Genomic DNA, 243,793 nt, shown 5'->3' with positions numbered 1-243,793 from the left:
TAAAGAAATGTATTCCATGAGGCCCAATAAGGACTTTATTTGTTGTAATTTTTAACATGAATGTTGAAGTTCATGCTGCCCTAGACAGGAAGTTGACATTGTTTGTGATTTTACCCATATCAGAAATTTACAGTTTTACAGCTATTGGTTAGCGGGAATAACGTCTGTTGGGTTTATTTTATTTTACTCACTGCTCAGTGTGACTGAAAGCCTTGGGTCAAATTTGACCAGTAAATGTCCAGTAATGGGATTTTGTCCTTTCAAAATCATTTCCCAGATGGTCTCACAAGTGGAACCATCAATTTTTCAAAACACATTTGTATAGCAGAGAAAACTGGCGGCAGAACACACCTGTTTAGGAATCCATGCCCATGCTCTTGATCCCATTTGATCAGATCTTCAGTCGACACAGGTGCCAACTGGCCTCTGGCCAGGCCAGTAAAATATCTTTTATGTTTTCCTCTAACACCTAATGACCCAACAAGTCCTGAATGGCCGGAGCTCAGCAGGTTCCAGTAAAATTAGAAACGCTGTCAAGAGATGCAGTTCTCCTGAGAGGAAAAAGACAACAAGTAAACTGTGAGGACTTTTCTAAATGCAAAACCATTACTGATGGATTCGCTTCACATCTGTAACATTACCTTTTAATGACCACGATGAATTTGAAACCTAACCAGATGTTTCACAGCGTGCGAGGGAATACGAATGGCAAACAGCAAATGTCAGAGACTCCACTGGGGGTAGTGAGCGGAATAAAATTCACCTGCTGAAAAGCAGCAAACGCTGAGCTACAGGTCCTGACCTGCATAAAACAGGCAAAGATGAATTAAGATGAACATTATGAATATGTTTTTCCTCTCATCGCTCAACAATGTGACAAAAAAGCTACATGTACCCCAAAGACAAATATCCTCTCTTTTTATCCTTTAGATAAAATAAAATAAGATAAAGTGTAACAAAACATACTTAAGACATGGCAATTTACAATTTGTCTGGGAAATCTAAAAATCCTGACTTTTCTGCTGTCAAAAATAGACTCAATTAAATATTGTGCTCTAATACACCTCACCTCTCTGTTCTTGTTTTTTAACTCATATTTTTGCATCTCACATTTAGCTGTGCCAGCTTAGCGCTGATGCAGATGCTAAATTTAGCTTCATCTGTGGCTAACAGTTAGCCAGTTGCTGCATTCACACTGCGCTAAAAATCACTTCTATCTTGTCTGTCACTTTGTTATTGGGGTTTTTTTTCTACTGAGTTGCTAAAATATTGGCACATGTGAGATTTAAAAGCGTTGTCGGGCAGCCTAACGGAAAGTTTCTGTTAGCCGACATTGTTAGCAGGGCAACTAAAGATTTACTTCCTCTGTTGCTTTAATATCATAATATCATAATAAATTACTTTTACTTCATCTGACGTTTCACTAAACAGTGCTTTGTGAAACAGGCTTTGATTTGATAAGAAATAGGCTATTTCTTCCCAGTAAAATATTTCTTCATTTTCCTTACTCTTAAAAAGCAACGCGTTTTTTTACTGTCTTGTTTCTGTAATAACAAGACAGTATTTTTTTTAATTAGATGTCTTGCAACGTCTTCAGAAGCAGCATTTTTACTTCTTGTGCTTTTGCTGAAAAATATTTTCATAGAAAAAAAAAATAGATAAATAACTACCATCTGACGATGACCTGCTTGGTCTGCAGTTGATCCGCACATTTTTACTTTCAGATGACGGACTGAACAGAGCTGCATGATATGAGGAGGATATTATAGTATGCTTTAAAAACTTCTGTTTTTATATTCTGGCTTATCAAAAGAGAATACAAATGTAAAATCTTTCAAAACCGTGAATCGTTTTTTGATTTTAAGTGACCCTTATCTCATAAAATTCAAATAAAGCATGTAAAAATGTGTGCCTTTAATGTGACAAACAGGGAGAAATTTAAATGAGCTGTGTGTGTGTGTGTGTGCGTGCGTGTGTGTGTGTGTGTGTGTATACGGAGAAGCCGCTGAACATCTGACCCGTGAAAACGATCAGCGGCTTAAAAACCCGAAGAAGTCGAGCCTCCATAAATCTGGTTCACCTTTACGCCTCCGTCCTCCTCTTTACCTGCATTCAATAACTTCACTTAAAATAGCTGGACATAAACACCGGCGGCGGGCAGCAGCGCCGTTCCCCTGAGGACGCTCTGACCCAACGCCCTCTAAAACGAGGCTGAGCAGTATCCATCATGGCGACGGTTTAAAATATACAGTGGGGAAAAAAAAACAACAACGCAGGTCATCAATCAAAACTGGACTTAGCTTCAGGTCAAAAACCAACCTGTCAGAAAATTGTTTTCTCCCGTCGGGATAAAATATTATTTTATAGCATAAAAGGTAAAAACGTCAGGAGGAATATTAATGTTCTTTAACTTTCTAGGATAGACTGAAGACAAATTGTGTTTTAGTTGATATTTCAAGGACGGCTTGTGTAGCAGGTTTGGCCAGAAGTTTGGAGTTTTTGCTCTCTGATCTTTTGTTCTGAGAAATCTTTACAGATAGTCTCAAGAAATATCTGAGGAGGTACAAATATACAGACTTTGTTGTTATGATCTGTCACAAGCATATTTAATACCCAGACACCAGCATCTGGCAGGGTTCCTGAGGAGTCTTACCTAGGTTACTCCTTATCAGCAGAGGCCGTTACTTCATGAACATTACTGGGTTTATGTTCTGAATCCTGGCCGTTTCAAACCCAATCAGTTCATTTCTGTCAAGTTCAAGCAAGGCGACTGTGATGGCCGGTCTGATGTCTTCCAGGGCTTCTTCTGAAGCCAGTTTCTTGGTGGACTTTGAGATATGTTTGGGCTGAGTGTCCTGTCTGAAGGTCCAAGCGTCAGATTCCTCGCAGGCAACATGAAATTCTCCGTCGTAAATTCTTTATACTTATCTGAATCCCTCCCTCCTTAAAAAGTCTTAAATTAATGTATCTAAAATGAAGGCCTTAAAATAAAAATAAAAAAGTTGGTCTTAAATACTTTAATCACAGGCCTTAGACTTTGTTGTGGCAGGACTATTTATTTTTGATTCTGTTTGTTTTCTTGCGGGACTTTGCTGTCAGGAAAAAGTTTGAGTTGCGCACAGAGGTCTTTATTGCTAATATACCCCTGCTAGCTGGCTAGCTTTTATTTGCGCCTATTATGGCACATTTATCCACAGTTTTCTGGATGATCTTTGTCTTTGCCATTCGCTGGCTTCTGTTGCTGACCTGATGCTAGGTGAATTGTGTACAAAAAAAGGTTGGCACTATGGGGGAAAAAGCTACAGAGAAGCACAAACAGACCACAGAAATGTCTGCTATGACATGGCAGGGCTAAAACTCTCCAGAAAACTATTCATCTCTTCAAAGAACAGAGTCCACAACACCATTTTGCTTATTTACACAGCTGTGAGCAAACAGGAGCTGACCTTTATGGACCATAAGAGTTGGTAGCAGTGGACAACTTGGAGTTCAGACATGGAGTCAGTCAGAGTTTAGCATAAAATCTCAGTGGTTGTTGTCACCAGTTCTTGCTACAGGTCTTTCTTGGTCAGTCGAAGGTTAGTTAGTTACAAGCTTTAGGGGGCTATTACTTTTTTGCTCCGGACCAGGGTCATTTGGAAACTCTCTTTTATATTTTACTCAGGTTATGCGGTTAAGAAACAAAGAAATTGTAAGGGAGTAAATACTTTTCTCTACACTGGCTAAACACCAGTCCTTTTGAAACCATCACTGGGTGAAACACATCTCTTGTCAACACAAAGACCCTTGAATTTCAGTGACTTCAGTGGAAAATCCTTGCCGACGGCCCGAGCAGGATATCGATCAAAGTGACTCCGCTGATAGAGTAGCTGATGAAAGCAGAATGATGGATTTGGGGTTTAGGGGCTGATCAGTGACATAAAGTTTGACTGAGATAAAAACCAAAGTGCTGGGGTCGATGTGAGCTATTCAGTCAGGCGTGTGAGCATTAAGCCCCTTTTCATGCCAACCTTTCCATTCAGCGATACTTAATGCATGTGTGGACTCAGTGGGCACCTTGGTGCTTTTCCCTGTCAGAGCTGACAGCTAGACCCAGATGCATTTACACATCTCTCTGGTGCAGCATCATTCTGAATTGCTCATGTGGCTTTAAAAGCTGGCTTCAGTTTGGACCTGTTCTATACTTTGGTATTTGGTACTTTGGTATTTGTACTTGGTATTTGTGAAATCTGTTACACAAATACCAAAAAGACTCAATGAAGTTTGAGAATACAATTTGAAAAATGTTTGGTGGTATGAAAACCCTTGAAAGGCACTGTAGAACAATTTCACTTAACGTTGTCCATAAGACTATGAAGTCTTAGTCGAATGGGCTCACAGCTCGGCTCCAACAAAGTTCTGCTTTGACTAATAACATATTTGTACCTCATTGGATATAAATTGTGGCGGTCTGAGCGGTATAAAAGCTACACTGAGCTTCCTTTGATCAGCCTGCCTGTGGATATGACACTTATTACACTAATCATCAGGCTGTCTATCAGCCTTCTACTAAATCTGCTGTTTGGGAAGAGGAAAAACTCTGCTGCTTTAAATCACCAGGACATCAATACACTGAGCCAGAACATTCAAGAACAAGAGCTGATGAGCGAAGGCCACAGGCTGGCAGTACTTGATGTTTGGTGGTAAAGAGGTCTATTTTGTCTATTTTCTACATTCAAACCAACTTGTAAATCAGACCATTTTGGAGAACCAGTGCAGCTCAAAAAATTTGAATATTGCATGAAAGTGCAATATTTTTTGTCAGTCATATCTGAAAGTGAAACTCATGGACACTGTTTTCCAACTACACCACCACTGAAGGCAATCGGATGCACTATACATGTATTTCAGCACATTTTATCTTCCTTTCATTTCACATTTATGTTTTTACTTAAGCTTTGTGGTTGTGATGCCATACAATGAAATAAAATAAAAGAAAATGAGGGGTATGGATACCTTTGCGCTGCAAAGTAGCAGCTAGAGAGTAAACAAAAATTCTCAACAGAGACAGAAAATAAGCTAACACACTAAGGTGGTGTGTTAGCTAGCGTGTAGCGAACACGCTACCTTACTGTTTTTTGAAGGGCAACTAAACACACTAACTGGTGTGTTAGCTAGCATGTTAGCTGGCGTGTAGCTAACACACGTTTCCACAGTCACAACTAGAGCTGTAGAGCTCTGACGGGTTTCCCTCAGCCGGTGATGTTCAATGTAATTGGTGAAAGAGCGGATGACAGACATACGAAGTGCTGACATGTCAGCAAAAGCTAACTGGCTGAATGGTCCATTAATGTCACCTGCTGCGGTTATTTACCATAAAAACGCTTTGAAAGTAAACAAAGTCTGACTGTCCTACGTGACTCTGAGCGAGGATTTAATCAGCTGCTGTTAGCGCCTTACGTGTCAATGCTCTAGAAAGATACCATCTGATCAGTCACTGGCACGGGGAAAACAAGTTCTTTCCATTGCAGGATGCCTTTCTCAGCAAACAGGTGTAGGAAATCTAAGACGGTAGCTATGTAATTCTGGTGTGTGTTCTGTTCATCTGATAATTGTGTTTTGTATCCAGCATTTCTTGGAAATAGAAGTATGTCTTACAGTAAGAAAATGACAATAGTCAGAAGGAATATTCCAATTTCAGTGTTTATGATTTTGCAATAAACCTTCACCTTCCCCCCCACCCCCTTTTGGTCAAATATAATGGTGAAGTTTACTGGGATTAAAAGGGGAAAAAATAATAACTAACACACTATTTAGTGTGTAGCTAACACACTAGCTTACTGTTTTTGGTGGGAAACTAACACACTAGCTTACTGTTTTTGGTGGGAAACTAACACACTAGCTTACTGTTTGGGAAACTAACAGCTTGGAAATCTGTAAATTGTTTTTCGACTAGCATGCTCTCTAAAAACTTTTTTTTTTTAAATTAAAACAGGGTAAACATTGAAGGAACAAACAACTGTTTTCCTCAATTAATTTATCCATCCATTGCTTCAATCTTCCAGATGCTGTGTAGGTAATGTTTCTCCCACTAGCCCAGTGCTTCTCAGTTCCGGTCCTCAGCTCCCCCGGCCCCTCATGCATCTAAAACATGCAGAGCAGGGGGGACTGAGGCCTGGAATTGAGAAGCACTGCACTTCACTGGCCAAAGGCAAACTTTGCTGATGAACTTTATTTGTTCTACACAACAGAAAGGTTTGTTGTTGTTTTTTTTGCCAGACATGACTCATCCTGCCTGGATGCTTCAGTCAGCAGCAGCACCACATGAATGCATCGCTTGCTTGCAAAAGACACGTGCGTTCGTTGTGGCAGGCAGCGTTCAAAATGCAGCCTCTCATGTTCAAAGGTTTGGAGGGCGTTAAGAAAAAGGCCGATGCAAATGATTTTTGCGTGCCAGTGGCTGAAGTTAGAATCGGCTCTGGTGAAATCCGTCACGGCTGCCTGTGGAGCTGCAACAGACGGTAACGTTGCAGCGTTACCATGCAACGCTAATGATTTGGGTTTCGTCTTCACAGCCAAACTCCAGTGACTTCAGCTGCACTCAACTCACTAGAGATGGAAGTTTGAATCTGTCTTAAGGCTCTTTGCTGATGAATAAGACTGCTGTGTTGTTGGGGGCAGTCAGCTCTTGCAGGGTTTTCACTGCTAAGTGATGAAAAAGCATTTTGTTTCCCAATAACCTGATTCATAGTTAAAGGAGATACTGAAATATTTTACTAATATTTTGTAGTTGGCGATATTTTTCCCTTCGTCTTCTGGACAGCAAAATGTTCTCTTGATTGTTAATGAAGCAGTATTAGGGGTACACAATATGTACTTGGAATTTTATTTCAATATTTTGTGTTACAATTACAACAATAAAAATTATATTAAAAAAAAGATTTTTTTTAAAATATATTTGTAACTGCATGGCAAAAATATAGTTCTCAAAAAAAAAAAAAACATTCTCACTAGACTACTTTAGGACACCACTTACTTTAAAGAAGCAAACTGCACACAGAAATTGCATTTAATCATGTTTTCAAATGTACTGATATTTATTCATGCTCTAATACAGTGGTCCCCAAACTACGGCCCGCGGGCCAGATGCGGCCCGCCTCCACATTTGGTCCGGCCCCCTGAACAATACCAGAGTATTTTCATATATGTGCATTTTTATTTGATAAGTTGGACTTTTGCAATAAAATAAATGTTAGTAATGAACTTTATTTATTATTAACTACTAGTTAGTAACTATTTTATACATGCATATAATTGACCCTATCCCTTTTTTTATGTGGAGAACCCAGTGTTATTTGGTTATTATTTATTTCATAAATAGTGTTATTTCCTGACTTTTGTTCTCTGAAGAATCCAGAAAAGGTTATTTGATTGTGCTTTCTGAAAAACAATACATTTTTATGTTTAGCACTCTTACAATCGTCACACTTTTTCTGTTACAAACTGACCCCGGCCCCCCATCAGAGAAGGGACAAGTTATGTGGCCCTCACAGGAGAAAGTTTGGGGACCCCTGCTCTAATAGAACAAATAGGGAAGAAAATGGTAAAACAATAAAATTTACAATAATTTGATATTTAATCCAAAATTCTTATCGCGCTAAGAAATTTTTCACAATAAATGATGAACATTACGATAAATGACCACCCCTTGGCAATATTATGTATTTCCCAGGCATTTTATAGCACCGTCAAGTAAGATGTTCCAGTATTTGGAGGCATGGCTGACACGGACTTCCTCCAGCTGCCATTGCTAAAGCTACAGGGAGGCTACAGTTCTAAAACAGAGCAACATAACTGTTCACAACTTCTGCTGTCCACTGATTGACCCGGTAGAAATTCTATTCACGTTTGTATTTGTGTGGGTGAAGCACATCATAGCTTATTGCATGCGTACAGTATCTCTTATATCACTCTGGCATTACAGCAGGGAGCCATCCCAGAGAACAGAGAGCTGACTGCAAAGACAACACGGAGAAGGAGAAGTCAGCGCCGTCAGATACTGACTATAAGTACGTAGATTGGGTGGGGGAAGAGTGTTTTCTGCAGTGCTGCAAATCTAAAGTAAAGCTCTTTTTTTCTCTCCAGTTAAATCCTCAATGCAAAAACTGGCAAAATACAGGTTGAAATTATGCTGCACACTGCAAGCATAACCAAAGTGATTTATTTGCTGTGCTTCGGAAGATTATACACATTATCTTGTTTGAAGTAAAAAGCCTTCAGACGCAGGAAAAACAATAACGGCTCTCGCTGTGTGTCGCAGCCGGCGCCAGATTTATTTATTTTTTCTGCTTAAATAAGGGAATAAATTCACTGAAGTGTGGGGCGATATGAGAAATAATGACTGGGATATACATATACAGCTCTGGGGGAAAAAATGAAGAGACCACTTAGAATGATCAGTTTCTCTGATTTCACTTTTTATAGGTATATGTTTAACTAAAAAGAACATTGTTCTTTTATGCTATGAACTACTGACAACAAGTCTCTGAAATCCCAAGCAAAGATTTAGTATTTATTTGCAGAAAATGAGAAATGGTCAAAAATAACCAAAAAGACGCAGCGCTTTCAGACCTCAAACAATGCAAAGAAAACAGGTTCATATTCATATAGAAACAACAATACTAATGTTTTAACTCAGGAAGAGTTCAGAAATCCATATTTGGTGGAAAAACCAGGAGGTTTTCAATGGGGGTCAGTGTAGCCCTTTCCTTTTTTGACCTAGTTGCAGCCCTGTTTTGTCTTATTTGTTGTCTTGATAACAGAATTTGAAGCTGAATAATGTCATCCTAACTGGTTCAAAACAGTTTAGCCACATTTAAACGCTGCAGTATGTAACTTATGTTACGCTGTCATGACAATGATCATTTTAACAAATATGTAAAAAAACTTTTTTTTATGTAAAAGCTAAATAATGCAGCTTTAGCGAGCAAATGAAAAGTCGTTTGTCCTTTTACACTTTATACATAGTTTTAACTATAAATATATGATCCGGAAGACGAGAAGATGTCATTCTAAAAAAAATCTTTGTTTTCATTTCTCTGTCCTGGACTTATTCACACATCATTTTGGACTTTTAAATCAAACCCATTAACGATAAGCGCCAGTGCTCCTTTATTACTCTCAGCTCAGAACCATTTTAGACGCTTGATCTGGACACCCAATCACCTATTCAAAGTTAGAGCTGCCTTGTGTAACCATGGTTACGCAGGCAGGAAGACATTTGAAATACGATATGCGATAATTTCACATCGGTGCCTGGAGTTTCATGACAGAAATACTCCGACAACCTGCTGAACAAACGCCATTTAGGAGAAATGACAATAAGATTTTATTAAAAAAAAGAAGGTACAGTATATATGTAATAGAAACACAAAAATTATTATTCAGCTATCCTTACTCTGCCGTGTCAGCCACAGTTAATACTTGGACTACATCAGCTATTACTGACTCATTCCCCTGACTTGCTGCGGTATTAGCTGACCACATTTGCTTGGCGGAGAGAAGGTCGCACTAAGCTCTGCTTTGATCAAGCAAGACATGTAATATTCATAAGCTCTGTATAATTGCTGGTTAAATTGTCCTCCGTCGCCAAGTGGGACTATTCTGGGATTTAAAGATCTGCAGAGGTTTTAACCAGACCTGTGAAACCCAAAGTGTTTGCTAACGGTAAGTTATTTGTAATTCCATTAACAGAGTCTACCAGCTGTACGTCCAGCTCAGCAATTCACAAAAAAGAAAGTATTTTCTCATGTACAGGCTTAAGGTCGTGTACTTCAATACAAAATTAAACTGACTGATACAATAAATATCTTCCGGGGCATCAAAGTAATTGGGGATGGATCCAAAAACGCATCGTGGGTTTAAAATTTGAGTTTATCAAAATTTTACAAACCATTCTGTTCCTTTCGTAATTATTTGCGCTGCTGTGTATTACATTAAATCCAAAGCAAGTCGACTCTTTAAATTAAATAAAAATACTGTGGGAAAAGTACAGATTTTCAAAAAAAAAGTTTTTCAATTAAATAAATGAAAGTCATAAATTAGTCACACGCAGTGATCTATTATGCAATAAAAAGCCAAATTTTAATTTTTCATTTTCTGAACTGGATTGCTACAATTTATGATATTATTGGTTATATTTTTATTTTACTGAGAGGCCTTCTTGTATTATTGTGTCCCAATGAAACAAGGAAGCTATGAATTACAGATTAAAATTTCTTCCACACCCTGATCAATTTACCAGGTTGAATAAAAACAACATAAGTAATTCAGACACGTGTATTTTGTAAGAACTGTAAGGGCGTTCAATGAGTGTTGAACCGATTGTATATTCTGTCGCCGTGTTACACGTGTCATCTGCCATCGTAGATAGAAAAAAAAGTTAATTTTTGCAACAAAAAAAAGTAAAATTTTGAAATGAATCCCAAAAGTCTTCCAGAAAAACAACTTGGAAACTTCTGAGCTCCAAAAGTCTACTTTTTTTTTTTTTTTGAGAATCTAAAAAACTCAAAAAAGTTTAGATCAATCTCAGAAATGTTCTCAAAAAAATGTGGGAATTTCCAAGATCAACTTTTGAGACTCCGAACATTTCAGAAAGTCATTTTTAACAAGCTGGGCAAATTTCAAAGTTTTTTTTTGTGAAAATTTCTGAGATTAAGCTCATAATTTATGAGTTTTTTTTATGGAAATTTACTCCTCCAATGGCCCTAAAACACCGTAATATATAACAGCTTTGATTATCCGTGAGGGGAGAAAAATGTAGGTGGAGGTTTTTAATTCATTTCCACACTTTTGGTCAAACTTACTACATTTTGGCACCTGTCACATGGTTACTTGTAGCAGTCTTACCACTGAGCTTTAAAGCTGAACCAAAAGTTAAAAATACCAGCTTTAGTCAGAATTTCTAACTTCAGCTAGAACTGTGAAGCAAAGTTATACTAGTCAAACTAAATAAAGCTGATTTTTTTTTTTACGTGATGTGTCATAAAGTCTAAGTGACTGAGTTTGGAATCCTTAATCATTTGATGTGATCTCGTTATAGACACGGCTCTGTTTGTTAATACTGTTCTTTCCTGCTTTCAGAACTAATTCCCGGATTTTAAACACCACACACACACACACACACACACACCCCCACACACGCACCCACTCACACACACACACGCTCAGTGCCAATTAGCTGCTTTATCGCCCACTCAGCTGAGGCACTCTGGAACAGGAAATTTACAAAAAAAAACTGGAGGGAAATGGCTGTACATATTCGGCTGCAAGGACTCAAAATCATTAGTCTCCAAACACCGTGTCCATTTGGCCTCAGGAAAAGATTTTAAATTTTTATTTTGACACATTTTCACCCACACCTTTAGACTGCACTGTCTCAGATATGGATGAGCTGAACATAAAAGATATTCTTGGACGTGTGGTATGATGAGATTGGTACTAACCCACGACACCAAAACGGGATAAATTTACCTGCTACTTAGGATGATCAGGGTTTAGGGTTAGGGGAAGAGGAGAGCATTAGTGTTTGTATCAGTTTATTTTTTAAAAATACATTGAAGGTAGGTCTAGTCAGCTGATCACTCAACCTGTTTTACTGGAAAGTTTTGATCGGCTTTCATTTGACGTGCTGGTTTAGAGTTTGAGGTCGTTTGGATTCATTTTGTATTCTTGGTCACGTTTTGCTTCTGTCATTGTTTCACCTTCCTAATTCTTTTGTGCTTGGTGTATAGCTAGTCTTTCCTGCATTTCCCTTGTGCTTTCTGGTTTTTCCACATTTTTCTCTCAGTGACTCAGCCCATGCTCCCTCACAGCTGTTCGTTATTCAGTTAATCAAACACACCTGTTCATCATTCCAGTAATCACTTTTCCCATAATTTATTTCCCCGGGTAGTTCTTTGTCTTTGTCGGATCCCGCTGTTGCTGTTTCTGTTGTGTGATTACAACTGCAATAGCATTTTAAATGTCAAAAGCAGCTCAGTCAACACAGGTTCTGCAATGCGATATTTCTAATTTTGGAAAGGCGTCAGGGAAAGGGACGCTGCAAGCTGAATGCGACGGGATGTTCCGTCTCCCTTGACCCACAACATGCCGGCGGCAGCATCGCAAAAACCAAAACCGGCGGATCAGGTACGATTCCAGCACATGCAGTAGCAGCGCTAGCTACACTAATGGACTCATTTCTAACATAATGACCAGCAAATGTGGCTCATGAAGTCCTAAAACATGTACATTTCTTGTGGTTGGTTTGGATCGAGGTCGGTCTGCATTTACACCCGAAGCGAACCGTACCAGAGTTCGTTTCAAAGCGGACCGAGACAACCTCAAGAAGTCCAGTTGTTTGGTCTGCACCAGGGGTCACTTGAGCGTATTCCACTGTACAAAAGATCTGAACCGACGGAGGAAACAAATTCTGGTCCCTTAAATGTATCAGGTATTACTACAACCTCAGCTTGGTTCCGATTCCTCAAATTAAAGTGAAAGGAAAGTGAGGGCAGACCATTTCTACTCTGTTGTGGCCAGCCCAGTAGACATGCTAGTCCATCCTCAGCGACATTAACGCTGCTTTGCTGCAAAGGGTAGAAAACACAATTGGTTGACGGCGACCACGCAGAAAAACTGTGAAAAGATTTTGGTGGGTTTTTTTTTTTTATTCTAATCTTCTAATCCATCTATTTTCCCCAAAACACACTAGCAAAATGCAGCCATCCGACATAACAGTGTCTACAACCTTTTCTCCCTTATCACACGTCTTTGTCCATCCACAGGTTCGTCAACAGATATGAAGCTGAACCAATTACTGGGAAATACATTTGACCCTTTTCCACTTACAATGACCCAAAGACCCCACTGATAAATGTCTAATCAGCTGCAGACTGAGCTGTCAAAGGCAGCACTGAATACGTCTCTCACATCTTCACAGTGCGGAGAGGAAATGCTGCGTTAAATGCTAAATCAATCCAAAACTATTCGTCTAAACTCTGTCTATAAGTCCTGTACTTTCCTCATTAAGTGAACTTGCGTCCCCGGTTTCCTCTCCATTTGTCTTCACTCCCACATGCCCATACATGTGGAGTCGGTAGAGGTAGTGGGTCAGCTTGGAAAATAACTAATTACAGCCTGTTACTCATGAATATGATAATAACAGCAGGAAAGAAGTCGGGGTTCATCCATCAGGCATGCATCTGTGTCACTTTGGCGAGTCAAGCCGGGGAGCGGCGTTAAATCACGGCGGACATAAAAAGGACACATTTTAATTGGAGTGTGAATGTCTGAAATTGCTCTGCCCGGTGGCTCGGCAAGACCGCGCCGTGAATGAAAATGTTCTATTGCTCCGAGATTAGCTGGGAGTGAGGCAGGAGAGCAGAGGGTGGGCGGTGTCTTACTCTAAATAAAACGTCTTAATGATCTGCCTTCGTTCGCCGGGAGTCCGTTTGAATTAGATTCCAACTTTCCTGCTGTATTTGAAGTAAATGAGAAAAAGCAGAACTTTCCCCCAAAAAACATGACTTTCAATTTTGTTTAGAAGCTACAAACGGAGCTGCGGCTACAATTCTGTACATAAAGCAAAAGCTTGTCGATGAAAGAATAAGCGATTAACACCCCTAACACACACATAGGTCTGTCACAATCACTAATTTTGCGATAGTTATTGCGATAAACAATAATATCGTTCTTTTTGAGACCAATTTCAAGTAGTGTATTGAGAATGGCATAGCAACATAAGTTCATTCTCTCTAAGATTTCTAAAGTTAAATTTTGTAACGAATCCTCAACACTGGACCTATCCAAAATAATAACAACCAAAAACAATAAATAAGAACAGGAAATTAAAACGACACCCAACCAAAACCACAAATAAAATGGATTATGAAGTCTCTGTCAGCAAAATTGCCAATTTCACTTTCATTTATCACGTGATTAAACGATTACCTGCTCATTGCGCCAGGCTTTACACACGTGACGTCTACGCTTCATTTTTTAGCGCATAACAGAAAGTTATACGATTACATTTTGATTAAATTTGATTGATTTAACTTTGAAGAATTGATTATTTGCGCCACATTTTAATCTTTCTAGTATGGCATTATTTCCTGCTGCACATATACATAAATCAAAGATGAACAATAATGTATTTCTACTGCTTTCCATAGATTACCCATAGTGACAACATTGGCAGTCAATATTTAGTGCATATTACATGATTTACTTCCTTCCGTATAGTTGATTCTACCTTTAGTTTTCCTGTTACTATTGTTACTGTTGCTTCGGTTGCTAAAAGAAAAACCCGTTTGTTTGTGGACAGAAAATCTCAGAGACATTTCACAAAATGTGACTCAGATCAGTTGTGGCAGACTGGACGATGAATACTTGTAAAGTCCTTAAAGTAGAGAAGCTACTGGCCAAAATATTACAGAATATTTAGAATTTTACACTAAACAAAGCTTTACCTACTAAAGCTTAGCTTAGTTAGAACTCATTATAATGCGACGGCCAGATAATTGCAGGTGCCAAGAAAGACTCAATAAATGTTTTGGTTTTTTTCTGTTCTTGGTGTCTGTGATTGATACCCGTTGGACCTTTGCCACATTTTCTCACATTAAGACCCAAGTTTTCTATTGTGATTTTATGTGACAGACCAACATAAAGCAAATGATTTCTTTCATTTGATTTAAAAGAAAATAAAGACGCTTGACATTTCGCATGTCTGGTTTGCATTCAAAGTCTATGTGGAGGCGCGTCAAAATGGTTCTAGCTGTTGTTTTTCGTTGGCGCGTCGTTGGACACTCTAGACGCGTCAAACGGTTCAAATTGTGCCGCACCAGACGCGTGAGACGCACCATGACGGGCTTTCGATGCGCCTCCACATAGATTGTGAATATACCCCAGATGCACCTGACGCCCAAAACGCGTTTAGTGTGAACGCACCACAAGCCAAACTGAGCTGTAGAATGGTGTGGAGCAAAGCCTGTGTTAAGACGGCCCAGTCAAAGTCTAGACCGAATTCTAACTGGGTATCCGTGATTTAAAGAAATGCTGTTCACCGATACAGCTGAACGATACCACTGAAAAATGCATAACTATATAAGTATTTCATATCTACCAATAACTATTGATTAGTTTTTGTTTGAAATATATGATTTTTTTTTTTAAGCAGTTTTGCAGTACGGTGACGAAACTTCAAACATGCTCAACAGGCTGTTGCTAGGTAACCAATGAGCGAGTCATGCCGCCAACTAGCTCTCCGTGAGAGACTGAAGGGGTTTTCCTCTGCCTACATCTCCCAGAATGCTGTGCGGTTCCGGATTGGAGTTCAGTGAAATTCTTGAATATTCTACCAGATGTATTAAACGTGGATATTGATCACGTATCTGTCGCAGTATATGTCGTTACTGATTTATTGTGCAGCAACATTCACAGATGTTCTCCATCCAGTCTGACTGAGTTGAGCATCGGTCAGAATTTCAGTCTCTAACTTTCCAAATTATATCAATTCATGAATATGTTAATACAGAGAATGACAGGCCTGTTGCACTGCTTCAGATAAATGACACTCCTGGCTCAGCCATTAACTTCATGTTAGGGTCACGAGCGAAGAGGCAGGGATGCATAATTCCCTGTTGAGATGGATAATTGCTCAGAATTATCATTCTGTCGTGATTTGCCCGTCACCGTACAGCAGCCGGATAGTGTTGATGAATGATTAGTTATTAAATGTGATGCACAATGAAAATGAAATAGCCATTGGGAACACTAAGGTGTTCATTATACAAATAAAATCCTCCCCAGTCCAGGGAATCAAGTATTTCTTCCCGGTGTAAGACTTATTATATCATATTATGATAACTGTGTAGGTAGTAGATGCTGGTAATAAAATGCATGAACAAGCAGTCCAAGTAATTTTCATCCTGCGAGGCGCCTCAACATCAACACGAATTAAAATCTTATTCAAATGGAAAATATAAGGTGCGACGTAAAGTATTTAGCTTTTATCAGCCATGTTACTGCTTTTAATTTCATCAATAGTGAACAGGACTTGTAAACATCCGGTGACGTCTGCAAAGGAGAAGATGCATCGAATTGGAGCAGATTTTAAGTTTGAAAGGTTTGTTGAAAATGCGCAGAGGCCGACGTTCTACATAGGAGCAGTGGGATGAAAATGAGGTTCTGTCAGTGAAACCTGGACTTTGAGGAAGAGAATGTAAGACTGGGTTCTTATTGGGGGCAGAATTGGAGCACCAGGAGGCGGGTTGGTACATTTTCAATTATTTAAGGGTTTTTGACTAACATTATTAGGCACCGACGACAACTCTGATGCATGTTTTCGTCTTTGACGGACAAAGGAAAACTCACCAAGTTTATAAAGGTCTGGTTCTGAAAGTTTAAGTTGTGTTTGAACTTCACTTGTCCTTACAAAAGAACAAAGCAGCGGCTCTAAAAACGTCACGGTGAACCCTTCGCGTTATCCTGCCTTCTTCTCTCTACTTTCCACTGAACTTCTGAACCCTACATCCGCAGTGCGTGATGGAATCCCATGTGTGAAGCCGATGAGTCACACAACCTGACATATGCGATGACGGCCGCTGTCGAGCTTTCCAAACGCCAGCTGGATGAGTGACAGAAGCTATAGATGTTGGTGTAGGGAGGTTTAGTCCACCTGAACTGCAGATTCTACTAACTGGATTCAGCTAAGAATATCTGGCTGCTCACTTTAAAGCTTTCCTTTGAGTCCTTTGCTGAGATCAACTCAGATTTTGTTGTTTTTTTTCCCACCTCAGCTGGCTGTTTTTTAAAGCTACGATTAACGTAATAAATGCCAGAAGCATTTATTAACAAAAATGTGTAATTTAAATCAAAATTACAAAATTGGAGCACCGCCTAGTAAACAGGGAATAAAAGCTAGATAGTTTTCAGCTCTTCTGTCACATCCAAAAAAAGTCCCTACTAGGGGTTGCTTCAGTGGTTTAGGTTTTGACACAGAGCAAGAGGAAAGTATTCACAGCGCTTCACTTTTTCCGAATTTTTATTATGTTAAGCAAATTGTATTAATGTGCTTCCTCGAAGTTCTACACTTCAACACCCAGTTATGACAACGTTGAACAATGTTTGAGTGTTTTGCAAGTTTGTTAAAAGTAGAAATAACAAAAAGAATCAAATTTATTCCCAATCTTTGCTTCATACTTTGCTGATTAAGCAAAAGCTTCCACTCATCATCCTTTGAGATATTTCTACAACTTTGAATCATATGTTGAGTTTCATTTCCATATCCTTCACTGGGTCTATAAGAATACATATTTACACTGGACTGAGATATTACTTTGTATGAGTTGTTTCCTGTTTTATTCATACAAATCTTTGGTGCTGTTCTTTGAGTATCTGGAACATTTTTTTGTTTGTGAATTTTGGATAATCTTAATTATCCAAAAACGAGTTTGGCCTCGTTTCCAACTTTAAGGACTTTTTTCTAGGTTAGTGAAATAAGAGAATTTGTTGATATATCTTCGACTCAACGCTATTTAGATCAATTAAACCCACATTTTTCTAGTTAGTGCACCTAACTAGAAAGACAGCAAAGGGTAGAAGCTATTTTTGTAAGCAGCCAGTTCCCGGTTTCCAATTTAGCTACATTTCCTAGCTGTTGAATGTTTATCAGTGTTTCTAAAATCAATGTCTTACAAACAAGAATCTGCAAAGCGTTGGTAATCGCTGCAGTGTTTGCACAAAACAACAGGTTTGTCCTGAGCATGCAGTCCAAGTCAAACGGGCTCAGCGATGCCGTTTCCACTGGTTACCACCAACAAATGAGAAATGAAGGCAATTAAAAGTCTGTAAAAAGCATGGAATGTTCTAGTTCTACAAAAAAATAAGGGCTAAAAATGTTAAGAGTAGAAAAACAATGATACTTTTATGGGGGACAGGTGTGTAGATGGATTAAAAACCGGTCACTGATCTGTATGTGTATTAACTAGCTAATTGAAATCAACTAAATGAAACTTAATTCAGCAGAAATAAAGAACCACAATTAACACCAACATTTCTGGCTCTCTGTCACATCCATAAATGTCCCAAGCAAGGGGTTGCAGGGATTTTGTAACAATTTAACCAAAAGAAAACAACAAAAAAACATTCATCAGGACCGCACATACTTACCCTGTTGGCAGTCGTGTCAGGGCGGTGATTCGAGACCTAATGGGGCTGATTAAACGAGTGGTGGCTTGACGTCAAGCTGCCATTACAGACTGTGTCTTTTAAATGCTTGTCTGTGGAAGGAGGAGAACAACAAAGTCAGGGACCAAACAAACCCTCAGTGCTCGCCGAGCTCCAACAGATGCAATAATTACTGTTGTAAATGAGCAAAACGCGATAAAAAATAGAGCAGGATGAGAAACGGTTGAAACACGAACAATCTACATCAAGGAAGCAGTTAAAGTTTAACTGGGGGGGAAAACCAAACCTAACATCTTATATTTAAATTTCATTGTTTATACTGACATGCTGGGATTTTATAGCTTACTCTCAGAAATGTCCCCAGAAAACCTTACTGGTGATTACTAAAGAAAGAACCTAAGAAGCTAAAGAAAGCAAGTGTTGAAAGCAATAATTTCATCGAAACAAATAATCTCCGAACGCACATCTGCCAGAAACACCATAATAATCTCAAAAAGATGTCGTACTTGACGAGGTGTAAGCATGTGAACAGTGGAGATCGGGATGGAAACTGGAAAACTGGGCGCTGTAAGTAGTGGAAGGCACAATGCTTAAGGCCATGCTGGGAATTCACAAAGCCAGCCAGAGGCAAACTAACAGAGGGGAAGAAAACAAGTTTTTTTGAAAAGAGAAACTAAATAAGCACCAAAAAAAGGACAAAAAACTGCATTTTTGAAAATATATACAAAAATTGAGACGGGACAATAATAGTGACCCAAGCACACCTCCAGCTGGAACAGCAGTAATCTGTGAGTTTAGTTTGGGCTTTGACATTGAAGAGGAAACAAAATATCTATTGCTTAACTTGGTTATATTGCATAATATTGATCATTTTTATGTTATTAGAAATGACGGGGGTTCATTTCAAATATATAGTGAAATAAAATGTGTTCAGGCCAACAACCCACCCAAAAAACTGCAGTCTGAGCAACGATGGGATGGCTTGTCTCCAAGCATCGCTGCGTGTCAGGATGGCCCAGTAATACCCAAACTTAAATCCAATCGATCATTTTCAAGACTTGGAAAAATGACTTTCATAGACGATGTGCATCAAATCTGCCTGACCTTCCGTTTATCAAGCGGAGAATGAAAATGCCAGTCTCTAGATGCCAGGAACAACTCGGCTATTCATTTTAGCTAAAAGCAAATCTACAAACTATTGACTCTGGCAGCTGAATACAGATGGATGCCGTGCTTTTCAGATTTTCGTTTATAAAAGACTTCCTGTTGGTTGATCACACAAAATCCAATAATAACAAAAAAGAGAGATCATTGAAGTTTGTGGGTGTGAAATGGATCAAGGAGTCTGAGTACATTTGTATTTTATTGTGTGTTTTTATGATGTAAAGCACTTCGAACTGCCCTGTTGCTGAAATGTGCCATGCAAGTAAACTTGATTGATTGATTGACTGATTGGATTGGTTGGATTGATTGATTGATTGCATGTCAACCTCTGTAAAAGAAACAGGTCAGAAGAAAGACCTGATGTTACCTTAAAGAGTCAGTGATAGCATTTTTTTGTACAGTTCACAGCTTACATTAGTCAACTAAACATATTTGCGCTTCTTCACTGTAAAAACTCTGTTGGTCTGAAGTGACGATACAATTTCTGTTGTCCTGTTGCATTGAGAAACGCAATACATACATGTCATTGCTAGGTTTTGTTGCTGCATGCGATCATACGAACAACACTTAAAAGATCTTCTGATATCAAATGAATTGATCAAAATGAACCAGTGGCAACTTCCAGGGTCTTCGGGAGAGAAGCTGTGGAAGAACGAAATGAAGAGATGGAGGTGGGTGGAAAAAACCCGGCATCGTCCCAACCATTCTTCTTCTTCACAGCTGTGAAGTGCTTGCAAGTGGGTCCTCACTTCAAAGGGCGACGGTTACCCACTTCAAAGGAAAACATATCCCACACACCAGTCGGGCCCTGATTATATCCCCCCGTCATGCGCCAACAGAGGCACACGGAGAGCGGCAAGACGCTCGCCGTGTGTCGCTGTCCCCGCACTTAACGCCACCATTTGTTATCCTCATTTCGCCTCCCTGCATCGTACAGTGAGAGCTGGACACACAGAGACAAACACACACATGAAATCAGAAGGTCATAAACACCAACATGCATCTTTATCCTGACCGTCTTAGGCCTGACTAAACTAGTTCTGCTTTAGCCCAGTTAGAATGATCAAAATGATTTACTTTGACTAAATTATGACAATAATATGACGGGGAATTTAGGCCATGCTAAGAGAAAATGACAAAAAAAAATGATTACTAGAATAAAGTGGTAATATTAAGAGGATAAAATGGCGCAAGTAGTCACCGTATTACGAGAATAAAGTCGAAATAATACATCAATTTAGTCAAATATATTATGAGCATAAAGTCATATCTTGAAAATAAAGTGGAACGAGAATAAAGCCGTAATATTACAAGAATAAAGCTGTAGTACTACAACTTAATACTCATAGTACTATGACTATTCTTATAATATTGTGACTTCATTCTCCTTATGACTTAAAACTTGTTAATTTCTGGGACATGGTACCGTCTCCTTTCTGAGCAGCGTGATGGTTGGACACACACTGGTGTGTAATTGTTTGAATGGATGAACGCAGCACCTTCAAGCATCCGGAGATTGTCCTCAACTATGAACCAGACAGTTCCAGCTCCACAATTATCTTCCTCATGTCTTTGTCGATTTATTTTGGCCACCCAACATGCCAAACTAGAAATCAGTGTGTTCTAGGTTTGGCCTTAAAACATCTACAAGGGCATGCCGTGGTGGCGTAGTGGTTAGCGCGACCCATATTTGGAGGCCTTGAGTCCTCGACGCGGCCGTCGCGGGTTCGACTCCCGGACCCGACGATATTTGCCGCATGTCTTCCCCCCTCTCGTTCCCCGTTTCCTGTCAGCCTACTGTCATATAAGGGACACTAGAGCCCACAAAAGACCCCCTGGAGGGGTAAAAAAAAAAAAACATCTACAAGTCTTCCTTCCGATTAACTGAAATGGGTCAGTCAACCTTTCAGAGGTTTCCAAAGCCATGACATTACCGCCTGAGCTTCCCCTCACTGCTCAAGCCACTTGGTTTCCAAGCTTAGTTCTTGACTTCTGTTCTCTTGTAGGTTATAGATACAACCTTGCTCCAACAGAATCGAATGAAATGATTGATTTACCTCGTCTGCATGTCATCAAATTTGACTAAGGCCTGGTTACTATCTATTCACGTGATTCAGCTATAAGGTTGTATCTAAGACCTACAGGACAGTAGATCTCAAGGACTACGGTTGGAGACCCCTGATTTAAACAGATTGCAAACATTCAGAATGTAAAGTTCAGGCTAGCATGGATGATGTAATAGTGTGTAAGATGTTTTCTTGACACAATGAGCCCCTTAGTACCAATTGAGCTTCTTTTAAGTGCCACAACCATGTATGACGGAAGTGTACCCATTCTCCAATTGCTACCTCGAATAGTCACTGACTGTACTCCGTAGGTCTTCTATAGGGAGATAGCATGACGTTAACATGTCAGTATGGACGATAATCTCTCAACAATGTTTCAGATACCTTCTTGAATTTTTTGCCACAAAGAATTAAAGTATAGTTCCAAAGGCTCTGATGCCACGGTCCTACATGTACTCTACAGAGTTGTGTGAATTTCTGATTCCACTCAGCCCTCGTCTGAAACCGCTTTTGATAACCGACATCGTTTCACAGCTCCACGTTGTCACATCATCTTATTCTAGTGCAGCACCGAGTCAGAAGACAAATTGCTTCCCGTTCCTGATTGTCCTGGAGGGGGGGTGAAGGGTTGTCTGAGTCTGCAGGGTAAAATGACACGTTCACTGGCACTCTCGGCGAAATCTGACTTCCTGCCACTTTTCAAAATTAATCAGAGGTATTCTACAATGCATTCTGTTTCATCCATCATCTAACTTCAGAGTTCTTAATATTAGGCCTAAGGAGAACTGGTAATGCTATTAGCTTAAAAAAAAAAAGAAAGCTCTGTGTTCTGATATTAAGCAGCTTGCAGGCCTTAAGTTAAGGTTCTCACAGTTTGTCAAAACTCAGCTGAAGTCTATATCACTCTCACTGTGCTGATTTTTGAGCAAAGTACATCAGGGGACTTTACTTGTTCCCAAAGGCAGAAGCTTCCTGCTAAAAAAAACATGGAAATATGACAGATTGAGTTTTAGGCAACTAATCAGAAGCTCTTTATGTCACAGCTCTGCAGTTTTTCCCCACTTCATGATTATGAGCAGTTGGATTGAAGGGAAGTTCATCAGCATATCCAGAGCATTTCTTTTTTTTTTGTTGCTTAAACAAGTGTATAAAAAATTTACTGGTCACTTTATTTGGTACATCTTGCTAGTACTGGGGGGCAGCCATAAATCTTAATGACGGAAAGTCAAAGAGGTGTTGGAGAGGCTCCTCAGAAATTTGGGTCCATACTGAGATGATGTTGCCTCACAGAGTTTTGGCAGATTTTACACAAAGTCTTATACATGCTGTGATTCCCTTTCTGTTTCGGCTTTTAAGCCCGGTCACAGAAATGCTAAACCCAATTTTATTAAATCCAACATGTCGTGAAGTTACTCTTTTCTTTTTAGACTGGGCGACTGTGGAGTTCATGTATTGCCATAATCAAAAAACTGGAAACAAGCAATGCTGCAAAATGTAGATGAGAATAAATTACAGGTCGCAAAGAGGTCCCCACACAAACACGTAGCCACCAGATTTAATTTCCCTCTTCACCAAGTTGAAGACAAAGCAAAGCTCCTCACCATGGACTCCGGGTCCATGGTGAGGAGGAGGGGGGCGGATTTGTGTCTCTAACTATCAAATTATGGGCAAGAATATTTTTCATACACTGGTTTGTGAATAAAAACGTAGGTCTGATGTTGATGTTAGAAAAACTGTTTCTATTTATATTTTCATGTCTTTGCAATAGCGGGAAAAAACCCGCCTCGCCACTAGACACATAAATGCTTCGGCTACAGAGAAACTTCTGACTTTAACTTCATCATTCTGCTAAAAGTCCGGTCTGAGTCAATCAATCAATCAAATGTTATTTGTATAGCACATTTCAGCAGCAAGGCATTTCAAAGTGTTTTACATCATTACAAACACAGAAACACAATGCAACATAGAATCAACAATCAAAACACAGCGTTAAGTCAAATTCCATCACTACATTTGTAATTGATTACATTTCAAATACAATTTTAAACAGGTGGGTTTTTAGTCGAGATTTAAAAGAAGTCAGTGTTTCAGCTGTTTCACAGTTTTCTGGAAGTTTGTTCCAAATTTGTGGTGCATAGATGCTGAAAGCTGCTTCTCCTCATTTGGTTCTGGTTCTGGGGATGCAGAGCAGTCGGACCGACAGATATAAAGAATGTCTGTCTTTATATCAGACATCCTGGTATAAGACATGGTACCAACTGTCACAGTGAGTCGTAAAGCACCTCAAAGCCCCGGTACCACCTGGTACCACCTGGTACCATCTGCTCTCTGTTCGCTCTGCTTAACGTTTCTACCAGGCGGGTTAAAGCCGCTGCTGACAGGATCTGGGCTGGAGGTTCGCGGCTGCAGATAGAAGTTATTGCAGAACCTCAAGTGTTAAAGCAAGATTCGGCCCATTTAGAGTTTAGAAAATAAACATCAGAAAAATACTGTAGCAATAATTAGAAGCATAAATGTTTTCATAAACGCAACATTAACGCAGCATAAAACCAAACGGGTCACAATTAAATGAATCAAAATGTCCCCAAAGCACCGGCGGACTGGCATAGGGGCCACCGGGGGATATCAAATGCCATGTTTAAATTGAAGGCTTATAGCTAACTTTTCTACTTCTACGCGCCAAAAACCTCTGGGAAAAGGCAGAAGAGTAGGGCTAAGGACCAAAACCGAATCACAGAAATTATTCCAAACAGGTTTTTTTTCCCTTCGTTTTTATTTTCAGTGTAATTTGCACGTCTAATTCAGCAACTTAATTTGTTGGGGGCGTTTTTTTTCCCACATCCTAATGAGTTTTTTTGTGTGGATGGTTGGCAGTAAACCTTGAACCACGAAAATTGTCTGTTTAAAGCTCATTCAAAACCATAATTAACGCCGAGTGTTGCAGACACACACAGCTGGGTCCAAAGTTTTGGAGCAAGTTCTGACAAAAACGTTCAGATTGTGAACAAGGAAACCTCCAGCTAGACCAAAGACGACGTCGATGCTTCGGGAAAGAAAACTCACAGCAAGAAAACGCGCAACATTGACATTAGACGACTGTGCGCAAAACTCTGCCAATATTCCGCTAATGTCAGAAAAAACATCATTTCACAATTGTAGTGTTTTCATTAAATAAGAAACATAATTAAAACCACACATGAATAACCTCGTTCACGCGATAAGTTACTCAAAAACAGGATGTGCCGTCGTCCTTCAACTTCTTCATGGTCTGCGCCAGTGGAAACACCCTGTTGTTGATCATGTGACTCGTGTGATGCGTCACTATGTTTCAGTTAGCAATACCCACTACCAGTATCTACTGTACATAACAATGACGATGAGTTTGCAAGAATCAAAAGTCTAAATTCAATCCTACACGACCTCCTCACCTCGTCATTGTTGATGGTCAGCTCTCTTTATTACCAACATTATTCACGTTGACACATATTTCATACACATACCTATTGTACCTAAACTATTGTGTATCCATTCGGGTTTCCTTGCAGTTTAGCATCTTCATGCATTATTGAGAAACTAATCATATGTACAATTTAATTTTGTAGCAAAATACCAAATTTCACACCCTACAGTAGTTCCATTGGTTTTTTTGTAATTTTTCCAATTTGGTCCGATCAACACTTAAGAAATGAGCAACAAGTTATGATCACTGATCAGACCAGAGGAACTCAAATTGGCTTCCAGCTGGCGGAACCCAACGTGGGCACAGACTGAGTCACAAATCAGACAGAAATCATTTTTCTTTTTGTTGGTAGTCCGTCGATCGCTTTGCCGAGGAAGACACCCGTCTGATCTCCTGACTCGTCTTCCTACCTTCAGTTCTTGTTTTGTTTTTTAAATATCTTTTATGTATTACCAGAAACATCTGCGCCACATGCATCTCGTCAGTGGAAGTTGACGATTGGAGAAGGTCTCAAAAGTGCCTGCAGCAGATTGTTTTCAGCTGAAGGATTCTTTACTTCTCTCTCAGATCTGGTTGAAAAAGAAGTAAATTGAGGTTTTGTGATGGCCCAGGCAGAAAGCCGATAGAAATGCATTGCCAGGTTCTTAAGAGAGCTACTCAAACATCTTTCTACAAACCTGAAGGTGAAGCAATTTTGTTCTTTAAAACAAAAAAAAAACTACAGGACAAAATTCCTTCAATGATGTGAGAAACTGAGCGGTACTGTTGATTTTTTCACACCATGCCGCCTTTTGGCTCAGTTATTGTTCTATAAATATGAGCAGGCTGCAGTTTCTCACGCGTTTGTGTTCAGCTCGTTTTACACGGCGTGCCGTGAACCGTGCATGACTCCGTTCTGCTGCGACGCCTTGACAGAGACTCTGCCTTGCTTTTACACGGTCGCCCTGGAGAATGAGAGCAGCACGAGTGATCCAGTTTCAGAAAACATCGTCAGAATGCTTCAATTCTTAAATTAAAGAAAGTGTTTCCCCCCCTGCACTCTAAAAACTGTCGAGTCATAGTTCAAAACAGACACTGGGCGAGAACTCGCAACCCGGTTTGTTTCGCTTCACCGTTCTCCATTTTCATTTTGAACAACTTTACTTCTGACTGGGAGTGATCATTTTGCTGATTATTACTAAGAGGGGTATAAGTAATTTTTAGCATATCATTTAATAAAATATAAAAACAAACAGGGCCTTCTTTAGTTACACATTAAAGAATCAAACCCTTGACGAGGGAATGACTTATAACATGATATTAAGCTAAAAAAGTTTCTTTGTATCTTATAAAAAAAGATTTTTTTGAGCTTCACATTATGTTGCACTATTATTCCCTCATCAAAAACATGCCTGGCGTGTTGGTTTATTTTTTTTATGCAGGTTTGAGAAATCCCCTAATCTCCCGTGGCAACCACTCAGCTCCTTCAGACTAGCCAGCAGCAATTAGCAAACACCTGGTGGAACTGAGCTTCTGCTGGGCTCATTACAGGAGCTACTTCCCAGTGAAACGCTGGTAAAAATGTTGCTAAAGGGTTAACAGAGGAGCCATGTTGTGATGACTTCCTGAAGGCGGAGTTTCAGAAAGAGCAGGAGTTTCTTAAAGAGACAGAGGCCCAATTTCAAAGTCAAATTTCCCAAGACATTTTTGATGCATTATTTTTTATGATAACTGAAGGTAACATAGATTCTTGACTGTCTGTGCCATAAAATGACTACATGTGAAAAAACATAATCCCGCTTAACTCTGCTGCCAAGAAAGTTCCATCAGTTTGGAAGTTTTTCGTAGTTTCTGGCTGGGACGCTACGTCCCGTCTCTGCTCAGTCTCAGCTCACCAGCTGCGCAAGAAGCATCGGGTTGCGTGTTTCAGAAGACGCTTTAAAGTAATTGTACTGATCCAAGCACTGATGTGTTTCTGAAAATCAAATTCGAGCTGCATTCCTCCACGGCCCTTCCTGTTTTTGCCACTGTAAGCCGTTTGCACACGTCCTTCTACGATCACTATGGAAACTAAGATCGGAGGCTGAGAACAAACACAGCAGTACGCACACGTCGGGTTTCTCTTGAGTGCTGTGGAAATGCATTTGAAATTAAAACATCGGTCCGCAAATTCTACGGTTGCGTGATCCATAAACACACTGAAATTCTGCCAATGTTGTCAGCTTGTAAACAAAAATGCACGGTTCTTCCGGTCGACGAACAGACGAGACGCCTCTCTGTTGTTTCTCTCAGAATATGAAGCATCGTGTAAATAATGCATCAAATGTGCATCTGTGACAGGTGTTGCAGAAAACAGTGTAAGTAATGCATGATCATACACCTGGTGAGGCTTTTTTTTCTTCTTTCCTGGCAGATCGGAATAACAGCGTCGAATTCTCTTATTGGTTATGGAGATTCTGCCAGGCGGCAGGGGGAATACGTTTTGTTTTCATGCTACAGTAAAAGTACTAAACAAGCAGGGCGGCTTGCAAAGGCTTGTGGCCGAAAATACACTCTGGCTTCTGATGCAGAGAGCAGACAGGAGGCCTGCGAGGCAGGAGGGTCAGTAAACACCGATCGGCAGCGAGACCCGGCCGCAGAAAACAGGCGGGCGAAAGTAGAAACATGTCGGGGCCGAGCGAGACGAGGCGCGAGGAAAGAACGTGAAGCAAGAAAAGGTTCCGACTGTCGTGTGACACGGCAGGAGGATGAATGAGGAGTCCACAGAAACACACGTCCTTGAAAACACCGATATTTATCGAGCAATGTTGGCGGGGGGTTATGCCGAATTTCTCGTTTAGATTTTGGGTAAAAAATTAAATAAAAGAAAAAAAATAGGAAAGAAAAAGTTTAGTTTCAAGAGACCAGAACGTCCACCGGGCTTTTGGTGGGATGTAGCCAGGAATAGATGTCTTGTTTAGGTGGAATGACATGCATCTTTTACTGATGAAGATTGGAATACATTTGATCAGATAGATGTTGGAATTTGATTGAAATGTGCACGAAATGGCACAATTATTATTGCAACATTTTTATTTTTCATATTCTTTCCTCTAACGCACGTGCCAAACTCAAGGCCAGCCGTCCAACATACATGAAGTTTTTGCCTTGTTCTTTTATGCAATGTTTGAGAGATCCTTTAATCCCCATGGCAACCATTCATCTGGGCTAAACGCCTGGTTGAATTTTGCGCCGCCTTTGAGACTCGGCTCCTCCTCTGAGCTGCAGTTTCCACGTTTCACAGCTTCTGTCAGCTCCTTCAGACTAGCCAGCAGCAATTAGCAAACTCCTGGTGGAACTGAGCGTCTGCTGAGCTCGTTATAGGAGCCGCTTCTCAGTGAAACGCTGGTAAAAACTTAGTTTAAGGGTTAATATAGGAGCCATGTTGTGATGACTTCCTGTAGGTGGAGTTTTCAGAAAGAACAGGAGTTTCTTAAAGAGACAGAGGACCTATTTTAAGGTGTTAAAACTATTAAGACAAATTTCCTTTAAGTCATATTTGATATATACACAACAGTTTTCCAACAACTGAAGGTCACATAGTTACTTGCGATTGCGATATAAAATGCTTCTATGTGCCCCTTTAAGTTTGAATCTCCCTATGAGCCCTAAGAAGAAGACATCCTTTTCACTCCGGTGTTATGCTGATGTTTTATCTGTGTCCGTGACTCAGCTGTGAGGTTCTGACTCCAACACGTACTAAAGCGTCCTCTTCCAACTTTCAGAGAGTCTGGCAGAGGCAGCCGCTCAATCCCCTTTGGACAGATCAGCCTGAGGACTCTTTAGTCCGTCTAGGGAAACGTCACGGCCTCATCGCTGCTGGACTGTCCAGTAATCTGAAAAGACGAGGGAGGTTAAAGGGCCGATGAGAATAAAGGTAATAGAAAGTGTCACGACGTGCTGCGTGTGAGGCTGAAAGACAAATTGAGAAAATAATGCAATTTATCAAATCAATGAAGAGCCAGAGCACAGGCACGGGAGGCTGTCGGAAAATAAATTAGTGGAAAAGTCAAGGCCATCCAACCTGCGATTTTCACCTTTTAATCGAATCAAATTAATTTCACAAGATTTCAAAGTTGTTTAGATATGGCAGGAGGGCCAACATCTGCTTCATCTGCTCCCAAATGTACCATTTGTCAAACATGGTGATGGTAGTGTCATCCTGTGGGGGGGGGGGTTGTTTTTTTGGTTTTTTTTAGAGGCACCGATCCGATATTAATATCTGTATCATTCTCGACATTGAAATAAATTCTATATCGGGTATTGTGACAATGTGGCCGTAAGGGCAGATCTACTTAGCGTAATTCTATGCCATTGGGCGACATCATGGGCTATTATGTATTTTTACATTATATTTTGAATTCCCAATTGCACTTTCTGAACCATTTGAAAGAAATTTTGTTGCGGTTTGTTCATTTATTTATTTTTACATGTTTGACCAAGATAGTCTACCTATCGTTTTTCATAGTTTCCGTTTCTTTATTAATCATTTTTACATCGGCTGTTCTGCTCCTAATTGCGCTGACTGAACAAATGAAAGTTGTGGTTGTCCATGATTTTATTGATTTTATGTCAAAACTTTCTTTGCCTTTCCTTTAAAGCCGCAGTGTGTATCTTTTATAACTGTTATTTGTTGAAACTGTCACCAAGTTACTGCAGCTTTAAATGGAGGTTGGAAAACACCAGCCTGGGTATAATTTAGCTTTATAAAGTGTTTCACTTAATAGTAAAATTCCTGAAATAAATGTACTTTTCAACAATATTCTAATTTATTGAATGGTAAATATGTATATATAGCTACACACACACACACATTAGTGAGGAGGAGCGACTCGCGTGGCTCCCTCGCTGCTGAGATGTGAATGAAATCAGTTCCTGTTGGTTTCTGTGGTGACGTTCAGGTCCTGCTGCTCTCTGCAAAAAAAAAAAAAAAAAGAAGTTTGTCTTGATTCTCTTTGCGCAAAGACAATAAAGAAGGAAAACATTTGTCTCCCACGTGAAATCATAAACCGTCATCTGAACAAATCAGCCTACAGATTATCAGTCTAACATAAAGGGGGGTGTCGGTGTGACGGGGGGAGACGTCAGGAGCCGCGGCGCCGCTGTGAGCGCAGAGCAGGACAAGCAAGAACCACCAGCCGTGCCAAGGTGCTCTCTCGCGCTCTCTCTCTCTTTCTCTCCAAACTCCTTCGCGAGCTTGAGGAGCGGAACCGGGAGCCGAGCGGGAGCGGAAGCAGCGCGGGGGCATGATGAACAACAGGTCTCTGACTCCGCGGCTCGCCGGAGCCGTGGACCACGAGCTCGTCATCACCTCCACCTTCGGAACCCTGCTGTCCGTGGTCTACATCATCGGCGTGTCCGGGAACGTGTACACGCTCGTGGTGATGTGCCACTCCATCCGCTTCGCCACCTCCATGTACATCTCCATCATCAACCTGGCGCTCGCGGACCTGCTGTACCTGTCCACCATCCCCTTCGTGGTGTCCACCTACTTCCTGAAGGACTGGTACTTCGGCGACGTGGGCTGCCGCATCCTCCTCAGCCTGGACCTCCTCACTATGCACGCGAGCATCTTCACGCTCACCGTCATGTGCACGGAGCGCTACCTGGCCGTCACGCAGCCGCTGGACACGGTGCGGCGCTCCAAGAGCTACCGCAAGGCTCTCGCGTGGGGCGTGTGGCTGCTGTCGCTCGTGCTCACCGTGCCCATGATGGTCATGGTGGCGCAGACGACCAAGAAGGCGTCGGACGGCGGCGTGAAGAGGATGTGCGCGCCCACGTGGGCTCCCCTGGCGTACAAGGTGTACGTGACGGTGCTGTTCGGCACCAGCATCATGGCGCCGGGCCTCGTCATCGGCTACCTGTACGTGCGCCTGGCGCGCACCTACCTGGAGTCGCAGCGCAACGCGGCCATCAGCAGCGGCGGCGGCGGCAGGCGCTCCCCGAAGCAGAAGGTGCTCATCATGATCTTCACCATCGTGCTGGTGTTCTGGGCGTGCTTCCTGCCCTTCTGGATCTGGCAGCTGCTGCCGCTGTACCACGCCGAGCCGCTGAGCCTGGCCTCGCAGACGCACACGTGCATCAACTACCTGGTGGCGAGCCTCACGTACTCCAACAGCTGCATCAACCCGTTCCTCTACACGCTGCTCACCAAGAACTACCGGGAGTACCTGAAGAACAGGCACAGGAGCTTCTACAAGTACACGTCGTCGTTCAAGCAGCGGCCGCCCAGCCTGCACTCCTGGGGCAAGTCGGCGTCCTCCAGCAACCAGTACGAGTTCAACTCCGAGACGCTGGTGATGGGGACGCTCAGGTGACTTCTTTCTTGGAGGAGGGGAAGAGGCGGGGAGGCTCCTAGAGACAGGAAGTGCTACAAGTGAGTATGTTTTCTTTGTTGTCGTTTTTTGTTTTTACACAGGATGTTGTTTGGATATATTAAAAAGGAGGACGCACCGTGCGTAAAGTGCGCGCAAAGTTTGGCTTTGATTTTTAGTAAGCAGTGCGCCTATTAGTTGAACCTGAAGAACTGAAGCCTTTCAGAAATATTCAGACCACTTTAAACTGTTTTTATGTTTGTCCTGTCAAAAACCCCAAATCCAATTCAGTTTGTTCGGTTTTTACGCGAAGCGTCAAAAGACAGCAGAAATACGAAGAGGAGAGAAAATAAAATGCAAATGTTACATTTTCTTTTTTGCCAAACAACTAAGACTCAGCTAAATTGAGTGGAAGGCATTTTTCGAAGACTAATTTCAACTCTTGCCACATATTCTCAGTGTGATTTATGTCTGGACTTTGACTGGGCCAATCGGTGAACGCGCCCATATGTGCACCAGTTTTCTGGCCGATTGCCCATCACTGATCTTCAAAAGACCTGGCCTGCTACTTCTCATTTTGGCAGATACCAATTTTTTTATTTTTTATTTTTGGTCTGAAATGTTGCTAAATATAGCAAGAAAGTTGCTGATTTGGTGACAGTGGGGAGAGTATGGTTAACTGCAAATGTGCAGACCTGACCTGGTGGACTGGTCAGTCAGTCCAACGCCTCTCACTGCAGAGCAGAAGAGGACAGTGGTTGATTTTTAGACCTTTGCTAATCGGTTGATAAGATCGGCCTCACAAAATGAAGTTAATGGGGGTCGATTTATTGCTGCACCCTCCTTAAATATGATTCCATCTAAAACACAAGTGTCAAACTCAAGGTCCGGGTTCCAAATCCGGCCCGCCATAACTTTTGGTGTGGCCCTCTAGACTCCAGACGCCAAGTTACAGAAATCAGTTCTTCCAGGTAAATTGAATAAAAGTGGCTTGGTTTAGGGTTAGAATTTAAAAGTCAAACTGTTCCATGTAGGACACATGGTTTACCACCCAGGGCAGCCTGACAGAGAGGCGGTAGAAACTGACGGCTTTTCAGCACCAAATTGGTGTTATGGTAGATTTTTTATTATTATTATTATTATTTTATCACTGTATACAGGAAACGTGAATCAGAAAAGTAGCCAAAAGCTCTAAAATATCCTGTGTTTGAATGACAAAGTCCAATCACAGTCTTACACCTGTCACAGTTTTTTTTTTGTTTTTTTTTCATGTGTAAATATCAACAACTATATGTACATTTTCTCCCACTTCACAGTATTGTACCGCAGAGCGTTGGTCTATGAATTTTGCAGTCGAAACATGAAAAAATAAAAAACCGTTCCAGAGGCATGAAGACATTTGCAAGTTGCTGTCAACAGGGAAAAAAAAAAAACCTTTCTCATCAGCTTCATTTTCTCAATCCTCACCAATGAATCACTTATAACATTGTTCATAAGACCAACAGAAGCAAAAACAGATTTCTACCCCTTACACACACAACAACTGGGTGAAAGCTGGTTGACCCGTTAAGGACAAGCATTAAGGTTGCAGATAGAAACTTAATGACTATATTGCGTTAGGTAAAATCCATCCAATGAAGGATCTACACGGTTTAATCCAGGACTGGTTTAAAGCTCAGCTTGGTGGTGAACGAGATCAAAATGACTGTCGAATGAAAAAATTAACTAGAAAGCCATTAGCAAAAATACATTTTTACATTTGGGTTCAACCAAGGAAACAAAATTCAATCTTTTTTTTTTGCATGATCCTTTTGCAGCTCTGTTTTGACCCAGGTCTTCAACTTTTTAAAAACAAACCTCGACTAAAACCTTACCTGTGGTTAACGCGGCGCAATTAAAAAGACCTTTGATTAGTTCGAAAATTCTCCCAGCAGGCATCAGGATTCACGAGGGGCTTTGCGTTATTGACTCACAGTATCATGATGTGTGTGTGTGGGTGTGTGTGTGCGTGGGGAAGGTGATGTGTGATTGATGGATGTGACTAAAGAGGTGAGGAGGACTGCAGTGGTTGACGCGGTGTAGGTGTGAATCTGTCACCTGTTCGTGTGGAGGCTGGGACTCCGTCCCGTCCGTCTGGGACGATCTGAGCTCGTAGAACTGCTTTTCCGTTTCTGTTCCCGGGTCGACCAGCTGATGGCTGGACAGCCTGGAATCGCAACGTCCTCCCAAAGACCCAGGAGGTCGGGAATCCGTCCCAGGATTGGGTTTTGGGTTTGGCCCAGCTGGGTTTTTAAGCCAAAAACTTCGTTAAAAGTTACTAATTCCCGCTGTTAATAATAGCAAAGATTGGATTGAAAAGAATAATCTGGATTTAGGCCTGACGGGATCAATTTTGCGGGACGATAAATTGTCCCAGTAATTATTACGATGAAAGATGACAGCCTTAAAAAGTTTGAAATTCATGCATCTAAAATGAAAGCCTTAAAATATTTTAAACTCATTTTCAAAAAGTGAGTAAGTTGGCCTTAAATATGTTAATTACAAGTCTTAAATTTTGCCTCAGCAGGACTATTTAATATCGAAAAATATATATGGGGTTGTTTTTTTTTTCTTCTTCTTGAGGGAATTTTCCATCAGGCAAAAATCCCAAAATGATAATCAACAGAATGGAAATAATCAAGTTCATTTTAATTTATCATGCCATTCGTTTATTAATTGCTTACTGCACAGACTTGGCTGGATTAATAAATTAGTCATTCTCAGGTTAAGATGACATTTTATTTTAAATTCATTTCAGGTCTTAGATTAAAGGAAATTAAAGACAACTTTGTAATTTGGTGATTTTCTTGTCAAAAATACAAAACAAACTAACCCAATCAAATATAGTCTACAGTAACTCTATGAACAGTTCTCTGATCTTTTAATATGGAAGCAGTTTCAGTATTGATAGACTCGCTTCATAACTCCAAATTATTTTCTGTTCCCCTCCCCCACCCACCCCCCTCCTTGACCACATAGAAAATACTGTGAAGAATAGCAGCCAATCCAGGAACGCCGTTCATCTTCCTTCCCGCTGATTGGCGGCGCTCTAGACGTTGTGGATTGTTGTGGGTGTGGTCGTCAACCCGTGTGAATACCGGGGCTCCACCGTAAGCGTCTCTTTAATCTAAAGATCCTTTAGTTTACAGACAAGAGGAGTTTCAGAGTTCACAACTGACAAACTGGTGCTAGTGTGTGCAAGCTTAGCTTAAAAAGTTTTAAGTGTATAAAAGAATACAGTGAAAAACATCTGGACGAGGGATGCAGACACACACCTGGTGGATTCTGATAGGGGGGAAAAAAACAGAGTGTGGACAGAAGGCGATGGAAGACATGGCGATGCAGGTCTGGACACGTCTGCTGTGGTCCTCACACCCAGCTCTGAGACAAGGAAAGCGTCACATTTTCTGTCATTATGAAAATGATCCGAGTGCAATCTTGAGCTGTGACATTTTCAAGCCAACGTCCCAGCGGGCGATCGGCGGAGGAGGGGGGAACGTTTCAGACGGTGCGGTGTACGTGTGCAGACTCGTGCGTAAATTCGTCGGGAGCCAATCTCTCCGTGGTACACAAAGTCGGAGAAGGCGGGAAGCGATCCGACTCCTTTAGTGCGTTCAAGATCCATGAAAAATGCAGGGTTGTTTTTGTAGGAGGTTGTTGATGTTCCTCCTGAGTCCAAAAAAAGATCCTCCTCCCCTGAGCTCATGTGATTTATTAAATATGACTGACTTTAACTCACAAATCATAGCACGAAGACTATAAATGTACTCAAGACTAATGTGGCAAACAGCTGGTTCTACCCACTGAAACAGAATAAACATACCATCCCCCCCAAAAAATGACCTAATCTCCAATCACTAGTCAGGAATATTATCTATTGTTCAATGTTCTGGTTGGACTTGTACGGAAAATGGGCCAAAAAAACCAAAACAAACAACAACAAAAACCCACAACACCAATATGTGGCCAGATGCAATATCACTAAACATTCACAGCCACGTAAAAAGTAAGTACAGCGCATTTCACTTCAATATTCCGACCAAGTCTAAACAAAAACTTTTAATCACAGATTCTCTTAAGGGTGCATTCACACCAGCCCTGTTTGGTCCACTTTAGTCGAACTCCACTTTGTCTAGAAAGTCCGGTTTGTTTGGGGAGGTGTGAACGCGTAATCGAACTCTGAGCCAGACCAAAAAAGCAAACTCTGGTCCACCTACAAACCTAGGCCTTGGTTTGATCGAAGTGAACTACTCTGGTTGCGGCTGTGTGTGAACGCCAAGTGGACCGGAGACCGCTCCAAAGGCAGGAAGCGAACTACAGCGCAGGGCATTCTGGGTAAATACAACCAAAACCAATGCGCTAGAGAGAGAAATGGCTCATGGTCTTTTACAAACGACAAAAGAAATTCTACAGCTGCTAAAATCTGACGCTACTCCATTTTTGTTTGCATTCTGTGAAGAAGAAAGTGGCGCTCTTGTCTTCTTCCGACTGTTGTGTCGTTTCCTTCAGTAGTTCTTGCTACAGCGCCACCACAGGAGAGGAGGTGAACAGGTAGCTCGAAGGGTTTGGTGTTTTTTGACAGAGGAGTGTGAAAGCGAACCGCACCAGCTGCCATTTTGGCTTCCAATCAAATCAAATTTACTGGACTTTCAGATGTAATTCCAAGTGATTATCAGGCAAACATTCAACACACTTATCTCCAAATCCCCCAAAATGTAATGTGCTCTGAATGGAAAAGCACCGTATAAATTCAGTTCATTTACTATTTAAACTCCCTGGGCAGAGAGGGCCTGTTTTGGCCGCTGCTGCCAAGAGAGACGAGTCTGAGAGGCCCTGATGATGGAACCGGGTGAAGAATCCCAAACTGGTTCCAAAAGAAGTAAATAACACCTCCATTTTGGAGGTACTCCTTCTCCTGTACTGTGATGAGGTCGTTTTCTGGCATCCTAACCTCTGGGGCCTTCCTCCGTTTGGACCACTCGTTAATTCTTCAAAGCTTCCACTCAAACTCCTGGCAGGTACTTAAAAATCCAAATTATGTGCGTAAACTGTGGGTATTCTCTTCCAGAGAGAGACTCACTTAAATCTGTATCAGGTGAAGAATACCTCAACCTTATTCCTCCAACTCTTTTCAAAATTCCCTTGTTTATTTTCCCCTCGATGAAAATTGAGTTTACTTGCTGCTGGTTTTCTCTTTCAAGGAAGGAAGGAATAATCGGGGTAATTTTAGTTCATCAAATCCTGCTGCTGCTGCAAAAATAAAGACTTCATTCATTTCTGGTGTCCAAACAAGATCCGAAGGATCATTTCTCTGGTTTTAGTCTACATCAATTTCCCAAACGATCAGCGACTCCTTTCCTGCTGAGATGCCAGCTTGGTATGCAATGCTGCGCTTCTATTTGACTGTGAAAACATTTCAAATTGCTGTTTTGAAAATTGAGAAATTAAACTGCAATTCCCCCATTTTGTGATGCTTTATTAGGCATTTAGTGCCACAGCTCTCAGCTGCTGGTTGTTTGGTCTTTTAATTTTTCGGGCTGGGCTGCATGAGGCTATAATTGAGCTGGCAGTGCGTCCCTGTGGACCGCAGCAGTTTGACCAGCTGCTCCGTCATTAACACCGGTCACCCGGTGTCACTGACAACTGCACTCTGATTACGGACTCTGGCCGTTTCCAGACCCGCTAAGGTTTTCTGACAGGCTAACAAAGTCACCGTGGGAATCTGCCCAACGACTTCCTGCAAAGGAAGACCGAGGCGGTGATGATGTACCGACATCCCCAAGTGAGTCTAACTGAGCTGAATAATGTGAAGAGGTGATTCATTATTAACACAAACAAACAAACCTTCAATCGACTATTCATGTGGTTATTTTTCTCAGCAGCAGCAGCTACTGTATGTTGTTGACAAAACTACTCTTCAAACGCCAAGCCTAGCCTCAGGTGACAGTGTTTTCATGTGGCTAAAGAGCTAGCCTTTAATGCTAGCACTTTAGCTTCGCACAAGGGTTAAAAAACAACAACAACAAACTTTTTATGACTCAATAACTTGCCTTCTGAGATGTTTTAGTGTCATTTCAGGTCATTTTTTTGCAGAGAGCATCACAGAGAAGTTCCTAGTGATGAGTTTGTCCTGCTCTTCCTACCCTAACCGTGTTACCATTGGCCACATAAGTGCGCAAATTAGAATTATGAAGATAAATTGGCTTACTGGAAACACACCGATTTAAATAAAAAAGTTTTTCAATAAAAAGTTTTTGCACTAAGATGAGGTGGGGTTTTTTTGTTTGTTTTTTGGGGCTGTACCTGTAAAACTGCAGTGGAAACACTTTGTTTTTTGCATCACAATCCATGTGATCAGCAAACTGCTGGTGCAAGGCATTTACCCAAATTTTCACTTACCAACAATAGTAATAAAAAAAAAGGCTAGCTAAGATATATTAGCAGCTAGTTAACTACAATCTCTCAGAAAAGTCCCTTGAGAAAAAAACAACATTATACGATTGAATAGTCCTGCCACTACAAAATTTAAACCCGAGGTTAAGATATCATCTTTTTTTTTTTTTTTCCAAAAGTGATTTTGAGAAAAAATAAATGAAATAAAATCTTGCCAAAAATTTGCACCCCCCCCACCCCCAAATAAAGAACTCTTGTCAAAAAATGACTCATTTTAGGAAGGTGACAATATTTAAGGCCAACTCAGATTCTTTTTAATGAATTTAAGGCTTTTTAAGGCCTCAACATTAGAAGCATAAATTTAAGACTTTTTTTAGGATGCGCGGACATCCTGTACTTCTCCCAGCACTACCAGGGCAACCTCTGCTATCAATGTGTAGCAGAATCATCTGTAACTAATCAACATGCCTCGCCTGTGAAGTAAGACGAGGAGAAATTACAACTTGCTTTATTCTCCTTCGCCTGCTCTTCACTCGTGCTGGGGCAATTAGCACGGAGTGCCGGAGAGGGGTGGTGGTCCGCTGAGTCACGCTCTGCCGAGAGGAGCCCCACCAAACTCCTTTCAAAGTCTGGGGCAAAGCTGCTCTCTACGGTATGCTCAACATCTGAAGGTGCTCTTTTTTTTTTCCTGAAGTTGTACCAGCACAGTCATTGATGCAGACAATAATGATAAGTCATGAGAAGGAAGGTCCAAACCTTCCTAGTACCAGACATATCAGTTCATACGATGCTACGCCAGAAAAGCTTAGGAAACTTGCGTTGAGAAGTTTAAGAGCGACTTTGAACATGACAGCTATTTAAGGGCTTGTATTACCTGAGCTTGTGAACTTGACTTTGGTGAAATATTTAGATTCGACTGCGGTATTCCTTCCCCTTTGAAATCGCTACACAATCGTCGTGTGCGTTTGAACCATAAGGTGCAAAAATCGAGCTTATGCAAATGAAACCCGCCGCAGCTGATCAGCTCAATCCTCCTCAGAACAGAATGCAGTGTTGCAGTATTCCAAAGTATTGCTGCTTTGGACTGAGATGTTGTACGAGACAATTAAAGTTCATTTAAAAATGTCCACAGCATGTTGATCTGTTCAACTTTTTGGCACTGCTAACATATCTTCTTATTGTTTGAGAACACAGCAAGCCAACTCATTTCTGTAGAAAAGTTCAGAATGGGAATAAAGCAACTGTAGTGCGAATTTTGTATTCTCAAAACAAAGTGGAAAACTTTTGTTTTGCCATTAATGGACTTCGAATGGCATCCACTGATCCCTGCATTCTGTTCAGCTGCGTAACAGGAAGTGACCGCCATGGTCTTTAGCAACAAAACAATAACATGACATATCACAGCAGCTCAGACATTACAACTTAGGCACAATCAGTTCAAACTTCATAAGCGGAGGCACGTCTAATAAACTCATAGGTTTTGTCCAAACTTTCGTGTTGAATTGCATTTGCAGCAAAGCAGTGATAAGTTCTATGCTTATAGCTTTTAGTCTTCAAATGGGTTCACATACAGTAATTGTTGTTATTCATACAACTATAACTCGGGAGGTATTCTCTTGCAAATCTCGCATTTGCAAAACGAGACGCAACACACGAGCGAGCAAACCGCAATCGCTTTTGAAAGGTCTGAGCTGAAGCGAGTTTCTAAACACTCAGGAGTGAGTAAAAAACCTGCGCTCGGAAAGCGTACGCATAGAACTTTGACAGACGTCATCAAAGCGAAATAGAGTTTCAATGAGCGACTCTAAAAGCAATCCACACAATCCATTAAGAATAAAAAGGGAACAGAAACAAAGGATTGGCTGCAGCAGCTGTGTGGGGAAATAAGAAAGGCAAGGAAGATGACTTCTCACACTGATCATCAATCAAGCAATTTCCTCGAGTGGCTCCCAAGGTGCGGATAAGAATGGAGGTATACGCGCGTGTAATCTTGGCTGATTTTTATAAATACAAAGTGTTCACTCAGGTCTTATGGCTTCATAATTGCTGAAAGAGAACAGGACATTACATCTGTGTGCTAAAACGAGGCATTGGCACATGGAGTTCTCGAAGTTCAAGCAAACGAGAAAAAAACCCAAAACACAACAAAAACCTTGGCATGAGGAGAAAGAGCAACGCGACCCTGAGAGTCTGTCAAGATTTGCATCTGTAACCCAGTTGCATTTTGAGCAGAACGTTCAAAAAGTCCCGAATGATCAGAGACATCCATGAACCCAAACAACTTGACTGAAGCGAGAACAACCAGAACCATCGGAAGACGTACTCGGAGGAGAAAACAGCAACTGCTCTCGATTTTTCCTTTACATGTGTTGATTAAACAGTTTGTTGTATAAAACAAAGATATCGTCATCACAGTTTTCAGGTGATGACTTGTTCAATCCTCCGGTTTGGCCAAGTTAAAAAATTCTGCAACAAAGTTTGGGGCCAAAATCCATCTACTGTAAACACATCACAAGTTGCAAAGTCGGTTTCCACTGAAAATATTTGAAAACGTCTTATTGTATTTACACAGGTTATCTGCCTGATATTAAATTTTGTTTTGTGAAATGTGAAAATGTGACAAAACCAGAGAACAGAAGGAACCAGAGGACAGAAATTTCCATCCTGACACACAGGAACCAGAAACACAAGCGATAAAAAGCCGTCATTACCAAGTACTGGGTATCCAAAGAAAAACATTTGATTATTAGGGGTGTACTGAGCTGATATTCTTATCGGAAATCAGTCTGACAGCATACAGAAAATGAGTATTGGATTATATCGACCTGCATCTAAAATCTCTGATAGAAGCACTCCTCTCCAGCAGCACTTTGTATCCCAAACGCTTTGGTTTAGGGATCAGTTCTTCTCATACATATTATTGTTAACTATTGTTTTCTGTTTGAGAAATTGATTGTTTTTCTGTTTTTGGTCAAGCTTTTCATAACATACCACATGACAAATTAAATACAAGTATTTATGATTTGTGCTGATGTCGTGTCGGGTACAGTATCGGTATCGGCCAATACTCAAAGCTGCGATATCGGTATCGCATCAGAATTACAAATGTCTGAAATGATAAAGAAGTGTCTTGCTGAAGAAAGAGTCTTAGTGTGAAATTTGAAAGTTGGTGCTTTGACACAATATGAAAATGTGGAGCTACATTTTGCAAAAGCTCCGCCTGGAAACATTCGGAGGACTCGGACACTCGTCAGTGGTGGAACGATGGAAAAACATTTGTGCCGTGGAATCCCAGCTTGAGCGCCGTTGCGTCCAAACAACCAGAGTCTTTTCCCTTCGGTAAAAAAAATTGACGTTTCCAAGAAAGAATTTCTGCTGCGGTAAATCTACCAATCTGAAGTTCAGCTTCCTTGTGGCTCTCCTCCAACAGCTCGTGTTCGAAACAGCGGCCGGCCAGGTTTCTCGATCGCAGCCTGTACGCCTGAAATAAAAACGTTTTGTTTTTTTCCCCCTCTTGTTCACTTTCTTCGTCTCCATCTTTGTTGCAGGGCTCGTCCGAGCGGCACTGGACGCGGCGCCGTCGTCCGCGGCGACGCCTCAGGGCAGGGAGGGGTCGGAGATGGCGTGACTGGGGTTACAAGTGAAGGAGACGGTGATGGCGTAGCGTGTCCCCCATGTTACCTTCTCCACGCGGTGGAGGTTCTCCGATCCGGAGGAGAAGAAAGACACTCGTCCTGGACATAAGAGAACAAAACAAAACAAAAAAAAAACTCTTTAGGGAGGAAGTGAATGGACAAAAGGCTTCAAGAGGAAGTGCAACTTTTCAGGAGATATTTGCCGCTTGGCTTTCATCCACATCTGGTGATGGGATATTTGGCACAAAGCTTTGAAAACATTGACTTCTTAAGAAAGAAGGTAGTTAGTGAACTTTACTGAACAAATGGTAAACAGGGTTAAGCTTAGCAAAAACTACAACATATTTATTACATAAATTGTGATAAATGTTTATAATTTAAATAAAAAATTATATAAAAAAAACAAATGTTGGTCTAATTTTCACCAAGTTCTCATTTATTTGTGTCCAGAAGAGTGTGGCTAATCTTCAGCTTTGGACGTGAAAGTAACGCAGTTCACAGTCACTTTTGCTGCATTGATAGTTGATGTAGCTACATGTTATGTCCCTTATTGCTTGAGAAATAAATACCAATATAAAAAGCGAAGTGCAACCAGCTTTCACTTTAATCAGTTAGCACAGCTTAGCTAACTAAAACCAGCGAAGGTTTTGGGTTAGATTCCCAAACGCGACAGGAAGGAAGACCTTCCTGTGGAAACACAGCATCCAAAATACTGCGAGCCACAAGCATGAAAATTCAAATGGAAAGGTTTTGAAAATCGTAAAAAGAAAAATAATCAACAATATAGTTACAGATGACTGCTCAACAGCTGTGGATAGAAAGTAAAAGACAGAATTTTAAATGAATCAACTCTAAACAAAAACTCTTTCTCTAAACCTAAAATAAATCCATTTACTGAAACCCTTCTCAAGCATTTTGCTCTTTAATCGACACTTGGTGATTTTCTGAAAGTCTCTTCATTTGTCCAAGGCTAACGAGCCGCTGCCACAAACCAGCCAGCGCAGATCTTACTAAATACGTTCCACTTTAAATTTGCATAAAAGTTGATACAATCCAGAGAGAGGCCATTCATCACAATTATGTTTCTCAAAGTTTTTAAAAGTCATTTTAAAACTCGCTATTGTCTCGCCTTTTTTTTAAAGGGGTTAACTCATTAAATGAAACAGCAAAAAAAGACAAAAAGCTGGAGCCAGTGTTCTACTTTCCCCCCTGATGAAACAAACAACTCGTGTCCCTGTGTGGTGTTCTGGGGGAGTTGCAATCCCCCTGGCGGCCTATCAGATTAGAGGTTGTCAAGGAAAATTAGCTCTCATTGTTCAAACAAAAGAATCTACCGTGAAGAAAACAACCAAGAACGGGCGGCGAGACAATTAACTCCCAAACGAGGATGAGCAGCAAATACAGGAACGGACTGCAATGTGAGAAAACAAGGACACTCCTCCACGCCTGCATGGCTTTAGATAACTTCCAAGTGGCATTATCTGGAAATAATTCCCTGCAAGTGTCAGTAGGAATGCTCCCGGTGTTTACTGCGAAGAACGTTTTGGACTCCGAACAGTGGAGTGAGGGAGATTAGCCGCGGCACAGAAGGAGAGACGCCGCCGGTGGAGCTCAAGAGGCTTAGGTAAAAACTTTTCCAGGTCATTTCCAGGGCGCAAAGGAAGTAGGAAGTTGAGAACGAAGTAGAAAAGGTTGAGGGTTTGCGTTTCCTCGCGTCCAGACCACGGATATTACCGAGGAAATCCAAAGAGTCCCACATCAGTTTGTCCTGGTTGAATTTTCTGAATTTTTATATTGTGTTTATGTCTGCCGCAATTCGTGAATCGACGAATCAATTACTTGCGTTTGTCTGTCTGATTAATTACATTTTCATTTCATGACGATTAATATTTCTTTGAGAGGCAATTTGTTTACAGAGACATCATAATGCGTTATGCATGGTTTCGCTTGCAAGCGCTTCCTGTTTCCTTCTTAATTTATCATTTTTGGTTGCGTTTTATTTTGGAGATCTAAAATGTTTTCCAGTGTTAAGTGTTCTTTGCTAAGTTAACTAGTCTTTGAGAGGCCATTAATTATTATTATTATATCAGTTGAAAATTGTATAAAAACATTATCGTTTATTGTGATAATTTCTGGGGCAATTTATCGTCCATCAAAATTTGTTATTGTGACGAGTTAATTATGTTTTTCAGCTGCTGACACGTTATTAAAAAAAAAAAATACCCAACACAAACTCCCAGACGTTTCAATAAAATGCATACTGTACGATTATCATGAGAGGTTTAGCTTAAACTGTTTGCATTTCCCGTCCTTATAAAAGACCTTTCATCTATGATTGGATATGCAGTGCATTGCATTTGAAGCAACATTTTTTTTAAATTGAAAATCTGAAAATATTAGTGGGGCTGCACTTTTTGAGAGGAAAAACGTTACATTCTAGGTAAATCAATATAGATCCTGGGTTTACGAAGTCAAAGTAAGAAACTAAATGAATCTGAAACTTCTGGCTACATGAGAAGTTCTGGAAAACTTGAACAAAGCAGATCCAGAATCAAAGATTACGCATATAAATCCTGTTCTACCAATAAAAGAGCCGTGTAATGCATTTGTAAAGGCAAAAGCGACTCACAGGTTTACAATTCAGCAGCCAATTATAAACATACATAAAATCCTCTTAGAGCTGTTTAACGGCAATGTTGGCTGACTGAGCCAATTAGTATTGAGAGGTGTCAATTCAATAAGTAACTCATAAAACGGTTACTTAAATATGTAATTAAATCATTGAAGTTGGCAAATAGCATAGCTTATTCAATATACCGCTCATAAAAAGGCACATAAAAACAGAGCACTAGTATTTAATGGACACATGCTGCATGTGCACCATGAATTTACTTCATCTCTCATCGTCACACATGCAAATGATGTTCCGTCTGAACAGCAGCGAAGACCTACGAAATGAATTCAAAAAGGCAAAAGGCTCTCACTTAGGGTGATAAGACTGTACAAAACCCAAAAGCCAATTATAACGACATAAAAGATTGATTTCTGAAGCAGATGGGAAAGCAGATCCGGGCTACGAAAACAATCGCATATGCAAATGACGCTCGGTCTGAGAAGCAAAGAGTTGTGCTGTGAATTTGTAAAAGCTGATGTGACTCGTTAGTTTGGGCGGTTCGGAAAGTACAGAAAGCTTGGCGTTACGTTTTCAAATTTAACCCTACTTAAACATCTGCACAACTTTATCTGGGTGTTACTCGGTCTTCATGATGCCGTTTGTTCATTAGTGGTGGGTTTGTTAAACGTAGATCTTATTTAGGTGTGTAAGGAATCTTCTTCCACTGGATTTAAAGTATAACCAAACACTCAAACATCAATTACTTCTACTTGACGCCTTAAACTTTAGCGGTGCAACTCAAGACATTGTCAGGTCAATATATAGATCACTCCCACAGGCTCTTAGTGAATCATCTGGCTTTAATGCCCCAAAGGACGAAGGTCCAGAATAGATCATTGGCTGGAAATGTGTTCCCAGATACAATCAGCCACTTATAATATTCTGATTAGCTTTAATGCAAACACTACAGATGAAGTGAAGTACCGACTCCAACCTTTTAAATCATTCAATAACATCAAAACATCATCTAAAGACCCCCGCTGACTCTTTCTTTACATTTTACCCTCTAAAAAAAGAAGAAAAAATGGTTTCATTTAATGTCAGGAGGAGCTGTAACAGGAGGGTTATGTCCTACAACACAAAACTACTGATCATTACAGTCACAGCAGTCAGCAAGTTAAAACCACGACAAATAGAAAGGGCACAACAAAGATCTGTGAGCTGAATCCAAGAGAAGATCTGCAGGAGGCCTGTCGGGTTTCTTGGTACCGCCGATGCAGACGAGCGCGCCGTTGGACTGTTCTCTCATCTGTGTCGAGCTTTGCCTCAGAGTTTGTTTGGTTTTATCTTTTGTGCCGTTCCAACAGCAGATTTCGTCGCACTGCGGGGGAGCTCTATTCAGCTGCTCTCTCTGCTTTCTTAGATGATTTCATTGAGGTGTCTGAGGTGCAACGGTAGCCGCTGCTTCGCGAGTCGCCGTCACGTCGACACGTTGTCACATAACCACAAAAGCAGAGCAGATATTCCACAGTAATGTCCTGAATGACGCCATCATCCGCTGGCAAGCACCGCTAATCGGTCTGATTCGCTTTTGCTGCTCCTCTCTGATTTGCCGTATGGTTAGAAAACTGGCTGAAGGAAAAAGTTGGGGTAGGGAACACGATCGTCATCCATTATGACCGACGGGAAGAGATGGTTTCATCTTCCTCCTCCTCTCTCGGGTCTTTGGTCGTGCTCTGCCTCCATGTGAACTTCTTTGTTGATCTGAGGTCATAGTTCAATCCCAGATGTAAAAAAAAAAAACAAAACAAACAACAACAACAAAAAAAGTACATTGTTGCCATGGTTACGCATCATAACCAATGCCAGGAAGTTCATTGGTAGAATTTTAGAAAGAAGATATGGGTGTTGACAAACAACAAGAACAAGACTGCCTGATAGTTGAAATGCGCTGAAGTTTTTCTTTACTTGAATTGGTATTGTCCAATTTCTAGAGTTTAGACCGGGTCCAACCCACCCTGAGCCCACAGACATTGTGTCTGATCATCTGATCCAAAACAACTAATCAGAGCCAGAAATAAATCCGACATATTATTTTAAACTGCTACCAGTTTAAAATACTTCCAGGCCTCTGGCTGTATGTCCTGGCTTAGCAGTCTAACTTCTCCCATTGTTGGCTTTTGTTCAGCATCTTCCATCTTCAAGTGCAAATCTTCTGGAATGTGTGACTGATGGGAGCGGAGTCGGGGTGGGACCACGTGCGCATTAGTCCGCTGCGCTTGTTGCGGTCCAATTTCTGCACCTTTCTTTCGTTCCTCAACAGCGTAAACCACCAACAGCTTTACTAAGACCGTAAGTGGATTTGTGCCACTTTATATGAGGTGTTCTTGTTTCATTTTCTCTGTGACATCTGGTCTGTAGGTTTCTTAAAAAACGCGCCGCAGAAGAACAACCCTTCCAGGCCGTCGAGCGTATAATTTTGGCCTGATCCGGCCTGAATTGAGGTTGGGCTTGAGCTACGGACCTAAACTTTTCAGACTCTCCTCTGGTAATGTACGCGAGCAGGTTAGACCACTCCTGGCTGCATGGATTTTCATATATTCCTTTTCAATTTGTTGCTTAATCTACCCTTTCCAGCCAAAGACACTTCACCTTGCATGTCATCTTTTTATCCGTTCCTAAACTCCTCTCAGAAACAATTTCTTTTTCCGGCAAATCTATCCATCAAATCTATTTTCTGCTGCCTGACATCACCTCAACCAGCCTGATCAAATTTCCCTCACATTCTTGACTTTTCTTCTCTCTAATCGTCTTGATGATGTTCTAATTACACCTAATTAGATGGCGTCACTTCAGACGAGCCATAAATATCTCTGCAAACCCATCAGCCCTTCAAATCTGATGAGCAGACTCTCGCCCATTACAACCTGACAGCCACCTGCCTCGCAACGTCACTGGAAAAGATTTTGTGATCTGAAAAGATGAAACGGTGCAATTACACGCAACAAATTTGTCCAACTCTTCTATCTTGTTATTTTCGCTTCCTCGCCAGCAAACGCAGTTTAATCAGATGAAGATTATCCGCATACCGCCCTTCCTGTTGCCAGAAGGTCAGTCTAACTTCACTGAAACCAGACTGTCGACAACGGCGCCAGTGAGCTGCAGTCATTTTTTGTTTTGCTCTAACGTGACCTTCAGTTAACTTCCCTCACCCACTTCATCACGGTACGTTGTCAAGGGGCCCCGGATGATTCACCGAGGCTTGCTCCTCAGCGGCGCATGAGGACTTTGACGGAGCGGACGTGAAGTGACACAGGGGAAGGGAAAAAGGTGCGACAATGGGTAGAGAATTGGGGACAAAAGTCGGCTTTCGCTGGAGATTAAAAGAGGCAAAGGAGCTAAACTGGGACAGAGGACAGAAGACAATGTGTGGAGATTAAGCGAAGGAGACAAAGAGGACAGGAATACCACGGGATTGCTTTCTGTCAGATGCAATAAAGGCAAGGTAGAGCTGTCAGGAAGCGGGAGAGAGCTGAGGAGTTGTTTGCCATGCTGAGCAGACTCGCGAAGCTTTGAAATTATGCAGGAGAAACTCCGTTTACAGAAGTCACATCTACGAACAAAGCTGGGAAAAACTCATCCAAGGATTACTATAAATATTCAAAAGATAGACATTATGCTGGACTTTTGTCAAGGGTCTCAAGATGACCAACAGATCTTGATGCAGAGGGGGCAAAAAATAAATAAATAAATAAAAAAAAAAAATTTTAAATCACAGCACAGACATCAACTAGAGCTTTATTCAGAAAGCCTGCATTCCTGTCTAACATAAAAACAATCCCCTGATAAAGACAGCAGACCCAGTTTTTAAATAGTCAATATTTTCAAGGGTTTCGAGATATTCAAGGTAAACCTCTTAACGGTCACCCAAAAAACAAAAAATACAAATAAGCACTTACATGCAGGTCAATGAGTCGTGACTTGCATGTAATCGTCGCGTCCTTATGATAGTTAAAGGCTTTAAAAAGTGACATTCTTAACTGAGTTTTGCCTGTTAACTCAATATAAACTCATTTATATTGAGTTAACACAATATAAATGTAATCTAGGGTTGAAAGTAGGATACTGGTATCTCAACGCAATGGAAGACATTGTATGAGAAAGTTCAGTTGAAATATAACCAAGATTTTTTTTTTTTGATTGATCTATAAATAATTCAGTTTCTACCATTTCCCAAGGGAACTAAAAATCTTGATACTTCTTCACACACTTGAGAAAACTTACTCGCTGTATTACCTTGCATTTTCTGTCACTGTGGACAATTTAATGAGTCAACTTAATTTCTCCTTCACTTGTCTTTCTGGTCAAGTAGTCATACAAAGAACCCGCTTCGATAAAAATAGATCGCTTAATTTGCTAAAAGAGGAGAATGTCTAACCCTCTGAGTATTTGCAGCAAAGTAAAACACAATTCCCCGAATATTCACTGTGCAGAGGTCTGATTGCCCACTTAGAGAGGATTACAGTCATTTCGCTGCCCATTTTGCTGCTCTTAGCCCCCCTTCAGAGGAGCAGCTGGGCTACAGCAGGTCAAGCTTCTCTGTTTGAAGTGGAATTAGTAAATGCATTACAGGATATGCATACATAAGGTGATTTAGTCATCAAGAGCTAATTAGCGGATCTCACTTTGCTACATAAACAAACAATACGTCCTTTACTGTAAATGTGCAAAGTACACATGAATAAACCCTTTTCCAACTTAAATCAGACAAAAGTTAAGTTATTAATGGAAGGTTATTTGGGGGTTGAATTCCCCCCCCCCCCGTTTTTCCCTTGGCAAAGAAAAGTGAGCCGCCAGCTAGTACCTGCCCGGGGTTCCACAGTCCGATTGCCATTTTGGTCCATGAAGACAAATCGTCCGCCGGTGAAGTCTGAGCCGTAGTCAGACAGGTACAGGAGAGATGTGTAGTCAAAAGAGCCATACGTCTCCTAAAAGACAGAGAGAGTTGAAGCATGACTGACCCACCAAATAGCTGAGCACATTTTCAGAATCAAACTCAGCCTTTACTGTCATTATATACCAGCACAACGAAATTTGCTTCAGTACAGCCCATCCAAGGAAGGAAAAAAAAAAAAAAGAAGACAAACGACATAAGACATGGGCAGACAGATGCCAGAGGACGCAGCCATCATGAAAGGCGGCATCCTTCTGTTGAGGGAATTGCTTATTGCGTACTTTGAAACAACTGTGCTTGCTAACTCCAGGTCTTTCTGAAGGTTTCCACAGCGCCCCTACCACCAGGCTCGTGCTCCTTCTTTTCTGCATGTGTTCAATATGTTTTCCTTGTGCCGACAGCTTTTTAAATAAAACGTCACTTAAATTTGTGGGAATCTATAGTTTGATTCTTTTCTTGTGGTCACTGATTGGGTTGTCTAAGACATCTGTTGAGAGTCTCACGTCAATCGCATCTTAAAAACTGTATTTACCGAGGGAATTACCCAAGGCACACCTGCACTAGACGATTCCAGTCTGATCCCATAAAACAATTTGTCATTTGCAAAACCTTTGCAAAATTTTTGAACACAATCAAAGAAGCAGATTCCTAGTTTTTCCCAAAATATTGTTAAAATCTCAGCTATTCTTGTGAAATGGAAGTGTAACTTCACCCTTATTGTTCAGTATTGGGAAGGAAGTTATTACTGCGCCGTTTTGCTAATGCAGAAAAACATGTGGCCACCGAAAACAAGACAGGCCAGATTTGGATACGGGATGGAATCGCTGTCAAGTGGCGTGTGGCCACATATGTGGAATTGATCTAAGGAGAAATGAAACATCTGGACAGACTTGTGCAACGTTGGGCTCAAATGTGGTTTCGAAGTACTTCTCAGAGGGTTACGACATAAAAAGAACAATACTGAATAGATTTGATGTTGGTGTGAAAGACAGGCAGTGGTTGGCTGAAAGCGAGAGAGTGTGGCGTTGGGTAATAACTGGCGTGGACAAAGACAAGCTGCCTAGCAACAATAATAGTGGTAATTACTGAAGTATTTAGTAGAAACTGAAATGGATTATGAATTGCTGGCACCACAAACCATCTCCAGAAATCTTTTGCAGCATTTTTGCGAGATTGAAAGCAATCATTCATATTGCTTAGCCCTTGTTCGCAGCTTTATTCCATTTATGATATGAATTGAATGCTTCTGGCGTGAAAATATTAAACTATATGTTTTACAACACGGCCTTTTTTCAATAGAAAGGAAGCCATGATTAACGCAGAACCCACTTTTCCAACAGGTAAATACTTGTAACATAAATAAATAACGGCCTGTGTGGTATGAAGGCTAAAGAAGTGTTCCACAATTCAGGCTGAAATGCTTTTGAGTGCCTGTTGAATTCGTGTAATTATTTCCCGCTACTCCCAGAGAAACACATTGCTGTCACGTTTTTTTTTTTTGGAACGATCAAATGAAAGCAATGAAACAAGACGCTAAAGTGGCTTCAGTGGAACTTGAGACGGTTCAACAGATTCTTTGATCCGTCAATAAGGCTACATGCCTTTTTATATGCTGGGCTTTCATGGGTACAAGCAGTTCTTGTTAGAGCTGCTGTGGGTTGTGCAACGTAAACAGTTCGCACCGCATTATTGAATTGCTGCTGTATCACAGAGCAGGTCTCCTGTGTGGCCATGTATGAAGAGCTAATTAAATGTCCACTTCGTCTTAAAATATGCAATATTCCTCCTGCCTAATTAATCCCAAAGGTTTTGTCAGGAGGGGAATTGGGAGCTACGTTAAGCAAAGTACCATCTAAGGCGGCAAAGAAAATGTATTAAAAGTTGCTGACATAGTGACCACAAATATATGGTCAATTTACCGCAGTGCTATGCATATCATACTCATAGCATAGGAATGGAAACATTTTATTTGAAAAACAAAACAAACAAAAAAACACCTATAGCCTATGATATGTTGCTTATATGCATATGATATGAAGTCATATGCTATGCAACATATATGCTATAGGTGGGGGTTTTTTTTATCAAATAAAAAGTTTCCATTCCTTATGCAAATAATATGAAATGTAACTACACTGAATAAAAAGACATGTTTTTGCAGACATTATAATTACTGGATTGTGCTATAAAACGTCACTCTGTGGCTGGAAAATACAAAATACCGCCCCTAAATTATGAATGATTAACTTTTTGTGGCCTCACAACTTCCTCCTGGGTTGCACGGACCTGAATTCCCGACCTGTTTGTTTGCAATCAAAAAGTCTCTGAGTCTTGCTGCAAAGGCTACCGTCATGAGGTTTTGGGGCTTTTCAGTTGGACAGATTGGTGTTACAAGCGCAACTTTAGCCAAAGTTTTGAAATCGGGGAACATTTCTCTGTGCGAAGTGATACGAAGTCAGCAAGATCCCGCAAGTCCTTGTTTTAGCTGGAGGAATATCCACTCCTTCTGTACCGGTGGTTCAGATGGACTGGTCCGAAAGCCCACATAACTCTCCAAAGTGCTTTTAGCACAATGAGGTGCACTGAGTAGAGTGTCGAGGTGAGAGTTAAAGCTCAGATGGGAATCTTTTTTTTTAATTAATAAAAAAGTGGAATCCATCTTTCTTGTAAAAATCAGAAAATTCTTTGAGTCAAAGAGTCTTTTTGTAACCTTAACAGCTAATATTGAATTGCGTCTAAAGCCATCTGGAAAGTCTTGAATGAATGCCAAAGAGGTGTATAAAACCAATCTTCAGTTTGGTTTCATTATGACAGTGATCCAAGTTCTACTAAGAGAACTGAGGCTATTATGCAGCTCTGATTGGCCATCAACTGCAGTCGAGCTTCCCTTCAGCGAAGAGACAAGGCCGGGTCAGGAATGTAAACGTGTCGGCAGCAGTTTGCAGCCGGGTCCATCTGCGCCATAAACGATAAACCCATCTCTCTGCTGTCGCACTTCAACTGTAGCTCTGACACAATATCAACTTATTGATCGATGGGCAAAAGAAAAGCCACCACTAAAGATGTCGGAGGCTATTTGCATGTAAATGAGGGTCGGGTTGTCCAACCGGCCTCAGAATAGAGGCAGAGACAGATGGCGAAGTGAAGAGGCGTTTTTCTTTTGATTCGTTTGTTTCCTGCTGCTGAGAGCCAGAAGGACCCGGTGAAGAGGCAAATATTAATGTTTGTAAAAGCCAACACAGGATATTTGACAACACAAAGGGTGAAATGGAAGCAATCTAGAAACGAGGCGGAGAGAACAATAGTCGTCAAGGTGTTGTGCTGCTTTTCTAAACGAGAAAAACGGGTCAATATTAGGACTGACGCATCGACAGACGACAATAAAGCAGAAAAATTGTTTAACATCAAGAATCCCAAGTCCATTACAGCCAATACCAATGACCGTATTTATTCCTTTTTTAGTCCTACTGATTGAAGAAGTAATGTTTGACTTTCTACTATTCTCTTAAATCAATAAGTGACAATCACATATATTTCATTTTAGATTTTTAAACAATTTCATTTTACAAAAGCTTTTTACTCCCTAGAGAGACTTTCCTTTGAACCGGAGCAAACATGTTCTTCAAACCTCAGAGAAGCGAAGGTCTTCGGACAGCAGCCGAGGTGGAGACGACTTCAAAAGATCTAATTCACGAATTCTGATGAAAACTGAAGCAAGTATGATGTGAACAGCTTCAGAAAACAACATTAAAAAGTAACGTGCAAGGATGAACGAAACGACGAAAGAAACAAGGGTTCGCGATTATTTACGTTCATTTATATCCATACTACAATATTAATGTTTATTTGTGACAAATTTTTGTATTTAGACAGATTTTAAATATGGATAATCTGATTAAAAACTGGTATCACAAGCGCCACTTCAGCCAAAGCTCTGAAATCGGGGACGATTTCTCTATTTGAAGAAAGAGAGAAAGGAAGTGAAGAAAGAGAGAAAGGAAGTGAAGAAAGAGAGAAAGGAAGCAAAGAAAGAGAGAAAGGAAGTGAAGAAAGAGAGAAAGGAAGCGAAGAAGAAAGGGAACAAGAAAGCAAAGAAACAAAAATTACAGAGAATTATAGGGAGAAAGGATGAAAGAAAGAGAAGTGGAAAAAAAGCAAAGAAAGACACAGACACAAAAAAAAGAAGCAAAGAAAGTAAAGAACAAAAACACAGACAGGAAGGAAGGATATTTAAACTCACAGGATAGCCAATAAAGTTTGGGCTTAATGGAAACTATACTCCATTTTCCCCCCATATGTTACCTGACCCTGTAAAGTGATTCAACCTGATGTAGCAGCTCTGGAAGCAGTGAGGTCACAAACCCAAACCGGCGCTGGCTTATCTGCGGCCAAACAAACTCGCGGCTCTGTTTTTGTCCGTTACCTTATCGATGTGCGGGTGCCAGTACTCGTCATGCTGCGTCTTGGCTGCGGTGCTGTTGATTCTGGAGAAGAAGGTGGGCTTGGTGAGGTACATCAGGGTTCGGTCCAAGCCAAACGTCTCGGCAATGACGGCCTGGATCCGGCCCCGCACATCTCTAGCGGTGGAAAACGGGAGAGACGAGTCCGAGGTGGAAGCTGATTTCAGTATGATTTATGATTCCTACACACCGACAGCCGCAGCTGTCCAAGAGACGCTCTCATAGCTAAATATTCTAGATTCATTTTGAATTTTTTTCCATCCTAACTAGCAAAAAAGGTCTTTAAACTCTTACTTAACCATCCTGCAGAAGGGTCCAGTGGACCCTGTATGACCTTTTACCCCATGTGCTCTTCTATGAGTTTTTAAAAAAAAATTTTTTATGGTTTCGGGAACTGACAGGACACCACCATCGTTTCCCCATTAATCAACCGTCATCTGAGCCTTGCACCAAGACTGTGGGAGGGTTAAAAGTCAACTACTGCTTTATTTGGGGCAAATCTGTGATATTGTGCATTTACTACAACTATTATTATTATGATTAATAATCCTAATAAAAAAAAGAAGCAAAAAAGGGAAAAAAAGGAGTAAACCAAAAAATATTTTGAGATTAATCTCTGAAATTTTCTACAAAGAAAAATATGGAAATTGCTCAGTTTGAAAATTTGGACTTCTCAGAAACTTTTCTAGAAGAAAAAGTTGAACATTTGTTTGAAAAGTCAAAAATTTGCTAGAAAAATTTGAAATTTGAGTTTCAAAAGTCAAAATATCAGAAACGTCCTTGTTTTTTTATCTAGAAATTTTAGCAGAAATGTACTCCTGTTTTTTTTTCCATTTACAATGGCACTAGTACGCCATCGTACTTTATAATCACCTGTAAAGCTTGAAATCCTCTTCTGTGAAGACATCTGCTACCTGTTCCCCAAAATACCTGCAGCAGAACCACAGAGCCAAAGGTCACAGGCCACCGACACACAGCACAGAAAGGGGAAAAATGAATTTAATTTTAGTAAAAGTAGTTAAACATTCAGTCAAACATTAAAGCAGCAGATTTTAAGCAAGCGATTGACAGAAAGTCTTGATTTTTGAGTGGGAACTGTTAAGTCAGCATTTTTTGATTAAAATCTGACAGATGTTCTCTGAGAACCCCGTATCGGCCACCTGCCGGGTGGGACAGGTGGCCGACACCTGAGGGGGGCGTTTGAGAGAGGACGATCCAAGTAAAGTTGGATTCTGACAGGACTGATGAATGACGCTGGGATGGGGTCACTGGACTGGTGGCTGACCTCACGGTGTGAAATAGAAATATCCCTGAAAACACTGAGAAACCGCCAGAAAGCGCTAAGGTGGTCAAATAAAGGCAAGGCGTGACTTCCCACCTGTATATATTGACAAACTGTTTCCCCATGGACAGCGCTCCAGAGTGAAGGTCCAGTATGGAGGCCTGCAGGGAAAACACATATTACACAATTCAGTTCAACTACAGTAACATGTGTGGCCAGTGTGTCGAGATTCAACGAAAAATCAATCTCCAGTGTTTTTATTTTTTCGCAGATTGTTGCCCTTTGCTTGTTTACCGCTCATCAAATCTTCTGAGACAAAACGAGTCGGTTCCTCAGAGGCCGCTTTGCTGCTTTCAGTTGCTTCACTCAAATATCTGAAAACTCTGTAAAAAGTTTCTATCTCAGCTGAGGTCTCCTCGCTCCGCTTTCCTCAGCACCTCTTCATGCGCAGGGATACTGTACGACACCGCCCTCTACAGGTGCAAGGTAGAACTACTTGAACGGATCTAAAATGCCTACATTTCAATCTGAGGTGGTGTTCCCCAGCAGAAATCTACCACAAAATGAAGTCATTATATCAGCAGAATAAAGACACAATATTACCAAAAGAAAAGTTGTTTAAATGAGGAAAAAATCCTATGTGACCAACTCGTCTAGTCTGACTTTTTCTCTTCAAATTGCACGCAGGTTGCACAATCATTTCAAAGTTCTGAAACTGATAATAGTCATTATAATTTTATTTTCATATCATTACCATTTTATTCTCGTATCATTATGACTCTCATTACAGCTTGATGATCCTCATGACTTTTTGCCATCCAATTTTATCCCCGCATTCTTACGTCTTCTCACTGTACGCAAAAGTCCAGACACAGCAGCGTTTTTCAGCAGCTGAGCAGGAATATCTCTGGGTCGTCTGTGGAAACGTCTGGCAGCAAGTCTCAACTCCGAGTGACTCTGTCACAGCACTTCACCGGCGCGCCGCTGAAATATTCATGAAGGTGAATTTAGCAAAGGACGCTAACTCAATGAAGGCCCGCAGACCTCAGAACTCCTCAGCTATAAAGGTGTTTCTACAAAGAATTGGATAAGAGGGGACGCTACACTCAGACTTTTATTTGTAGAAAAAACCCCAAAATGAAATATCTCTCCCAGCTATGCAGAAGTTTGTTTTGGTGTTTGTTGGTGTACCAAAGTATGGAAAAGATTAAGCAAAGCACCGGATCTATTACACAGATTTCACCGCAAAACAAACAACCTTTTACCAAGTATTTTTCATCGAGTTTCAAGAGCAGATATCTTTGAGCACTTGAAATAAGATAAAACTTTCACTAAGTTAAAGGGATGAACAACAAATTAATAACAATACATATCGTGATACATGGCACGTGATCAATATTAATAGAGTATACATCTGATGGAATATTCAATATGTAGAATATTCACTGAACTTCGATCCAGAACCGCTCAGCATTCTGGGGGATGTAGGCAGAGGAAAGACTTCAGTCGCTCAACCTCTTCACGGCCAGCTAAGAAAGGTTGGTTGCATCAACTAATTCAAGTTTTGGTTACCTAGCAACAACTTGTTGAGTAATGCGTGGAGCAGCAGTTTCAGGTTTTGCCTCATAACTACTTAAAAATAAAAACAACGGCGTCGAGAGAAATCTGTGAATGAAACAGGAAAAAAACGCCAACACATTTTTTCCTTCTTATAAGCAAATATAATCTGCCAATTTAACAATCACTTTTTCATCAATATAAAGGAATTATTGACTTAAAGCAAGCTCCTATTTCTTGCTGAAAAGTTACTTGTAAATTAGTTTCGCCTTATTTCAAATGTACCAAGATACAAAACAGGTGAAGCGTTCCCACGGCAGCAGGATGATATAACGTTATATGGAGGAAAAACAAAAACCTTCCTTAAGCTGCGTAAGCTATTTCTGGGGGGATCCCCACTGGAGGAGCAATCCGCTGATTTAGTGACCAACAGCTTATCAAGTGTGAGGCCAAGCAAACATCCCTGAGCTCCACAGATAAGCAGGACTGGGGAGGATTTTGAAATACAGTAAATATTTTTATCATAAGCCAGATTTAGGCCGAAGAAAGCAAAAAAAGTGGCATGTTTGTCTTTCGCTTAAAGTTTTGGTTCTCCAAAACCAGATGGTCACAAAATAAAATAAAACTAAAGCAAGCATACGGGAAAAACAGTTACTGGTTGTAAACAGCTTGGGTTCTTTTTACGTATGATCATATAAAAAATAAAAAAATAATTTTAAAAAACCCTAAAGTTTTATATCCAAACTCCAAAAAATGAAACCCGATTACGAAAAGATCGACCGAGAAAACAAGACGTACTTCCAGACCTCAAGACTCGCATTTCTGGATTTTTTTCAGCCATTTTAAATCAAGTTCTGGTCGTCCGGGTAGAAAGTACCAAGTATGAGCCTATTTTAAAAAGATGATGAGTTTTACTTCTTGTTGGTTCCACAAAGTCGAAGTGCCGCAATGAAAGGCGAAGACTGGCTCCAGATCGGAAAATTGGAAGAAGGGCAAATACCTGGAACACTACACCTTTCTGTTTTTATTTATTTATTTGCTTTTCATATTTTGCTACAAGCGTAAGTGTATTTTGCTGAGGTTTTACACGACGGATAACACACACGAGTTCAATTACTGAACTAATTAAGTCAGTGACGTTCAAACTTTTATCCATGAGGTCCAAAGTCATCAAGTTAAAAACATATGGGGGTCACGTTTTTTTATATATACTTATTTAAAAAGTAAGAACCCAACTCTGCTTTAAACTTGAGAAAGTTTTCTTCTATTCAAAGCTGTGTACTATTTTATGCACAAAAAAAAACCCCCAACTAATTAACGGTTGTGGCTGTAATGTAAAAGAAAAGTTCAAAGTCTATCAATGCTTTCGCCAAACGCTGCATGCTGTACGCACACTTTAATAATTAAAGAAAGAAAACTGTCGAAGTCTTCTGAAAGGAGAGAATTGCCTTCTGGCGCCTTGCCAAAGACACTCCCACACATCAACACTAACAAGCTCTCCGTCTTTGTTCTGTGGAGCTGTTAATTAGCAGCGGTACACGGTAGGCGCGACACCTCTTGAGGATAAGTCTCTCTTTCCTTGATGAGAAGCCGTCACATGCGGCTTCTGCCGTCTGCAAATGAAAAGACGGGTCGTTTCATGACATTTTCTTGTACTTCTTTGCCATCTTGACCATCACAACGTGTTCTCGAGTAGCACAACACTAACTAACAATTAGTTTAATAATTGATTCACCTATCGATTGTTGTAGCGAAAAATATGTAGCGAAAAATCTGTACAATAAGGCATTTTTGAATAGGACTCAAAAATGCCTTATTGTACAGATTTTTCATTTAACCAGAAGTAGAAAAGTTGTAAATAAACAAATAATACAATTCTCTTTTTAATTAAGAAAAAAAACGTATTGCCTAAAATGCAACAACATAGCATTCCTTTAGTAAATCTGAGGATTCACTGAGGATTCTTGCCTAAAACCTATTTACAGACAAAGGTGTTCTTTTTTATCTAAAAATGTAGAGTGTATATATTTATTGTACAGTTTTGGCTTAAATATTGCTCCGCATGTGTCGTTTTATTCAGCAAACTTCCTTTTTTGAGTCTGAATACTTAATGATTAATCAGTTACTAAATTAGTTGATTATTTCAATAATCGATTAATCGCAGTTAATGAAGATCGGTGCAGTTAACTATGATTAATTATGATTAATCACAATAAATTTGTTGAACATTATTTCAATAATCAATTTATTGAAAATGGCCATTTTTGAGTCTGCATACTCCAGCGAACTATTAATCGGTTACTAAATTAGTTGGCGATTATTTCAATAATTCATTAATCACAATTAATTATGATTTATACAATCAAACATTAAATTAGTGGATGTTATTTCAATAATAGACTAGTCACGATTAGCTACAATTAATCGTTTACGGTCTAACAAAGAGCATCATCTTACAGCAAACTGAAGGACAGAAATGGTTTCATTACTACTTTTTTTTTGTATTTATACTGCAGGTGAAAAGGATTTTAATTTGCGAGAAATTAAAATCTGGGTGTGTGAAATATTTACCCCTCCCTCGGACCCGGCCAGCGCCAGCCCCCTCTCAGCCAGCCTGCGAGCGAGAAGCAAAGAAAGCGTTCAGAAACCGACACAGTCGCGTGGAAAGGAGCCGAGGCGTGTTCGGGGTTCACCTCCGCAGGGCCTGAGCCTCTTCGCTCGTCACCACGCCGTCCGCGACGGCTCGGCCACACTTCTGAGGGGTGCAACCTGACAACAGGGAAACATGAGGCAGCGTTTCACAACTCAGCAGCAAAATTAACACACACACACACACAAAAAACATTTAGTGCATGAAAAAGAGATTTTGTTCTAAATGAACGCTGAGTTTTGATTCGTTGTTGCAGAAGTTTAAGCAACTTCCTGTTTTGAGGCGGGACTGAAATGAAGTCTTGTGGCAAATTACCCGTATATCCATAACTGAATAGCTCCAAACATTGCTGCGGATCACTTAGGGAAACTACTGATGAAGCATTCTTGACTTCTCAGTGACATCATGTCTAGAAACACTCTTAGTCTGCAGTGCCACCTGGTGGATCAAAAATTATATGGAAAAAAACAAGTGAAATCTGACATGATGTTAGGGGTTATGTACAGTATATACATGTATTAAAGTCCCTTTAACTAGATGCTAGAGTAAAGTTTGGTTTGGCTATCCTGCTGGTCAACAGGTTGAAAAATAACTCCAATACTTTTTTATTGCTTACAAGAAAGACAAATTCAGTTGAGGCAACAAATTTACAAAGTCGCCACCCTCATCAAGCCAAAGCTATTAGTTAATATGAAGTCAGATGATACTGAGAAATCATTCAAGTTGTCTTGTCATCTGCAAAACATGCTGTCATGGTCAGTTTTCCTACTTGTTTTGGATTTTAGTTGAAACATTGATCTGGTCTGCTAACCTATCAATAAATACTGTTGACAGACTATCCCACAAAGCTGCATCAGATCCGGTATACAGAATTAGAACGTTTTTATTCAGCATTTTGAAGGACGTTCATCTAGGATATTTAATTCAACATGCTGCCGACAGCTGGAGTGAGAATGGCAACAATTGTGTCATGAGTGGAACTGACACAGGGCAGCCGCCTGTGAGTCTGGTAAGGGATTTAAAGATGCCACACTTGAATTGGCAACCGGTCATTGTACAGCTCAGAAAATAGTAAAGTGGAGAACAGTTTAAGCAACTGCTAACGTGCTCAGGTAAAGCTTAGAAAGCAGGTTCCCCACTAAAAGCCAACTGTCTTCAAAGACCCTAAAATGTCTTCATGGGACATACAGCAGGTCCTTGCAACTGTGACGACGATAAAGAATGTATAATAAGAAAGGAGCTGCACACTTCATGGGAAGGGTGCAAGGAGAAATCCTTGCACTCTTTCCAAGGTGCAAGGTTGGAAAGAGTAGACTTAAGTCTGACTTCAGTGTGCCGCAAAGAATGTAGTCAAAGACCATGACCCATATTCTCAAAGGTGCGTGGATGTGCCAGAATTTTCTCCCAGCTTATCAGAAACAAAAGTGAATGATCTAGAGTCAGCAAGTAGCTTCAGTTATTACAGATAAAAACTAATGATCATGTCCAAAATCCAAAATCTGGGTGTAGTGATGGACTCAGAGATAAACCTTTAAAGAGACATAAAGACAGTTACAAAGTCAGCCTTCTAACATCTAAAGAACATTTCCAGGATTAAAAGTCCCAGCAATGTCTAGAGAAACTCATCCATGCATTTATATTTAGTTGCATTGATCAACAGTGTCTAACAGGTCTTCATAGGTCTACCAAAAAAAAAAAAAATCAATCAACCAATGAGACAGCTGCAGAACACTGGCGATAGATCACATCACCCCAGTTTTACAGTGGCTCCCCGTAGCTGAGAGAACAGACTTTAAAATACTGCTGTTAGTTTACAAATCACTGATCGGCTTAGAACCACACATCTGCTGTTGTTGTCTCAACCTGAACCAGACCAGAACCATTAAGCTCCTCTGGTTCTGGTCTGCTCTGCATCACCAGAACCAGAACCAAGCAGCATTCAGCTTCTACAAAACAGCCAAAACACTGAGCTCCTTCAAATCTGGACTAAAAACCCACCTGTTTAGAGGTGGCTTTGATTAGGAGCAAATGAAACACTGATCTGATGAATATTTGCTTGATGATTTTGATGATAGCATTTGACAAAATGTTATGTTATTCAATTTATGATGTTTTTATGATGGAAATCACTTTCAACTGTCTTGTTGACAGCTGAAAGTGTCAACAAGACACTAAATAAACTTGACTTGACTTTATTAGGATTCTTTGTCAATACGTAGCCTGAACTTCTGCAAGAAGGTTCTTGGACACAACAGAGAACAGGTTTTCCAGTTTCCCATGTAAATTACCATATACTACAAAATATAAGACTTTGAAGTTCTTCAGAGTCAAAAAGAAATCCAGATGTGACTATTTCTTAACAAGGGAAATAATATTTAATGTGGAATCCCAAGTTTTTGACATGACTGAATATGTTCTGGGTACTATTAGCTGTAACAGTCAGCATGTCACATTATTGGAGAAGGATTAGTAATGCTGCTTTTCGTTCTTAACTAAGAAATTAGATGGGGGAGGGAGGTTTCAGTAGAGCCCAGAGCGTCACCTGGGTAGCGCTTGTAGTTCTCGTAGTCCTCTGAGCATTGGACGCTGTAGACCCTGGGCTGAGGCAAGATCATTTCCCTCCGACTGGCCAGAGTTTCTGTGATGTCACCGTCCAAGGAAGCCAGGTAGAGCCAGGCGGCAACTGTACTAGCACACAGAGCAACCAGCAGCAAGGCCAGGAGCCCCCGGGAGCCCCGCCACGAAGACCCCTGCCTCAGGGCATTTCCCCTGGTCAGGACAAAGGTGAGTGACAATAAGCACAACATAACATACACACAATGTAATTGAATTTCTTTAATTTATTAGGTGTCCGTGTTGAAAAAGGGAACTCTGGAGGCAGTGAGTTGAACTGGACTGTATTTAGGGGTGTCAAAGAAAAGAGGGAGGAACACCACCCAGCACTTTTTAAGCTTTGTATTTGTAAAGAGTGTTAAAAGAAACATGCAACACTTCACAGTTTTGTACAATTTTTGAGTTGGTGTGTGGCATAAAATCCTAATAACAGGCATCCGAGTTTGTGGTTGTGACGTTGCAATGTATATTTGACAAACCGATATAAGATTATACTTAATAAGAGCTTCTGTAACGCCGTTTTATTAAAAAAAGGAAAAAATCCCGAAATTGATGAGTTTTTGTACCATTTAGACCATAATTAATCAGGTCGAGCTTTAACTTGTTTTACTGGCCGAAGCTGGAATTTTCGCTTCCATTCAGCGTCTCCAGCCTCCTTTAATGGTGGAAATTAGCTTTGTTTCATTAGCTTACCTTTTAATTTTTCTTTCTATCTCTGCTGCATTCGGGCCCTTTGTGTTCCTCAGTCGTAGCAGAGCCATGTCACCTCAGCTAGCTTTCAACCAACAGCTGTTTGCACACCGCAAACATCCCGCACACCCCGCCAACAGCTCGTACGCCAGCCGGAAGCTCCCCAACTTCCTGCTAGCGCTTGTGTCGGCCCACCCCATTGGCTCTCCTAGCAGAGAAAGCCTTGCTGTCATTGGTCCACGTGCAAAGTAGTTCCGCTGCAGCCAGAGGAAGCAAACAGAGGTTTGATTTTTAAGCTGAGGGCTCCTTTCTTGACTAATTTAGCTCTTTGAACCACACACGCTCCAATATTAAACGCCTTGCACGGAGCTCGCATTTTATCAGAGAGTTTTCTTAAACTGGCTGGCAAGCCTCTTAGACATATAGGTGCTACTTGACAAGGTAGGTTATACTGACCGGAAATAGAAAAGGAAGCGGACCTTTGATGTATGTCTGCATTTGGGTCTAACCCGTATGCTTCTATATTCTTTTCCTGAAGAAATTCTTTATTACCAATGAATTTAACTTATCATATATATATATATATATATAATATATATGTGTGTAAGTATATATATATACTTACACATTGTCATTAATTATGGATATAAATACACAGAAAATGACCCAGGCTTTTGTATGATACCATTTGATTGAACTAATTTTTTTTTCTAAACATCATTTCCATTTATTTAACAATCTGACCCCAAATTGTTATAAAATATAAGGACTCTATAAGCGATCTCCTGCTACAGATGTTATTTATTGTAGTCACGTGACAAATTTCCCTACGGTGGACTATGAGCATTTTGTAGAAAATTATTTTAAAAATACTTTGTCAGAGCGGGTGTAAAGTCCAATACGGAAACCCAGTAACGTCAAAAACGCGAACTGTTTCTTGCGTCGTTTACGGCTTTGGGTCGGGTCCCATCTTTTACCTTCTTGTTTCTCTTATTGTTTCTTCCGCTTTGTTCTCATTAACTAACAATTTCTCACCATGCGCATAAACTATTATTTGCCAGTTTTCTTTGTAGGTCATTATTTTTTCATTAACTGTGGATCATAAACAGTCATAAAAAAGCTCACATCTCATGTCTAACATAAATTGTATGTTATGTTCAAATAGTACTGTATTTCACTCTGTTTCGGTGCTGAACTCCGTACGGAACAGTTTCTTGAGTCATAAAACCACACTTCCATACTGAAAAATACTTCCATCACTGACTGTATTTCACATTTAAAAGTGCTGGTAAGGTATTACCCAAACAACCGATGTAAAAGGGCAAAATAACACGTATCCAGTACAAAAAGTGTGTTCACAAACATATTGTTGCGCGTTTATTACAAGTTAAATTTTCACACATAATCAACATGCAAGGCACTCGTTAAGAATGCCTGGACACATTTTTCTGCAGGCGGAATGAATCCACCGTGGCCCAAAGGAAAGAAACTGGTCCACTTGGATTTGAAAGGCGCCCCGCCACGGGTTGAATACCTTCACAGGGTGAGCCTTCTCGTTCTTCTGGCATTCGCACACCTGCTCAGTCGTTCCTGCTCACTGTGCTCCACCTCCTCAGCTGATCGAGCTCTTCTCTCGGCTGGGAGTGGACGGCCTGCTGGTGGAGTATGAGGACATGTTCCCCTACGAGGGAGAGCTGCAGCTCCTGCAAGCCACAGCGCAGCCCGCTTACAGGTGCAGATCAGGGTGTGACTGGATCCACACAGCTTTTTTTTATATCTGTCTTATAATTTCATATAGTAATCATTGCCGAAACGATTCATCGGATTAATCGCGATGAGTAGGGTTGCTGGAACAATCGTCAACTAATTTAGTAATCGATTAATCGTTTACTGGAGTATACAGACTCAAAGAAAACCACTCAGAGCAGTAATTAAACCAGAACCTCACTAAATATGTATAAACATTTTGCAATAAAAATAGAAACGCTTTTGTCTGCAAATGTGTAGCCACATTTCTTCAAGTGGCATAGTTTCAGCTTCACCCTGTTCAAATCCCCTAAAGGAATTGGAACGGACAATGAAATGTTTACTTTCTTATTTAAAACAAAATTTAATTCTTTATTTTCATTTTTTTCCATGCAATGTGCTAATTTTTCAATCCGATTAATTGACTAATAATCAGAATAATTGCTAAATTAATTGATTACTAAAGTAATAGTTAGTCGCAGCCCTGATAACAAGCAGCCAATTTCATGTAACTTCATAACACATTGCAAAAGTTAAAAGTTCCTTGTGTTTTGTCATGTTACAAATCAAATTTTAGTGATTTTATTAAAGTTATTATACGATGTAGACAAATAGAGTAGGGTAAGGTTTTTTTTGTCAGAAAACTGGCTTGAATAATGAAATTCACATTGTTATCTTACTGATAAATAGCACTGAAAATGTTTCCTTCCACCTCACAGTTCTGCTCTTACTTTAGGGTTTTTATTAGTCAATAAAAAAAAAGCTTATTGCTGCAGCATGACAAAATATGGAACAGCTTAAGTAAATTCTTTAATCGTGGTTTGCTAGCCAGTATTTCATACCTTCATCACTTCACCGATGTCGTGTCGTGTTTGTAGCCGAGAGCAGGTGCTGTCCATTCAGGAATCTGCCAAAGCAAGAGGCATGGAGGTGATCCCACTAGTGCAGACTTTTGGACATATGGAGGTGTGGCAAACCCTTCAAATTGTCTCTTTAAATTGTATATTCTGAAGTTGTTTAAGCTTTTAATCTCCCCCTTGGCGTAGTTTGTGCTGAAGCACAGGCCCCTGTGGCCCCTTAGAGAGGTCCCTCACTGCGTTGGCACCCTTAATCCCCACAAAGAGGAAGGAGTCAAGCTGGTGATGGAGATGCTGAGGCAGGTGGTTGAGCTGCATCCACATCTAAGAACAGTCCACATAGGGGCAGATGAGGTAGGAGTCTTCCTATGGTTGGAGGCTTTAAGCTCTCTGTCTTTGTCTCATACGTGTTCCCGTTTTAAATACTTTAAGGTTTACACTCTTGGAGAAGGGGAGGACTCCAAGCTTTGGCTGGCTTCAACCAGTCACTCAGTGGAACATCTTTTCCTCCGTCATGTGACCAAAATTGCCAAGGCTATTAAAGAGGCGTGGCCTGACATGAATATCATAATGTGGGATGACATGATGAGAGACATGAGCCACGACACGTTGAAAGGTGAGGAGGAAACGCTCCGTCCAAATCAGCCAATCACCAACATCTCAAATGCTGTTGGCTGTATTTTCCTCTTCAGTCCATGTGATTGGACATGTCTTCATTTAAACCCTTCTTGGTTTGATTCCCCCATGACAGCAAGTGGATTAGTAGGTCTAGTTCAGCCTATGTTATGGGACTACACCCCAAACCTGGACGTGGATAAAACTGGTAAGACACTTCTCCTGACGCTCCTCAGAATCATGAGTTTAGTGTTCCTTAAACTTTTATCTTTCAAATTCTCTAATTGGAGCAATGAAGAAATCTCCACCACCAAGTTAGAACTGATAACAGAGAATGCATTAACACCAGCCCTGTTTGGTCCGCTTTAATCTAACAGTTGTCTTGAAAGTCCAATTTGTTTGTGGAGGTGTGAACACACAATCAGCTGAACCAAACCTACGTCTTGGTTCAGTTGAAGTGAACTCTGGTGATGTTCAGATGTATATATGAATGTGAATTGGATGGCTAACACAGGAAGTGGACTACGGTGTAGACCATTCTGGGTAAATACAAACAAACAATTGTCCGAATCTAGTGCTAGCAGGGGAAATAGCCAGTAGTCTTTTACCAAAGACAAAAGAGAAATCCTACAACCGCTAAAATCTGATGCTACTTGATTTTTGTTTAAATTTCGTGAAGAAGGAAGTTGAGGTCAGTGTCTTCTTCAGAGGTTTTCGTGTTGTTTGAAAAACCTGTGCCCCCAATCTGTGAAAGTAAGAAAACGTAACTAATGTTGCCAGTTTGGCTCGTAATCGAACCGGGTCTACCGAACTATCTGGTACGAAAACATTGCAAATGAATGAAAACGTTTTCAATTTAGTTTTAATTTAGATTTTTACGGTCAACTGAACTCCATTGACGCCTCGAATCAAACATTCCTGACTGTGTTTTAGTGTCTTTGCTGGAGAAGTACCATGGCGCTGGTATGTCCGATCTGTGGGCAGCCAGCTCCTTCAAAGGCTCCACTTCGGTTCACACCTGTGTGACCTGCACCCAAAGACACGTGGATAATCACCTGCAGTGGCTGAAGGTGGCTGCTTCTCTGTCTGCTGCCATTAACATGAGGGGCATCGCCATCACAGGCTGGCAGCGGTAAGAATCAGAGGAAGTGGTTCGGAAAAATATCTACACCTCCTTACTCACGTTTTGCCAAGAGACAAGCAAAGAATTTGATGTGTCTTATTGCATTGCTCTGACATAAAATTCCAATAAAATATGTCCTTGTGGCTGGGAGTTGACAAAATGAGAAAAAAAAATTCTCAGTTCTCGATTTTCTAATTCAGTATTTCCCTTTCTCCCACCAACAGGTATGACCACCTGTCTGTACTGTGTGAGCTGCTTCCCGTGGCTCTCCCCTCCCTAGCATCCTGTCTACAGACACTTAACCATGGAGAATTCAGCACTGAGGCTCACAGAAACGTAACAGAGATGCTGGGAGTGTCTTCAGTGGAGATGGAAGCCATGGAGAGGTGAGGGCCAACACCGGTTTAGCAAACAACGAGGTCCGACTCTACGTCAAGAGTTTCTCTGTGTGACTTTCAGGACTTCCACTGGCGAGTCACTGTTCCCAGGCAGGAGGCTGGCAGAATTAATCGTTGAGATAAATTCGCTGCTCAACGCAGAAGATTTAAGATTTTTTGAAAGCAATATGTAAGTTGTCTTCAGTTTTCGCGGGAATTTGCTTTGTCGTTTTGTCAAGAATATTGTTGTTCATCAAACAAGAAAGCGACGTTTAATTTGTCTCAGAAGTCATAATGTGAAATAACTTCCCACTGCAAACACAGAGGGACTATAACAATGTGTTTACCTGCATTTTATGCTTTCAAACATTGTAGCAAGAATTTTGATGAAAAAAAAATTTGTACAATACTATGTATTACAAGGGAATTGATAAGTTACATAGCAAAAGCGGAGGAAAAAATGGTTGCTTACTGGAACTTATACAGTAAGAAACTGCTTACTTTTTCAATTCATGCAGCCGCCATTTTGCTGTTGGCGTCTGTGAGGAAACTGTAATTTTCCGAGTTAGTATTCCAGTTGATTTCTGCTGAATTTAATTTGGAGAATCTCATCTTCCTACTACAAATGTGAGCTACCGCTAGCATTCGGCTAGCTTAGCTTACAATAAACGCAGATTTCAGTCGAAACTACAACATGGTTAATCTGCTTTCGGTACCTCAAATCTACAAACAGTAATAAAAAAACAGCTTTACTTCTAAACTCCACAAAATAGCTGCTCCCACCATAAAACAAGGCCAGTGTTTACATCTTTATGCTAAATAGACTCTAACCTTAGCTTCAGTACGTGTTGAGAAAATGGTTTTCAATTCAGTGAACTTTCCTTTAACATGTTTAGAGCTGGACAATTTCTCTTCTTCTCTACATTTGAAGAACCGTTTGTTGTGCTTTTATAGGTTTGTAAGGGGTTGGTTCAGTCCGTACCACAGACAGAGGAAGATGGTGAACCCGTTAAACTCCATGCACATTCACAACCAAGCCTCACTGTAAGCATTTTAAATGGTTGGAACGGTGACGAGCGGTTGCTCCGTCTAGTCTAGCTTATTGTTTGGCTTCTCTCTGGTTACGTCTCAGGTACTTGGACACATTACAGAAGATGGTGGAAGCCGTGAGAAAAGAGATGGTACATTTTTATCCAGACTCTACGGCCGATGAGTGGATCGAAGAACACGCCAGCCCTGTAGCGGCTCCACTACAGCGGATTATTGATGCCATCCCGGCCTGTGTAAAGGAAATGGTGCCATGAAAAGATTCGAGGCTCATTTCAGCTTTAGCATTGGACTATCTGGGATTACAACTTCCAAACATGAATGCTAAGCTAACAGAATGCTAGTGGTTGCTTATGTTTCTTTTTCTGCGTGATTCTGCATCTCCATGCAAGTTGATGTGAGCGGAGATAAGTGTATCAAAGGAAAGAGGAACGTCAAGTTTTGTTTATCCAGAAATGAAAGATGAACAAATTGAAAAGCAAATGAATACGACAAAATAAAAACCATTCAACCTTTCTAGAATACTCATTTCTTGTTTGTTCTTTTTGTAGGCATTACCATCAGAAATTATTAAACTAAAAAAAAACACATAACATACAAAGTCTTTGGTTCGCACAAAAACGTTTTAAACGTCAATATGAAGTAACAACAGACCTAATCGTGTCACCAGGAATAAGTTCCTCATGCTCAGTTATGTCTTGCACATGCATTCCTTGGACACGGAGTAGGAGAACATTCAAGAAGGTGGATCTGAGCTGGGTTAGTCCAGGAAACCGTGGGAAAAGGCACTTTCCATCGTCTCCCAAACAAAGAATTGTTATCTCAGCAGGGAGCAACACTAGATCCATAATCTAACTTGTGCTCTTAAACAGTAATTAGTTCAGAACGCATAATCTTTGCGGAAACCACAGTGTGTGAAGCATTATTTAGGGTAAAAGGCATAAACAAAACAAGGGAATAATGGTCAGAATGTGTGACTAGCCTCATTCTCTGCAATGTCTGCATTGTAGTGATGGCTTAAGTTAACTGGCCCCAAGATACACTGGGAAGGCATGTTCCATATAGTCTAGAGTCAGTCTGCCTCATTATCCGAGTCCGTGCTGTCGTCCTCTCCGTAGTCTTCGTAATCCTGCTGCTTCCGCTGCGTCTGATCCAGTCTCAGGAAGCGCTTCAACAGTGAGGCCACCACCTCGACGTCACTGCAAGGCAACACATAGAACCAGGTCACCGATGGTTCCTGGAACTCCATCACAACTTTCATAACCAAATTCAATGGCGTTTTTACACTCAATTAGCAAAAGCATGTATGTATGTATGTACATAAAGGGTTATGTTCACCTCATTCAGCTCGACTGAATGAGCCCTAAAGATCTTGTCAAGTGTTTATATTTCAAAACAGAACGGCATACAGTGAATTTATGCATCCCACACCGGACTGATCGGACAGTTTCTCGCCATCTTTTTTCCTATGCGTCAACTGACGCACCGCAACGCCCTCTTAGGGATGACGGCCAAACTACAACACTAAAAGAAGATCTAAGCAGAGCTTATTAATTAATCGATTGGCACTAGTTTTAATCAAATCAACAGTTAATGGTAAGTCGATTAATTGTTTGCGTCCCTATTATTTACAGAGACATATGTTGGATTTCCTTTTATTTCCTGCTGATGGCCTACCTACGTCCTCCCACGGTGGCACTCTGGGTGAGGGGGTAGGAGATGCCAGCTGCCAACCTCAGCATCACATGATAACCCTTCCCCAAGTATCGGACCCTCTCCTCCTCGACACAAATGTCACAGAGCTGCGTCAGGTCCAGGACGACTGAAAGAGAGAGAGAACGCGATGAGGTCCAGAGCTGTTGTGTGACGTCCTCACACTAATGGAGTCTTCCGTTCCACCCAACCACCCAACACTTAGTGGTTTCACTGACTTCTCTCCTGTCCTCTCCTCCACATTGTCAGCACCAGAGCATACAGGCTGACGGTCTTGAGCTCTACCAGTTTCCTGGTCTTGTCGAACACGGCCTCCTCCCAGTCCTCCATGTTCTGAAGGGCCACAAACAGGCAGCCTGCAACGTAGAAGAGCTTCCACGGGACGCTGTCTGCGACACGCAAAGCAGAGAGCAACAGTGAGGAGTCAGTCGTTGCTTTGGGCAAACATGGGACAATTGAGTTGAGTTTCCATACCCGAGCTGTAGTACGCAGCCGCCAGCCCTGCAGAGGCTATACCTGCAAAGCGAAAGGTTTGGGATTCTGAAGAGAAACTTAAAGGGAAACTCCAAAGTGCTTGTAGGTTTTAAGGAAGTCAACTGGATCACTTGATCAAAAAAAAACAAACACAAACTTACCGACGAGAAGAGACCATGAGCGGATACCAGGAGATCTCTTGAGGTGGAGCAGAGTGGGACTGTTTGTCTCTACTGTCATGTAGCCCATCTGAACAGAGGCAGAAATGTTAGAGATTATGAGATTTCCTGGTTTAAAACTATTACCAAATAAAAGTAAAGTGTTTTTGTGACCTGGTGTTGTATGTGTGATTAAATTACATTGCTATACTAAGCCAGTCCAAGACTCCTTAAGGCAGGGGTGGGCAATCCTGGTCCTCAGGGCCGGTTTCTTGCAACTCTTAGATGTCTCCCGGGTCCAACACACTTGAATCCAACAGCTGAATCACCTCCTAAGTGCAGTCAGGTTCTCCTGCTAATGACCTCATTATTTGACTCCGGTGTGTTGCAGTAGAGATACATCTAACAGTTGCAGGAACCGGCCCTCGAGGCCTGGAGTTGCCCACCCCTGCCTTAAGGTAACTTATGAAAAATATGTTTTTGTTTTTACATCTTTAGAGAGTGTAACAGCAGACTTGAAAGACTTCAATTTCTTCATAAACAAAAGGGACGATAGTGGCGATGTTGGTGGGCATTTGTCCCGCAATCTTAAATAAAATCTTCATAGTAATCTTGTGCGCTGATCCACGGGTGCACAAGACTGTCAGTGGACAGCCTGCTGCTGCTGCTGCACCAGCACTTTGCAGTGCAGCGTCACCACCTTTGGACGCCTTTCGGCGTTGAAAAGGAGAAAATGCAACATAAATGTGTGGTTGCTGTTATGTGCGAGCATTTATCTTTAGACTCCAATGATCTACAGAGGCTCAACTTCCATCTGGCATGCACATCTAAAATATCTCAACAATTATACTGCAGTTACAGTACTAAATGCTACTAAATGTCTAAAATTGTCCAAATCATATGTTGTTTGCGCTGGTTTCCTTTAACAGGAAGCCATTTCATTCATTCTGTTCGCCTTCTCTCAATCTCAAGCATGTTTGAGGTTCGGCTCATAAATGATTAACAACCTTTCACGACAGAAACACTTGTTGCGGATATTCATCTCGCTGGCATTAGCTGCTTTTTAGACCATTTTTCCAACATTTCCACCAATATAAATCCAAAAGTCTGTCACTTAAATAAAAAGTAGCAATAATAACTTACTGTAGTTTTCTGGTATTTACGCAAGATACTAAGTATTAAGTATTCTAAGCTCATTTTCCACTTGTTAGGAAGGAGCTTTATAATGAAGAAGCTGGTGGCTGAGCTGTTCTACTCCAAGCTGAAGTGACTTCCTGTTTCACCACAAATCTGCAACACTCCCTAAATTAAAACGTCTTCAAGCCGACAGGAAGCTGAACAATTTATAGGACTGTACTTCTTTGCAAATACACTCATTTTAGCAACGAGGTTTTCTTGGTGTAAATCAAAGTTTCTTTAGAACATATTTATGAATATATATTACATAATGTGTATATGAGGCACAAACTGCTTTGTCATTTCAACCCACTTAGCAGCAATATTGTCAAGAAGCGGCAACAGCATAAACATATCTGTCCTCATATGTGTTTCTTTACTGCTGGATGACCTGAGCCATAAACTGAAGCTGAAACATGAAAGAAATGTTTTCAATATGAAGAATATTGATGAGCTCTCCATTTCATCAACTCACACCAGCAAAGACAAACAAATGCAGCCATTTTATATTTTTGTCATTCTTTACCTTAATTTTTTTTTTCTTCCGTAAACTTTAGTCCTTGTAGATTTAAAAAGAAACAGCAATTACACGATAAAACGTGCACCACATCACTGAACTACGAGGAAGTTGAATTCATGTTTGTCGCAACAACCGTCTTGAATGGGCGACTCTTCCTTCCTGGTTTCGTGAACTCTGATTGGTTGCGCTCAGCTGAGCTGCCTTTCAAAATAAAATCTGAAAAGATGGCTCTGCGCAGCAGCGCTTCCCGACGTCTTCACAAACTCGTGGTGTTGGAGTAATTTGCATTTATCAAATCAAATTGTAAACGTTTTGATCGTAGATTGTATTTTCGATCATTTGTACAATAAATACAGATGGAAAAACGTATTGGTAAAGCGCAAAGTGAAAGATGCGGGAATGAATTTCAATCTGCCTGTCTGTATAAATATGTTCCATCGTGATTGAATTCATAAAATGAAAACACAAATTATTGTGTCACAGTGTGTGGTTGAAGCACGGCCAAAATGCAGAGAGCCACTCTACATCAAACTTATAGGTTTTGAAACAAGGCAAAGATAACAAGGAGCGTGACTTTCTCAGCTCTGAATTTGGGAATTTGGACTCTATAAACAGATTGCTTTCCAGTAATATTTCTATATGTTGGTTGGTAATAATTAGAGTTCGAAGCCAGTCTGTGATTTGCTCTGGAAAAAACAAACTGACAACATGGAAAGCAGTGGTGTAACTAGAGCACACTGCACATTGTGCTGTTATAAAAAAAACAAAAAACTTTTTTATAAAAGATTTTTTTTTATCTTTTATAAAAAATGTGCACACACTGGTCCGCAATAAAATCTATATTCTGCCAGGTAAAGACAATGACAGAACATGTAACATTGCAATGTTCTGAAATAATATCAGATACACTGACACGTGTCTACAAAAACTCATCGTTTTACACAAACATTGACTCAAAAATCACAACAAATGATACATATACGAGGTTTTGAGTGGATTTTTTAAAATGTATTTTGATGTTTTTTGATAGATAAATATTATTAAGCTAGCTTTAGAATTGTTTTACATACAATCAAATAAGGTCAACCAGATAATGTATTTTTAGAATCAGACTTAGGAAAGCGTTTCCTAAGTCTGTCCTAAGTATGACTTAGGCTTTTCTGCACTTTAAGTTTAGACAATACTTCAAACCACAAGATCTACATGAAATCGGGGATTCTTGAGACAAGGGACAAAATGGGTTAAAATTTTCCCCTAAAATAATGTAAATATTCCGCAAGCTTATGTATTCAAATATGATATATAATGTTTTGGAAATGTACAGATGCTAAGGTGCAAGCTCCCAGTTGCAAATTATATTAAATTAAATAGACACAAAATGATATTTTATTGTATATTTTATTCAGATTATGTGCTTTGTCCAGCAGACATGTTTTGTCCCTCTTCTCAAGTGATAAAACATGTCCCTTGAGAACATGTTTAATATTGTTAATATTACAGTAGCACTGTAATATTAACAATACTAATGCTAAGCGGAACCGATCAAGAAATGGTTTCGGCTTTTTATGCAATTTATAATCACGCATTTATATTTGTTTTTTTTGTTTGTTTTTTTTTGCAATACATTTGTAACTTATTTTGCTTCTTAAATATTTGTCAAGTTTTTTATTATTTTGTTAGTTGTGGTTTGGGGGGATTGCTATTTTTAACGTGTTTAAAAACAGAGAAATTGGGTTGGTAGACTTGTCTTCATGTTTCTCATGTACCATGACGTTTTCGAGCAACAAACTAAGATAACATTCGACTGCTAATTCTCGTTTAATGGTCTCAATATCTTTTGAATTTTCTGCTTCGCGAAACCACCGACTATTTTGAAAGGCTCATGTCGCAGCTTCCGGCTGCGTGACGCCTACCGACGTGCGCATGCTCCAAGGACGGTCCGGGCGCACAATGGAGGTGGACGTACATAAGCACGAACGGCGGGGTAAATATGAGGTATAAGAACCACGAAGGTGCGGGTTTAGCAGGGGCAGTGACGCCGTCCCAATACGGGGTTTTTTAGAGACGCAGCGCTGAGTTCCGGCAGAGTTTAACAACCAAACAGTGTCGGTGCTGCGGTCCTTCTTCTTCTTCTCTCCCCCTGCTTGTCCTCTGCGGGTTTCCACGTCTTTGTGCTGAAGCGGTGAGTTGTTGCCTCAACATTCAGCCTGGCCGACTTACAGCGTTGTTACTAACAATCATTTGAACGCTTTAAGGCTTTTTCCGTGCGGCCTAAATCGCTTTAAACCCCTTCAGCTCACAAGACACGACGTTTAGTCAATAAACGTGACGCATTATTGTTGTTAAAGCCACTTTGGAGCGTCACTACTTGAGCTAAAGTAAATGTGCTGCTGTTTTAGGTCACACGGGAGGCTTACCTCACTGCAAGTCATTAACGGTGTCACGTAACGCCTCTGTTGTGGTTTGTGTATACAATTACCGTGATGATGATTAATGCCCATTGTGAGTTTTCCCAGCATTAAGAGGAGCTGTTCTGGTTCTGATAAGCTGGCTGTCTGTGATAGGACAGAAGGGGGACGCGAGGGTGGGGCCCCCAACAGAAAACACGCAGCACCCCGCGAGGAAATGAGCTAATGCGTCTGCTTCCACCTCTGGTCGGTCTCTCCCAGCTCGGAGATAAATGAGGAGGGGAAAATGTCAGGAGTCAAGATAGCGCAGCGCAAGGAGAAGTGTGAAAACTGCACCAAACAGGTAGGATTTTTGGCTAAAAACGAAATGATTCCATGCAATTGGTTTGGAAATGGGTTTTTATTTTTTGTTTTAATTGTTTGCAAAATGCAGTGCAACAAGAAACAAGGTGAAGACGGGGCCAGCTCTGGCCCAGAGAGCGAGGAAGTCAATGGACAGGTAGGGACTGCTTATTTAACTCTTCACTGGTTCCTCAAGTTTTCAGTAAAATGCTCATTCAGTTTTATACAGTGAAGCGGAAGGACATTGTGTGAATGGTGTGTAAGCCTGTCATAACCAGTTAATTGCATGATAAATCAAAAAGAGCTCAATAGTTTCCATTGTGGTGATTGATTTTTATTAAAAAACTTTTTTGAAGGGCAGTTTTGTTTACAGCGACGTCATAATCCATTTAACTTTTGGTTTCAGTTGTGTGTGGTTTTTATTTCCTTTTTATTTAGTGTTTTTGGAAATGTAAAATGTCTTCCAGATCCTGTGTGAAGTGCTCTGCACAAAATTAAAGTTTATTAGCCTTTGAGAGGGCATACTTGGGTTATGTCGCCATTATCAGGATAACAGTTTAAAATTGTGTCAAAGCGACAATATTATCGTTTATCGCGATAACTTCTGGGATAATTTATTGTCCAGCAAAATTTGTAATCGTCACAGTCCTAATGGTTCAGAGTGATGGGGAGTTTTAGCTCTTCGACACATTTAAAAAAAAAAAAAAAAATCATTTGTGAAAGATTGTAAAAACAACACGTCGTCTTCCTTCCACTTTAGGATTATGCCTAACTTTGAGTGGCTCTATTGTATAAATTCTCTATTAATCACGTTGATATTTGCTGCTTTGACGAGAAGTAAGTTCACGGGGTGGGAACACTTTTACCAGGCACTGCAGGAGCTTCAAGATGCCAAATGAAGTAAATGAGTTTGAGACGCTTTCGTTGCTGCAGTTGATCGAAGGCCCCCGGTTGCTGCTGAGTGCCTGTCTCTCCTGTGACGGCTGCCTCTCCGACGAGGAGACCCTGAAGATTTCCCAGCAGAACCTGGAGGAGGTGGAGCGAGTCCTGGCCCTCAATAAGGTGCGTCTCACACGGGCGCGCGCCGCATGAAGCGTCGAACAAGAAAGCCGAGACAGCTGGGTGTCGTGTTGTGTTTTGGCAGAAATGCGACACATCGAAGCACAAGGCGGTGGCGGCGTCGGTGTGTCCGCAGTCGCTGCCTTTCTTTGCCGTCCAGTTCGGCTTGGACATTAACGAAGCCGCCCGCAAGCTCTGCAGTTTCCTCAAGAGTATCGGTGAGCTGATCCGAGACGTCCTGTGGGGTTTTCTTCTTGATTTTTAATTTTTTTTTTTCTTCAAGTGCTTGATTTCTATATAAAGTCTTTGATATTCAAACTGCACAGTTTTGTTATACAGTGCAAGCTAATGTTTGATTAAAAGCCTATGTTTGGAAAATGCTACTTACAGTTGGAGCTAGCTGTTTTCACACACCTAATCAGACGTTTTTTGTTTGTTTTTTGTCTCTGAAGTTAAATCCGACTTTACGTTTCTTGTTTTGGGTCAATTAGAATTACCAAAATAATTTTTATTTGCTAAGTGCTAATAGCGTGTAAAAAATTTTGATTATTCCTATTGACTCAATGGCTTGTTGGTCTGTGCAATTGAAATAAAGGTTGGCTTCTATCTTATATGTTATACGTATTTGAAATTGGGGTATATTGTGTTAGATTATTGAACTACGTTTCAAAATTTTAAATTGTTTTATATTGTTCCTGCTGTAGGATACTGACACAGTGCACTATTAACAGTAATAAATGATTCTCTGTAGTGAATTGAAGCCGGATAGTTTTTATCACCGTCTGGTGCTGGAAAAGTTTGAAAACTAACGTTGAAAGTGCTTTAATTTTTACTGTGGCATAAAGTGTATAAACCCCGTTTATTCGGCATCTATAGGCAAAAACACTCAGGTTTTGGTTTTTGGTTTTTTTTTTCTAAAACGCACCTAAAAATATGTCCCGTACCGGAAAAAAGTCAAACATTTGTTCTTTGCTTTTTAAAATCAATTTAGTAGAAATTTGATCACGTGATTGATTTCCTCATCATGGCTTTTCGCCGTTTGTTTTTCTCTGTAGGGGTAAAGTTTGTGTTTGATACCACTGTAGCAGCCGGGTTCAGCATCTTGGAGACCCAGAAGGAGTTTATCCAGCGCTACCGCAGGAGGCACCATGACTCTCAGGCCTTACCCATGTTCACCTCCTCCTGCCCGGGTAAGCTGTCTGCCTACCTGCTGATTCTCCTCTGCATTTCTTTTCATAACACAAACTAAATTGGCCTTGTCATCTTCTTTTTTTTTTTCTATTTTGGTTTATTTTTAACTATGACGTTAAAGGGGTTTTTATGCTTCCATGAACTTTTACTCCCTGGAGCCTTGAATCTCTCCCGTTTGTTGCGTAGAATATTAAATTACAGATGCTGACTCAGAGTCTCGCTTCTTCTGCAGATACTGCCTGCGTCAGTGTTGCTGCTTCAGACAGAAAGCAAAACTCAACCGTGTTACATTTTCTACACCTTGTTTTACTTTCAGTTAAAAGTTGATGAATTTTTTTTTTTTTCTTTATTGGCTTTAAATCGGCTGCACTCTAAAACGTAAGGAAACACAGCCAAACCTCCTGGAAATGTAAAACCTTTTTAAATAAACCGCAATTATCCTAAAATCAAAAATAAAACCTGTAATTTCCTGCAATAAAAGCTATAATCAACAGCAAACTTGCAGCTTCACTTGAGTTTTTGACAAAGAAATTAAGTTGCATTTAAAGATTTTTGTTTTGTTTTTAAAAGTGGGTTCACGCTTAAACATAATATTGAAATTATCTGGATGTGTCCTAAACTGCACCTATCTTGTTTCTTTAAAACCCAAAATCTAAGAGAGTTTTTTTTAATGTTTTTGTGGGGTTTTTTTTTTCTTTTCCTATAAACAAATTCTTCAAAACATTATAAAAGGTCGGTCTGTTTTCACATGACGGCTGAAACAAACACTCTGCACTGTAAAATCTGTTGACATTAAAGAAAATCTGAAAGGTAGACAAATTTAAACTGGGAAGACCGGAACATGTTGCTGAGTAGATTTGCCTGAAACGCTTAGTAACATCATTTCATAAAACTCCACATCACAGCTCAAGATAAGTCAAAAAACTGCCGCGCTGTCATTTTTCTGGCATAAATGTGTAGCTAATGTTTCTATGGAAACGGAAATCTTCCTCGTTTCTTGCTGAAGTGTTCCAGTCTTCAGATGTTGTGTGCTAAAGAGGGACAGATTGTGTTTTAGACCAACCAAGTGCTGGTGGAGCAAGATAGGCAGCGTTTCCCTCACCACTCCCTCAGAGATAACACCGAGCGGCTTTATGGAATTAAATTTAGCTCAGAAGAACCTCACTTTTCAACAAACTTGCATTTATCTGTAGCGACGATACTGTTGGGACCGTTTCGCTTCCTTAAAAGCTGTTAGCGATTTCCAGTTGAGGTTGGGATTTAAAGAAACACGTTTTTGGATCTTTTTCTTTTTTTGTTTCTGATTGTATTTAGTCATTTTTTGTGTGCGTGTGTGCAGGTTGGATCCGCTATGCAGAACGGGTTCTGGGCAGCGTGGTCACCCCTCACCTGTGCACAGCCCGGTCTCCCCAGCAGATTATGGGCTGTCTGGTGAAAGACTACTTCTCTGAGCAACAGGTGAGAGTGCAGATCACCTGTTCCTGTCAAATATGGCGCTTTTAATCACGTCATCCTTAGGTGGGAAAAAAAAAAAAAAAAATCGTCTGTGGTTTAAGTTATCAAATTCCGCCTCCTGTGCCATTGAACAAATCAAATGAACGGTTCAACTGTCTGCGTTTTTGGTGAGGAAACCTGATATTTTCAAAAACTAAACTGTTAGAAACAATTGCATAGATCTCCACTTCCACATGTTCACTCTCGATTTCAGCGTTATAAACCACAGCAACACTATTTCCAGCTGGTTGGAGGTGTAAACCAACGTGACTGAGCACAGCTGCTGCTGATGAGTCGCCTTCTTTGTTTCAGCTTAACAATGCAATGCAATGTCAGCAGGCAACACATCCAACCACCCTGCTGCTACGGTCAATAGAGAGGGAAACTATTGCTTTTTGGCCTTAACGATTGTCCCTTTAGGATCATTATAAGTGGCATGCATGGTCGTGTTTCATAGAACATGGGGGAAACTTCTTTTCTTTTTCGTATTGCTAAATCATGTCAAAATGTTGCTTTTAAACCACGTACAAGTCAATGGAGTTGTGATTTCAGCTGAAGAAGGGAAATGCAGACTCTGACTACCACCAGTTACTTGTAAGACCTATTCTGCGTTTCAACATGGCCGCTCCTAGCACCAGCAGTAGTCAAATTTGTTGGAAACACAAGTAAGGGTGCACCTTAAATCAGTGTTGCATGTAAGCGCCTGCAACTCTAAACTGAACAAATTAAAAGTGGTGTTTGCTTATGGAAAGCAAATCCAAAAATGAGATTCATTAGAGGTTCTGCGAATAATGCTTGTGTTCGTGTTGAATTTGTGACTTCTCCGACCGGAACGTTGTCACCTCGGACCCCGAGGTGACTGGAATGCACCATTGGCCTGCTCAGGATCTTCTTTTAGAATTTTAAAGTGACTAAAGGGAGTGATACTGCCCTCTGCTGACACACTAGAGATACCAGTGTTTTCTTTTGTTTGTTTTTGAGTTGGTTTTTTTTGTTGGTTTTTTTTTCCTTTTCTGACTGAATTGACACAAATGTAAAAAGCTGGAAGAAAACAAATACGCCCAGACACTCTGAAAAGTCAAGGACCGAGGCAGAGTGAAGAAAATGTTGGAAAGGACATGTGACCGTGTTGAAACGTTCACAGCAGCAGATCATTCACCAGAGCAGGGACTCTGACGGTCAGATGTCTGCAGGGCGTGGAACCGCCTCACACCAGTTATGTGCCGAACAGTCCTGCAGCTTTTCTCCCTCCTCCTGCTGTCAGTCTGTTCTCAGCTGCTGGAATTCGCCCTGCTAGCCTGACGCTAACCCAGAGGTCGTGTTTGAGTGGAGGCCGGTTAGCTGCAGCAGGACCTCAGTGACACAAGCAGCGCTTACACAAATATTGATGCTTCTCCGCTGCGCTGCGATGTCACGATCAGCACTGGTGTGTTTCTCTATACGCAGCGCCACACATTCACACCCACAGCCGTCACCTGTGGCAACGGAGAACTGAGATACAAATCGGTTCGTAACATCCAGATAGCGTGGGATCTGTGAGACGCGGTGTATAGTGATACGCTCTGCTGTAAACAATCACTGGGTTCAAATGCCACGTAATCTGGTTACACGATCCTACCTCCTGGCCTCAGGTTGACCCACGATCTACGTCAAGTGTTGGGAATGTTCACTAAGCTGTAAAAGGTGTCCTGTAAGTCTGACAGAATGGAAAAAGATGCGGCAAAAATGACCTAGATGTTAAAAATACCAAATACTATCAGATTTAGACAGTGATGGAGACCAGGCCAGGTATATCTGTGGAGGATACATCTATGTTGTGCTGAATCTGGCTGCAAAGTAGCTACATTTTCCAGCTGTTTCTACAGTAACTACAACATTTTCAGGGAGAAATATTTGTATTTCCAGCAGGGCTGTACAATAAATCAATAATATATTATGATCAATGGCAAGAGAAAATATATCTTACAGAATATTCAAAATTCGCACCTTATTGACACTAAATGTCTAGACCAACGGAGGAACTTTGGTTTGTGTAACTTTCTGCGGTCTTAAGAGAGGGGGTCATTTGGACCCCACAAGTTTGTTTTTTTTTCACACTGTTCAAGGTCCGGTGTGGTCACAGTGACCCCGCATGCACTTTTACAAGTTTTTGTGTGTGTGGTTTTGGGCACTGGTGGTCTGACGGAACAAGCCCCCCGCTTCCTCAATGTCCGACATAGACATCGATCTCACGCCTCCTGAGCGTCGCGCGAAGACCGGTGAGGGTTAAAGTGGACCAAATGTGTCAGACGTGGCTACACTCTGACTAAACATTGGAGTAATTGGTTTTAAAGTCTACAGAGATCTGATGAAGATGCAAGAATCTGTTATCACAAAGCAAGAAAGCAGTTTTAACAGCATCATCATTTGTACTAAGCAATAACTGTGTGTCCTGTCCAGATGTCTGTTTGGGGCAAATATCTTCCAGTTCTCTTCTTATATTTTTTTCGTACTGATGTGTTTTGTTTATTTCTTTCTCCCATAGAAGCTGAGTCCAGAGAGGATTTATCACATCGTGGTGGCTCCCTGCTTTGATAAGAAGCTGGAGGCTGTCAGAGAGGAGTTTTACAACAGTCTACTGGAGACCAGAGATGTTGACTGTGTCCTCACCTCCAGTAAGAGTTTTTTAAAATGGCCTCTGGAAGATGTTTATGACTGGTTGTTGCACGCTGAAACTTTTACTCTGAAAAGGGAATGCATTTATTCTGGGTAGGTTATATTTTAATCAAACCACTTCCTCTCAGAACTTGTTTCATGTCCTTCCTACTAAAACCTGCCTTTCGCTTTCATTAAAGCCATGTTGGAAACCCAAACTTTACACAGACTCAGATAGCTGAGTACAAATGTCCACCTACCCTACAGTCACAAGACGCATGTATCTCTGTTTTTGTCCTGCTGCTTCTCCATCTGTTTGCACTAAAAGAGCCCTTCTGACATCACAGTCGATTGATTTGGATTGTTGGAGCGGTTCCAGGTGCAGCTGAACAACTCTGCCAACACATTCATCCACTCTGACCAGGAAGAACATTCTGCTCCTCTAGAAAACATCTGAGCAACGCAAGCCATTGGCTAGTGCCATGTAACCGTCACTAGTAGAAAAACCCACAGGGCCGAGTCAAGCCAGTGATATGACGGGGTATCAATGCCACATAAAATACAAATGGAACATAGTTTGCATTATTAGTATAAAGAAAATGTAAAAGGCTGGAAGAAAACAGCCTTTTGTAGTCACACAAGCTGGGGCAGTTTCCAAAACTTGATTCAGATTAAACATTGTTGTTGAGATGGAAATAATAAATGTTCATATTTTTCACAAACGCTGTATGGAAAACTTGCTGTCAAGGATCTCTGTCTGCTGAAAACCCAAAGCAGAAAGATGCTAAAACTTGAACAATTATGGTTCATATATTGCAAGTCATAATGTTATTGCAACCAATATTATTATTACAATTTTTGTCATAATGCAAAACAGTTCTAACTAAACTTTTACCTGACTGGACTCTTAAATAAAGTCATTACTACTCCTGGAAATGATGTTAACGCTAGGCTAACATTAGCATACTTCCTCTCTGTTTTGATATGACTTGTTGATATTTCCTCCCATAACTTATTTCAATGGCGTTTCAGTTTATCATGTGGAGGCTGAACTAACAGAAGTTATTTTCTGGCTCCATGAAAGTAAGAGTTTAACTTTATACTTCATAAGTATGATCAGGGCTTCTGCTTCACTAGCTACACTGAAAGCTGGTCACATGACCATTGGTGACATCATTGTACGGGATGAAAAACACGTCTACTGTTTTATCCAAAAAAAGCATCTTTTTGTGCATTGAGGTGAGTCAGGAACTCCTTAAGAAATGCCTTGCTCGTAAACCCCGAGCATTTACCAGAGATTGTGTGTATGTTTTTTGTTTTGTTTTTTTGTTTGGTAATTTTATTAAAAAAATATTTTAAGGAATGACCTAAGATTGTTCTTTCAGAGGAGATCTACCACCTGATGCAGAAGAGGAAAATATCCATGGAGCAGTTGGACTCTGTCCCACTGGATCATGTGTGAGTTCATAAACAGACAAAAGATAATACAGTTTGACCAATTAGATTTTTTTTTTAATTAAGTAGACTATGTGAACAGCTTAAAATGAGTTTGTCTTTAACTGTTTTGTGTGTTTTGCAGGCTGAGAGAAGGCGGGGACGTGGAGCTGATGAGGCACGACGGTAGAGGCTCCGAAGGTTTCCTGGAGCACGTGTTCAAACACACGGCTAAGGAGGTGTTCGCCGTCGATGTGCAGGAAATCACGTACAAAACCCTCAGGTCTGATTAATGACTGATTCACAGTTCACTACGACTCGGCCTGTCACAAAAACAAATTTTACTTGATGATAAATTGTCCCAGACAATGGCAATTCGACTCCTCTATTGACTAATGAGCTTTAATTAAAAACACAACAACCAAAAACAATGAAATGGACATAAAAAGCAAGCAGATCTGAAACCATAAATAAAATGGATTATGAAGTCTCTGTAAACTTCATAAAAATCTTATCTGCATGGAAATTATCAAGCTAATTTTAATTTATCATGCAATTAATTAATTGCTTATTCCATTAAACTATTCCACAATACAAACAAAATCTAGTTTTGCATTTTGCAAAATCGTCATGTGACGGGTTCAAACAAAGTTCTGGACAATTGTAAGATGGAGTGGAAGATCTGAAAAGTGTGGTGTGTTTGTATTGAGCCTCTCTTGAGTCAATAAGCAATAGAACCTCCTTTTTTGTAATTACAGCTGCAAGTTTATAACATTTTTTTCTACTAATTTCCCACACTTGGAGACTACAATTTCTACCCACTCTTTGTAAAATGGGCCAGTCAATTTTATTGCCTTTAAATTCTTATTCTATTTGTTGTGTCATGTTTACAGGAACCGTGACTTCCAGGAAGTGACCCTGGAGAAGGACGGGGAAACGCTGCTGCAATTTGCTGCCATCTACGGTTTCAGGAACATCCAGACGTTAGTGCACCGGATGAAGAAGGGCCGCCTGCCGTACCAGCTGGTGGAGGTGCTGTCCTGCCCTGGAGGTAAACCTCAGAGCGGCTCCGGGCCTTGTCCCCACGCAGCCGGATCTTTATAAAAACGAATGTCTCAGCCACTTTGTGAAATATATTGTACACACAGGATCAGTTTCAGAAATGTTTTCATCCACATAAATCCACCTGAGTGTTGTTTTAAACATGCCAAACCCAAAGGGGGCAGTGTAGCGCAAAGCTAAAACCTTTGTCAGCCAATCAGATTGCTTCAAAACAACCACCACTTCCTGTTAGGAATTAAGACATGGCACCAGCAGATTCATTTGTAAAACAAACAAAAAAAAAAAAAAACATTTTTGCCAGAAAACTCAGAAGTTTTGAAATAAAGTTCAGAAGTCTTCTAGAAAAAAATTTTAAACTTCTGGGTTTCAAAAGTCAACAATGTTCCACTTTTGAAACAGAACATTTCTAAAAATCAAACATTTCCACCTTTGAAACCCATAAATTTCCACATTTCTTTTTCTAGAAAATTTGAGGTTTTTTGTAGCAAATCTTTGACTTTTCAAGCTTAGACATTTTGTTGTCTTTTCTAGAAAATGTCTGATATTAATCTGAAAATCACATAAACGTACCGTTATTTTGTCTACAATCACCCTAATAACGCTGTCATATATTTGTGCAAACAGATATGTAGGTTAAGCAAACCATTGATAACGTATTGAGAGATTTGCCTACATGGTTCAACAGTAACTCTCCATCATCACCAGTTTCCTTTTGTAAAGATGACAAAAAACAGAAACGGAAATGTTATTTTGTGTTTGGCTAAGTTTTTTGTTTTTTTTTTAATTCACAAGCACCAAAATGCCGCTAAGCCCCCTAATTTTGAAAACAACTTGTACTTATTTGGGTTTACAGATTTCACATATATGTAGTTTGTTTAAATAATAGTTTTTCATGATATCATTCTGAGTTTTTGTGTGGATGAAAGACCACACACAAAAAAATAAATTAATTAAGAAAGAACCCCCATCTCGTCTCTGCTTCAGGGTGCCTGAGTGGCCGAGGTCAGGCGGAGAGCGAGGCGGGGGGCCGGGTCGATAAAGGCCTGGTTCAGCAGATGGAGGAGGTCTACATTAGCCTGCCGGTCCGCCTACCAGAACTCAACCCCGTCCTGAACAAGCTGTATCAAGACTGGCTTCACGGCCCTGACTCGGATCAGGCCAGCAAGCTGCTGCACACAGAGTTCAAAGGGCAGAGCCAGAGTAACACACAACCTCCACACATGGAGTGGTGAAAAAAACAATCTGTTTTGCAATTCTGAACCAATGAAGAAGCGAAGGAAGTGGACCATGCAGCAGAAGGAGGGAAAAAAAGGTCATTCATTCTTTTAACCACAGGGGGTCGCTGTCTGCTTTAATAAACAGAAGCCGTCCACAACAACCCACGCTTTCCATTCCAGCTCACTGCAGCGGCGCCGTCAGCATGTCGGGTTCAGAGCCACCGGAAGAATCTGTGGTAGGCCAGTTGTTATGGGAAAACGGGAACAGCTGGAGGAAGTTGGGAATTTTATCAGCATGCAGAGCAATAAGGCCACATATGGAACTGTCAAACCTGTGGGAATGCTATGAGTTTTAATATATTCCAAATCTGTCTTTCCAGTATGGAAGCTGCTGTTTTTATCTAGTGTTAAAGCTGTTTGCTTTGTCGCCGTCAAGATGACACAACAAAATGTGTGCAACATAAAGCTAACTATGCAACAGCATCTTATCTCTACAGACAGGAGATGGGGGGGAGGGCAGGGTATGAAAAGTAGTTATTTTAATTGGTACCCATGTTTTTACTTATGTCCGTTTTCTTTCAATTCCATAATCAGGCTTTTTTTTTTTTAATTAAGTTATATATTTGTATTCATGATAAACGACCAAGCATACCTGTGACATGTAAAGAACTAAAATATTCTCCAAACCAATGTTGTGATTTATTTCTGTTGCTGTTCTGGTCATAAAGAACATTTAAACATTATATAGCTTTAAAAAAAAAAAAAAAAAAAACGCTTTATTTTTTAACAGAGGTTGCCTACACACCTGTAAAAAGTGTTAAATTATGTATCTAAAATTAAGGCATTAAATTTTTTTTCTTGAACTAAGTTGGCCTGAAATATGTTAGTCATGGGTCTTCAATTTGGCTTGTCAGACTATTGGATCTCATATCCTGTTTTTTTTTATCTTCTACTTTAACAGCAATTATTAATTTTTTTGCCTGAAAACAAAACAAAAAGTTAGTGTCTCCACAAAAACAGTGGGTGCATTGCTCTGCCTGTCAGCCAGGAGAAGACCTGGATAGAAGTGATGATGAAGCAGACTGGTTTACATATTAAAGGGGGAAAGCATTTGGGCTTGCAGAAGGAGGATTCAGAGTTTTGTTATAAACAATGTATGACCAACGTTAGTGAGCAACAAATGAAGTGGGTACTATTAAAACCAGATCAGAGATCGAAACCGTATAATTTTTGTTCCATACAGAAAAATCTGAATTTGTTTTCTTCCTATTCATCAACTCCATAAATAACTTGCCGATCTGAATGCAGCTAAACTAGTGGAACATTTATAGGGCCAGTATTTTCCAGGTACACATTGACATTTTATAGCACAATCAACCAACTATGTTATCTCCAGTTGTTATAAAAATGCTGCATATATCAAATGTGACTTAACAGAAATTTGACTTCCTACTTTAACATCTTGAAATTGGGCCTCTGTCTCTTTAAGAAGCTGCTGCTCTTTCTGAAGCTCCGCCTTCAGGAAGTCATCGCGACATGGCTCCTCTATTAACCCTGTAAAGAGGCAGCAGAATTTGAATTTGATATTAAAATGATTTTCGATGAGACGAAGCAAATACGAGGCTGGCGACTCGTTAATGATGGCACACAGCCTGCAAATAAGTGTGAATAAGATTTATTAACGTTAATGCTAACAATGTCATTCGTGCTTCTGAAGCTAATATAAAGTCTGTATCACTCAATAAGCTGTAAATGAACAAACAGACATCAGAGTTCTGTGTGTCGATCTGAACCAGTGCTTGCCCTGACCTGTTGATCACGAGAAATTCTTTCCGACAAGTAGCTGGGAAAGCAGAAGACAGTTCCTACTGTGTGTGTTTTCTTCAGCTGTTAGGTGTGTGTGTCAAAAGACATAAGCACTGAGGCTGTAAGTGGGTGGTGATAAAAGACAGAAAGCTATCTGAACATATCGCCCACGGCTGTTTTCTTTTTCTCTCTGTCATTTCCTACGTTATGCAATCAGTTGATTACATTTGAAGCAGCCGTCTTGCTGTGTAAATGTATGCAACGTGGATAAAAATGATCCCATTGTTACACAATACGTGCTAATTTATTAGGATAATGCTTTCTATGCTCTAGGTTTGGGTGTGTCAACCTAAATATTGATACTATCGATGCTAAAGTGAGTATTGGTGTCGGATCGATACTTTTTGCCACTTCTGTTCCATATGTCCATCTAAACAGAGATGCACAGATCTGATCTTAACATCTGTATCGGCCCCGATATTGAAAAAAAGTCTAGATCGGGTATCGGTGACAGTGTTCCCGATCCATATGGGCAGATCTATTCAGTCTAATTCTATGCTTCGTGCTCTGAGCAACGTCATTCTTTATTATTTATTTTACCTCGTATTTAAAATTCCAAGTGGCACTTTCTGAACCACTTATGCTGACTGAACAAATGAAAGTTTTTACATGTTGGGCCAAGCTTCTGAAGCTACTGCTGTATTTGGATGTGTGGGACTGGTGGCGTTATGTAATCAATTGCTCAGAACTGATGGGACGATGGATGGAGTTAAATGCAATACTGAGGAGGAAAAGTCGAGGATTCAAAAGGGGTTAATGAACTTCTACTTCACGAGACTGAAGTAGAAGTTCATCTTCCAACGGATCCTGGACACAGAATCAAAAAGCTATCCGCTCTACATTCCTCAACGTTTGTTTGTTGGATCGCAACCAACCTAAATAGTCGGCCTGTCAATCTCTAGAGAGCTCATTATCTTGTCAGGCAGTGATTTTGGTACATCTGCCACTATCCACGGTGCAATGTGTCACCTTCAACTGCTGCGCCAACGTAGCGCCCATCTCACCGCAGTCACACCTCTGCGCGCCGCACGTAGATCTCTGCATTTCTCTCGATCCGGAGCAGATTCACACCAAACAACTCGGCTCGACGCGAGGTTAAAGAGTCCTCTGAGTCAGTGTGAAGACTTTCAGTTATGCCTTTGCCTTCAGGCCTCAACAGAAAGTTGAATTTCACTCCTGAGCTGCCAAGTCGGAAGCTCCTGCGGATCAGTCAGGCAGACCGGCTGGCATTGTGCAAGTCATGAAATGTGCGTGACATGAATTTTGGCAAAGATGTCTCTATTGTTCAATCTCTTCCGATTCCTCTGCAGCTGTTTTCTCATGAGGCAGTTCAATGGGGGTTTTCTTTGCTGTGCCTTATGTTGTGGCTATTAAGCAGAAGATAAAGCATTTGACCTTCGATCTTTAAGCTGCGCCCGGCCCCACCTCACCTCACCGCTGCATTTTCCAAAGGCAGGAGGAGGGATTATGTGACAGACATTTATCTAGCGATACATATCGTTTTTGAACCATCTGTAAATAAACAAGGGAATTTTCTTTTCCATCAGGGGTTTCTGTTTCTGTTAGTCGTAGATGAAACGTTCAATTACAGAACACGATACCCGCTTGTTAATTCCACGTTGTGGCCGATACAACAGATAAATGCAGGTCTACCCGAAAACAATTGCTCAATAGCAGCTGGTGCAAGTTCCCAGGAAAGAGTACTGATGTATAACACTGTCAGGATAAATTAAGATTGGTTTGTTGTTGTTTTTTGGGGGTTTGTTTTTTTTTGTTTTTTTTTTTGCCTGTTTTGAATGAATTCATACGGTATTTCCAAACAACTTTTACAAATGTGGCTATCTATCACACACTCTAAACAATCGCCTGTAGTTATGATTTTCTGTGTTTGCAGGTTGATATTTACGGTTATATTTCATAAATTAAAATATACGTCCTAGAAATATATGTACCTTTTGAAAATAACCTTAAAGCAAGAATTAAACACACTTTTCTTTAAAATTTCTGTTTTTAAAGAGTTTTTTTTTTTATTGGTCTGATGTAGTATGTTCATTTTCAATGTCATGTCGTCATGAAGTGTAAGCAGACATTCACCTTAATTAACAGAGATAAAGGCTTTCAAACATCCATTTTTGTATCATTTATCTATGTAATGTAAAGTTTCTGAATTATTTGGGCTTTTCAATAATATTCTCCTTATGGAATGGGTCTGTATACCATAAAGTGCGAGTCAACTTTGATTCTTCCATATGTGCATCTCTGAGGTCAGACACCGTTGCAGGACCAGGTGATCCTACTCACAGTCTCCGTTTTATTATTCCTAATAAAAGTGAGTTTTTCTTTCTTTCCATTTTCAACTTCATCTTTCAGTGTCTGCCAGGTGTTCAGTGTCATTGTGTGTTTTGGACTGCATCACAAACGTTTCAGTGACACATTAAAAACTCATGCCAATTCCCGTCTTCTAACACTAATAAGAGGGTTAGAAGTGAGCAAATCATTTTCCAACACAGTCTAAATGTGTCTGCTTTTAACTTTTCATCCCCCCCCCCAATGCCTGAATTTATATCCAACGGTACACAAATACCAATAGTACTTGTGTTTTTGCTGCTAATCAGATTGTAATTTTAATCAATTAATTTAAAATGACAAATCTGAATATTGCAAACACCGTTCGGGTAAATTTAGGTATGACGCTAATTAGATACACTAGTCCATGAAGGAATATATCAGAGTCATTGTACCGTTTGATGACAAATATATTAACACGTTATAATGTACAAACCTATAATCGATATTGTCACCTTCTTAAAAAAAAGTGGCCTAAATTGTTTTTTCTTCCAAAAATAATTTTGGCAAAAAAAGAAAAAAAAATCACCACCTCTTTCTTTCCAGGATATGCTTTAGTAAAGAAATATATATATATATATATTTTTGAGGGGGCAAAAAAATGACTTGGGCTATTATTTTGGGAAGGTGACGATATGCTAACTGGTTAAGCGGTGTCATATGTCTTGTTTCTTTTTTTAGAATGTACACACTTTAGACATCATCCTCTTGTTTGTGCGGCCGTGGATGCAAAAATACACAAGAGCAAAACTCTCAACTCCCCCCGGCTCCCAAAAAAAACACAATCGTTAATTCTGGGGAACGACATCCTCCTCCCGCTCCTCTCTGGAAAGGCTGTTTCTGTTGGCTCTGCCCTCAACTGCAGCATCTCCCTCGTCAGGTTGGGTGAGTTTCCACTGCCGCTCTTCTAATTAAAAAAACGCATAACTGAAAAATAAAAAAAATATATATGATAAACAAGACTCTTTGATCCCACCAACATGCCGGAGGGGTTTCACATTATTTCTCCAGAAGGTGGTTTAGGGTGCTCCTTTATATGCAGTCGGGTTTCACCTTTAACCTGAATACTCAGCAGCATCCTCCGCCTCTCTCACTCTCTTCTTATCTCTCACACTGTCTACCCATCTATCTCTCTCTCTCTCTCTCTCTCTCTCGCTCCGTCCGTTTATCTTTGTGGAAGCGGTGCCGTTTAGTTCCACTCACTGGAATCCCATGTTGGAGTCATTCACTCGTTCCAGTGCGGTGAGTACACTTAATACTTTCTCTTTTTTATTTGCTTTTCCTTCTCTTTATTTGCGTTTCTCACTCATTGCACGTGTCCCTGTTGCTAATTTGCCACGTACAGTTTATTTACACTTATCAGTACAATAACTCATGCAGTCACCAGCTGTCATTTGTTGCACAACAAGAATCCAGCAGGTGTGATCTGGTGTTTTATGCTCCACAAATGATCCATTCCAGCAGGTTTAAGAGCGCGTGCCGACATCGCATTAATAATGCAGTTTAAGTGTGTCAGCGTTTTCTTTTTGTTATTATTATTGGCTTCAGCTGTTTTTAACTTCTCCTCAAACATCCACAGTGTTGGCCAAAAGCGCACTGATTGCATTCTTCCTCTTTAAATCTCTCTGTTTACCACGTGCAGGTTTTAAGAGAAAGCCGAAATTTGTGCCGAAATTTTATTCCACGTTGTAAAAACACCTATCTGTTGTGGCCCCCGTTTTTCTCGGACGCAGAGTTGCAACAAACTTGGGTTTTTACAACGGTCATGCTACTGGAAGCGTGGATTTTTTTCGTATAGGCCTACCTAATCAGAGTTAATGACAGCTGGAGGTATTTTTTATGAGCTCCTTTGGGGAGTTTATCTTTTTTCTTAGCGATAAATCCAAGTGAAATGCTTAACTGAGTCATATAAACATCACTCCTGCAAAGATATCTTAACGGGCATCATAACAGGAAACCTTTGAGAGCAAAGGGATTATGTGTAATGTATGGACGTCGTTGCAGCTGCTAAAAATCAAAGATGAACTTAACATAAAGCAGTGCAGTGTGTGTGAAAATGTAACCAACAAAACGGAAAAGATTGATAACCAAAGAAAATGAAAAGATTCTTGTTTTTTTGTATGTGTGTAAGGTAACAGTCTGAAGCCTTTTTATGTTTTGGATATTTAATGATATACAGATTTCATTTTTTTGTTTACTGTTGAGCAATACATATATATATATATATATATATATATATATATATATATATATATATATATATATATATTAGTAAACTAATTTATCAGTTTTAATTTAATGACTTTTGTGACCTGTTGGTAGCTTAAATTTGGGGGAAAAGTTTGGACGCCACTGATGTAGAGGAAATATAAGGTGCAATATTAGCATGAAACGTGGTGGTGGCAGCATGATGCTGTGGGAATTCATTTCCTCAGCTCTGAGGAGTGGAGTCGATTGGAAGATATTTGGGGTTCGATCCAGGGCAAAGCTGGATGAAAACCTCCCAGAAGCTGCAAACGACTTGGGTTAAAATGGTCCAGTCAAAGTCCAGATCTAAATCCAGTTGAAAATCACTGGACAGCATAATTATTGTTATAATAGTTATAACAATAATTATTATTATTCTCCAGCCAGTCTTACTTAGATTGAAGTATTTCACTAAAAGGAGAGAGGAAACATTTCAGACTCTAGAACTGATCACTTCAGACTTGCAGCTGTAACCAAGACCAAAAGTTAACTGTGTAATAAATGGCAATACTTTGAAAAAGTTTCCTTTTTTCAATCCAGTTCCTTCCCCTTCAGAAAAATGCACTCCTTTGTGATTTTCTATTAGAAAAAGACAAAAGAAATTATGCAAAAATATGTTCTGGTCTGTGGCTGGGATGTGATGCAATGTAGGAAAGGTCCAGAGTGTAAAACAAAAATCCAAAGTATTCAAATCAAGTCGAAGAAGATCGACTTTCGTTTCAATATAAACGCGAGACACTTTGAAAACTGGAAGTTTGACTCCAACAGGAAGTTAAGGGGACGCAAAAACAAAGAGTCATTATTAGTTTTCTTTTGTAGCTGCTGTTACTCTTTGCCAAACTATGAATCTGGTTTTGAGAGGGAACATTTTTTAAATGTTTGGTCGGACGCCAAGCAGCTGCCAGGACTTGTCTGTCTTTCTGACAGCTCCTCTGCGACCTCTGTACCACGACAGGACTTTGAACTTTTAGTTTAATTTTTACCCTCAAAGTATTGATATGCCAGCATATTAAAACTTGGCTAAGGTTCAGAGAGAGCGATTTCTGAAATACGTCGTGTTTGTCTCCAGATGGTTTGTGAAAATTTGGGGGGAGACAGAAGAAAATCTTTGGGAACCATTGGTCTAAGTTAATAATTCTGTAATATTGATAAAAAAAAAAGTTCCAATGGCAGATTTTTTTTCACTTGTGGATCAAATGTGTTTTTATAAGTGAAACAGATCTGCCAGCGGAACTAATACATTTTCATCACTATCAAGGAATTACTGACTTAAAAGTAGCTCCTACATCTAGCAGAAAAGTTGCTTTTAAGTTAGTTTTGTCTTACTAAAGCTATTTTTGTCTAGTTTCTTGTCTAGAAACTAGACAAAAAATACTTGGTAGGATTTTGTGTTTTTGCAGTGCATATTAAGACGTCAGCAATAATGTCCCTGAATAAAATAAAGACGTATAAAAGGCAAAAGAAACTCAGTATTTAAAACACTTTGATACTAGTAAGTAACATTCTATTTGTTTTTAATACTAATGTTTTCCCTGGAATAAATCTTTGTATTTTTGCCCTAAAAAGTTGCATAAGTAATTATCACATAGCAGTTGCCGGAAACATAGCAAGAGGAAACACTCGCAAATGAAAGAAAATGCATCGTTTGCTTGTTGTATCAGGTTGATGGGTCGTATTAAGTTTCTTCTTCTTTGGAAAATCCAACTGAAGGAAATTAAAAGTCGTCAGAGGAGCCAAATTGGAAAAAGTTGTTCCTTGCTGACATGTCTTTCGAATTTGGACACAATGTTGCCCCATCCCTTGATCAACGTGTTAAAGTTGTGCGGAAAGACGAGCCAAGAGAAAAATTCACAGACCCGTAAAAGATCTACTTCCTTAAATCGCTTGTTAGCATTCGGTACAGTCTGTCTCTTTCGAAGCACTAGCTAAATGAAGTATGTAGCTGTTAACTACTTTTATTTAACTGGTTAAAATATTACATTTGCCTTTTGCTATCATACATTTTACACTTTAAACCAATAAACCAAGCAGTATTAACAAGATGATCCGTGATTTCTGCCAGTCAAATGAAAAAACCAACAACTCTTGAAGAAATATAACTTTTAGCTATTTAGCTTAGCTTCCAATCAACACAAGAGTGTTATTATGAAGAACGTTCATCGTCTTTCAATATTAAGAGTCCAAATGTCAGAGTAAAAGAGTAAATTGGTCTTTATCACATTGTAAAATGATTTAAATGAAACTGGAAAAAGCAGCAGATTTCTCATTGGCATTAGCCTATCAAACAACAGTAAGACCTGGAGACTAGTGGCTGTGTTTCCATTAACCATAACATCGAACAAATTGGAATAAATCTGCTAAATGAAAAGAAAACGATTAAAAAATTTTTTGGTTGTATCGAAATGTTTTTTAATGATTTATCACGCGAGCAAACTTATTCACGTGTGATTTTAATTACGTTTCTTATTTAATGGAAACACCGCAATTCTGAAATTGTGTTTTCTCAATATCTTTATGCCAATGTGTCCTTTTCTCTTTCTCCAGTCGTTGAAGGCGTTCAAAGATGTCCTCCGTTTGGATAAGTTTGAGTCTGTTGTATCTCCTACAACACAGCGTTTCATCAGATGAAGGTAATATGCTTTATTTTATTTCTGATACTTGGAGAGTTTAGCAAGAATAGCTCATCTAAATGGAGTAGTAATACTAATACAATTAATTCATCCTCTCATTTTGCTGTTTGTCTTTGTTTAGCGGTGTTGCTGACTTGCCCCAAGACAGTTTCAGTCAAACCTGGCGACACAGTTACGGAAAACTGTTCAATAAAATGGGAAACTAACGGGAGCTGTAACGTTACAAATTCCTTGATTCACACAAATGGCACCACCACTGAATGTGGAAGTACTTCAGAAACGTACAGCTGTGCCTGGGATAACTCCAATGTGAAACTGGTGATTGCTGGCGTAAAAGAGGACAATATCACAGTTGAGATTCAATCCAACTGTGGTTTGGCTTCTGAGGTTATCCATGTGCATCTCTCCGGTGAGTTGCTTTCGGCGTCTAAAAGTCTGTTTTCTGTCCAGACATGAGAGCAAGTTGTATTAAAAATGAGATGTATTCAGTTGTAGATATGACGGAGACACCTGCATTGAACCAGAAGGGAAAGGAAGAGGAAACCCTGTCCTATCTCATATCCAGCATACTGGGTGTTCTTGCTACAGTCATCGTTGTGGCCGTTTTGTCCTGTCTTATTAGAAAGTACATAACTTCGAAAAACAACCAACACACCAGAGTGAGCCAGCAGGACGACTGTAAAGGATGTGATGTCTGAAATCTCCCTAAGAAATGAAAGAAAGTCTTCGTCCTGTCTTTCTTACAGAACTCTTTTGGACGGACATTGGTCAGATGGTGGCATGTCCACTGATCTGAAACCGGGACTATTAACTCTTTGTGAGCCAATTGCTAAAGCTGCTGCTGGTGGCAGCTTTGTGTATTGAGTATAATATGTATTGTGTACATTTGTGTACAGACTCTTTATCCATAGAGTGATTGAGTGCTGCCTTGCTGCCATGACCAAATTTAACACAGTTAAGTGTTAATGTTTTGTATATGCATACTGCATTTGTTGTAAATGAAAGGTATTCCTCATTGTACCGTTTTTATTATAAATTTATCTACAACTTCCTTTCAACGAGGGCCATTTACTGTCTTGAGACCCACATTTATTTATTCAGTTTCCCTATGGTGATTCACACTAATGATCCACATTAAAATATAAATCTACTCACATTTGATAGCTGCTTTCACATGGCTTAGATGGCATATCAATTTATGGCGCACACTGAAATCCAGTTACATTAACCTCGTCTAGAGGATGTGTGTGAAGAAGAGTCTTCTTTCAGATCAATTGGGAGGGGAGTACCACCTGGCACTTTTCTTGACACCCAAGCAATATGAAGGGTGCAATAACGACCAAACATCAGCTTGCATTCCGTTTCTATGGTAACCAGTGTTGAGTAGGTTAGATTAAATAATTAACTGGTTCCCAGAAGAAATGACTAAAATTCAAGTGTGTCAGTGGTGTAACTAATTCAGTTACTGTAACCATGACATTTGATTAATTACATTTAGTTTACTTTTGGGATCTGTTATAGGTGAGGGGGGGGGGGCACTGTAACTTCAAGTTCTACAGTGATTTGTAGAGATGGGAGCTTTGATTAGACTAAAAACATCAGTATGTATCTATGTCAATGAGACACTCAAAACACTCACACGTCTTTATCCGTATTTACCTTGAAGAAGAAGCCAGTTTGGGATAACTCACATTAATGATGACTGCGAACTTAGATCAAAAATGTTGAATATTGGTGAACTGTGGACATGAATCAGTTCATTTTAACCTGGGGGAACTTAATTCAGAACCAGATCTTTATAAGGATGAACTGGGAACAAACTCAGCACAGCAATGACACGGATATCATTTATTTCAGCAATCTGAATATGACATTAGTCCACGTCTAAGTCGAGAAAGCAGCGGGATTTGCTAACTGTGTTACTGAAGGCTGGCTAATGTGCAATACACACCAATATCAATGTATTTCTATGTTTTTTTAATGTAATTAAACACTAATGTTCTTACTTTGCGTAAATATCACTAAAATCATTGAGTGTGTCTATGATGAATTTGTAAAAAATAATTAGAAATGTGAATAAACAGTTTTGATAACTTTTCCTATCTAGCAGCCATATTGTTTTTTTGTTTTTTTTATTATTTGAGCAGAGTTTCCAAAGTAAGAAATCGAACTTATTTGACATTTTTTTACAAGGGGCACAAAAATCCCCCTCTGAACTCTCCCTGACCGATTTCCACTCGTTCTCCGGCTCCCAACAAGAAAAGCTTGAGGTGATTCCCAGAAAGAGATTGATTCCCTCCAATCTGTGTCAGACTGATATCCTGAGAGGAATTTAAGAAAACAACAACAAACGGCTAATCCGAGCATCTCACAGCGCCCAACTTCATTTTGTTTCACTTTTTCTCAGAGGTTTATATTTTTGAAAGAGTTCCAAATTCAGAAGTAAACGTAAAGTCAAATTGACTTTACCTTCATTGATTAACTTTAAAACAAAACCATATCAGCAGATACTAACACCTCCGTCCTAAAAGCAGTGCATCTCTTTTGATTAGGTTGCTAAGGAAACAGAAATGTGCTAAGCTAACTCAGTGGCTTTGAAATTCAAGTAATCTCTTTATTTTTCATATTTCTCCACCTTTAAGTAAGTCAATCATTCAAAGACAATCGGCACATTTGTTGCAGAGCTGAAAATTAGTTTCACAAACAAAAACGTCACCCGGCAGCAATATGATTTATGAAGGTACGAGTCAGGGCAAGGCATCATGTGGCATCCAAGATAAGGTGCGACATCCTCACACGTCGTCATGCAGCAAAAGCAAATTTTTACGAGCTTTATTGCATCTAAACTTAGCATTATCCATTTATTACTCCGTTGGTTTTACAAAGGCTGTTAGAGACAATCAGGACATTTAAATGTCAGAGAAAAATGCAAAACCAGTCACTTTACATAAACACTAGAGTTAACCGCAACAAAATTCATGATTCAAATTTGTAAGCATTAAATTGCTTTCTAAAATGCTGTGTTAGTTTTATGCCAGTTGTAACAAAAGGCTAATGTCTTTCAGGACGCTTCACCGATCAGTTGCGTTTACCTGGAGCTGCTCTATTATTCTCTCTGGCAGACATCACAGCGGAAACGAGGGCATACCAAAAATTTCCACTGCAGGTTTCTACAGCGGAAACAGCTTGGTCATTCAGATGTACTTGGATTTAGTCAAAAGGAAAGCAAAAGCAAAAAGAAAGAAAAAAAAGCCCCAAAGCATGGCAGAACGAGGAAAAGAAACAGGCGAAACAACAATAATTATCATCGGCTGGCAATGAACAAATGAATACAAGCAGGTGGCAATTTGTAAACGAGGCCAGGCGTGACAAGCCTGCATGAAGTCATCAAGGAAGACAAGTTTCACCAAAGCCTCTGCATTCTGAAGCAGGTTTGAAGCAGATAGAATAATCTGGAATGATGGATGATCATTTATGGTGATGCAACTCAGATACTACCAGTTAAACGTACACAAAGATGAAACAAACCAGAACATGACACCGCAGGTGTTGGCACGCGCTAACAGGCCGCTACGGTATAACAAGCTAATCTTTCAATATATAGTGAGATTTGATGCCAAAAGAAGACACATATAATTCATTATCTACAGGAAGGAAGTGCCATTCCCTTTTCAGATCTAGAAGACACGTAGCCAACCCGAGACCTGTTCTACTGGAGCTCTCTTCAGGTCAAAGGTCATCTTCACTTTAGGCCCAAAAGTGCTGAGGGAATCACCTGGAAATGAACATTCTGTGCAATCTTCTGTTGTTATAGACAGTTTACTTATTAACAGCACAGTAAAACATAATTAGCATAATTTATTTTTACTCTAAGGTGTATTGATATTTTCTGGTCTGATGTATGGGGTTTACAACAAAATATGACTCAATGCAGTCTTTCTTGGCTCTGATTGGTTTATCAGTCCCTGATGATGACTCCTCTTCCTGAACTACTGAGGGCTGTGATTGGTTCCGAGGCATTCAGGGAGAAATATCAAATATGATTTAAAAGACATTTGACTTGGTAATTGAACACCCTGAAAGTGGAAATTGGGCCTCTGTTATTTGTGACATTACAAGCGGAAGGCTTTTGTGACAGGTTTTTCAGACACCAAGAAATATTGAATTTATTGCCAAAATCAAGCTGGGTGTTTTTTTAAGTGCTTGGGATGTTTTTGAAGCACTAGAAACCAAAATGGGATACGAAAACATGCAAAATCTCAATCCTGCATAATAGTTTTAGTTAATCTTTAAATAGTTTTGGATGTTAAATCCTAGACTCATAAACATTCCCCTTTTAACCTGTAGTACCAGTTGTAGAGTATGATGTCATTTAAATTTTACTAAACAAAGCTTAGTTGGATTACTCGAAAATTCAGCGTTTGATTATGTGAAAGACCAGTACAAGTTGTTGGGGTGTAACGACACAAAACTACCACTGCACCTGACCCACAAGAGGGCAACCACATCCCCAATGTGCATCATGTGTTAGAGATGCACAAACCAAACCCACACAGACATGATGCGCATGGCCCACAAAAACAGCAAATCTTGGAGGAAAATGGTGGAAATTCCCAGGATCAGGTGATGTGTCTGAGACTTCCAGAGGAGAAGGAGGTGAAGCAACAAAGCTTCCTTCATTTCTATTCTGTTTGGCAAACGCTTCAACTAGATTTAATTGTTTAAACCTCCTGCAATCTTGCGGCAGGTGTCACAGTCGTTCAACGGAGAAGCAATGTGATGCGGGTGTGGGCTCTTTAGTTCCCGAAACCATGAAAAAAACCCATTAAAAACTCATAAAAGCGCACAAGGGAGCAGAGCAACCTGGCTAAGACTGCAGATGGGCTAAAAAGCTCCAGCGGGGTCGACTCCACCTCAGGTAGGGCTAAAAGTGCGCTTATTCGTTTTCAGCTAGCCTCACTGACAGCGACATTTAGCTTGCAGAGGGAGAGACAAGTAAACAAAAGCAAACTGATCAATAATATTTAGGTTTAGGACGTACATGTGCCCAGCCTCACAGATGCACACAGATGTGGGCTACATAGTTCTGACATAATAGACCTTTTTTTCTCCACAATTTTGATAATAATTCAGGGGGAAAATGGCAGAAAATCCAATAGCTTTAAGAATTTATTTTTTTTTTACTCAAAAGAAAATTCTAAATTTGGTTTTGGGGTCCTCTATTTCAGCTAATAATGTTAATTACTGCAATCAACAGTCAGAGGACAAGACCGCAGCACACCGGCTATGAACTCATTGCATCTCCGACAAGGCTGTTTATGTTATAGCCTATATGTATGTATCATCTAGCGGTACTAAAAGTAACACAGTAAAACAGCATGCAATGTATTATCAGCAAAAGTATCACCTGGTTTATTATCTTTGGTTCCAAAGAACTGCTTACAGCAATGTTCAAAAATGATGCTTAGTGGTAGAACATCAACATATAAAATAACTTGGATGCATGAAAATAAAATTGCGCAAAAACAGAAAAAAATTAAAACAATAAAATATCAAGAAAATACCTGATGTAAAACGAACAATTGCAGTTACTGTAACTCTTTCAGCAGTGCCCCCATGTTGACCTAATCCCATTGTCAACTGCTTGCAAATTTTGATTTGCTCATTTTGAGAGTTAGCGTGAAAATAATTGGTAGAAAAAGCAATGAACTGCATCTATAATTCTTGAATAAGTCAGTGAGCTCCACTTGACTTTTGCCCTGCAGACAAAAGCGATACATGGTGTCTGGTGATAGCGAAAACTTCAACGGTCATGTCTTTCGGAGAAGGAAAAGTTTTTCTTAAAAGGCAGTGGTCCTCTGATTTTCTTTTAACTTACCAGTTAGATAAGTATGAGTTGCAGATGCAGAGGAAACAGCGGGGACAGAGGATGGGAGTGCCAGACGTAGCTCTGTGGAGGATGGAGATGGACATAAGATGGAATACATACACACATATTCATGACATACTTAGATTAAATTAATATCTCTTAAGTACAATTCTTATAGCTAAAAATTAAATATATAATAGGTGAGTGTTTCTCTCATATGATGCATTAGTTGAGCCTAAGAATGTTCTGACTCCAAACGACTTTGTCAGAGCTCCTAGTGAAGTTTCACATAACTTATAAGTTGATGTAAAAGAAATAATGTTTGTAAATTATCATGTTCACAGCAAACAATATACAGTAGCTCTAACCATTGCATAGCTAGTAGCTCGTCGATACATCAAGATAGTTAGCCTGATGGAAAACAACATTTAGCTAACAAATGCCATACATTGAGAAGTTTTAATTAGCAAAAACGCCTCCTTGAAGACAAAAAAGGAAAAAAAAAATGTGTGAGGCCAACCACGAGAAGCAACTCATTTAAAATTAAACTCCGTTTCATGGAAATGCAAAGAGGCTAGCATAAATTGTTGGCTGGTTAAATGGACCGTACACGATCGCTATCAAGCTAGTTTTCCATTAGCACCTCTTTTTTGATAAACATTACATTACCAAGAGACTTATGCCTTTATTTTGTTTTCTCCTCTTTTTCTTTTCTCTGCCTCTGAAGGATAAGTCTTTTTTTTTTTTACATTTATTTTGCTGACTTGTCTTCCAATGATGCTTTGGGGGTTTGGACGGGTGAAGCCTGACCTACCACCAGGGGGCCCCCAAGAGCAATGTCTTCTTTCTTTTTTGCACGTCTGAAGATGTATAGAGATTTTAGATGCAAGCTGTTATAATCTGACACTGGAACATTGGACCAATTTCCGATATCAACCCTAACAAACTGTTTTGCTTTGTATAATATTACTGCTTCAATTAGTGTAGCTCTTTACCATTCTATCATTTATGTTGGAACACTGCACAATCTTGCAAATAATGCAAAAATCTCCTAATCATTCTTCAAATCTGGATAATTTAATGGGAGAGAAACAATCCATCATTCAAACTGACTTGTTGGATTATGAGACTAATTTATTTGCAGATACTTACATTTCTTTTAACTCTCCTGCAGTCTTAAAAGACGGGGTCTATATTTTTTTATTTACGCTAGCGGAACAAGTCAGTGTTGGTTCCGGGGCCGGGCTATTGACCGGGCCCTTGTATGCATTATTTTCATCAGGTTCTTTTTAGAAGGGATACGGGAAATGGGAAGATTATGTTATGAATTACTGAATGGAAAAAGAATCTGATTATACAAGTTAAACTTCATCATACTGACAGACTCACAGACAACGAACAAGTGGTGTATTTACATGTATTTGAGCATGTATATTTGGTAACAAGGTATTGTATTTACACTAACAAAATATGAAAGTCTTTATTATTATGTTCTGTTGGGAAAATGCCTGTATGAAATAAATGATCATCATCATCATCATCATCATCATCATCACTACAATCAGTCGGTCTTGTAAAGTTTTTAGCAACCATGACTGGGTAACCTATATAACCCTACATTCCTACCGTGCTCTTCAGGAGAGGGTCTACTTTCTCCAGTTCTCGTCAGACGTGATAGAGGCTTGGGAACCTGAAATCCTATTCTGTCTCCCATCCGGGCCGGGGGCCCACCGCCCTCCCAACCTCCATAAGATCCGCCATATTATGTAGTTTCGGAAACTGACGGTCTAACAGGACAGCCCTTCCCCTACCCGCTGTCCGATATTTGAAATTTGTTCTTTGTTTAATTATTTCCAGTGTATGTCTGTAGTGCTCTTAGTGTTTCTTGACCTCTAAAGAACTTTGTTGTGTAACAGGAATTGATGCTATTTCCTTCAGCCGATTCACACGGCAAATTACAGTGAGTCAACTCCAACTCCAACTTTTTATGTTGGCGTGTGTGTGTGTGTGTGTGTGTGTGTGTGTGTGTGTGTGTGTGTGTGTGTGTGTGTGTGTGTGTGTGTGTGTGTGTGTGTGTGTGTGTGTGTGTGTGTGTGTGTGTGTGTGTGTGTGTGCGCGTTTGTTTGTAATACCTTGTGGGGACCATTTTCCTGACATACTACATTGTGGGGACCCACTGCTCCTTGCGACGAAGCCTGGTCCCCACAAGGGGAAACCCTGTTTTTGGGTCAGGAATCAGATTTAGACTAAGGTGTGAATTGAGTTTTGGTTAGGTTAGGGTTAGGTATGTAATGGGTAGGATTAGGATAAGGGTAAGGTTTAGGCTGCAGAAATGAATGCAAGTCAATGGAAAATCCCCACAACGATAGCCATGCAAACATGTGTGTGTGTATTTCTGCTGTGTTGTTTTTGTGCCAACATGCCATTAGGATCGTAAATCTCTGACTTCGCCCTGCCATCTTGCTATGCTAACCTCGGGGGAATTGGAAGCGGGCTCCGTCGAGGGTTTCAAAACATAATTATTCATCAGCTGTGAGGGATATTTTTAAAAATGCGTATAAAGGGAAATCATTATTTTTTTTGGTTGTTGTTCTCAATACGGTTCCTTTCCCGGCCTCTTAAAGTTTCAGAAGCTTCTGACATTTTTTTAAAGCTCGAGCCCGTCAACATTCGTTTCCGAGAGCAGTGACATTTTCTTTCAGGACATTTTAATATCTGCCCCAAATGATGAGTGATGGAACATGAAATAACGAAGCCGACAACAACAGCCCTCGGGCCCTTTGATCGACTGCAGCGCAGCACAAACACTCCCACACACCCCCAGTTTGCACCCAGAGTCATGAGTTTCCTTCGCCAGCCACAAAGGAGGCGTTCCTGTGACAGTCGTCCCCTTCAGCCTGAGAGGTTCCTCGCAGCGTCTCAGACGTCCTGTGCGTGCGGCGGCTTGCCTGCAGCCCCTGTTGCGGGATGAAAGCCAAGTGGTGGAGCTGCCTGTTGGCGCTGCTCTGCATGCCTGCCGTGGTGACGCTCAACACCTGGACAGGTGAGTTTGTTTACGCTGGAGTGAAAGTGGGAAGCAAAAGGTTTTGGTTGGGTTGGGAATCTGAAGAAAGTTAACGGCTCGGATTTATCCTTCGGTGTGGTGTTGCAGCTGCTGCACGCTTCACGGCTCGATGCTGAAACAGTTTTTTTTTTGTTTTTTTTATCAACGTGCACCTGCGGGTTAAGCTGCTACTTTCTGTATTATGTTGCATTTGTACATTGTCTTGGAGTTTGCTGCAATATTTGATCTTATCTCAAACCATAATGTGTTTTAATTGAGATTCTCTGAACAACCCAAATTTATGCACGATTGTGAAGTGGAAGAAAATGATGCATGTTTGTTTTTAACAGGCATAAAATGGTAATATGCATTTGTATTCAGTTCGCCTTACTTTGATACCCATAAAAAAAAAAAATGAGAGCAATCACTTTGTCTTGAAAAGTTCCAAAACAATAAAGCACAATTTGAACATCTAACATCATCAGGGAAACAGTGAAAGTAACTCTGGAGGACCTGCACAGATCCACAACTCATTTAATAGAATCTGATGAGATGAAAACTGTTTTGTGGCTCACGCAACAAAGGTGGGCTTTATAAAAAAAAATATATTTTTATATATATATATCTATATATCTATATATATATATATATATATATATATATATATATATATATATATATATATATATATATATATATATATATATATATATATAAGATGTTTAATCTTTGCAATAAGTCTTTCAGGGGACATCAAAAACATTTGGAAATAGGTGTTCTGGGTCATAAAAGACCGAATTTGAACTTTTTCTGCGCATCACTTCTCAAGACGCGACACTAGCAGCAGAACCACAACCATAAATGAACAACCGGAGCTACAAGACCAAGTTATATTCATGTGTTAAAAAATGTAGCCACGGCTCTCTGTTTAGCCACAACATAGGCTAGATGTCATTGCAAGACATGAATATTGAGGTTCATAGATGCTGTTTTTGCAAGAATGGTCAACAATTGCAGTTTCTATTCATGCAAAGCACTAGAGAGTCCAACCCCAAAAGACTTGTAGCTAAAATTAAAGTTGTTCTACAAGTACTGACCCAGAGGGACTGTATGCAAACGCACACCAGATTTTTCTTTGTCATTTTTTTAAAGATCATTTCTAAAATCTTTTGCGAGGCAGTGTTTTTGGTCCTCCCTTTTATTTTATTTTTTTTTACAGATCCAAAGAGTTCAGATGTACAGCAGAAGGTCTGTAATGGCTAAAATTGCACGAGTGCATGAAATGTTATAAAATATCATTACAGTGAGTGGGCCTGTCACAATAATCAATTAATCACATGATAAATGAAAACAAGCTCAATAATTTCAATTGGCATGATTTATCATTTTCCTCTTTTCTTCTCTTTCGACCAGAAACAGGATGATAAAAGTTTTCAGTTTGGTGTTTTGGTTTCATCTAGCCCCTTTTTGTGAAGGACAGTTTTGTTGTTTTGTTTACGTATCTTTGGTATTTAAAATGTCTCCCAGTCCCAGTGTTAAATATTCATCACAATTTTAAGCGAATTGCTTTTTTTGGGAGTGTTTTCTTGCATTCTTTTGCCATTACCATTATGTTAGTTGACAATGTTCTCAAAGCAACAATATTATTGTTTCTCGCAATAACCTCTGGGACGATCTATCGTCCAACTAAATTTGTTATCGTGACAGGCCTAACGTTGAGCTGAGACTTTCGTATTTTTCTATAAGTATGCAGAAAAAAACTCTTTAATACATCACTGTACACTTTAAAAAAATATATATATTTAACCCTTTAACTGTCACTGCCAAAACGTCTCTAGATGTCAGTCAGTGGGTCCATGAGGTGTCTGCATGACACCCTTAATCCATTGATACCATCATGTTGACTTAGTCTCTAACAGTCCATCTCTTTCTCTCTGGCAGCTTCCCAAAGCCCCTTGTCCATTTCCAATGTGTGGATCAATTCGTCGCTTGAGATCAAATGCTCCACATCCCTAGAGAACCTTTCAGGCCTCTCTCTAAAAAGGCGCTTCCTTGGAGACGAGCAAATTCTGTACCTCAACTTTGACAAAGGAGTTGTTACCAAGAACACTACAGTTGATAAATTTCAAAACAGAATTAGCATAACCAAGGAGCAGCTGGACCCAGGAGCCAGGTATAAGTTTAAGCTACAGCTGTCCCTTCTGGGGCTGGAAGACACAGACTTGTATTACTGCAGCTGGGCCTACATTGACGAACAATACAATAACGTTAACTTGGAGAGCAATGGGACCGTCATCATTGTCAGAGGTGAGAAGGAATGTGCTGCTTACTCACATCAGACAAATTGCAAAGTTACACGTTTATTCTTTAAGCACTTTGAGCTGCCTTGTCGTTGAAATGCACGATGCAAAGAACCTTGGCTTAAAATGTCCGACTTCTTTCCTCACAGAGGGCGGACCCACGGAAGAATGCAGCAGCCGCACCGTGGATCTGACCCTGATCTACCTGAGCATCGCGGCGTTTACCGGCGTATTTCTGATGTCCATCGGCCTGATGATTGTGAAGTGCAGGAGGGTACGTGCGACCTGGACCGGATGAGAGTTTGAAACTGTGTTCAGATTAGTCAGACCATTTTCGTCCTCCCAACAGTTCAAGAAGAACTTCACGCCTTTCAGAGGTTACGCCCCTCCCTTGCCTCCGAGACCCTCGCGACCCCCCAAACCCAACCAGCCTCGGAACATCTACACGCAGCAGCAGCAGACCGTCGATCACTGCCCCTACATGATGACGTCCACACAAAACTACGGCATCTTTGGCAATCTGTGATGCTAAGCGCCGATGCAAACTGATGATAAAATCTAATATTTGCAGCAAGGGCATCTTAACAGCACTCTGGCTGGAAATAGTTAGCGGAACTGGTTGGCTTTGTGCAGTGCCTTTCACTTCCTTGACATCTAATTTACCGTTTTTGTCTGCAGAAATGTGTCTCAGCTACCACATCCTGGATGAAGCGAGAGTGTACAGGTGTGTGTGAAAGAGCGAGGTTTGTTTGTGATGGAAAATTGCAAAGTTAGCTGTTTCCATTTCTGCTTGTTGTGCAGCTTTCCTTGACCCATTAAGGTTTCGAATGTACTTCAGAGTCTCACGCAAATATGTTTGTCCCTTGTATATAATGTGTACAATTGCCTGTTTTAATAAGTGCAATAAATGAAAAATGTTCAAAATCATGCATTTGTCTCGAAGACGCCTGGAGTCCATGCTTTTTAAGTTTCACCACATCAGGTTTATTGTAAAAAAATAATTCAACAATCTGCTTTGGGGGAAACCTTTTACTGATGCTGAAACTGATTTAGAGAGAAGCAAGCATCTACTGGAGGAGACTATGATCAAGAATGGAAATTATGCTTCACTTTAATAACAGAAATCTGAAAAGACATGGAGTTCCACCTTCGATGACAGAGAGCGTTAATAAGAGCAAAAAGGAAACTCATGTTCATATGTTAGGATGGCCCAGTCAAAGTCCAGGTCGAAATCCAATTGAGAATCTGTGGCAAGCTCTGAAAAATGAAACAAAGGGACAAACTTTTACTTTCCAGATGTAAAAAGATGGCAAGGGGAGTTTTTACAGTTAGCACAATTTTATGAAAAAAAAAATTACATTAAAACCATGAAATACATTTTAATTTAAATTATGACAGATACACTGAGGCATACCTGGAAGAAAACACACGGTTGCGATTACAGTGAAATGATGAAAAGTATTGATGCCAAGGGGCTCATACAAATCTATGGCACATTTTAATAAACATGCATCGTTTTCCTCCCACTTCACAGTTCTGTACTCCTAGTCTGTCACATAAAATCTGAAATAAACACATTGGGGTTTGTGGTTGGGTTGTGACAAAAAAAAGTGAGAAAAAGCTTAGAGATTTGAAAACTTTGGCACCACACCGATGAATTAATCTTCCCTAAATCTGCTGAGCTTCACATCAAAACAGTCTGTGGCAGATAAAATCCTGTCTATCTGAAACAAAAAATGATAAAATTAGTAGGACTTCCATCTTTATTAGTGCATTCCATTCCTACAGGTGGGTTGTAATTAGACTCAGTAAAATCAACTAAAAGGTTTGCTGAAACTTATATTAAATTGATATTTAGAAATGTTGCTATTAGTTTAAAAGTCGCAACCCACAACCTTAAAATCAAATATGGCTGCTATGCATAGTTAGTGAAAGTTCTGGTGAAAATACTGAGTGATTTGTACCTCATTAAATCACATGGAGTTGTGTTTACATGCAGAGTAATACACTGCCATTATCTCGTGTTGTGTAACAGTAATGAGCCAGGTCTCATTACTTTAAATGGGATACCAGGGAGGCTTCCTATGCTAATAATCTGAGCTAATACTTGTTTGCAGTTTTAACATTTGCCACCAGAAACTCAGCCAGCAAGGAGGTCAAGCAAATAAATTCTCTTCTTAAAAGGACAAGTTTTAATTAGTGTAATAATCGATTTGGACAGCTTAATTAGACACCCTGCGTCCTCACCGCAGGTCGCTCACTCAGGCGCTATTAGCTAAAAACATTTAGCTAATAACAGCACGAGCTTCTTGTGCGGAACTTTAGCGGTAAAATGGTTTCCGCGGACTTTTACTCCTGTAACACAACGTGGAGCCCCAGAAACAAACTGTATTTACAAAATGCTTTAAAGTTTAAACGTGTGGAGGAAAATAAGAGCGAATGTGAAGCTGAGCACAAAGTCGGGTTAGCTGTCAGCTTTAGCTAAACCATCGAAGGACATGCAGCCTGTCACGGTGAAGACAGACGGTCTCCACCTTGGCTTTTGGTGCCCTGTCCCGCTGTCCAAAGCTCAGGAAGAGCAGCCAGAGGCAGCTGTGAGGGGCTGGTGAGCAGAAGCCGCAACACACTCAGGATAAAACCCACTTTCAGGCTGGTCCGCACAGAGGAGCTAAACATGAGGAACTGCAGGCGACTGCTGTCTGAGCTAAAGCTGTGGACTTCAGGAAGAAGTAAATGGACAAGGGGACTTAATGGAGGTGAGACACTGGTAACACCGCCTGCACACCGTCCAGTCTGGTTCAAATTGACAGCCTAAGTTGTCTGTTAAATTTTGTTTTGTGCAACTCAATTCACTCATTATGACTCATGGGAACCGCATTATCAGTCATAAAACAGCTTCATAGTAAGCGGTGCAATGAGACTGAATCGTGGCTTCATTATTGAGATCCAACTGCGCCAGAATATGAAAAAAAATTACCTAATTAATTTTCACATGTATAGCTAATTTAGTAAATATGAAAGGAATAAATACTTACCTGTTTACTAGCTATTTATTAAATGAACAATTACATAATTGAATGTTTAAATAATTAAATTAAAATTCCATTTATGCTAAAACCATACTTTTTATGTAGTTATCTAATATTTCATGTGCTACAGTCCATGTAAACTTATTTGAACTGTAGTCAACGTTGTGAGATAGACACTGACATTTGATTGGTTAACCTGCACGGCAACTCGACTACAGACCAATCACATTCAGTATTACTGTTAGTCCCACCCACTGACTTTAAAAGATGAAGTAATAAAAAAGCAGAGTGCCATGTGTTTAAAAACTACTGAAGAACTATAAAAATACATTTAGCATGTAATGAACTAATTTAATTTATAACTATGTAGTTGAATATAATATTTAATATTCATGCAAAAATATTTAAAGAAATATTGATAGTTACTTATTTTTATTTTTATTTATGAAAACTATTAATAATAAAATTGGAATTCAAAAACACATCATTAATTCCAAAGGCAAATTAGATACTTTTTTTTAACTGAATTTAATTGAGTAATTTATCTAATGACTTTATTATGTATTGAATTGTGACACATTTGACCTTCAACACGTCCTTCGTTGAGCCAGTCTTCTCATTTTTGCAGGCCTCGGTGGGAGTGGAAAGGCTTTTTTGTCTACTTCCGGCTGTCCAAAGGTGTGTATCGTTGGGAGCGGTCCGGCAGGTTTCTACACGGCGCAGCATCTTATCAAGGTGTGTACTCCCTGTTCCGACAGCACACGGATGAACCTCTCTGATGCTTGTTCAAAGCGAGCAGAACGTGCCTGGCTTTCAATCTTCTGTCATGTCAAGTCATGGACACACTTAGCTACTCACACTACATTTTGCGAACATGTTCCTTTAGGGTTTGAGTTAATAAAAATGGAGAGAAATACCCTGTTGTCGGCTTGGACTGATGAACTGATGACTGAGCAGGAAATTTAAATCGGGGGGGAAAAAGTTACAAGTGTCCACAATTTGACGTTCACAAAAAAGGCAGGAGACAAAAAAAAACAAAAACAAACAAATAGTGTTGGCAAATTATTGCAAACAGCATTTAAGCTCAAACAGGCTGTTAATGAACTATTTGAGGCTCTAGATATGTCAAATAGCAAGTGGCCTTTTTCTTTTTTTTACCTCAATCTTTTAACTGGAGGTGATGTCATACCATTAATAGGATGATGGGGGGGGGGGAAAAAAGGGTTCTACATTCGAACTGGATCGCCAAGTTGACAAAAACCCAGTGTAGCGAAGCCAGGTGATTGCACCGTTTCTTTTCTGTCAGAAGACGCACAGAAGGCACTCTGGTGTTAACACTTGACTATGGATTAACACAACTCCAAAGAAGTGCAGTAATCCAAATGAGATGTGACTTAGAGATGGATTAGTGCCTTAGACTCCTGTAATTGAAAGAAGGCCTTTGATTTACTATGTGCCCCAGGCTGGACAATTGCTCACCTTTACAGCTGAGCTGATCACATCAAATTTAAAAGCGAGAATTTTTCCCAAATAAGTGGTGACGGGAATGTGAGGGGCCAACAGCATTGCAGTGTCAATTAAGAAGATTAACTGATATCTCTTTTTTTTTGCTTAGTCCCATTTATGTTTTAGATGTTGTATAAAACGCAGCATTGTTGTGGACTGGAACAAGCGGGTAAATCTGGATATCGTCAGCAAACGGTGTGATCCGGCGGTACACTTCTTGAAACCGAATATATGTTACTGGAAATACGGCATGATCTGGTTGATCGTAGAAGATTTATGGCTGTCTAAACAATCATTTATCCTCCAACTGCCTGCCTAGCTTCCTCATGAACGCAAGTCTTAGGTAAACGACTCATGACAGGAAGCCGTGACTAAAGTAAGCCGTTTCAAACCGATCATAGATAACAGTATGACCGGACTGGTAGTTTGTTTAAAAAAAAAAAATATATATATATATATATATATAATGAAATCACTTTGAATCTGTGTTATGTTTGCAAACAGTAAGCGCAGCAGATATGTCACGCCGGAAACAACTGAATTTCTCTGCTTATCTTTTGAACAAATTCCTGGACTAGATAAAAATCTGTCAAACTAGAACAGGAAAGAGCCCGTCTGTTCTGTGCCGTTGTGTTTTTAGTCACAGGCGCAGGCTAACATTTCTAGAAGCTGTAATATACTTGCTCTGTTGCTTTCGAAGTATTTCAATGTTTACTTTTGCTTTTACTGTGCCTCAGGGAAACATAACTTAGGATCACATTTTTAATAGAAATCATCTAAGACAAGAAAACAACATCCAAACTGGCACAGAATTACCCTTTACACTGTAATTAGCTTTTTTTAAATTGTATTTTTATAGCTCGGACTTTTCGTACGCATGTGTCTTCCTTGCGTTTTCTCTGAATTGACGTCTCAGTGAGTCAGAGAACGACGGACTGGCAGTTTGTAAGAAATACAAACACAGAACCATCCAAGCAGGAGCCTAATGGCCCGTATGCACTTTGTTCCAGTTCAGTTGCGGCGTTTTTATCTGTCGTAACTTTTTTTGTCTTCTTTATCGTCTGATCTTTAAAGTTTCCAAAGCTTTGTTTTTTTTTATTTTTATTTATGTACCTGCAGTAGAGACAAAAAAAACCCAGCTAACCCAGCAAGATTATTATTTGTTATTTCTTGCAATTCTGTTCCGGACTATTAAGACAGGAAAATAATCCCTCAACTGTACCACTGGAAAAAAAACAGTGAAATGTTGTAAAAATACCAAACTCTTGTCGGATATTTAAAGTTAACATAAAATACAAACTGGGAAATGATTGGAATAAAAAGCTGGGGATATTCTGCTGATGAGCAATGCTCTGTGTTTTCCTACTATGAAGCTCCACTTGTAGTTCAAGGTCCAAGCAGGAAGACCTCCGTCCCTAAAGCGGCCGTGATCAGGGTGGATTTTTACCATTTTTTTGTCTGATATTTGTTCTAGCTCTTAGAGTGGGGAAACATGGGGGGAGAAAAAATAAATAAACTACTGTAAAACTACCGTAGTTCCTGTTGTTAAAACACAGCATTAATTTGGACAAATCAACTTTAAGAATCATTTAGAAAAGCCATTGTATTTTCTTTAAGGTGATTTTCCTCCATTCTGACTTGTAAAACAGATCACGCCGGTAGAAAACAGCCCTGGCTGTCACCTGAGTTTCATCTGTGTTACAGTTCGTGTTTGCTGTTAATATTAAACTGAACAACATTCATTCTGTTCTAATGTATTAGAGAAAAAAACTCTCAAAGTCACTTTTCGACGTTTCATGAGACGCTATAATGAAAGCCGTATTTTGAACGTTGTGTTTGGCCGGTACATAAGGAAACCTTTGAGCATCGTGAAACTTCATTTATGAAGAGACGATATAGCGAGCGATTTCTCCTGTTTGATTTTTTTTCTTTTCCGTCTCAGGCCCGTCAGGATGTCGAGGTGGACATTTACGAGCGACTGCCCGTCCCCTTTGGCCTGGTCAGGTTTGGAGTGGCCCCTGATCACCCTGAAGTCAAGGTGTCTGCTTCCACCGACATTTTTACCACACAGCAAAGTGTCTCTTCAAGTGTTTTGAAAATATCTTAGTCAAAGAAGCAGCCCAGGGGATCATGGGAACTCTGGGGGGGGGTTGCAGGAATCCACCGCTCAGGCGGGCGAATTGCTGGAGATGAGTGGAGTGGCAAAAAGAAAACCGTTAAGATGCAAAAACATGAAGGGTGCTCACTTTTTATTTTTTTATTGGAAAAGCATTTTGTTTATGGGTTAAGAGTAGATTTAATTGTCCAAAAGCTCAGGAAAGATTTCTGAGCTAGACAACGTGCAGAGTGACGGTCCATACGAAACGCGCAACGGTGAAAAATTGCTTGAGATCCACATCAAAACCCTTCCAATTACTTTGTCTAAAAATGTCGAAGAAAGATTGCTGTACAATATTTGACTTAAAAAACCTTTTACATTTGGTAAGTTGCATCATTTTCGGGCCTAGGATTATTTCATTGTAGGTTATGATAAGTGTTGAGTCGATTAGAAACATCAGAGATGCGTAGATCTGGGGTGGAAGAACGTTTTGATGGTCAGTCCATGAAAACCGCCACCTGACAAGACAGGTGAGCAAGTTAAATATATATATATATATATATATATATATATATATATATATATATATTTATTTATTTTTTTACTCGCTTCTGCTTGGCTGAAACACGACAGTTGAACAAAAACAACAACAAAAAAAGGAGTTCAATATAATATCAAATAATAAATGCAAAGATTGCCTGAGGAATTAATATCCAGAGTCAACATCTTTAGTCTTTGGCACAGTCTAGTTCCTGGAATTTTAACCTGATTGTTTTCCGCAACCTTCAAAGCTAATTTCAGATTTTTTTTTTTCTTTCATCAGATCTTCTGTTACAATGTGCCAAACAGGAACTACAGATGGTTGCTTTACTGGAATTTTGAGAGCATGTCGCCCCGGATAAAAGTTTTGACCGTGGCGCTAATGTTGTGTTTTTGCAGACAGCGTGGTTTGCAGAGTGATGTCTTAATTGCAAAGAGCTTTATTATCTTGTGGAAAACTTCCTTTATCACTATGATGTAATACAACTTTGCTTTATTACAGCATGGTGTGGTGTATTTTTGCCCTGACACAGCATAGGGCCATTTAAAATCACTCGTCAGTAACTCATTATAAAACCAACTGGTTACAAATTTGCACTTATATAAATTATTGTTCCTGTACTTTAGGAAGTATCAATTGTTATTCTGTTTAATATATGTATCTTTCTTTTTTTTTTTTTTTTTTTGTCCTCCAGAATGTCATCAATACTTTTACTCAAACAGCCAAAAATTCCCGCTGTAGTTTCTATGGCAACGTCAACGTCGGGAAGGACGTGACCGTCTGCGAACTGCAGGGGGCGTACCACGCGGTCGTGCTGGTGAGAACACGACGGCCGCGACCGAATCCTGCAACGAGAATTCGTGCTTTGACCTTCTTTTTTTTGTTTTTGTCTGTATTTTCTGTCAGAGTTACGGGGCGGAGGGCAACAGGAGGATAGGGGTGCCGGGCGAAGACCTGCCCGGCGTCTACTCAGCCAAAGACTTTGTGGGCTGGTACAACGGCCTGCCCAGCTGCCGAGAGGTCCGTAGAGGGGAGGGGGAAAAAAATCTCATCTGTTCTCGTGTAAATCAAAGCAAAAATGGGCTGATTTCATGTTTTTTATCAATTGCTCCTCCAGCTCAAACCGGACCTGAGTTGCGAAACAGCCGTCATTCTGGGACAAGGCAACGTGGCCTTGGATGTAGCTAGGATACTGCTGTCTCCTTCAGACATTTTAAAGGTGAGAAGGATTTCTCTCTTAATGAGAAAAGTTTTAACTTTGCAGATAAAGTATCTAGAGCACCTTGCAAAATCTTTGGAAACAAAAGAAAACACTATCGAGGACTTTGATGGGTATTGTAGTGGAGTTTTCTTCCGATGAAAAGAATACCTTTGCTTACTCAAAACTGATTGTTGGTTTTTTTTCATCCCCTAATAAGCTAGGCAACAATTGCCCCTTTGGGGGTATTATAGATGGCTGACTGACCTTTAAGGAATGCAGTACTATCTGATACCGAAGCTTCACCTCATGATTTATTGTCGTCCAGAAAACGGACATAACCCAGCCGGCCCTGGAAGCCCTCGCCGAGAGTCGGGTTCGGAAGGTGCTGATCGTCGGCAGGAGGGGACCCATGCAGGTCGCGTGCACAATCAAGGTTCGTGTCACGGAACAGAGGAAAACAAGCTGAGCCTTTTATCAAGGAGACACATCTGTCACATGGGAAAACCACACTAACCCAAGTGTTTGACCTACTCTGCAGACGCCTGCTTCAGTCTGTTGTAGACTTCCTGCTGTGTGGCATCACCGTCTTGTGGACGAGCCGGTTTCTGCCTACTTTTAGCTGGCGTGACTCCAGAGTACCTGGATGTAATGTTTGGCTGCTGACACTGCTAGCTGCCCAGGTTCTATTGGAGGATAGTGGTTATGTGGTGACATGTTGGGTTTTTGTTTTGACCAAACGCCGCTGTTCATTATGACCAAAAGCTTCCGTCCTTTGCGTAACTCGTCTAAACGTTGTCGCCTGGTTTGTCGAGAAAAGTTTGGGTGGTTTGGACAAAACCCTGCAAATCGACGACATGCTGTAATAATTGTTTTGAATAGAACAGGCTTTCAACTGCTAATCTTTCTGAAGTCATATCTTTCAATTCTTTTCTAATTCTACTTGATGAATTATAACATTTAACACACTAACTTAGGCCTACAGGATGTCTAATAAAAATATTGGCTTTTTTTTGTTGTATTTTCTTACAGTCTGAGACGGTCTTTCTCTAAGATCTGTGGCAATCTGCTTAGTCATCCACATCTTCAAAGTTCGCAGCCAGTTTCCGCTTACAAATAAGATTTCCTATTGTAAAATGATGGACTTTTCCAAGTCCAGGAGTCAGGGAAGACTCCTGGACTTCCCTGGAGTTTATGGACCCGTAGCCGTCCACAAATAGTTGAAATCTGGGATTACTCGAGTAGCAAACACATCTAGCTGCCTATTTTAATAACTCAACCACCAATTACACCTTATTATGCATTAATACACACAGTGGAACCGGTCTTAACGCTACACTGAAAGCTAACGTATACGCTCTTTGTTGTTTCCGCTCTTTGAGTTGCCACCAATCAACGCCCAGAAAATTGAATGACGCTTCTTGCTTGGCCGCTTTACAGACAGGCAGCCAATAGCGTGTTAAGTAGCATAGCGCCTGGCTAATTCAACTTGACAAGCTAAAATACCAAGCTGTTTGTCATATGCTGTAAGGAAAAATCCAAAATGAGGTGGATTTTCTATGAATAGTATGGAGTTATGTTACACAGAAAACTCCAAATACTGAACCGTAAATAAACGGGGATCCGCTGTAATCCTTTCCAGATTGATGGGAAGGAGACATTTTGGTCATCTTCCCTACTTGGCATTGTGTTAACTTCAGTTTTTACATGCACAGGTGCCAATTAAGGCTTTATTTAAAAGACTCCTTCCTGTTTGCATCATCTGGTTACTCCATTATGTGGAAGCTCTAAGTTTAAGAATAGTTTCTATGCATTGTTTTTCCATTTCTGCTCAGTTTGAATTGAGTAAATGACATTGTGTGATATGTTGTGTTTTCATGTTGATTTTTACTCCACTGAGCCGTTGAAGTAAGGATGTGGTGCTGAAATTTTAGCACGTCAACTTTTCTTCATCTTAGCCAAGGATTCCAAATGTCATCAATTAGGTTTGAGTCACTTTTTTTCCAAGCAGGTTATGAAAGAAGCTTATCTTAAAAAACGGAAACCTGAATCAGAAGAACCAGAGAAACCCAGAAAAAAGAAAACACAACCCCATCGTGGGAGACGTCTGGGTTTTGTTTGAAATCGTGTTGTTTTTGTTTGAAGCTATCAGATTTCTTCATGTCGTCTGCAGGAGCTCAGAGAAATGGTGAACCTGCCGGGAACCAGGCCCGAGATGGTGACAGCTGATTTCGAAGGCGTCTCAGAAGCCCTCAAAGGTCAGAGGCGAATCAAAGCCTTGCATGACGAGTTTCTTTTGTTTCTTGTTTTTCTTTGTCTTTTTTAAAAATCATTTTCCGGGACCCACGACAGGTTGGTTGTTTTTGTGTGTGTGTGTTTTTTTTTTTTTTTTGTACAAGTCTGACTCAAGATTTACGGATTTTGCTCTTAGTTCTCATCTCCGACTTGACGGAAAGCATGCGAGTTCACGAGAAAGCGAGGTGTGACTAATGCAGAACACTCGAGCTGTCACATGGCAGGAGGAAATGTATGTTGTGGTTAACAGCTGAGGCAGACCCATGGCTCGTACACGGAGCTGAACGGAAACTGTTCACAGGTTAAGGTCGCTTCTGACGTACGAGAGCTGGCGGCGCGCTGCAGGCGAGGAGAGCCGGCCTGCCGCTCTGCTGCTCGCATCGTTCTGCTGACCTTCTGGCCAGCAGAACGCCGCGGCCTTGATGGAGACGTGGCATTGATTCCGAACTGATGCTCTTTTTCGCCTTGACCTTGTGAATATTTTAGGCGATAAGCAGCGAGGGACAAACGCAACATTTAATACAGCACTTCTGTGACAAATGAGAGTGTTACCACCTGCATGCACCTTCATGTGTGTTTTTTTACGCAATTCCGGTGCCTCGTCGGGTTTAATAAATCCTGCGTTTGATATCTGCAAGCCTTCAAAAAACACAGCTGCAACTCGTACCTGAGCCGGCGTCTCTACACTGACTTCCTGTTCACGACTGTGGCTCTGTGGGAAGAGTAGTCGTCTTGTGATCGGAAGGTTGTAGGTTCGAATCCAGCTTCCTCCTGCCACATGGCACTTAACTCCTACAAATCTGGATATCAGTGTATGAATGGGTGAATGTAACTCTAGAGTAAAGTGGTCAAAATGATTTTAAAAGCATTAGAGAAGTTCAGCCCACTTACCATTTTGCCATTCATTTTAGGACTGCAACGAAGCCTGACACAGTAAACAATGAATAAATTAATTGCATGATAAGTTAAAATGAGTCAGATCATTTCCATGTGGACGAAAAGCCGGCATTTTGAGAAACGCTGCAAACATTTAGCACCCAGTACCAGGGATTTGCTTTGCTCTGCCTGCCACTTTTGCCTGTTCTCACTGTCTAAATTGAACTATTATTATTTGTTTAATGCAACTTTGGTTACAGAGGCTTCATAATCCATTTGAATTATTATCGTTTCAGTTATTGGGTTTACTTATTTTGGATGTTTTAAGAGGTTTTCCAGTTCCGGTGTTAAAAATATTCTTTCCAAATTAAAGTTATTTGATCTGTGAGAGACTGTACTTGCATTAAAACGCAATTAATATATATATTTTTTTTGTAACCCCTCCAGGGGGTCTTTGTGGGCTCTAGTGTCCCTTATATGACAGTAGGCTGACAGGAAACAGGGAAGGAGAGGGGGGAAGACATGCAGCAAATATTGTCGGGTCCGGGAGTCGAACCTGCAACGGCCGCGTCGAGGACTCAAGGCCTCCAAATACGGGTCGCGCTAACCATTACGCCACCACGGCACGCCCCTAAAACGCAATTATTAATATTATTAGATTAGTGGAAAATGGTTTCAAATTGACAATGGTATCGTTTAATGCAATGATTTCTGGGACGATTTATCGTCCAGCAAAATTTGCTGCCATGACCCGGCGAGTAGCTGCAACTAACGATTATTTTAGTAATCAATTGTTCTGACGATTAATCGATTAAATGGGTTTAAAAAACTACCACAACCTTTTTTTTCATGGTGAAAATGGACTTGCAAACTTTGGTTCTTAATAACTTTGGTTGGCTTTTAGTAGTTGGCTAAAAATGGTGTCAAATTCAAACAGATGACATGCAGTCATCTGTTTGTTCACATCAGCCTATTGTCAGACCTGAGGTCTCATTGTGCTGATGTGAAACTGGTCATGAACAAAAATAACTGATAACAGCGACATGTACATCTAAACATGGTGGGCTAGCCTTACAAACCTGGGGGACATCAGCAAACCCATGGTGTGAAACCGATTCAGGTGGAATGAAGTATTCAATTATTAACTTGTCAAACACACATTTGTTCCTCCATACATTTGGTGAATAAGTCAAATTTAAAGCGCCGGTGTCTCTGCCGTCCCAGACGTCCCGCGGCCCAGGAAGCGTCTCACCGAGCTGCTGCTGAAGATGGCCCTGGACGCGCCGGGAGACAAGGAGCTGGAGAGGCGGAGAAACGCCGCCAAGGTCTGGGGGTTCCTCTTCTACCGGAGCCCCACGGAGATCTTAGCCGACCCCGGCTGCAGCCGAACCGCCGGCATCCGACTGGCGGTCAACAGGCTGGAGGTTGGAGCATCGCTTTGGATTTCAAAACCCAAAGTGCGCCCGCTTCGGATTCTTATAGTCTGTGTTTATCGGGGGTCAGGGGTCAGGAGACGCGGCTCGGGCCGTTCTGACCGGAGAGGTGGAAGACGTTTCCTGCGGTCTGGTCATCAGCAGCATCGGCTACAAGAGCCTCCCCATCGATCCCGCCGTGCCGTTCGACTCCCGCAGAGCCGTCGTGCCAAACTCAGTGGGCCGGGTTCACCAAGCCGCAGGTTTCAAAACATTCTCCTGTAATAAGAACCCTTTAACTAGACCATTTTCCCTTAACTCGGCCTTTCTCTTTAGGCTTGTATTGCAGCGGTTGGCTGAAAACGGGCCCCACAGGTGTGATTGCCACCACTATGAACAACAGCTTCGACACGGCCCGGTCCCTGCTGGAGGACATGGACTCTGGAGCGTTGGACGTGTCGGCTGCCAAACCCGGATCGCAAGCAGTCAGCAGTCTGCTGGAGGAGCGAGGTACAGCGACGCCTCAGCGCTTATCGCAACATTTGTTAACAGTCTTTATTTATCTTCACCCAGAAATGAACTGCAGCACAGAAACATCACAGCTATCTATTTTTTAAAAACTGTATCCAGGGTGTCCACCTATTCTTAAAACTAATTGAATTCATGTATATAAAATGAAGGCCTTCAAATGTCTTAAATTTGTGAAAAATGGAGACTATTTAGTCTCGCATATTCTCTTTTTATTAATATTAGTTACTTGAGGCTGAGCTGCTGCTCCAGTCACTGAGGGCTCGTTTTGCACCATTTGTAGGAGTGAAACCAGTCACCTTCTCAGACTGGGAGAAGATCGACAGCTTGGAGACGAGGCGGGGGGAAGCTCGCGGCAAACCCAGAGAGAAACTACTGAGCGTGGAAGAAATGCTGAAGGCAGCCCGGTCGTAACGGACGAGCAGCAGGCGGAGTCCAGGAGAACGACGACACAATGACGGCGCTGGTTGCTGTATCCATGGGGACCAGATCCATACAGTACAAGCGTACTGTATGGCATCAACTTATTAAGTTGATGCTTGCAGCACAAAGATAAACATTCAAAGTCAATTTCAGCTGAAATATAATGTGGAACAGTGTGGCTCAGGGGGCCATTTCTGGCTCTTGAAATGATTTTTGTTTGGCCCTTGACCACAAGTAAAAAGTTGTTAAAAAAAAAAAAAAAATACAAATTTGGTCAACAAAATAGAAAGCAATAAATTAACCAAACAATTTAGAAATTAAATGTTTTTTCTTTTAATTAAACAACAGTCCAAAGCAGTGTTTATGTTTCAGATCTTTACCAATATCCAGATTTTATACATAAAAATTGTGTATGTTCACATTTTATCTTTAGGTTTCTACTTGTAGAAACTCCACCTACGGTGTGTTTACTAATTAGGGGACTTCTGGTAGCAATTTGATTGCAGGGATTTAAAAAAAATTTTTTTTTGAGTGGCTGGGTGGAAGTTACCAAATCAAAGGATGAATGAAAATGCACAGCACACTTTTCACACACATTTAGGACAACATATTGATAGATTGTAAAGTAAGCTGTGTACTGCAGGTCAAACTTAGCAGTATTTCTTTTTCTTTTGAGTTATAAAATAAAGATTTTCCACTCCCTTTACAATTATGTATTACTTTGTGTTTGGTCAGTCACATAAAGTCCAGGCACCTTGTGACTATAATGTACAAACAGGTCAAAAAGGCAAGGCACTGTGTGTATAAAAAGTCAGTTGTTTCCTGGGCGTGGCTAGAAAACTACATTTGGAAGTGGAGCAACGGAAACCATCAGTTCTGGTCCCCAGCGATGTCGTCCTGCTGCACTCCAAGCTCAGCAGTCATTGACTCCAATACTAAAAAGACTTTTGTTCCATGCTAGCTAATATTTTTACATTTTGTAATCACAAATAGTGAATTTAAATAAAATGATAAATCCTCTGGGTGGTGCTTTTGTAACTTGGAGGGGGGAAAAAAAGTGGAAACTAAATCATACCTGCACAAAATGAAATGGTTGCGCCGCCAACGAAACCACAGGTTACTATGTGAACATTACCGCAATATAATAATTACAATAATATGTAATGTTCACATATTAATCTGTGGTTTGTTAGCTTGGACCAGAATCAGCCAGTGTATTCTTCCAACGCAGGTGACTAATCACTGGAGTGACACTGCCCCCTGCTGGATGAGTCTAGATTACAGTCAATTCAAGTGAATGGGAGCAACTTAAGCGCTCAGTTTACCATATTGAGGTTAACTGTTTATTAGATACAGAAAAAATTGTAAAGAGGTTTTTGTCTTTGCATCCACATAATTTACTTTACTTGTGGTCAGACTCATTTTTATTGGTCAGCTTTTTTTTTTTTTTTTTTTTTACCAGATTCGTTTGAATTCATTGTGTCCATTAAGCAATTAATTAAACTGAAAATAAGGCCGAATAGAACAAGTTTGAAAAGAAAACCGGAATAAGGTGCATTTTAAACTAAGTTAAAGATAGAAACCTGAGTTACACTGACCCATCTGCAGAAAATAAGGTAAATGCATCAAATTTGTACAAAATTTCAATAAAACATTTATTTTTACAACAGAATTGTTTTGGATTTTTTTGCTTTTTATAAAAAGAGAGATGCAACTTTTGTGGCCCACGACTATTTTTTACTGTACAATTGTGGTTTACCAGTCGCACTGGTGGCACTGATTCTGTTCCTATTCCTCAGTAAGAGTTAAAAATCGACACTTTTAATAAACGTTTTAAAAATATGCATCTGATTGAGGACAATGAGCTGTTGTCACAAGACTAAAGACCAGTCTCTGAAACGGTTAAGAAATGGTTTATTTAGACGATTCCACACTTTCCAGACTGGATTTCCGGTCGGACGTGTTTCTCCTGATCAGTAAATGCCGTAGGTGTGCTCCTTCCCATCTCTGTACCTGTCCAGGTAGCGCAGCGGCTGCCTGTGTGGATACTTGACCTGTGGAGGGTGGTACACTGGAAGCCTGATGAACTCGAACACCGGCTCCTTCATGTCTAGAGCAAGAAAGTGGCTTTAGTTTTTAGACAGACTTCAAAACAAACGTGGCAACATAAAGTAACTCAACTCACTGAGTGTGTTGTGGAAGGTGTTGGTAACCGATTGGTCCCACTGGCTCTGGAAGAAGGCCAGGCCTGCTGGCGTCATGTCGTCCTGGTGCTTTCTGTAGAAATCAACGGTCTTAAAGGTGCGGTCAACCAGCGAGTGGCTGAGGAGGGAAGACGGCATGGATTATTACAAACACCAACACTAGCACGATAGCAGCCACCCTCTACACGCCGTCATCAGCAGCCAGAGGAGCCTGTTCAGTGCTTCCCAAGTGCCGGACCAATAGATTTAAGAACTCTTTTGTCCCCCATGCCTTTAGACTGTACAATTCCTCATTGGGGGGGGGGGGGGGGTATGGTGACACAGGACAGAGGGTAGAAGGAGTAGTGACCCCTTGTATTTTTCTCCATACTTATCAGGTCAAACCACATAGTGCTGTATTGTATTTATATTCATTTATATTCTTATATTCTATATTCTTATTTCTTGTATAATTTAAGGTTTTTCTTGCATAAATTAAGGTTTTGGTTACTCACATTTAGTGTGTACCTTAGTATTTAGTTTGTAATTTGTATTCTTTTGCACTTTTGCTTACTGTATGTTATTTCTGTTTTTTGCCTGGGAGCTGCTGGTAACTTCAATTTCCTGAGGGAGTCTTCCCAAGGGATCAATAAAGTACAAGTCTAAGTCTAATTCTAGTGGTAATGCTCCTCTCGCGTCCTGTTATGGTACGAAAGTACATCTCGTTTAAAGTGCTTGAACTCCTTGATTCTCACATTCAGGTAAGATGCCAGGGCCGTTACTCACCATGGCGATGCGCGGAGATCTTCCCGGAAGCTGATGGGTTTTTCCTGCTTGAAGAGGACGTAGACATAGCGGTGGAAGCCGGTTCCCCTGGCAGGGAAGGGCGGCAGGTAGTGACACAGCTCCTCTCCGGCCTGCACCGCCCCGCCTGGAATGTTCCCGCTTTCCAGGGACACAAGACATTCCACATTTTTAATATTCACATGTTTTGGGGCTAAACAGACAAAGAAATGCACACTTTGGATTGGATCTAAAGTACTTACACAAGCCAATGGAGGTACTCTGCCTCGTTATCCAGAAGGTGCTCGTCTGCAAAGAAATGAAATAAAAATAAAGGTATGTTTTCTGAATTTAAATGTGAAAACTAGGGATGCAGGCCATCAGCTTGTGATCCATCCATCCATTTTCTGTTCACCCTTTGTCCCTAATGGGGTCGGGAGGGTTGCTGGTGCCTATCTCCAGCTAAGTTCTGGGCGAGAGGCGGGAGGAAGCTGGAGTACCCGGAGAGAACCCACGCATGCACAGGGAGAACATGCAAACTCCATGCAGAAAGACCCCGGGCCGGGAGTCGAACCCAGGACCTTCTTGCTGCAAGGCAACAATGCTACCAACTGCGCCGCTGTGCAACCTACCATCAGCTTGTGATTAAGTGTAAATTAATGGTTAATTAGATTAAAATTAATTCCAACCGATTAACAAGGTCCGCTAAGACCTCCTTTTATTGTTGTAGTTTGGCCGCTATCCAGCAGAGAGCGCCGCTGGTCATCCCCAAGCGGAACCTAGTGATACAACATGGCGGCCATACCAGAACGGGAAAGAGAAACGGTCCGAACACAGTCAGTTATGGGAGGTAAAATGCATTTTATGCGGTTCCGTTTTGAAACACAAACTCTCGACAAGTTCTTCAAGTTTCACCTCGATAGCGCCATTCAGCCGAGATGCTGCGTAACAGAGCGGCGTCAAGTTCTCCACCAAAACTAACGAAGGCGAGGACGTGATGACGCAGAAAAATTGTCACATGATGCGGGTGGGGGGAGTGTTTGCATTGTGCCAATACATTAGGTGTATTAAGTGAGTTAATACACTTAATGGACCGACGTTTTCAGTTTTCATTCAGCAACCCAACACGTTCCTGTTTTGCTACGCTTTATATGTACGTTTAAGAATGTGAGAAACCCACAATTTTCTGTTTATCCAGTCGATATTTAGTACAGCCGACTTTTTTAAAAAAATTCAGTATATTATAAAACATTTATCCCTTTTTGTTAATAGAATGACGATCAGCCCTCTTGAAAGAACAGAAAATGTACGTTTTTAAGAAAATGGCCGCTTATCAATTAACCGTTAGTCGATGGATGAGATCAATCATCCTTACATTAGCTCGATTGATAACTTGCATCCCCAGTGAAAACAGACTGATTAATCTCACAGGCTAAAGGCGACGCTGACCTGGAGAGGTAAGCAGGAGGGTCCATAGGGAACCCTCCTCTGCGTCAAAGGCGATCCGGGGGGCCGACACTGCCTAGAGAGACAAGACGGAGTCGAAGATCAGCCAAGAGAAGAAACATAATATGGAAAAATTCATCCTCTGTTATTTTAAATATACTTCTGTAGGCGTCAGCTGATTCCCATAATGCACTTGTCCATCTGTGTCCTGACTGTAGCTGATGCGGAGGGTGACCTGTGGTAGAAAATACGCCATTGGAAAGAGGTCCCTGAAGACCCCGTAGTGGTCGGCCAGCTTCTTTATGTCGAACGGTCCGCCGGTCTTCTCCCAGGTTTCCTGCACTCGGGCCAAGGGGATCTTCACTGAGGGGGTGACAATTTTTTTAACTTCAACAGTTAAAAAAAAAAAAGTCAAATTTTGACAAACGTTAAGGGGGAAAAAAGCGTACAAGTACGAAGTCGGGAGGCCCTCTCCAGCTCGACGTTCCTCTTGTTTTCACTCATTGCCTGCCTCCTCTCCTTCACCACTTTGGTTCTGCTGGGAGGCCAGTACGGCAGTCCGATGTCCACGCGCTCGGCACCTTGACACACAACGATACTCAGTGACGCATTTGAACCCCATCAGCAGCAGATTCCAGAGTTTACTCCTCACCGTGCTCGGGATCTGCTTTTTCCACGTAGCTCCTGTAGGTCTTCCACCACACGCGCTTGTTCTTGGCCTCCTCGGCCTGTCGGAAGTAGCGGTTGTAGCTGCGGTAGGTCTCCAGAGACTCCAGGTTCGATGTGTCGATGTCATCATTGGGCATGGGACCCAGCGGACGCGCCCGTTTGCTGAGGACCGCTGGGTCCAATGGTTAGAAACAACATAGTCAAAACGTTATGGGTTTAAATTATTATCTTGCATAACTGCGTTTTTAAATCAAATTTGAATTAAAACTAGAGCTAAAATGTTTCAGTCAGGCATGTTCACAGACAGACCTCTTGTAGTGACAAATTATTATTATTATTTACCCTGTTATGACTATTTCTGAGACCTCTAATAGGCCTCTACTTCCTGTTGTTTTCTGCCCTCTGTTGGAGGATCTATGTATTGCAGAAGGCAAATTCTCGTTTGATAATAAAAGGCCGAATACAACTTAATTAGAAACAAAGTTAAAATGGGATAGAAAGCTCTGTTTATTTTTCATTGTTGGTTACAAGACAAAAAAAAAGACAGAATGTGTTTTAACACAATTGTACAAAATATAACCTATCAAGCATTGTTTTACAGCAATGACGTAGTAAAAAATTATTAATTTACACACAAATTCAAAGTATATACGAGCCACTTTTTCAAGAAAATAAAAAAATAGCAAACATCCTAGGGGAGTGAATGCTCGTTGCCAAGAACATTTGTCAAATTCTAATTCTGGTCAATCACATTTAAATCAGTGACTGTTTAGGCAAACGCTTCCATTGCAGTGACATTTAATTTAATTAGTTTTAGTTTGTGAAAATCTAGTTAATGTAAAAGAGGTCAAATTTGATTTATTTTCTAAAAAGGGAGTATAGTTACATGCCCAAATAAGTCTAATGTAGCACTTCTGATACAAAGAAAACCAGCTAAGGCTTCAAAAAAGTATTGGTTTTGTCAAAGTGAGCCGTAAATATTTTTTACATTTCAATTTTAATACTTGAAATTGAATTATTTTTCTTACAGTTATTTCTTGTTAGCCTGTAAAGGGTTCATTGCTTTTTGATACATGATTCAATTGTAAAAGTTAAACTTGCGGATTCTCCTTCCGTTCTTAAACTAGCCCAGTCATGTTATCAATGAAATTAAGACTGTAAACAAAATGTTTGATTTTTCTGACTGCTGCTTAGTTTGTCAAGTCTGACTGCACAGTCCAGGCCAGCATGTTTGTGTTGTTTCCTTCAAACACCCTTTTACAAAGCAACACTCGAGCATTAAAGTTCGGGCAATAACTACCAAATAGAAAATATCTCAGAAAAACATAACAATACCTGTTGTAGCAATAGTCCTCGCGTTATTGACCCCTAAATCTGTCCCAGTTCGCAGCGCAGCAGCACAAACTGTGCGCAGCGCCATCTTGGATAGTCTTCCCCTTAACTACGGTGGCCGTGTGGTCACCCAAATGATACTGGAGTACGATGTTGCGTTCAATGTATCAAACAACTCAGAAATCTACTTCAATCGGTTTTCCCCGTTGATAAGTAATATTCGTCAACAGGTGTTCTCGTAATATAACCCAAACAAGGATTAATACCTTAAAAAAGGAAATAAAAATACAAAACGATATTACAGAGAAAAAAAAATGTATGTAATAAAATGTAAAAATATTATCTTTTCTGTTTTAATGACTAGCTACTGTAGCATTCTGGGTTGTGCATTAAAACACTGCGCAGCCCTCTTTCTTTTAAATAGGATAATATAAGTTTTCGAGTTCAAAATGACCAAAAGATAGTCGAATTGATTTTACACTTAAGGAATTTCTCAATCTATTGTCTTAACGGTTAAGCTTCTTACTATATGAAAGCGCAGAAATGCTAGTGTTAATTTCAATAAGCGGTCTAAATATAACTCCTAATTTAGTAAGAGGTAGGAATCTCTCAACACAGTTCGCATCACCCACCTTCATTTGTCCCGTTTAGAGTTGTGTTTATCATTTCCCAGTAGCCAGTGAAGGTATCGTTTTGCGTGTTTGCGTCATCAGCGGAGCTTCTCCCGTACCCTGCATGAAAGAAAAGCTATTGTAGTGGTAAGACATGTCATGTTGTTGCATTTGTGTTACAACTCAGTAGTCAGAGAATGCGTGCTGTTTAATTTGGAATTAAATTGCTTATTTCTCTTAATATTTTTGACTGAGTGTTTGTCACGTAGAGTCGTGGCTAAAATAAAAGGAGCCAAACGTAATGCTAACGGGAGCTAGCGCTAGCTGTGCTCTCTACTGAGTTCAGGTCAGGCTGTTGACTCTGGGCTCCACCTGGATATAGCGTAGTATATCGCTGTGACTTTTATTTCTTTGCTGTTGCTTTGTGTCACAATTCAATGCAGAGAATAAAAAAAAAAAGACTTTTATTCAGAATTAGCCGGGGTTTTCTTTAAGTCTTGTAACACATCACCGTGACAACCTTTCTCTGTGTTTTCTTTCTTCTAGATGTTTGTTGTTTCCCTGCAAATATGGACTCTCAGAATTCATATCTCAACTGCGCCATATGCCTGGAGCGTTTCAGCTACCCCGTGACCATCCCCTGCGGCCACACCTTCTGCAAAGACTGCATCAGCACACACTGGGACACCAGCAGCAAGTCTAACAAAAGCCCCCATTGCCCCTTCTGCAATCAGGAGTTCGCGTCCAGACCGGTTCTGAAGCGAAACGTGTCGCTGTCGGTGTTGGCCGAGTCTGCCAACAGCACCGGCCCATCCTGCAGGGAGCCTCTGCTGAGGTCAGGGGACGGGGCGAGGACTTTGCTGCTCTGCGATCGCCACAAGAAGCCCCTGGTTTATTACTGCAGGCAGGACAAAATGCCCGTGTGCTGCGAATGTGGCATCACTGAATGTGCCAATCACGACAAAGTCATGCTGGAGGCAGAGAAGGAAAGTCAAGAGGTATAAAACAAGTCGGGATACTTTTGACTTTAGTCCAGACTAAACTTTAATAGTAAGATAAAAACCTTTTCCCCTAATTGTGTTTTTCCTTGCAGCTGTTGCTTGAAAGAAAGAGTAAGGAAGTGGAGAAACGGCTTGAGGACACACAAAAGAGTATAAATGATTTGGTGGAGAACATCAGTCATGCTAAGGTGATTCCTCAGTTTATATATATATATATATATATATCTATAGATATAGAGATATATATATATAAACACAGAGACTAGATGGTTAAAAAGAGGAAAATGTATTTTGAAAAAGTACTCCCACTCTGTATGCTTTTCTACTTACTTTATTGGGGTTAGATGAACACAAAATATTCAAAATTCTGATGTGAATGTCACTGGTGTTACTGGTGTATTAAAAAAAACAACCCCTATTTAAAATAAACAAACGATGCTTAGCCTGGTGATGGGGCAAATAAAGCCTGGTGGCCCGCCAGGCTTATAGTACACTGGGGGAAACCCTAAGCTAAATAGTGGGCAATGTTGAAAGAAAACCTTTCATAGTCCATGAACTGTGATAGGTTTTAACTGTGAACGACTGAAATGGAACTTCAAAATGGTTTGTTTTCTCTTCAATCTGAACGAGTTCTCGATATTTAGCAAAGAAAAACGGGTGGATACATACGCAGAGCTGATAGGTGACTTCCTCACAAGGTGGCCGCCACTCATTCATTCGTTGTCTTAACACTGTCTGAACACAAACGCATGACATGTTTCAGGTTTTTATTGGTGAAATAATGTTGACAACTATGTTGGTCGGTACGTCGCATAAAATCCGGTGGAGTTTGTGGTTGTAGCGCGACAAAGAAAAGAACAAAGAGGGGTATTAATACTTTTTCAAGGCACTATAGGAGATTATTCTAACCTAACCTATCAGACGTAGTTTGAAATTGGAATCCAGTCTGTTCATATTTGCTTGTGTATGGTGAAAGATTGTCCGATATTTCACCAAGCAGACCTGCAACTGAGGTTCTTCCATCAACAGGTGACTCTAGAGCAGACTTCGTCTTGGATGAGGGCCAAGTTCTCGTCTCTGATCAAGATTCTGACGGAGAAGCAGGAGGCCACGGAGCTGTTCATCGAGCAGCAGAAGCAGGAGGCCATCACGGAGGCGCAGACGCGACTGGCCTGCCTCCAGCAGCGCTTGCAGATCCTCCAAGTGAGCCAAGCCCAAATAGCAGCTCTGCACGATCTCTCAGACGCCGACCTCATTAGGGTTTGTACCCCATATCATCAGCGGACCGCGGTGATCTCGTATTTCGTTGGATCGGGCTGGAGCAGATGTGTTTTCCTCTCAGGAGTCGACGCGGGTGGAAGTGCCACGTTTCAGCGACGTTCCCACAGAGGTGTCGCCAAGCCTTCTGGATCGCCTGAATGGCGTCACAGACGTTCTGACCCGAGTCTCCAAGCTGGTTTCTGAGGACCTGGAGAGAGCCGTGTGCACCACGGTGCTTCAGGACAACGACGGTAACCTTGATTTTAAGAGCTTCTTTCTGCTGGACCGGCCAGAACTTTTATCCTAACCCGTGTTCTCATCGGCTCATGGCTCTCCAGGGTCTCCTCAGGATAAGAGGCCAGTACTTGCTGTGGTTCCCAGTCCGGCCACTCCGTGCCTCCCTGGTGGGAAGGAAGGCCTCGGTGCCTGTGAGTCCTGCTTTTTATACACTGCATGATTGAAACCTTAGCTTGACAGATCTTAACTCTTGTCTCAATCCTTGTCTTCGTAGATCGGTGCTCTCTGACGTTTGACCCTCGAACGGCCAACGAACACCTGTCTCTGTCTCATGAGAATCGGAGGGCGGAGCACCTGACGTCCGGACCGCGCCCGGTCCCAACTCACGAGGCTCGCTTCGACCATACCTGGCAGGTGCTCTGCTTCCAGGGCTTTAAAAAGGGACAACACTACTGGGAGCTGGAAGTGTCCAAGCCTTGGGCCTACCTCGGGGTAAAGGCACTTCTGATTCTGTTGTCGTACATCACAGCAGTCTGTTGGTCATTAGAGATTTCATCGGTTAGAGTAGTTCCAGAATCTTTCCAAGTTCCTCTTTTACTCTCCTTTCAGCTCAGCCCCAGGCTTTATGGGGTTTTTTGTATACAAGGTTCAGGTCAGAAGACTCAGACAGCAATGAATGGAGGATGACTGCGTCGCGTAAATTATTTTTGCGTTTGAGTTGGTTGCTTTATTATATTGCCCAAAGACCCAAACATGAGTCACTTTCTGTTTACATTTTTAATGCTTTTATATCAAACATCCTAACATTATTCACAAGAACATGGGTCTTTGCTACAAAGATATGTCTGTGGCATCATGGATCCAGTACCATACATACAGTGGGCATAAGGCTCTTTTCCACAAATTCATCCCTGGTTGCCATGGAGACTTTGTGATCACCCCAAGATGGCTCTTTTTTTTCTGCTTTTATTTTCTTTTTTCATATTTTTGTTAACTCCTACCCACTGTGTGGTGACAAAATAAAAAACTTCATCTAGTGGCTTAATGGCCAGTGGCAAACAGGAAATGACCTCTGATATGCCCAGGCAAAACAGGATATCAAGGATTAGTAATTACAATTTCCTAAAAACTTAAATGTGGAAGTATAAACCTAAAAATAAAAGGTTACATTTATGTTAGGACAACTGCTACTGGTCATGGTGTTAAAACAGTTATTTCTTAATGTGGGCTCTTCTGCCACTGAATTAATGTGGTCATATTAAAGGGCGCTAGCTAAATTATTAGCATCCATGTTTGAACTGTCGTATATATATTTATGGTTACCCAAAAAAAAAAAGAAAAAAGGATATATTTCTTCACTTGTTTTATTCTAAAGATTTTTGGTTTGACATTAGTGGCATTTATTTGACAGTAATGCCACAGAAAGTAGAGCCGGGTAAAGCATGTGGCTAAGGAACTGGGGTCGGGGGTCGAACTCGGTACAGCAGCGTCGAGGCCAATCGACGTCAGTAGTCTAATGGGTCTAATTACTGCGCCATGCGATGCACGGAACGCCCGTTTTTTGGGGGGTCTTTTGTTTTTAATTCATGTCCATTTTTTTTTTTACCTCTCCCTTTTCCAGGTAACTTATGAAACCATCCCCAGGAAGGAGAAGGGGAAGCGGTGCATGGTGGGTATGAATGAACTGTCGTGGAGCCTCCAGCTGGACGAGCACCAGCTCTCCGCCTGGCACAACGGCCGGCGGGAGACGCTGGTCGGCCCCTCCCATCACAGCCGCATCGGCATGCTGCTGGACTACGAGGCGGGGACGCTCACCTACTACGGCGACGGGCAGACGAGGCTCCACGCCTTCCACTGTGCCTTCACCCAGGAGCTGTTCCCCGCCTGCTGGATAGGGGAGGGAGTCAGCATCACTCTCTGCTCCCCGTGAGCCTCCGGCTGATTCGACACAGAGAAACTCGTTTTACCTATTTAAAAAACCTTTTCTCCCCTTGTATTACTCTCCTCTTACCACATGGTGGCGACAAACTCTGAGTCCTTACAGCTTTCACTCCATTTCATCTAAACTGTTTTATGTTTCAAAGAAATCAACTTCGAGGTGTCTCCAGATCAACTCATATGATGCTTTCACTGCACCCAGTTGATCCCCGTCTTCATGATGAGCTTTTAACCCAGCCAGAGAAGACTGAAGAAAATGACACCAATGTCTCCAAACAAGCGGGTTGCCAACACTTTACACAATTCTTATTTGAACTGTCTTAAAAATATGTTTACCGAGATGAAGAGGAGCGCAGTGACAATTATCACTGTTGGTGTTTTGCATTGACGGGACAATTGTGATGTTATTCAAGATACAGCTGTAGTGTATGTACAGAACAGACCGGCTGCCAATTTGTGTTCCAAAGAGTTTCAGCGAGTCTGTTTTGAATTAATCAGCTTGAAAGGAACACTATTATTTGCCTTTCTGCTCTGAAGTTGAATACAATCATCCTGGGCGCGAATGTGATGCTTACCAACCTACCTTTATCCAAACGTCTCAGTTTTCGTCTCTGGCCATAAAACGTTTGTGCAGGAGACATTTAGGTTGTCCATGTGGACAGCTGGAGATCTTGTTTGATTGGTTTGGGTTATTTATTTGTCAGAATTGTTTCAGTTGGTGCTGATGTTAGGTTTGTAGTCCAGAAGCTTCGATGTTCAGCCAAGCAGGAGGACAATGATCCTAAACATGTCAAAACTGGAGCTCTGGAGTTTGAAATATTAGAATGTTTCCCCAAAGCAGGATCCCGGTCCTAATGAAAATTTGTTGACTGGAGAAAGTCGATCCTGTGGACTCGGTTGTTTTTAAAAAAATCACTGAAGTTGAATAATTCTACTGTGGAAAAAGATTGGTTAAGCCACACAACTCCATTCAGTGCCATGTTGTTGAAGAATAACTTTTTCACCTGCTGCAAATAAAATCCATTTTTGTTAACAGATTTTTAAAAAAGTACTACTGAGAAAAGAGCTCTTGGACCTTCAGCATGACAGCAGAAACTGATTCCTGCAGTGTGATGTTGGAATCTACGGCACTTTCTAGATGTTTTCAGCACGTTTATGACAACCAGCCATGTTTTGGTTTTTTTTTTGTTAATTAAGCACTTTTGCTGAGCTATGCTGTCAACCTTTGGCATGTTGAGGTACTTGAGGCTCAGGATTTTTGGGGAAACTGCTGTGGATATGCACAAAACGCTCCGAAAGAGCACTTTTCCTGACGTAGAAGCATCAATCTAGAATGAGTTCGTCTCTTTTGTGTTTAAAGTAGAAATTTAAGATGTGACAACAATCCCAACTGGAAATAAAAAAACAAAAACACTCCCTGTTTCATGAGTTAAGAGCCATTTATTAAACTTCAATCTAATGCGCACATGCTTCTGTTGAGATCATGCCGTTTGTTTTTTTTTCCCCCATAATTGAACCATTCTACAGTAACTGTTCAATAAATTAAGTTTGAAGTACATAAAGAGCTGAACGTTATTGTACACCCAGCCATGACGAGAGCGAACCGTAGCCTGATGCATAGCATTCTGAAAGTGCAAAGAATCAGCCGCTGATGCGCCACAGATACAGGATACAGATAAAATGACCACAGAGGAAGGAAGAACCGAGGCGCTCGAGATCAGACCGAGCGAACGGAGTTGAACACAAACTGAGCCTGTCCTCCAGGCGGTCGTGTTACTATCTGGGGAAAAAGACAACTACAAAAAAACCAGGAACACAGAGGAGTGAAAGGTGAAACCCGGGGTAAACAGGACGTGACATCATTAGGTGACCGGTCTGCTCCCGTGTTACATTGGAGGGAGAATCCACCCCTCTGCTCTAATCCCAGATTGTGGACTCTCTATTCCGCCTGGTCCCACCAAAGCATGTCAAAACACACAAAATCTGCTCGCTTTTACAAAGAAAAGGCTACTTTGTACTTCTGACGCTGAGTGTTCTCGAGAAAATACCTTCTTCTTGAAAATCTTGGTACACACAAAAATAATAGAAAAATAAGACTGCATTCGGTTTGCCTCCGGCCGTCTTTAGCGAAGCAAATGACTTCATTGTTAGAGTTTGGTTAGATAGAAAATTCTACGTGAGCTTCACATCATTCAACATCAGATCGCAGGAGGTTAAAGGGAATGGGGGGGAGGATTAACGGGACACTTGGAAAGCAACAAACACTATACAACAGATGGCGACCATTCTGGTTGCCAGCGCTTGTTCTCTGCGACTTCCTGGGAAGTAAAGGTGCGTCTGATGAAGGGAGACAGGAAAACAACGAGGAAGAGGGTGGGGGGAAAAAAGGAATGTTAGAAAGTGACAAGGAAGACCGAGAGGAGAAAATGTCCAGTCAATGAAATGAGAGGAGACAGAGGAACGAGGGCGGGGTTCACACAGGCTCTACTGGTTCTTCTTGTCCTCTGGAGGGGAGTAAGGTGGGGGCTTGTCCTGAGAAAAATGAGAGAGAGAGAGAAAGTGTCCATGTCATATCAATTATTGATCAGAAGTCGTTTTTCGGAGCTAGGATACGGGTTCTTACCTGCGGCAGGTACACGTGCGTAGGAGGCAGAGTGGCACAGCTGGCGCTCGCCGCCGCTTCCGCTGCCTTGGCCTCCGCTGGGAACGGTAGGCAGAGAACAGGAGAGGATATTCATTATTAAATATGCCTTTGGACGTGCCGTGGTGGCGCAGGGGCTAGCGCGACCCACGTTTGGAGGCCTTGAGTCCTCGACGCGGCCGTCGCGGGTTCGATTCCCGGACCCGGCGACGTTTGCCGCATGTCTTCCCCCCTCTCCTTCCCCATTTCCTGTTAGCCTACCCTCATGTAAGTGACATTAGAGCCCACAAAAGACCCACTGGAGGGGTGAAAAAAAATGTCTTTGACTATTAAAAAAACAAAACTGGGCAAACATGAGAAGGGTAAAGGAGGGAGCTCATTTCAGTGATGGGAACGAAAGGAAAACGTTTGCCAAATTTTACATTAGTTAGCAGAGAGTGGTTTGAATGAAGCCCGTCCGCCTTTTTATTGCATTAAAAAGGCAAAATGTCCTGACTATTGTGAAAATGTTCACATTTCTTGAACATTTTTTTTTTGTTAATGTTTCTATTGACAAATTTGAGCTGTTCCGGAAGAGTTTGTGTGATAAAACAAGAAATGAGTAAAAAGCTGTGACGGAAGCAAAATTATGTATTTTTCTTTGTAAATTCAAGATCGAAAATACTTTATTGATCCCAAAGGGCAATTAAATGTCGATTTAACTCATATCAACTCAAATTCTTCAGAGAGTTATTGCAGATGGTGACGGACAGATTTCCTGTAGATCAAGCTTTGAATTAAATTGAATGGAAAACACAACCGTTTGTTTTCGAGGCATGTGAATTTTTGTTATCGGTTGTAGAACTGGGCTTTTACTAGGCCATCCTAAGACGTGAATCTGCTCTCCTCTGCCTGGTGCTTTCTCAGTCCATCTTCTCTAGCTCTGCCGAGGAAAAGTGTCATGACACAGCAGCATGGCGCTGCCACCGCCGTGCTTTACTGTGGCGATGGAGTGCGAAGGCCTTGACTTTCCTCTCAAGACATTTGTTGATTTCTCACTAGAATATAAATGAGTTTTTTTTTTTTTTTAAGTTTTTGATGTTCCTGAGACAAATATATATATATATATATATATATATATATATATATGTGAGAAAAATAACAGAAAATCTAAGGTTTTTTTCATCTTCTGGTTGTTTTTCTTTGTCTGCTATGAGTGTTTGGCTCCAGCCTTTTACGTTGCTGTTGGTGCGGTCATAAAAATCTAAGAAAGCCAAAAATAAATAAATAAAATAACGATTCTTTTACTCAAAACTGTCTCTGTGCCTAAAGAGTAATAAGAACCATCAGGTTTATTTGTATGCGTTTATTTTGATTTTAGCTACCACTTGGAGACTCTCCGCCTGAGAGACTCACCTGCTGCTGAGGAGGGCAGGTCTGGGTCACGTGGTGGCTGCTGACCCAGGGGGGCAGAGTAAGGAGGGGGCGGTACGTAGCTGGCAGACGCATCGAAAGCTGGAGGACTTGGGTAGAATGCCCCTGGATCACAGAAGAAGAAGAAGAAGAAGAGAGAAAAAAATGAAACTTTTTTTTGAATCACACTCTTATAACAGCTGTCGGTATGATGGTATGGTACCTGGAGGTGGGGGGTTGGGGTAGGAGTAGCCGGGTGGCGGTCCCTGAGGGTACATTCCGTTAGCAGGGGGAGGAGGGAAAGCATAGCCTCCGTTAGCCATGAAAGGGCAGCCACCGAAGCTAGGAGTTAGCGGCTGGCCCTTAGACGCTGCAGCAACAAGAAAAGCCGCAAAAAATAATTGAGTAAAAGGGTTGTTTTTTTTAAATCACTGTTCAGATGTAGCGATTCATTTTCTTACCCTGAGCTGCAGCCTGCAGCATGAACTGGCCAAACTCTATGGCTCCGCCCGCGGCGAAGACTAGCTTGAACGTGGCGCTTCCTTCCCATCCACCTGGAAGACATTCATTTCATCCAGATTTGTAGAGAACCCGACTCAGAAGAACGACGGTTGCCAAACGCGGCGTGCTTACCTCCGGGCTCGGCGCTCACGGTGCCCTTGATGTAATTGGCGCCCAGAACCGGCTGTTTGATCTCGCAGCCCTTCATCAGGTAGTACGGCATCATGAAGGACTGCAGAGCGTCGCGTCCTTTAGCCAGGAAGATCACCTGGAAGGAGGAAGCAGCAGGTTTCGACTTTCAAGCTAGACTTAAGTTTTGTTGTTTTTTTGGTGTACTAAATATTGTTAGAAATATGTCTGTGAAAGTCATTTGCAAAAACAGCTTCATAATTTTTCCAGTCATCCCTGCCCCTTTCTCAATTTAACATCAATTTAGCCAGTTCTTGCACTAGTTTTGTCTTGTCTTTTGCAGCATTGTGTGTTTTTATTTTTTTCACTTGTGTATAGAAAGGTTAAAAATGACCAAAATAAATAAATATGTACACGTGTCGTTTCTGGAATGTTAGAAAAAGTTAATCTTGCAGGATGTTCTGATCCTAACTCCGTCTTAAAGCAGAAGTAGGTTTTACCAGCGATAATAACCTCCATTGTCTGTCCTCATGCTTCCTGCAGAATTTAAATGTCTCCCTGTTGTTTTCTTGGATATAAAGAGCTTCTTTGTTGCTGTTTTTTTTTTTTTTTGGTCACAAAGACGTTGTCCAACTCTACTATATTCCGATGCACACACTTCCACCTGCTAACCAACCTATGCACTGGCGGCAGCAAGGTTTTGAAGCACACTTCCCAGTAGGTGACCACCTCCGAGCCCGTTTCCAGTTATCCTGGAAATAATGACTGCAATCTGTTATTTAATATGAAAACTACATATAAAGATACACCAGGCAGGTATCTGCTTGATTTCCAAGTCTAAAAAAAAATGTAGAGTTGTACAATCTGGATTGGATTGTTGTACAATACATTAAAAAAAATTGAAGGCATGGTTTTGCTGATGCCTTGGTTGGCTAAAAAAAATCCAAAAGTAGGAATTTCAATGCTCCGTTTGGTATCCAAAACAAAATCATAAATTTGTTGGGTTTTTTTGTCGTCTTGATAAAAATCCGATTAATATATATATATATATATATATATATATATATATATATATATCAAAACTGAGGAGTATTGTTATTGTAATTTTTTTTCAAAGAAAGAAGCAATAACTAGTTTCATCACAAAATATCGTGATAAAAATCTAAGTCCACATTGGACTTATCCCTAATGAGGAATACTGTTTATTGCAGAACAGGAAACTTGTTCTTCAGTAAAACAACTGCCAGTAAAAACAAAACAACTAGTTAGTCTGAAGCAAAATACGCATTTTTAAAGAGCGAATATTCACTTTTGTTATTCATGCGCATTTCACTGCAATTTAAAATTTCTAATTAGAAGACAATTCTGACAGTATTTGCTTTTTGGTCGCAAGAGGCAGTGATTGCAAAAAGTCACTCACCCTGTACGGTGTCAAGTAGACGCTGCCCTTTTTGCTCTTTCTGAACGGCTCAGGCAGACGGTCCGCATCGCAGAAGACGAGCTCCACGTTATCATGGGACATCAACACGCTAGTGACGTAAACATACATTTACAATAATAATAAAAACAAAAAAAACACTGTACATAATGTATGTCAAAAATGTTTATGGCTCGTTTACAAGCCTCCAAATTAAAGATGGCTCAAGCTTCAGTTTGATAACCCTGCACTTGGAATTTTAAAGTTGAGACAGCTGGGTTTTTCTGTAGCTGTCCAGTTACTAAACATGGCCCTGAAATAATAGGATTAGGCCCTGATGCCATCTAGTGACAGACTGTACGGCGGTTTCTCCTGATGGGTTAATTACTACATTCCTGTATGTTCCAGAAGCTCCTATAAGGCAGAATTTACACCAACCCTGCTTTCTCTGCAAATGTTACGGCAGAAATTTCGTGTTATGGCCTAACAGCACAGCAGCCAGGTCAATCTTTTTTAAAAGCACTTTTAATAATCTGCTAGTTCATGTTTTTTTTTAATTACAAATATACCAAAGACCAATTGATACGTCACGTGCTTTCTAGCCTCCGTCCATAATTCTGAAATTCTAATACATTTGTAGCCGAGAAAACATTGACGCAATATGTGTTCATGCAGAGCCACAGTCCGCACAAGTAGCATTTAAACGCTAAACTACACGTATCCTGAAAGCAGGCTCGCGCTCCATGCTCTTTTCTTCTCTCTTCGTGTTCGCACGTGAAGTCTGTTTTGATTGAAGGCCATGTTTTGGTCACGAGAGCCGACCCAGAGCTGTCGAACGCGCCTCGAATTTTCCATGGCGTTGCAGCAAATAGTGGCGTATTTACGTGAAACTTCGTGTTTAAATAGAACAAAACAGCTTATTGAGCATTCTAAATCCACAGGAGCTACGTTTCTGCTCAGAATTTAAGGGTAACAATAAGTCAAATTGGGAACGTGTTCATTTTATTAATTTTTTTAAAAGGAATTAATAAGATACTGCGAATAACTACATGATGATGTTCGTTATTTACGAGGTCGACGCCGTGTTTCCACGAGTTTGCACTGTTCGCGTTTATACCGGGAGGGAAAAAAAGAAGATAGACTAGGCCGAGTGTGGATAACGGTGACTAAAAGCTAACGTTACCTCTCGCTGTTGTTGATGATGACTCCACCAGACTCTGAGTGGTTCTGGTTCAAAGTCATGATGTCGACCCTCCAGCGTCTCTCACTGCGAGAAACAGCTCAGCTGAAAAGGTATTCAGAGGTTTACCAAAGGGGGAAGAAAAGGGGGCCTCGGTAGCTGTCACAGTACGTTGGTAACGGTTGTTATGAGGCTGATGCTACAGCTGCACCTGCTTTTCTTCCGCTGTACGCTCAGGTGACGTCACGCACGCACGCACGCGCAAAAAAAAAAATGCGTACAGACAAACAAAAAAATATATATTTTTCTTAACGTAAGCCGAAAACTGTCATTTAATAGGACGCGCGAAAAACCAATTAATATTTCTTGATATTTTTGAAATTATTTCTGAAGGGTTGTATGACGTAAGCGGTGAGCTAACGTTGTCGAAGTTTCTACGGAGTTATACAACAAATGTAAAAATGTAGGTTGTCAACGACAGTCACTGCTAATTTTACCAACGACAGAGGAAAATATATTTATTTATTTAGCACTGCTGTTAAACAAGATATATTTTTGAAATACACCCTGTGGTATTAAAATGTTATCCTGGATGTATTGATTAAGCATGAGCACTGAAAGTCCAATTGTCAGACATTATAAATTCTGTTGTTTATTTAAGAGCTAGTGGGCTACACTAGACTACAAAATCGAACTGAATTGTCTGGAACACAACATAATTTATATATCAGTAACACTTTTCAGAATAAGTCCATGAACAGTTGATTGAGGAAGTGTGAGGGTGCCAAGATTGAGTATGAAACAGCATCTGCCAACGACCAGCCTTAATTCACTGCTGCTGTCAATACTAAGTTGGAAAATGACAATTTGTAAAAAAATAAAATAAATAAATTTTAAAAAACCGTCACAGTGCAAAACAGCTTATTTTCAAATATCCACAGCGTATATTATTGCATAAAAGCCAGATATTCTGGGAAACGTCTCAGTGCATGAAGGCCAAAATTGGAAACCACCGCTGAATGTTCAATTGGCAAACATTTCTCAATGCAAAATTTCAAGGAACTTTCATCTTTCACCACTGATTCTGCACAATATCAAGGTGGGTTCAGTGACACTCTAGCAATAAGAATAAAAAAAAACAAAAAAAAACACTTCTGGAAAATTCCAGAAGTGTGTAATTACATTAAATGAGGAAGTGGTTTTACACACCCTCCTCACTGAGCTATAAGCTGCGTTGTATTTATTTTTATGCCTTGAACTTTGTCCGATTTTATCCGGAAACGTCAACAAATACAAGAAAAGCAATAATTAAAAAAGAAGTTCAGCCTTTTTAACTCTGTTATCCCTAAATAATTTCCAGTGCAACTAATTGCCTAATTGTGACATGGCTAAGTAGAATCCATCTGTGTGAAATGTAATTTCATTATGAATCCTACTGTTCTGTGTCAGCCTGAGAGGTTTGTTAGGGAATATTGGTGAACAAACAGCATCATAAAGAACAAGGAACACGGCATATGTCAAGAAATAGAGCTATGGCAAAGAAGGTGAAGGTTACAGAACATAATCCCAAACTTTAAATATCTTCTAAAGTTCATCAGAGAAGTAGCCATTAGGTCCATGCGAACTTGGAAACTGTTGCAGAGATCTGATGGGTGAATAAGTTATGATTTCCACAAACAAGATGGAGGACACATCAAACATGTGGAAGAAGGTGCTCTGGTTAGATGTGACCAAAATTTGACATTTTATTTCCCTACATGCAAGCACTACACCCTGAACACACCAGCTACGTGGCAAAACATGAAGGTGGCGGCGTCATGCTGTGGGAAAACGTAACAGGGCGAAGGAAAAGGTAAGTTCATTTAATACATAAGATAATTTTTTTTTAAAATAAAGGAACACAAGTAAAGAAAGATGCAATAAAAATAGAAATATATGCAAACAAAAGTAGCTAAATTTAGACATCACATAAAAAGAAAGAAATTCTAAAACCGCAAATGGAAAAGAATAAATAACTTGAATGTAATATAAATGACCAGACCTAATGACAGGTATTGTCTAAAGGAGTTAGACAATACACACTTAAACAATAATAATAATAATAAAACAAATTAATTTTATTCCACTTTAGAATTATGAACCACTTCTTAACACATTAAAATGCAAAAAAAAAAAAAAAAACCTTAGCAAGTATTGGAAATCGACAGATCTTCTGTTTATTTTTGATAATTATCTGAAATTAGTCAACAAAAAGAGGAAGAAAATCATTAAGATAACTGACAAATTTCAATTCCTCACTGTCCTGTGGACCAACTGGTGTAACGGACAGCTCCTCCTTCAGCTTTATGTAATCTTGTGTGAGACAAGTTTTTCATCTGTGGTGGAGAGTCATCGGTTGAACCTTCCTACAACACGAGCAATTGCCAGCAGGTCAGTGGTGTGAATCTGCAAGTGCTGATTTCTTATGTGCAAGCGAAGCGAATCGAGCTCTGTAGTTTCCGATTTAGAGATGAAGGAGAGCGCTGGCTGAAGAAAACAAAACAAACAAAACAAAAAAAAAAACAAACTCCTAAGTCACAGCAGTCACTGACGTTACCAGCCTTAACAGGAAGTGATGACTTCCGGCTGCTGTGTGATAGTACATCGAAACGCGGCGCGCGCACACACACAGCTTCCCCATAACTCGCACACGGAGCACGCCAGCTCGCCAGGAAGGAGCCTGGTGATAAGATAGAAGCATCACCATGGCAGGTCAAAGTGGGCAGAACACCAGAAAAGGAGAGAACTTACTGCAAACACCTGAACAGGTAAAAAAACCCCTCATTTTAACAAAGCCGAAGTGTGTTTAACATGGTGTCTCAGTTTTGCAGCAGTGGGTCAGTTGCCAACTGGGTGGCTGGGGCTGAGAGCTGATGCTGATCAAAGCGATCAAGCCCTCTAACAACGTTGTTACCCAAAGATTTTCTTTTGGTTTTCAGTTTTAGTCACTTTTTTTCAGGTGATATTTCTGAGCAAATTGTACTCTTTGATAAAACTCGATGATAAAACGTCTGTCCAAACACTGAGTCATCGTCTCCTGATGGCTATTTTAAGGTCTGATGACTATTATTCACCGGGCTATTAGATGTATATTTACGTCAGACACTGTAAAACAAATCTCATTTGTGTCTCTTCGAACTTTCTGCTTTGTTCTGTTGCTAACTCATCTGAAGGAGAACACCGTTTGATGAGTTAAAAGACCTTTTTGTTGCTTTGTGGAAAACACTCTGAGGCAGCTGTTTTTGCTACGGCATGTGCATGAAGAGGCTGCGTCCAAGCGTGTTTGCATATCTATACTTCCAATGTGAGATTTCCCGTTCAGTTCAGCTGTTTACTTTTCCCCCCTGATTTGAATGTTAAGGCCCCTCATGGTCGCCTTCATGTCATTTTCATAATCAACCATAGAGGAAGTGCCTCTCTGACAGGGAGGCATTATTAGAAACACGAGAATAACTTGATTACTTTTTAAAGCAGGGACACGTGTAGCAACAAAATGTCGTGAACCTCAATTTCTTCTGATTTTAGCTGCTTCAGGAAATTTTTCTATGAGCATTGTTATTGTTTTTCAGGAAGATGGCGCATCAAGACACAGGCAGGTAAGTAAGATGAGATGACATTTAAACAGTATTTCATCAGTACTATGATTGTGGATGGTCATACTAAGTTAAACAGACGTTTGATTGACTCCCACGGATGACAAACACTTTAAGGGACAAACAGAAATACACTGTAAAAAACAACAACATACAGTCATCGTAGCTATAGTCTGTTTCTAAGAAATGGTTCATTGTGTACCAAGTAACTTTTGTCCTGCAATAAAATTACAAGAATATGCGAATAACGCACAGTGTCAAAGGTCATCGACACAGAAAGCTAAAGAACTAAATTGAGGCGGAACCGTTGCTATTGGCTAGAAAGAATCCCAACCCAGAAAACATCTATAGGAATGACTGTTGTCAAAATGGAAAAAGTACAGTTTTGCCTCTAAGTTTATATATCCTGGCTTTTTGGCCCATTTTTCAGATATGAATGATGGTTTGATTAAAAAAAAAATCTGCCTGACACTCTTGGTTAGTGGTTGGGTGAAGCTATTTATTGTCAAACTAATGTGTTGGCTTTTTCTAAATCACAATGACAAGAGGAACTGCTCAAATGACCCTGATCAAAGGCTTACATACCCAAGTCCTTAATAACATAAATTCCACCTTTAACACCATGACAGCTTGAAAGTGTTTCGTGCTTGTCTGAGATAAGACATTTGTAAATTTCCCGTGTGGTCTTGCATGAACTGCATGTTTGAGTGATTTAATGATACTGAGGCCAGAAGACTTTCCTACTGTAGCCAATGACAGCTTGGCTTGGTCCAGTGTTTTGGATCATTGGTATGCTTCTGCGAATTTCTCCTTTGGTATTGTGTGATAACTTGCATTCATCAATTTTCTCCAAAATTCCAGTGCTTCCTGTGCTAACACATACCCCCACCATCAGTTATCCACTTTGGTGTTTTATGGTTTGAATCCTGTACTTTTATTGGGCATCTTGAATCTGCTACATCACTTTTTAAACAAGTTTTTTTTTTAAGTGTGTTGGCTGATAAATATTTATTGTTTTGTTTTTGTCCCCTGCATCCAGACCAATTTTCCTACCAGTTGTGTCTGAAATTGTTGATAATTCTGCGACTCAGTTTCAACAGACTCCCACATTTTCCCCTCGTGTATCAAATAGTTTATAAATGCGATGCATCAGACCACTTCTACAAGGTTATGCAAATATTTGGTTTGAGTCAGTTGGGCGGTTTCTCTTGTCATTACGATTTAAAAAAGAGCAAACACAACGATAAAGGTCTTCAACACTAAGTTGCATTGAAAAGAAGCAGTAGCCATTGAAACTGATACTCTGCCTGGGTATGTAAACTTTTGAGGAGAACTGTATGAGTCAGCTCAGTAGATGTCAGAACATTTATTAGATATGTAAAGACACAACTATAGAGACATCTATACTCAATGTAAGAATTAAGGTGGACAGGTACCAGATGTTGGTGGTTTCGTCCCATCCATGTCTGTCTGTCCGTCCGTCCATCATCTAATGGATCATATCCGTGTAGGGTTGTGTGGGCGCTAGTCCCTGTTATGGGCCACTGTGATTCAATCAGTAGAGCAGATATATTACAAACTGATTGTGGGTTTGATTCCAGCTTCCTCCTGTCACGCATTGATGTGCACTTGAGTATGGTACACCGTTCTGCATATGTATGACTGGGTGTATGTGGCTCTAGAGCGGGGGTAGGCAATCCCCATCCTCGAGGGTCGGTGTTCTGCAACTTTTAGATGTGTCTCTGCTTCAACACACCTAAGTCAAATAACTCTGGAGCACTGGGGAGGTAATTCATCCGTTTGGTTGAAGTGTGCTAGACCAGAGACACATCTACGAGTTGCAGGACACCGGCCCTTGAGGACTGGGATTGCCCACTCCTGCTATAGAGTGAAGTGCTTTGTGAAGAGCCACATATACATTCAGTCCATCTATCTCCAGAAGTCTTTGGTGAAGAGGAGGTGGATAAGCTGGACACGTGGTGTGAACATAACCACTTTCTCAATGTCTACAAAACCAAACACTTGATTTGTGACACATAGAAGTGTAGGAGACTGTAACCGTAACTATAGATGAAGTGGAGACTACCAAGAATTTTAAATTGCATTGAAGATGTAGTTATCGCTTCTGTCTTAGCCTTGCTGTGGAGGAGGAGCCATAGTTAGTAGCTGGATCAGTTTAGGGCAAAAGAAGGGTGTTTTGTCCAGAGCGTCTGTATGGTTCCACTCCTGTAGATTGGCTTGAGACCAGCGTGGCCAGACCTTTGAATTTTCTGATAACCAATCCAAACGAGCAGAAAAGCAGTGCTTTACAGTGGGCTACGTCGCTAGGGAAGTGTTAGCATGGGTACAAATTACGAGTATTGTTTGTCACAGACAGCAGATTCTGCCGGTGTGCTTGTTATCTGTCAGCCATCCTCAGAAAGAAAGACTGAATTGGTGAGGAGACTTGGCCATCAAAAGGAGAGATAGTGGAACCTGCCACTGTGTTGATATCAACCAATCACAGACAGCTTTGTAGAAAACCGTGTTGCTGCATTGAACAACCAATCTTCTTGAGTGGAGTGACATTTTTATCATTTCTATTTTTAAATGGTATGTCAATACAGTGATAATGTGAGACTGTGGTATCGTTCATCAATCAACCATCTCATTCCAAAAAAAAACCAGACTCTATTACAAAATATACCTAAAACTTAGGATTACAATTTTAAGTTACGGAGTAGGATTAAAAGTTTGACAGAAACTGTTTTTCTGTCTCAACAGTTTTCCCCAGTCCATACACGTAAACTCGGCTTTACAAGGAGACAGAGAGACAGGAGGGTGAGTGACACAATGTCTTAAGACTAGCCTTGGCCTCTATAGGCAGCAAACCGCTCTTTTTGTCGTTCCAGGATTTAAAAGAAGATGAAAATCCGGAGGCCAAAGCCAGACGACACAAGGAGATGGAGGTACTCTCGTCTCTTTGTTTTATCTGGAGGAAAACTGTATCGTCACCACCTGAACCGTCGCTAAGTTTGACTTCTGTCCATAGCTGAAGCCAATGTATAAGGAGCTGCTGTACACCATCGCCCATAAGATGGGTAAACCAGCGTCAGCGGAGGTCTTCACAAACAGCCAGCTCCACCAGTACCTAAAGGAGGTAATCTCCCTTTAGCACGTAGCACAGGGCATGGTACGCTGATGACTGATGGTTCTTTCCTTTCCATCTACCAGGCTTTCACTATGACAGATGAGGAGCACATCGCTCTGATGGAGAAAGTACAGAACACAGAGGTGAGAAAAGGAAATCACCATGCTTTTGTTTTCCATTCAACAAACCGTTTGAGAACCAAACATCTATTTATAGATTTTGTATGAAATATCTTAACTTGATGTTAGCAGGAAACCGAGTCATTGGCATTGTTTCTAAGTGTCTGACATAACATGAAATCCCCAACAGCCGCCGGTATACTGCCTGATGGTCACCGTGAAGGAAGCTAAAGAAATTCTAGGAAAAGACGTCAGTGGTGAGTTCTGCTCTACAATGATCTTTGCATCTCTTAGAATGGTCTCATAACAGAAAACAGTTACTGCAAGTGAGTTTATGGATGGAAGGATGGATGAATGATAAACTGCTTTATGGGCTGGAACAGGTTAGTTTGCTAATTTCAGCTTTATTGCCATTTGAGATCCACTTCCTGTGGTCTCATTAAAAGATGTTCAACCTGTAGGAAAAGTAGGACAAACAAATGTATCACTTGAAACTTTCTATGACCTTGGTATACCTTCATTACTGGCCCACGTCAAGTCGGGAATGGAGACCTCCTCCTGAAGTACTGAAGGACTCCTTCTTCTTTGTGTGACTAAAGTTCAATCTTTAGGAGTTTGGCTTGTATGTTTGTATTTTTTTATTTTTTAGAAAATCTTTTTTTATGGTTTATGGTTCCGTGTGCCTGACGAGATATTAGAGAAATAATTATCTAAAAAAATAATCTTTCAAAACTATATTCATTATTTCAATGCAATCAGGACATTTATATGATACGACCAAATGGCCTCAAACAAACCCAAAATGTAAACTCTAGTAAACTGATTAAAGTGATGGTTTATAGATTTACCGGCTTCTTACAAATGAAGTCTTAGCCATCTGGTCTGCTTGTAGGTCCATGTCAGAAGCTTTCTTCTTAGTGCTCAATGTTTTTTCTCAGCAAATGTATACTTTAGCTTAATTTTCTATAACATCTCAATGAATCCAAGAGTTTCCAAGTGTCACTATTCTAGCAGACATTTTTAATGAGTCGCATAATAAAATCAGGATTTTCTTTTTATGTAGCACAGCATATTTGATAGAAACGTGAAGAAATGTCTAGTCAGACGTTGAAACTTCTACGTTCCAAGATAAAAAAAATAAATAAACCAAAAGCTTCTTGCTAACTCAAGAGTTTATAGAAATCCAATATGGCCGCTGTATGTTTAAGTAATAAAGTTGATTTGCTTTGTACCTCACAAAATTATTAACCCAAAAGTGGCTGTACAACCTTTAGTGTTTGAATACATAAAATGCAAATAAAAACACTGTTAGCTTGAATTGCACAGGTTAATTAGCTTTAGTTAATTAGCACAATGTTTAGCATATTCCACTGTTTTTTCTTTTAATACTAACTCAGAATTACAATTAATTAACGTGGTACTTACCTTGTAAATAGTTGATGCCAACTGTTATTACTTACTACTAAGCACTACACTATCATTGGTGGTGCTGAAGCTAGGTTTTATTTTGCTCAGTTTGCTAGCAAATTTGCACCTAGCTTGTGCCAGGCTAGATTCCCATTTGTACTCAGTGCTGCCTTAATTCTTAATGGTGTGAATTCAAAATATGTAGCTGACCACGTTATAGCTAAATTTTTACCCCAATACTTAAATGGTCATATTTAAGTTTCCTATTTGTAGCTAACAGGAATGTGGACTTCTGCTGCTGTAGCCCATCATCAAGTTTCACATTCAAAGTCACTTAAATCTTTAGGGTAAAATGGCTTGTTGTTCATCTTAAAAGTAAGGATTTAAATGTGCTTCCTTCAGGTTTTAGTGACCCTTACTGCCTCCTGATGGTCCTGGAAGAGGAGGAGGAAAAAAAGAGCAGCAGCGCAAAAGCCAAACCCAGCAAATATGTGGTAAAGGGCACAGTATCACATGAGAAAATCTACCAAACCGATATCAAAAAGCAAACCTTGAACCCCATTTGGAACCAAACCTTCATACTGTGAGTTCACGTTTGTGTCACGTTTCTGATCAATTACAGAGAGTGTTTTTTTTTACACCTACCATTTCTTTCTTCTTTAGAGAGTTTGTACATTTGGCGAACACCACTTTCCACCTTGAAATGTGGTAAGAAGAGCAAGAAAAAAAGCGTCGCTTTGCTAGTTTTTATTAAACTTTCGCATATGTTCACTTTCTGCTCTTCCGCTGCAGGGATAAGGACGAAGAGGTGTCTCTCACTCAGAAACTGGAAGAGATCAAAACCAACTTAAATAGTTTAAGAAGGTATTAAACTGTTCTGTTTTGAATTGACATATTTTAAATGACTAAAAACATAATACATAGCAAGTATTACTGTTTTCTAATCAATGCTCTGCTTAGGATGATCAAGGAGGCCAAAAAGGAGAAAGGCACAGATGACTTTTTGGGAAACATTGTGTTAAGACTACAGGTAATAAAAACGTTTAATTTACTCCCTTATTTTACTGTGGATGTCGGTTCAGTCTTAAAAACCAAACTGTCATAACATTTAGGATCTCCACTGCACTGAGGACAACTGGTACAAACTGGAGCCCAGAACGGAGACGTATCCTAATCGCGGCCAGTGTCACCTCTTCCTCCAGTTCATCCACAAAGCTGTAAACGGATTCCCTCAAATCTTAGCTGTTGGAACCTTATCCCACATAGGATTTGGCACAACTGCGACTAGATTTTTTTGCAAAAGTGTTTATACCCCATGAACTTTTTCACATTTGATCAAATGACCTGTTCTGCAAACTTTAAACTAGGCTAATTAATTATTCTCATCTGACCCTTCATTAGTTATGAATACTTTTTTTTTTTTTTTTACCAGGTACTCTAAACCTTTGTGTGTTTTTGTGTCATTGGCAGAGAGACGGGACTCTGAGCGCCGGTCGCAGTGCCTACACCAACTACTGTGGGATTCTGCAGCAGTTTGTCCAAGCTTACATTTCAAAACAACAGGTGCAACACACTTTCTCCCTGTGCTGTTTTGAATTCTGGCTTTCTTTCTTCTTCTTTTTTAACTCCATTCTGATGTTTTCTCACGCAGAGCTCCGCTCCGTGGAAAGGCGCGCTGTGTGGCGAGGCTCAGACCCTGCTTGAACTCTACGCTACGCAAAACGACCTCTCTCCTTTTCTGCAAGACCTGGCGTAAGCACCACGTTTTCCTCTAATAGAGTTTAGTGATTAGGCAAAATGTCAAGCCAGTACTGAATTTTCACGAAGTCAGCCAAGACCAATATTTGATTTATTTGAGATGTATGCAATCGCCTTTTGCCGTGCAATCGTACGGTTTGGGTTCGAAGACCGCCGAAAGACAAACTTCTCTTGAAGCCACTTTGGCCTTTCACAAATCAATCACTTGATTTGACCTTGTACTGTTGTGACAAATGCCTTCATCAGAGATGTCCAAAAAAAAAAAGTTAAAAAAAAATGACTTTTTTATGCTCTGATGTAAGGTCTGTCTAACAAGATGTAGATACATTAAAATCTTTTTAAACCGGTAAATGCACAATATAACAAAGGCACATGTCTTTAATGCACCATGTTTCTTTGCTGTCATTTCGAAACATCCTCACCGCGACCCAACCAGCCACTAATCTCTGCCCCGCTATGACATGTCTCAATATCAGCCCTGCAGTAGCGCTCCCAGAACTTTTTCATAGAGGTAGCCAGGCCATAAAACATTTTAAGAGGGCACAGCTAAAATAATATTTTAAATGAATTAACTAATTTATTTTTGGGGGTCTTGCATGTATGTCTTTCTATGACATATACATGATTCTCTGAGGTGGTCAGCATGTTGTAATGGGGGCCACAGCCTCCTCTGTGCCCCCTCTCGGGGGCACCACTGCAGTCATGATGAATTGGGTTAAATTCCACTTGACTGTCGTTTTATGCTCCTACCCTCGTCTGTGTTCCCTAAATGGTTTGAGTAAATACAGAAAAAGTGTGAGTGATACTGTACGTTGTCTCCACTCTTCTAGCCACAAAAAATTAGAACTGATCCTTGTTTCGATCGCAATTTCTGTACAAATTGAGAACTGGTAAATCATATGATCTTGCAGGTAAGCAAGCACACTCATGCCAACTTGGCTGCTGTTTCTTTCAATGCTCTTTTATTCCTACGCTACGTGGAGTTCACGTGTGAGTTAGCAACATTTTGTTAGGACAGGTCACACCAAAGATGTGGCCGTTCTTGAATGACTGGAGCCGCAGGTTGTGAAAGCTCACTTCAAAAATTCACCTCTATCACTTTACTATAACATTAACTGGACTGGTTTTGGTTTGAGCTGTTTAAATCGAGCCTGTTCTGAAAAAACGGTTAGCTTGCCTCCCTTCACGGGAACTGCTCCCTGAAAAGATACTTTTTAAAAGATCATATCCTTATTTTAAGATCACAGATTTTAAAATTGGAATGGTTTCCCCCCCCCCTGCTATACATCTTGTGCTGGGAATATTTCACACAAAATGTTGTGAAATAATGTCGATGTCAAATTTATTTCTATAGCGCTTTAAAAACAGGATTCAAACTGCACCAAAGTGGTGTACAAAAATGATAATAAAATAAGTTGATGAAAATAAAAATAAAAATAATACAAGACAAAAATATATGTATAACGTTAAAATAATAAGAGTAATAATAAGTAAAGAAATAAAAACTTCACTAGCAGCAGTTAGTGAAATAATTCTAAGTAACCTGTCAACAACAGAGCTTAGCTATAATAAAATGTGTTGCGTTTCTGTCATATTCCTGCTCTTAACAAGTGTGATTGTGCTTACTCCTGCCAGGAAGTGGGTGGCTTACAGTAAACTGTACCAGAGCTTGGAGGTGGACTCGTCTGTGCTGTTCCATCAGCTCACCAGCATAGAGTACCACTGGCATCAGCAGGAGCTTCCCTACCAGCAGGTAGGTACACACGCACAACATAACAAGAAAAGATTTTAAACATTTAGCGCACATTTGTAACTGATTTCACAGTTCCAAGTTACAAAGAAACTAATTGCACGAGTAGCTTGCTTGAGTTATCACTTGCAGACGTGTGTTTGGTGTCGGAGCTCAGGGGAAACTAGAAGTTAAGATTTCAGCACAGATGAGGGTTGTGTAAGGCGCCTCTTTCTGTTGACAGAAACAGGAACTTGGGGATTCTCTTCACGGCTTCCTGCAGTACGGACTCTGTTTGGTTTCCAAATACAGAGACATCTTCCCCCCGACTCCCAGTGCCACTCCGAAACTACACACACTCCTCAGGTATGTCTCCCTGACATCCGTCAGGTATGCCTGGAAAACACACACACTCGTGTGTTTTAATTATGAGCCCCATTTAATGAAATAAATGATTTTTTTTATTTTTTATTTTTATAATTAATGCAGGATCTTGGTCCAGATCTGTAAGACTCAAGCTTTCCAGAAACAGAACCCGGCCAACTTTGAGCTTCACGAAGGCGTCCACGATGCCATAGAGGTGGAGCATATTTCCAATTACATTTTATGGTTCACTTTTACTTTTATGGAAGTTTATCAAATCAAATTAGTGATTTTTATACCAGACAGGCACAGAGGAGTGGTTTACCATCAAAAAGGGGTTGCATCAGCCGATGACCAAGGTAAAAAAAAAAAAAAAAAAAAGACACATCACTTTACCGAAGCTCAAATACACACAATAAAAATGTGTTGGTATTCTCTTTTTTAAGGGGGATTTTTAATGTACTAAAGCTGTATGGCAAGCTGATTTATATCACAATAATGTCTAGTTAAAATGACCTTTTGTCTGATAGCTGAAACATCCGTCATGCAGAGCAAGAGGGATGACGACTGGGCCTTGCTAAAGTCTCCACACCCCTTTGATTTCTCTTTGCCTTTTTCATCACGTTGCAGTTTTCTGTGATAAACCAGCACAAGGTTCATCACACACCGCAAAACCACAAGACCTTGCCGAGTATTTTTAATCTAGTTTCTAGTGCAGATGCCTTTGGACACTGACAAATAACATTTCGTTATTGTTTTAAGTCAATAATTGCTCCAATATTGATGAAAAGCTTCCAGTTCCATTGGCAGATTATTTCACTTATGACATGAGGAAAATGTCTTGACATAAGTGAAATAATCTTAATCAATATTAAGGAATTGTTGTCTCAAAACAAATTTGTATATCCAACTTGTAAGTTACTTGAAAGTTAGTTTTGAGTTATTTAAAGTGCACAAAGACATTTGCACCAAATACTTGGTAAGATTTTGTGTTTTTGCAGCGTCACTGTGAAGCAGCGGCGAAGTGATGGTTCTCCATTCTTTTACCAATGAAAAGCAGTATGTTTTACTATATTTCGGAATTACTTTTGCATAGAATTGATCTCTGTTCTGACTAACAAGCACACGTTTGCGTCTGCGGAATCTGACGAGAGCAGTGTGGGAGTGAAGCTTGACTATTATGTTGCCGCGCAAACGCAATTTCTGCACTCTGCTGAAACGCAGGACCTGACAGAGATCGGGAGCGCCCTCTCTAGGCTGATTGCGGAAGTTCGGGAAGACATAAGACACAACAAGGACGTGTGGAACCGAGTTTTCTTCAGGTGAGGCAAGAGATTTTGTTTTTTGTTGTTGAAAAAACTGTCTGCAAATCTGCCAAACGTTTTTGATAAAACACGCGTGAAGTGTTTCGCTCCGATATTGATCAGTTGTTCTCTTCACCGCAGTGCTGTGCAAGTCGATGTCTTCACTGTTGTCTACCAGAAGTTTGACTCCTTGGTAAGCTGCAAATGGAAACGTGATAAAGTTCACGTGACTCGCCGCGTTTCCTCACTTTTCACGGCTCTTGTTCTCCACAGCTCGCAAAGGAAGTGAAAGCAACCCTCTCCATAATGGAGGACCAAATGGATCAGAACCTCTCCAAAAGCCTGTTTCCCGTTTATCTGAGCTTGCAGGCCATCCACAAAGACAAGGCCTTCCTGCAGAAAAGGTCTGAAATCATCACAGATTCTATTATGATGTGTGTGGTTGTTTTTTTTTTTTAAATCTAACCTAACAACTGGTGTTAGATGAATTTCTTCAGGGTTTTTTTTATTATTCTTATGCTGTCATTGAATTTGTTCACAATTATCTATTACTATTTAATAATCGCGTGATGCAATGGAGGAAACTGGTTGCAATGGATTGCATTAGGGGAATCAGAGTAAAGGGGGTTGAAAACAAAATAAAAGTGCGTCACATGATTTGTGACGTACTGATTTTTCCATTATGTTTTCATACATGTAAACGGCCAATTTATTATCATGTGCTCTTTGTGTTGAAAGAAAGGCCGTCATGGTGTCTAGAAACACAAGAGTTAAAAGAGAAAATGCTATGCAAGAAGACTCAGCCACAGAATAAAAGATAAATGAAACAAATATTTATGTTGTTGTTTTTTTTTTTCAGGGGATTACTCCAGCTGACAGACTTTCATGAAGGTTTCCGGGACGCCCTGCCGTACTGGCTGAACCAGGCCTTCAGCACCACTCAGGACCGGGTGGTCAGGGCGGTGCAGGTTGACCAGGTAACACGTCTTTGATGGTGGGCGATATATGGCTCACCGACCGCCGGGGGCGGCGTAAGCATCGCGCGCAGGGTGCTATAACATTAATGTTTTAAAACAGGGGTCTCAAACTCCAGTCCTCGAGGGCCGCAGTCCTGCAACTTTTAGATGTGCCTCTGCCTCACCACACCTGAACAGAATAATTAGGTCATTAAGGCTCTGGAAAACTGATCTACACAAGGAGGAGGTCATTAAGCCATTTCATTCCAGTGTTTTGTACCTGTGGCTCATCTAAAAACTGCAGGACTGCGGCCCTTGAGGACTGGAGTTTGAGACCCCTGTTTTAAAAGGAGCAGAAGGAGGCGCTTGCGCCACTGCTAGCGGCGGAAGCTACTAGCGGAAGTAGCTTAGCTCTACTTCCGCAGAACTACAGTATATCCCAGTTCTGAACTAAACCCAGCTTGTTGTGCTCTCAGCTGCAGCCGCTGCAGGTCGGCGCGGTCCCCATAAAGCACAGCTCCTCAGCCGTGGACCTGGTGGCCTGCATCCAGCCAATCTGCCACTTGTGGGAGCAGCTGTCGTGGCCTGACCCCGAGGAGGCCTTCATGCTCATGGTCAAACTCACCGAGGTGCAACTTTTATAGAAAGAAAAATATGTTTGCTTTTTAAAAAAAATAATAATAATTTAAACATATTTGTTAAAACCATCACAAACGACCAATCAGAGCCAGCTATGAATGCTAAAGCTAGTCGGCCACCAACGACTAAGCCTGTCAAGCAATTAATCACATAATAAATGTAGCTGAGCTATATCATTTACATTCTGATGATTAATATTTTTCAAAGGGCAATTTTGTTTACAGCTACATCATGAATCGTTTTATTTATGGTTCCAGTTGTGTGTGGTTTTTATTTCCGTTTTATTTCTTGTTTTTGCTTGTGTTTTTATTTTGGATATTTAAAGTATCTTCCAGTTCCAGTGTGGAGTGGTTCTGTAAAAAAATTTTAAGAGGGTAAATGTACATTATTAAGCCATTATCAATATATTAATTGAAAATGGTCTAAAAACAACTATATTATTGTCCAACGGAATAATTACTGGGACAAATTATCGTCCAATAAAATTCGTTATTGACGACAACGGTTTTTGTGTAACTTTAAGTTGTTTCGCTGGCCGTTAGCACATTTAGCAGTACGCACATGATGCTGATTGTCAGCGCTGAGACACCCCCTCCTGGCTCTGATTGGTCGCTTCTGATCGCATTTCTTCAGACGGCAATAGTAGATTATTTGTCTCATACCAGATTCTCACGGTGACATTTTTAATAAATGTGTAATAAAAAAAGAAAAGAAAATCGTTTTTGTAAAAGTTACATGCTGCGGCTTTACAGCTGTTTTATGCAACTGATTAAATTAAGTAAATTTCTACTTATGTTTCCAGGATGTTTGTAAGATTGTAGTGAACTACTGTCACCTCCTAAAGGAGCGGGTCCGGGTGCTGTCTGAGAACTCGGACCACAGCATTGCCATCAACATGGTAGCCGAGCACATCTTCACTCGTGTTCGTTTAGAAACTTTTCTGCACATTTTCCTCCGTGTGTCTCAGGTGTTTTCTTTTTCTTCTTCTCCTTCCCCTTCCCCTGCAGCTGTGCGTCGTAGTGAACGACCTGGAGCACCTGCGCTCGGTGCTGACCCGCCTTCCCGCTCAGCTCAACTGGGAGGTCCTTCGCGTCCGCACCGAGAGCGTCATAGGGCAGAGCCAGTTTGAAAACACGCTGCATTCCCAGCTTCAGCAAGCCAAGAGCATCCTCTGCAAGGAGATCCGGTCAGCGCTCGACACTCTGGGGAGACAGGTACGCCGCAGGTCACGCGCTTCAGTGTGTTCCGTTGGGACTTCATGTGACGAACCCACACGATGAAGTCCTTCACGATTCGGACGTGTGACGAAAACGAATCGCGGCTGTAGACGGTTTGCAAGTACGAATCTGAAAGCGTGGCGTGGATTTGCGTTTGAACCCCTTTTCTCTGATATTCAGACAAAAAACAAAGTAGAAATTTATGACTCAGGTGTGAGAACTTGCCGACAAACCAGTTAATTGTTGCGCACTCGCGGAAGAGTGTCTTGACACAAGCAATATTTAATCTTGTTTTGACAAAAAAAAAGAAAAAGAACAACTGTTTAGTGGAAACTGGACATCATCCTAAATACATCGTCTCAGGACAACATCCACTGGAAAAACACATCTTACCAAGTACTTTTGGTCAAGTTTCTAGTGCAAATATCTTAGTACACTTGAAATAAGGCAAAACTAACTTGCAAGTAACTTTTCAGTAACAATTAAGAGTTTGTTTTTAGTCAATAATTCCCTAATATTGATGATGAAGAGCTAGTGATATATTGGGATGGGAAGTGAAAATAAGTGGATCGGTGCGTCCCAAATGCTTTTTGTCGACAGAAATCTGAAGACCTGAGACTGGGGTGGAGGCTCACCTCTCATCAAGACAAGTCAGAATGGCCTAGTCAAAGTCCCTTGACTTGAAAGATATGTGTCACACCGTTCTGATTTAAATTTTTTGTTTTAAGAAGAAAAAAAAGGAAAGCTATGCATCATTAGCTTCACTTCACACTCTTGTGCTGCTTCTTGTCGGTTTTTCGCAGACGATCCCTACAGTTCAGACTGAGGTCTGTGGTTGTAATGTGAGAAAACGGGGAAAACCTTTCAAAGGCAGTGTTTGTGAAAGAAACGTGCTTGTTTTTAACCTTCCTGAGCTGAATGAAATCAAAAGTAAACCCGGCTCCGTCTGCGCTCTCAGTTAAACACAGACATCGAGACTCACGTCAGGAGCATGTCCACCAGGCGGAGGATCCCCTCCAAGTCCACAGAGGACGTGAGTCTGCTCCTCGTTACGATACTTTCTTTCTTATTTCTCTCTCTCTAACAGTCAGCTGCTCTTCTCCCTTCATGTCGCTCCTCTCCTCCTAGGCTGCAGCCCCTCTAATGCGCTACCTCGAACAGGAGCTTAAGTACATGAATGAAAACCTGGTTCAAGAGAACTTCAACAGGTGCTCCGCTGACTCGTCTCCGTCAAACATTGCCAAACCGCCTCCTTTTCGTCCGTTGATCCCTTTCTTTAAACATCGATTTGTGTTTTTTGTTGTGTTTTTTTCCCCCCTCTCCCGTGACCAGCCTCCTGACTCCGTTGTGGCAAAACTCTGTGAAAATTCTTTACCAGGTTTCCAACCAGCATTTGCAGCAAGAAGGGCTCATGGTGTTCTGCCAGAGGCTGCTGTACACGCTGCAGGTTGGCTTTTGCCGACAGAGCTCACTCCCCTCTTGGTAGTCGTCTGCCGCAGCCTCACGGCGTGTGTCCTCTGTTTTTAGTGTCTCGAGCAGTGTTTCCACGCCGACGGAAACGGACTTCCTGAGAAGGCGTTGCACTCCGACGAATACAAGGTGAGTTCCCCTTGGACGCCGGCAGCTGAGTTCTCTAGTATTTCATTGAAATGTAATCAATCCAGGTCCGTTGTCTGTCTGTTGAAAAAAAAATAAATAAAAATTAGGTAGAGCAGTGAAAAGGCTTGATTTCTGTGATTTCCTAATGCTTGAACAGAAGCTGAAGGCTCACCTCACTCACCACTCGCTGACCAGCCACCAGCTCATAGAGAAGTTCTTTAAAAGGAAAATATCAGAGCAGGTGAGTTATTTATTTAAAAATATGAAATGTTGGATATTTCAGATAACTCCTGTGAGAGTTCTTTTTTCACGCTTTATTCTGCTTCAACCGTCTCGCAGAGAGATTACCAAGGGGAAAAATATGGAGCGGTCACCCTCCTCACATCCTACAGGAGGTCCGACCAGAGGCTGCACATCGAGGTGCTCAATGCAGTCAGCCTCCTGCCAATGGACTCCAATGGTACACCACAACAATCACAGCTGTGCACTGGCTTCCTTAAAGTATTCAAACACCTTATTATTGATTTGTAAAGCAGCTCTAGCTCAGGGAGTTTGTACGGGGGGAAAGCCTGTCAACGGCAATTCCGGGTCAAATGTTCAGATTTAAAGGGGACCTATTGTGCAAAATTCACATTTTGTATGTTTTTGTACTTCAGTTTGGATTTCTACTGCTGCTAAGAACAGCTCAAGCCGTTGTTTTGTGTTTTTTTTGTTAGTTTTTTTGCAATGAGTTAATGTTCTTTTTGGTGTCTGAAAAATGAGCCATTTCAAAAACTAATTGAGCCAGAGTTGTTAAGTAGCAACCCAAGCCGAGCTCCGCCATGTTCGGTGCGCTGAGCAATGGCTACTGGAAAAGACAAATGTTTTGTTGTTGACTTTACCATCCAGAATCCACTTGCTGCATTCTTGTCGGTTGCGCAGGAGGCTCCACTTCTGCTTTTCAAAGATGCACGGTTGTATGATCGCGCATCCGTTTGCAGCCATTTTCACGTGCTAGTGTAAACGTTGGTTAGCGGGGGGCGTGGCTAGCAGTTTATTTGAATTTAAAGTGACAAGAGGCCCTGAAACAACTCAAGATAGGCAGAACTGTGCAGACTAAGATCTCATTTTCTAAGAATAATTTTGTCCAAGAATTGCTATGAACTTGTTTTGTATAGTCCATCGATCTATCCTAACCTGTTCAAGGAAGAGGTCACCTTTACACTATCAAGTGCGTGTTTAGGGTTGTCCTCATGAATGGTTTTTCACAATAATGTTTAAATTTAAAACAGAAAAAGTTGGAGCGGAGTGTGAATACTTTTCCACGGTCGATAGATAAATAAAGAAAAATGCTTGAGACCCCTACCTACATGACCTGGTGCTTTGATGCTTTCCAGGCCTCAGCGACCCGTTTGTGCGGCTGTGCCTGGAACCCAACCACGTCTTCCCCGAGATAGAGCCGCGCTGCACCCAGTACAAAAGCTGCGATCTCAACCCCCTCTTCGACGAGGCCTTCGATTTGTACGTCTCTCTCTGCACAAACACAAAATCTCACAAAGTATTCCGGCCTAGTTTCTACTGCAAATATCTTGGTATAGTTGAAATAAGACAAAACTGACGTACAAGTAACTTTTTATTCAGATATAGGAACTTGCTTTCAGTCAATAATTCCTTAATATTGATGGAAAAAGTACCAGCTCCACTGGCAGATTACACTTCGCTACTTCTTTATTGCTTCCCGTGGGATTGTTTTAGAGGTCAATTCCCCCGCCGACTTGTTCTCTGTATCGCAGCCTGGTTTCGCTGGATCAGTGCCGGACTCCAGGAGCGTGCTTGGTCATCACGGTTCTGGACCACGACACCTTGAGGCCAGATGACTTTGAGGGCGAGGCGTTCCTGGCCCTCGAGGTCGTACCTGGAGTTTCAGAACAAGAAGGAGAGAAAGTCGACTCGCAGATGGACTCAGCACCCGAGAAGATACGCCTGCCTTTGACGCACCCTAAACCTAATGGTAAAACGTTTTTTTTTTTTTTTATCATTTAATAAAGGAGTGGGATTAAAAAACATGGCAGGATACCTTGCTATAGCTTATAAGCATTCCCTTTAACCTTCACTGTATCTAGCATTAAATTCAATCTGTTCTCCTAATTTGTTGTAGATTCAGGAGGAACAATGTCTTGTTTTGGTTTAAACTTTTGGTTGTTATTATTAAAGGGGCAGTATTATGTAAAATAGACTTTTTTGAGCGTCACATCTAAAAAAAAAAGAAAAAAAAACGTAATTTCCCTGCTGGGATGAATAAAGTACTTCTAAGTTATAATGTTATTCCCTCATCAAAAACACACCTGTAGTGTTGCTTTGACTCTTTCATGCATGTTTGAGAAATCCTTTAATCTCCATGGCAACCAGGTGTTTTTTTTTAAATCATTTAATAAAGGAGCGGATTAAAAAACATGGCAGGATACCTTGCTATACACAGCTCCTCCTCAATGCTGCAGTTTCCAAGCCTCACAGCTTCCCCCACTCGGCTCCTTCAGACTAGCCAGCAGCAATTAGCAAACACCTGGTGGAACTGAGCGTCTGCTGAGCTCATCATACATGTTACTTCTCAGTGAAACTGTGGTAAAAACATTGTTGAAGGGTTATTAGAGGAGCCATGTTGGAATGACTTACAGAAAGTAGAGTTTCAGGAAGAGCAGGAGTTTGTTTTTTTTAAAGCGACAGGCCCAATTTTAGGGCGTTAAATGACAGTCAAATTTCTTTTAAGTCATATTGGATAAATACAGCATTTCTATAACAACTGAAGGCAACATAGTTACTTGATTGCGCTATAAAATTGCACTGTGCGTCTGGAAAACACTGCCCCTTTAAAGATATTTTTGATCTATTGGTTTCCGAAGACTAGAATCTGAGGGAAATTAGACGTTTAGTTTCATTTCATCGGCTAACGTTTCCCTCCGCCTGACTGCGTGTTCACAGAGGACAGCATCTTGAAGCTGCTGGAGTCCCGGAGAGGAGAGCGAGAGGCTCAGGCTTTCGTCAAGAAGCGACGCCAACGGGAGAAACAATCCCAGGAGGCGGTCCAGCAATGACAAACGCACGGAGACGCGTTCTTCCTCCAAAAATATACAATTTGTTTTTAATGATCAGTACCAAAAGACAAAAAAAGAAAAAGAATGCACTCAGAAAGAAAACACTGGTGGTGCATGAGTTGTGTGTGGACAACATGACCATCACAGTGATCCGAAAAACACTTCCGCGCCTGCATTTCAACATTTACATGTCCGCATGCTTCCCGATGGTTCGTCCAATCAGTGCAAGAGAAAGATATAACATCACTTATGTATATGTATACATTTATATATAATATATATGAGATATATATATTATACACTGTTGAAAGACTGAAATGTCAAGAGTACTACAAATGTAGAAATTTGGCAGAGAAAGCTGTCACATATTTGTTTTTTAAAAATAGCTAAAAAGCCTTATTTTATTTTGTTTTTTACTTTTTTTGAGTGTTCTGAGCTTGATTCATATTGAACATAAAGGGTGTTAAAATAAATAATATCTGAAACTGGACCTGTTGGCCTCATTTGTTACACCTTCCTATAATTTCTGCAGAGACAAAAAAAACCTGAGTATGAAAAAAATTTAAAAACTCAAGGCCATTAATTAGACGTTTGAGCAAACTCTATTTTTCAAAAAAAAAAAAAATTAACTATTTGAATTTCTTAATTACTAATAAACAAGACACTCTGCTTGCAGCACTGTGATGAGCTGTAGCAATGAAGAATCATTGGAGGTATGCCGTTTAAGTGTTTCCAGAGTGACCTTTTTTTTCTCTAAAGATGTTCTTACTCCCTGAAATATAATTTAAAAAAAAACTTGATTATCTACGGTGTCATCCATCCATCGAGGCAGTTTTCAGACTGACGATACGATCACAACACCAGGACGAACACTGCACAATTTATTTCCCTGTTTTGTGGAGGATGGGGGGGGGAAACACGCCAAACTCTGTTGGAGTTTTAAGTGCCAAAAATATAAAAAGCGGACGTCTTTATGTCTCCCCGCCCCCGGCGAATCACAAAACTCTCCGGATGGATGCACGACACTCTGGGGAAATATTGTCACTAAAGTGAGATTATACTTTTTGAATTATATCATTTAAAACTAGCTATGTAAATGCTTCATAGTTAGGGGTCAGAGTAAAATATAACAGCAGGTATTTTTAAGTTATTTTCACAAGTGAATCAGGGGGGGTGGGGGGGGGACGTACAGTGTTGCTGGTCGAGAGCATTAACTAGCGGAACGTATTGTTTTCCTTGGGTAACACTGGCGACAATAATGACGTCCAATTCCGCGGCGAGAGCACTTCCTTAGCGACTCTCGCGTTCAAAGTACGCGATCCAATCGGCGCTCGTGCCGCTGCGGCGACGTGGTTTTGGTCTCTTTTAGTCGTGCCGAAACGGTGGTCGGGATCCGAGGCTGGTAAGGTGTGGAATCAGGACTGACTGGTGTGGAATCTGGAGCGGTCCCACGGCGCGGCGAGGTCAGGAGAGCTGCTGTTCGGCGGTCTGTTCGGGGCAGAGCGGGCACTCGGTGCAGCTCTCACACTGGAGTCCGTGGCCGCAGGGCAGCGAGGCCGAGCCCTGCTCCCCGCACGTCACGCAGCACTGCCTCTGCTTCCTGTACACCACCTGGCAGACACGAGGGCGGGACGCAGTGTTACCATGGAGACTGCAAAGGGAAGATGTACTTCTTTACAGAGTAAGATAAACCTTAAGACTTTTGTCACCTTTCAGCTAGGGATGCACTGATCGGTATGCATCAGTAGCAACCTGTCCAGTCTGATACTATGCTTTGTTACTTATTTTACATTATATTTAGGATTACTAATTACACTTTCTAAACAATTTGAACTTTTTTTTCAGTTTGTTTTTGTCAGTTTCTTTATTATTTATTTGCACTCTACTGTTGTACTCTTAATTGCACTGACTGAGCAAATTAAAGTTGTGTTGTTTTTACAAGTTTCACCAAGCTTGTGAAGCTACTGGTGTAGCTTAGTGTGCTGCACTGGTGCAAAGTTATCAAATACATTTGTACTTCAGTACATTTATGTCTGCGTTTGAAAAAAGAAATGTTTCAAGTCAATTCAGCCGCTTTTCTGCATCGGATCAGTATCGGTCGATACAAAACTTCAGATATTGGAATCAGAAGTGGAAATAAAGTCCATAATCAAAATCCAACTGAGAATCTGTGGTAATGTTCTCCATCCAATCTGACTGAAACTATTTCTAAAGAACAATTTCAGTCTCTAAATGTTACTTTTATGTTATGTTCACACTGCAGTGAAATGCGAAGCAAACCTGAAAATATATGTTTGCTTATATTTGGCCCGCGCTGCATTTCTTTTTTCCATTTTTTTTTTAGTTCTACTGGGGTTTATAGATAATGCCAAATATGATAGTGGCTTGACATCTGAAGGATCACCTGTTCCACAGCATGTAAGCAGCTGCAGAGTTGAGCCTGTAGGCTCAGGACCGACTCCAGCGGCAGGCGGTGCAGCAGCTGGAGCTGATGCAGTGCAAGGTGGGGATTGTCTCCGCTCCGCAAGCTCTCCAGCGCCTCCTGCAGGAGAGAGATCTGCCTCTGCGCCTCCTCCTCAGCCTCCCGGGCCCGCTCGGCCTCCACGGCAAGCCGGGCTGCGGTCGTGCGAGACTCCTCCGCGTCCGCTTTGACGGCGGCCCACGACTGGGAAAAAACAAACGAGCGCGTCGCTGAGTCACTCCGGCTTTGTGTCACGGCTGTGCTTGCGCTACGGAAACGCAGCCGTTGCCGCTCCTCTACCTACCTACCTGAGCCGTGTGCCTCCAGCTGTGACCCCACTGCTTCAGAGCCCTGTGAGCGTCCTCCAGCTCCTGCTTGAGCCTGGCGGTCTCTGCACAGGGGCCGGAGGGCAGCAGGGCGGGAGGGGTGCCAGGAGAACCCTGACCCGACGGGAAGTGCTCCCAGATGTTTGTGCTCATGCCGTTCAGGCCTACGAAAAAACAAAGTAATATAAATAGAGGTGTAATAAGTATTAATTTAAGGTTTCTGCAGGTTTTAACAAGTCAGATGTAAGACTTTTTAAAACCTTGATGACACGTTGAATGAAATTTAAGACTGAAAGAAATATAAATGTAAGGACTGGTTGGGGGAAACTGCTGCATTACAATCAAGCTTAATAAAAACAGTAGCTTTATATACTGCATATGACTTGTTTTAAGCTAGGCACTTAGCTTAAAAGTGCCTAGCTGGGGCGTGCCATGGTGGTGTAGGGGATAGCGCAACCCATGTTTGGAGGCCTTGAGTCCTCGACGCAGCCGTCGCGGGTTCAACTCCCGGACCCGACGATATTTGCCGCATGTTTTCCCCTCTCTCCTGTCAGCTTACTTTCATATAAGGGACACTAGAGCCCACAAAAAGACCCCCTGGAGGGGTAAAAAAAAAATTTATCAAGGCTGCTAAAAAGATTCAATAAAAAGTTTATTTTCCCAATTGCCTCATACTTTCCAACTCTTTAGCAGCTAAACTGAACATTTTTAGAATGTACAAATTATTTATTCAATTAATCGTCTGATACGCTGGACTAAATCAAGCTAGGCTAAGTGAATATCTCGTTTTAAGCTACGCACTAGCACGCAAGGGTATATTAGCTAGCAGTAGCCTCAAATGCTTCGAATCACGGCACGCAATGAAGATATTTGCATGTGACTCAAACTTTTGCCTGACAGACAAGTCCCACAAGAAAAAAAACATAAAAAATAAAATTTCCTATCACGACAAAATTTAAGACCTGTGATTAACATATTTGAGGCCAACTTGCATTTTTGAATGGATTTAAGGCTTTTCAAGGCCTTATTTTAGACACATGAATTCACATGAAGTTTAAAATTGCATCTTGAATCTGATCTTCGTACCTAAAGTGCTGTGAGATGGTCCGAGGAAGGGGCTCTCTGATAAGCTCGGCTGTGACGGGTGAGAAGAGAAGAAAGGTGAGGCTTGTGGCCTGACTGGGGGCGACGGAGACGGAGAGCTGAAAGGGGCGGAGCTGCTGAACGATCCTGGAATGTTGACCGGAGCCGAACTCTGAATCTGGTTGCCTCCTGCAAAACCGGAGAAAACAGGAAAATGTCTTACAAATGATTCCTTCTGTGTGGTTTTGTGTTTATTTTACCTTCATGTTTTGAAATACCTAGCATCACCCCAACACTGGGTAGGGCCGAACTGCTCTCCATGCTCCTCTCCAGCGCAGAAACTCCAAAGTCATTCAGATCTAGATCGTCCAGAGCCGACTCTGTCACACAGCAACACCGGGGTGTTTGCTTTTAATCAGATCTCATGTCAGCTGCAGCAGAAATATGAATTCTAGTATTGTTTTATTACGTACCAACGACTGATTCAACCGTCTCACTGGTGGGGTAAAAAGGCAGGGCGTTAGCGTTCATTCCCGAGGAGACGCCGGACCCCGGTGGGCCGAGAGCGGCGGGGCTGGGGGGTGTGGCGGCTAGACTGGAGGGGATGCTGGAGGACAGACTCAACGGGCTGCCGACAGGGAGGAACACTAACAAGTCCTGAAGAAGAAATAACAGAATTTAATCCTTCGGCAGTTTCAAAACAGACACAAAAAGAGTTTATAGGCAAAGCTTTGGCGGTTCAATTTTTAAGGGATTTGTACCTGTTTGCTCTGTGCCGAAGCAAATTCTCTGCTGCGATGTTCGAGAGCGAACCCTCTGTGTTTGGCCTGAAATTGTGAGCAAATGTTGTAAAAAGATGCTAAAAAGATTCAATAAAAAGTTTATTTTCCCAATTGCCTCATACTCTCCAACTCTTTAGCTTTAGTAGCTAAATTGAAAATTTTTAGAATGTCCAAATTATTTATCCAATTAATTGCCTGATTTGCAGTCCTCCTGAGTTTTCCAAAGCCCACATCCTCACCTGATCTTCCCGTTCAAATCCTGGCGCCCTGCCGTACCCTCTCTCCCCAGCCCAAGGAGACAGCGGGTCTACTCCCCCGCTGGCACCCTCACATAGCGACAAAACGCTACCCAGCAGCCCTTGCTCTGCCACGCAGGACACTGCAGAGGGGGAGAAGTGGTCTGACACGGAGCTGAGCCCCATGCCGTGACCACCGGGGCTCTGGGAAACGTCATGGCCGGGAAGGGGATCCAGGAGCCTCAGGGGAGGAGGGGAGCCGGGGCTGGGGAAAATCGACTCCTCCGCAGCAAAAGGCTCTGGGGGAGGATTCAAACCAAAGAGATATGGAACTACAACAAAAAAACTAATCGACAGACGTTAAAATGCAGAGCCGTTCCCTGGGATCTTACTTTCAACATGAGCGAAGGCACAAAATGGTCCTCTGGGACAGCTGCCACATTGCTGCATGTCATTACACTTGGTGGATTTATAAATCTGTAATGAAGGAAACAGTTCCCAATCAGCTCCTGTGGTTTCTACGTTAGACTCCGGCAGAACAACAGGAAGCTAATCCAACCTCCGGGTGGAACTGCTGCTCTGTTCTCGTGTGGCAGTACTGACATCCCTCTGTTCCCTCGCACTTGCTGGGATCCCCCCACTCTTCGCCCTGTTTCACCGCCGGACATGGCAGCGCTCTGCGGTGGCAAGAAAAAAAACAACAAAAAAACAGGGTTCTCTCTTTAACAAAACACGAACCAACTAAAAATGATTAGAGTATTCAAGAACTGAAACAGGAAGTCACCTGTATTTGTGCTTGTGCGGGCTGCGCCGCCTGTCTTTGCTGTTGTGGTAATACGGACAGGCGTATCCTTGACGACACAGGCGGGGGGGCTTTTTACAGAGCTCCGTCTTGTAGTGGGACAGCACATAATTGTTATCTGGAATAAAAAAGGAGAGCAATCTGTCAGGCGGGTGACTGGAACACATCCAATGGTACCTTATTTGAAAAGAAAATGTTTAAACTGCTCTTGCTGGAGATCTGGGCACATTTAGGTGACAAGTTGTTTCTCTCTGCCGTTTCCTGATTTATGCACAAATCGGCTCTGTTTGAATGCCGTGCTCTGTTGTGTTTCCCATTTTTAAAAGTGGTAACGAGAAACGGTCGCATCATATTTATAGCCCGGAATAACACAGAAATTCAACAATTCCCAATTATGGTTCCTCGGAAGCAGCAACTAGCAATTCTTTTAGTAATTGATTATTCTACTGATTAATCAGATGAAAAAAATCTACAGAATTTAAATAAAACAAATAAGTAAATCAATTCCTTTTTGGAATAAGAAAATAAGCATTTATTACCTAAAATGGAACATTTTAGTGATCTCTCAATCGTCTATAGCACAGAATGCATCTGCAGGCTAAAAAAAATGCCTCTGACATCAACATTCAATTTCATGCAATTGATATCCTCTCCATGTGGCTGGCAAAGAGCAATACGATCAGTAGCCTCAAAACAACCCTGTAGAGCTTCTTAGGCTTCCTTAGGCCACATGTGAAAAGGTCAGGCCTGTAAACTGGCCTTCACATCAACACAGCGCAGGACTGACTTGTTCATTAATTTTTGGATTAACCAATTAATACGTAGATAGCAAACAATGCTAATGAGATGGTTTTTTTTTTTTACAGAATATGAACCAACTGAAGCTAAAACTGCCACTTGGGGAGTCGTGGATAGAACAGAAATACTTCTTTTTTTTTAATCTTACATGTAGAATGAATATTTTTTGTGCAGCTTTGGCCATTACTGTTATGAAGGTGATTATTAAAAGCACAACAACTGAATCATAAAAGTTATTCATAAGTTAGCTTGCATGTTTTACTGGTATCTCATACAAAATTTCTGTGAAAACATTTGTTAGCAGAAGAAAAAAGCTGTTCCCTGCTGGGACACCTGGTTCCATATTTCAGATTTACCTTGCCAGCGCGGTTCTTCGCTCAAGATCTTCTCTATAAGAGCCGTGCTCGCCGCTTGGCCCGACTGTGCGTCTCCGCCGCCTCCTTCCGCCGGCCCCGACCCTCCTTGAGAGTCCAGCACCTGCACTTCCCTGTGGAGCGCAGAACACAGGGAGAACATCAGCAACGACAAACCCGGAGGCGAAAAACTAGACGGGAGATAGGTTCTAATGCTGCACACCTGATATCAAAAACGGGACTGCGCAGGTCATGCGATCCGTGAGCAAAGGCACAGTGGGAGCCGTTCTTACTGCAGTGGCCTTTCGCATCCGTTTCGTGGATACACGATCCGGTCTTATAATAGCGGAGGTGGTATCTCCGCTCGGTGTCGCCCGCAGTTCGATGCAGGAAGGGACATCTGGAGTGAAACACACACACAAAAAAAGGAAAAGTCTTGTAGAACGTCTGTGCCAGAGAATATGAATTTCTACAAATTCCTGGTTCCTCGAGGAGGATCTGAAAACTGGCTATTAGCACAAATTTAAACACATTTAAAGATTTTTGTTTGTATAAATATGCAGGAACAGGCTAAAAACAACCATTTGGTTGAAAATCTGAACATTTCAGCAGGATGTCTTCTTGCTGTTTGGGTTCACAAACAGCAATAAGACATCGGGTCCACTTGAAATCCCTGCAGGTAAATTTAAATAAAGAATGTTTGAGTATTCTGGTACAGTGAATGCTAGAAACTGCCAGATTAGCATAGTGAAAACTCCACGGTTACACCCTGAAGTTTCTTTTCAGTCTATTCTTTTCAAAGTTTCTGTGTGTATATGTCAACATCAATTCCCCACTAGGGACAAAAAAGGTGCTAACGCTACTTGGGAAGATTATGCATGACGCAGTAAGTTGAAAGAAAGTAGCAATAGTCGAGTGAAAATAGGCGTTTTGTGTAGCTACGACCCACGTTTGTCGGAGATGCACGAATGAAGTTCCACATAAATAATGATAAAGTGTTTTGAGAGGATGTGATGATGTCCTGCAAATGTTTCAGACACCCGGAGCTGTAAAGTAAATTCTACAAAAAAGGGCCACGGGGTAGTAGAAAACAAAACGATGCAAAAAGAGTTACTCGTTAAATGACCTGAACTGAATTTTCTATGATAAACAACGCAAAAACACAGATGAAGTTTGTCAACTCCGGGTTACTTTGTTGCCGTTCTTTACTTTTTTGTCCTCATGAATTGGAAAAAAAAAACCCTACAATCTGGAGAGTATTTTAGGAAGATGAAAAGCCTTAGCAGCACTCACTCATCTCCTTCTGGACATGTGCCTGTTCCCTCATCGTATTTGGTACAGTAGACGTCTGGACTGTAGTTGAACGTCCCGTCCCGTCTGCGGATGGGCCTGCGACGCCGCTGGTTCAAGAAATGCCAATGGAAGCAGGAAAAAGGCCGGTGCTGTGTACATTTGTGCTGCACAAACAGGGGACACTGCTCCGTTCTGAACTCTTTGAGATATCTGGAAAGTAAGAAGACAACAGGAAAGAATGTGACTAATGTCTGTGCAACATTATTTATTTTTTTTAAATCAAAACCTGGTATTTTTAAATATGCAAATAGTTTGTCTACATAAAGCTAGAATATCCACATCCCTTGCAGAGATCTTCCTATGCTATCACATTAAAATTATAAACAATGTTTTTTATCGCAGTTTTGAGCACAAAGTAGAAAATAATTGTGTAGTGAAAGAAAAATTACGTTTCATGCACATGTCTATGTCCAGTTTATGAGAAAGATAAGGCAGGAATAAAAATGTGGAGGAGAATAAAAAACCCACAAGGTCCCATCTTCAAATTTGCTACAAGCAACAAATATTTGGAAAGAGGTGCTCTGGCCAAATGATAGAAAAATGTAAACTTTTGGCCAACATGCAAAATGCTACGTATGAAATCCCCACCCCAAAGGGTTAAACATGGTGGCAGCAACATCATGCTGTGGGGATGCTTTTTCAACAGGGACAGAAATGTTGGTCAGAATTGATGCTTGAGGTTAAACAAACATTGAGGAACATTTTGCACAAACACTAACCAAAATCGCCAAACTAATGACTAAACTAAATAGACATACTAGATGGTGGGTAAATAGATACACTATTCTACCAACGCTTTGGAAATGTTAGTTGTAATATCTAGTGCTCGTGTACCGTTTTCTTCCCATTTCACAGTGAAATCTCTACGAAATAAGTTGGAAGTTCTAGGTGATAATGCGACTAGAATTGAAAACTTCAAGGCATTCTACCAGCAATAGCCAAAACTAATACTAGCATAAGCTTCTACAAATAATTATCATAAAATACATCACTATGGAATTTACTAAACAGCGAACAAACCTAAATTGATGCAACAGTGTCACACAGGGGCAGTTAAAATGCTGCATTAAACAACTTTTAAGAAATGGTTACTGGGTGACATTAGGCCTCCTCATCGGGACCAGAAAACACTGGGTTACCAGCCTCTTTACTTCACTCCAAACATTTGAAAGTTTTATTACGCAACCACGGTCCGTAGTAAAATGTATGCATTTTTGTGTGTGTGGCAGTGCACGTGAGGTTGTGTACACCCAGCCAGCTAACCCTGCTAACCAGCTACGTACGTGTAATGTTGAGGTTTCTCGGGCTGTACGTTCAACACGGTTGCGGGCGATGTCGAGCCCCCCGCGGGCGAAGACGACGAGGACGAAGATGGCCCCCCTGTAGCGGTCGTCGCTGCCGAAGACGACGCGGGCTGTGAATTTGTTTTAGACATTTAACCAGTCTGAAGCCCAACAACAAGAAGCTTGTTTTTAGCTTAACGGCTAGCTATGCTTTTTAGCTTCGAAATCCGCATTCTCCTACGATGTGAGCTTGCGCAAGGCGAGAGGAAGTAGTAGGAAAGGGGATGCAGCGCGGAACTATGGGACGTGAAGTTCAAAAATAGCTTGCTCAGCTCAAAGGATATTTGATATTTATTTTATTGTATAAATTAAAACAACATAAATAGATTTTAATGAAGTGAAATTCAAACCTATTTGAATTGCGAATTACCGTAAATTTTTATATTAAGTTTGCCTGCTGTAATCTGATTGGCTGCGCCATATCCCGTATGGAGGACAAGCCAATCGTGCTCAGTATGCTAAAAACATGACGTCACGTTGAAGTATTAATAAACTGCTTCGTTCACGCTCCCGTCTATAGTCGTTTTCAGCGGTGTATAACAGCGGAGGCACATCTGACGCAACAACTTCTTAGTACAACTTCAACTTAAAAGGTAACGCAGCCGTTTAACCGTGCCGTCTAAGTTTGGCGTAAATTATCTGCCTTTGCTTTGAATTTTCCGAGGGTCTCCGATCGTCTACAGTTGTTGGCCTAACATGTCTACTCGTTAATGAACGCTAAAAATAGAACAATGGAGGCTCTTAGGGTGACGTTTTTCGGTACTTCTCTACATGTAGCGGTTTAAAACTAAACGGGGTAAACAAACCAGCTTCCAGTGCCGTTCCTTTAATTTGCCAGGACACCAGTCTAAAACGTGAACACTTTCAGCTAATGGCGCTTGTATTGAGTCGGCACTGGGGTTTTTTTTGTTTGTTTTGTTTTTTTCGGGACGAAACTGAAAATGGCGAGGTCGAGGCAGAGCCGCGCTGCTTCGGGCGCCATTTGTTTTGATCTGTTGAGCTTTTTAGTTCACCAACAGACATTAGGTTTGTTTATATAACGTCGACGTAACTGGTTTAAACTGCCGTATAATTCTTTATTTACACTCATAAAAGGAAGCGGGATAACCGGTGTCTGTAAACGTGTGTTTATGAACGTCGGCTGTTGTAGGCCGACGCCTCCCATGGCCGCGACGTTGGGGGAGGGGAGCGGCGTTAGCTCGGCTAGTTTTAGCATTGTGTTTACAAATGCGACAGCTTCCCTTCTCCCCCCACCCCCCGACTGTCTAGTCTGGGTTTAAAAAATTATCCGCTTTTTGAATTAATGCGCTTTTATTGCCATTTTTCAGGTAATACGATATGGCTCGTACCAAGCAGACCGCCCGTAAGTCCACTGGAGGTAAAGCGCCAAGGAAGCAGCTCGCTACCAAGGCTGCTAGGAAGAGCGCCCCCTCCACAGGAGGAGTGAAGAAACCACATCGCTACAGGTACTTCATATGTTTACGTTAGTATAGCCTACTAAACCGGTTGTTGCAACAAGGTGAAGGAATTTTGAAACCGCTTTTTTTGTTTTTTCTTTCTTTTTCCATTCTTGCAGGCCCGGTACTGTGGCTTTGAGGGAGATCCGTCGCTACCAGAAGTCCACGGAGCTGCTTATCCGTAAGCTGCCCTTCCAGCGCCTGGTGAGGGAGATCGCACAGGACTTCAAGACCGATCTTCGTTTCCAGAGCGCAGCTATCGGAGCTCTCCAGGTAAGAAACTTAAAGCTAACCTAATGTGAAATGTTGTAAATGGTACAATTGTTAGTTTATTTTCTCCTCCTCCTTTTGTCCTTTCCTATAGGAGGCAAGCGAGGCCTACCTGGTGGGTCTCTTTGAGGATACCAACCTGTGCGCCATCCACGCTAAACGTGTCACCATCATGCCCAAGGACATCCAGCTGGCTCGCAGGATAAGGGGAGAACGGGCCTAAGGGGCTGCCTGCCTGCTTTGTTTTAACAAATTGTCCTATTTATCATACTTATCCATTTTGTGGACATTTTTATTTCTTGATTTTATATATATATATATATATATATATATAAGTTCTTCTTGAATTTTTTGTATTTTTAGTGATGCAGCATACCAACCATTCCACAAGCCCAACTGCACCATGGACATGATTTGACCTTTTTTGGCTTGTCAGGCTAAATGTAATGACGTTTGGGGGAGGGCTCCTTTTATTAACGGAGCCGTCTAAAGTCTTTTGACAAGAATCAAATGCTTCACAACCTAACGGGAGCAGCGTTTCTTTCGTTTCTCTTTGCTATTGATCAGAAAATGCCAGCATGCCATCCTGGGTGCGCCTCGCCGCAGCGTCAGAGTGTTGGCTGTCCCAGTTGATCCTCTGCACGGTGTGAGGGAGCACTGCAGACCCCGAAACCCCATGATTTCTCTGGGCCGCTTTTTATCTCAAAACACAAAATCTTGGCAGCTACATTTAATACTATTTATGAGATGTTGTCACATGTCTTTCTATTAAAGGTCTTTATGAATACAAAGTTGTGTCTTGTGGTGATATACAGACAATAATACAGCTATTTTTTTTTTATTATTGAATTTATTTACATGGGTGAGTTGATCGGTGGCTATACAAACCATTCTGTATGCTTGAACCCAGCAGCTGTAAAAACACAGAAAGGAAAATGTTTTAACGTCGAGGTGCTTCTAAAATGGGATCGAATTGCAAAGCCTGCTACTGCGGTCAGGAACACTCTGTTGGATTTACCTAAACGCTGCATCAACATGGCACATGGGTAAACCTGATTTGTAATGGAAGCCTAGGTTAACACTGGTCTTAAGCTCGTAGGGCTGATTAACATCTTACCAATGGTCTACAAAGTGTGGTCTGTGGGCCGTTTGTATATATACATATATCCTGCCACCCCTGAAGACTCCTTGCCTCCCCTCTTGCCACCCCATAGATATTTTTCTAGATCTGCCCCTGCACTCCGTCATTAAGTCATTACATTTCTGGATTGGAAACCTTATTAGCCAAATATTTCAATTTTCTGAGAAACATAAGAATCAAAGTTGCATAACTACAGCAAACATCTCCGTGTAATGAATCTGTATAATGCGACGGCATATTAGGGCAATTGTAGACAGAAAAAGTAAATTTTCACCGAAAAACTCAAATTTCAAATTTTGAAGTCAAAAATTTGCTAGAACCCCCCCCCCCCCCAATTGAGATTAATCTCAGAGATTTTCTAGAAAAATCTTAGAAATTTTGGTGTTTCTAAAGGTGAACATTTTCGACTTTTCTAGAAAATCTTTGACTTTTGAAACTCCAAATTTCCCTGTTTTTTTTCTAGAATTTTTTTGGGGGGGATTAATTTAAACTTTTCTGAGTTTCTTGGTGGAAATGTTCTCCTTTTTTCTACCTACAACGCCTCTCACTTTTCGCGTTGCATCGTTTGATGACCGTCTCGGCAACAGGCCTCACCAATGCGGCAGACTATATCCTCGCACTCCTTCGTGTTGCCGGCTTTGAGCACAACACAACAAAACCCAGAGGACCGAGGAGTTTCTGGAGAATCTCTGAAAGAAACAAAAAAAATAAAAAATGCATTACAGAAACAACCTTCTGGGACTGTTTCACCTCAACTTAAAGTGCCGACGCCCCGGATGTGTTGGGCGTGTCGGTACTTACGCCACGCAGAAGGCAAATATCGTGTATCCGGGCTGAGCAAACCTCCCCACGCAAGAAACCTCTGGGTAGTGATGCTCAAACAGCTTCTGAGGAGACATGGATACTATAAACATATTGCAGAGGGGAATTTAACGTTATTGTGCTGATATTTTCTTCTTACCATCGTACTATTTCTGTCTGTACATGTCAAGTGTGTTTCCTTTAGGTCTAAGAGCACCTCCTAAGGGATACGTTACACTCAGGCCATAATAATTCAACAGCATATTTTACAATGTGCCTGCAGGCGTTCGAGTCATTTCTCACCTTGCTTGGCTGGTTTTTATGCAACACTTTAGGAATTGCATGCTGCAAGACTTCCTTTCCTCCAAACTAAACGGGGGGGAAAACCAGAAGTTGCATCAGTTTTAGCAAACGTTAGCAGCATTTTCAAGCAGAAAAAAATTACCATTCCGATGTTTGCTTTCCCCAAGTACTTCACAATGTAGACGATTCTGTCGAGAAATTGGCGAGTTAAGTGAGTTGAGGTCAAATCTACAAGCTCTGGAGAGGCCGTGTGAACACCTGCCTTCCCTCTTTGAGGCACTGGGAGGCGCCGGGAGGCTTTTGCCCGACGTTGGCTTGCTTTTGCTGGGGAGTGAGGCCGAGCTGCGCGTTGGGGTTCTCCATCCTCAGGGCCCTCAAGATTTTGACGAGGGGACGATATATCGTTCCGTCCTGGGCCCTGCATCGCAGAATACGGATGGACAGAGGGCAGCCCTTGAGACGCGACAGAACAACGCCTGCCTGGAAGCGAGAAGAAATGGCAGAACGCATCAGACCGCAAGATAAAAGGTCAAGGTTCGCCTTTATGCAGGTGACACTTTTCTATCCGCAGCTAATGAAGACAAAGGAAAGGCAGCGATTTCCTCACTTGTCCGTTTTTGCAGTTTCTCAGGGAAGACCCGTTGATCTCATCGATGATGTCACCAGAGGAGACAAACATGTCGACATGAGCCTGGCTGCCAGGCACCAAGTCCAGGACGAAGACACGTCCGCTTAGATACCTGGGGGGGAGGGGAAACATGGAGGTGACGTTGCATGACCCGGAGCAAATTGTTGTTTCTTTGTACGGGGTTAAGCTACAAACCTTAAAACCATCCCAACTTCCCGACATGGCACGACTTCATAGGTGTCACACACCTAGAAACAAACAATCTGTCACGTTCGTCTGCCTATCGTTACGTCAGTTTTCCCACAATGCATTCCTGACTTTGGATTCTGCAAACCTTTTGCAAAGTTTTCCACACTGTAACCTCAAATTCAGTGAATTTAGTGAGACTTTATGTGAAGGACCAATGAATAATAGTGCATTATTGCATATTTATTGTTCAATAACAGTCACTAGTGCCAAAAAACACAATAATAATAACAAACCAGCAAATTTTTAAAAAGGTTTTAGCAGTGTTTTTCATGTAATAATTGTATCAAATTTCCACAACAGAATGTCACTAAAAGTACCAGCAACATGTTTTTAACTCAGCTTTTCTTGTTAAGTTGTGCCTGCGTGTCTTTAATGCATTTTCCGAACAAATTAACATCCCACAGAAGAAAATGTGTTCATCCTTTGCAAAAAATAAAATATTGGTTATTTAAGAAGGACACATTTTCTGCAGTGGATGTTCGAACTGACATGTGACATTTGCGTCTCTAAACGGATCTTATTGAGCTGGACTGAGGGCAAAAATGACTCTTTGGATTGTAAAAGTCGCAGACCCCTGGTCTAAAACATGACATATAAATTACGTATATGTGATCTTGCAGTTCTAACAAGACAAAATACAGAAAAGTAAACTCCAAATGAAAAGACAGTGCTAGTGTCCAGACTTTATTCAATAAAGTTTTGTTGTGGTGCTCCTACCGGTAGCAGCCAGCTCTCGTCTAGAAAACTACAGTTCTGTTTAAAGAGAAGCAAAAAAAACAACAACAACAAATAAATACTGGAACAAGTGAGAGTATCACCGCGCTACATGTTGCTGTTTTTCACTAACCTCCATGTCCAGCTTGAACTCCATGTGAGAGAGCACCAGCAGCAGCGACATGAACGGCTCTGGGGGACACAAAAAACAAACAAAAGCAGAGCTCAAACTGAAATGGCTACAAACGTGCCCTCGGCTTTGACTAGGCCTCTCCATTTACTAAACGTCTCACCGACAAATTCCTCATTCCTGAGGATCGATAACGTGGGACTGTACCACTGCAATCAGAGGATGAATAGACGTGTCAGTGAGGCGTGACGGATCGGTGAAAGCAAAGTGTTGGCAGCGTGTCTGACCTCCAGAACTCTGGGCGTGTGCAGCAGGTGGGCGAAGAACTGCGACAGAGTCTTGCGGCCGAGGGCCAGCCGCAGCAGGTAGCGGCCCCGGCCTTGGGCTGAGATGAGCTTCCTGCAAACTCTGGTCTGCTCGACGGCCAGGGAAAGAGCAGAGAGCCTGAACCGGGGGGGGGGGGATGTTAATAAAAAATATGGGTAATACCAAGTCGGTATTGGATCGGTGCTAGCACGGTTAAGATCGATGCTATAGTTTCAGATTCCATATTGAAATTCTGTTTTGTTTTTGCATTGCAACTCCATGTATATTTTGTAGATCCCTAAAGATTTTGATTTGAACAAAATAACTGAGAGGAAAAAAGAAATACATAAAATCACCTGAAGGTCAGAAGTTTGACGATAGTAAAAAGTGTCGGTATCAGTACTGGTATTGGTGATACTTGGTATCGGTTTGATACCAAAATATCGCACACTTCTACAGGCTAAGGGTTCTTGTCTGTATCTTTTTGTTTACATTCCTTTCCTCCATTTAGCTTGAAATCTAAGTTATTTCCACATTTCAGCATTTATTTGAACTGAGTTATCATTACAAGAGCAGTATTTTCTTTTCACTTATAAGTTCTTTGTCACTTTCGTCATGCGCCGCCAACTCCGTCCGATGGACTTCCTGTGTGTGTGTGTGTGTGTGTTTAATAATATTTATTCTGTTTTTTGAGAAGCATTTGTCTGTGAAACTGTGGTTTTTAACTTCTAAATCAAACAGTTTTTTGTGGTGCAAAATTTGTTATTTTGTATTAACTGAACAGGAGTAATTAAATACCAACTAAACACGTTCTTAAATTAAAAACACGTGCATGTGTCCCATATCTCAAGAGTCACTGACTACTATTTATTTAATACATTTTATATCCCTTATGGTTATATTGTATTTATTAATACGTAACAGTTTGGACGGAGTAGCTTGTGAGCAAATGAGCAATTTCCCGTTGGGAATCAATAAAGTATATTCCATATCAATCTCAGCAGAAATACAACAACAACAACAAACTGTAGGGAGCTCCTTCTACCTGCCACAGGTGTCTTGGTGAGGAAGTTGCTCAAAGCACTGCCAGTAATCTCTCTGGGCCAGACTGAGGACTGGCTCTGAGGAGAGATATTCAAAAACATTTAGAGGTCAAACATCTTCACAGGAAGCCATGGGAGGAGGGTTAAATATGGAGTAAGGTGCTCACGCTGCAGCCCCTTTCTGAGGACCAGCTCCAGCAGCTGGCAGCAGGAGGGGAGGTGAGGACTGGAGTCCGTCACTACGCCTCCGTCTGACTGCATGTTCAGGACACACACTGACACACACACGCACACACATTAGAGATTAAAACACGGATAACGTTGGATAACGTGATGAATGGTAACATTCAGTAGGTTGATGTGGCTGTAGGGGGGGGGGTCAGCTGTCTGGTTATTATAATGGCAGGAAGAGCAGGTTCTTGTTTACAAGAAACAGGAAAAACCCCGAAACAGCCGACGTGAAGCTGAAATGTTGATGAAATAACGCCACACCAATCCCGAGCCCGCTGCTGTGGATGCTTACCTCTGAGGGAGGCGAGCAGAGGATCTCTGGGTGCCATGCTGGCACGGAGGGAGCAGCAGCAGCAGCAGCAGCAGCAGGAGCAGCAGGTGTTCTGGTGTTTATCAGGAACCGGCGGCTTCTTATCGTTCAGCCGCAGTTCGCACTTCCGCGTGGCGAATAATGCACGGAGAATATCCTGCCCTTTCCACGGCGCCTGTCTGAGAGCCGCTCTGTGATAACATGTAAATGGCAGTAACCCGCAGCCTACAGCTGGGGGGCGCTGTTGCTGCAAGAGAGAAAAGGAAAACAGCTGTTTTATTTTTGATTAAACTTCGTTCTAAGTTTGGTTACATTTCCTTTTATCACCGTTCATACGTAATATAATTAAGAGTTTTCCAACCCATGGTCGTGTTAGCATGATTTTTGGCGGTCAAATAGTTCGTTTTGACCATGTCTATGGTTTTGATTATTTTAAAGGTGAGGTCCTGTTAAGTCATTATCAGTTGTAAGGAAACTGTCACATGACCTCGAGCTTTTTGGAAGGTAAACAAATCCTCAGACATTGGCGCCCCCTGCTGGCCTGCTTTTCTTAAGCAGCAGCTAGCTAGTTTGCTTATGTACAGTATTGCGCCAGCTCTGGTTAACTTAAAAGAGAAGAAAACAACATATGAATAAATATATTCAAAGAATGTCAGTAAACTTTAAGCACTGTAAACAAGGAAAACTTTATATTGTACATTTTAAATAAATGCTGGTTCCAAAATGTATTTATTTCTTTTCTGCATTAAGTTTTCTTTGGCGTATGTAGTCAGTGTGACTCATCCACTCACTGAAAATACACACACAGTGACTCGCTGTAATGGACTTTGATCATGTGGTGACAAATGTAAAGTTGTGTGGCATCATTATATGAAGGGTAATAAATGTTGCACTACTCTATAATCTAAGGAACCTGCAAATATTAAACAAAAGAGGACCAAGGACAAAACTGTGATCTTAGTTCGCTAACTGCCAAATGGTGTAGATGGTTTTATTATGCAAAACAAATCAGTTTAGCACAATTGCAAACAATTATAAAATAAATGAAATGTTTCTTGACATCCAGTAATACCAACCAATAGGATTTAGATTTACTGTTGCTGTAAGATATTAATATGGAAGAGTAAGAATCCCCTAGGCATGATGCTGCCACCATTGTGCTTAATTCAACCTAAAGGTATTAATTGATTTTCTGCTAAAGCACACGTGTCAAACTCAAGGCCCGTGGGCCAAATCCGCCCGCCATAGCTTTTTTATGTGGCCCCCTGTGGACTACACATTTGACTGATAACATTACATTTGATGTTATCAATCAAATCAATGCAGTTTTTATCCATTTACTGCCAAATTATATCAACCAGTCCCTCCAGTTTCTTGTAAATTATAGTGGAAATTCAGGCAAAGTCAGCAAATCTCTGCACATAATTGGGAGTTTGCTGCAGTTTCTCAAAAATTGTCAAAAACTTTCTTACTATACCGAACAGCTGCCTCGGCCTGAATTGATATCAAATTATACTCCATGATCTATACAGGGAGTAATAAGAAGTCGCATTACAGTCATAAATAAGCGCAAATATTTATAAATTAGTACCACGAACGCTTTGATTCTTATTGCAAAAAAAAGAAAAATCACAAAAACAATCACGAAATTCTGGAGGGACTGAAAAGATGTTCAGTATTATTTAATTTGAAGAATTTATTAATATTTTTTTTAACAGTTTAACATGTTATATCAATACATTACAGCACAACCGGCCCTTTGGGAGGATTTATGAATTTGACTTGGCCCAAAACGGAAACGCGTCTGTGCAAACCCAATAACCGTGAAACAAGTTTGCATAGAGAAGAAGAAGAAAGCTAATAAATATATAGCGGAAACCTGCTCTTGATCCCAGACTAACGTGATGATTTTTCTTCCTAACTGACAGCGAGATGAAGCATTAGCATTAAGACAACAAAGCATTAGCAGTAGAAGCAGCCAGAGAATGTCCTTAAGTGATTAGGTGATCCACAGAGCTTGGACTTAAACCCATGGGCGTAGGTTTGGGTATGGACGGTCGTGACATGTCACGACCAATATTCAAGGGATATAAAATAGTCCCGACCAATTTTTGCCATATTAATAATAATAAAAAAAAGTATTTCTTAACAAAAACAAAATAAATAAACGAAAATCTACACTGATTAGTTTAATATTTCAATATACTACGCAGTGGTAGCATTCATTTTAAAATCCGCTGTTATGAACTATGACGACCCGCTATTGGCTCAAAGAACGTGGATCTACGTTCTTTGATTAGCTGCACCAGGCGGCGGCCAGCTGGCCACACGCGGAACGGAAGCTCGGTCCATGGTGCTGACAGTGAACGCGTCTCCTTCTGAGTTTGACGTTTATTATGAGTCTCCGAGACCATGTCGCCACCAAAGAAGAAAAGGACGACAGACATTAGAAGTTATTTCGCTACCTCGGCTGTAAGTACAGTGAGGGGACCCATAAGTTAGATATCTGTCACGCAACGCATTTGTTGTAAAGTCCGGTGTTTAGTAAGGTCAGCACTGAATGTGAGGTAGAATAGGTCTGTTCATTATGTAATACTTTTTCACATAGGATGCTCAGACAGCAGAGCAAGGGGCAGAGCAGAACGATGGAGAGGTGAGGTATTAGTTATACTGTGAAATTATCTCAGTGAATATGGCATTTGAAGTGTTAGTCTTAAATTAAGTTAAGCTAGTGTGAATACAAACCAGGTAAGTTGTAAGGTCCCACCAAAACTTAGACCAAACCTACGCCCTTGACTTAAACCCAATAGAAAATCTCTGGAGGGAATTTAAAACCTGTTCTGCCTCGCCAAAAAGTTGTATTTGCTTATTTAAGAACATGAAACGGCTCTCCCATGTGTGTCTGTGTCGAATTCTACAGACTAAAAAAGGTGATACATGGGTCCATTTGGTCTGCTTTGGGCTTTGAATGAGGCTAACAGCGGTGTTTTCCGGGCTACAGCTCCCCCCGGCGGCGCCTCGGTGGAACTGCGGCCCACTGGAGGCGGCGTCAGATGAGGGCGCGCGCTCTGCTGTCTGGCTGCGTGGATGTGAAGGATGGCGGAGCTCTGATTCAATCACTTTTGGCGAAAACAAGTGAGCAGGCGAGCCGCGCAGAATTCACCGAGGACAACAATTTATCATAGAGAAAAGGTGAGAATTTCTATATGTTTCTCTTGAATTAAACGTCAAAGCTAAAATGACAAAAACGGCGTTATTGTTCCAGGGGAAATGGCAGAATTTCGCAAGTAACTCCTTTTTACCCTCCTGTTCGACGCCGTATGTATCGCCGTGTTCGCTAAAGAAGGGCTTATTTATTTATTTCACCATTATATAAATATTCCCCGCACATTTTTTTATTTTAGTTTTTTTTACCGTCTATTTAGACGTGGAGTTGTAGGGAGAGGTTCACTCCTAAAATAGAAAGTCACTACATGTGTTTGTACTGCAGTGGGACCGGCGGTAATCCCGGATTTCCTTTAATCTTCCAGCTCCTCTGCCACCTATAGACGCTCAGGTCCCGATAACCAACCACACTGTTTCCGTCAGACAATGAGTGATATAGTGGCGGCCGCCTGCCGTAGCTGCAGCGTGCGTACGCAGCCACGCATCCTCTCTTAGTAACACTGCTATATAGCTATATATATATATTTTTATATAGGCTATATTGAGGAGTTTTTACCGATTTTTAAAAGTATAAATAGACTTCTACTTGTTTCTCCTCAACCAGGTGGTGTTTTCTGAGTTGCACATTTTCTCAGGCGCATTTTCTTTCTTTATTTTTTTTAGTCTCCAGTAAAATGTCCACAGCAGCATCTTTTCTTTTTTCTTTTTTTGGCCCAGCTTGCTTCCCTACATCACAGAACGAACTGCAAAAATCCCCCATCGGCGCAACAAACTGGCATGCAGGGGGGCGGACTGACTGCTGAATCAACAGCAAGCTGGTCCAAACTCCCCCACCCTATTCTACCCACCCACCCACCACCACCACCCCATTTATAATAAATAAATAAAACTCTCCACTGCTGCCTCACAACTCCAGGGAAATAAAGTTGCAGTTTTCAAGCTCTGGATCAAGCTCCATCGACCCATGCGTGTCAGGAAAATCTGTGACTGTGCATTATTTTTTTGGGGGGGGGGGATGGAGTCTGTTTCTGTGGTGTTGTGGTGAGCGGAGTGTGCGGTCGGTCCTCCTCTCCCCTCCTCCTCTCTGGTGTAACGATGACGGCTCAGGGTGCCTGATAATGAGCCCCTCTGTGGGCTCTGAGCGCAGAGCCGTGCTCCGAGCTCTGCAGTGCTCCTCTGTTCCCTCTCTTTTGCCATCGCAAATAAATCTGCGTTTTTGTGCCCTCTCATCACTTTTTTTTTTTTTTTTGCAGTCGTGGAGAGTGGTGGGAGGGGGCAGGGGCCCCCTCCCTTCCTCCTCCCCCGCTCAAGCTCTTGACAGAATGAGAGCCAGCGCACTAAAGCTGTTTTATTATCGCAGCAGAGGGCATCGGCCTCGCTCTCCGGCCGCCAGCATGATGAAAGGCTGCCTGCAGTTCCTTATCGAGCCGGCCAAGAAGCTCAAGATCAGACTCAAGGTATTGGCACCGAACTGAGAGTACATTAACACATATATGTGTGTTATTGACAGGTGATGTGAGCTTCACATATTTCATTCACACAGTCAGAGTTTGCCGGAATGATCACTTCAGTACTTAAAGCAGCGCAGCTATGCACTGCTTTAAGTAGTGCATAGCACTGCAAATCAAAAATTCACAATAATTGATTTGCATTCAATAAATATTTTTAGATGTACTCTTTTTTTTATTTTTTATTAAATGCTAGTAATAGTTGGAGTAGTTCTACTCTTTCGCAGCCATACTTTGGCATATTTTTACTCAAGTAAAAGTAATAAGTAGCAGTACAATAAGTGAGGCGAGAGTTTAAAAAAAAAAGAAGAAAGAAGTATTTGGCAATAAGGCGACTGACTGATGAAAACGTCAATCATTTCATATTTAAAAATGACGTCTTTCGGGATGTAGAGGTGGTTGGAAATGTTGGTGTTTTAAAGATCAAAATGAAAATAATTCATACAAGCGGAATAATTCATTGTAAATAGCGCAGCTTGAAAACAATAAAATCAGGTAAATTGGGAGGAGAATCCAGAAGTTTTACTCGAGTAAGAGCAGCGATGCTTCATCACAAAGTTACTGAAGTAAAATTTTAAAAGTACAGCTTAGTAAAAATACTCCTTAAAGTAACTTTCCCCCCCCCAAAAAGTTGCTAAAGTAAATATAACTGAGTAAATTGGTTACTTTCAAACTCTAAGTGTAAGAAAGTGGCTCAAACTTCCTGTTAGTTTTTTTTCTTCTTCTTTTTTATTTTATTTTACAAACATAGTTAACATGATAAATGAAAGGTTTTGTCAGGATTTTAAAATGTGTCAAACGGCACAATAATTGCCCGCAAAACTCTCGTCGTCGTAACCTGGCGCTTCTCCTCCAGGAGTCTCGCAAGAGAGTGCAGCAGGAGAAGAAGGAGCCGCTGGTGGAGAGCCAGCTGTTCATCATGGAGCTGGGCCGGGAGCTGAACAGAATCTGTCAGGTGAGACGGAGTCGGCGGCACAATAAAACCAAAACCAATCTCACGTTTTAAATTCGCAAAAGCAGCAATTATTCCCACTGCCACCAGCGCTTTGGTTATTGTCGTTACATTGACGTCATATATAACATTTATTTATTTATTTTATTTTATTTTTTGGGGACTTTTATGAGTAGAGATGAGCTAAGTATAGATTATACAAACTGTATTTTGTTGTAATTTGCTTTTTGATGAGTTGCTGGTATTTACTGAACTCAGGACTGTCCAGGATGAGCCTGCCCCACTAATGATGCCAAGTCCTTGTTGTGTTGAGATTTATACGTTTTCCGGCTGTTTTTATACAGCTTCGTAAATAATAAGTGGATCTTAAAGGATTAGTCAGGCTATCTGCTCAGGCAGCCAGCCCACCGAAGGCCTTGTAACATGCATATAGTTTCATAATCAAAAATTAAAACTTTTGTTTGTCGCTGAAACGATTTCCAGTCAAGTAAGTTTTGTTTTTGGAAGCCAATGAGAAGTACAACAGCCGTCATTCACATCAGCTGTTGTTAAAGGTGTAGCGCTACATTACTTTGTAAAGTTTGACAAAGCCAGAGAAAATTCTAGCCAGTCAACTCCTCAACTTTGGTGAGGAGTTGAGGAGTTTTGAAACCGTAACTTTTTTTAAGACGCTGGTAATTTGCCAACTGTGGCTTTGAAACATGGCGGCTCAGTCTCGTGTCCTGGTTTCCCAGAGATCCAACATCCTGAGCCACATCTGGACCGGCGAGGACATCTGGCCTGCCAGCGTTTGCAGAGACTTCCTCGTGGACTGGGCTGCCATTTTGGAAAAGAGAGTGCAGGTGCCAAAGAGGCGTCAGACTGGAGAAAAACGAAAGAACAAAAGTCTCCTGCTCTTTCTCGAAACGTTTCCGTCTTTCATTTAGCACAAGATCATGCCGTCCGAGTTCCAGTACGAGAAGCCGGAGAAGAGGGACTGGAAGGGCCACCTGCTGTGCATGCTGGAGTCGGAGGGCGAGTACGACATGGGCCCCTACAGGAGGGTCATCTTGGACTGGACCCGGGAGATTAAAAGCAGGGCCCAGGTGAATGTACACAAAGATAACCAGTATATGATTACAGTCTGACCCAGTTCCCTGCTCATGTCTGATGAGGATGATTAGCCTGGATAATCCCAATGTCATGTCTAGTTTGGAGCTGTCAGCAGTCTCACTGTGGTGTTTGTTTGTGTCCAGCCTCCTGTCTGGCCAGGCGAGCCGGTCCTCATGATGCTGGACGATCTGGAGTTCCAGTGGAAGAGGGGCCGCCTCCCCAACCTGCTGCCGGCCGTGGAGCTCATCATGCTGGCCGTGCTGAACGCCGACAGCCCAGTAAAGGTCTGAACGGATGTCGGTTCCCTGCTAACATTTACTGCTGCTAACAGAGACGAGCTCATAGCCAAATAGAGTAAAAACACAGCAGATCTGTTTTCAGGTCAGTAGTAATCGGCTCATAAGTGGATGAAACGCTGTATGTGAGCCGCTGTATGATGTCCAGTCATGCTAATCCTGTTACCTGGCTGTCCAGTTTCTCCTTGGCCTGCTTTAGCTTTGTGTTTCTGTGTGTGTGTGTGTGTGTAGGAGGATGTGACCAAGCAGTGGCTGGTGAAGAAGCAGAGGAGCCAGAGGATTGGTGAGTGGAACAGAGATGAACCCCCACATATCAAAATGTACGTTTTTCTCCTTTAAATGATTCTTTATTCTTTCAGATGCGGTCCGCTACATCCCACACGGCGGTAAGTTCACATGTTCAGGTATCGTGGGAGCAAGTCCCAGTTTATCAAAACGTACAGAAGACTGTCTGCAGTCAATACTACTTTAAAAAGGCGACAGCGTACCTCTGTATGGAGTCTATAAAAACGTATAAATAAAACAACCAAGGGGTACTTCTAAGTCTTTTTTCCAGTTGCGTAATGATCCTGCACAATGCAATCACAACGTCAACATGCAGCAACATAATACTGTATAAGAGGGATCAGGGAGGGAATGTTAAAAAAACAGAAAGGAAAGAAATCCTCCATTTGTGTCTAGGTTGGTCCTCATTTGTCGACGCTAAAAGTTTATAAAGTGTTTCATGAAAAGACCCCAAATCTTAACAAATGACTTTGATTCTGAATGGAGAAGTGGGTGATTTCATGATTAGGAAATGTTTTTATATCTCTTATTTAGAAATATTCCAAAATGTCAGGTGTTAAAATTGTACAGAATATAAGCAATGCCAGTTGTCCAGAGAATAAATAGGAAAAGATACGTAAAGTACAGATTATCATTGGTTTACTACTTCATATTTATGTGTGGTAATAATTCATCCACCTACTGTATTATAAAATATAAGGCATTACTTCATGGTTTGTTATGGGGCGTAAGCCTTACGTCAGAGGAAAGTTAAGAAGGTGTTTGGATTGCTGCAGCAAAATAGTGTGAGGCAGCAGAAACACCAAAGCTCTGGCTGAGAGGTTATAGTTCATAACTATTGGGGATTATACATCACTAAGTGATTCTCAGCCCTCGATGAACATATACTGTACATTTAGTAAATCCCAACCTTCTGCAGCTGTGAAGCCAAGAGTATATAGCTCAGGCAAACACAGAAACAAAATCCACCTGGGAAAAAAGTTGATCCATGTTAGCTGTTAGCTGTTGCTGTTTTATTAGGATATATTATATATTTATGCAAGGTATGGCTCATTTGTTTAAAGTGCTGCTTGTGTCTGGATCAGGTGTTCCTGACCTGTTGTCAAGGTGTTTCATTAGGTGAAGTTATAACGGACCAAGTGGGAGCAACAATGGTTTACAACCTGAATGTCTTCATTAAGGCACAATGTTTCACATGATAGATATTGCTAGGATACTAGGGCAATATGTTGCTAATTTACCTAGCTGATGTATTGCTTAATTAGTGCGTAGTATTGCTTTTTTTATGCAAGGCATTCATTGTTTTTTATTTGGGTAAGGTATTGCTAATCTAGCAAGACACTATTGTTGGCTGTTTTATGTGTTTGGTTCAGAACTGGATAACCTGCAGGTCCTTAAATTTTATTTTTTAAATTTGTGGTTCAGTATCGAATGAAAATTATAAGTTAAAAGTCTGAAAAATGCGAGAAACAGTTCATAAACCAATTCAAATTTGTTGGGCTGAGCAGGTTAAACATGAATATCACATTGATAGAAATGGTGGTGGACTCCAATATTTACTGTTGGTCATCAGAACGGTTGTTGTTTTTTTTTTTTACTCTGCGATTTAAGAATACAAAATCAGCATTAGCAAAACTTTAAAATATATTTTTCTTCCTTACAGTCTGGAATTGGATTTGCGATGCATCAGGTATGAAAAATCTTTTTATTGTTCATCACAGGTGCAGCTTAAATCTCTCATATAATGGTTTCTGTCGGCTGCGTGTCTCCAGAGGATGTGATCCTGGACTCAGAGTCCGCCAACCCGAACCTGCTCATCTCCACTGACGAGAAACGGCTGAGGTGCGGCCTGGAGCGCCGCGTCGTCCCGCCCTGCCCGGGGCGCTTCGACGGCTGGTGGTGCGCCGTGGGCAAGGAGGCCTACTCCTCCGGACGCCACTACTGGGAGGTGGAGGTGGGCGAGAGGGACTGGCGTCTGGGCGTGGCTAAAGCCTCCGCCGTGAGGCAGGGCTTCCGCTCCCTGAACACGGACACAGGATACCTGACCATCCGGCTGGAGAGGGGCACGGATCTGAAAGCCCTGACCGTGCCTGCCACCCTCTTACCCCAAAACGCGACGCCCAGAAAAGTCGGGGTGTATCTGGACTACGAGCTGGGCCAGCTGTCCTTCTACGATGTGGAGAAGCGATCGCACCTGTACACCTACAATGAGAATTTCACAGAGGAACTGTACCCCGTGTTCGGGACGGTGGAGGTGGTCAAAGACCTGGTGGTCCGGCCTGCGGGCATGCGGCAGCCGTGCCTCTGCCCCGGGCCGTGCTTGTGGACCTGAGTCGCTCGGCGCGCGTCGGTCTCTTCACACCTGATTCTCCGCAACCCACCGAGTCTGCGCCGGAGGCGTGACTCTCGCTGTGAGGTGCCTTGTGAGATCAGGATCCAGAACTGCCCTCCATCCACATCACACTTTGTGTTTCTCTGCCATCATGGAGACATAGTGAATTGGACTCTTTGTATTTTACTGATAAATGTTTTAAGCATCAGGTAAAAACAGCCATTTTTTTTGGGTGATTTTTCACTCTGAGCTTTTTGAGAAACATCTAGAACATAAAAAAAACCCATTAGATTTTCATACTATGCATTTTTATCATACATTTTTCATGACTTTAAAGTTTATAGTGGGAGCATAAAGGCTCTTGGTGCAGTCACGCTGTCCCTGTGTGTGTTAGTAAGCGCTCCTCTGCAGATAATCAGACTGGACTGACGCATGTGAGCTCTTAATCTCTGCGTGATTCTTCTTCTAAAGCTTCCTGCAAACATTTCCAGGCATGAGCTTGTTTACGCATCCGTGCTGTTGTTTTTGTGCTAAATATAACGATGGTAAACATGAATACGGTAAATTAGAAATGTCCCATTTTGTCTGTGATCTCACACATAAGTAATGCAAAGTCAGTCATTAGAAGAAGTCATTGTTTTTAATATAAATCTTTATTAAGTGCAATATAACTGATGTACAAAAATGCTTAAAAGTGGACCTGCTTAAATGGGAATGACACATGCTGAGTAAAAATTGTATGAACTGCTCAACTTATATCAGTATATTTATGAAAGAAAATCTGAAAATGTTTTCAAAGAAGAATTTCTCATGAACACCAAAGTACAGTAGAACCTGCAGCAAGCAAATACAGTCTTTGTCTTTAAACATACTTTCTCTGGTATGTCTTCCATTAATCTACTGAACCAAAAAATGCAGAATTAGCCACAGAAAGAAAATGCATAAAACTACAGCTGTAATGAAGTACAGACAACATGTTTAATTTCTGATTCCTTGTTAAACTCATGCATGCCCTGGGCTTGCGACCAGCTAGTGTGGATGTAAACAACCAGAACTGTAAAACAATGAATATTTATGAGTATATCTTGAATGAAGAAAAAACACACACTTTAATACAATAATTTATAAACAAAAGCCCTTTAAAATTCCACAGTGACAGTAAAGGTAACCCTCTCAAACATTTAATTTTAAGATGAAACTTGGATGACAGAATAGGGATGTTATTTTGGATTATTGTATTGCCTGATTGTTGGGATTATGTTAACTTCTTTAAAAGCCTGGTGGGTTAGCGGATGTCGGCCAACAGAGGGACTAATGAGGTTACAAACTCTAGGGAAAGAAGTCAGGAACTATAGTGGGAAACTGAGGGGGAATATAAAGTGGCCACAGTTTGTAAAAAGTGGCCTTTACTTTCAATTGTATTTATTTGGTTGCACAGTCTTATCCTATACACAGGTACATGTACAAACTCTGAAACACCTTTTTGCACTTTGGCTTTGTGATTAATTCTCAGGCTGGATGCTATCATGAGCATCGCTCACACGAGTTCCTAAGACTCATAAAACATTCTCTTTGTGACGGTGGATGCTCCCGTGACGCTCCTCTGGACCACTTCCCGAGTGACCTGACGGCTCACCATGCCGCCCGTCTCCGTGAGCTGAGTCATCATCATCCCGTCTGTTAACAGAGAGCAGCTCCAGTTTAAAACGCGAACAGACTGGATTATAAGAGACGGGGTCAACTTCTTTTTTTTTTTTTTGTCTTACCTGAGAAGTAGGGATCGTTGATCATGGTGTGGGAGACGTTTGTTCTTGTGGTCATTTCTGTAGGCATTTGGAAAACTTCCCTCCTCGACACTGATTGGCTGTTGTACTGAGACAAGGCACCTACAGGAAGCAGTGAGGGCCAAGTTAAATGAAACTTTGGTTATTAGATGGCAAAGGATTCATTTGATATTAAACTGTTAAAATTAATTTTCTTTAAATTAATTCTTAAAACATATTGCTGCAAAACCTGAACAGAGAGAAAAAGAGCCGCCGAGTCAAAAGAGAAAATCAAGTGCAGAAGTACAAACTTTAAACTTCACCATCTTTGCACATCTAGAAACTTTTTTTTTTTTTTTTAACCAATTCCTCTTTACAAAAATGCCTCCTGCTCAATTTGAATGGAGAACAACTGGGGTCATAAGTTTTTAGGTTTTTGTCAGAGTCTGTTGAGTTCAGCCTGGACTTTGACTAGGCCATCCTATCCCATGAACATGATTTGATCTAAACCATTCAATTGCAGCTCAGGCTAAATGTTTAGGCTTTATATCTTTGCAGTTTCCGACAGGCTTTATTCTAGAATTGTCCTGTATTTAGCTTCCCGTCGTTGGTGAAGAACCAACATTGCTACAGCATGATGCTGCCACCACCGTATGTCATGGTGAAGATGGAGTGTTCAGCTCAGTAATGATCAGTTTTAACTTTCTCCAAAAATGACATGTGGCTATCATGACAAATATGGAAAAGTTTAAGAGCGATAAAAATGTTCAAAATCAAATCAAATTTTATTTGTATAGCACATTTCAGGAGCAATGTTACAACATAACAAACACAAAAAAGTCATGCAACATAGAATCAACAATCAAAACATTACATTAAGTCAAGTGCCATCATTAAATTCGTAATTGATTACGTTTCAAATACAATTCCTTCACAATCTCCTACCTCCGTCCTGAGACTCGATGGTGATGATGCCCTCTCTCTCGGGACCAAAACCCTGCGTGGTTTGAGCCTGAACCTTGAACTTGTACGGGACGTTCTCGGTCAGGTTCGGGACAGTCAGACTGGTCTCGGCGTTGTTACCGCCTACATTGAAGGACCGCATGTCGCCTAGACAGAACAGAATCACGATTAAACACAGAGAGACTGGCAAGGCGCACAGCAACAATATGAGTCGTTTTGTTTATTTTGCCTCACCTCCACCATGTAGCTGTTCGCAGGTGACCCTGTAGCTCAAGATGTCCCCGATGGGCTTCCGTGGTTTTTCCCAGGTGAGCTGCAGTGAGTCGGGGCTCAGAGCTGTGAACACCAGCGGGCCCGGAGCGCTGGGGGTACTCAGGGTGAACGGCGAGCCTGGACAGAGGTTACAACTCAGGTGACGCAATAAAAACAAACTTTTCTCTGAGTTAGGAGTGCAAAGCAGCAGATCCGGTACCTGGCATGGGACTGAGGGGACTCTTGGGGTCCACAGCTGACTCGATGGTGATGACTCCCTCCCGTTCTGGACCCCAGCCCTCCTGACTCTGAGCCTTCACCTTAAACAAGTAGGAGTGGTTGGGCAGCAGGTCGTGGATGACCACAGAGTTCTCGGCCGGATTTGTCACATTGAGGCGCTTCGTCTCTCCTGGGGGAGACAACATGGTGAACACGCAGCAGGATGGTTACAGTGAGAATATCAAACTGATCTGAGAGCAGTCCCAAAGGCCACGACACTAAACGGACCTCCGCTGAGCAGCTGGTAGAGAACGCAGTATCCCAGGATGTCTTTCTCACAGCGTGGCTCCTGCCAGCTGACTTTAAGTGCGGTCGGTGCCAAGGCGGAAAACACCAGCCTGCTGGGCGTTTCTGGGACACCAGGAGAGAGGCGGGCATCTGAACGGACACAGAAAGGGTCATGTGAGAAAACCTCAGAAGTAGGTCATTTGTTTCTGTGTTTCAACCCAAAGAAAGAATAAAAATAATTAAAAAAAAACAATAAATTGTCCCACTAATTACTGCGATAAACAATATTGTTGTTCTGAGGGCATTTCCAAGTAATATATTGGCAATTGTATAATATGAATATTTGCTAATGTAAGACAGACTGGCCAGAAGTACAAAAACAGCACCTGCGAAAATTAACTGAAGCGAAACATTTGAAAAGGTCAAAAGACCAGAAACAACTTTTATTTACCTTTTATCAATGCAATTTTAACTGACACAAGGTCACTGTATGTAGTAAAATGTATGATTGATTGCACAGTTAATCTAGATTCAAACTTCATAATCTTATCAATTAATTATTCTTTCTTTGACAGATCATTTTAGCCACTTAAACCAACAGTGGTTTAAGTGTTGGTTTAACTTATGTGACTGACACAGTGCTGGTTTTCACATGAATTTAGACAATTTTCAGGAAATTGTCGGAATTCTGAAGTGGCATAAAATATTCCTCCGTCGGCAGTAAGCATTTAAAATACTCATCCTGTTCTCAGCAGCAGGGGGCGCCGACTCTCCATTGACTGGACACAATGCTTGTGCTTTCTCCTTTCTAATGCCTCCCGGGGCAACTGCCCATTTCAAAAACCGCCACTGACAAAGATGGTTGCATTTTGGAAACATGGCAAATGCATCCGCTGCCTTCATGCATGAATGTGGAGGACTTACCATGGAGCACTCTGTCCAGGCTGTATAGGGCTTCATTGACCTCTGGCGACTGAGTCCTGGCCCTGGAGCCCTGAGACAGGCTGTAGCTGTACTGGGTCTGAGAGCTGCTCTGCAAGCCAGCGTAGCCAAACCCACCTGATGGCGCTTTTAGCAGAGGGAGGAGGAAGAAGGTGCCGGTAGGACGAAGAACACGGAACAGCAGAAAGGGAGGGAAGTAAACAGAAAGCAGAGCGATAGTCAGCATAGCGGCCCCAACCCTGCTGACAGATGTCCAAGCCATCAGTTTCATGCGCTCACACAGTTTACCCGCCATGTCCGAACAATTATTACACACCAAGATAAACGTCTGTCTTCTGCAGAGACAGGAGGAACTAAACACTGTAATAATTAGTGAAATCAGCGCAGAGGCTTGATGGAAACTCACTCAGATCTGGGAACTTATCGTCTCCTATGACGATGGAGTCCCGAATATTTTCATCTGTGTATCCTCTGTTCTCTGAGCGCTTCCTCATCAGGACTTCGGTTGTGTGGATCCCCCCTCTAATCATGTCCTGTCTGCGTGGGCTTCCTGAGTAAGGACAGAAAGAGAGAACGAATTAGAGGCGGGCTGATTGATCCAAAAATATCAATAATATCGACACTAATTGGATATCAGTATCGGATTGATACTGCCGTGATAAGATTGAGACTTCAATTTCAGATTCCCGTTTGAAATTTATTTTAGCGTTGTAGTTTCTCTAGAAACTAGAAAATATGTCGTTATTTGCTCTCAAATTATAATTTTTGCACTTTATTTAAGACAAATGTACACCTAAGGCTGGACAATATGGCTGAAAAACATCACAATGTAAGTGTCTCATATCAGTCAATATGTCAATAATTATTCATTTTTTAAATTTTATTTTAAATATCTTAAATACTGTCAAACTGGAGACGTGACTTTCCTGTTTTATCCACAGGTTTCACTCCCCGCCGTTTATTCTTAAGCAGCTATGAAGAACGGCGGCAAAACCTGAAACCGCTGTTGTTACTCAATATGTTGTTGCTAGGCAACCAAAGAGCCAGTGAGTTAATTGATACCACTCGCCTAGCTTAGCTGCCGATGAGAGGTTGGCCTTTCCTCCGCCTACAACTCCCAGAATGCTGTGCGGTTCTGCATTGGAGTTCATTGAATATTCTAACAGATGTATTATCTATTGATATTGATCATGTGTCCATCACAATTTATAATCTTATTGATTTGTGGTCCGGCCCTATGTACACCGTGTGTTTTGCTTTTCTGTTGTTACCTTTTGTCATGTTGATATGATTTTAACGTGTTTTGTAGACACCTAACAACTTTGTCCAAACTCTCTCCAAGGTGCAAACAAGATAATTACAAAAACATAAAAACACCTAGCCGTCAGAAGGATAACGATACATCAAACTTAAATAAAATGTATCCGTATGAGTATAGGCATTGATACCCAATGATATAGTACGACACACACATATAAGGTCCTGAAGCTTGGTCAAGCTCAGCACAGCACCTGGTGTCCATCTTCCTTACCTGGCCCAGTCATGTAGGTGGTGTGCGTCTCTGTGGTGAAGGAGCCGCCAGCTCCACCTTTGTAGTTGGAGCTCAGAGTGGACATGGGAGAGGATGATGTTGAAAGGTTGCGGGTTGTTGAGCCTCCTGGGAAAAGGAAGCTCTGCTCCCACCTGCCGTTCGACATGTAATCTGAAAGACACGTCCGTTCGGTTTTAACAGCTTACACTTCTGTTGATGGAAAGCACCTACAAAAATGGCATTTTACACCCAGATGAAATTATACACAATTTGTTTTTACTAATTAGGTGATTTCTGATGCCAATTGGTTTTAGTGGATTTCATCTGGGGGTGTGGGGGGATCAGAGAAAAGAGGTGTGAATATGAATGTACGTCACACTGTCAATTTTCTATCTGCAAAATCCGTGTATGATTTTTCTATTCTTCATAATCGTGCACAGCGTTGCATCGGTCTTTCTCATGAAATCCTAATAAAGTGGAATAAGGTTGGTGCGTTCATTTATTTTGGGGCCATGTTGAGATCATGAATATTCTCAAAAGGTTGGTTGAATGTATCACTAAAGCTCCTTAAAAAACTGTTAAGATATTAATAAATAGCTGTGTCTGCATTGGATAAGTACTTATTAAATTAAAAGAATACTGACATTTTCACATTGATCAGCCACACCAGGATTTCACCATTGTTTTTGTGATTTTTTTTTTGCAATCAAAATCACAGATTTCGTGGTGCTAATTTAGAAATATTTGCAAGAAACTTTGCAATATTTATGGATCACTGTAAATGTGAGTTTTAGTTACTCGCTGTATTAACTATAGCTTGACATCAAGTAAGGCTGAGTATGAAATACTGCCACCTGCAGGTGGGAGTTAGCAGTCATTAAGATTGTTTTTGACCATTCTTGCATTAAATTCGCAACGAATCTACAATTATGCAACTGTGAAAAAATGGGGGGCTCTATTGATTTTGTGGGGATTTCAAAAAAAGTGGAGGGATTGATTAATATAATTTGGGAGTGAACCAATAAAACTGCTTTAATTTGATCGATGAAATGACATTTAAGCACACAACTGTTTTCTTGAAGTCAGGCCTTGAGTTTGACACGTGCATTAGTGAAAAACTGGAGGATGAACACACAAAAGAGGTCTATAAGGCAGCGTAAATGCTTCATGAGGTTTCATAGTGCTTCCCATCAAAATGCGCCTGAAGAACCTGAAGAAGAAGAAACCAAGTGCAGTAAAGTTCTCATCTTTGCAACAACAAGGAACGCAGTTTCCCCCCCTGCTCCCTCCCACGTACTGCAACACACAGCAAAAAGCTTCCTCCAGATCACCACCCACTCCAGTGGGACGCAGAGAGGACAGACAGGGGCGGGCATCTGGAAAAGCCCCTCCCCTTTGTATCATCAACTGGACGTGGGGCAGTTGATGCCAACGCTCAACGCTGGTGGGAGAACAGGTGGGAAAGGTGCAAAAAAAAAAAAAAAAAGGACGAGGACTGGCCGTGCAATAACCGACAGCTGGCATGCTCGCTGTCTGTCTGACTCTTTCGGTCGATCTGGTGGGGCGGTCTTCACCTGGCAGGGGCGTGTGGGAGGAGCTGGGGTGGGGCTTCTCGTCTGAGCTCATCTCTGTGTCTGTGCTGAGGCGACTGGGGATGACCTCCACTCGCTGTTTCCATGACACCTGACGGAGTTCCAGGTTGGACCCCACCAGCTTGATATGTTGCCAGCCTTGATTTGGTGGTCACAGAAGCAGCAGCAGCAGCAGCAGCAGCAGCAGCAGCAGCGAGGGCAGGACAGATTGGCAGGGAAGAAGGGCTTGTTTAACTACACAGTGAATAACAAACGACTTTTATCTCAGCTTAGAGAACGAAAGTCCAGATGAGGGCGGCAGCCAACGATTATTTTAGCAATTGGTTAATCGGATACAATATGGGCACATTTCATTTAACCACCAATTCCTTTTTTATACAACATTATAAACACATTAAAAGACGCAAATAAACAAATAATTTAATCAGCCCTTTTAGAGTCTGTATTCTATCGTTAACGATTAAAAGATTACTAAATTAGTTGACGACTATTTCAATAATTGATTCATTATGATCAATCGTTTCAGCCCTATTTCAAATTGGTTGGTGAGGAACTTTAGCAGTCCCTTCTAGAACAACAATCAGGAGCAACAGCAGGCTGACTGGATAGAGAGCTTGAGGGTAGTCACTGTAAATCCTGTGTGGGTATAGACAGGGATTAATCTGGGGCGTTGCCTACAGGTAAAATGTCTGCCAGATGGAGGTGATGAATAATGAAGAGCCATGAGCAGAAAGATTTCACCTTTGTTGTTGTTTCTGTCTTTAGCATTTCCTGTCTAAGGAGCGATGAAACTACTGCATGATTCATGCCACGGAGCACAGCAAATACTTACTATTATTGCCTTAGTTAAATATGCATCAGTGTGCATAGGCACAAGAGTCAGTACACTCGGCCTCAGTGTGTGCAGATTTATTAATTAGTTGAGCTTTTCCACATTTTTGTAACATTGTAACCACACTGGTTACTGTATTTCATCAGGAATCTGTGTGACAGATCACCATGAATTTGTGCAGGATTCTGAAAGTGGAAAATAATACATTTTTTTTCACAATTCTGAAAAGTGCAGCATATGTTTGTCATTATAACTATCCGGCAAATTTGACTAATTCCAATATTTCCTTCTTTTCTGACTAACTGCTGCAACTTGGCTGAATTTTGACCGATTCCTGAGTCTCCCTTCTAATTTAAGTCCCTGTTTGACTTGAATTAATTAATTAAAATGTCTCTCGAAAGTCAAACCTGCAAGATGAAAGCATGTGTGACCTAAACAGAAACATTTGCCTTTTTCAAATTCAGTCCTTTTTTGGGAAGGTTATGTGCAGAAATGTCAACTTTTCTTGTAAGACCATATTATGGCAAATAATAAAGCCCAGAATTTTTTTTTCCACAACCTCTGTTCATCTGTAATTTTAGGCCACAGCAATCACAAAAACATTGCAACATCCTGGAAGGACTGTCTAATATACCTTTATAAAACCCATTGTGACAAATTGCTTTGTGTGAATTTTGTTCACATGTAGGTCAAAAAATAAAAATTATTTGGCATACAACAGAAATACACAAACATTTGTGGTTATGACATCACAAAAAGTGAACAAGTTCAAGGGGCATCAATATTTGTGTGCGGCTTTGGTTCTCAGTACCCACCATCACCAGAAACGCTTGGCGTCTTGGAGCTTGTTGGCGATTTCAGCACATCGTTGCTGTACATCAGGTAGCTGTCATATTCCTCTCCTGCCTCAGCGTCCACAATAGGAACATCTGGAATGATGGGAACTACAGACGGAAACACAGAGGAGTTAATCTCTTTCAGGGGGAGTGAGGCTGAAGAACCAGATGTGTTTGGTACAAACTCACTGGACATAGGTCTGCTGGGCTGTGATGCCAAGTTGATGGTAGCGTCTCTGAAAGGGCCCCAGCCTACGCTGTTTTGGGCACGGACTTTGTACTGATAAGTCTGAGCGCTCTGGAGGTTTTCTATCAACAACATTCGTTTCTTTGGGTTGTCGATCTTTACTTTTTTGGCTGCTCCGACTGGTTCTGTTTAAGGAGAAGACAGTATTACACTGGAACTGGATAGTCTAGGTATAGCTTGAGCATTTTGAGGAGAATCTCTTACTCATTTCATCATCGATGGGTGTGTAGATGACCTCGTAAGCTGTGATGTCGCCGTTGGTCTCTGCAGGCTCCGCCCAGCTGACCTGAGTGACGGTTGGACTGATGACGTTGAAGGCCAGACGGCCAGGCTCACCGGGCGCTGCAGGGAAAACAGACGAGGGACTTTCAACTCCACTTAAAGGACACACAAACAACTTTCTCCATACAAATTGTAGTGCAGTGAACATCCTGCATGTACAGTTTAATCTGCACCAGACTCTCTTCTCCAGAGTTTCGAGAGATTACCGTCTTCCAGTGTTTGGCAGCTAACGATGTCGGTATCAGGGCCTTCTCCCATTGAGTTGTAGGCACAAACTCGTGTCTCGTAGTCGCAGAAGGGTAACAGATTAGTCAGCTCGGCTTGAGGCTTCCTCACGTCAAGGACCTGGGCGTCTTTCTCAGGGTCGCCGAAGATCCAATACTTCACCTAAAACACACATCAGGAATCACACTTATAATGATACGGTAGATTCGAACTGGAATGAGTCAACTGGTCAGCTCGGCGTACCTTGTATCCCACCGGGTTGCCCGGTGGCGGATCCCAGTTCAGATGGATGTTTCTGGGACCCGTTGCCTTGGCCTTGAGGTTTCCCGGGGAGAGGAGGCGACCGCCAGGGGCGGTGCTTCTTGGGCTTATGTAGCCCTTCGACTGCATCTGAGCAACTTCTGGAGATCTTGGTTCTTGAGGAACAAAATAATATCCAGAGAAACAAAATAAATACGGATTACTGTACAGTATCTAAAAAAGGAAGGGACATCAGTTAAATTCAGTGAATTGTAAAAGTTTTCATACTCCTTGAAGTTTTCCAGATTATTGGGATTTTATGTGACAGACTGACATAAATTTGAGAATAACTGTGAAATAGAAGGAAATTATACATTGTTTTATATTTTTCGGAAAAAAAATTAGTGTGGCCTGCATTTGTTTAAAGAAAACAAAGAAAAACAAAATTGGCTTTTCCAGCAGCCATTGTACAGTGCATACAGCGGTAGAACCAGCTGACCAAATGTGCTGGAGATCAGCTTGGGTTGTGGAGCCCTTTGATCGTGAGTCAATAATTGGGAGATTTTTTAAATGGTTCATTTTCCAGACACCAAAAAAACATTAACTTATTGCCATAAACCACCTGGATGTTTTTTAAGCTCTTTGACTATTTTTAGAAGGAGTACAGACCCAAATGGAAGTAGAAAAATGTCCAAAATGCAAATTTTGCATAAGAACTCCTCTTTAAAAAGAAAGTAAAACTATATATTTTCTTTTTTGCTGTTCTATCAAGTATAAACCAAAGAAAATACATTTGAAATGTGAAACAATGTCTTTTAAGGGGTATGAATACTTTTGAGAAGAACCGGGACTGATGCTATGTTGTTATGGAATAAAGATTATCTGAAAGGTCTTCTCATATCACCTTCTGTGATATTCACAACGGTGTTCTTCCTTTCACCAACAACACCATTGGTGCTGGGATCGTACAGCTCCACCTGGAAGGTTTCTGGCTGGGCCGAGCCGGGGACGGGTTTGATTACTATGTGCTTCTCCGTTTCTCCCGGAGCGAACTTCAGAGAACCGGACAGATCAAAGCCTTGGGACTTTGGTGCCTTGGTGCGCCATTTGACCGTGGCGGGGCTGTCTTCGTTGTGGGAGCGCACCACTGGGATGGGGTAGGTCTGATCTAAGGTGCTGAAGTTATGGTTACCTTTCTTGAACATCATCACACTCGGTTCTTAAGCAGACAAAGAAAAAGATATAAAACAATTGGAATCAATAACAATGGCAGAGCTGTCAGACGTAGTCCAAACACCTCTCCTTCCATTCACCTAGTACGTCTGCAATGGTGACCGTGGTTCTTGGGTATCGTCCCAGCTTGGCACCCTGGCGTGGGTTACTGAGGTCCATAACAAACTGCTTGATGGGTTTGTCTTCCAAGAAGCCATCTTTCTCACTCAGCTCGAGCAAACGGACAGGAACGATCTTTTGAGTCTCACCCGGAGCGTAGGACAAGTCTCCTTGTACACTCATGTAGTCCTAAAACCCAAGAAGGAAGAACTCTTAGTGGTGGTTCGTACGACCAGGCTGTAGTCTACGTGCCAGTCCTGCGTAGGGTTTCATACATTATGCCAACACAAAACAGGCAACACACATCTTCTTACCTTCTTATTCTTGGCAGTGAGATCTTGAGTGTTGTAGGTGACCTGTGTGCGTCCATCCTCGATGATCTCTCTGCTGATGGGGATTTGTGCCACACCATCCTTTCTGCTGTACGTGTATTTCGGTTGGAGGAAGGAGAAGACGCTTGTAGCTACGGTGACAGAGGTGGAGATTCAATAAAAGCCATCCAACAAAATTCAAAGTTTTCATTCCATTACAACCAATTTTCAGATGGAAACCTATGACATGGTTTCTCACCGTGCTCTTTGATGATGGTTATGTTAACAAAAGGCTTCACAATCTTTGCAATGCCCAGCGGCACATCCCTGGCCTCCACTTTTAACTGCTTCTTGTCATCGTCGTCGTCCTTGACAAACAGCGGCACGTGAACGTCCACCAACTCCACGCCCTCCTGGAACTCCACGGCTCCCGCAGCCTCTGCAGGGGAGTAATGGATTCACTAAAGATGAACTGCACTTTCCTATAGGACTGAACCAGCAGACACTCAGTTGCACTGACAAGGAGCAGGATGGCTTTCTGAGAAGCAGATGCTAAAAGCCTATATTTTATTTCTTAATATAGTGTAAATTGTATAGTAGGATCTAGTTTTGTTTTGTTTTGCTTCTCAGTTGGTGGTGGTAATGCTTCCTTTAGTTGTTTGCCAACTGCCACTAAGACAAAGAGGAAGAAGAAGGATGGCTTTCTGATCATGGATGGATTTCATTTGGTGTCTTGGCTTTCCATCACCTCCCTTTCTGCATCTGTTCAATACTTTTTCCCTGAGTCATTTCACATTACTACACATAACTTATTTGTTTTTGTTTCTTTCTATAGACAGATTACTTGGGTTGTTACCAACACCTAGTGACAATTTCATGTCAATAGCACCTTTAGAAACATGTTTACTATGAAGTAATACTTATTTTTACCCACTGTATAAGATAGACTAATACAAAACAACTTCAAACAACAACAGCTTCAAAAAACAGCCTTAAAACTCAAAGTACAGCTACATTAAACACTTGGCGCTCTTCGATAGATTAAATATTTCATCTGAGATTGCACATTAAATAATAAAAAGCTTTTAGCTTTTATCAGTTGTATTACTAACCAACAGAATTTTATCTATCATAAAACCTGATAATTGTTTTCCCCATTGAAGTTTGTGGTTGCAACTTGACAAAGCAGGGGAAATATGAATACTTTTTCAAGGCTGCAGGCCATTAGCTCCCTGATAGTGTCACACGCAGACACAGGTACGAATGCTGGCCACACACCTCTGTCTGTGGCTACAGTGTAGTAGCCTGGGACCACTTTGAGGTCCCCAAAGTTTCCGGACTGGACGTTCTTCTCGGTAAGTTTCACTATGTCTGGGTAGGCTCTCCGGGGAGCTGACAGCACAGTGTCCATGATGGTGTAGTCCCCCCTGAGGAGATTAGATGACTCAGAGATATCAGAATAAAAAACACCTAAAAATCATGACAGAATTTAAAGTAAGCTTAATTTTTTTACCTTTTTCCAGCATTTTTCTGCAGTCTGTAAAAAAAAGCACATATATGTCAATTTATGACTAGAGATACTTTATTTGAATGTAGATGGGACTGGGCAATAAATCCATAACAATATACATAATGGCTGACACGTGATCAGTATTAATAGAAAATACGTCCAATAGAATATTAAATAATTTAGCTGAACTCTGATCCAGAACCACACAGCATTCTGGGGAATGTAGGCAGAGGAAAAGCTTTAGCTTCTCAATCTCTCACGGCTAACTAAGTAAAGTTGGTGGCATCAACTAACTCACTTCCTATTTGGTTACCTAGCAACTCACTCACTCTTTGGTTACCTAGCAACTACCTGTTGAGTGACTCGAGCAAGAGCAGTATCAGGTTTTTATCACCATGCCTCATAACTGCTTTAAAATAAAAAACAGCAGGGAGTGAAGACAGAAAATCAGAACAACAACTGGAGAGGAAACTGTAAGTGGGCAGTTTGTTTCATATATTTAAAAAAAAAATCAATAATTATCAATATCAACTGATATTGATAATATTGTGATACGTTTTTCAGCCGTATCGCCCAGCCTACATGTTCTTTAATACAATTAGAGAAATATTTTTTTCAATCTTCTTGACAGCAAAAATATGTCACCTGAATAATGTTTGTTGCACTTTCTGTGCCTCAGGAATCTGCTTGTACACCTCGTTCAACTGCAACAAAGAACAAGGAAGTAATCACTGACAGTCAGAACATGAGCCCACCCACATCCAAAACCCAACTCACATTATCAGCCACTTCTTGACGGAGTTGCTCAGCGTCTTTTGATTCGGGGCGAGACAGGTTCTCAGAGAACAACCTGTTTAGTCGGAGGGAGATCGGGAAGTGGACTGCAAAAAAGTAAAGAATAAAAAAAAAACGAAAATAGCTGAAGGTCCTCATGTTATATACACTATACAATTTTCCCTTTGAAATCCATCGTGGACTTACTCATTTCATCCAGGCTTGGTTGCATCAGCTCCCGTGGGTGATTGGGCGCACGGTGCACGTTATCTTTGACTTTCCAGCGAACCACGTCGGTTCCTTTCGGTGGACCGCTCCTCACCATCGGCGTGTTCAAGTGGTTTGAGGTCAGCTGAGACTGACGGAGCAAATACTCATCTTCCTTAAAGCCAACCATGCGACCTAAATCAAGAAGAGAACAGGAAAAGTTCATTATATAGGATGGTAAAAGCAATACTACTGCATGTATTGCTAAATATTTACCTCCCCCGCAGCACGGCAACAAGGCAAGACAGCTCTGCATCGGGAAAAATGACAAAGCTCTTCAGTTTAACCATAATTCGAGAAGGTTGGGCTTTGATATGTGCAGGTGTGAGTGCTTTTACCTGCCAGCAGGATTTGCAGCAGGCACAGTACTTCCAGCAGCAGAGCAGCAGCAGCGCCAGCAGCAACAGGAGGAAAAGGATGAGCGGCAGCAGCCACAGCAGACTAGCTGCTGGACAGTCTGAAAGGGTGGTGCAGAAAAGACAAAGAGTTTAATACACGTTTATATCAAATCACTTTCTGGAGCAGAGATACCTTTTCACAACAGAAGATATTATGAGGTGGCTTTTGGTGACAGAGCAATGAAATTATGAAAGGTACGACAGCTACGACCAAAAAGAATAATTGATAACTGTGGAGAATTAGCATGTAGCAAGAGTGCACTCTACCTGAGAGCTGTTGTTCATTTCTACATAAACACGGCTGCAAACAATTTTACAAAATGTAACTTTCTAAATCATTTGATCTACAACATTTATGACGGCACAGAAAGCGTCTGAAATTGAAGAAACTCTTTAGCAAGAGTTTAACAGTAGGTGAGTTTCCATTGACCATAAAATTGTGCAAAATTTCAAGGAAACTCTAATTTCTGATAAACAATTTCTGCACTAGGATGAAGTGATTTTTTTGGTTGTAACAAAACTGGTGTATTCCTACGGAAGCCGAGAACAGATGTTTTCCGCATATACTTTTTGCACTTGGTTTTATCGAAATAATGAGTTGGTCTCCCATTGGTCGTCTCGAGATAACAAGATTTTTTCGTTTTCCAGACATGAACTCATTATCTTGAGACAACCATCAGGAAAAAGGACACATGGAAAGCATCTGCTCTAGGCTTCCGTATATTTCACAAAACTGCAATGGAAGGACTTTTTTTCGCATTTCCCAAGTCATGTGACCAGCAACTAAACGTTACTTTTAGCAGAATAAATGAAAAGGACAGGAAGTAGTAGGAGGACGATGGCAAAGCATGGTTTTTAATAACTTATGGGAACAGAGTTATTCAACTGTGATTTTAATTACATTTTCTTATTTTCTTGTTTAAAGGAAACACCGCCGTTGCACAATTGTCTTCTTTCATAATTAGTGGAATGCTGTCAATGTTTTGTGCCCATTTGTCATGGAAGCGCAGCTCGTGAAAGATTCAGCTCCATGTGTGTGTTTTGCATGCGCGCAGCCTGCAGCTCACCTCTCTTTTTGAGCACCTCAACCAGCAGCTCAGTATTTGTTGGATCTTTACTGGTGTCAACCGTGTACTCGTATGTGCAGTCGTTGTCCTCATCGAGGAAACTGCAATAGTCGAGCACTTTCCCCCCTGAAAACAAAACCAAAAACACATGACAATAAACAGTTAGGACTTTTTACATTCACAACAATCACATTGCTTTTCTCACATAAGCTTACGTTCTTTCAGCTCATCCACCATGATAACTTTAAAGGGACACTTGTCGCACTCTGCTTTGTCCTTCTTTTCGCCCGTCTCCCATGCTTTACATTGGACGCACCTCCTTGTCTCCTCACATCCACCCAGTAAGAACTAGATGCACAGTTCAAACGATGATCAGAGAAGAAAGGCTTGAAACCTCAACACATATGGAGTTGGAGCAGCTGCGACTTTAGTTTGAACAATTAACTCACCTCGAAGTTTGGCTCACAGGTCGCAGTCAACGGAATCCCGGAGTTTGGGCACTGACAGCTGCCGCAGACGCATTTGCCTCGGCCACCGCAAATATTCTGAAATGCATAAAGACGGGATCAGGCATCGTCCACAAGTCGGACAGCCCGATAGGAATGTAAACCGCTGGCTCTGCTCACCCCTTTGTTGTCCAGGCAGGTGTCGTTGCTTTTGGAGCACTCGCAGGCAGCTCCCTCCCAGCCCTCTGAACAAGCACAGCGACCCATCACGCAAGAGCCGCGATCTGACCGGAGGGAAGCAAGAGAGCTTTTACAATTCTGTAGCTGTGTGTTCTTTGTAAAAGCTTAAACCCATATCACTTCCAAGTTTATTGGGCAAACAGATCTGAGTACAGAAGACAATGCAGCCAGGATCATTTCTAGAAACTCAAATACTTTAAAACTTAAATAAGGCAGGAGTGATTTTTTTTTTTAAGACAGTACTTCTGGAAGGTCAGAATAACATGTTGATTTGATGCGTCCCTTCAACAAAACGTACCGTTGCAAAGGATGCCTGCGACTCGTTGACACTGGGTCTTGTCGTACTGGCAGTAGGGTCCTTCGTACTGGTCCGGATTGTAGCACACGCAGGTCCCACATGCCTGACAGTCTCCACGGCCCGAGCAGGACTCTGTCACGCCAGGCCCAATGCACTGGTCCTTGCTCAAGCCGGAGTTTTTTGAGCAGTTGCAGAAGGCGCCCGCCCTGGCACAGATAGCAAAGACGTCGCTGAGTAGATGTGGCTCATTTGACAGAAGTCTTACAATACCAAAGAGAGTGGAAAAAAATGAATGTTGCAAAACATAATCCCCCAAAGTCTCACCAGCCATCGTCACAGAGACACTTTCCACACACCAGCTTTCCGTTGCCATGGCACCTACTAGCTTTTAGAGTGGGTGTCTGAAGAAGAGACAGGAAAAGACAAAAACCTATGAGTCTGTTGTATAGAACAGGCAGGAAAATAACCTTGAAGGAACGTTTTGGTGCTTCAGTTTAGATGGATTCAACAAACCTTCTCACAGTCACAGGTTTCACACAGAATGGAGGCTTTCACATTGACAGCGGCACTGAAGGTCGTCGGTTTTACTTTGATTGTGCCTTCCTTGTCTTCTGGATCCACTTTGCAGACAGGTTGTTCTTCGAGCATTTGTTGGGCTGTGAGTTTTACCTTGAACTTGCCCTAGTGAGCACACATAAACACACAGAAAGAGAATGTTGTTAGCATCTTCCTTACAATAGATTTCTCTGAATCTTAGAATCTAACCACATCATTAGTAGAGCTATGCATTTTGGCCAAATTTGCTCCACCAAATTTAGAACAAGTCATGTAGGGGACACAGCAAAACCTGTTCAGGTGAAATCAAAACTGAACTGTTTAGTCTAAATGTATAAAGCTGTGTGAGTGTGTGTGGTGGTGTGTGTGTGTGTGTTGAAAAACTAACAGTGACCCTGAACTCAGACATGCCTGACCCTTTATTATCCAGCAGACAAACTGTAAATACAGCAAAAATGTGGCTCTACTTTACTTCAGGGGGCCAAGAATGCATCGTTTTTCTCCCACTTAACAGTTTTGTCTTTTGTTTCAGACATTTATGTGTTTCAGTTTAACACTTACAATTTCTCCAGGCTTGACGTTAAAGGCTCCATAATTGACTACTTTATTACTTGTGTCCAGAAACTGAGCTGCAAAAGCCTTAGGTCTGTTTTCCGCACGGATGCTCATCTTAGACTGGATACTCTAGAAAACAAAACAAAACGATAAGATCAACCTTGAGATATTTGCTGCTGACATTTTTTCCTTACATTTTTCACAGTTGTAAACATTTACCACAAAGGCATCCCGCATGATGTCCAAGATGTTGGATGAATCCTCTTGAAGCACACCGATCTCAGCAATGGGGAAATATTCTTTCAATTTCTGCAAACGGAACAAAAGAACATATTGGATCCTCTAAACCTAAAAGCAGAGGGGAAGAGATGAACAGCTGTGGCGTACTTACACTGTAGTACATGTAGGAGTGGCTGGTGACGGCGAATATGGGGATGATGTTGTGTTTTCCCAGCAGACGGACCAGCGTGGGTATCGAAGGGTAATCCTGCTTTGTAGCCTGAATATAATCGCCGTTTTCGTCCAGGTGACAAAGCTCGTCGTTGCGCGGCAGGATTCCCGCCAGCACGTTGGCGCCGTCAGCCTCGTAGTGAAAGGCTGACTCGGTGGAGAAAACCAAGAGGTGAGTGCTGCCATCGCGCCAGCCGATCTCCTTTTGGAAAAGGAATACGAAACAAAAACAGTGAGAATATGTGGCAGGGAAACAGAACATGAAGGAACTTCCACTGAATGACAGAAAGGGAAAACTTTTGCACTGGTGAATTTACCATAGGAAGGACTAAGATACAGATGTCCACTAATGTCCATCCATTTTGGTGTTATGGGTGACTTTTTTTTATTATTTTCTCAGTTTTCTGGCTGTTTTATTTGTTCAGATCAATATTTACTATAAAAACCAACATCAGAACTTGTTTCCTGATGTTCTCAGAGTTCAGTGATCCACCATTTAGTAAGAATGTATGAATTCTCTAAAGTAAATATTATATTTATTTTTTAAATAGCACCATCCATTTTCTTCACAGTGGGGTCGGGGGGAGGGGTGCTGGTGCCTATCTCCAGCTAACGTTCTGGGCGAGAGGCGGGGTCACCTGGACAGGTCGGCAGTCTGTCGCAGGGCAAAACAGAGACAGACAGGACACACAACCATACACACACACTCACACCTAGGAAAAATTTAGAGAGACCAATTAATCTGACAGTCATGTTTTTGGACTGTGGGAGGAAGCCAGAGTACCCGGAGTGAACCCACGCATGCACAGGGAGAACATGCAAACTCCATGCAGAAAGACCTCGGGCTGGGAATCGAACCCAGGACCTTCTTGCTGCTGCCAACTGTGTCACTGTGCAGCCCTTAAATTATTTTTTTGTGACTTGTAATTTAAAACTTAGGACTTGGAACTCGACTCAAGTCACGCTTGCTTGTGACTTGCCAAGCAATCACCTGGTCTAACTAACCTTACACACTGCTGCCTGCAGAATGGCATCAAATCCTCCTTCAGGGGCGTCCAGGTTGCCAGATATTCTCTCCTTTTGGAGCTCCGTTGTGAAGTTGTCTACATTGTTGATCAGAGGGATGACATTTTTGAAAGAGAACGGAGAGTCGCTGTCGGGCCACGGCTGTTTGAGTCTGAGAACCGGAGGAGGAAGCAAAGTTACAATGAAGCACGCACATTCAATGGTTCTGCATCCATCAGCATTTTTTTTTTCTTTCTTACTTGTCAGGTCTCATGTCAGTCTGGGGCTCAATTACTTTGTCCACAAATTTTCCAAACCCAATGGTGTAATCACTTGAAATTTCTTGCACCACCGTGGCTACAGGTAAAACACACACCATCAGTTTTCTTTTCTTTCTTTCTTCCTTTTCTTTTTTTTGCAGATTACCTCACAGGAATTGCAACACGTCACCACAATCCAAATGCGCTCACCCAGCTTGTTGCCCATTTTCTTCAAGTTGTCCAAATCGTCCTTCATGGAGTTTGAGAAGTCCATGAGAATGTAAAGATCCAACGGGCCTTTAGTTGGAGCAAACACATTCACGTCCAGCACTTTGGTCTCTCCAGGCAGGAAGGTCATGCTCACTTGCTGTGGCGACACCTGAGACCGCTGAAGGTTCATGTTAATGGCTTCGTTCTGCACAGCAGCACAAATGGAGAGAGAGAGAGAGAGAAAAAGGAGTCAACAATTGGACACAAAATTATTACGGAAACACAATTTGAAAGAATGACGGAACAATTAGATGAGAATCATGACAGGGGAAAAACGTACTCGCTCTATGGTATGTTTGCTGGTAGCTTTGATGACATATGCAGCGTTGCAGCCGTGAGCGAGGATTTTCTCATGCAGGTCACAGCGAGGAAAGCCAAAGTCCTGAAACGTGAAGCCAAAGTTTGAAATTTAAGTGCATTGCGGACTTTGTTTTAAAAATCATACAATAAGACTAGTCCAAGAAAGTTCAGATCTCAAAAAAAAGAAAAATGTTGAGCTTTTTATGGATTTAGAACAGAGTAGCACACATTTATGAGTTCTACCCATCAGTAGATAAATCTAGGGCCCAGTAAAATCCATTTTATGGTTTCGTCATCTGCTGACTAACATTGTTTTAAGCAAATATGTCTGCTTGCTAAAACATTAGAATTTGAAGAAAACAAAATGATTTATGATCATCCTAATCAAACAAAATTAAAAGGATTTAATACAGCAAAAAAGATTAAGGACAAATAAAATGTAAATTAATGTCAGAAGCACTTTATTTTTTTATGCTAATTCTACTTTTTTCATTTTTCATTTCTGAGTTTTGTTTTCCCTTACCTCTCTTAGCATGAAAAAAAGATCACCTCTAATTCTAATGTAACATTTCTAATGCAGAAACTATGAATAGCGAAACGTTTTGAAGTCTTTCCATCTCATTTTAGTTTGTAAATGCTGCAAAAGACGTCTTTTCTTCTGACGTCTCATTAAGGGAGGAGAAGAAGATGTGAAATGAGCTTCCTGGTGTTCTCTGCTCTCACCTCTTCGCTGCAGTATGCACATCCCACCCCGGCCTGCAGACAGTCTGAGCAGGAACCGGACCGGGCGTCGAGGCAGGAGTTCACTGTTTGGGACAGAGTGAGATCATCTCATGAAGCATCGTTAGAGTATCCGTGGTAACACTGACGATATTGCAGCGAGTGCTAACTTAGAACAAATGCTAAAAACAAAAAGCTAAAAAAAACAAGTAGAAAGATTCTCAGAGATCAACTCTTTTGGGATTTACTTTTACAGATCTCAATAACATTTTGCATGACCTGTAGTTCATTTTCATGGATATGCGTGCTAAATCTGTCAAATGTTTGAAGGATTTCGATTGAATGATGTGTGTTGCTGATTCTTTTGCATTGCTACATGTTACAAAACAAAACATGTTACTGCATGTTTTGGGGACTGCATGTGGAAATTAGCATTTGTAGCTATAACCTGGTGCAGTACATCTCTCCTTCAGTGGTTAATGTATGTTGTATATTGTCCCATTTTAAACAAATTCATCCATTTATTTATTGGAGCCCAGCTAATGGGGATTCAAACAACGAACAACTAGATAACTCAGGACCTTTTAAAACATCCATTACACATTAATCAGATTCTTACAAGCACATCAAAAGTATTCTTAGCATTTCCTTGGATCGAGTCATTCATGTCATGCATATAATGCAGACCGGAGTCATCAGGGTAAACTTATTCTACAGTGATGAGTTTGATTTTTGAAATCTTAAAGTGAAAAAATATACTCCTTGGTTTTGCCCAAAATACTGTTGAATTAATCAGACAATGCATCCAACTAGATCGCCTATTATTAGATCCAATATTTTTAAATTTAGCTTATTTAAAAAGTCAAAATCATGTCATAAACAAGTTGGGTCAGTAATTAATGTCACAATTAATTCTGATTTTCACCTTCAGCAGAGCAGCAGGTCAGCAGGACGGCCAGCAGGCCGAGTCCTGCCACGCAACGTAACGACCAGCTCCCCATCTCGCCCCTGCAACAGAAAACAAACTCAAACCTCAACACAAGCTGCAGCCGTCTCACCTGTTTCAGAGACATCAGCTGTATAAAACTGTGCCAACACGTTAACATTTTCCTGCCTGAACCGCCACACTCTTCTGAACTCAAGCTGTATGTAAAATGTAAAATTTTCCATTATTTTTGATAACATTCTTAATATTTGAATACCAAGTTTCTACTTGGGGCGTGGCCACACGTCATGAAACATCACAATGTTAAAGACGTCTTCCAATTCGCCAAACTGATAAAGGATTATTTCATTGTTTATTTTCCCATTGTTGCATGTGGTCTAACTCAGACCAATATTAGGCTTTTACTGCATTATTTTATCCTAGATTTAAAAAAAAATCTAATTGTGACTTTTTCGATATCTACATTCTTTGATTCTTTTTACTCAAACTGAGCTGGTGGTGAATGATGTGATATTACTCTGAAATAAATGTATTTTTTTTATTTAGTACATACATTTGGATTAGTAATTTTCCAAATTATTGAATAGAATAAACCATCCCCACACTCAATTTTCTTTTACTCAACACTAATCCAAGCCTGGAAAATTATGCAGACAAATTCAATCGACAATAAGATTTGCTCAAAGACTCAGAATAAAGCTGTTTTGTTGTGTAGTCAAAGATTATTAAAAAAAAAAACTGTGATTTTTAATCACAGTCTGATGAGTGCAGTCTTATCTAACAGGTTTCGTGCTTGAAAATTAAAGCACTGCAAAGACACAAAACCTTATTTTTGCTCAAGTTTCTTGTTCAAACACATTAGTACACTTGAAATAAGACAAAAATAACTTATGAGCAAGATATAGCAGGCAAATATTGATGCAAACGTCCTGATTCCCCTGGCTGCTTAGTTCACTTATAACATGTGAAAAATGTTTTGTTAAACGTGAAATAATCAGTCAATCGAACCAGTAGTTTTTATTATTTGTTTAAAACAAGCTCCTATATCTTGCGGAAACGTTCCTTGTAAGTTAGTGTTGTCTTATTTCAAGTGTAGTAAGATATTTGAACTAGAAACTGGACCAGAAAAGTTTGTGATTTTTGCAGTGTGATGGTTTTGGTGTTTCAGCTTTCTGTTCTTGCGTCTCATCTTGGTTCAAAGTAGTCAAACAGAAACTTGAAGTTCAAAAATAAGCCTGACGGATAAAGTGATGCTTCCATAGTCAGAGTTAATTTCAGCTCCACTATAAAAGTGCATAATGAGAAGCTCTAGAATTTCAGGAAATCATCCACATCCAGTTGGCATTTTACATGAGTTGATAATGTAGACTATGGATGCCTCTCATCCAGTTTTAACCTGCCGTCCTGTTTGGTATTGTCGTATAATTTCAGAGCCAGTTGGGACACGATGCGGTGCGGTCGGGACGGGAAACAACCGACGCAGGGCGGGATCTGGAAATGTTCCACACAGCGCTGCAGTGTGTGCTATGAAACCGCATTATAATTTCCTGCAGGAATCTTGGATGCAGGACAATCTCACAAACAAACAGAGGCAAACGCAGGAGTTGTGGAGTGAACAAAGACTGCTGTGTGGTACGGAAAGGTCTGTAATTGTCTCAGTGGGCAGCGGGAAAACAAATGGATGATTTGTGTCAACTCGGGGGGTGGGGGGGGTGGGGGAGAATTTCCCCACGAGGCGAGAGAATGACCTGTTGGAGTTAAAAACACAGCCTGGGAGCACATGGGATAGGCGGGTTTGCGCCTCTCTGTGAAGGAGAGCAGCCGTCAGGTGTGTGAGTGAGAAGAGTGGGAGAGAAGGTGTCGCATAAATCACAGAGCAGCAGAGACGGGTCAGGACAACAAACCGCCTCTTCTTCTGCAGTAAATACGAGCAAACCAGCGCTTTATGTTTCGCTCCCACTCGGAGGACAATCACAGATGAGCGGGCGCTTCTGACCCAAATTACAGCCGCCAGCGGCTCGTGCTGCTTCTCTTTGTTCTGAAAGCTTTTCTGGCACCAAAAGAGGAGACGTTTCACTGAGCTCAAAGCTGGGGCTGCTTCTCTTCAGACAAAAACATGCCTGCCAGGTGGACATACCACCAGTGGGTGTGGGTCGGACCCCCCCATGACATCAGCTTAAATAGGAAGGGAAAGGGGAGCGACAGGAGGGCGTCGACCTTTAAAAGAGGTGGCAGGGTCAAACTGTGGCAACAACAAATAAAAATCCCAGTGGTCTTAGAGATTAATGTTATCTTGTATACAAAATAAGCAAAAGAAAAACAACAAGAACAACCAACAGGATTAAATTACTTCTAATTATTCTGCCTTAAAGGCCCAGCCTAGTGTTTCAAGTAATGATTAATTTAGAAATCAATTATTTGATTCATCAGATAAAAAAGAATTGGCACAGTCTACAGATTTAACCACTTAAGCCATTTCATGTAATATTAGAAATATATTAAATGATGCAAATATTGTAAAGCCTTTGTTTAAGAGAAACATTTTATTGCCTAAAAATGTAATAACATTCCTTTAGTGTATTTGAACCGGGTGAAGCTAAACCTATGCGAGGAGTTTTGGCTAAAATATATTGACAGACACAAGTGTTTTATCATAAATTAAAGTTTGTATGGCTTTCACTTAATTCCTGGTTGTTTCGGCAGCTTTTCTGAGTATGTGTAATTTCCATAATCGATTTATCGCGATTAATCCGATTAATCGTTTCAGCCCTGGTCCGGTCGCTGCTTTAAGTGATCCAAACAAATTAAAAGTGCAAAGAAAAGTCATTACAAAAAATAAAATAGCCAGCCCAAGGCATAAGCAAACCGAGGTGCTAATGGTCAGCAGGGATCCCCAAAAACAATTCACTTCTTACACAGAATATAGACTCAAATATTTTAGATTCGGGGATTTTTCATGTAAATTCTACGACTCGAGATTTAAAAGAATCGACACATATACTAATTTCAGTGATGCATTAAAAAGATGAGTAGCTCTCTGAGCATTGATAATTTAATGATGCTAGTTGAATCAATTCTGCTGGAGGCACATTTCATGCACATTGTGACTGCAAATATTGTTGCATAATGCATAAGTGAAAACCTAGTAGACGTGATTGAGCTTCTTTCCAGAGTAAAACGAGTCTTTACTAAAAAAAGATGCACATCGCGTATCATCGACAAATCAAATGAGCAAGTTTCAGAAGCAAAGTAAGTCTTTATCAGTTTTTTAAAAAAGTGCTATGAAGTGATTAATGTGGCCGGCTTGACTGTTAAATTATACGGAGTTATATGGGCTAGCTAAACGCCCGAAAAGATAATGTTACACTGCAAAAATACAAAATCTGAAAGTAATTTTGGCCTAGTTTATGGAGGAAATATTTTAGTTCACTTCAAATAAGACAAAACTAACTTGCAAGTAACTTTTCAGCAAGAAATAGGAGCTTGTTTAAAGTTTTTTTTCCATATTACAAGTTAAAATATCCTGTTCCACCAGCAGATTATTTAACTTATAACTACAGTAATACCTTTTCTTCAATATTAAGAAATTATTGACTTAAAACAAGCTCCTGTATCTTGCTAAAAAGTTACTTGTAAGTTAGTTTTGTCTTATTTCAAATGTACTAAGATTTCTGCCAAAATTACTTGGTAAGATTTTGTGTTTTTGCAGAATAGTAATGCTGAGAAGTTTGAGTTTATCTGAAAGTGGGGCCCCTCCAAAAAACCCTCCCTGGGGCCACATACAATCTTGGGCTGTCTTTGTTTTTTAGCTTGCATGTTATTGAAGTGTTTAGTGCTGTTTAGTGCTAAGTTACACAAAGCAGTCACTTTATAGCCATTCACCTCGCCCAAAACGTTGCACCACACAGACAAGTCACTTTTGTGACACTCAGAAGTGAAAACAATGAAGTTATTAAGAAGGTTATGGGTGAAAACAAAGAGATCGCTGATCAAACAAACCTCCCAGCAGCGTCGGCTCACAGTCCAAGTCCAAAAGTCTGACGGTGTGGAAGAAAGAAAAGTATTTCCTCTTTTGCTAAGTATCCACCTGGGTTAAATAAAATCTCTGCCCCAGTGTCCAAGTTCAAAGTCGCCTCCAAAAAGAAAAAGAAACAAAAGTTGCGGTTCTTCTCTTTGTGTTTTGTTGTGTCTCTCCTTGTAAGGTGCAGCAAGGTCAATTATTTACTTGCTTGCTCTTGCACTCAGCGAAGAGTGTGCGTCTGCAGGAGAGATACGAGCGACTCTGAGACTCCGGCTGAATGTCAGTGGGAGTGCTGGGACTTGATCCTTTTTGCTTCAGCGTACACACCCACACGCCAGTCCCTGTCCAGGTACGCTGACGTTAGGAAGAGCGTTAACTCACATCCGCTGGCCTGTCTGTGTCTGTTCCCCACCCTGCTGCAGCTTAAAGCTCCATGTGTCAAGCCCCCACGCCTCCCTCCTTCACTGCATTCCTCCCCAACAGGAGTTCACCTGTGTGGGCTTGAGGTTCTGGAAGCAGGCCCCTCCTTCAGGCCGCCTCCCAATCTCTAGGGAGTGGCGCACATTGAAGAACACTGCCTGCAGGCTATGGGAAACTGTTTTGTGACTTGTGTTTACTCAACCATGTTCTCGTGCTAACGGGTACATTTTCTTCTTGGCAAATATTTAACACTAGCAGAAGGATTATCACATTTTCTTTGGTTTTTTTGCACTTATTTCATGATGCAACTTATTTCTTTTAGTAACAGAGTTGCGAGTGAGCAGAGGGCTCTGCGTTCCTGTGCAGGCAAGCCCACACGGTGCCGTGGCCATGACACTGAATCCTTCTGTGAGCCGTGTTGAATTGTGCTCCAACAGCCTCACACAATGGAGCTCAACGACCTTTTCTATTCACACAGTTTAAGTGTTGGACAAGATTTTAACAACCTAAGGTTCACGCAGCTAAACGTGCTTACCAAACCGACCTGTGTCAGTATTTAAAACTAACAAAGATTTGTTTTTTTTTATATATTTAAGTTTTATACTTAAATATTAATTTAGTTTGCAGGTGGTAACTAAATGTATACATTGCATGAAATATTTCTGCCAGAAAAGACGTGGGCACCTCGCGCAAACACACGGGTTAACTCGGAGATGTTGCTCCTTTGACAAAATCCTTCAAGGCAAGACTGATGCTGCGTTCAAGTTGTCAGAGTTTCCCGACTTCCCAGTTGAAAAAAATCAACTGGAAGGCCCTTCGAAGTCGGATTTCCCACTGGGAAACTGGGAGCAGCTCAGACTACCCCCGGTTACGACCAGTTACAGTTACAATATGGCCGCTCCTCCCATCAACAGTAGTAAGCTGTGGTGGAAACATGTTTGTTTTACAAAGCACATAAGTAAGAGTGTGTCATAAATCAATGCTAAATGTAGCGCCTGCAACTCTAAACTGAACAAATTGAAAGTGGTGTTTGCTTATAGAAAGTAAAACTTAAAATGACGTTTATAAGGCGTATTGCGAACAATATTCCTGGGCGTCGCCATGATGAAATTCAGACTTCTTAACTGGAACGCTGTTACCTCTGATCTGACGTCACATCCAGCTCAGAGTTCCTACTTCCCAGGTTACTGGAACACAGCAGTAGGCACCTTTTGGATTATTCCAGGTGTTTTATACAAGACTAGAGTGTTCCAAAAACTTTCGTTATGCCCCCGACTGGCCACGCATGCAGCCACCATCGCCCACGCGGGCTGAACTGTAAAACATCGAGCTGGTTTCAGGATGATGATTCACCTTTTCGCACATTTTTCTGTGGAACGTAACAAAATTGTTCCTATTTGAGGACTTTTTTTCATAGACTATATCAGGGGTGGGCAACTCCAGGCCTCGAGGGCCGGTCTCCTGCAACTTTTAGATGTGTCTCTACTTCAACACACCTGAGTCAAATAATGAGGTCGTTAGCAGGACTCTGGAAAACTTAACTGCACTTAGGAGGTGATTCAGCTATTGGATTCAAGTGTGTTGGACCAGGAAGACGTCTAAGACTTGCAGGGCACCGGCCCTCGAGGACCAGGATTGCCCACCCCTGGACTATATCTAAGATATTTGAAAGAACATGCAGTTTGGGAAGCCGAAGTTCCCCAGAAGAAATGCTACTGGACACTCTATTGGCCGACATTTGCAAACCAGTCAATTCAGGAACACCATTAATTATCCGTAGCTCTGATTGGCTGAGCACCCAAGAGCAGAGATAAGGAAGACTATAAACTACCATCTTCTGTAGTACCAAGATGGTTTCCACTCTAATTAATGCATATTTAGGTAAATTCTGTGTTTGAAATAAAAGCAATAAAAGTTTAAGTGATTCTGAATGACACCAGAGGGACAGAGTAAATTGTGAATTGCAGGCGTAGCGGCAGCTGCATTCCTAAACAGTGAGAATGAGAATCCCGTTCGTACGGTGAACACACAAAAATCGTCCAGCAAGTCTCTCACTTGCACTTGCACGATATTGTTGACGAGTGGTTTAAATGACTCAGAGGTAAAAGGAGCTCTGTTCCTCTGTACTGTACATACCACACAGGACGTCCGCGCTCTTAGCAACTGGAGCTGGTTGGACGTACAATGGAGGACTCTCACTACAGGGGAACAAAACTTCTTTAGTAGCGACGCCTCCCTTCTGTCTGAAGGTCTCGGCTGACACTTAAACAGCAGAGCAGTTCAAAAAACACACTTTCACATTTACTAAAAGACAATCTGTGGCTCCCCCAGTTTAGGATGGTATGGTAAGTAAGTATATTTTTATCCCACCAATAATACAACTCACATTTATGCTAAAAAAAACAAGCAGAAATAGATAAACATCATTCAGTGTAACATTTTCTGAATAAATCAAAGGTCTATTTATATGTAGCTGATATATGCCTACAACTGTCAAATTATTGTAATTTACATGCATGAGAGAAACGTTTTTGGAAAGGACACCAAAACCGGGTCAAGCCCAAGGGCCAAGATGCTCTTAAATCCGGCCCTGCGCCAGCTCCACCGGCTTGTAATTCAGCTATAAACCCGTGATTCCAAAAATTACACAAACAAATACACAACATATATTTGTTTGAGCGTTAGGTGGGCTAATAACTGAAGGTTTACCACACCTGTCATTGCTAAGAATCTTTAGAAACCTCAAATTAGCCTGCACAAAAAAAGTTTTAAAAAAAAAGAGAAGACCGGATTAGTGTCCAAAGATTTTTTTTTTTAAAAAGTTTAATTAGGGAAGTAATTGATAGGAAGTGTAAACATACTTCAAAAACAGCGTGGCTGGAGATCACTATTTGAATAAAACCGCCTGAATTCATAGCAAACAAAAAATACTTACAGTAAATCAGATGCTGAGGTGATGGACTGGCCTCATCAGCTGAAGAAACGGAGTCACGCAGGGAGCTGGGAGAGCCCTACAGCCAACCAGCCTCAAAACTAAAGAAGAAGAAGAGAAAAACAGTAGGGCAGTATTAGCTTTGAGACATGAAGCCCCCTCCCGACAATGACTCCACCTCCCATTTCTTTCTGAACATTTGAGTCAAGTCTGTGTCCAACTCCTCGCCATTTACAGGACAAAAAGACGGCTTTGTGCTTCACCGGCTTCATTCAGTAGGAAGCTAATTAGGACTGTAAACAAATGATGACAACAAGCCAGAACAGAACTGTTATCTGACTGAATCCAAAATATTGTTTTGGGGAAAAGTAGCCACAGTATGGCAAGCCGTTTTAACATAAATTCGGTTTTGCCGCCCTTACATTCCAGATATCTCAAATTGTTTTATGACTAGACGTTTTAGCGATTTAAGTTATTTCTAATTATATTTTGACTAGACAAAATACCTATTTGAGATATCTCTAATTACATTCAGACCAGTCGAAATGACGTCAGGTTTACCAGATATCTTAAATTGCCATTCCGGATAGTCAAAATGTAATTTTGTCTAGTCAAAATGCATTTTTTGATATCTAGAATGTAATTGCGAAACCGAATTTATGTTACACCGGCTTGCCATACAGGAGGGATAAAGGAGCGCTCATTAGGCTACATCTCCTTGTGACGTAGTTTGTATTTTCTGTACATTTCTGTAAAAAAAACAATAAGTAAAACTAGTAGAAAACTCCCCCTACCTGTTCATCCAACATTAGGCTGTCGTTGCTTGACAACAGGAACGGGCTCCTGTAACTCAGAAAGGGAATGAATGTCTTTGCTGGTTCTGACCAGTTTGACAGTGAAAGTTGTGAACGGCTCAGTACGGACAGGTTCGGCTCGAGCCGTAATCTGGGTGTGGGCTCGTGGGCTCACGCGGCCTGTTGATTGAAGCACCTGCGGTGAGGAGGATCAAAGCCTGTGAATCATCGCTCCGACATTCATACCCGGCAGGAAAACGTCTCAGACGGACTTTAGAGTCGTTTCTAACACGCTCTTCATTCTGCGGCTGTTAATCCCGTTCATGGCGTTCAAACAAACCTTTTGCCCCAGGACTTTAACAACGTAAAGAGGGAACATTACATATGTGTTACATAAACATTCATATATTACATACAGTGAGCGCCTTGCAAAAATCATTTATTCCCTTTGAACTTTGCTCTTTCTAACCTTCAAACACTGTGTTTATAGCCGTCACAAGACTTCTGCAGCCTCTTCCTCTGACCGCTCTGAGCATCATTTCTGGATCACCACAGCATGATGCTGCCACTACGTTTCACAAGGTCCACCTTCTTCCATAGCTTCTTATGAGAACAACATCAGCTGTAACCACAAAAGCTTGACAACTCCAGCCTGTGTTTAATTAATCTTTAACGGATTTACAGAAAGATTCACTCTTCAATAACATTCTAATGTATTGAATGTGATTGTATCGCAGTGGAATCCGTTTATACATACAGTACAGACCAAAAGTTTGGACACACCTTTTAACTCAATGAGTTTCCTTTATTTTCATGACTACTGACATTGTAGATTCACACTGAAGGCATCAAAACTATGAATAACACATGTGGAAATATGCACTAAACAAAAAAAGTGTAAAACAACTGAAAATAGCCCTTATATTCTAGTTTCTTCAAAGTAGCAACCTTTTGCTGTGATTACTGCTTTGCACACACTCTGCATTTTCTTGATGAGCTTCAAGAGGTAGTCACCTGAAATGGTTTTCACTTCATAGGTGTCCTGTCAGGTTAATAAGTGGGATTTCTTGCCTTATAAATAGTCATGAAAATAAAGAAAACCCATTGAATTAGAAGGTGTGTCCAAACCTTTGGTCTGTACTGTATATATTCATTTTACCTCGCCTGTCTTATTTTTTTTACCCCTCCAGGGGGTCTTTTGTGGGCTCTAGTGTCCCTTATGTGACAGTGGGCTGACAGGAAAAGAGGAAGGAGAGGGGGGAAGACATGCGGCAAATATCGTCGGGTCCGGGAGTCGAACCCGCGACGGCAGCGTCGAGGACTCAAAGCCTCCAAACATGGGTCGCGCTAACCACTACGCCACCACGGCATGCCCACTTTGCCTTTCTTTTTAAAAAATAAAGTTTTACCCATATTCACTTTTTAAACAGTGTTATTTGTTATTGTTGTTGAAGTCAAAATAATCAGAACCTGACGTGAGCTACTTGTTTACATTTAATACATTTGGCTACTAGATAAGCTTCCACATTAAATCAATAAAGTTAAGTGTTCATTGTAAAACAATCTAACAAGGCAGATAGTAATCCAGTTGCGAGTGTGTGTGTGTGTGTGTGTGTGTGTGTGTGCATCTATGTAAATACGCAAGAGCTCCACCTGAGCAAAATGTACCCGGCTGGTGTGAGATGGAGGCTCAGTATGTTTTTTTTTAAATATTTCTTTTTTTCCCTTCCTGTCAGTTCTGCATTCCGGACTCTGCAAAAACACGTTGCGGTACAAGCAGAACGCAAACATTTGCTCATGCGCTTGAACCAAATGGATGGCTTCTGTCACAGCTTGTAGCCAGAGGCGTGTGTGATTCAGCTGACTGTCATTAATGATTCAGCTCCAAGCCTTCAGCTGGGCATGAACCTCACAGCCCGGTGCCAAAATCTCACCAGGGATTTTAGTTACCTAAAGCTAAAACATTTCTTCCATCTTCAAAAACACCTTAAAGGTCTACAAACTTTAGTGAAGTGTAAGGAGATTTCCTGAGTTTCAATAATCCGGTTCTTAAGGCGGAAAAAAACCCGAAAAACTATTTAGGAAATGAACTGAGAGATAAACAAAAAGTCAAATTGAAAAGGCAACATTTGCTTCTTTTATTCCTGGTACAATCAAGACACATGTAGAAGTGTAAAAATGAACTTGTCTGAAAGGTGTTCACTATGTCACAAACAAAAACGCAAAAAAAAAAAAAAGGTTTGCACACAACCGAGAGAAACGGACTACATTTCACTGCAACTACAGATATAAAAATAAACAGCTTTCCGTTCGCTTTATCCAGTCCGCTTAGGAACGCGCTCCGTCGAAATCGCATTAAGTTTTCAGGCGTTGCCGACGTATAAAAACATCCTCGTGAATCAGACACCACAGAAGTGTAATTTTGGCTTTAGGATGCAGTGGTGCAGATACAGCCCCGGCTCCAGAAGGCAGTCCAGTGCTTTGATTCGTCCAAGTTCAGCATTGCTGGTTCTTAGCATCAACACTTCAATCCAACGGGATCCGTCTGGATCTGGTTGCTCCTATGATCCAACACGTGGCCCTTTCTGCTCGCCGTTGTCTGCTCACTGCTTTGCTTTCTTTAAGATGGTGCCCACTGCAGAGATGACCGTGGTCTTTGTGCCGCTAGCCGTGGTGGTTACCGACACGACGGCGGGAAGGGTGGCCGTGGTGGTGATGAGGGTGGGCTGGGCCAGGGTGACGGGGATCGCCGAGTCCCACTTGCTTTTCCTCTTCTGGGCGTCTGCTGGCGGGAGTAAACACAAAGCAGAATCACAACTATTGCTGCATTAAGAGTTGATTAATCGCCATGTTGTTCATTAGAGAGGCTGGCAGAAAATTATTGTCTTATCATCAAAAGTTTGCCTAAGAGCGGTTTAATTTTCCCGGGTGGAGTTTTGTGCAGCGAGTGTTACCTGTGGAGGTGGTGGTGCTGCTGCTGCTGGTGGTGGAGGCCGCTGTGCTGGAAGGGTTGGTGCCTTTCTTGGTTCCCGTGACGAACTCGATCTGAAGAAAGCACATCGAGACATCGCTGAGGAGCTGTTCAGAGTCTGGTGACTCTGTTCCACCTTAAGCGCACCATGAACTCACTTCAAATCCAATTTTTCCTAAACCGCATTTCCGATGATTGCGCAAACTGGAATAAACCCGCCAAGTTTGAAAAATCGTCCTTTGCGCTAGGATGATGTGATATTTTCCACCGTGTCGAAATTCGGATATTTTGCAAAACCGCAATACGGTAGAAACACTTTTTTTTTTTCGCGACCGGACGTCCGAACTTATTTGCATGTCATTTGAATTGCGTTATTTATTTAATGGAAAAACAACAACTGCGAAATGGTTAGCCAAACATCGACAGATGGAAATGCGCCGCAGCATCAAATGACATGCCGCGGCGCATCACGGCGGCATGTGGCACTTTTCTAACCACGGCGAATCTTATCCACCTACTTTCTCGCTCTCATTAGTCACAGACAGTTTGACGCCAACAATATCACTAAGAGAGAAGAAGAAAAATAAATAAATAAATCTGAAGAACTCAGTTCCACTGGAGAAAAAAAAAGCTGACGTACGAGATCCGAGCGGGCACAGCCAACCTGCAAACCTGCACTGGGTTGGGCCGTTACGAGAGCAGAACTTGGCAAAGGCGACTTTTGCCTCAGATGAAGATCGTTAAGTAAAAATGAAGCGCAGCTGGTGGAGACTTGCCTCTGAGGAAAAAAAACAGAAAAAAAAAACTGGCAGCATATTTATCCTGCTTTTTCTTTGTTCGGCTCACCTTGGTCCGCTCCTTCTTGGCCTTCTCCAGCTTGTCCATCTCCACTTTCTGGGCTTTGGCTGGAAGGAGAATAATTATACTACTAATAATAATAATAATAATAATAATAATAACAACGAGTTCTCAGCTGGAATCATGACAAAGGAGGACGTACCGAGAGCTTCGTAGTAGGAGTCTTCAGACCAGCCGTGAGAATCAAACATGTCTTTTGGGTAGTTCGTCCCCAGTTCATCGATTCCACAAAACTGAATAAGCTTCTCGTAAATGCTGAAAGGAAACCAATGAAGTTGGGTCAGCGACAAGCTGCTCAAACACGACCGGATCGTCAGATTGTCTCAGAAAGGATGAGGCTGGAGAGTGTTAATGCACTTGTGTGGTCTTTTCACTCAAAACTGACAAAAAAAAAAGAAAAAAAAAAGTGTATCTGATAGAAAGTGACTGTGGGAGTGTGTGCATCACTGGCATGTGTTCCTCAGCTGAGCTGCATACCTCGGGTTTCTAAACTCCTTTTTCTTCTGGATGTGGCTGTTTGTGTCAAAGTCTCCGTGGATTTTTCTCTCGTACAGTTTGTAGATCTTCTCCTGTCACCACACGAGCGAGTCAGTGAACGGAAACAGACTGAACGTGTCAAAATCACTGATTATTTCTACAATATTTTTCTGAATCAGAATATGTTGCTGATGCCTCAGAGGAACATTCAGCCGAGCTCCAAAAGAAATACAAAATCACTACTCTTGGACGAAGTTCAGTTTTACTTTGTAGTAAAAAGAAAAAATAGGGGAAAAAAATCAGGCAATGCTATTCCAACAGCTGGACATTTATGTTAAAATATACCTCAAAAAAATCATATGTTGTAAATAACAATGTATTTTCCCCCCAGATTGAATAGGAGAAAGAAAAACAGTTGGAATCTTAGAATGAAAAACCTTTTCTCTCGATATTATGAATATTAATGTAAAAATAATATAAATCTTCAGTCGCATCCCAACGTCCTCATATAACAGCTGAGATATTTGCAGCTTGGAGCCTCGTCCGCATCCATTTCCTTCGAAATCCACGCCCGATTTCTTTCGCTAAACTAGGATCTGAGCGAAATGGACTTGAAATTCTTTTAATCGAAATATTTTGTGGCCTTTAAATGTAAATAATTAAATCTGGTTGGTTACAGTCAGAGCTTCAAAAACACAAAACTTGCTCTCAGAGTAAAGGTTGGGCGGCACTAGATAAGCTAAATTATCTAAATCATGGCCAATAACAGGTTTCTGTTGTATTTTGAAATGTAAATGTTTCATTCAGTGATGATCCTATGCAACCAAATATGTGAAAAGGCAAACAATCTCAGTCATCCTGCATATCTTTGGGGTTTGCAAACATTTTCAATTAAAGTTGATTAGTCATTTTTCATCAGTCATGTCATTCCCTAAAGAAAAGCTGGAAGAACTCTAAGAAGAACGGCTTCAGGCTATTAAAACGAGGAAGCAATGGTCACATCCAGACCAACACCATCAAAATCCAGGAAAATATGCTGCCTTTCACCAGGCAGCCATCTTTAAATCTTTTTTTTCCCCGCCCCCCCAGGTAGATCCAGAATCTCCAAACCAGACTGCCACTCTCTCCAGTTAATTTGTGCTTTCTGAACTTGAATACGGCTGAAACCAAGTTTACGAAATCAAATCAAGCTAGAAACTGAAAAGGCACACGACCTCCTGCTGCCGCGACCTGAAGGCAGGGACGTGCAGGGTGCTCAGGTGAATCATCAGATGTTCATCAGACAGGTGGGGGAGTGCCGGCCCTGGGGGCGACCGTGTTTGCTGGGCGCTTTCAGAGTCAGCTGTGTGTCCTGATCTGCCTTAGCTCCTCGCCAGGAAGCAAACTCGAGCGGCGCTCTGAACGCCGCGGCGTCGAGAAGCCAGAAAGAGGGCAGAGGTGACTGAGAGGAAGACGCTGCTCTAATTAAAGGGGAGACTCAGAATTTATGTAGCCACCAAAATATATTTCTGTTTCCAGAGGGGGCGATTAAACATCCTAACCTATTCATTGGGTGTGTGGAGAAGAGCACACACACGCACACATACACACACACACACCGGGCTTTTGTAAATACTCACAGCTTTTATCATCCCATTAGGTCTGGGCCATAAACCAAAAATTATCCGACAACAAAATTTATGACAATAGCCGACGTCATTTTGCTCGCGTCGGTATTTTCTGTGTTTTTGTCTCTGGCTGTGTAAAGCTGTGCGCTCGTGTCCCTTTAAAACGTCTGTTTTCACGTGACTCTACCCCATCCGGTCTGTAACGAGTGAGGGAGACGGTGAGGTTGAGAAAAATTGAGAAAACGTCAGATTTGGAAGCAATGGCTGAAACGATTAATCAAATTAATTGTGACGAGTCGATTAATCGTCAACTAATTTACTCATCAATTAATCGTTACCTAAAAATAAGTCAATTTGCTGAAAAAAAAAAAACATACTCTGAGAATTTTAGCAAAAAATGTACAAAATAAATATGCATGTAAGATAAAAACACCTTTGTCTGTATATATGTTTAAGCTAAAACTCCTTAAGTGGCACAGTTTTAGCTTCATGAGGTTCAAACTGACTTACGGAGTGAGATGCTGTGGTACGTTAGGTAATAGAATGTTTTTTTATTTAAAAATTAGATAAAATACTTGTCTATTTGCATATTTCAATGTATTTCTAATGTATAAAAAGTCATAAGTGGTTAAATATAAAATCTGTAGAATTTGCCCATTTTTTAAAATCCAATTTATCGATTAATCGTCAGTATAACTGATTGAATAATTGATGGAGCAATCAATCAAATAGGTGAGTACTAAAATAATTTCTAGTTGCAGTCCTAGTTGAAGAGAAGGAAAAGCTCATTCCCAGAAAAAAAAAAGAAAAAGAATAATTTGGCAACATTTTGGTTCAGCAAGGACATTTGGAAGTTATTTTTATTCTTCTAAACATGTTTAGTTGTGCTTATTTGTTCAATAACTTAACTAAAAGTACATATTTTCTTCATATATTTGCAGATTCTGTAGTCTTAAAAGTCCCATCACATCCACACTCCTGATCTTTGGGAGGTTTGATGTTATCGTCCATTTGTCCTTACCGAAGTGAAGTGCTCTAAAATTCATAATAATTCACTTTATGCCATTTCGCCCAGCCCCAACTCCCACTTTTAAATGTCAAGCTTTGATATACGTCTACTGAAGGAAATAGTTTGCCAATGTTTCCATGGGAACCAGGCTTAGGTTCTTATTATTTCACAGGAAGCACTGAGTGTGTAAGTGTTTGACGCTCCAAGTAGCCTACAGAAAATATGACCTCTTAAACGAAGCCCAGACAACCACACCCTTACTGCCCTACCCTGATAACTTTGGTATGTTAAACCTACTCAATCCCGACTACAGCAGCAATAATTACATTTTTACTTTTTATTTATTCATTTTTATCATGGGTATTGTTGATGTACGGGGTTTGACGATAGGGCCGGGTACCTGTAGTTGACTGGAGCAGCGTCCCGCGGGTTCGGGAGGGATTCGGATCTCATCGGGTGACATGTTCCTCACCTTCTCTGAGAAGAGCGCTGACGAGACAAAAAAAACAACAACAAAAAAACCAAAAACAAACATGACTCCTTCTATAATTCAACCTGTCCTCACATGAAGAGGCATTAACTGAGTAAACACTCTTAAAGAAAGGTGGTGAACGTGGATTTTTTTTTTACTTGCTTTCTGAAACATGGGGTGTTTGTGTGTGTGTGTTATGCTAATCTAGCAGTGGGGAATTCCTGTGCACCCTGGTTCTAAGTGTAGGTTTTACAGTGCGCACATTGCAGCCAGGGAGTGGCTGCTGTCAGGGCTTGTACGGAGAAGGGAGGCTCCTTTCCCTCCTTTTGGACCTGTCGCTTGTTTTGCTCTGCTTCCCCTGACTCCGGGCCAGGCATTCTTCACTGTCACCGCTATATCTCAATCACACACGCGCGCGCGCGCTCCTCGCCTTCACTCGCTGCTGTCAAGACACACTGCAAAAACGTGCTGTAGGTGTGTGCGTCTGTAACAGCAGAAGTGGGTGCTGACTTTTAGTGAGGAACAGAGACGGGTTAAAACTTGACTCGACAAGATCATATTCTGAACCGCTGACTTGGTCTCTGGCAAACATTTTATCTTAAAAAAAAAAAACATTGGAGGAAAATTCCACTAACACACAAGGCTTTCAATTAAGTCAAGAATTTGCAGTAGAAGCAGTAATTCTTTCTGCTCCCTTTCCTGTAATCTTTTGTCATGACCAGCCAGATTATAAAACCGCAGGGTCCAATATGCGACCTGGAAAGTGAGCCGGCCTGTATTTAGTGTCTGGACTGGGCACGAGTCAGAACCAAGTTCCCGTTTTTAAATTGTTAAAACATTACAGCATAACCTTCCTAAATTATAAAGTTGTCTTGAAAAGAAAGTGACCCGTCGCTATGAAACTTCACACACAAGTTTTCCTGGCATGGAAAACGTTTTGTCGCACTATTTTGTCGCCCTGTAAGCCATTTTTTAATTTTTAAATATATAATTTGAAAAAAATCAATAAAATGCTGTTACAGTTCTAAAAACGTCAGCTGTAACTAGGGCTGCACCGATTCCTCGAATGATTCGACATTATATTTATTCATTAAATTATGTTTTATTATTTAGCGCACCGAACGAGAGAGTGAGACAGAGAAAGAGAGGAAGAGAGAGATTGAAAGAGAGAGACAGAGAAAGAGAGAGAGAGACAAACTTCAGAGTAATCGTAAAAATAATCGATGGAGTGCTCGATTACTAAAATATTCTGTTACAACAGCCCTACTTGTAACATTTCGTCAGTCAAGTTGTTAGCTACTTAATTTGTCAGGCTACCTGCTCAGATAGCTAGCCTGCAGCCTGCTGCTTTACAGACATGCTCACCTTAGCTAGCCATCTGCAGTTTTAATTAAGAGTGATAGGTGGCACTCTTTTAGTTTCATCATAACTAAAGAACAAAATAACCCGTCAACCTTTACAGCCTTTCCTATTAAAAATTGATTTATTTTATTAAGAATGTTAAAATATGCTATTTTTATTTAGATTTTTGGTTTGTTTTAAATCCGTTATGTCAAACTTTTGGATATGATTAAGAGGACTAGTACTAAATTTAGCCTGTGATTATTCTGCCTGAGTTGTTTCTGTAAACGTTTCTGTTCTGTTTCTGCTCCAGCTTGTTTTAAATCTGAGTAAAAAACTGCTATTTTTTCTTCAAGGCCACACTTTGAGAATCTCACACGACGACTCCTCCACACACATCCGTCACTCTGTCCTTTTGTCATCTAACAACGTGCGTTGCTCGGTTGCATCCTACCGAACATTAAAAGAAATTCTTGAAATCAATTTTCCGCCACTCTGGCCTCCACACATCGGAGCACGACCTCCCTCTGGGGCCTATTCTTCAGCTGACATATTATCAATCACCCTCCTCTGGGTCAAAGGGTTGCTTTTGCTGACCAGGCAGAAACACAATGCCTACACATGCATATACAGGTTGTAATCAAACAATTTTTCAGTGAAACAGAAGCATGGGAACATGGGTAGCGATGCTCATGTGTAGGTACATCTGAAAATAAAAACTGTTGCCTCTAGCCATGACAAATGCCTGACACAACAAGTCTGATGACTCAAGCATTAGGCGGCGGCCTGGCATTTTATTACAACACAGATAGGAACTTTCTCAGCGCATCTGAAACGGGGCTTATACCGCGGTAAAAAAAAAAAAAAAAAAGGCCACTAATCCGCTAAAGACAACCTGAGATTTACTGGAAAACTGCAGCTTTCGCCAAACTCTCATCGAAGCATCAAAATAAAACTCCGTTGCTTCACTTTGGCTGGGCGGCAATCAATAAATCACAGCATGCGCAATAAATAACCATGCTTATAAGTCGGCGCCGACTGGGGAAAAAATACTGGTACACATTAAGAAGACTGTAACATACAGAGAAAAGACTGTAGTTTGTTTCCAAATGACCATCTGTCTTCCAGAGAGAAAGGCGCGATCTGTGCCCTGAGGGTCTTTTTTAGGACAGTGTCTGTCTCTTCAGCAGACGGACAAAGAACAGAGACTTCAGCCCCGGTGACGGGGCTTTTGGCCAGAAACGCTCTTGACATTTACTGATAGAAAAGACTGCGGAGGAAGAGCTCCACCGCTGGAATATCAAAGACCTAAAAGCCTCGACACTGGTGCTGATCTGTGGTTCAGAAACACAAAAACATCTAAGGATGCGTTTCATTTGCTTTATTTTTACGTCACATGGCGTCTTAAGCCGTATCCAGCTTGTGGATTGCAACAGCAAACAGTAAGAAGAGGTTTTCAGTCAGGCTGGTGAATGAAACCGCTCCCTGTATCAGTCACATCCTGTCTGATCTGATGCATACATGCCCACTTGTGCAGGTAAACAATTATTCATCAAACACTAGCTGCTTCTTGTCGACTCCTGATAGTCCGATCTGCTTGGCAGCTGGCAAACGGTCCAACTAAGCCTGGTCTAGTTAATGGATCATGTATTAAATGCAACTTACAACCTGCAAACATGAAAAATCATAACATCAGATTCACACTCTGTAACATTCAGGGTTTCTACACTTTTCCCACAGTAAAGTTCAAGGACTTTTCAAGCATTTTCAAAGTAAGTTTTTAGACTCTTTCAGCCCCACATTTTGGAGATAAAAAAATAATAATAAAGGCTAATAAAATAAATGTAGGCTAGAACTTATTAATGTTATTAATAAAGTCTTGGGATGGTACTCTGCATTCTACAGTAGGGACAACAAAAACTAAAATATAGCAAAATTTTATATTTTGAAATGTCTCCAACTAACTCAACAAAAAAAATCCCCCAATTTCAATAATGTTTGATTTATAAAATAAAAGCTAACCTTTATTCCAAATTCACAGATCAATAAGTCATTGAATAAATATTCATTACATTGAACCGTGTTGAGCTACATGGCTTTCCTGCCTGAATTAAATGCTTAAACACAATATGCAAAGTTACAAAAAATAAATAAAAAGTCTAAAAAATGTTCTCGCTACGTTTTCTGGCTTTTAGCAAATAGAAATAATTTTGCTCATTCTGCCTGATGTAAAACAAGAAAACTTTGGCCCGACTTAACTTAAGACAGAGAGAAAAAAATATGTGTCTGAGCCGAAGTAAAACTTAATCTTCTACAGATTAAAACCTGAATATTGCGATACAGATTTGCACTCAGAATTGGGAAACGGAAGCTCTCAACAACTTGCTGGACTTTATAAAAGTTAGAATAGTAGGGATGGATTTTTGTGACACTAAGCAAAAAAAAAAAAAAAGAAGAAAAAGAAAAGAAGAAAATCACCAAATGTCCCTTTTGGGAAAAATGTATTAGGAAATACTACTGTCTTTCTTCTTGCAGTGCAATAATCAATGAACCTGTGCCAAAACATAAAATAAAGTTTTCTTCCTCCAAACATCAATAGCTGTGGACTCCGTGAGGGGGGTGAACGAGAGAGAAACGGCCAGAAGTTAAAAAAGAAAAGTTTTATATTGAAAAGTAAGGCAGGTATAGTGTTCGTTGTAAGATTGTTTAATCAGTAAACAAACTGCTGCTCCACAGTAACACCATCGTTGGGCATTATGCATCCTGTACACTATTTTTGCCTAAAGCGTTCCTCCATTCCCATTGTTACCATGGCAACAGGTGTATAAATCCCAGCAGCTAGGCATGCTGACTGTTCTTTACACATTAATGAGAGAATAGGTCACTGTCAGGAGCTCAGTTTAACTACCTTCAGATGAGATAAAAACAATACCTAGGAAGGCAATTATTGGGAGAGGCTGTTCTTCAGAAGTTGGGATAATCGCCCTAGTTCCGGTGAAAAGAATAATAATTATTTTCACACCTGACAGTCAGGTAGATTCGGTTAGTCCAAAATTGCAACATTTGTTACATTTTCATCTGGTGTAGTTCGCTTTCACGCCGTCAAACCAACCGGACTAATTGAAAACCCTGTTCACCTCCTCGCCTGAATGTGGCGCTGCATCAAGAACTAATGAAAGAAACGACATAGAAACCTGTGACGAAGACAGAGCGCAACTTTCTTTGCAAAATGTAAACAAAAATGGAGAAATGTCAAATTTCACTTCTGTGTGTTGTAAAAGACCACGAGCCTTAGACTCACGCGTTTGTTTTGGTCGTAAACATCCAGAATGCCTTGCTCTAGTCCACTTCCTGCTTTTAGAGCGCTCTCCGGTTCGTTGGCATTCATATATCTATTCAAACCGCTTCAGTTCCTTTCAACTGAACTGAGACCTGGCTTTTTTTTAGTCCACATCAGAGCTCGATTGCACATTCACACGACCCCAAACGAACCGGACATTCTAGACAACTGAACTAGAATTCAATCAAAGCGGACCAAACAGAACTGGTTTGAACGCACCCTTAATGCTTCAGGATACCAACACGTTTCTTGACAATGTTCTGCTCTCAACTTCGCGAGAACCTGCTGAATAAACATCAGGTGGAACAGGCGCTCGTTGGGGTCCAACATCAGCGTCTGACCTCACAAATGAGCTTCTGGAAGAATGGTTTGAAATTCTCACAAAATCCCCAGAGGAGTTGAAGTTGAATAATTGTTGTCAGGAGATAAAAGTGTGTTTTTCACTCTTAAAAAGTATAAAGATTATTTGCTAAATATACAATGACGTTTGATTTTTTTTTAATGAGTTTGTGTCCTGATTTTGCTGGAACTCCATGATATATATATTCAAAAAAATATGCAGGAAATATTCGACTACTTTGACTTTGATCATGCTTTATGTATAAAAGAGTGAATGTATAATAAGCTTGTGCTTCCTTTACTTTTATTGCTTATCCATTTCTGTACTATTTCTGTCTTGTTTTTTGTTTGTTTTGGGGTTTTTCTGTCCTTTATTTTTGACTTGTGTATGGAAAAGTTTAAAAAATGACCCAAAAAATAACCTTGGCTGGAATCTTATTGCGAGTTGGGGTGTAACTCAAGTCTGTGAAGGCAAACTAGTGAATATGTTTAGCAATAAAGTGCATGATATCCCATCCCAGTTTATGAGAAATATACTATATATCCTTTGGGAAGCTGTCACTATTACATATTACTCACCAACGAGCTCATTGGGGTCCTTCTTCTCTGCTTCTGATGCCTGTAATAAAAAAACAAGAGGGCGGGAGGAAAAGGAGAGAGACATTGTAGCACGTTTAGATTTTAATTTCGTCAGAAAACAAATCTGGCCCATAATAGTTACACTCTGTGTTAGGAAATGTGAAAAGCAGAAGAGAGGAAATGATGAATCTATGAGTCAGCTAGAACAGTTAATTTCAGTGCAACAGATTAAGGCTAATTTTCCACCCAACATAAGATGGTAAAAAAAAAGAAGAAGTTTGGCATAGAAGCTAATTGTACAAAACAAATCTCAGAACAGTTCCTGAGAAGTAGAGAAGGTTTGTAAATGTATTCGGTTTCCAGAGAATGCCTCGGCTCAGCCAGAGGAGGAGCTCCAAAATATGCCCGGTGCGGTGCCAGCACCCTGAAGGTAATCCAGGTCCAACACAACAGTGCTGTTATTCACAGGACATGAAGCATCGCCTAGCAACCACGCAGGCACATCAAAGGATTTGCCCTCGCCAAGAGAAGAAGGGAGGAGGACAAAGTTCAGGGGAGCTCTGACAAACGGAGTGTGTATGCCCGGCAAACACAATCAGCACTACGGTTGAGAAGAAATCGGTCACGATTCATTGATCGCCTCCTTAACGATCGGTTCTCATTTAGCCGATGTAACACATTCTCATTTGCAAATCTGAGAAAAACTTAAAAGTTTAATGAAGTCGCCTTAAAGTTCAGCCTAAAAAGCAGGTGAACGCACTTTTGTAAGAGGTAGAAGAGTGATCTAAAGATGGCAGAATACTGACAGTTTGTTCCTGTTATGTTTTCTATTTCACCAACAAGCTAACTGTTATGTTTTGTAAATTTGTAAACCAATGCCAAGTTTCTGTAACAACACTCTTCAGTGTGAGGGTTGTTACTGAACGAAACTCAGATCAACCGTTTTGAGTAACAGTAAGGAGATTAAAAATGAAGTCAGAGGAAGAAAAGGAAGTTATCATCTGCAAATTGCAGAGAAGTGTCTGCTTTTCTTCCAGGCTGAGAAAGAGACAGAGACTTTTTGCAGATAACAGGAAGGCTAAACGGATAAAAACAAAGTTGATCCGTTTTATCTTTTGGAGATTTTCGCCACAGCTTCTTAGCGAACATGTTGGACTGGAAACGATTGTGGCGCATTGAAAATCTCAGCGTTAAGTTAAAGCTCAACTTACTCTCAAGGGAGTTCATGCAGACAGGTGTTTTAGCAATGCTAGCTACTCTAATTAGTCACACAACGTCACAGGCAAATAACTGAAAATTTATTGTATTTTTGTACAATATGCAGTTAATACCAAAAGTATTCACACTCCTGTCAGATTTGGGCTTACAGCAGGGCTGAATAAAAAAGGGAAAAAAAAGAAATCAATAAATATATTGCGATAGACATGTGAACAATATAAATGGAGAGATAAATCTTCACAGAACCACTAGAAATATCAGGAAATATCTCTTTGATGTATTGGACAGTGTATATACATATATATATATACTGTATATACTGTATATATATATATATATATATATATATATATATATATTTTTTTTTTTTTTTTTTTGACACTACTTCTATATCATCTTTTAAGACTACATCATAATTTCATTATAGAATCAAAATTTAATTTTTGGTTCAACTGTAGCTCTTTAAAAAACAAAAATCTGAATAAATTAAAATCGATACTTGCCACTATGGGTCCATTTCTAGTCCTGTAGGTTTGAAATCAACATTTGCATACAAACTTTAACATGTTGGTAAAAACATCTGTCAAAGTTCGCCTCTAAAACCTAAAGAAATTCTGGAGACGCGGAGCAGTAAAACTCGGCTTTTCCATAAACGTAAATATATTTGACAGGAATATGGTGGGAAAAAATTATTTATTTTTTTTACTCTGGTTTCCCACCTACTCATGAGATATTGCATCACCTCAGCATTCCTCTCTATGCTGCACATGCTACCAATAAAAACCAGCCGCACAGACATGCTGTGTTTCCAGGAGCTCCCACCTTAAAGAAAATAAGAAACATTCACATCTCACGTATTATCTAAATTATTAACAGATCATTTTCATAAGATTTTATATTAAACCCATTTTCCGCTGACTATGACTCTCATTCCCAACTGGGATTCTTATGAAATATGACCAAATCGTCTGTAAGCCACCTCCTGCTGGCAGATGGTATCTTTTGGAGTCACATAATCGCATTTCCTTGCAGTGGACAATGATTTGATAATATTAAACTCTACGTCATTGGTTGTCAAAGCGAGTACCAAACAACCTGAAGGGGGAAATAAATCGAAAGATGATCCATAAGAGATGCCGTGCAGCAGACAGCTGCTTTTTGTCAAAACATAACAGACAAAAATGGCAGAGAGGTAAACTCACTAGCATCTGTAATGTGTTTGCATCTTAAAAAAAGCACTTTTCTACTGTTTCTGTTGCTAAAAAAAGATATATTTTTAACTTCAATAGACAAATTCACTGATTTTGCTTATAAAACAGACTGAAACATACTTTTAGTGCTTTATTTTGATTTAAAACACTATCCTAAGAAGGTTTAAGAGTTTTAAGAAAAACATGTAGCACAATTAATTAGCAAAAACTCCCCGTGTACCAACAGTTTACTCTGGAGGCTAGATATTCCGCCTCTTTCCGAGACCCGCGAGCCTCCAGCCTGCCCACAAATGTCCAAACCGAGCGTAAAACAAATCAATGTCATAAAAAAAAAGAGAGAGAGAAAATGACAACCAAGCAGTAAATTGTGAAACAGAAAAGCAGACAAGTTTCACAACAGCAAGTTGCAGTGAGCGAACACTGACAGTCATCAGATAATGCGAGCAAGCAGAGCCAACAAGCATCTATTCTGCTCCTGTCAGCTAATGAGCATTAATAAGCAGCACAAAAACATTTCTACAGCGAGACAGCAGCGTACATCACACCAGATCAGATAAAAACATGTCAACATTAATGCATCGACTTGTCTTCCCCTGAACATGACTTTCTGCTCTCTGCGTACAATCTCAAGCGTGTCGGCACACGAGTGCTGAAAAAAAACTTTTTCGATTACCGCAATGTTTACACTGACAGTGCTGTTATCTGTCTTACTGCACGGCGAATTTAGCAGACAAAGCTGATCAGACTACAGGGCGGGTTATAAAGCAAAGCCTCAGAGGTGCGCCACCCTCCTGGTGTTTGCACTCTTGACAGCCTCCGCTTCACAGCCCGACACGTTCAAGGCGCAGAAATGTGGCGCGACTCAAATCATTTTAAGCGAGTCACGCCGCTGGAAGGTTTAAGACACAACAAATCAGTTGTTAGTTTAACATCCAGGCATACATGATCCCACAGCACCATCTAGCGAGCAACATTGACTTCCAAATCTAATCCGCCCCAACCACAGGTCGTCGTTCAAATACCTCCACATCATCTGCGTCCCTCCCCTCGTCTGATTCGTCCATATCCTATAAACACAAAAACGCAGAGGGTTAACACTGTAGGGCCGGGGGGTCAGAGGGCAGAAGACCAGGACAGGGGCCAGGCAGGCAACACAAAGGACTCCAACATTGTTAAACATTATTCAGCTAACTTTATAAAAAAAAAAAAAAATAGGGACAGACTGAAATTGTTTGAACTAGACTAAAGATTCATCCGTAGATGTGACATTATGACTGTTAGTGTTAATGTTAACTCGCTTTTAGGCCTTCAACTAATGATTATTTTAGTGATGAATTAATTTAGTAATGCATTTTTTTAAAAATTATATGTCAGATGCATTATTATTCTGATGATTAATCGATTGTTCTGACAATTAATCACGTTTAAAACAAAAAAAAAAAAAACTTGGCACATTCTCCAGATTTTTCATTTAACTATTTAAGTCATTTTTACACAGAAAAGAAAATAAGAAAATGAAAATGGAACACTTTTTTTCATGTTAAATGCAAAATGTACACAAGGTTTCCCCCAGAAAACTTGCAAAGTCTGGTGGTTGGGCGCAAGAGCAGTCATTCAGCCAGCAGACCGTCGTGTTTTTGTCCAGTTAACAATTAATCGCTTACTAAATTAGTTGATGATTATTTCAGTAATAAATTAATCACAATTAATCATTTCAGCTCTTCTCTCTTTAGCTGCTGAATGATTCAAACATCAGCTGTCAGTTAAATTGGCAGAAATGCAATTTAAAAGCAATCCAGGACCATGACTCTGGTTATTAAACTGTACAATGTTCAAAGCACTAAGAAATTCAATACAGTTTTTTTTATGCACACAATTAACTGAAGCCACACTAAACTGTAACAAATTATCAACAAATCCAAAAGGAAGACATGCTAGAGTTAGCCTAGCCTTTTAGCTAACGCCAACACTTTGAACAGTTAGCAACAACAAGACGCAAACCTACTGAAGGCTTTACCTGTATGTTGAGTCAAACTTCTCTTTAGAAACCGTTTGCCCATTTAGGGTAACATGTTCTCAAACCATAGCCAGTTTTGGATTTGCTTCTTTTGTGGTGCCACATTTGGACATGGTTGGCAAATACCTATTCTGAAATGACTTGGGTAAAAAATATTGAAAGATTCCCAGAGAAATGCGGCTACTCCAACAAAACACAGCTCATACCAACTACTGCTATAGACCAAAATGTAGATCTATGTAAAGTTGGTCTGACAAGTTTGAAATATATCCCCTGCTTCAGGTTTGAGACACTAAAAATCATATAGGAGGAGAAATTTAATTAACTTTTTTTTTTTAGTAAAAACTTCCTTATAAGGTTATTATTCTATTGACATGCATAGTTTGTTTAATTATACAAAATTTAAAACAATACTGATATGAACCAAAAACTGTATGTGCTGCTCTATCCTGATTGGTTTATTTTCCAAAGGTTTTCCAATAATCAAAACTTTTATTTGTGATCACGGCAAGGTGAACTACATTTTTTTCAACCTATTAAAGTACAATCTGTTACTTTGGTGAACAAACATGGAGAAACACACACACACACGCACACACACACGCGGCTATATTTGTGGGGACTTTCCATTGACTTCCACTCATTTCTACAGCCTAAACCTTACCCTATCCCTTACATACCTAATCCTAACCCTAACAAAAACTCAATTCACACCTTAGTCCTAAATCTGACCTCCGACCCATAAATAGCTTTCCTGATAAAAATGAGGAAAGTGTTGGGTTAATCACAACTGCATTGCCATATTTGGAAAAAAAAAAAAATTAATATCAACGCACCAATTAACGGTTCAATTTTCTCCTGATCATCGCTGGCTGCTGATCGACAACAGCATCAAAACTGAGATCTCCCAGAATTATTCGGTCTATAAATGCATCAACCAAGATCGTCTGCTTTTGGTTAACCTTATATGAGTTTAAGAAAAATCCGATAAAGTTTATTAGGAAAACATCCTTTGACGCAAAAGAACAAAAATGTATTTTCTTCATTTTCCGTTTGATCCAAAACTACTCAATCAATAAAGACGAACCTTTTTCTTTTTAGCTCTTTAATGTGTTACAGTTGAAACTGGACTCAACAGGTCAGATCTGAAAACGAACCAAAACTGTTGGTCGTCCTTGTAGGTCTGAGTATCTCGATTTATATTACAAGGTCACGTTTTTCTTTAGTTTTTATGATTTCAGTGAAACAGCTGTACATTTTGCTGAGCATTACTGGATGTTTATTTCATTTTTTTTTTTTCCCCCACTTGGGACTGATTTTAACGGCAGCCAAATTTAGCCTGTGAAGACGCGTTCAGAGGTCCGACACTGACCGAGTTGCTGTCGCGGCTGTCCTCGTTTCCAGATACTTTATCTTGAACATCCTCTGTCCGGTTCAGGTCGTCGTCCCCGTAGCCGTAGACCAGGCCCCCTCCGTGCCCCCCTGCACACAAACACACGGAAAACGCAGAGGTCCAACAGCGCCTTAGGGAAGTTAGAAACAAGCTCCGGCTGCCGTCTTGTTCAAGTTGATAATTGTCCAGCTTCCCCTTTTAAAAACTATTTTTTTTATTTGCTGTCGTGGCTTGGGGTTAATAAATTAACACAGAAACGAATGATTTGTTTATTTGCTTAAGCACTATTCGGAACGCAGCCGGGAGAGGACATCAAATTTTTCAATCCGTCAAAACCAAATTTGATTCATCTGTGAGTGACTAACATTATTTAAATCAAACTAAAACACCAGAGGTCGAGCCAACAGGCCGACTACATTAGCAGAAGTGGTTTGCCTGATATTTGAAATGCCAAAATATCACATTCCACAAGTCTTTTGTGATTGCAACATAGCACACAATTGATACTGAAATAGTAACTGTAACCGGATACATGGTGCAGCTATCGCCATATCAAAGGTCAGCCGACTCAATATGCGATGCGCTACTTTTGTAAAGGAAAGGACACGAGTGATAAAAGTAGAAATGGTGGGAAAAGTGGAGTTTATGCACCACATTTAGACCTTTAAAACACACAATTTTTAAACTTTTTTTTAAAAATGTGTTGCTTTGAAATGACCACAAATGCATTTTAAAATACAGCTTTTCGATAGGATAAACATCTGTACGTTTACAATGTTCTGTTTTACGGTGATTTTTTTTGTGTGTCAGTACAAACAGAGATTCAGAGTTTGTCTTGTTTTTATTGCTCGATTCTTACATCAGTACTAGGTTTTTAGATTATTTATTCCTACTAATAAAGTTTTACTTCCTTCGCGAGTCTTTTAGAGCTACGTTTCAGGGACATATTGAGAAAAATAAATTAAATCAAGCACTTCTGTAATGATTACTGTTATTGCCATAACTTTTTGTGTAATGCTAAAAATTGAAGAACACAAATTACCCCAGATTTTTTATTTTTTATTTTAAAATGCTCTCAACTCTGTTTTCAATGTAGAATAATCCTGTCCAGGTTTAATCTAGATGGTGGTGTTTTAAAGTTGGACCCCTTGTGAGGTGATAGAAATGTTTTTAAAAGCGTTAAAACTGAGTTTGAGTTTCACAAATTGAATAACGGCGTCACATTTAGTGTTTCATAGAGTATGTAACTGGTGTAACACAAGCTAGGCATATTTTTACATCCCTTCTAATTCGTACATTTATTTAACACTAATAAACATCCAAACAAATCATCAGGTAAACTGGAGCTCACGATATAAAATACGTAACCTGGAATAATGTACTGAAAAACTAAAATACACGGACAGTTTGTCTGCAAAACTACAGTTTAACTACAATAATAACAGATATAACATAAACTAAGGTTTCTAAACAACTAAAACCAACAAAAAGTATAAAGTAGGTTAAGCTAACTGTTAGCTCACACTCATGGTAGTCTCACAGACAAAATTAACAAATGAATATTGTGTTTTATTGTTATTAAAGCTGCGGTAATAATTTTTTTTTTTTTTAAATCACCTGAATCTTCTGGTTCTGGGTCGGAGTCGGGCTCCGAATCATCTCCATAATCTGCTAAAGATGAGAGCAGAGCGCTTTTTTTGCCACTCGCCATAACTATTTCAGTCGCATAAACGCAGCGGGGCTGTGAGCGCACACTAAACACGTCACCGGACGAGAAGCTTCAGCTGCGCAGTGAAGCAATGCGCAGAAAAACCACCGGAGCTACACCGGGAAATGTAGTTCTTTGTGGTCTATCGCTACGTCGTGCTGTGAAAACTATAGAATATTTATGTATTTATGTTGCTATTTACAGAAAATTTATAATATTGAAATGTGTAACACATATTATGCGTCCATATCTGCATTAACATTAATTTTAAGGTTTAGCATCCAAGCTACATAGTAACAATGCAACATTATTAGAACATAAAGTAGTGTTAGCTAAAGTTTTGACTTCTTAAAGCAAACAGGGCAAATTTATGAATCATAAAACGTATTTACTGTAATGGCTCTTAAAATACAGTGCCTTGGAAAACAACTCTTAGCCCTTGATTTATTTTTCATTAGGCCACATACAGTCATAAACTTTAATATATTTTAATAAGACTGATTGTGATAGATTAACACAAAGCATCATGTGTTACAAGGTGAATATCCATGATTGCCCTGTGTTTATCTACATCTTTCTACTTCCCAGTCCCAGGTGAGGGGAAGCATCACCACAGCATGATGCTGCCACCACCATGTTTCATAGTCAGGATGGTGTTTTTAAGGTGACTTGCAGAATCCATTTGGAAAGATTCAAGGAACTTGCTTTTGGTGATCTCACTATTTTTGTAATAAGATCAGTGCAAATAAAACACAAACATTTTAGCTACATATTTTGAACTTATATTTGACAGACTGTTTTAAACAAAACGCTGTGACTCAGACTTAAAATTAAAAATTTCCCACATGTACAAAAATGCCTCAACAGTGGGAAAAGTGACACCGGAATCCGTTTAAAGTGTGTATGTGCAAGCGTCTAAATCACTGCATTCTTTGAGTTCTTCTTCGGTTTCCTCTTCTTTTGCTTTGGTGCTTTTGAGCTTCTGCAGCATCCGTACAGGAGAGCAAAGAGCAGCAGAGACAGAACTCCCAGTGCGAACAACCCGATGACCACAAAGCCGCCCACCATCCATGGGTCCAGCTGCAGATGATCCAGGAACCAGTCCACCCACTCGTTGGGTGAGCCAGTGGGCTTCTGGTTCTCAGCCAGACTGCAGGGGGGGACGAATAAACCACACAAGAGATCAGAGTGAGAGATAGTCAGCTTGACAGTTTTATTGGGATTTTATTTGCTACTCCAACACACATGAAGTGCCCTTCCCTCTGATACCCCTAAATGAAATCCAGTTTTTGTAAATGTCAGAAGTTGCCCAATTTTAGTAACTGCTAGCCTGCTAAAATGTTACATATTCAATGGTCCAGTCAAAGTCTGGACTTAAATCCACCAAAGAATCTGTTGCTTGATTTGGACATCGATGTTCGCAGATACTATTCATCCAGTCTGAGATTAAACTGTTTAATCTCAGACTGGATATTAAACAGTTTGATCATTCACTGTAAAACATTTGAGCCACATTTAATTGTGTCTACTATCTTCTTTAAGTCAAATTTAGCGAGTTTTAGATTTTTGGACCTAAATATGTGAGTTTTTGAAAGACAAACTTACAGCATTAAGTTGTTAACTTTTTATTAATTTTGTCAAACCTCCAAAAGTTGAATAAACTAGATTTTTTAGGTTAGCACTTAAAAATTCTGAAAGATGAAAAAGACAGGAGTGGGAACTATTTCCCAGATTGCTTAGTGGCATGTTTTTGTATCCTGTATTGCACCATGAGTGAGATGGAAGTGCGTTACATTGATTTCACTTTTGAGCGTTTCTTAGACAAATGGTTTTTCAAAACTTAACAGTAATGTCCTGTTCACACTAATTATTTTTGAGCAACATTCATTATCAGATCATGGATTTTGTTTATACAGTTTGCAACAAGAATTTCAATTTTTCAAAAGTGAAATAAATAGTTATAACTTGATAGCGTGAGTGAAAATAACAGAGAAATATGTGCTCTTTAGCAAGATCAGGGCAGTTTTTCCTTGCATATAAAATAATTATTTGGTTTCAATTGCTGCGTTAAGTGGAAAAATCAACATTCAAGATTAATGAACTTAAAACACAATGTTTAGATAACTAATCTCTTGTTGTTAAATCAACGTCATGAACTTTAATTTCTGAGTTAAAATTAAAACAATTTTCTTGTTGACTTGAATTGCATTTATAAGGCAGCAGGTGAACTTTCACTTTCACCACTTTCAAATATTTTACAGTGTTGTTGAATGGTCAAACTGATAAGGACATGCCCCAAAAGACTGGCATGTTGTCATTGCACCGAAAGCAAATTTCGCAATATTACAATTCATTCTTATATATTCATTCATGTTCTTCTATCACATAAAATCCCATCAAACTACATTGACATTTGCGATTGTAATGTGACAGAGTGAAAAACTTCATGGGGTGTAAATACATTTACATGTCTTTAATATGTTGTGTCTACCTAAAGGGTTCATAATCATATATTGTAAGGCTAGAAAGATGTTTCCAGAAGAGATAATACAAATATTCACGTTAAAATAATCATAACTCGCCACCTTCCTCTTTTAAACTCACCTCACCGTCGCCATTTCCTGTTAAAAGGATCCTGTCACGGCTCAGTTGCTCCCAACAAACTGTACATACAGGAGAATAAATTCTTCTGGGCCACACAAAGCAGCTAAACCTTTCACACAAACTCTATCGTACCAATCCGCTTTGACTTTGATGAGGCATTCTGTAGATCCAAACAGCCCCTGCTCTTTGTGCGACGTAGTAGAAACAACTGCTTCTGGGTAATGTTTAAACAAAGGAGGAATGTCATGATAAGGTACGCACGCAGCAGCCGGACAACACGTCTCTGATGGCAACATGGTCGTTCCCTTACGTATTAAAGTTAGAACACATGACATTCAGTTGCTCTAATATTATCATCATTTAAAAACTTATTTTTACATGCTGCTATATGACAAATCAAGAGTTTACATCGTTGAAACATACACATTTATTGCAATTACTTATAGGAGAATCGCCACGTGTGACAGGCATCTTTTTTACCTCTATCTATGCAAAAATGTGATAGGTTAAACAATTAACAGCTCAGGTTTTCCTTTTTTTGTGGCACAATTTGTACAAAAAAAAAAAAAAAAACACCCTTAAAAAGCCAGCAGAGGGCGCTCCGTCTTTTTCATGTATACAAAAATTGGCTCCCTTTGACATTAACTTCCAATTTATGCTAAAATGCAACCTTTCTATATTTCTCACAGTCAGAGTACAATGAATGAATGTCGACTGGGCACAAAAGAACTCCACTTGTACCACATCGGTATCTGTTTAACTGGAGCACAAAGAAGCTTTTATTGAGTCTTTTCATGCCCAAATGCTACCACACATTGCTTTACTGTCCTGCTCTGTAATGCTTTTTCATGAGGCGTGCCACTCTGCGGATCTGTGTGGATTCTGACGTCTCCCCGTCCAGGGATGCTGATGCAGTTTGTCGCTCAGAACTGGAAACGTCCCAAACCTAAGTCTCATCGTTCCTCTGGTCCCCATGTTAACGCCCACTTGATCAGTCCAAACAAACCAGTGACACTCAAAAAATATATCCCCCTCTTCTGTAGCCTTGATTCAAGAGCTTCCGTCATGGTGGTGGTGTAACAGACCAAAAGGGTACAGGGTGTGATAGGCTTTGGATTCTGCAGACAAGTCCCGCTTTCTTTCACCAGATCAGATGGATTCCAAAGGCTGAACTCTCGAGCCCTGGTATTTTGGTTTGCCGCAGCAGCAGTGAAAGCAGGAGAGCAGCATCAAGAAAAGGACTGTGGCTGCAATGACAAACAGGAGGCAGAGAGCACAAATCAGGCTGGCACAAGTCATTGGAGAAACTCAAATTTAAAGCTGTCGGCATGTCTGTTTTATGCAAAGATTGGATAGGACATGCATCAGTCAGTCAGTCAAGTTTATTTGTGTAGCACATTTCAGGAGTAGTGGAGTTCATAGTGCTTTACATCATGAAAACATAAAAACATCATGCAGTCAACAATTGTGATAACCAGTAGCAGACATTGTATTTTGTCAAGTGCCAAGTCATCAATGTACATCAAATGTATTGGTCAATGCTCCATCTATTATGGTTCAAAAGCAACTCTAAACATGTCGTGGTTTTAGCTTTTAATCCTGGAAATGTTCTTCAGGTGGTAAAAGGCTGAATTTGTAACTGTCTCTATGTGGATCTGAAGGTTCAGGTCCATGACTTCACCCAAATGTCTGGTCTGGTCACTAGTTCCTAGCTGTAATAATTGAAGCAGTGTGTTGACTCTAGATTGTTCCTCTTTAGGTCCAAAGATTATAACTTCAGTTTTGTGGGCATGTGGGCAACCCGGACCTATGTGGTAAAGGAATTGCCCCTAAACCCAACACCTGGCTGTGCCACCCTGAAGATAGACAGATTGTGATATAGTGACATTAACCAAAGTGTTGTGCTAAGAAGTATAACCTGTCGCACAGATGACAGACATAACTTACCAATAAAGAGTATGAGGATGGAAAAGGCTCCACTTTCCAGCGGAGCTGCTTGTGGAAGACCCTGGAGCTTGGACCACACCCGTTGCAGGATGCTTGCAAACTCCTGTTTGGCCTCCATGATAGCCTCTGGATCCAGGCGACGTCAGTCAAAACAGAAATAGCTTGGCTTAAGGGTTCAAAGAAGACGGCCTCTGTAGAAAGTTTAACTCCTAAAAAAAGAAGACAGGATGATGTTGAGGATAAATGTTTCACTGAGGAAACACCCTGGAGTTACCAATCCTGCTTTGGAAGATCATGGGCCCCGGATCTCTAAATACCTCGAGTTCCCTCTCATTATATACACCCCCCTCTGCTAACTCACTTCCTTTACGAGTGGGAGTAGGCTCACAAGATCCACATGTTCACACAGCAACTTATGTCCTCACTTGCTACACGTACAGCAGAGGCTGGATGTTCAGTTCAGCTATAAACAGACCTAACTATTCCAGGCCTGGCATTTCACGTGTGAGGCCTTTCATCATCACTGCAGCAGCTGCGTGTGGGTTAGACCTCACCGTCTGATACGAGACAGGCCTCATGGGAGATTAGGGCACAAAGCTGTGAAATCGTAACAGAACAGGACGCTGGAGACAGGCGTCACCACGGACAGATTCTGAATGGGCACAAGTGTGTGCGGTGATCAATGATGACATTACGGTATTTATAGGATTCACCAGATTTCAAAGTTGGCATGTCTCCAATTAGTGAGCAGAACGTCAGATACTGGAAAATATGGCAATATTGGACCGTTCTTCACATAGAGAGCATAATTTAAACACGTTGATTGTCTGTTTATGTATTTGGCAAACGCTTTTATTCCATACGTTCGCTTTAAAAGCGGGAGTTTTGATGGTTTGCTTTTTTGGACTGAACCAACAATTGCAGGGCGAACTCCTACAGCTGTCACCTTCACCCCCAATGACACTGTCAGGCACAGCGGTGGAAGAGTGATGATCAGGGCTTGTTTTGCAGCCAGAAAACCAGGCCAATAGAAGCTTTGGCAATAACTGGGTCATACAAAATCAGAATGAGTGCAAACATGGCGGCCGCAAATCTACTAAAAAAAAAAGAGAAAAGTTTATAGAAGAAAGATAAGTAATGCTTTGTCATGTACTTTTTTACCCCTAAAACGACAAAAAAAAAATAAAAAAAAAATAAAGCAACTTAGTTTTTGTGTTTCTGTATAGACTAAATTCAGAGTCATCGGCTTTGGAGTATAGTTGGGCTATATTTATTTTTTTGTTAATTTCAGAAATATAGTGAAATATAATTATTTATTAATCTTCCGTCATATTTCTTATTTTTTAATTAAGTTATAGGTAAATGAATTTTAAAAATGTATTCAGCCAACGCTACCAGTGGCTAACATTTAACTTGCTTCGCGGTTTTGTTTTTCTGCTGCCCCAAACAAGTAGCTACCTACTGCTCTACCGTTAATACGTATAAAGGAAAAACTTTAACGCTAATTCAAGAGGCCCACGTCACCCTTTATATCACAAATTCATGTCGTTTACTTAAAAAATAGGAAAAATGGTCACTGTACCCGAAAATCCATGCGCAGTACTTGCGTTGCTATGGAAACAGTTCCTTAAGCGACGACGCACCTTATTTCAGCGCAAACAGCGGAGTGCTCACACTCTCACTCACCACACTTTTATTTTTGATAATTTAAAGTAAAAGTGTTTCATGTTTCTTCTTTATACGCCGGAACAAAAGCTTTTCGGACACAACCAGCTAGGAACCTTGGAAACCTGGAGAAAGGGAGCGGCTGAACACTCGAGGAAAGGAGAGGACAACACAAACCGCGCAAATATTTTTGATTGTGTTTTTTATTTATTTTTTGCTTAAAATTTTCTTTGACATTGTTTTCAGCAAGCTCTAATCGCGTCACATTGAACTTTGTCGCGCGTACTCACGCCCACAAATTGCAGCGTATCTTATGGAGCTTTTTACGTGCTTAAATCCGTGCAAGTGGACACAAAATTTGAACCGTTTTTGCCTGCCGAACAGTTTAGTGGACAACTAATGCTGCACAACATCCTCATCGTATGTCCTTGATGGAAATTGGTGGTGGTAGCATCATGCTGTGGGGATGCTCCTCCCCTGAAGTGGAAAGAAAAAAATTCTTTGTTTTTAACAGTTTTTTTTTTTTTTTTTTTTTTTTTTTTTTTTATCTGTACGTTGTAAGATTGGAGGCAGAGCATCAGCAAACATGTCATGCCACTAATGTTCAGTTTGATTTAGACCTGGACTTTGACCGGACCGTTCTACAACAATGCATTTTGATCCATGAAAACGCAGCCAAGTGCTGCCACCACCACCGTTTTTCACCACAAGCACAATGTGATAATGTGCAGCATTTTTCAGGTACCGTACAAAGTTCTAATTCTCCCTCTCCTTTTGCTACTTTACTCACATGAATCCCAACAATGTATGTTGAATTGGACATGCGTTCTAACAAATGCAAATTTTAAAATATATAGTAGACAAACAAAATGTGCTTTATCGAGGCTTGTCTCACAGATGTGCAATGCTTTCATGCTTTTTGTCACCGCAGGAAGTGACACCAGACTTTCATATCAGATGTTAGATTTCTTTTTCTTTTTTTTTTTTTTTTACTTTAACCACAGTGCCTCTTTCATAATGGCCTGGTTTAGGACTGCTGGCAAGCCAGTCTGCACACTAAGAATGTTTTTAACGGCTGTGTGACTTCAACCTTTAGCTCTGTCCAACTAGTTTGCAGCATTTCCCTAAATAACGGATAACTAGAATAGAATGTACTTTATTGATCCCCAAGGGGAAATTCACCACGTTTCTGCGTTTACATTCACCTACGCTGAGAGTAGATGTTGTTGTGGATCTTTTCAGAAGGCTCTCCAGCTGATTGAGCTCTCCGCCACCTGTCAGAGGGAGGCTGAAGAACGCACAACCTTCGTTGTCCCTCTGCTTCTCCCCCCCCACGTTACGTTTCACGAGCAGCAGAGACCCAAAACATCACCTTCTTTGGAGCGACTGCTCCACATGTTACTCCCAACAGCTAACTCCACCCGTATAACGAATCCCCTTGTTCTTCTGGGGGGGGCGTGTGAGCATGTGTGTGGAAATAGTTCTGGGCAGTTTCAAGTTGACACAAGAGAGAAAGAGAGAAAATGAAGAAGGAAAACTTTTCTCACCTGTGCTGTGAACGTCTCCAAATCTGAGACAGGATCCTTTTTT

General features: G+C 40.9%; 17 protein-coding genes and 2 long non-coding RNA genes across 34 annotated transcripts; 10 read left to right on the top strand and 9 right to left on the bottom strand.

Moving 5' to 3' along the window:
• Positions 1 to 359: 359 nt before the first annotated feature.
• On the bottom strand, positions 360 to 30,891 carry LOC111609953. The gene is made up of 6 exons (XR_002753417.1): positions 30,804 to 30,891; positions 29,729 to 29,829; positions 18,714 to 18,839; positions 18,190 to 18,299; positions 642 to 802; positions 360 to 551 (listed from the first exon to the last, which is right to left on the bottom strand). It is a non-coding gene; the product is annotated as an uncharacterized LOC111609953 (long non-coding RNA).
• Positions 29,837 to 41,313, top strand: LOC102230841 (urotensin-2 receptor-like). Its single transcript, XM_005809623.3, has 2 exons — positions 29,837 to 31,291; positions 41,210 to 41,313. Exon 1 carries the CDS (start codon positions 30,162 to 30,164, stop codon positions 31,230 to 31,232), a length of 1,071 nt encoding a protein of 356 aa, XP_005809680.2. The 5' UTR covers positions 29,837 to 30,161; the 3' UTR covers positions 31,233 to 31,291; positions 41,210 to 41,313.
• Positions 38,299 to 62,267, bottom strand: ogfod3 (2-oxoglutarate and iron dependent oxygenase domain containing 3). Its single transcript, XM_005809622.2, has 9 exons — positions 62,120 to 62,267; positions 61,356 to 61,582; positions 58,857 to 58,932; positions 58,735 to 58,777; positions 54,703 to 54,767; positions 54,198 to 54,254; positions 53,288 to 53,441; positions 48,775 to 48,898; positions 38,299 to 41,395 (listed from the first exon to the last, which is right to left on the bottom strand). Exons 1-9 carry the CDS (start codon positions 62,185 to 62,187, stop codon positions 41,259 to 41,261), a joined length of 951 nt encoding a protein of 316 aa, XP_005809679.1. The 5' UTR covers positions 62,188 to 62,267; the 3' UTR covers positions 38,299 to 41,258.
• A 96-nt stretch (positions 62,268 to 62,363) lies between these two features.
• On the top strand, positions 62,364 to 68,397 carry hexdc (hexosaminidase D). Of its 2 annotated transcripts, none has more exons than XM_023340749.1 (12): positions 62,364 to 62,398; positions 63,571 to 63,659; positions 63,733 to 63,848; positions 64,741 to 64,828; positions 64,909 to 65,073; positions 65,152 to 65,335; positions 65,471 to 65,542; positions 66,268 to 66,466; positions 66,682 to 66,843; positions 66,917 to 67,024; positions 67,789 to 67,878; positions 67,967 to 68,397. In XM_023340749.1, exons 2-12 carry the CDS (start codon positions 63,576 to 63,578, stop codon positions 68,136 to 68,138), a joined length of 1,440 nt encoding a protein of 479 aa, XP_023196517.1. In that variant the 5' UTR covers positions 62,364 to 62,398; positions 63,571 to 63,575; the 3' UTR covers positions 68,139 to 68,397. The 2 variants fall into 2 exon arrangements, with proteins under 2 accessions (XP_023196517.1, XP_005809678.1); XM_005809621.2 differs by having other exon boundaries at positions 62,365 to 62,557.
• On the bottom strand, positions 68,311 to 74,478 carry c10h17orf62 (chromosome 10 C17orf62 homolog). 3 transcript variants are annotated; one of them, XM_023340752.1, is made up of 6 exons: positions 74,340 to 74,478; positions 70,230 to 70,317; positions 70,069 to 70,110; positions 69,813 to 69,983; positions 69,559 to 69,703; positions 68,311 to 69,080 (listed from the first exon to the last, which is right to left on the bottom strand). In XM_023340752.1, exons 1-6 carry the CDS (start codon positions 74,439 to 74,441, stop codon positions 68,954 to 68,956), a joined length of 675 nt encoding a protein of 224 aa, XP_023196520.1. In that variant the 5' UTR covers positions 74,442 to 74,478; the 3' UTR covers positions 68,311 to 68,953. The 3 variants fall into 3 exon arrangements, with proteins under 3 accessions (XP_023196520.1, XP_005809692.1, XP_023196521.1); XM_005809635.2 differs by lacking the exon at positions 74,340 to 74,478 and adding an exon at positions 71,929 to 72,064; XM_023340753.1 differs by lacking the exon at positions 74,340 to 74,478 and adding an exon at positions 70,428 to 70,504.
• Positions 73,847 to 85,453, top strand: narf (nuclear prelamin A recognition factor). 3 transcript variants are annotated; one of them, XM_014472732.2, is made up of 12 exons: positions 73,847 to 74,104; positions 74,592 to 74,673; positions 74,764 to 74,829; positions 75,606 to 75,734; positions 75,817 to 75,949; positions 76,787 to 76,921; positions 78,262 to 78,380; positions 80,941 to 81,070; positions 82,436 to 82,508; positions 82,630 to 82,767; positions 83,378 to 83,535; positions 84,531 to 85,453. In XM_014472732.2, the coding sequence occupies exons 2-12, from the start codon at positions 74,617 to 74,619 to the stop codon at positions 84,776 to 84,778; spliced, it is 1,386 nt and encodes a 461-aa protein (XP_014328218.1). In that variant the 5' UTR covers positions 73,847 to 74,104; positions 74,592 to 74,616; the 3' UTR covers positions 84,779 to 85,453. The 3 variants fall into 3 exon arrangements, with proteins under 3 accessions (XP_014328218.1, XP_023196518.1, XP_023196519.1); XM_023340750.1 differs by having other exon boundaries at positions 74,492 to 74,673; XM_023340751.1 differs by having other exon boundaries at positions 74,487 to 74,673.
• Positions 85,454 to 89,856: 4,403 nt separating this feature from the next.
• On the top strand, positions 89,857 to 95,954 carry LOC111609823. The gene is made up of 4 exons (XR_002753353.1): positions 89,857 to 90,217; positions 93,767 to 93,852; positions 93,974 to 94,261; positions 94,342 to 95,954. It is a non-coding gene; the product is annotated as an uncharacterized LOC111609823 (long non-coding RNA).
• A 6,644-nt stretch (positions 95,955 to 102,598) lies between these two features.
• LOC111609838 lies at positions 102,599 to 105,991 on the top strand. Its single transcript, XM_023340497.1, has 4 exons — positions 102,599 to 102,764; positions 104,706 to 105,071; positions 105,214 to 105,338; positions 105,414 to 105,991. The coding sequence occupies exons 1-4, from the start codon at positions 102,689 to 102,691 to the stop codon at positions 105,588 to 105,590; spliced, it is 744 nt and encodes a 247-aa protein (XP_023196265.1). The 5' UTR covers positions 102,599 to 102,688; the 3' UTR covers positions 105,591 to 105,991.
• A 1,149-nt stretch (positions 105,992 to 107,140) lies between these two features.
• Positions 107,141 to 119,682, top strand: fdxr (ferredoxin reductase). Its single transcript, XM_014472733.2, has 12 exons — positions 107,141 to 107,820; positions 108,722 to 108,828; positions 111,542 to 111,637; positions 112,933 to 113,055; positions 113,145 to 113,258; positions 113,356 to 113,457; positions 113,765 to 113,872; positions 115,610 to 115,694; positions 117,832 to 118,031; positions 118,111 to 118,282; positions 118,356 to 118,529; positions 118,831 to 119,682. Exons 1-12 carry the CDS (start codon positions 107,739 to 107,741, stop codon positions 118,959 to 118,961), a joined length of 1,494 nt encoding a protein of 497 aa, XP_014328219.1. The 5' UTR covers positions 107,141 to 107,738; the 3' UTR covers positions 118,962 to 119,682.
• A 724-nt stretch (positions 119,683 to 120,406) lies between these two features.
• On the bottom strand, positions 120,407 to 125,482 carry mrpl38 (mitochondrial ribosomal protein L38). Its single transcript, XM_005809619.3, has 9 exons — positions 125,387 to 125,482; positions 124,035 to 124,223; positions 123,832 to 123,963; positions 123,543 to 123,745; positions 123,386 to 123,458; positions 122,200 to 122,245; positions 121,940 to 122,098; positions 121,156 to 121,292; positions 120,407 to 121,080 (listed from the first exon to the last, which is right to left on the bottom strand). Exons 1-9 carry the CDS (start codon positions 125,469 to 125,471, stop codon positions 120,944 to 120,946), a joined length of 1,161 nt encoding a protein of 386 aa, XP_005809676.1. The 5' UTR covers positions 125,472 to 125,482; the 3' UTR covers positions 120,407 to 120,943.
• Positions 125,483 to 126,061: 579 nt separating this feature from the next.
• On the top strand, positions 126,062 to 132,817 carry trim65 (tripartite motif containing 65). Its single transcript, XM_005809632.3, has 8 exons — positions 126,062 to 126,141; positions 126,541 to 126,992; positions 127,088 to 127,183; positions 128,025 to 128,255; positions 128,338 to 128,506; positions 128,594 to 128,683; positions 128,767 to 128,984; positions 130,114 to 132,817. Exons 2-8 carry the CDS (start codon positions 126,564 to 126,566, stop codon positions 130,420 to 130,422), a joined length of 1,542 nt encoding a protein of 513 aa, XP_005809689.1. The 5' UTR covers positions 126,062 to 126,141; positions 126,541 to 126,563; the 3' UTR covers positions 130,423 to 132,817.
• Positions 131,851 to 137,931, bottom strand: wbp2 (WW domain binding protein 2). The gene is made up of 8 exons (XM_005809618.3): positions 137,694 to 137,931; positions 136,514 to 136,622; positions 135,097 to 135,232; positions 134,925 to 135,017; positions 134,687 to 134,833; positions 134,467 to 134,589; positions 133,054 to 133,130; positions 131,851 to 132,962 (listed from the first exon to the last, which is right to left on the bottom strand). Exons 1-8 carry the CDS (start codon positions 137,750 to 137,752, stop codon positions 132,915 to 132,917), a joined length of 792 nt encoding a protein of 263 aa, XP_005809675.1. The 5' UTR covers positions 137,753 to 137,931; the 3' UTR covers positions 131,851 to 132,914.
• Positions 137,932 to 139,959: 2,028 nt separating this feature from the next.
• Positions 139,960 to 159,104, top strand: unc13d (unc-13 homolog D). Its single transcript, XM_005809631.3, has 34 exons — positions 139,960 to 140,497; positions 141,299 to 141,325; positions 144,086 to 144,142; positions 144,214 to 144,270; positions 144,354 to 144,461; positions 144,536 to 144,595; positions 144,762 to 144,828; positions 146,381 to 146,561; positions 146,642 to 146,686; positions 146,771 to 146,842; positions 146,939 to 147,008; positions 147,091 to 147,195; positions 147,449 to 147,541; positions 147,630 to 147,730; positions 149,372 to 149,489; positions 149,710 to 149,831; positions 149,955 to 150,045; positions 150,131 to 150,187; positions 151,053 to 151,150; positions 151,274 to 151,325; positions 151,406 to 151,536; positions 151,992 to 152,109; positions 152,565 to 152,717; positions 153,530 to 153,625; positions 153,735 to 153,941; positions 154,903 to 154,977; positions 155,073 to 155,152; positions 155,277 to 155,391; positions 155,472 to 155,543; positions 155,701 to 155,784; positions 155,883 to 156,003; positions 156,920 to 157,043; positions 157,316 to 157,533; positions 158,502 to 159,104. The coding sequence occupies exons 1-34, from the start codon at positions 140,435 to 140,437 to the stop codon at positions 158,612 to 158,614; spliced, it is 3,351 nt and encodes a 1,116-aa protein (XP_005809688.1). The 5' UTR covers positions 139,960 to 140,434; the 3' UTR covers positions 158,615 to 159,104.
• unk (unkempt family zinc finger) lies at positions 157,352 to 168,560 on the bottom strand. Of its 3 annotated transcripts, XM_023340423.1 has the most exons (16): positions 168,092 to 168,560; positions 166,749 to 166,958; positions 165,679 to 165,855; positions 165,459 to 165,589; positions 164,287 to 164,422; positions 164,062 to 164,179; positions 163,895 to 163,979; positions 163,506 to 163,801; positions 163,246 to 163,311; positions 162,958 to 163,141; positions 162,763 to 162,864; positions 162,488 to 162,673; positions 161,384 to 161,565; positions 161,019 to 161,279; positions 160,041 to 160,225; positions 157,352 to 157,437 (listed from the first exon to the last, which is right to left on the bottom strand). In XM_023340423.1, exons 1-15 carry the CDS (start codon positions 168,241 to 168,243, stop codon positions 160,079 to 160,081), a joined length of 2,433 nt encoding a protein of 810 aa, XP_023196191.1. In that variant the 5' UTR covers positions 168,244 to 168,560; the 3' UTR covers positions 157,352 to 157,437; positions 160,041 to 160,078. The 3 variants fall into 3 exon arrangements, with proteins under 3 accessions (XP_023196191.1, XP_023196190.1, XP_023196192.1); XM_023340422.1 differs by lacking the exon at positions 157,352 to 157,437 and having other exon boundaries at positions 158,640 to 160,225; XM_023340424.1 differs by lacking the exons at positions 157,352 to 157,437; positions 160,041 to 160,225 and having other exon boundaries at positions 161,094 to 161,279; positions 161,380 to 161,565.
• An 85-nt stretch (positions 168,561 to 168,645) lies between these two features.
• LOC102229266 (histone H3.3) lies at positions 168,646 to 170,669 on the top strand. The gene is made up of 4 exons (XM_005809617.2): positions 168,646 to 168,744; positions 169,480 to 169,617; positions 169,728 to 169,881; positions 169,973 to 170,669. The coding sequence occupies exons 2-4, from the start codon at positions 169,490 to 169,492 to the stop codon at positions 170,099 to 170,101; spliced, it is 411 nt and encodes a 136-aa protein (XP_005809674.1). The 5' UTR covers positions 168,646 to 168,744; positions 169,480 to 169,489; the 3' UTR covers positions 170,102 to 170,669.
• On the bottom strand, positions 170,182 to 175,950 carry LOC111609822. 2 transcript variants are annotated; one of them, XM_023340425.1, is made up of 16 exons: positions 175,717 to 175,950; positions 175,361 to 175,468; positions 175,196 to 175,271; positions 174,132 to 174,288; positions 174,008 to 174,053; positions 173,848 to 173,906; positions 173,718 to 173,753; positions 172,947 to 172,999; positions 172,731 to 172,863; positions 172,386 to 172,603; positions 172,266 to 172,311; positions 172,124 to 172,189; positions 171,981 to 172,040; positions 171,821 to 171,906; positions 171,614 to 171,708; positions 170,182 to 170,791 (listed from the first exon to the last, which is right to left on the bottom strand). In XM_023340425.1, exons 1-16 carry the CDS (start codon positions 175,751 to 175,753, stop codon positions 170,757 to 170,759), a joined length of 1,311 nt encoding a protein of 436 aa, XP_023196193.1. In that variant the 5' UTR covers positions 175,754 to 175,950; the 3' UTR covers positions 170,182 to 170,756. The 2 variants fall into 2 exon arrangements, with proteins under 2 accessions (XP_023196193.1, XP_023196194.1); XM_023340426.1 differs by having other exon boundaries at positions 171,821 to 171,903.
• A 2,832-nt stretch (positions 175,951 to 178,782) lies between these two features.
• Positions 178,783 to 186,235, top strand: LOC102229003 (butyrophilin subfamily 1 member A1-like). 3 transcript variants are annotated; one of them, XM_023340460.1, is made up of 10 exons: positions 178,783 to 178,926; positions 180,263 to 180,356; positions 181,264 to 181,362; positions 182,094 to 182,201; positions 182,286 to 182,444; positions 182,595 to 182,735; positions 182,979 to 183,030; positions 183,107 to 183,133; positions 184,696 to 184,722; positions 184,805 to 186,235. In XM_023340460.1, the coding sequence occupies exons 2-10, from the start codon at positions 180,294 to 180,296 to the stop codon at positions 185,362 to 185,364; spliced, it is 1,236 nt and encodes a 411-aa protein (XP_023196228.1). In that variant the 5' UTR covers positions 178,783 to 178,926; positions 180,263 to 180,293; the 3' UTR covers positions 185,365 to 186,235. The 3 variants fall into 3 exon arrangements, with proteins under 3 accessions (XP_023196228.1, XP_005809673.1, XP_014328221.1); XM_005809616.2 differs by having other exon boundaries at positions 180,260 to 180,356; XM_014472735.2 differs by lacking the exon at positions 178,783 to 178,926 and having other exon boundaries at positions 180,207 to 180,356.
• itgb4 (integrin subunit beta 4) lies at positions 185,999 to 214,772 on the bottom strand. Of its 5 annotated transcripts, none has more exons than XM_023340454.1 (42): positions 211,280 to 211,729; positions 207,260 to 207,342; positions 206,338 to 206,420; positions 205,595 to 205,696; positions 205,255 to 205,459; positions 205,045 to 205,141; positions 204,785 to 204,956; positions 203,721 to 203,981; positions 203,549 to 203,638; positions 203,336 to 203,458; positions 202,733 to 202,900; positions 202,544 to 202,620; positions 202,220 to 202,425; positions 201,862 to 201,965; positions 201,685 to 201,780; positions 201,451 to 201,583; positions 201,236 to 201,361; positions 200,109 to 200,227; positions 199,987 to 200,020; positions 199,711 to 199,905; positions 199,507 to 199,610; positions 199,375 to 199,433; positions 198,733 to 198,756; positions 198,498 to 198,646; positions 197,479 to 197,658; positions 197,223 to 197,371; positions 196,890 to 197,097; positions 196,481 to 196,795; positions 195,580 to 195,752; positions 195,318 to 195,498; positions 195,034 to 195,171; positions 194,772 to 194,954; positions 194,562 to 194,690; positions 191,323 to 191,493; positions 190,198 to 190,341; positions 189,774 to 189,917; positions 188,850 to 188,999; positions 188,563 to 188,751; positions 188,325 to 188,480; positions 188,073 to 188,237; positions 187,131 to 187,250; positions 185,999 to 187,041 (listed from the first exon to the last, which is right to left on the bottom strand). In XM_023340454.1, exons 2-42 carry the CDS (start codon positions 207,333 to 207,335, stop codon positions 186,914 to 186,916), a joined length of 5,826 nt encoding a protein of 1,941 aa, XP_023196222.1. In that variant the 5' UTR covers positions 207,336 to 207,342; positions 211,280 to 211,729; the 3' UTR covers positions 185,999 to 186,913. The 5 variants fall into 5 exon arrangements, with proteins under 5 accessions (XP_023196222.1, XP_023196221.1, XP_023196223.1 ...); XM_023340453.1 differs by lacking the exon at positions 211,280 to 211,729 and adding an exon at positions 214,657 to 214,772 and having other exon boundaries at positions 186,879 to 187,041; XM_023340455.1 differs by having other exon boundaries at positions 186,879 to 187,041; positions 189,774 to 189,908; positions 211,280 to 211,730.
• A 2,784-nt stretch (positions 214,773 to 217,556) lies between these two features.
• On the bottom strand, positions 217,557 to 236,054 carry sap30bp (SAP30 binding protein). 2 transcript variants are annotated; one of them, XM_005809615.3, is made up of 10 exons: positions 235,897 to 236,054; positions 234,259 to 234,368; positions 231,892 to 231,936; positions 228,441 to 228,480; positions 222,770 to 222,858; positions 219,754 to 219,845; positions 219,419 to 219,531; positions 219,265 to 219,323; positions 218,402 to 218,492; positions 217,557 to 218,229 (listed from the first exon to the last, which is right to left on the bottom strand). In XM_005809615.3, the coding sequence occupies exons 1-10, from the start codon at positions 235,988 to 235,990 to the stop codon at positions 218,051 to 218,053; spliced, it is 912 nt and encodes a 303-aa protein (XP_005809672.1). In that variant the 5' UTR covers positions 235,991 to 236,054; the 3' UTR covers positions 217,557 to 218,050. The 2 variants fall into 2 exon arrangements, with proteins under 2 accessions (XP_005809672.1, XP_023197371.1); XM_023341603.1 differs by having other exon boundaries at positions 217,557 to 218,232; positions 235,897 to 236,042.
• Between the last annotated feature and the right edge of the window lie 7,739 nt (positions 236,055 to 243,793).

This window comes from Xiphophorus maculatus, chromosome 10, assembly GCF_002775205.1.
Source record: "Xiphophorus maculatus strain JP 163 A chromosome 10, X_maculatus-5.0-male, whole genome shotgun sequence".
Classification (NCBI taxonomy): domain Eukaryota; kingdom Metazoa; phylum Chordata; class Actinopteri; order Cyprinodontiformes; family Poeciliidae; genus Xiphophorus; species Xiphophorus maculatus.
This window is presented reverse-complemented; position numbering and strand designations above follow the sequence as displayed.

What these genes read in the sequence shown, in the direction of transcription:
- ogfod3 (XM_005809622.2), bottom strand. Translation starts at nt 62,187, where the DNA reads ATGGCTCTGCTACGACTGAGGAACACAAAGGGCCCGAATGCAGCAGAG. An exon ending in ATAGAAAGAAAAATTAAAAG is followed by an intron (nt 61,583 to 62,119) that starts GTAAGCTAATGA and finishes TGTCCTGACCAG; the next exon opens with GGGAAATGCCCTGAGGCAGG. An exon ending in TGGCCGGGTCCGAGGGAGGG is followed by an intron (nt 54,768 to 58,734) that starts GTAAATATTTCA and finishes TTTTCCCTGCAG; the next exon opens with GCCTCCATACTGGACCTTCA.
- LOC111609838 (XM_023340497.1), top strand. Translation starts at nt 102,689, where the DNA reads ATGAAAGCCAAGTGGTGGAGCTGCCTGTTGGCGCTGCTCTGCATGCCT. An exon ending in GACCGTCATCATTGTCAGAG is followed by an intron (nt 105,072 to 105,213) that starts GTGAGAAGGAAT and finishes CTTTCCTCACAG; the next exon opens with AGGGCGGACCCACGGAAGAA. An exon ending in TGATTGTGAAGTGCAGGAGG is followed by an intron (nt 105,339 to 105,413) that starts GTACGTGCGACC and finishes TCCTCCCAACAG; the next exon opens with TTCAAGAAGAACTTCACGCC.
- trim65 (XM_005809632.3), top strand. Translation starts at nt 126,564, where the DNA reads ATGGACTCTCAGAATTCATATCTCAACTGCGCCATATGCCTGGAGCGT. An exon ending in CAGACGCCGACCTCATTAGG is followed by an intron (nt 128,256 to 128,337) that starts GTTTGTACCCCA and finishes TTTTCCTCTCAG; the next exon opens with GAGTCGACGCGGGTGGAAGT. An exon ending in GGTGCTTCAGGACAACGACG is followed by an intron (nt 128,507 to 128,593) that starts GTAACCTTGATT and finishes ATGGCTCTCCAG; the next exon opens with GGTCTCCTCAGGATAAGAGG.
- LOC111609822 (XM_023340425.1), bottom strand. Translation starts at nt 175,753, where the DNA reads ATGGCACCCAGAGATCCTCTGCTCGCCTCCCTCAGAG. An exon ending in GAAGTTGGGATGGTTTTAAG is followed by an intron (nt 172,864 to 172,946) that starts GTTTGTAGCTTA and finishes CCTCCCCCCCAG; the next exon opens with GTATCTAAGCGGACGTGTCT. An exon ending in ATAAAAACCAGCCAAGCAAG is followed by an intron (nt 172,041 to 172,123) that starts GTGAGAAATGAC and finishes CGTATCCCTTAG; the next exon opens with GAGGTGCTCTTAGACCTAAA.
- narf (XM_014472732.2), top strand. Translation starts at nt 74,617, where the DNA reads ATGTCAGGAGTCAAGATAGCGCAGCGCAAGGAGAAGTGTGAAAACTGC. An exon ending in CAGTTTCCTCAAGAGTATCG is followed by an intron (nt 75,950 to 76,786) that starts GTGAGCTGATCC and finishes TTTTCTCTGTAG; the next exon opens with GGGTAAAGTTTGTGTTTGAT. An exon ending in ATCACGTACAAAACCCTCAG is followed by an intron (nt 82,768 to 83,377) that starts GTCTGATTAATG and finishes TCATGTTTACAG; the next exon opens with GAACCGTGACTTCCAGGAAG.
- LOC102230841 (XM_005809623.3), top strand. Translation starts at nt 30,162, where the DNA reads ATGATGAACAACAGGTCTCTGACTCCGCGGCTCGCCGGAGCCGTGGAC.
- unk (XM_023340423.1), bottom strand. Translation starts at nt 168,243, where the DNA reads ATGTCTAAAACAAATTCACAGCCCGCGTCGTCTTCGGCAGCGACGACC. An exon ending in CGAAGAACCGCGCTGGCAAG is followed by an intron (nt 164,423 to 165,458) that starts GTAAATCTGAAA and finishes TTTTTATTCCAG; the next exon opens with ATAACAATTATGTGCTGTCC. An exon ending in CAGTGTTGGGGTGATGCTAG is followed by an intron (nt 162,674 to 162,762) that starts GTATTTCAAAAC and finishes CCGGTTTTGCAG; the next exon opens with GAGGCAACCAGATTCAGAGT.
- wbp2 (XM_005809618.3), bottom strand. Translation starts at nt 137,752, where the DNA reads ATGACTTTGAACCAGAACCACTCAGAGTCTGGTGGAGTCATCATCAAC. An exon ending in GCTGCAGGCTGCAGCTCAGG is followed by an intron (nt 134,834 to 134,924) that starts GTAAGAAAATGA and finishes TTGTTGCTGCAG; the next exon opens with CGTCTAAGGGCCAGCCGCTA. An exon ending in CCTGCCCTCCTCAGCAGCAG is followed by an intron (nt 133,131 to 134,466) that starts GTGAGTCTCTCA and finishes TACCGTTCCCAG; the next exon opens with CGGAGGCCAAGGCAGCGGAA.
- c10h17orf62 (XM_023340752.1), bottom strand. Translation starts at nt 74,441, where the DNA reads ATGCTGGGAAAACTCACAATGGGCATTAATCATCATCACGGTAATTGT. An exon ending in GGCTGCGTACTACAGCTCGG is followed by an intron (nt 69,984 to 70,068) that starts GTATGGAAACTC and finishes TGCGTGTCGCAG; the next exon opens with ACAGCGTCCCGTGGAAGCTC. An exon ending in GAGGAGAGGACAGGAGAGAA is followed by an intron (nt 69,704 to 69,812) that starts GTCAGTGAAACC and finishes TCTCTCTTTCAG; the next exon opens with TCGTCCTGGACCTGACGCAG.
- itgb4 (XM_023340453.1), bottom strand. Translation starts at nt 207,335, where the DNA reads ATGGGGAGCTGGTCGTTACGTTGCGTGGCAGGACTCGGCCTGCTGGCC. An exon ending in GCAACCCGGTGGGATACAAG is followed by an intron (nt 195,499 to 195,579) that starts GTACGCCGAGCT and finishes TGTGTGTTTTAG; the next exon opens with GTGAAGTATTGGATCTTCGG. An exon ending in CACCTACATGACTGGGCCAG is followed by an intron (nt 190,342 to 191,322) that starts GTAAGGAAGATG and finishes GTCCTTACTCAG; the next exon opens with GAAGCCCACGCAGACAGGAC.
- sap30bp (XM_023341603.1), bottom strand. Translation starts at nt 235,990, where the DNA reads ATGGCGAGTGGCAAAAAAAGCGCTCTGCTCTCATCTTTAGCAGATTAT. An exon ending in AAGGAGTTTAGAAACCCGAG is followed by an intron (nt 219,532 to 219,753) that starts GTATGCAGCTCA and finishes GTTTCCTTTCAG; the next exon opens with CATTTACGAGAAGCTTATTC. An exon ending in CCAAGAAGGAGCGGACCAAG is followed by an intron (nt 218,493 to 219,264) that starts GTGAGCCGAACA and finishes TGCTTTCTTCAG; the next exon opens with ATCGAGTTCGTCACGGGAAC.
- unc13d (XM_005809631.3), top strand. Translation starts at nt 140,435, where the DNA reads ATGGCAGGTCAAAGTGGGCAGAACACCAGAAAAGGAGAGAACTTACTG. An exon ending in ACTTTCCACCTTGAAATGTG is followed by an intron (nt 146,687 to 146,770) that starts GTAAGAAGAGCA and finishes CTTCCGCTGCAG; the next exon opens with GGATAAGGACGAAGAGGTGT. An exon ending in TCCAGTTCATCCACAAAGCT is followed by an intron (nt 147,196 to 147,448) that starts GTAAACGGATTC and finishes TGTCATTGGCAG; the next exon opens with AGAGACGGGACTCTGAGCGC.
- hexdc (XM_023340749.1), top strand. Translation starts at nt 63,576, where the DNA reads ATGAATCCACCGTGGCCCAAAGGAAAGAAACTGGTCCACTTGGATTTG. An exon ending in GGGTTGAATACCTTCACAGG is followed by an intron (nt 63,660 to 63,732) that starts GTGAGCCTTCTC and finishes CCACCTCCTCAG; the next exon opens with CTGATCGAGCTCTTCTCTCG. An exon ending in GCCATCACAGGCTGGCAGCG is followed by an intron (nt 66,467 to 66,681) that starts GTAAGAATCAGA and finishes TCCCACCAACAG; the next exon opens with GTATGACCACCTGTCTGTAC.
- mrpl38 (XM_005809619.3), bottom strand. Translation starts at nt 125,471, where the DNA reads ATGGCGCTGCGCACAGTTTGTGCTGCTGCGCTGCGAACTGGGACAGAT. An exon ending in CCTCCTGCTTACCTCTCCAG is followed by an intron (nt 122,246 to 123,385) that starts GTCAGCGTCGCC and finishes ATTTCTTTGCAG; the next exon opens with ACGAGCACCTTCTGGATAAC. An exon ending in GATCTCCGCGCATCGCCATG is followed by an intron (nt 121,293 to 121,939) that starts GTGAGTAACGGC and finishes TTCCCTCCTCAG; the next exon opens with CCACTCGCTGGTTGACCGCA.
- LOC102229266 (XM_005809617.2), top strand. Translation starts at nt 169,490, where the DNA reads ATGGCTCGTACCAAGCAGACCGCCCGTAAGTCCACTGGAGGTAAAGCG. An exon ending in AAGAAACCACATCGCTACAG is followed by an intron (nt 169,618 to 169,727) that starts GTACTTCATATG and finishes CCATTCTTGCAG; the next exon opens with GCCCGGTACTGTGGCTTTGA. An exon ending in CAGCTATCGGAGCTCTCCAG is followed by an intron (nt 169,882 to 169,972) that starts GTAAGAAACTTA and finishes CCTTTCCTATAG; the next exon opens with GAGGCAAGCGAGGCCTACCT.
- fdxr (XM_014472733.2), top strand. Translation starts at nt 107,739, where the DNA reads ATGAGGAACTGCAGGCGACTGCTGTCTGAGCTAAAGCTGTGGACTTCA. An exon ending in CGTACCACGCGGTCGTGCTG is followed by an intron (nt 113,056 to 113,144) that starts GTGAGAACACGA and finishes ATTTTCTGTCAG; the next exon opens with AGTTACGGGGCGGAGGGCAA. An exon ending in CTCCTTCAGACATTTTAAAG is followed by an intron (nt 113,458 to 113,764) that starts GTGAGAAGGATT and finishes ATTGTCGTCCAG; the next exon opens with AAAACGGACATAACCCAGCC.
- LOC102229003 (XM_014472735.2), top strand. Translation starts at nt 180,222, where the DNA reads ATGAGAGCCAGCGCACTAAAGCTGTTTTATTATCGCAGCAGAGGGCAT. An exon ending in TTTTGGAAAAGAGAGTGCAG is followed by an intron (nt 182,202 to 182,285) that starts GTGCCAAAGAGG and finishes TCTTTCATTTAG; the next exon opens with CACAAGATCATGCCGTCCGA. An exon ending in GCAGAGGAGCCAGAGGATTG is followed by an intron (nt 183,031 to 183,106) that starts GTGAGTGGAACA and finishes TTATTCTTTCAG; the next exon opens with ATGCGGTCCGCTACATCCCA.